This window comes from Bolinopsis microptera, chromosome 13 (genome assembly GCF_026151205.1).
Source record: "Bolinopsis microptera isolate Bmic1 chromosome 13, MBARI_Bmic_1.0, whole genome shotgun sequence".
Taxonomy (NCBI): Eukaryota; Metazoa; Ctenophora; class Tentaculata; order Lobata; family Bolinopsidae; genus Bolinopsis; species Bolinopsis microptera.
Genome location: NC_087084.1, coordinates 16,107,197 through 16,350,194, shown reverse-complemented (window position 1 = coordinate 16,350,194; position 242,998 = coordinate 16,107,197). Strand labels below are relative to the sequence as shown.

Genomic DNA, 242,998 nt, shown 5'->3' with positions numbered 1-242,998 from the left:
ATCTACCAACCCTGAGAATTGAATGCTTTTAGTTACACTACAGAATTCAGAATAAGAATGCAAAAAAGCACTGATATTATAGGATAATTGAATATAGTAAGTAAGTAAGTAAGTAAAGATTATGACATTACATCATCACAAGTGTCTAAAAAATATCATTGCACTAAATAGAAAAATAATTCAAATAGATATATTCTTCCATCAACATTAATAATTTATTAAATTCAATTTTATTAATTAATAAAATCTAATGCATTATATATAAATAATTAATTAAAACTTCCCAGTGGAATAAAGATTTAAAAACGTTTCTTTGCCACAAAAGGATGAAACCAAAGATATTCATTGTGTGTCTCCTTATTGCTTAAATAACTGGGTCCTTCAATTTTCCCTAAAACTTCGTTCGAAACATTCCAAAAATAAAAATCATTTACACTGTTTTTAGAAATCATTTCTTTCTTAAAAAATAGAACAATAAAATATAGAATAAAAATCATTTACACTGTTTTTAGAAATCATTTCTTTCTTAAAATATTAGAAATCATTTCTTTCTTAAAATATAGAACACAATAGAGCTTCAATTCTAGCACAATGCTTAATATCAGACTCTTAAGCCAAAAGATTGTACGAATTTTGATCTTTAACTCTCTACACTGTTTGTCAGCTAGTGATAATCAATCAGTTCAGTAATTATCAATCAGTTCAGGATATTCAGGAAAAAAAAGCATAACATTGAACCAGTCACACAAATTATGAATGGCTTGTCGGTGGTAGAAATTATTCAAACAATATACACATAATTGTCACATTGACCCTATATAAAAACAACCCTTCAAAAAATCAATACATTCCCTATCTCAAATATTAGGAGAAAAATTTGAATATCAACCTTCGCCTTGTGGCTCCAAATTCAAATCTAAACTGTTTACATGAACAAAGTTCTTTCTCGCATGTCGGTGGTAGATTGGACAATTAGTAATCGAAAGGTTACAGATTCAATCCCCCTCATTCGAGTACCATCATTCCTAGAATACTCTACTGAATCTACTCACAATTAATTCATTAGATTGAAATATAGGTTTTTCTGGCTCTTTAGAGACGAATTCCACCCCAGGTATTTGGCAGCGACGAGGCTTTGCTTGTTGACCGCCAGTATTTCTCAAGCTGATATATATAGAGCACAGCTAGGCTTAATGTGAAGTTTGGTTGATTCATTAAACGATGAGGTTTGGTTGAAGCAATGAATAATAATAATAATAATAAAATTTGGTAGTTTAAACACAAACTCTAAGCCCAGTGGATAAACCACAAAACTTATGCTCTATTGTGTGAAACAAAGATACTAGATCAAGATAACTATCAAGGAGTGTATGCATAGGACATAAAAAGTTTTTGGAACGAAGATGACATGCTTATGAAGCGAGCTAACAGTCTAATTGCTAATAAGTTCAAAAAGATCATGACATTAGGTTGCATCCTAAACAGTTTAAGCAAATAACATAAAGTTATATTGTCAATTAATCGCTCATGCCATAACTTTTCTTAAACAGGTGAGTTTTTAATAATGTTTTGAACAGATCAACATCAGAACAAGTCTTAATTTCAATTGGTAGTTGATTCCAGATTTTCGGAGCAACAGTCTGAAACGCTCTTGGGTGCGATCTTGTAGATCCGACAGGTAGGTGTAAGGAGGAAGTTCTTCTGCTACTGGAACTAACAAATGTTACTAGATCACACAGATATGCAGGAGCAACACCATTGACTGCTTTGAAAATCAGTAAACATAACTTAAACTCAATCCTTTCCTTCACCTTGAGCCAATGAAGGGATTTGAGCTTCTCCTCGACTGAGTCTCTCTTCTTTAATCCAAAAACCAGACGGCATGCTCGGTTCTGAATGTTCTGCAGCTGCGTAATTGAGGCTTGACTACAACCATAGTAAAGCGCATTGCAGTAGTCAAGCGATGAGATTACAATTGCTTGAGTCAGTGTTCCCATCTGTTTGGTTGTGAGGAATGTTTTCATCTTAGCAAGGTCTCTTAGTTTCAGAAAACACGATGTTTTAAGTTGCTTGATTTGCTCACCAAAGTTTAGTTGAGAGTCGAGACGGAATCCGAGGTTCTTTGCAACAGGTGACAGCCTGACACACGTCTCAGAGTTAACAAACACGCCACCTATAGACAGCTGCTGGAGAACAAGCGGTGTCCCAAAAACAAGAATCTCAGGTTTTCCTGCATTGAGCTGTAGATAATGTTTTTTCATCAAGTCAGGAAAGTTAAGTGTAAACAAGGCGAAACTGACACAAAAGGGGGCACATGCGTGTGTTCTATCTGCTGTAATAAAAGAAACCGTTATGATGACTACAAAGAATATAGAAAGGCTCTAAAAAAGGTTCGTAAAAAAGCTGTATCTGAATATTATTCTGACAAGTTTCTTGAAACTCAGGGAAATTCCAAGAAAACCTGGGAACTGATAAATAAAATTCGTGGCAAACAGAAACGTGATATCAGACCTATATTTACCATAGACAATGAAAAGATAACTGATCGCAGAGTTATAGCTAATGAATTCAATAAGTATTTTGTATCCCTAGCATCTAACCTTAATGCAGCCTACACAGAACTAGGAGAGATACAAATAAATCAGCTTCCAAGTTTCTGTGACTTCTTACCTAAATCGAATACAGCTAATATATATCTACATGACTGCTCACCTGAGGAGGTGGCTAAGATCATATCGGAACTTATGAATGGCAAGGCTAGCGACATACCAGTACATATAGTAAAGGCAGTATCAGGCAAAATTAGCCCACTACTATCGGTATTGTACAACGAATGTATGCAACAGGGATTTTTTCCAGACGACCTAAAAGTAGGTAAAATAAGTCCAATATATAAGAAAGAAAATGCTGAGCTTCTTGAAAATTACAGGCCTATCTCAACCTTAGCAATATTCGGTAAAATACTTGAAAAAATCATATTCTCCAGGCTTTACAGTTTCTTTCAGTCGCAAGGATTATTATATGAAAATCAATATGGCTTTAGAAAAAATCACTCGACAAGCCATGCACTCAACTTTTCTGTCGACTACATTGAAAAATCTTTAAGAGATAAAAATCACGTACTAGGCATCTTCATTGATTTAAGTAAAGCTTTTGACACAATCTGTCATGATAAACTGCTTAAAAAACTGAATGATTATGGAATTCGAGGGACTGCAAATAAATTGATAGCCAGTTACCTTTCTAATAGACAGCAATATGTTTCAGTACTTGGAGAAGAATCCGAAAAACTGTCTGTAATATTTGGTGTTCCTCAGGGGTCAGTATTAGGTCCCTTGCTTTTCATTATTTACATCAATGAAATATATAGAGCATCAGACCTAGGTAAGTTTATACTTTTTGCCGATGACACCAACATATTTGTTGTAGATAAATGTACAAAAACACTTTACTGCAAAGCTAATAAAATTCTTAAACTTGTTCATCAGTATATGAAGAGTAACTTGCTGCATATCAACATAAAGAAATGTTGCTATATCCACTTTAAGCCGAACTGTAGAAATGAACCAGATTCAAACACCAATGAATTAGAACTGACACTAAATAATATAGTAATTAAAAAGGTGGAGGAAACTAAGTTTCTTGGAGTCATTATTGACCAAAAACTGAACTGGGATGCTCACTTAAGAGCGTTAAACCGTAAATTGAAATGTGAGATAGGTAGACTATGTGGAATTAGACGCTGTGTACCTAAAAAACTATATAAGGACCTGTACCACACCCTTTTTGAATCACACCTATGTTATGGAATATCTGTTTGGGGAGGTGTATCAAATAATAAACTAGAAGCCATATTTAAAACACAAAAGAAATGCATAAGAATTCTCTTTGGTGATAATGATGCATACTTCAATAAGTTCAAAACATGTGCCAGAGTAAGGCCTATCACTAGGGATAAGACCGGTAAAGTTATCAAGCAGATGTTAGGCAAAGATTTCTTTGAACTAGAACACAGTAAACCAATCTGTAACGAGTATAACTTCCTGACTGTCCACAATCTTCATAAATTGCACTGTTTACTGGAAATGTTCAAAATTAATAAGTTCCAATCACCAATCTCAATGTTCTCTTTATTCAACAGGTCACCAAGACGAGACAACTACTTCATCCCACCCACTCCATCCTCACTATTCATCTATCAATCAACTAGTATTTGGAATCACTGCCGTAAGTCAACAAGTGAAATAGACTTCTCCACTCCCATCAGTATATTCAAGAATAATCTCAAGAAATCTTTGTTAGAACAACAGTCTAAATATGACCGACAACTTTGGTGCAGTTACAACTTTGATGCAAATGAATTATCATTGAAATAGGTTGATTTAGTAAACATAATCACATGAGTAAACCACGGTGTTATTGCAAAGAACCATGACAAGGGTATCAGACCTATATTAATCTAAGAGACGACACAAAACGAATCATCATACAACAAATTTTAAAATCCTGCGGCACAGGATCCTGTTGTTTTCCTACTCTACCTCTCCCAAACCCCTCTCTCCTTCTCCTCTCTTCAGGTTTATTCTTCAATTTTTTTTAAATTAGATAGCAGATGTATTTTCTTTTAAATGAAGTAATGGCATTATACATTGATTGGTATCGTATGTATGTTGTGTATAGTGTTTGCTGACTGGGTATATGCTATATATTTTGAGGCTCACGACGTCTCGTCCCATGGGTGGAGTTGTAGGCTGAGTATGTGTTCTCCTTACTTCGTATGGGGAAACATTGACAGGTTTGCCTTAGCCTTTGGGACGAGTGTTTGCCCACCGGGGATCCAAAAATATGATTATCATGGACATTACTTTGACACATAAACTAATCAAACGACTTGAATGATTCCAGAAAATTTTACTAACTGCATTTAGCTAGTTTATAGTAAATACACACGATCGCAGAATAGAGGAGCACAATTGGGTTCTTTGTTCTGCGACTGTGTTTCCTCGGTGGGCCGACAGGTTTTTGTTGTGTAGTAGTGCTGGGGAAAAAAAAAACGCTTTAACTATCAATGAGAGTACAAATTTTTAATTCTTGACCTTAGTGCCACAGTTTCTGTGGTAAAAACAAATTTATAGTTAAACGTTATATAATGTAGAAGGGCATGATTTACTCACATCACTAAGCATCTGGATGGATAATTAGCACACAAGGATAAACTGACCTTTAAACATGACCACCAACTATACCACGTAACCATAGCTCCGAAATAAATAAATTGCTCTACATAGAAACATCTGGCCTGATCCTATCACATTGTGGTCCCCAGGGGTTCGGTAAAGCCCTTACAGGCAACTGGGTCCCTTTACCAGCCACAATAAAATTGGTCATGCCAGTACTGTCATAAACTGTAACCAACTACTTAAAAATTAGACATCTTTAGCTAAATTTTAAATTTTAAGTCATAGAGCAATCTTCTTAATTTTAAAATTTTTAAGAATTATATTTTACCCTAACTATGATGTGGTGGCATTTCATACTTAACTAAATTTCAACTTTGAAAGTAAATAGATTATTAGTGACAACAAATTATAGTTTAAGACATCCATTCTGCATTGTGTTTCCAATATTAGAATTTATGATATGTATTGATTGAATAATTGGTAATAAATTTAACTTTTGTTTTATTAACTTTTGTTTTATTATTAATTTCTTGGAAACATTTGGGAACATTGTTGATAAGGACGGTGGGCTCCTCGTTTGGCTTGAAACTTTTATACAGCTGATGATCGTCGGCGTAACCCTGGATGGAGAAGTTCAAATCATGTGCTGCTGAGTACAAAGAGCGAATGTAGATGTTGAACAGGACCGGACCCAGCACAGAGCCCTGTGGGACTCCAAACTTAATCACTATCTCATAAGATTCCTCATTTCCAACTTTAATCGTTTGACATCTACCTGTGAGGAAGCTGCTGAACCATTTCCAAGCTGTCCCTGTTATTCCCAACTCATTTCTGAGGATGTTCAGTAGTTTGAATTGCAGTGGTCAACTGTATCAAAAGCTGCGCTGAGATCTAGGAGAAGAACAACAGTTGCCTTGCTTTCTGTAGATGCAATGAGCAGATCGTTAACAACTCTCACAAGCAGAGTCTCGGTGCTGTGTTTTGATTTGTATCCAGACTGCTGTGGGATGTTCAGGTTGTTGTTTTCTAGATGTTCATTTAGACGCCTGAGCACTACTCTTTCTATCAACTTGCCTACCTATCAACTTGCCTACAAAACTAAGGTTAGATATTGGTCTGTAATTCTTGAGATTATCACTATCTAATCCCTGGCCCTTGATCAGGGGTGTGATATGAGCTAGTTTAGCGCCATCAATACTGCCAGAAGATAATGAAGCATTTACTATGTCAACTAAGACGGGTTCTTCTTCAAATTCCAAACGCAAGAAGTGGAGAAAAGCATCTGCCGAAAAGAAGAAGGCCGGGCGCAAACGCTACCAGAAAAACAAGCAGAACCGGAAAAAGTTATGGTTGGAACAGAGAGTCAAGGAGATATCGTCCACAGTTGTGAGAAATCTGTCCCATGTAGAAGTCCCCGATATAGCATTTTTGTATCTGGCCAAAGGCTTGAACTTTGTGGAAAGTAAAAAGGCAAGTAAGGAAGACCTTCAGTATGACACCAAAGAGTTCTTACGTAAAGTTTCATGGAAGGCGTTCTTTCATGATAACCCAACTGAGAACAATAGTTTCAACGAAGACGAACATCCTGGCTTAAGGATACCTTCAAGAAGGCATCCTGAGTACAGCAACCCGCTCTTTGATGAAATAAAAACAAAACTGATGGGTTTCGTAAACAGCTTCATGCCTGCTGACCCGAAGTCTAACCTGACACCAGCAGAGAGGAGAGGGAAGAGATGGATTTTGAAAAATATAGAAGATGAGAACATCTTTGTCACCAAAGCTGACAAAGGAGGATCGACCTTGATTCTTGACTATAAGGAAGCTGTGGAATGTGTTCAAAGGAACTTAGGAGATAGAGAGAACTTTGCTCATTCCCAAATGTCAGTTGAAGAGAAAATGACAGATGTGAAGAATAATGTTAAGGATGCAGTTCTTCTGGCTTTATCAGAGGGGAAAATCACAGAAAAAGACAAGAAACTCATTACTGGACTTAATGAAAATAATAACCAAATGCATGCACATGTATTCAAACCAGTAGTCCCTTATGTGTACCCTCTATTTAAGCTGCATAAATTAAGTCCACAACAGATTGAGGGGAAAATAGTTCCCCCTACCAGGCTTGTCCATGCAACTAAGGAGGGCCCCCTTTACAGGCTAGAAAAGTGGGTTAGCCCATACCTAACAGATGTAAGTAGGATTTACTGCCAACAGGAGTTTCTCCTGGATACACCAGACCTTCTCAGTAACATAAAAAACCTTAATGAATCTGCAGACATGTCAAAATATAGCACCATCAACTTGTTTACTTTAGACGTGATCAGTCTGTATCCAAGCATAAAACCTGAAATAGCTATGTCTGCATTGGAACATGCCCTGAACGGTAGTACTATGATTGATAAACGAAAGGCTATTCTGAAAACATTCACGGAGATTATCTTCACAAACTCCTTTGTCACTTTTCAAGAAAATGTGTACACAGGCAAAAAGGGTATCCCAACTGGAAATTGTATTTCGCGTCAAGTCGCTGATATCATGCTTCATTGGGTGCTATTCATCAACATCTGGCCTGAAATGATACAGCTATGGAGTCTTATTTTATTCTGGCGACGCTTCATCGACGATGTCTTTGGAATTTGGAAGGGCTCCAGGAGGCAATTTGATCTTTTTGTGTCGAAACTAAATGAAGCCGCAAAACGATTTGGAATTCAGTTCGGTGATTGTCAGTTTGGCAAATCAGTTAACTACTTGGATGTAGAACTCTCCCTGGGGGAGAACAACAACATCGACTACAGACTATTTAAGAAAGAGACTGATGCCAGGCTTTACCTTAATACTGATAGTTTCCACCCAAACCACGTCTTTAAATCAGTAGTATTCTCACAGATGATCCGAGTGATCAAGCGAAATTCGCAGGATCACACCTGTGTGGAGGACCTGGAGGAACTTAAAGAAGACCTAATGAAAAGTGGACACAAGGAGGGGACCTTAACGGAAACAGAGCCTGAAGCAGTCTTGAGGTCAATAGAACACGATTTGTATGAGAGGGAAGAAAAGAAGCCAATCACTGACAAAGTTGTCTTTTCAGTGAAATTTTTCAAAGAGGTCACTGAACTTAGGAAGTTGGTGCACTCTACTAGTGAGGACATCAAACAATTATGCGGAGACGTACAGATATTGTTTGCACTACGTAAACAGCCATCTATAGGCAACACAGTAGTGCGCAATAGAAAACTCAGTTCGTGCTCCGAAACGGATTCTGTCACCGTCAGCCAAAACTGTGGGGGGAGAGGCTGTGCAACCTGTCCCCAACTGTTCAACTCCAACGAAGTTATCACTGTCAATGGTTTGGATTTAACTCTGGATTTCCGGTTGACATGTAAGGACAGCAATATAATTTATGTCGCCCAATGCCAAATTTGTAATAAACTTCCCCAGAGCCTAAAAGACGATACCTATTTCGGCCAAACGGTTTCTCCATTTCATATCAGAATGAATGGACACAGAAACAAGTTTAAAATTGATAATGAATTGTCATTTGAGAAGTCGGCACTTTCCATGCATTGTTTTCTAGCGCATAAATCTGATTTCACTATGGGAGTTTTTAAATTAGGTGTAGTAAGAAAAGTCCGACCAACAGCACTTGATAGAGAAGAGAGCATTCTTATTTCAAAATTTAGAACTAATATTTTTGGTTTAAATAGGATTGTAGTTACTCGCTGAATAATCTGTTATGCTCTGTTGTCCATTCTACCTAGCACATTGAGCTCTTTAGTAAAGTTTCAGATTAAAATCTGTTTTGAATTTTCAAGTTGTTAACTTTAAAATTGCTTTCATTAGTCTAACCTAATTTTATTTTTATAGGCTAGTGATGTAAATATACGAAGAATTCACCTATATTTGTGCTGTCTTACTATGTGTCCAAACCAAATTGAACTAAGACGGGTAGTAGAACCTCAAGGTTTTCTTTAAAGATGTTTGCAGGTAGAGGGTCAATTGAAGAAGACTTGATCTCAGATGCCTTGATTATCTCCTCTAGTTCTTCTAGAGTAGTTGGAGAGAACTCAGCTAGTTTTTCTCCGCAGTAAGAGGGCGTTTGATCGTCAGACTCCACATGATCAAAGTTATTACGTATTGCCTTTATTTTCTCCTGAAAATATACGTTAAAGTTTTCGACTGTGTCCTTGAGAGACTCTGACGAAGGCAACACAATGCTTTTATCCCGATCAAGAAAGGTGTCCACAAATCTAAAAAGACTCTTAGAAGAATAGGAATGCTTTATGAATTCGACTTTGAAAAACTCATGTTTCTTCCTGTCTGAGAGTTCTGTGCACTGCTCTCTGATTGATTCATAGTGTGTCTTGTCAGTTAAAGATCCGGAGATTTTCCACTTTGTCTCGGCTTTTCTTCTTTGGCTTCTAAGTGCTTTATATTCACCATCGAACCAAGGGGCAGACTTACGTTCTTTGATTTCCTTTGTGAGGAGAGGAGCATGGTTATTCAGCACAGTTAGGCACTTAGAGTTGTATAGGCTGATGCGGCTTTCAAATGACGGCATTTCAGCTTGTGATAGACCCTCAGGATCCATTACAGTTACCAATTCCTCAGCAAGATTATCCGCAAAACAATTTTTGTCAATTTCTTTGACATTTCTGAATGTGATAACTTTTTTCTTGTTGAGATTGCTTGCAACTGTTTTTGTGAGGCTAAAAGTAACCGGGAAATGGTCACAGTTTGGAAACATTTCCGAGGTGTGCGAGTCTACTGTGACACTCTTTGGATTGGCTATCTGATGGGAGGAGATCACAACATCCTGAATATGTCCTTTGTTGTGAGTTGGATCTCTCACGTATTGATGCAGTCCATAGCTGGCCAATACTTCAGTCAGTTTGGCCGTGTTTCTTGATTTATGTTCATCCAAATGAATATTAAGATCACCACAGATTAAAAACTTCTTGTATTTCATGAATATGTTCCCAATAAACTCATCCAAATCTTCAAAAAAGACATCAGTCAATGACCCTGGTCGGTAAACACAAGCACAGAGGACAGTATCACCCGATGAGTCCCGAAATTTTCCTAAAACTGCTTCAAACGTATCTCCACACTTATCAAACACAGGAGTAAGGTTCAAATCACTTGAATTGTAAATAATTCCAACTCCTCCGCCTCTGCATTTAACGGAGTCTTTCCTGATGTAGTGAATCAAGTTATAGCCGTAAGACTTGATGGTAGCAGTAACATCATTCTTCATGCTGGTGAGCCAAGTCTCAGTGACAAAAAGGACAGAGATTCTTTGGTCGATTATAGATTCCATGATTGGTTGAATCTTATTGTTGAGAGATCTCACATTCCAGCAACAGCCAAGAATCTCTGTCGGAGAGGATTTCAGACCACTGCTTACAAGTTTTTTCAACTGTAGTAATTGATAGTTTTGCGGAGATGCTGCTGTTCAGCAACATAAGCTGGACATGTCCTATCAAATGCCGTGTGTGTGTCTCTTTCATCCCGATACTTGCCCTTAGAGCAGTTAATGCAGCATGGGATAAGACTATTAGTTTTCTTTTCTGGACAATCTTCTGACGTATGATTCTTGGAACAATAACCACAAATAGCTTTTTCTGATTCACACTCCGACCTGTAGTGTCCAAAAGCTTGGCATTTGTTGCATCGTTTTACATGAAATTGATCATAAACTTTGCAACTAAACGAACTGATGTATAGCCGATCTCCCTGTTGTTCTATGATTTTCCTAATATTGTTACTAACTCGTATAGTAGCTTGATGCTTGCTGCTGTTTTTGATCTGAGGTTTAACTTTTAGTACGGAAAATGTTTCACCCTGGGATTTTAATGCCTTAATGTTGGGGTGAGCAGGTCTTCTAGATCTTCTTCAGAATAATTATCAGCAAGGTTAGCAACTGAGATTGTGGGCAAACGTTCTGGTGGCTGGTGCGTTTTTATTTCTGGAAGTTGCTGGGATATTTTCTTGACAAGATTTTCCCTGTCAGTCGTTGTCGGACACACAACCACAATTTCCCCTTTCTTGTTGACATACCGTTTGTCAGCATGAATAGGGTTGTCTTTGATGATTTTGTCAACATCTTTGCGATCTTGAGCTTGATTTTCTGGTATTTTGCTGGACATGATTAATACAGAACGATATGAAGGGGCAACTGGTGCTGGAGATGAAGGAGAAGAAATTTCAGTTATGTCCGGAGATGTTTTCATATTCACAACTTTCATAAGTAAACCCTTCATGTCCTCCATAGATTGGGTCAGATTATCTACTCGCCTGTCAATCAGGTCGACTTTACTTTCGGCACTGACTGCGGAGTTCTGTTCGGAGTGTGTCTTGCAGACATTACACACAAACGTAAAAGTCCCAAATCTGGAACTGTTAACACCCTTGGTTGCGTTTCTGTCGGAATATGCTTTGAAGAAAGTGCGAGGACAGATTACATCAGTATTAATCCTATCTTTATCAGCATCTCGACAAACAGCATGAAATGACGATTTACACAAAAAGCAGGTAAGAGCAGTGTCATTAGCTAGAGCATCATTACAGGTGTTACAAGTGCCGTCTTTGATGTAGGCAAACTGGTATTGAAATGTGTTACCTTGTCGCTGTTGAGTACTTTCAGAGGATGTGGATGAGTTCAGGAAAGGTGTGAAACGTTGCGGGGATAACATATCTCAATAAATGTAATAGATTTGTAGTGTTGTAATTAGTTTAAAACTGAACATGTTTGGTTGATTCATTGGACAAGTTTTTCTACTACTTTTACTTTTACTTTTAGTTGCCTTTGGAATTCATTCCGTCAGATGTTGGCACTGAACGATCTTGAAATCACTCATGGTGTATTCAAATCAAAGGTAAAAAAAGTTATTCACTCGTCCCAGGGTAAAAGTGACAAGAATACCTGGACCCCTTTGGCAAACTTTCTGAACTCAGGCAGCTTGAACGACTAAATTTGAAAAAGTAAAATTTCTTGTCTGAATGAACTATTAGAACCTCAAGAAGCTGATCCGCGTGTCTCCGCTACTAAAATGTTTAATGAGCCCAATCACTCATCACTTAACAGTTTAATCTTCAAAGTGAGTTGTACAATCTAGGTTGTTTAAATTAGCTGTTGATAGTGTAAAACAGGAGTGACCTGATCGTTTTCATAACTTCGATTTACAATTTGTACCATAATAAAACTAGCACTGCCATGGGGTTCAAAAAGGGTCATTGTAAGCCTCCAGCGTAATGGTCCTAAGTCTCTGCCTCATGCGGTGCCTGTCAGCATCAGCTAACAGAATAGCCCTAACATAACGATCAAGCCACAAATTAGGTCCCTATAATGATTTAATATTGTTGAATAAAGAGATTTGAATATAATATTTGTTTAATTCTGAAAAAAAATATTTGTTTTATTCTGAATTATTTTAAGATTATAATTATATTATTTTATTATTACCCGTCACAATTTTTAGAAACGAGTCCACTAACAATAAATGCAATCAATTTTAAACTTAACTAAAAGGTGTTATTATTTTTGTTTAATTGACGATGTCAATTCATCTCGGCGCGGCACAGTAGCGCATTTCGCCGATCTAAGGAGGTCGCTGTGAGAAGCCTCATTGAGTGCGCGGCGCGGCACAGTAACGCATCGCGCTACAATATTTTTGTCTTAAAGTGTAATTTAATAAATATTTGTCATATAATACGTTGTATGAACGTCGCCGCGCACGAGTGCACGGCTCCCCCTGTATCGTTGAAACGACAGTGGGGTCACGACGTGATAAAATGCTTTACATGGGGACCTCAGGCATCAGGCTATTATATTTATGCTCATAATCATAAAGATTTGGCGGAATGATCGGCAGGCTGAGTGCCGCCCATAATAATAATTGGTTGGACAAATATTTTTGTTAAAGTACAAATTTTTCAAACAGTATACTAAAAATCTCACAATGACCCTATAATATAAAAACAACCCTTCAAAAACTCAATATTTTAAAAATCACCCTTGGCCTTGCGGGTCCAATTTCAAATCTAAACTTTCTACATAGCAAAGTTCTTTCTCGCCCCTCTGTCTCCCACAAATATTGACTTTTAACCTTATTTTTATGTTTTAGTCCTACTACATACATTTTACATAAGACTGAGGACTTTGTTTGTTTTGTCGTACTATTGCCGTGTTCAAATATGGAATAAATGTTTTGCTCTTGTCTTTTATTCTCATCTGTATTGAATAGATGTCCAGAGTTTAGTCAGTGCCAACGTTGCTTAAATTGCCATTAATCATAATTTATGCCTTTCAGTTTTGCTGAATACGATGGGAAAAATCTTTGTTCAGTGCCTTGTTTTAGGATTATTCAGTATCTGAAATTTATCGTTCCTTGTAATCTATTCTGGATTAGAAGCTAAATTTTGTAATGAAATGTATGTCAAAGGGGGGACTCCTAACCCACTGCTTCGGCGGGTAGTTGATCTACACCTCTCACAAACAAGAGCCACTTTGGTCTACTTCATAGATTTATCACATCATTGCTTTGGGGTGACTGCAGCTAACGAACATCACTGCTAACGAACATCACTGCTGATGTGTATTTTTCTTCCAATGTAAGCACACGCTCAAGAATCCCATAGCTTAATGCATAGTGGTTTAAAGCTTTTGATAACAACTAGAACTATTGTAACCTGGTTACTAATTTGGCATGACTACACCAATAACATGACAATTTTGTATAGCCTTTTATTTTGATATTGATCAACCAGACACCCCACTGGATGTGAAGGCAGACGATTTTTGGACACTATAAAGTATAAGTATAACTGCAAAATTTTGCTTCAAAGTTGTGTTATATCCACATGTCTCGTTTATCTGCATTTTTTCTGTTTTTCAATTCTATTTTTGGAGTGAGACAAATGGAGCTGCGCTCGTATTGACGTCATGTATAATCTCATGTTACGTGATAACTCGGCACTTTGTTTTAATACATAATTGTGTTAAGCATCAACAAGCAGGCGTTCAATAATTTAGCGCAAAAATGTGGGTGCATCTCAAACCCACTTTACATCAAATTATACTTAATAGAGCCCCTCTACAACGTTTTAGATGCGGAGGTTACACAGGGATATCAATTAAAATAATTGCTTGATAAGTATGAAAATTCTTTTCTTGGGAATGATTTGTGTGGGGTGCATCTCAGCACCCACACTAACCTGCATAGAATTTCAAAGCAGATCTAGTCCCAAAGTCTCATCCATGAGCTTCAGAACAGCTTTGTTATCACCTGATCAGTGCACAGAGAAAGGGGCTTGTTGTTAATTAATAAATAGAAATGTTTGACATAGTAACAATTGTTATCATGTCAGACGCCGTAGGATACATAAGAAAGCGCCTTCGCTTTGAAATTCTCAGAACAACAGTGATTTCTCTCCGTGGAGACAGAGGTGCGAGAAAAAACATTGTTGATATAAACAGTCTAGATCTTAACTTGGAGCCACAAGGCCAAGGGTAATTTTTAATTGTTAAGGGAATTTTTTGAATTCTTAAAGGGTTGATTTTATATAGGGTCATTGCTATATTATTATGTGTATATTGTTTGAATAATTTTATATATATTAATTAATACTAGCAGGAACCCGTCTAACCGTAAAGTGGTGTCAAGGCTCAAGAGACTAAAATAATTATTACCTATTTAATTAGCGTTTTTGACACCACTTGGGGTACCAAATTTTGGGCTCTAAAACTCCTATTTCTTGGCCAATTTTTTATTTTTTCATACTGATTTGGAGGCCATTAAAGCATTTGAACCAGTCAAAAAAGTTTCAGTTGTATATCTTTTACGGTTTTTGCGTTAAAGTTGATGCCGTGGTGTCAGTAAAATGGCACGGATAAATAAATATATATATATCGTCTCGCTTTATATATAGTAAGATTGTTATCATCTATGCCTTACAAATTACTCTCAGTCAGATTAGATGGTTTCTTGTCCCACATTACTGATATCTTAAAAACGTTCTCCAGCTCCATCATAAAATATAGTTCTGAAATGTGAATAGTCATTTGGAGCAATAATAATTATTATAAATTTTAATATTATTTACATCTTTACTTATTTCAATCGGATTTCAGCTCTACTCAGATGGGATTCCAGCTCTTTTGATGTTACATAATAGCTTAATAAGGTTATTGCTTCTGTTAATCAAATAACAGTTGAATGGGAAATTGATGTTCCTGTAAGTCAAATTAGGTTTGTAATGAGATTTATGCGAAATTTTACGTCAATAACTATAGTATTGTAATAAGTCTACGATTTTTTCAGTGCAATTCTTTCAGGTAGTTCGTTTGTTCATGGTAAAGTGGCCATAAAAAGGCATGTATAAAATAAGGTGTGATGGTTTCTATAGGGGTTTAATTAGGTATAAACTACAGTACAGCTATATTTACACCCACATTCACATGCATGCAAGCTCACCTGGTCCAACTGGTCCAATGAGCGGGAAACGGAGAGGAAGGTCTGGTGACGTCATAGTCACGTGACCTCAGGCTCATAATCACGTGACCTAAGACCCAATCAATTGGGTTCTGGCCTGGTCAGCCCCCTGTCACCCGATCTGGAGGTGACGTACGACACCTCGTTAACCCAATCAATGTCTGGAAGGCTGCAAATTTTCACATGCCAAATCCACAAGATTCTTAAAGAGTTGTGCGAGATGACGAAACATAGAGGCCGCAGAATTAGGAGGACTACCAGATCCTGGTGGAACCTAAGCGATCCATGATATCACGACAGGCCCTACGTTAACATTTTGCAGTTTACATATAAAATTATTCAAACAATATACACATAATAATATAGCAATGACCCTATATAAAATCAACCCTTTAAGAATTCAAAAAATTCCCTTAACAATTAAAAATTACCCTTGGCCTTGTGGCTCCAAGTTAAGATCTAGACTGTTTATATCAACAATGTTTTTTCTCGCACCTCTGTCTCCACGGAGAGAAATCACTGTTGTTCTGAGAATTTCAAAGCGAAGGCGCTTTCTTATGTATCCTACGGCGTCTGAGTATCTCTGGCCAGTGTGGTACTCCATCTTACTGGCCAGCTTCTTGACCAGTCTCTCAGCTTCACCACCCATTCCACCAGAAGTCGAGAACACTAAAGGTGTGAAGCTTCCTTTCTCCACTTCAAGAACCCTTGCATTGTAACATCGCTTTTTCTCATTTTCATGGGACAGGTACATTGCTGGTATCGGTTTGCATGCATTGGAGGGGGCTGGGGCATGAAATACCCTTATATCAAAAAATGCCCTCTCTGAAGCATTCCAAATCGATCTTGCAGAAATGTCCAGCCTGGCTTGGTCTCCTAGGACTGTTCCCCTTGGTAACTCTAGACCATCAACTGGAAGAAGAACTGGCTCAGTCTGCACATCCTTGCATTTCACAGTTCTCATTAGTTCTGCAAAGGTGTCTCTCAGCGAGTTGTGGCGCAGTGACACATATCCACCAAGTTTGCAGATGAGCGCATGGTTTGCTGAGTATTTCTGGCCACACGTACATGTTTTAGGGCAGTCCTTCAAGTTCAGGTTGTATCTGAGAGCTATTGCATCTGAGAACTGTTGTTTATTCATCAGATATCCATACTCTTTTAAAGGTAGTGCTGTTAACCAAGCACTTGCCCCTTTCTCAGCCGCTAGTTGGAACATCAACTTTGCCAGTGGTGTTGACTCGAGCTCCTGGCGTATTTTGCAGTTTACATGGTTGCACAATGTTGACGTCGATTGTTACTAACATTTATCTGAATTTAATACAAGTACATGTCACATATAAATTGGGTAGCTGAATGAAACTCGTGCCTCAAAATTTTCCGTTATTAGCATTGCAGTGTCCACGCCCTGTACTGCGTTAACGACCGAAATTTTCCCAATATGCAATTATTATTTTGCTTCTAAAATTCTCTGATAATTAATAATATATATCGTGACATGTAATTGTAAGATAACAAACCTCGCGCGCGCGGCGCTTACATCTGCACCTGAGAATCTCTCAGCAATGTGTGGCTGTCTGCGCGGCGGGCTGTGTATTGTGTATATAGCTGAATTTAAATTTAGATTTATTTGCAAATGTATAACAATATTAAATATGTATTGATTGTTTTGTGGTAAATAAAAATTTTGTTTTACTAAATTTTGTTTTACTACTGTTATCAATGTTGAAAGGGAACATTACTTGATTAATTCATCCATTCGGATTTTAATATCGATGAGCTATGATATACCGTTCATCTTAGATTATTGGATCAATCTTATTATATGATTAGATTTTATAAACGAACTTGGCACACAAAAGATTATAATGCGGAGGTTGGCTGGCTCTTCTATAATAAATACGACACTTTAATTTACAGAATGCTTGCTAGAGATAAGACAAAATATTATCAGACTATACATGCAGCATGAGTAACTGGTGGATAAGCCTTCGGTAAAAACGGATCCGGAAAAGTCAATGCGGCACTCGGGTCCTTGGTATTGTCGTCGGTATATTGTCCATTATCTACGTTCTGCTTTCGTAGTTTAAACAATAGTGAGTTCTAAATATACAGCTTTAAACCGATTAAGTATGAATGAATGAAATACCTGACAATCCGCACTCTTATAATCCAAAAGCATGAGTAACTCGTAGTGATGTATGATTTCTAGAAACTTTAAATTAAATTTGGCGCTCACAGGTCCTCATGAATATGTGATCGCCGCATAAGGTTCTGTAAATGCGCAGGGCACCTTCAAGCTTAAATTATTCACCTTACTGAGGCAGTCAACCAACGCGCGGCTTTATTTTTATGATATGATATGTTTTGATTGTTATAAATAAATACCAAAATTTAAATTTGTTTTCCTTAAAAAAATTTGTTTTCCTATCATCTATGCCTTACAAATTTTTACTCTCAGTCAGATTAGTTTCTTGTCCCACATTACTGATATCTTAAAAACGTTCTCCAGCTCCATCATAAAATATAGTTCTGAAATGTGAATAGTCATTTGGAGCAATAATAATTATTATAAATTTTAATATTATTTACATCTTTACTTATTTCAATCGGATTTCAGCTCTACTCAGATGGGATTCCAGCTCTTTTGATGTTACATAATAGCTTAATAAGGTTATTGCTTCTGTTAATCAAATAACAGTTGAATGGGAAATTGATGTTCCTGTAAGTCAAATTAGGTTTGTAATGAGATTTATGCGAAATTTTACGTCAATAACTATAGTATTGTAATAAGTCTACGATTTTTTCAGTGCAATTCTTTCAGGTAGTTCGTTTGTTCATGGTAAAGTGGCCATAAAAAGGCATGTATAAAATAAGGTGTGATGATTATTTCGATTATTGATTATTCGATTATAAATAACAAGAGAACCCATAAAAATATTGGACTCAGCTTGCAAATCTCATTTCAAACGAAGTTAGGTTCCAATCCTCTCTTTCTATGAAATGCCTTTCTCTTCAAACCCTCAGTGCCATCATCTCACGCCCCTGGTCTCAGTTACTCTGACTTATCAATTTCTGAAAGTTCTTAATCTCTGACCTTTTCCTTCTATGGATATAATCTCATAATCAGTTGTTTTCTTCAAATTTGGAACTTTCCAGACAATTTTGAGAAAATTCTTTCGAATTTGACTTAATAATTGTTTCTGATAAATGGGAGGATTATGATTAACACAGAGTGATATCTACCTTCTGCTTTCGGTCCTATGGAAACATATTGTTCTTAGTTGAAATTATCGTTGATCAAAGGTTGTGTGTAATTGTACTGTGCGAGCATTTTTCAATAACATGTTGTTGTGATGATTTATGTTTTCAAATCGTTAACTATGTAGTTCGTATGAAAATAACTAAGAGTAAGTAAGTAAGTAAGTAAAGATTATGACATAACATCATCACAAGTGTCTACAAAATATCATTGCACTAAATAAAAAAATAATTTAAATAAATATATTTTTCCATCAACATTAATAATTTATCAAATTCAATTTTATTAATTAATAAAATCTAATACATTATCTATAAATAATTCATTAATACTTCCCAGTGGAATAAAGATTTATGAAACACTTCTTTGTCACAAAAGGATGAAACCAAAGATATTCATTATGTGTCTCCTTATTGCTTAAATAACTGGGTCCTTCAATTTTCCCTAAAACTTCATTCGAAACATTCCAAAAATAAAAATCATTTACACTGTTTTTAGAAATCATTTCTTTCTTAAATCCTTCCAATCTAACTTTAAAGCTTAAAACTGTCGAGCAGTTCTTGACATCTGAAGGGAGTTTGTTCCAGTAAGGAATGACTCGCTCTGGAAGAAAAGAAGACTGGAGATTCTTAACTTTAGTTACACTCTTATTACACCTATTGGTTGAAACTAGATTAAGACCAGATCTGCTCATTCTGAACAAACCCGATCCATATTCAGTCAAACCACTAGTTACTTTAAAAGCTTCGATAAGGTCCCCACGTATTCGCCGCTCTGCCAGCGTTGTCAAATTGAGGATATCCAGTCTGCAGCTGTATGGAAGAGTACCCACCTCATCAATAAGACGGGTAAACCGCCTCTGGACGCTCTCCAGCTCCAAAACAGTCCCCCAACTTCCATGAGCCGCAACTGGATTCCACAATTGGACACAATACTCAAGATGAGGTCTTATCAAAGCTTTATAAATAGCTATCATTACAACCTTTTCTCTAATAACTAAGTTCCTTACAATCCAGCAGATCATACGATTTGCTTTAGAAATACATGCTTTTATGTTTTAATACTTTCAACACTACTATATAACAAATAATTTGAGGTGCAGCTAATTCGCCGGTGGTGGCAGCCCAGAGGGCACTCAGCACATCCCCGTGATCAATCCACAGTCATGAAGAGAATTCCAACACCACCACCACAAAACAGACGCTCGCCCAGAAACAACTCTCCTGCAGCATCTGTTAAGGCTAAGGCTACTCCACCTCATTCCCCTAAAGTGACTAATCCTCTTCACAGAAAGAGCCCCCTCACAAGCAAGGCTAATCAGAAGAACCCTGCAGCCAACATCTCAGGACGGCGAAGATCAAACAGTCTGCCAACTGAAAAGCTGCTTACTGTTGCTTCACCGGGACCATCAACATTACAGCCACCTACATCTCTGACCCTAAAAATTAGTCCAAGCCTCATAATCGACCCTGGTGGCCTAAGAGATAGTCCTCATAGCCCTATGAGCCCTATTTACAAACCGTTCCCACCCTTCCATACAGAAGAAGAAGAAAAAGATCAAGGAAGTCCAAAGCAACGTGCCATTAAAGGTAACTGCCCCTGTCGAGCAAGCTCTGAGGGCAAAGAATGGCTTCTCAAATGTTGCAGATGCTCTCAGCATTGGCACGCCTCCTGCAGCAACCTCAAGGGAGCAAACCAGATTACAAGTGGCTCCCCACAACAGATTGGTCTTGATGCCATCCTTCAGTACTGGGAATGTCCATGGTGCTTCACATCAATCCATCCCAAGCCAAACAGCAGCACCGCGTCTAAATTGGATGAAGCTCTCAAGTTTAGCGTCGACTACAGCAAAAACATCCAAGCTGTATCTGATGCCATCTCGAGTGCTGTATCCAACAGCATACCCACCGTGGAGATATCTTCACTTGAGTCAAGACTGTCGCAACTTAGTGAAGAGATTTACTCCTTCCAAAAATCCAGAAGCCCTCAAATGGGCCCTCCAGCAGCAGTCAAACAAGAGATGAGGTCAACAGTAGCCCTCCCCAAATGTGTAATGCCGCCGATTAAGGACTACCAAGTAGACATCCTAGACAAAAATCTGCTTGATGAGGTCACCAGTTTTCTGACTGAGTGCAAAGAAGCTGGTAAGTTCAGCCAGATGAACGGAAGGTCAGTCCTTAAATATGGAGAAAGCTACACATACTCTGGAGACACAAACGCCCCCTCCTCTCCAGCCATCCCACCACCATTAGCAGCTGCTATTGATAGAGTCACCTCCCAGTGCAAACTTACACACAAGCCTAACTCTGTGCTCATAAACTACTTCCCTCCTAGCACTGGGGTTGAGGAAAGCATGTTACCCTTCCACTGTGACGATGAGCAAGAAATACTTGCTGACTCCGAAATAGCCACAATTTCAATAGGAGAAGTAAGAAAGATAAGCTTTGTACCTGTCCATGAAGGCCATTCACCTACAAAAATGACTGAAATGTCCCTGGAATCCAACTCGGCCTATATTATGACTCGTTCCTCACAAGCTTGGTTCAAGCATGGAATCAAGGCCACCCAAAAAACTGAAGTCAACCCGGCCATACACGGACGATTTTCCATTACCCTTAGAGCCATTAACAACAAATTCAAAAGAAGCACGCTCATTATGGGAGATTCGAACACCAAAACAATCAAGTTTGGGTGTGGTGCTGGTACTATGGGCCAGTCTTTCCCTGGTGAAAGAGTCAAGGCAGGTAAAGTCAGTTTGATTGACCCTTGTCGCTGCATTGGGTACAGCAACGTTGTTATCGTTTGTGGTACCAATGACCTCCGGGTAGAAAACCTTAGAGGAGAGAATGAAATCCATCAGCTGGTTGACGTTCTCCACTTGAAGATTCAACAGATAAGAAAGCTCTGCCCAAGTATCAAAATATTCGTCGCAGCAGTCCTCCCATCAAGATTGCCTCAAATGAACAAAAACATTATGACCTTCAATCGGCTTGTTGGAGAAATGTTAAGTGCCAACTTCAACCAGAGTGTGTGGCACCTTGGAGTTGGCCACTTCTTAGATAGTAGGGGACTCCTTGCCACCAACCTGACCAGAGGTGGTGATGATATTCATTTAGGAGTTTATGGTATTACCAAATTTGTGAGATGTGTGAAGCATTGGGTGTATGTGAGAGAGAGGCAAGAGCGGACAAGACGTGGAAAACACAACCAGTCAGTGGGGTCTAACAACCCCACTTAGTAAAAATGATTATGAAAATGATTAAAGATGTGTGTGAGCCATGTAGTAGATCTATTAACATCGGACAACCTTTACTAGAGTGTGAAAACTGTAATAATGCCATCCATACTAAGTGTTTCAAATCAGCTAAATACTCATGCAAAAATGGACTATGGATGTGCTGCGAGTGTGCCAGTTCTGCAGAGGAACGGTACTGCCCATTTCCATCTGATGAGGAATCTATAGATTCTGATAGATTTTATGATAATAGAAACCAGGAAGATGCCTTAATTGCATCATATGCCCTTGTACTTGAACGTTGCCGTCGCTACTCTAAACTCGAGTTCTTAAATGCAATCAAGCAGCTCAATTCCTCAAAAAAATCTATGTTATCAACTTTATTCTACAATATAGATGGAAACGCATCTAACTTTGATAGCTTCCAAATTGAACTCAAAAGTATAGGGCACTCGTTTGATATGATTGGTCTTGCTGAAACCAATACTGATCCTGCACAGCAGGGCCTGTACCAAATTCCATCATACACAGGATTCTATCAAGAAACATTGGCAGGTAAGAAAAAAGGCACAGGTGTTGCACTCTATGTATCTGACCATTTAAATACTGTGGTCTTAGAAAACGTATCACACTGTACTACAAATATTGAGAGCCTCTTTGTTGAAACCACAGATAGCGCAGGCAGCAAAATTGTTCATGGAGTCATTTACCGACCCCCTAATGGCTGCTTTGATAGCTTTTGTGAAACCCTGGAACTACTTGCAAAGCAGCTAAATGGGAAAACTGTCAATTTGTTGGGAGACTTTAACTCAAACATACTTAATATTTCTACCAGTTCCCAGCTCTTTGAGGATACTTTATACAGAAACGGCTTTTACCCGACTATCTCCATTGCAACACATTTTCGTCAAAACTGTAAAAGTTCCTGCATCGATAACATTTTAACAAATAAAATTGAGAATATAGTCTTATCAGGTGTTATTGAAGAACGGCTTGGTGAGCATGCCCCTATATTTACCTTCACTTCAGTAGAGACCCCTCGCAGTACAGAGCCTCAGAAACATGTCCGCTATTATGATTACTCAAGTTCCAAATTGAAAAGCTTTGTAACTGAACTTGAGGTAAAGGTAAACCAGCTCACTCCTTCAACAAAATTTGATGAGTTTACGGCATGTTTTGACCAGACACTCGACAAACACTGCAAACTGGAGGTACCGAAAGTGACAAAAAGAACTCCCAAACTTAACCCATGGATTACAGACAGTATCATCCAGTCTGTAGAAAGAAAGCATGAGCTACGTAAGGAGTGGTCTGACACCGTTACCAATAAGAACCCTGGTGGTAATATCTTGCTATACCAAGTATTTAGTGATTATCGTAGGATGCTCAAAGCTATCATTAAAGCTGCCAAACGTTGGCATTACTGTAACGAAATTCTAAACAACTGTGAAAACAGCAAGAAAACCTGGCAAATTATTAACGAACTCAGAGGCAAAAAGAAGAGGCAAACCAAGCCCCCATTTATCATTGATAACCAAAGAATAGTTGATAGAAGAGCAATTGCTAATGGATTCAATGCTTGGTTTGTCTCTATTGCACCAAAGCTGAATGAGACACTGAATAATCTATCTAATGGCCTGCCTATATTACCCATGAAAACTTTCTATGACTTCCTGAATCCAAGAAATGAAAAAAATATTAGGTTAGAAGATTGCTCCTCGAACGAAATATTGAAAATCATAAGAGAGTTCGAAAATGGTAAAGCCAGTGACATTCCCATAAGTGTAATAAAAAAGTCATCTCATGTAATTGCACCTGTATTATCGAATTACTTCAATATCCTTATGACCCAAGGTATATTTCCTGATGTCCTGAAAACTGGTAAAATAACACCTGTATATAAGAAAGGTAACCCAGAAGAAATCGAGAACTACCGTCCTATCTCCACACTGTCCGTCTTCGGTAAGATCTTTGAAAAGCTCATATATTCTAGAATATACGGATTTGTTAGCTCCCAGGGAGTTATATCGAAGACACAGTTTGGATTTAGGAAATCTCACTCTACATCGCATGCAGTCAATTACTCTGTAGATTTAATTACGAAATCTCTTAAACTTAAGAATCATGTTTTAGGAATATTCATTGACCTTAGCAAAGCTTTTGACACCATCGATCATTCAACACTTCTTATAAAATTAGAGGGATGTGGAGTGAGAGGAGTTGCAAATAACCTCATAAAAAGCTACTTAACAAACAGGCAACAATACACTGAAGTTGTAGGAGAAAAATCAGATACCCTATCTATTCAATTTGGTGTCCCACAGGGTTCAATTCTTGGACCTCTCCTATTTCTTCTTTATATGAACGACATCACAAACAGTTCTAAACTAGGATCATTTGTTACCTTTGCTGATGATACTAATATATTTGTTGTCGGCAAAACAAAACGTGAGGCATATGAACGAGGAAATGAGCTTTTGTCATCATTACAGTCTTATATGAGAGCGAATAAGTTACATATAAACATGTCCAAGTGCTGCTACATACACTTCAAACCCAACATGGCAGGTCCTAAGTCAGAGATTTTATCACACCCTGAACCTGTACTAACTATAGACAACTATCCAATCAAAAAGGTTTCATCCGCAAAATTTCTGGGTGTTATAATTGACGAGAACCTATCATGGGAAGATCACATTAAAGCTCTTAAGCGAACCCTAAATCATTCCACATCCACTTTATGTAGACTTCGCTGCTCCCTTCCAGAATTTCTACATCAACAATTATATTATACTCTGTTCGAATCACATCTTTCCTACTGTATATCTGTATGGGGTGGGGCAGCTAAGCAACGTATAAGCTCAATATTTACTGCTCAGAAGTACTGTCTCAGAGTACTATTTGGTGATAGGCTGGCGTACCTTGATAAGTTTAAGACTTGTGCACGTACTAGGCCTATAGGACACCAGAAACTTGACCAAAAATTTTTCATAAAAGAACACACCAAACCGATATTCAAGCATAATAATATTCTAGCTATACAAAATCTCTATACATACCACAGTTACCTCGAGCTCTACAAGATAATGAAATTCCGTGCTCCAATATCCCTATATGAGGGTTACACATGTTCGTCGAGGAAACCCTGCCTTCTTATCTGTCAGGTAGACCCACCTGACAACCACAACACTAGGTCAACCAAAATTTTTAACATTTTAACCCCAAAGTTCAGAATGACTGACTTTACTACTAGTGTAATGTGCTTGCGAGGAAAACTTAAAAGTGCGCTATTAGCCAATCAGCATAACCACGCCCTGCTTGATTGGACCGTAAAAGATTTTGACTGCACAAATATTATTTTCCAAACATTATAACTGGCTGTTCACACACATCTCAATTAAATTCCTCTAGGCTACTGTTTTCCAAGTCTTGTCCTGTGAGTAAAGAATGTGTGAGAAGGTATTAATAAAATAAATGTATATTTTTTGAATTTTTAAATCTAATCTGAGAATGAAGTATAAAGAAATTTTTAATTAGCACTGTATAGTTTAAGATATTTATAGCTTATTATAACTATTGATACAAAGGCCATAATCTTTCGCAAGCTCTTTAATATCCACCTTGAAGCCACATTTTATATCCTTGAACCACACAATATAAACTAAAGCATGTTTTAGTGTAGACTTTTTGTCACAACAAGACTGCAACCTATAGTAACAACTATAAACAGAACCCCTAATGTCTACTAACAAATTTCTTCTAGTCCTAAAATGAGCCCTGTCTCTAAAAACCTAACTGAACTAGCGTTTCGGTGTGTGCAAAAGCTTTCAGGCACGCGCATTCCTTGCCCCGTTAGTTACCTGTCCTTCCAAAACCAAACTAGCAGTCAAGGACAAAAAGTCATACACCAAATGGGCATTATATTTTATGAATTGTTTTACATCTTTTTATTCTGTAAAATGTGCTAAAATTAAATTTCTTGTTTCATTGAATTTCTTGTTTCATTGATCTGTTCATTCCAAAGCAAGGAGCTATGGGCCCAGTGGCAAATAGTCAGGCGTCCAGGAATTTAACACCTAGTCAAAATTTGTTGATAACCGGTAAAATAAGATTCTTGTGCAAAAAATATTCACATTAATTCAAAATTAAATTAAAATAATCGCTCTCAGGGCTCACGCGATGTTACATTACTTTATAGACTCGAAGTTTGAATCGAGCGCATTCCTAGATTCCATGACTATTTCTTACCTATAAGATTGCTTGACTATTTTTTGCGCATTCAGACACCAAAAAACGCGCAGAAAACGCGCGCTATCTATTCCTGCTTCCTCAACTTCCCGGAATATGAAAAAAATAGTCATGTAAAATAGTCATGTGAAATAGTCATGCAAAATTTCAGCTCTGATACGCTAAAATATCAAGTTAATCTTAAACAATCGACAATCTATGAATCCTCCCAATCCTCCCAGCCATATTAACTGGTGAACGGTGTAAATATAGAGCGGTATTTTAAAATTTAGCATTCAAAATTTTATGGATTCAAGTTGGCTCCTTTAGTTTCACATCCGAGACCGATTTCCACGATCAATTTAATATTGTAGCTACAAGTCAACATTCAACAACAGTGTAAGTGGGAAGGAAGTGAATCTAGCCATTGCTACTATATCAGGGGAACTCGTGTGTTCTAGGCTTAAGCAAGCTTCACATCCTAGATCATCTAGAGTACAGTGCAAGTGTGAAACAGTACTTTAAAATTGTATTTTTGATTTGCTCGCTTCCGCATTTCAATAATACTCACAATTTGGTTTTAGAGTTGTATACTTTCCCTAAGATTATTGTAGTCTAGTCAATTACTATGTCAAACTACTACTACTACCAGTACTACTACTACTATGTCGAAACTAAGTCAGATCTACGCCAGATAACCCCCTCCATTATACATCCTTATCCCGCTTTAAATCCGAAGTTTGCCATCGTACATTGTCAAAGATTGTATATAACCTGGCAGAAGCAAGCTTCAGACCCTAAGTCAGTTCAAAAGTATCAACACAAGATCGAAACCGCTTCAAAAGTAGCGAATCGTCCAATGTGCTGGGGATAGTAAAGCATTAACGCTCTATTTGGTAAGCAAGTTTGGGGCTATATAGTGCGTTTAAAAAATATTTCCTTGCGTTTCAAATAAATCAAAGAATTCTCAGAAATTTTTTATTTAATCTCAAAATTTACAATTGCATATTCATCCGGTAATTATTCTAATGGATATGCTAAGAATTTCAAACTAATCTTGACCTCGGAGAAGAGCTGACCAGGATACAAGGATACAAGGATACAAGGATACAAAGGATACAAAAGTGATAATTATCTTATTGAATTCACAATAGTTATAATTCTGAAATAATTTAAGGTTACACAATTCTAGTTATTTACAAATGTGTAGGGATAAAATAGAAATGTTTTATAATACTATTTTTGAGGTCCTATAGCATTATGCATTGGCCAGTATTTGAGTGGAAATCTGGGCTCTTATAGTAGGCTGTAAAATTTTCGTTCACAGAGAGAATTGAATGGATTGCTCTTGCTGTGGCAGTAAATTTTGTAGGGTCTAGTGTTTTATCGGATAGCAAACCGGCTAGGTCAGTAATATTTTTGGGATGGAAGTTAAATTTTTCTCTAACTGAGGAGTAGAGTAAACAGTCAGTTAGAACATGAATTTCGTCCTCAATAGGCTTAAGCCCCTTGCTGAAAAAGCAAAAAGTGCACCATCGATGTTCTCTTGGTACTAGGGGGGTTTCGTAACGGCCCCTCTCAATGTAAAGATTGTGGCAGCTAATACGAAACCTTGTTAAGCTTTTCCGAGCATCGGGGATCTTAACCACTCCTAAGTATGTTTCTGGTTCAAAATCATGTTTAATTTGATTGTAGAATTCTAATTTAGGTGAGGATGCCTTGGCAGATTTCCAGGTATCCACAAATTCTTCCCTCATGTTGTGACTGATTTGGGTAGAGAGCTTGGATTTTGAAGAGGATGAGTGGGGGAAGTTATATTTGGTGAGAAGATTAGAGATGTTGGTGTACCAAGGAAGGCCCAGCATAATCTGCTCGTGAAATGCAGCGGAGAGGAGTTCATTTTCAGTGCTTTCAAGACGACTATAGAAATCTATTGCAAGTTTGCAGGCTTCAAAGAAGAGGGGGTGGCGCCCACTTTCGCCCCAGCAGCCTATATTTGATGCTTTTGAATGGACAGACAAGGACCACTTGATAAACTTAAGGTGGAATCTTTCATAGTGGTCTTGTGAGATGTACCTGAGAGTATGCTGGGGGTTGGCTTTGCTATCTGTTTTGGAGAGGTATCTCATGGTTTTTGAGTGAGGACATAAGATTTGGCAGCCATAGAGCAGTATCGGTTTTATTAGAGAGTCAAATAGAATGTTTAGGGAACGGTGAGAGAGGGCATCTTTGACGATATTGCCTTTGAGGCCATAGAGAGCACGGAGAGCCTTGGCCCTCAGTTCAGTATTTGCTGCTGTAAAAGATCCATTTCTGTGGAATATAATGCCAAGATAGCAGTATTTTTCGGTGTGTTGGATGGGCTGGCCTCCCAAAATGAATGTTTCATAGGATTGTTTTCTTTTAGGAGGGCAGAATATGAGAATCTTGGTTTTTTTAATGTTTACTTCAAGGCCCATAGAGTTACAGAAGTCGAATAGGATGTTTATATTGTCTTGCAAGGCCTTGGGACTTAGGGCAAGTAGGACAAGATCGTCAGCCCAGAGCAGATGTGATATTAGGACGTCAGCTAGAATAGGATAATCACCAACAGATTTCAGGAGAGATGACAAGTCGTTGATATAGATTTTAAAAAGGTCCGGTGATAGAGGGTGTCCCTGCTCTGTTCCTTTTCCAATGTCAATATTAGGGGACAAGAGTTTGGAGATTTTTATATGAGCTATTGAGTTTCTATACATATCACTTAGGCAATTGAAGAAGTTTCCAGTTATTCCAAGGCATGTGATTTTGTGCAGAAGGAGGTCCCTACATACAGTGTCAAAGGCCTTTCTTAGATCAACAAAGCATGCATAGAGGCGAGCTTTCTTAACCTTGGTATATTTGTCAATGACTGTCTTAAGGGTAAAAACGTGGTCATTTGTTTGAGCACCCTTTGAGAACCCTAGTTGTTCTTTTGGGTCAGGGCAGTAGAGCTTTTTGAAGTGCAGGAGACGCTCAAGTAAGATGCTAGAAAACAGTTTACCCATACAGCTACCAACAGCTATTGCTCTGTAGTTGTCCGGGCTGAAAGGGTTGCCAGACTTGTAAATAGGAGTAATGATGCTGGTGTGCCATGGATAGTAACCAGAGACCAGTGAGTGGTTGAAGTTTTTGAGGATGGCTTTGAGACAAAGCGGAGTTACGCTCTGAAGCATCTCGTTGGATATCAAGTCGTTTGAGCAACTTTTACCTTTTTTGAGATTTTTGATGGCAGAGGTCACTTCAGATTCTGACATGAGCTTATTTAGGATATCCAGATCTGGTGGTTCAGGGTAATGTTTGTGATTGTGGTGAGTGAGATCTGGCTCCTGGTCTGGTTTTTTATAAAGGGATGCAAAGAAGTCATGGAAGCTAGCTAAATCAAATTTGTCAAGTAAGGGGCTAGTGTCATGTTCTTGTTTAAGCCGTTTAAATTTTTTCCAGTCGAGTATGTGACCTTCTTCTATAGCTTCATTTAACTTCTTAAGGAAAGCTACTTTCTTACTGTTTACAAAATTGCTATGCTTGTTGCGTTGCTTAAAGTATTCTCGTCTGAGGATACTGTTACAGTGCTTACTACCAAGCCGGTTTGCTAGCCTATTTAGGTTCCGCCGCGAGGAGTTGACTTGTGGGTCGAACCATTTCTTACGGGCAGAATTTTTGGGAGGCTTTTTCACTTTTAAGGCTATATCAGCAGCACTGTGGAGACATTTTATGACTGCATCGTTCAGTTCGTGATTGCCCTCCAGAGTACTGCTAAATTCATTTGTCACAATGCTTTCCAGATTGTTGATAATTTCGGGCGAGGTAAGGGCTTTTTTAAATAGTGAATGGGAGGTGTTGCTGTCCCACTTATAGCCACAAGGAAAGTTAGAAAAGTCTGGGAGCTGGAAGTTTGCGACAAATGGTTCAAATGTAGTGAGTTTCAAGACTAATGGACAATGATCAGAGTATGATGTAAACTCTTTTACTTGGAGAGAGTTTACATGATCTCTTGCCCATGAGGTGATTACAAAATAGTCAACCACACTGCTTCCATTGTATTTGTGACAGGTCATTTTTCCAGTGGTGTCCCCAAGGGTACGACCATTAAGAATTTTGAGTTGGTTATTGATAACCATGTCAAGAAAGTGTTGGCAGTGGGGTTCAGATATTGTAAGGTCAGAATTATTTCTTGGTTCTTCTATGTCGTGCTCGAGTCCAATGTCGTTATAGATGTCATGGATGGCAGGTGCATTACAGGAAAGGATATAGTCTGGGAGTTTTCCAGTTCTTGCATTTGCATCGCCACACATAATAACTTCTCCCTTTTGACGTAGTCTGATACAGATAGAGTCAAGAGCAGAGAAGGTATTAGCAGTATAATCTGGATTCTTCTTGACATAGGACGAGTATGCAGGGCTAATATAATAACATACCAAAAATAGGTCAAAATCAAGTTTAAAAAAGTTCTTGTCCAGTTTAGCAACAATAATGTCATCAGATTCATTACAAAGCACACTAGAGACACCTTTTCTTAGGCCATTTTCAGCAAGAATGCAGACCCCTCCTGAGCGTGAATTTTTGCGGTTGCTATTAAAAGAGAGGTATCCTTCAAACTTAACTTGCTTCTTTGTTTCTTGGAGACAAAGAATGTTAGCTTGTTTGAGGATTGACAAAAATTCGCTATTTTCAAATTTGTTAGACCCGTCTCCTGTGCTGTCCTGGATGTTCCAGGACATCACAGCGACTTGATCTCGTGATACTTGTTTTTTCTTGAATTTTAGGGTTACTCTAACGCTCTGTAGGGGGCTGCTTTCTAGGGGATCTCATACCAAAGGCACGGTATAGGCCAAGTTTAATATTCAAACAAAGTTTTTTCAAACCATACTCTGAGACATGGAGTTGGTCCTCCTTCAACGGGTTAGGAGAGTCTTGGGATGACTCAGCAGCAGAGATGGCACGGGAAAAGTTTCCAGTATTGTTTACAGTATATAGGCGGCGGTAAAAGTCACTTAACCCTCTTTTAGCTGAGACAAATTGTGTTATTTCTGAGACAAATTGGTTGGTAAGTTCACTGATTAATCCAGGGGTTGGGGTGGGTAGGGAGATGACAACCTTTGCGCTGGAGCTCGAGAGGAGTTTATCGATGACTGATTTTGCATCCTCAATCGCTTGAGTGACCAGTCGGCCGCGGAGCGGCCGAAAAATATATAGCCTTTTTTCTTCCCAAACTGGATTCCTAGTCATATTTAAAATTTATTCCACTGGGGCTATGGGTAATAATAATAGCCGCGGAGCGGCCGAAAAATATATAGCCTTTTTTTCTTCCCAAACTGGATTCCTAGTCATATTTAAAATTTATTCCACTGGGGCTATAGGTAATAACCCCCAAATCTTTTTCCTGTGCAGATACTTCTAGTTCTACTCCATTTACAATATAATTCGAGTTAGGATTATTATTCAAATTAATATGGACTACTTTACACTTGGCAGGATTGAAGTTTAAGTGCCAAATACTCTCCCAAATTTCGAGTTCTAAAATATCATCAGATACACTTCTATGGTTAGCTGCATTACAAACTAACTTGAGATCATCTGCAAATAATTTAATCTTATTTTTAACATTGTCAGGTAAATCGTTTATATAAAGAATAAATAGCAAAGGACCCAATACTGACCCCTGGGGAACACCAGATAACACGTGTTTCACCTCAGACCATTGTCCTTCTACACAAACCCTCATGGTTCTGTCTGTCAGAAAGTCTTTTATAACATCTAAAACTTTTCTCTTGACCCCAAACCCCTCCAATTTAGATAGAAGTCTAAAGTGGGGGACTGTGTCAAAAGCTTTACTAAAATCAAAATACAAAAGATCGACAGGAGCACCTTCGTCTAAATATATCAAGAATATTATCAAATGTCTCTAAGAGATTAGATAGACAAGATTTACCCTTCACAAATCCATGCTGATGCTTTGAAATTCGTTCTTCTAAAAATGTTAATAAATGTGCCCTCACCAACTTTTCATACACTTTGCACAAAATACAAGTTAATGAGACAGGTCTATAATTTAAGGGATCAGATTTAACACCCTTTTTGAACAATGCTACAACAGATGCTGTCTTCCAAATGTCAGGCAGGACTCCTGTTTCTGAACACTTAACAAATAATTTAGTTACAGCTTCAACAAACTTTTCATCGTATGCTAAGGATTTCAACAACTTTGGATGAACGCCATCCGGACCAGAACTCTTAAAAACATTAAGCTTTAAAAGCTGCTTCTTGATATCAGAACTGCTAATTTACATATCATCAATAACCTGTTTGTTATAACTCTCATTTTGGGGAAGAGGGCCAGGTGGTTCACGCACAAACACAGAACTAAAGACACTAGCAAGTACCTCAGCTGACTCAGATGAACTATCTGTGCGTGTACCATCTCCTCTATCTAAAGAAACAACACTTGACTTAACTTGACGTTTATTACGCAAATACGAGTAAAAAGATTTACAATTCTGTTTTAAATTAGATGTAATCTTCTTTTCATAATTTACTTTAGCTTTAATTTCTGCCACCTCAAAAATACGCTGCTTGCTATTTGCACAGCTAAAGTTAATATCCGAAGGATTAATATCAAATTCAGCCCATGCTCTGTCCTTGTTCTTCCTCATTCTTTTAAGTGAAGTTGTACTCCATGGCAACTTGACAGGTCTGTTGTCGAGATAAACCGAAGCAGCTGGGACAGCTGCAGCAACAGACTCCAATTTACCATGTAGTTCAACCCACATATCTTGAACATTATTTGTACAACTATAATCCCAGTCAATATTATTCATACTAAAGTTAAATAACTCTTCTGAGGAAATCTTACCCCAAATAGGCTTTAAAATCTTTTGTTTGGGACTTTTGTTAGTATTGGGCGAAACAACCAGTTCGACTAGTATCCCAACATGATCACTTTTGCCAAGCGGAGAAATGATCTTACAACCGTTGACAAGAGCATCATTTGTATACAAAACCTGATCAAGAAGACTCTCCTGGAGAGTATCTTTCACAAGCCGTCTTCTGGTTGTTTCGTTAGTAAAGTACCACGTCAAACCACTGTCATTAAATAAATCAATATACTTTTGTTGAATCATTAAAACCTGATTCTTACTCGAAATACCACTATTTACACTACCAGTTTCCCAAGATACATTAGGTAGGTTAAAATCTCCTATGATAATGGTTTCAAAAACATTCTTTTCACTAGATATGTTCTTGATGCAAGATAATAACATATTATTCTGTTTTAAATTTAAAGAGGTAGACCTATAAATACAACAAATACTAATCAATCCACCAGAGGTATTGACATTAATAGCTTAAGAGTCTGGTGCTTTTAAAAATGAGCTCACTAATGAAGCATTGCAACTGTTTTTAATATAAATAATAGAACCTCCACCTCCACTTATGTTGCTAGTGGAGTTATCGATTTTAAAATCTCTGTCTTTTCTAAACATATTAAAACCTTCAATAAAAATTTCAGCATCTAAAATATCACTATTAAAATGAGTTTCTGTAATGCAGATTACATGAATGGATTTATAAACTGATAGAATACATTTTAGTTCATCAATTTTATTAAATAGTCCATTAGCATTAGTATAAAAAATATTCATGGGCTGACTACATTCTTTATCACTGCTATTTACTTCTTCTCCACCTTTTTCTCTGTCTTTTCCTTCTCTGCTTCTTCCCGCCTCTTCTTCCTCTCTTCTCTGGCTAAAAAACGGATCTCTCGGTCTGCTCTGCAGAGATCCAGATTTATCCAGTATGATGACTCTTTCCAGCCCTTGCCATGCAATGGTTGGAATAATAGTTAACTGACTCCTCGTCAGCTGTCTGGATGATCAATGGCCGACAGGAGTCTGGCTTACCTGGATCCACTTTACCTGCACGATGGCAACTGATAAAGTCACTTTTTTCAATCTTTAGTGTCTCCTTGCAGAACTTCGAGTCCTCTTCCTGGCGTAACTTGGAGTTAGCTTTCTTGCTCTCTGGTACATTCAAAACACACAGATTGAGCTTCCTTAAATTTCGCTCATATGCATCTTAGTCTGAACTTTACTGACAACACTTTGTGAAGCTTGCTGTAGGCTCATTTCTTCCATAACTTTCTTCTGACTATTTGCAGTAACATCAGCGAAGGACTGGAAAGCCTGGTTCACTATCTTTGATATTTCTTTAGGTTTTTCAGACTCAAAGTTAGTTGGAATGTTCTCGTTCACTGCGTTTTCAACAACCCCTCTGATACAAGGTGTAAGAGCCTCAAGTTCCTGCCTAATAACATTCCGTAGTATTTTTGTTTCTTCATTATCAGGGTTCGAGGTCTGAGTCCTTTTGCTTTTTATGTAAGGTGATATAAAACAATTCTGACAACGCCAGTTAGACAGATGGTCGCCTTCTTCTTGTGTCAGACCTGTCAGTCCAACACAGCAATAATGCCAGTACATATCACAGGTTGCACAAGCTAATGAAAACTCCTCTGCGATATACCTTCTGCATACACAACTACGGTCTCCTTCATCTTCAGTTACATCCGCTGTAGCACCAGTTTTCTCTGGACTTTTCTTGACATTTCGTTTTCGTGCCGTTTCTCCTCGTGTCATACCTCAAATTATTTGTTATATAGTAGTGTTGAAAGTGGATCAAGTTCCAAATTAGGAACTTAGGTTGACGTGCTACTGACAATGATTCATAACATGTTTAGCAGATGCTTTATCAAGATATAATTCAGTTATTTTGAAGATTTACATCCATCATCTTGTCTGATCGTTCAATTGGGAAGACTTACCTTGAATTTCCGAATTACATGATGAGTATTTCTTTGCTTCATTAACCAACTTCTTAGGATGTTACTTCGTGTCATCCTTCTTATCCTTCCCATCTCCCACACTTCCAACATCTTCGCTGGATCCCTCCTTGGTGGAAGTCATCTTACTGCTCTTTACGACCTTGCCCTTATCTTAGCAGATTCTGGACACAACATAACCTTCGTAAACATTGTATCAAGAGGACTGGACAAGTGTGTCCCACATCCTAATATTCATGTTGCCAATATTGTGGTGTGGGACAGTCAAGATGAAGATATGATGTGGAAGGATTGTATAGCAGATGTTATGAAAGGTGACAGTGGCTATGCATTGGAAGCGTTTGGACCTAGCTGCATTGAGGTATGGAGAGAGGTTTGGAAGAGATCTGCTGGAGTTTTCTCAGGGGAGGAAGTGTTGGATATGTTTAGCAGAACTCAGTTTGATGTTATTCTAGGGGAGAAGGTTGAAAATACTGGTTTGGCATTGCTTGGTACCGTTACAAATGTCCCTGTTGTAAATTACGAGCCTAGTTTCATGATAGAGCTGGCACTGCTTCATAATAACCTCCCAATGTTGGTTTTCAGTCAACCCTCTTTACTATTGAATCACAGATTCCATCGATCTCCTTCATTTACAGAGAAGCTATCAGTGTTAAAAGATGCTTTTATATTCTTGCCTTTTATCCAGTCAGGGGCTGAAGCTATGCAGCCCTTCTTAGAAAAGTTTGGATTCTCCAGTTTACGAGATGTTAAAAATTCAGTAAAATTGTATCTTACTAACGACCATCCTGCGTTCACTTTCCCGTTTCTTCGCCCCCCAAATGATATCCCTATAGGGTGTGCAAATCTTTTGGAAAGTAAACATGCTCCTATAGAATTCTCCCCTCAAATTGTTCAGTTTTTAGAGGAGTCAGTCGGAAAGGATGTTATTTACGTCTCTTTTGGATCATATGCAAAGATGAGTGATGTTCCCTGGTTTTCTGAACTCATAAACATCCTTATTGAACTCGATCTAAGAGTAATAGTTAAAGTAGATAAATATTGTGATAAAATATTCCCTGAATCTGTTTTACCGCTTGATTGGGCACCCCAAAAAGATCTCCTAAGATCAGGAAAAGTAAAAGTTTTCGTCAGCCACTGCGGTAACAACGGTAGGTTGGAGACTATTTTCTACAATGTGCCTGCGTTGTGTATTCCCCAGTTTGCTGACCAATTCATCAACGCAGAGCTAGTCAAGCTCAAAGGATTTGGAGAGAGCTTGATGAAGGAGGATATCCCGTATCGAGCTAGAGAAGTAGTTACCTCAATGATCACTGATCATGGAACATATCATGGGAATATGAAGAAAGCTTGATATAGTTGAGAATGAGCCGGGTAATGTGAGGGAGAACCTCGTGTTTTACGTGGAGCAAGTGGCTGAGTTTGGGAATGTGGACTATTTGGTGAATGCAGTTACAAAACAACAGAATATGGCAGAAATATACTATTTGGATATAATCATACCTGTCTGTGTGATTGGTACTGCCTTGGTAGGGTTATTATGTTATGCCTTGGTTAAACTCTATAATATGATGTTATATTCCAATGGAATGTCAATATTGAGTTTAAAGTTTTGCCTTGTTATACCTTTGCTCCTTCTCGTATTTAACACTCAGAGTGTACGTTATGTCATAAAAATGTTCAGCTTCGGAATTCAGCTACTTTTTGAAAAGTAAAATTTACGGTCACGTGTTTTTTAAATGTTGATTGGGACCGATAAAAAGATAAAATGAGAATAATCATAATGTAAGTTTTTTATTTGGATTTTAACTGCTTTATTTCTACAACACTTAGGGCATTCGATTTTGTAGCATATATTTTACGTTTTCTTTTTCAAGAGTTATTAAGCCCAGCTGTTATCTCTATTCAGGACACGCACACTTCCGCCTCGCATTTAACACACTACCTCTACTCCTTAATCAAACCATATTTGGCTCCCACGTTTTGCACTTCTCATTGGTCAGTACCATTCCCGCCATTTCGCGTCACACTAGATACATACCTACACACTTCACATCATCTAGCTTGTTCACCGTTGTAGCATTCCACGCTTTTGTAATCATGTGTAGTATATTTAGTCTTGTAGTACTTCTAGGAGTGTACGTTATTGCTATAAAAGTTTGTCGTCGTATGAACTAATTTTTGTTATGACTTTTTGTATCGCATTTTTGGATAAAGTTTATTGAATATAATATACAATTATGTTGTTTTGTTGATATGTCGTGTACGTCTGTGGAGTAGTAGCAAGAAGGTATCGTATACATTTTAATTTGTTCTCTTGATTATTTATTAATGATTCAAATTCTGTATTTTATGTAGGGTCGGGCCGACCCTACATAAAATACAGAATTTGAAACATCGGCACCAATGTAATTAATATGGTTTTACCACCGTGTTTTGGATCAGCCGAAATGAATTTTACTATGATGTTAACATAATGTTTCTCAGCTCCAGCTGTAGTCTGGTAGTGTTGAGTCTTAGGAATATTTTTCTAGCTCTCACTTTCAATGTTTTTGCCTCACAGGAGATATTGTGGTCTTTTATAAATATAACTGTAATACATTGATGTAAAGTTTATTTGAATTTTGAAATATAAAAAAAAGAATTGAAAATAATTATACACTAATTTTGATTCAGATTTATGTTTTTTACGTTTTCAATTTTTGATAGAAATATTTTTATATCATGAATACGATGTCGCATTGAAATGTTGAATAATTCCTTTCCTGATAAGAGCCTTTTCCTTGTCGCATCAAACGGGATCAATAGAAATTTACCCAAGAAAACATTTCTCATGAATAATATTCCAAGACCGGATTTTATCTATTCAGGACATTAGCTGTTTGATATTTCGATAACGATTAGTTCAAATTGCGTTATCAGTATTTTACATTTTACAATTCTCACTTATTTCCGGCTCTCGCAGCTCACTATATAATGTGACATGTCACTCTCTCGCACATTCTCTTACTTCTCATTATTTTCAAAGTTTTAATTTTACCCGGCCTCTAATTTGAAAGCTGTTCGATCATTTAGATCATAAAAGGTCCTTGATCAATCGTTCCTGTTAGTTCGTGGAAAATCTTCATGACATTTCTTTTAAATTTATATAACTACCGTATGATGTTAATGAATTATTAAACCCTTTTTAATCTACCTTTCTGTTCAGATAGGGACGTAATCATGGAGTTCCAGCTATCCCGTATTGATCTCATGACCGTCGGATCTACTTCCATGAAGTCCATGAAAGTCCTTCCAAATCCTCCAAATGCAAAAAAGATGGTTCAGCGTGTTGCGGTTGCCGACCACAGTGGAGTTTTAACCTGCTTTCAGATGAAGCGCAGTGAAACTGTTGTAGACTTCAAAACTCTGCCTGGTCCTAAAGTAGAAAGGTTGGAGCTGGGAGGAGCCAAGGGATCGTTACAAGAAAAGATATTCGTATCCTCCGGATCAGAAGTGCGGGGCTTCACAAAGCGCGGAAAGCAATTCCTGATGTTTGAAACCAACCTGAGTGACAGCATTAAATCTATGTTCGTTTCAGGACCTGATCTACATATAACGGGCCAGTATATCTACAACATGTACACTAATTGTCAGGATACACACTTCTACTTATCCTGTGATAAGATTAACGACATGATAGGTATTCCTGGTTCTGGCAAGGATATTTTCCCAGTTTTAGGATGTCAGGATAGGGTACTGAGAGTGTTATCAGGAAGTGAGCTGCTCTACGAAGCAGAAGTTCCAGGTTCGCCTGAAACTTTAGCTTTATTTGATATTATGAGTGGCTTCGGACACAATAATCTCATATATGGCACAAAAGATGGGATCATAGGTCTATGTACTGTCAATAAAGACAATCCCTGCCACAGATGGGAAATAGCAAACTCAAATAATCTAGGAGGAATCACTGCAATTGACACATACGATGTAAACAACGATGGGGTGTCTGAATTGGTGATTGCAAGAGATGATGGTACTGTCGAAGTCTACTCTATCTCGGAAGGCCAACCCAAATTGATAACCTCAAAGAATGTTTCAGAATCCATCACATCAATCGGAGCAGGACTGATCACATCTGCTGGACATGCAGATGTAGTGGTAGCAACATACCCTGGGCACGTGATCAGTTTGACATCCCAGGTAAAGTCTCACGTTGCACAGAACATTATATCACCCTCTGCCAAGACGAAGCTAGATGATCTGAAGAAAGATATTGAGGATCTCAAGCGACAAGTTCTGGCCGAGCGTGAAAAGTATCAAAAGTCTGCCGGTTCGGATTCTGCTATCAGTGCGGTTGTAAAGTTCCATGTTAATGATAAGTTCACTTTAAACCCGGTCGATGCTAATTATCTGCTATCAATAGAAATTCAGATGCCAATCGAGAACGTTCTGCTGCAATGTGACGTGCCCATAGATCTGCTAGACGTGGAAAGGAATTCAGCTGTAGTCAGCCACAGTGCATGTGATCCAGAGGATAAGAACTACCTCCTCGCAACATACAGATGCCAAGCTAACACTACCAGACTGGATGTAAAAGTGCGGTCTATAGAGGGACAATACGGTACACTACAAGTGTACATCACCCCCAGGATCCAACCAAAGACTTGTCAACTTAAGCAATACCAGATCAAACCTCTTTCTCTTCATCGCCGTACCCACATTATCGACAGTGAACGTCCCATGAACACCTTGAAGCTGAGCGGTAAGTTCAGTCTTGGTGAGGTGCATTCCTGGATTGGATATTGTATCCCTGAGGTGCCTGACAAGTGTCCTTCTGGGGAGTCTATAACGATGTTCTTTCAGAGTACATTCCTGGACACTCAGTTAGAGTGTAATTACAGACAAGGTGCAGTTGAGTTCAGATCTGATAACATCAGCACTATTTCCATTCTCAAGGACGTCATCACCAAGTTAGCTACCCAGAGGAAAATTGCTGTGAACATTACATACGAGCTGAATGAAGAGTCAATCCCCCATTCACTTAGACTAATACATCCTAAGTTAGACGAGCAGCTTCTCCTTGCTAAGAAAGTTCAACTGATTGATGCTTTGAAGGAACTTTCCATGCACGAACCAAACTTGGACTTTCTCTCCCCGGAGTACAAGGACATTATACAGAACGCAGATAAGCTTCAAGCAGCCTTCAAACTCCAGCCCTGTCATCTGGAGAGGTTGTATGGCATGATAACAGATCTTTACATTGACAAGTTCAAGTTTAAGGGACTAAATGTGAAGAGTAAAGTTCCGATGTTGCTGGAAGTTCTGGATAACTACGAGCTTGAGACGCTTGTTGATTTCTTTGAGATATCTGCTGTATGAGGATTGAGGGTTCAGTGTAAATTGTTGTCATTTAGTTACTTACTTTTGGTATCTATTGATACTAATAAAGTTATCGAGATCGATCGGCAATAGAATTTATATCTTTGAAGTTCATTCACGATAAATATGTACATGTTTACTGATGCAGATGGGCCACTGGGACTGATTAAATCTTGAAAATTTGAAAGGAAGCATGGCAATACAGTTTTTAGTTATTTAAGATATTGTAAATTATGTTATGTACAAAAAATTGTACATAAAATTCAGAGTCAGACGTTTCAGATGAATAACGGTTTTAAGGTTATTATTTCTTTATTTGATACTGCCGGGCAGTTGTAACTAATATTAATCAAGTATCTGACTGAAAAGCCGCACAATGTTTTGAGTATACGAGGTTTGTGATGTTATTTGGGTTTATTGGGGTCTATAGATCAAAAAAAATTTGGGTAGACAAAAAGTTATGTGTCCACCAGGTCTGTGGCCACGCCCTTTTATATGATCGTGGGAAAATCTTACCTTTTCCTAATATAAATTCATATTTGCTCAATCAAAGCAAGTAGGGTATCAAAACTAATGTTTTTTGACCCAAGAAATCGATTGGTGACATCTATTTGACTTTCAGACCACTCCCAGATAAGATAACCACGCCCATATTTACAATTGAGCGTAAAAATTTCCAAAAATGTAAGCAATTTTTTTTGGCAAGTTGGGTGTTGAGACCTATGTTTTTTGACCCAAGAAATCGATTGGTGACATCTATTTGACTTTCAGACCACTCCCAGATAAGATAACCACGCCCATATTTACAATCGAGCGCCAAGAATTCCCAAATACTCATATGGATCTGAAGACATTCCCGTCTATATAACTTCTGGCCCGGGGTTTGAGACTTGGAATAGCTCAAGTGACCCATCAGAAACAAATATGGCCTGGGTAGAAATTGTTACTATGGTGCAGTTTTGCGCAATTGACCACGCCCTTTTTTTGGCACTTTTGCGACTTTAAAATCAAAATAACTCCGCTTCTAATTGGAATTAAAAGCTCAACTTGGCTTTGAAGTTGTTCAGAATCATCACATTTAGGGGGGTAGAGCATATTTCTAAAGTCACTAGACATCAGGTTGTTGAGTTATATGACCACACCCTTTTTTTCTCTCGAGAGTCATAATTTGCACACTTAATACGAGATATATCGGCTTCTGATTGAGCTAGGTGCTTATCCGGGGCATTAACTTGTTCAAAATCATCAGTTTAAGTAGGGTAGAGCATAATTTCAAAGTCCTCAAAGATCAGGTTGTTGAGTTTTTTGGCCAAAACCTATTTTTACGCTCTTGCGAGTAGCAATTGCAGCGCTTAAAATTAAAATTACTCAGCTTCTGATTGAAGTTAGGAGCTAAACTCGGGCAGCAAAATGGTCAGAATTATGATATGGAGTGGGGTAGAACGTGGTTTCAAAGTCCTCAGACATCAGGTTGTTGAGGTATTAGGCCACACCCTATTCTTACGATATCGCGAGTAGCAATTGACACACTTAATACAAAATATATCGGCTTCTGATTGGAGTAAAGAGCTAAACACGGGCAGCAAAATGGTCAGAATTATCATATTAAGTGGGGTTAAGCATAATTTAAAAGTCCTCAAACATCAGGTTGCTGAGGTTTTTGGCCAAAACCTATTTTAACGCTCTCGCCAGTAGCAATTATAGCACTTAAAATCAATATAACTCGGTTTCTGATCGGAGTTCGAAGCCAAGTGTCGACCGAGTCTTCGGCCTCGGCCTCGGTTTTACCGAGGAATAGCGATTTTTCCTCGGCCTCGGTCAGGCCTTGTTCGAAGCTGAATTTGGCCATTAACATGCTTATTATGTTCAGAACTATCACATGAGAAGTAATCTCAAAGTCCTCTGGTATCAAGTTTATGAGTTAATAGACCATAACCTTTACGCGACCAAGACAAAGCTACTTGTCTATGTTACTGAAGGTAGTTGGGACAACCGACAAACTCTAAAGATGAACTGCGAACCTTGATGCGGGACAGGGATGTATGGAGGGGGTTATCTGGCGTAGATCGGACTTAGTTCTGACATAGTAGTAGTGGTATTAGTAGTTTACGCATTTGTGATAACAGCATTTCATAATGAAATACTAAGATATCTCCGCTTCTGGTTGGAGTTGAGTGTTAATCTTGGACATTAAAATGATCAAAGCTTCGCATTGAATAGAGTACACAGACATCAGGTAGAACCATGATCTAGCCTCTACTCCCCTTACTGCTCTAATTCTAAATATCTTCATGCCCAGGCTAAGCACCGAACTCCAATCAGAAGCCGAGATACCTTTTAATGAGTTTTGTAATTGTTGCAAGTAAGTGCTTAGAAATATGGTGTGGCCTAACAACTTAACAACCTGATGACTGAGGACTTTGAAACCTAACTTAATGTGATAATTCTGACCATTTTACTGCCCGAGTTTAGCTCCTAACTCCAATCAGAGGCTGAGTAATTTTAATTTTAAGCACTGCAATTGCTACTTGCAAGAGCGTAAAAATAGGTTTTGACCAAAAAACTCAACAACCTGATGTTTGAGGACTTTTAAATTATGCTTAACCCCACTTAATATGATAATTCTGACCATTTTGCTGCCCGAGTTTAGCTCTTTACTCCAATCAGAAGCCGATATATTTTGTATTAAGTGTGTCAATTGCTACTCGCGATATCGTAAGAATAGGGTGTGGCCTAATACCTCAACAACCTGATGTCTGAGGACTTTGAAACCACGTTCTACCCCACTCCATATCATAATTCTGACCATTTTGCTGCCCGAGTTTAGCTCCTAACTTCAATCAGAAGCTGAGTAATTTTAATTTTAAGCGCTGCAATTGCTACTCGCAAGAGCGTAAAAATAGGTTTTGGCCAAAAAACTCAACAACCTGATCTTTGAGGACTTTGAAATTATGCTCTACCCTACTTAAACTGATGATTTTGAACAAGTTAATGCCCCGGATAAGCACCTAGCTCAATCAGAAGCCGAGATATCTCGTATTAAGTGTGCAAATTATGACTCTCGAGAGAAAAAAAGGGTGTGGTCATATAACTCAACAACCTGATGTCTAGTGACTTTAGAAATATGCTCTACCCCCCTAAATGTGATGATTCTGAACAACTTCAAAGCCAAGTTGAGCTTTTAATTCCAATTAGAAGCGGAGTTATTTTGATTTTAAAGTCGCAAAAGTGCCAAAAAAAGGGCGTGGTCAATTGCGCAAAACGGCACCATAGTAACAATTTCTACCCAGGCCATATTTGTTTCTGATGGGTCACTTGAGCTATTCCAAGTCTCAAACCCCGGGCCGGAAGTTATATAGACGGGAATGTCTTCAGATCCATATGAGTATTTGGGAATTCTTGGCGCTCGATTGTAAATATGGGCGTGGTTATCTTATCTGGGAGTGGTCTGAAAGTCAAATAGATGTCACCAATCGATTTCTTGGGTCAAAAAACATAGGTCTCAACACCCAATTTGCCCAAAAAAATTGCTTACATTTTTGGAAATTTTTACGCTCAATTGTAAATATGGGCGTGGTTATCTTATCTGGGAGTGGTCTGAAAGTCAAATAGATGTCACCAATCGATTTCTTGGGTCAAAAAACATTAGTTTTGATACCCTACTTGCTTTGATTGAGCAAATATGAATTTATATTAGGAAAAGGTAAGATTTTCCCACGATCATATAAAAGGGCGTGGCCACAGACCTGGTGGACACATAACTTTTTGTCTACCCAATTTTTTTTTGATCTATAGACCCCAATAAACCCAAATAACATCACAAACCTCGTATACTCAAAACATTGTGCGGCTTTTCAGTCAGATACAGGATTATATAATATAACATGAACAGGTTCATCACTTTTAAGGGATATGACGGGTCGTCAGATTTATATACATATTTTTCATTAATTGTGTTCAATGTTAGGATATAATCATAAAATATTTAATTTATTTGTAAATAATAGTTCAGCTTATATATATCTTATTATCGTTTCCTTCGCTTCATAAAAATCAAACTTTCTGTAATTAATACTGTGGCAAATTAATTGCCATCCCAATTGATAAACATGTAAATCGTACAGTTAAATTACAAAATCAACAGATATTTTCACTAACCTTATTAAGTTTAAAATTAAAAAGATTCTAATTACTTAACTTAATTAATTGACTCTAAATTCCACAAATTCCCTCAAGGTATGTGTGTGAAAAGTTTTATAGCGGCATGTGTCACCTTTATAAAGGATGTGTTCACGCTTTACAAGGTCGGTATATACGAGTGGTTCTGGGCGTTTGCTTATCTGTTTGTCAACAGAAACAGTAAAGTTATCTGTAATGAGAACATTCTCATAACTGGAACAGGTTAGTTTTATTCAAGTTATTGTTAGGTTGTGTTTGATAATATTATATCATATTTCTACCAATCCTGCACAGCTAATAATATTATATCATATTTCTACCAATCCTGCACAGCTAATTTGATCAAAATGAAACACGAGGATAATTTATAACAAATTATGGAAACACGACGATAATTATAACAAATGCAATAAGATAGATGATATAAGTGATCAAACTTTTTGGCTATTATCTGGCTATCAGAGGAATTACCACAAGATTTTCTTTAACATAAAACGTGGCGGTAAAAAATAAATTAACTTGGAATGTTAACCTATATTGTGACTTAAAATCATATGCCAATTAACTGTTTTAGTCTTGTACAATAAAACTGCTATATAATCGAATTTCTGTTAACTCACAAATTACTTAAATCAATGCAAAACCAGGTTTCAAGAAAATAATGCCTAGATGAATCCTTTCTTACTTCGTTCTCAATAGTCTAATGTTTAGATTTAGTTCTTGTATGTATCCCCCTCACTTCTAAAGTTCTAAACAAATTCCTCCGGACCATAAGGACCAGAACCAAACACTTGAACCTCAAGAAGGTTGATGTGTTCCTCATTTGGTTGTCTAATAGTGATCGTTCTGGCGTAAACCTCAGTTTCGGCCACGACGCTGTACAAATCACGTGACCCTGACGTAACACCTATAATTACCCGGTCTGCGGAGACTATGAGACCCGAGCCTCGCTCCTGGTAGGAAGACAGTCTGTTCCAGATCTTGACGGTGTGTATTTTGAAGAAACCTCCCAGATCAATGGAGACTATCTGGTTTACCCCAGCTAAGTTGTGTTGTATTGGGTTGATGGTTTCGTCTGTTGTCCTGGTGTAAACCCCGTCCACTAAGAAGTCGGCTGTTCTGTAACTGGCAGTGGTGTTTTGCCAGCTCAGCTTGTGTTGAGATATTAGCCTGACTTCAGATCGTACCACATCATATCCCTTTTTCAGCATCACCTGGTTTTCCTTGACTTCATCCAGTTTGTATAGAGCTGTAGTTAGGTCTGATTTAAGTTGTTCCACCACTTTGTCTTGCTGTACTACCTCGGCCTTATATTCTCTGACTTCGTCAATTAATTCCCTGATCATCCAAAAAAGTGATCTTTCAGAACCTCCCAATATATCTTGTACCTGATTATGATGTTTATTATATAATATATTATATTGTATTTAAAGGAGCTATACTAGGCTACGCTATCTTTAATTACAGAAATTCGATAAACTTTTTACATTTTAGTTAATTCCTGTTATAAATTCTAGGTGAAATTTAAATTTTTCACTCTAAAACCATAAAAAATAAATTATTCCTTACCTCTTCCCTCAAATTGAGCATCTCCTCCTTAAAGTTGAGTCTCATCTCGGTTATCGCATGGTCACTTGAGGGTGGGAGGCGTCTCTCCTGATCGTGAGCTACAGAGCAGTGACACAAGAACAACGTCAACAACAACTGTCGCGTAAACATTATTTCTGTAGAAGCGAGAAACCTAAAATATAATGGTGAATGGTTTCGAAAGAAAACAAAGCTCCAAAACGTACTAAGGACTGATAGAAATTTGAATAAAGAAGAGACGGTAAATGGTAAATGATATCAGTTCATTAAAATTGCTCGGCATTTTGGAGGCAAATCAGCTGATAAGAATTTCTCTATGGGTACCAGGAAAATTTATTGAATATGATATGACAGTGATTACCGGCCTACCCCGGCCTACCCTCTGCTTATCTATGAACCTGCACCTCATCTCCAATTATGTGGTGGAATTTGGTCTAGGTTCTTCGAGAGAACAACCAAGATAACATAAGACAGTTCTTACCCCCAAAAGCTGCTGATTTAGTTTTGTCCAAAACATTTGTACTTACATTTTAAATTTGAAACTGATTATTAACTTAGCTCTTTGTACAGGTAGTGGTATTGGTAAAGATTTAGCTATCAAGTTGGCTGCAATGGGGAACACGATAATCTGTATTGATATCAACGATGAGGCGAATAAACAGACAGGTAGACTTTTGCACTTTTGCACTTTTGCACTTTTGCACTTTTGCCCTTACACCAATATTACCATATAACCTGGATTTCACTTGCTGCTATTTCTATAGAGTATGCATATAATTAATAATTAATAATTATAGATCTGCTTGATAATGTCTCGATATATTATAATTATAACTCCAAGTTCTGTTAACACTGGTAGTACAGAAACTTAATGTTATCCACCAATGACCAATAGTATTACAAGGATGCACCATATTAAGATAATATAATTAATAGTAATTATAGTAATAGATAAGATAATATCCCGCAGTGCGCGAAATAGTGCAGTCTGGGGGCCGTGCGCATGGGTACTGCTGTAACGTGGCTAACCATGAAAATGTCGTCAAACTTCATGAGCAGGTTATTGTTACTATTCATTCGTAATTACAGTCTTGAAATGTTTAAAATTAAGTTTTTGTGGCATGTTTTTTATCACTGACCCTCTATTAAATATCGAATTCATGCGCGAAAAATGATTACTCAAATTACCATTTTCATTAAGTTACTCGAAGATAAAAATCTGTCCAACATGTTTTACATGTTTTAATTAGATTACCTCAGTTGTATTAGCAATCTTGTTTGAATCTATACATTGATGATATTATTGTGTAATGTGTACATTTAACATATTATATCATTACTTTAAATCATAAAATAAGTGTATAACTACATAAAATTAAGGTAGAAAGTTGAATAAGATTAGGTATAATTGTCGAGATACTGTGTATGTCGATATACAGTTTGATTACCGTTTTAATAAAATGTGATATTTAAAAAATTCAGTTCAATGAATTTGTCTGCATTTCAGACTTTAGCGGATGTAGGAAAAGTGTCGTACGTGTTCAACGTTGCTGGCGTGGTTTCTGGTAAACTCTTCCGAGACCTCACACCTGCTGACATCAAACTGTAAGTATTACTTACTGTAGGTATTTCCTGTTTTTTTATTTCTAATTTGACTGTAAGTACTAAGTAGTTCAGTTATTTAGAATATATATTCGCATTTATCCACACTATATTTACATTACACGTACAACGTGATATCGTTATCAGTGCAGTGTGTACAACACCAACTACACCGATCAATTGCCAATCTGCGAAACATTTTAATTATTATTATCACTTCGAGATGGCCAGGCCTACTCTCATGCTGTCTATATGTGATGATTAACTCTGAAAAACTAGGGACAACTGGGGAATGATCCCAGAACCTCGAGATTTCGCGTCTCTTGCTCTACCAATTGAGCTACTGACCCTGATTCTCAGAGCGAAGAGACGCGAAATCTCGAGGTTCTGGGATCATTCCCCAGTTGTCCCTAGTTTTTCAGAGTTAATCATCACATATAGACAGCATGAGAGTAGGCCTGGCCATCTCGAAGTGATAATAATAATTAAAATGTTTCGCAGATTGGCAATTGATCGGTGTAGTTGGTGTTGTACACACTGCACTGATAACGATATCACGTTGTACGTGTAATGTAAATATAGTGTGGATAAATGCGAATATATATTCTAAATAACTGATAAATGATATTCCACACAAAGCATGAAATTGTGCTGTATATGAGTGGTGATTTCGCTCTGAGAATCAGGGTCAGTAGCTCAATTGGTAGAGCAAGAGACGCGAAATCTCGAGGTTCTGGGATCATTCCCCAGTTGTCCCTAGTTTTTCAGAGTTAATCATCACATATAGACAGCATGAGAGTAGGCCTGGCCATCTCGAAGTGATAATAATAATTAAAATGTTTCGCAGATTGGCAATTGATCGGTGTAGTTGGTGTTGTACACACTGCACTGATAACGATATCACGTTGTACGTGTAATGTAAATATAGTGTGGATAAATGCGAATATATATTCTAAATAACTGATAAATGATATTCCACACAAAGCATGAAATTGTGCTGTATATGAGTGGTGATTTCGCTCTGAGAATCAGGGTCAGTAGCTCAATTGGTAGAGCAAGAGACGCGAAATCTCGAGGTTCTGGGATCATTCCCCAGTTGTCCCTGGTTTTTCAGAGTTAATCATCACATATAGACAGCATGAGAGTAGGCCTGGCCATCTCGAAGTGATAATAATAATTAAAATGTTTCGCAGATTGGCAATTGATCGGTGTAGTTGGTGTTGTACACACTGCACTGATAACGATATCACGTTGTACGTGTAATGTAAATATAGTGTGGATAAATGCGAATATATATTCTAAATAACTGATAAATGATATTCCACACAAAGCATGAAATTGTGCTGTATATGAGTGGTGATTTCGCTCTGAGAATCAGGGTCAGTAGCTCAATTGGTAGAGCAAGAGACGCGAAATCTCGAGGTTCTGGGATCATTCCCCAGTTGTCCCTAGTTTTTCAGAGTTAATCATCACATATAGACAGCATGAGAGTAGGCCTGGCCATCTCGAAGTGATACTAAGTAGTTCCTCTTTTTTTAATTTCTAATTTGAAAACTGATTTTCTAGTGTCACTAAAGTTAAGAAGGTTTTGGCTCAGTGTATGTTAATTGTTAGGAGTAAGGTAGCAGGTCGGGTTTAGTTATGATCCGGGATTGGCTGGAATTTGTTGTTATATATTTAATATTTTCTGCATTATACTGATAATATATTTTGTTTTAGGACGATGGATGTGAACGTGTTGGCTGTTTTCTGGGTGACCCAGACTTTCCTAGAAGACATGAGAGAGCTTGGTAAGTACATACTTAACTTCTTGGTAATCCGTAATAATCTATACAATATCATGGTAAGTAGCTACTTCTTGGTAAGTACTTGGTAAGTACCCACTAAACTTGGTAAGTACTTACTACTTGGTAAGTACCTACTACATAACTACATGGTAAGTACCTACTTGGATTTATGAGAGCTACTGATAATATCTAGCGATCAATTGAGTGTAACTACTGAATTACCCATACAAAATGCTCCCACCAGTCACCACTACATTATATAGCAGGCGTAACGAAATGTACAGTATGTTGTGATGTGTACCATTATGTGTACCATTATTATACACGACACGTAGTCACGTACACACTACACATAGTACACATAGTCCCTGGAGGTTGTAGTTCCTCGGAGTTAATACCTCCAGGTACCAGGCTTTGTCTTGGTACCAGGCCTTGTCTTCTGGAGATTATGCTATTAACACAACACTCCAGAATATCTGGGCCACTAGACCGACACTTATAGTAGGTGCTGTCTGTTACATAAGTAGCTACTTTGTAGTAAACCACATAAACCAAACCTTCTTTATTAAGATAGACATTCTTTTCATACTTCATTTAACACCTAGAACCTTCAAATAGTACTTTGGTCAGTGTACAGAATAAGTTAATAGAACAAAAATGCAAACAGTCGTGCAATACATGTTGATATATTTTAATACATCTGCTTGGCAGGAAATTCTGTATCGGTTTGGAAAGAAGATATAATAGTCAATATCACGGGTTACGTTAGAAGATAGATACAAAATTGTAAAAATGCCAAATTCAGCTCACATGCATGCCAATATGGAATGAGATTTAAACAATTTTAACAAGAAATACTCTGATTATCAGTACGGGAAGGGGGGAGGGGGGGGGGAGCCTCAGTACGAATTGGCCAACATCACGTGCCCCGTTATAACCGTGGTCATATTCGTGATACATTTTTCCCCCATCCGTGACTCAAAGTGCCGAGGTTATTTTGCGCGATAATCTGAATTAAATAATTGTTGGCGCGGGCGCTGAACTGACCAAGTACATTGTTAATTTCACCATGTAATGATTGTACATATCCATGTAATGTACATATCACACTAGGCACTAATTAATAGCATATTATTATTATTTTGAGTTAGTATTACTATTTTGCACATATCCGTGTCAGGTTGCATAAACAATAAACATATGGTTACATAAAAATATACACGATTTTCAAATTCAATTATATTAACTGGGCGGCGCTCGGCCTGTCACTCCGCCATATCTGCATGCTTATAAACAGTAAAGACTGTGGTCCCCAGGTTGTATGGAATATGATAAAATACGCCATCACGGATCAGGAAATTGAGTGGCTATCCACAAAAGAAAAGCGACCGCATTTCTTGTTAATTACCCGATCCGCCGTACTACTTGTCTAAATCAGGGTTTTACTGTAGTTAGCAATAATGAAATGGACTGTAGCTGTGCACACTGTGCCAGTGTGCCCCCTCGGCCAAGATCAACTCCATAGCATTTTTTCGATCTGATCTATCTCCAGCTGAAGTAATTTGAATATTTGATGTAACCCTCCCAAGTAGGAATTTCCCCTTCCAGAAATCGTTTGCTGATAATATACGGTATACCACTTTGCAACAATATTGAGGGAGTTCACGGTTTATGAAATTTGTGATTCCAAACAAAGAAAATTTAATTAGGATCTATGTAGTCAAACTTTCCGTTTTGATGAAATCCTCAAGCATACTAAGGAAACTATTTGCGTGTGTACAGATAGATGCCTGGCATAGTTTCTAAGTAGGTGTGACAAAGACTACACAATACACAATACAGTATCCGTAACAATCTCCTTTTGTCTCATATAATATAACTATATAATACACCTACACGAAAGCAAAAGTTTGTATTGGAATTGTATCAAATTAAAGTTTATTGAGGCTGTGTAGGAAATGTTTCTTAAAACGACTGCTCCGTCTATTGGGTGACTATTTAAATCTATAACCCATTGAATTGACAGAAATAAAAAAGCTGGTTGGACAAATGTTTTTACTCGTGTGTACAGTGTACACTGTACACACGAATTTTATTCCCTTTAACTTACCCAGCTGCTGACTTTAAAAACGAAAGTGTAATATTAGGATCAACAAATTCAATATTTTAAACGTTAAAAGTAGGACATGTTTACCGGATACCCCCGTGTCCCCCCATGATGATGTTACAATAGTCGATGAAGGTACTATGGTCGTTTGATAAGAAGTCTGAAATGTAATAGATCCCCAGATCAACGAGATTGATGTTCCAAAGTTTGGACCCAATGTCAGTGACCGCTTGGTTGGCCAATCAGTCTGACATTAAATACTCTCACATACAGATCTTGATATTTGTTTGACACGTGACAGATCTGTAAACATTATCTTCAGGGTACGGACACGTGACCACGATTAGCTCTGTAGCAGGACTGTTCGGCTCGATAAAGCTGGTGGATTACAGTTGCAGCAAGTTCGCTGTAATGGGCCTTGTCGAGGCTCTTAGATTTGAGATTATGGCAGAGGTATGTGAATAACACCGCCAGCGAAAATACTTGGGTTTCGCCTTTCTGATTTGTTTCTGTTTTTCTATCGCTTATAAAATAATAAAACATCTTCTGAATAATCCATTTCCATTTTCATTAATTAAAAAAATCCGATTTCATGCAAAACATGCTACAGCATGGTTTGTTAACAAGTGGAATATTTCCTTCAGAATTTGCCGATAGAGTTCACGATGGTAAATCCTTACTTTATAAAGACTGGAATGTTCGAGGGAGTGGTGAGCAAATGGCCTTATTTCATGCCCATGTTAGAAACTGGATGGGTAGGAGACAAGGTATGTTTATATTATCTATTATCTATTATCTATTATAATTTGTTGTGGAAAATATTCTACAATTCCTATTTCTCGGATCTTGCAATTCTGGTGGTATCCTCAATAGCTAACACCGAGGTGTAGCTAACACCGAGGTGTAGCTAACACCGAGGTGTTGCTAACACCGAGGTGAAGCTAACACCGAGGTGTAGCTAACACCGAGGTGTAGCTAACACCGAGGTGTAGCTAACACCGAGGTGTAGCTAACAACTGAGGTGTAGCTAACTACCGAAGGTGAAGCTAAACACCGAGGTGTTGCTGAACAACGAGGTGTAGCCAAACTGGGTGTAGCCAACACGAGGTGAGCCAACACCGAGGTGTAGCTAACTCCGAGATACATTGGATAGTTGTTCACACTACATGTTTATAATATTATAGTGTTTAACAGGTAAAAAGGGAGGAGTATTTACCCGGCTAGAGTCAAAACCCGCATTAGGTGACCCAATAGTTTTAGAAACAATAATCTCATAATCAGTTAGTTTTTGTGGAATAATTAAGTCAATATTAGCCGGAGGCTACCACATTTCATGATCATCAGGTCTGACACCGGACATTACACCTATCACTCCCGTCTTGAACGCTTTCCATTTTTATTTAAATCGTTATAGAAATTAACCTTGTTAACTCCGCAGTCCGCACCCACCCGCCTATATTTGAAAAAAACCGCATAACATTGTCGTTGAACTCTCTTCTCTCTCTCTCTCTCTGCAGTCCAAACATACCAAACACTACAGTCCCCCCCCTCCCCTAATAAGCTTATTATGGTTAACAGTACAGCGGAATCTTCCGGGCTAATCCAATTATGACGCTACTTAAAAAGCAGCTCTAACATATTATACAGTAATGAGAGAGAGAGAGCAAGCCCCGGAATCTTGCCGTTCTGCTCAAGCAATTTTATGTATTTTGTGGTACAAAAACATCAATTAAACCACTTAACCAAGGGCCGATTTAAAAAAAAGTTCTTTGGGCTTCATAGAGGTTTTGTCAGCACTTACCGAAAAAACCAGTCCCGTAACTCTTACCGTTGTATTTTGTATAACCGACCTAGAAAGTACACACAGACGATCAGACAGACAGACACCACCACACACACAACATTCTGGTGTTATTAAGGTGTTAATATTATAATATAACCCGGAAACTCTGATGGAAGAAGCTGATTAGTTACTTGCGGATATTTGGTATTCTAGATTATTACATCATATACATCACCGTTTGGCTATAGTAGTCCAGACTTTACAAGCCCGGCTGCTACTTGGCCGGTGTAAGTTGCACTTTCCATTTGGCCTATTTATCAAGAATTTGTTTAATAATTTCATGATCTGCCATTTTCATCTCTCTCTCAGATAATCGAAGCGTGGAGCAGAATCGGGTTATTGTTGTAATGCCGAATATTTATATCTTATGTAACAAAAGCTTTCAGCCCAGGACCAGACTCTCTACCACGTAAGTGTAATGTTTTAAGATTTAGAAATTTGAAATTCATTCTTCAATCAAAAAATTTAGGAAATTTATAAAGCATAGATCGCTGAAGCTATGAAATTTGGGTCCAAATAATATGTGTAGCACTTTTTCGGATTTTTTTAGCTTCTGGGAAAACGCTAGATTTAAAACAATGCCCCGAATAAAGGAATACATTGCGGCAGTTTCGGTGAAATGTAAGACCATAATTTATTGCATTGATTTATTTCTTATTCCAGAGAAGTTCGACAAAAATCATATTAGATGCGCAATAACTTAGTCAAACAAATTCTCAGTTACCTCACCAGTGCAGTGGATTCGGTTGTCACCATGCTCTGAAACACTACCAGATGATTAATTTTTTCAAGAAATATCGATTCAAATTTCACACTCACATGTTGAGCTCAAAATATCATGTGATGAACTATAGGATGTCCATGCTCCTTCCATTGTCTCCCCAAAAAATTACAATTAAATAAATGTTACCCTCAAATAAGACATGTAATATCACGAGGAACATGGAAGTCAGCAAATGATATTGGAGTACTTTGAGCTTTTTTTAATTCGTCCTACTGTATGTTGAAAAAATGACGTAATATTATACGTTAGCCTTCAAGCGTCGCTTATCAGTGGACTACTTCATTGTTTGTTACTTTAGCAAAAGTCAGGGTTTTTGAATTTCATAAGTTACAAAAGGGCCTCCTTGTGCATTACCTCAATGCACTTGGTATGAAATATGTACGTGTCGTCTACATTGATAGTACATATTATATTATCTTACCTAATATTATGCGGCGTCATAGCATGGGGCTAATGAATACGAAGTTAAGGGGCACATACACAAAATATTTATGGGAAATAACCTTGCTTCTAAAAAACAGCTGTTTCATTTCCATAGAACCACTTTTTCCATGTTCTAGAGCTTCCGCCAAAAAAGTGCGGTTAAAACTGTATTAACGTACATAGTGTTAAGTTAACGCACGTGAGCATTGTGTATAATTGTGCAGTCCCATTTCGTTTGGTCCCATTGGTAACTTACTAAAAACGTGCTGGATGGCCCACACATAAAGCATCCACAGGCTGTAATTATAACTGGCCTGCAGTAATTAGAAGCAATTAGCGTGTACTAATTGCGTATATAATTAGCGTGTACGTGGGCTGCTGTGTCATGTTGACCCTGTTTCCTAATTTTGAGTACATACACACACGTGGTATACTATTTCCGATACTAAAATGGTTTTGTATAATGGGAATTTTTAAGAAATGTTGGACTCCTTATGCGCTTACATTTTACTTTTTGATAATACCATCATTCTGAATCCAGCCTAAATATTAATATACTGGGATTATTGGAATGTTTATGAAATACTTGGAGTTTGTCCATCACAAACGCGATTCGTTTGCAAATATGTTATTGATAATTACAAACTGACAGGTGAGTTAAATAGTGGTTGCATCATAGGGGGGGGGGAGGGGGGGGGGGATCATTACCAACTTGAATAGTACCTGAAGTACCTGACTATAAAAATACACGGCTGGACTAAAATTTCAAGATTCAGGTTACTCAGTTAAATTATGAAAGGAATTGAAAGCTAGAAGCTCTACAGTTTGGAAGCAGGTTTTCGCAATTGCGGCGTGTTATAGTTGGAAACAAATACTCCAAAACCCTAACACTTGCCTTATCACGTATTGGTTGCTGTGGTTAACTGTTAAGAGTACTATTTTACACTCTGCACGGAGGGGTTATCTAGGAAGTTTCTTGAAAACTTTCAACAGGTGCCCCTGCTGCTATGGTCTAATATGAGTATTTTGTGAGGATAAAAAATTTGTTGGCGGAAATTGTAAAGCATTCGTTAACAGTTATCTTCCGATTGGAAACTCAAGAATCAAGGAGCTTGTTTGAGAGAGTCTTAGTCTGGTTTATAAAATATAGAAAGAAAACAGGATAAATATTATGATGTAGAAATGGGCGCAATAAAATAGACAAATCCTCAAATTATAAAATAAGGTAATTAATTAATGAGATAATAGTTTGGCAAATTTAACGTGTCGGTTTTAGCTTCATATTCTCTCATAGCTAATGTGCGTATTGTTGAAGCATGCTGTGATAATGGTCTAAGACAACGTGCGCCAGTTTAACCCAAATCACTTTACATTTGTAGTAATTAAATGCGGGGGTAATATGTAGTAATCACGTGTGTTGTGTAGTGTATCTTTTATTATTGTGTTGTGTTACGCAGCGATGTAGAGCTGATGTGTCTTCATCGGAGTGATGTAATCAGACGCCCGAATTAAAATGACATAGATTAACTGAGGAGTTCAATAGTTTAATTTTTGTAAAAATAATGATTTTAAATAACAGATTGTTACAATGAAACAACGGCGTGTTTTCTAATCTTTTCTTAAGAAACTAATATGTTTAATATAGAATATTGATTAGATGTGAATTTAATTGTCTATAAAAGTTACCGATTAATAAAAATATGTAAGTCTAAACAAATCGCTATGAGTACTGCAAGGTTTCCCATCGTGCTGCACCAGTACATTCCGGACCTGACACTGACCTGACCTGACCCTGACCCTGACCCTGACCTGACCCTGACCATGACCCCTGACCCCTGACTGACCCTGACCCTGACCCTGACCCTGACACTGACCTGGACCCTGACCCTGACTGACCCTGACCCTGACCTGACCCTGACCCTGACCCTGACCCTGGACCCTGACCCTGACCCTGACCCTGACCCCCCCCCCCCCCTGGGGGGGGTGGGGGGGGGGGGGGGGTAAAAACCCCCCCTGACCCTGACCTGATCCTGACCCTGACCCTGACCATGATCCTGACCCTGACTCCTGACCCTGACCCTGACATACAAGTTATTGGCTAAGGGATTATTGTACAATATAATATGTTATAATTATGTAACTTTATTCGAATCAAAAATATGTCATCTTCACTCCAACCAGCGTCAACAAGAAATTCTAAGAAAACTGATATCATAATATCTAGGGTATCTACCTTTACGTCTTACGCGACATATAATTATATTGCACATAATTCCTGGTTCGAACCTGAATGATTTAGGGAACGGAAAAATATGGGATGTTTGCCGAAAACCACGATTTCGTACCCCAAATTAACATATGGTATTTGGGCAATTTTTTCTTTCTTTATTTCACAAAATTAAAGCCCAATATTGAGAAAATCAAATAAAATAAAATTTGAAAACTAATTACAAGTTCAATTTCTTTTTGATCTTTTTTTCTCTCCAGTGTAGTCCAGGTTTAGGCACCTCTAACAAAAAAAAGTAACAAGCTGTTTCTCTTATATAACAGTTTCGCCGGCGAAGTTAGTTTTAACTTGACTTTAATCCTCCAGACGGAATGAGAGAGCGCCGGTATTTGTTATCCTCACCACTCCCGAAATTTCACCGCCGTGGCAAATGGAATTACGTACCTTTTAATTAAATTTGTCTCGTAGGGTATACTTCGGAAGTATTGGATTTCGAAGCTGACTAGATTTCGGGTTTAAATTCAAAATTTAAGGATAAAACATATTGCTTGAATCGACATTTACCGGGTTAGTGAGCACCTATATCAGAGACATTACGCAAACTGCATATTATAGCCCCCTACAATAATTATTTTTACTGACGTCATATTCTAGAAGCCTCCACATTTTTGGTTATACTTACGATAAAAAAATAAAAACTACATCTGGTTACAAGGCGATACAAACCATACGTCGCTAATATCCGAGGCGTAGTCTTTTCCAAAAAAGTAAGGATCGAGTTAAGGAATGTTATATAACTAATTATTTAATATTTAATAACTATAACTTTTAAAACTATACATGCAGATAAACAAGGGTTCTCTGGGGAAAAACTTTCGATGTGATGCAGTATTTCATGGCAGACTGATTCCCAAAGAAGCGGATTCCAACACAGGATAAAGAGTAAAGAACTCATAGATAGGTAGCACCTACACCCAAAGGAGTGCTGCTATTACCCACATAAAAGTATATCTCAGGTTGTGTTTAATCTTAGTTACACTGCAACCCATAACAATACGGAGGGGGGGGGGGGGGGGGGGGGGGGGGGGGGGGGGGGGGGGGGGGGGGGGGAAACAACAAATAATATGAAAAACATGAGCTTGTTAAGCGTCGTGTTTTCTATATTTTTGAATTTTCCACGGTGATTGAGCTGCAGCTTATAGGAGAGATTTTAATTGGCTAAAGGGAAATCGCCCGAATCGATCACGAACTCCGTTTTATTGGACCACGTTTTATCGTAGTGGTGATGAGTGCTTTGCTATAGTGCTTATTAGTGCTATAGTGCTTATAGTGTTATAGTGCTATAGTTCTTGCTATAGTGCATATAGTCTATAGTTGCTTAGTGCTTATAGTGCTATAGGGCATAGTGTGATGTTCTGTGTTAGTGTGCTATTAAGAGGGATAGTTTCTATAATAGATTTTATTATTCCTGTAACTTATATAATATCTTGGAATTTATTTCACCAGAGTATGTATGTGTGGCTGGAATTTTTCCGTGTTTCAAACAAAACTCTATATTATGGGATTTGTGGTTTAAATATTTGGCTTTTAAAAAATCGAATGGGGCTATTCTTTTTACACAAGATTAATTAAGTCCATCCCGGAAAGAGCGCACTTTTTGAAAAGCTTCACAATATTCTGCTTTGTAAAGAAAGCATGATATGTTCCTTCAGAAACCGATCAAATATACATGCCCAAACTAAAGTAACCACAGTGAAGAAGGGGGACTCTGTATCAAATTTTAGATGTTAATTTGTAGTTGCCACTTTGGATTTAATGTTTGTAAACTTGACATTACCACGTCTTGAATTATTTATGGGTGTAATTTTCAATTTGCATTATCATGCAGATAAAGTTCATGGTATATTGAATAATTCAAAGCCTATGAAAAATTTAAAAATCTGTTATATATGCTGAAGTTACCTAAATTTTCTCAGAAAATTGAAGGTGGGATAATCTAAATGTTTAACCTAATTCGGAGATGCTAAACTTAACTCTTCCCTAAGTAACAGGAAGGGAAATGCAGAGATTATGTTGAATATTATGACACCCTAGTAAAAAGAGATTTTAGAATTTGTGCATATTTCAAATTCTAAAATCGATACACGCTGGATTGAGCCCCCAAACCACTGACTCGTCTCCCCCAGTTGGCAGTTACACTTCTATATCTGATTTGCTTCTTGCTCTTTCCTTACTTTGTTTGGGATTACTCAGGAATTTTCTATCACTGCCAAACAATGCTACAGCCCCGGACATCTTTTCATACTCATCGAATTATTCGATTGACGTCAATGCTTTTATTTCAGTAATAGTTCATTACTAGAAAAGCATATGTGCTATAAATTAACTAATAAAATGTTAATCAACTATTATATTCCAATACGTGTACAATGTAAGCTTGTAATTAACTGTTAATACAAGCGTATGCTAAGGAAGAATAACGTAGAAGCTTTAATGTTTGTGTCGTCAAATATTTTGGCTGTCATCCCATTTTCAGGGTTTAAGCCCACGAGATGTTATATTATGAATTACGGGTAATTTTCGTTTGAGTCACGTTCCTTATTACCATGTACGCATTATGCTGTAATTTTACGGGTGCCTCTTACCGACTAACATTCGAGAATTCTAGAAGTTTATCGTCGTGGAAAATGCGAATGACTGATAAATTTTCTTACATCTAGTCATGTTATCCAGTTTCATTTGGTAAACTGTTCAGCTTTTGTAGGAGATTAATTAATGCGATTCACATGCGACCCATGTAAGGTGTTTTATTATAGATATGACTCTTGGATATGCTTAAACATATTGGAATATTGGAATATTTTAATGATTTAAACCTTAAGTCTCGATGGGATTATTTTAACTGTTACATGAGTGTTAATTACTAAAAACCGAGTTTTTGTGTGGTAAATTCTTTTTACATCTTTGGTGTCAATTAAATAATGAATTAGTTCCGGTGCCTGTTTTTATCGTTGTTGCAAAATGTGATGGAAAATAGTTAAATTATTTCGATATTAGATTATGGTCTTATTTAAACTTGTGCTGCCAGCCGATTTATGCAAATTTAGTTCAGTAACTAGTAAATTGATTACCTCCGTATTCCAATTAAAATCATAGTTGATTTAATAATTTGATTGATTTAAAATCTAATCGATAGCTTATTTAATTCTGTGGCAGGCTGTCCTTGAACCCTGAGGGAATTACCTGAATTTTTTTCTAGTCTTACTCGCGCACGCAAAAACCCTTTTCATAAGTGCGCACAATCATGTCACGAAACGAAACCCAAATATATTACTTTAGTTGGAAGACGATATTACAATAAGTATATTGTAAAGACCTTTTTCTGCACCGAGTGTAGTAGAAAGCAGTGCTCCGAGAGCTGCGCGTCGGCAAGTAGGATTTAGCATTTAGCAACCTAACCCCAAGCAATGAACATCCTGTACACTCCCTTTAAAATTGCAAGTCAGTCAATAAGAGATAAGCAAATTTAATATTGTGCGTGTATGAGTAAGCCTTGGTGTTGAGGTCAACACAGGGATAATTGCCACGTGATGGGCATACGTAGACAGTAATCTAGTTTCCTTCTTTGGTCACGCATTGCACGTTTTTACAACAAATTGGAGGCTCCGGTATGACTCCGCACCAAAAACAAAAATAAGGGTAATTCAAATTTCGATTAGAGATTTGTAGTATACTGCTAAAGTGCTTTAATTCCTTTCATTTTTACTATGATGCATTTACCAAGAAGAGAGAAACCCAGTTTTAAATAATTAAATCCATTTAAACCATTCGCCACTGCAATACTTAACAATTAAAAATGATAATAAAACATTAGAAAACGTAAAAATTGATCAAAGTTTTGGACTTTTCAATCGTCAAGAATAAATTATTATCGCAAAAACATTACATTAAATGAAAACAACAATTGTGTTTTAATCTGATTCAAGACATTCAAATATGTTGAATTTGTTATTATTCTGAAACTAATAAAACTTTCTCCGAAAAATGAAGTTGGACTTAAAGATTAAACCAGCCAAGTACGAAGATCGTGTCTCTGACTGATAATTGAAAAAGCATCCAAACTCTTCGTATCACTCCACAAGAATCATTCGCAGTCGCAATCATATTTTGGTGAACCTGAGATTAATTGGAATTAGTGTGTCATACAGGAAAACGAAAGTCATTATCACTAGTTGAAGTAGATAAATGAACAAAATTCTAATATTTATAACCAGGCTTTAAAAGCATACCCCAAAGGATTTGTTCGTGTTCACGCCATTTGAGCGTTGATCAAAAGCGAAGTACAACAGTGTGCCCTTCGAGACACAGCACTCGTTCAACATTTTGTTTGAAAATGATCATGACAAAAAATGGAGTAAACATGAACTTCATGTTTACTCCACTTCATGTCTTGAAGTAGGTACAATGGTGAATCTGCCTCGTGATGCTTTAATCCAGCCCTTGAATTTTATCAGACTGGAACCGTGAATTTAATGCTGCCCTCACAGCAAACCGATAAATTATTACTTAAAACGCAGATTGTAGCGCTGCAGCAGCAGTTGTGCTATCAAAGAAAACAAAAATGTGTATCATACCTCTCGTTGAGTACTGTAGCAAAGTTTGAACAGGTTCAAACATTCCAAATCTTTAGGACAGAAACTGCCGTTGCCACAATCTTTCAGAGTCTTACAGCTAAGTGCGTTCTCCCGTTTTCTTAGCTTGCTGATTGGCTGGAACCGGCCAGTGGTTCTCTGAAACGTAAAATGTTAAATAAAGGTACGCTATGGTAGTTTCTATCACTTTCTCTTTGATTCATCGAGCACCAAGATCAACTTGTCGTATTATATAATGATAGAAGAGAAACGCCATCTTGAGACGGGAGGATTGAGACTCCTCGGACTGAATAACATTAACTCCTTCTACAAGACATCAAGCAAATCAATTAAAGGGTTCACCGTCTCCATGGGTTATTGGATTCTGGAATTCATGATATGAAATAAAGTTTGTTTATATCAGCACTTGCGCGCGAATAAACATACGTGCGCGCTCATTTTAACATGAACGATCCGTTCGGCGGAAGCGGGCGCGCAACATAAGGAAGGCAAAACACTGTAATCCTCGTGTAACTTATCGTGTATCATAATAGAGTATATATGTCTTGTGACTCGAATGAGTTGCATCACAATGGAGTACTCAAGTTAATAAACAACTGCAGATTCTTCTCTCTATAGTTCAGGTCGCAACGTTCCTTCGAACATTATTTTCTCCAAGTAAAAGAACTGAACTGAGGACAGAGGATGTCAGCTGATTTTTTCCCGATCCATGACTCGTGCCGAAGGCACAAAAGAGTCAAGGACAAGGGTTAGCGATCGAGGTTTTTTTTGTATATGGTAGCTTGCGACCGTGCGAGCGTGCGTGCGTACGTGCCCTCGCCCCCAGTCTAGTTATCGCCCACGTGTCTGCCTGCGCAAAGTTATTTTGCGCGATCATCTGAATTAAACAATTGTTGGCGCACGGTGCTGAAATGTTCAAGTACATTGTTAATTTCACCATGTACGCATCCCGCTAGGGACAAATTGATAGCATTGTATTATTATTTTGAGTTAGTATTACTATTTTGCACAAATCCGTGTCAGGTTGCATAAACAATAAACATATGGTTACATAGAAATATACACGATTTTCAAATTCAATATAGAATTATATCAACTGGGCGGCGCTCGGCCTGTCACTCCGCCATATCTGCATGCTTATAAACCGCAAAGACAGGGGTCCCCAGGTGCAGTATGGAATATGATAAAATACTTCATCCCGGATCGGGAAATTGAGCGGCCATCCACAAAAGGAAAGCGGCCGCATTTCTTGTTTATTCAAAGCCGTGCATTCGCGAGGCAGAAGATCAAATTACGTTTTAGAGCGAAAAGTTAAAACTCGAAAATCAGAAACCAAAAATCAAAAATCTTCCACTAGTAACCGTCGTCATCGTTAAACAGTATTCACGCTCATTTTTTTCTTCAAAAATACCTATTATACTACTGAAGAACCACAAACCGCAGTGATTGTTTTGATGGGAAATATAACCAGCAGAAAGACATCCTCCCAATAATATAGAGCCATCACATCACAATTATCTATAAACTAACATAAAATTTACCAAACAAGTTTACCTGGATACAACGCCCACGTGACAGATCACACTCGAACTGATGAGGACAGCAGGAGACACCGTCATTACAACACACACCGTTAGATTGAGGACAGCACTGTCCACTACAGCATGTGTCTCCTTCAGCACAAGAGGTGCAATCAGCACTTTCCTCGTCCTCCCCTGATGTTTAGATGTATAAGGAACACGGAATAACTATGGAAATACAAATTAATACCCATGAATATTGAATGTATCGAGTAACCTACTGAGTACTGATTATACTGAATATATATGTAATTTATAATGCTACACTATGCACATTATTCCCTCTATCATATATTCCGTATATAATAAACGTATGTATTTTCTATAGTTTATAAGAGAAACAAGGAAACTTTAATTTAATCACCGTGAAAAGGAGCCTGACAAGCTACAGAATTAGACTTTTCTACTCAGTTAGAAAGATACATTGATGTCATCATCATACAGGGTGGGCCAAAAGTCACTGAACATACGTTGGCCTTGATAGCTCCGCCGTGTTTTATATTTGAGAGCTGTTGCTTTGCAGATAGCATACTGTACTTACTGGTTCGAGGATTCCGTCGTCAAAATTTGAAAATTCTAATAATTTAGACCACGCCCATTCAATATTAAAACACCTGTATTGTTTTCTCTGAACATGCTGAACGCCTAATTTTTTCAGAGACGGTAGATTATTACTTTACTTTAAGGTCCTGGATTGGGGTTGTTGAGTAATTATGCTCGGGATAATTATTGAAAATTCGCTTTGTCAAAATATGTCAATACGTGATAAATACAAATGTTGCCTTTTTAAATGATACATAGTATCGTATCATTGATACACAAAAATATTAATAATATCGAATATTGATATTTGAACCCTACTTCGTACTCAATTCCGTAGGAAGGCTCCACAATTAGCAGTTATTTCAGCTTGTTCAATGTTCAGACTTACTGATATTGATAAAATATTAAAAAATTCTCACCGATACCAGAAGAGTTGGAAGGAATGCAGCTTCCTTGCTGTGTACATATTTCAGTCGCCTTACAACAGTTTTTACCATTAGAACAGCACACACCTGAAAATGTTATCACTTTATCTTGATATCACGAGGTTCTCGTAATATGAAATCATGACGTTTTTTCTGTCACAAGTACTGTATTATCTTATCAAGTCTTATCTTATCTTGAGCATTGAGCAGGCCTGAATAACTGAATTAGGGAGTTTCCCAGCTCACCGAATGAAAGATAAATTCATTAATTTAAAGTATTTCAATGAATAAAAAATACTTATAAATTCGCAAACTTGTTTACAATTATAACGACAAACAATTATAACGGCACACATATTTACAAAGATAGAACTAAGAGTTGTAACTAAAGAACTAAGAATTTCAACTGAAGAATAAAGAGTTTCAACTAAAAAACTAAGAGTTTCAACAAAAATATTACCTTTAGCGAACTTGCAGCAGCCAACAGTTTTACCATCTGAATCATAACAACATTTCTCAACGCCACACCACTTGCCGTCCTTACAGAACCCCTTTCCATCATCCCCAGAACCCTCCTCAGGAATGCTTTTATTACTCATACCACGTGATGAAGGAATGTGTTGAGCAGGGCTAATCTCACCCATCACCTGGCCGGCTTGTAGGGTGTTATCACCCATCACCTGGCCGGCTTGGAGGGTGTTATCACCCATCACCTGGCCGGCTTGTAGAGTGTTATCACCCATCACCTGGCCGGCTTGGAGGGTGTTATCACCCATCACCTGGCCGGCTTGGAGGGTGTTATCACCCATCACCTGGCCGGCTTGGAGGGTGTTATCACCCATCACCTGGCCGGCTTGTAGGGTGTTATCACCCATCACCTGGCCGGCTTGTAGGGTGTTATTGGCCTCTGATTGGTGGTGATAGCACTTTTTAGAGCTGGAGTCACATGTATGACCTGAGGGGAAATGAAGTTTATTGTATTGTATTGTTGAAACTTTGATTTCTTATGTTATGTATGCATGGTGGTATAGTTTGAGCGGAATTTACCTATACAAATATACATTTTATGTATCTTTATGTCCCTATACAATATACATTTATTGAAATATCGCAGAAAATTGTCAATCGTATATTTTCCTTGCTAACCTAACTTTATAACGTTTTAACGATAAAAACAATTTAATACTAGGCCTTTTCACTGGCTTTCTGGCCACTAATGATAATGGATAATGGATATTGAAATATGATACGATGATATAACACGGTAACATTCCCTGAGAGGAACTATCAGCAATGGAAACTTTGCCGTGAGTAGAACAAATTAAACCTTAGTCCGTATAAAGATGCAATAATGGAATGAAGGAATGAAATTCCTTCTACGGAATCCTTCTGAAGGTGATTTATATGCTCCGAGAAGGGTTTTTAGAAAAATTGAGTATGAACTACTAACTTATGGGTAGTATGGCTCAATATGGAGCCAAACTGTGGGCTCAAGTACCTAGTGTATCAGCTTATCAGTATTTTAGAGTAGTACCTAGTGTATCAGCTTATCCGTATTTTAGAGTAGTACCTAGTGTATCAGCTTATCAGTATTTTAGAGTAGTACCTAGTGTATCAGCTTATCAGTATTTTAGATTTATTATAATTGATAATAAATTATAAATTTTTAGGATGGCCTGTTCGAGTGATTTCGGCAGATGCTCTGGCGGCAACGTACAGAGTAGATTATCTACATCAGAACGCAAAAAAAAAAGAAGAAGCACAGCACTAATCTTCACTCTAGCTACTTTTAATGTCCTGGGTATTACTTCTCCAGTTAAACGGGATGAACTTTTGAGAGATTGCTATTATCGTAAAATAGACATTCTCGCTGTGCAAGAAACAAAATGTCGTCACTTTGAGGATTCAGTTTTGCATTTTACAGATGATGATGGGAAATCACACAAATATCGCTTCATAAACTTTCAGCAATTTGACAATAAGTGGCAAGCAGGTATTGGTTTTCTTGTAAATTCAGTCTATACCAACTACATCAAGTGTTACAACAGTATCAGTGACAGGGTTGCTTATCTAGATCTTGAGATACCAAGTAAATCAGGTAAACCAAGACTTTGCCGTGTTATCAATGCCTATGGACACACTCAAGTAAATTGTGATAAGTATCCGCAGAGACGTGATTATTTCTACAAGTTTCTTGGCAAAGCTGTTGATATCCCATCAAGTTGGGACTTATATATTCTTGGAGATTTCAACTCTCGACTCGGTAAATTGTCTCATTCAGATATTGTTTTCGGGTATAATGACTTTATGGGTATGTATGGGTCTGGAAAGAGGAATTCAAATGGAGAGCATCTTCTTAATTTTCTTGTTGATAAAAAACTTTTTGCTTGCAACACTAGCTTCCAGCACCCTGTCCGTCATATAACAACAAGAATTGGTTTTATGAAAGACTACTCAGCTCCTAAAAACTCACATCGCACTTTGCCCTACTACTCTCAAATTGACTATGTCCTATGTAGCAGTCGATTGAAGAAACTTTTAGTGAATTCTCGAAGTTATGGGGGTACTCTTGTTAAATCTGATCATAAAATTGTTATTACACGTTTCAACTTCAGTGACGCTCACCTTGTCTTCCCCAAACAGAAACCTAAAATGCATTTTGATATCACAACCCTTGTCAGTAATCCTGCTGCTAAAATGCATTACAACAACACATTGAATGATATTCTAACAGACAGCCCTGTTAATCCTAACCCTGAGGAAGAAATGAATAGTTTGTTTCACAATGTACATAAAGCTGCTGAGGTTAGTATTGGATACCTTCCTAGGAAACGCCCTAAAAACTTTTGTAATGACCTTGAAATTCGAGAGATGTCTGATGAAAAGAAAGTTCTACAAGCTCTACTCAATCAGAACAACACCTCTGAAGATAGATCAGTTATACGTACCAAAATCAATCGTATTCAAAATGACACTCGTAAGAGATAAACGAAACTGATAGTTCTAGAGCATACTTTGCAGCCACTCGCCAACTAGCAGGTATCAAACGTGCTCCAACCATAAGTGTGCATGATGAAAACTCTAACTTCATAGGTACAGACACTGAAAAAGCTGCTACACTAAAAAACCACTTTGAAGAGAAGTTCACTGCAAAACATACAGTTGAGCCTATTGACACTTTCTTTGATCAACCTAGTCCTCTCGCTGACCCTATTACTGCTATTGAAGTTGAGATAGCTGCTAAAGCTTTGAAGAGTGGTAGAGCCACTGGGCCTGATGATATCCCAAGTGAATTGATTAAGTATGCAAACAGAAGTGTATTTCAGAAATATGCAGACTGTATAAATACCGCATTTGAAACAAACACCACCATAACATCTATTGGAAAAGGCAACATTACTCCACTCCAAAAGCCTAAGAAACCACTTGGTCCAGCAGCAAACATCAGACCTCTCACCCTCTCAAACTGCTCCAGAAAATTACTGTCAATGATTACCCTAAAACGTATCCAAGGCAAGCTAGATCAGTACACCGGTCCTACACAAAGTGCTTACAAGAGAGGTAGAAGTTGTGGCGATATCATTTGGTCTCAACGTATGCTAACCTCAGTGGTACTTAGAAAGCATTGGAGCTACCACAGAATGAGTATAGACATGTCAAGTGCCTTTGACACCATCAGCAGAGAAATAGTACTCAATGTTCTTGAAGATGCTGGCTGTACTAGTGATGAAATTAGGATGGTACGGCTCCTATTATCAAACACAGTGTTGAAAGTAAAAGTCAATAATACTGTATCAATTGAGTTCCAAAGCACAACTGGAGCATTTCAAGGAGATGCACTATCAGGTAATCTATTTACTGTTGTTGAAGCCGCTGCACTTATTCACCTCAGATCTGTACTCTCCCAAGTATCATCAACACCTTACCCAGTGAATCATCCAATCCCTAATCCTCCTATCTCAGAAGAATTCATGCCACTCGAAACAGGATACTCTGATGATATTGACTTTAATAACACTGAACTTGCTCCACTCAAAGAAATGCTTCCTATCGCTAAAGATATATTCCAGCAGTGGGACCTTCATATCAATTCTTCCAAGACTGAATTTGTCCATTTTTATTTAGCAGATCCTAAACCCACTGTTAAACGCAAGGTGATTGTTGGAAAAGTGTATAGAGGTGATGAAGAGTGGCGCTCTAACAAAACTTTAGGATCGTTGATGTGCACTGTTAAGGATATCAAGAATCGAATATTCCTTGGTAATGTTGCCTTTAGTAAATTTCAGAAAGTTTGGATGAAGAGCAAGATTTCAGTCCAAAGGAAGATCAAAATCTACGAGGCACAAGTAGTCTCTATTCTACTCTACAACTGCAACTCCTGGGCTGCACCACTAGCTTCGTTGAATGAACTTGATATTGCTCATCGCAAACACCTCCGAAGAATCCTCAACATCAGATGGCCTACTGGGGTTATTTCTAATGAGGCACTCTATGCTCGTTGTTATGTCACTCCCTTGTCTGTGAGAGTCTCTAAGTTTCGATGGAGAATGTTAGGACATATCTTAAGAGGACAGGAAGACTCACCAGCATACACCTCTATGTTATTTGCTATAAATTCTGATATTTTTATGGAAGGGAGACGGGGTAGACCATGTTTAAACGTATTAGATGTTATTAGAAAAGACTTGACTAGTAGAAATCTTGATATTAGACTTAAGAATTTGACTGATTTCGAAGACCTTAGATTTTTAGCTTTAGATAGGGAGGAGTGGAAGAAGTTAGAAGATGGTTGATGTTTTGTTTTCTTTTTTATGCGTTTTGATATCTATAAGGTGCCTAGGATGCTCTTTTAAAGAGATATTTCGTACTTTGAAAGATTTACTACTATAATTGATAACATAATACTGGACAACAGACACAGAGAACATAACGAGAATCTTTAATCATTTTCAACCAACTCTCACATAAATTAGGTTAATATGAATTTATTTACATTAAATGACGATTTAAAGCGACTGAACGGTTTACAGTTCAAAATAAAATGATCAGAAACAATTAAAATCATAATAAACAAACCATTAGGACAGCAATGTTTTTGATCTTGACAACAAACAGCGTTAGGGTAAGGACAGCAACCGTAATAACCGGCCGTCATCTTGCAGCATGATGTACCACCTGGACAAGCTGTACCGTCGCCGCAATCTTCATCCCACCCGGATGTGAGCTCTGTGTTTGTACTGGCTCTGTCACATGTTCCTGCACTCACGTCACATGTGTAACCTGGGACAAAGAAACTTAAATTAAAAAGAGACAAAATAAAATAAAAAATAATAATAATGCAATGGGCGGTATACGAGCAATTTATTCATTTCAATGTCCTGCCTCTTTATCTTAACTTGGAATTCAAAATACTCCGATTCTTGACCCATTTACCAATTAATTTTGTAAAACATTTTCGAAGGATTCAAATTAATTGTTTATTTGTTTCATCAGAAGTTCTGATTGGACACCACTTTGCAACCATTTATTTTAAGTTCTTTTTTAAAGAGACAAACCTTGAGGACAGCAGTGCTCTCCATCGTCACAACACACAGCTTTAGGATAAGGACAACAACCCCAGTCTCCAGAAGATAGCTTACAACACGTTGTACCAGTAGGACACGATGAACCATCATCACAACTAACACTTCCAACTGACAACTCAGTTAGTTCAGATTGTGTGTTACCTCTGTCACATGTTCCTGCACTCACGTCACATGTGTAACCTGGGAGAGAGAAACTAAAACGAAAAAGAAACAAAATTAAATAAATAAATAATAATAATGCAATGGGCGGTATACGAGCAATTTATTCATTTCAATGTCCTGCCTCTTTATCTTAACTTGGAATTCAAAATACTCCGATTCTTGACCCATTTACCAATTAATTTTGTAAAACATTTTCGAAGGATTCAAATTAATTGTTTATTTGTTTCATCAGAAGTTCTGATTGGACACCACTTTGCAACCATTTATTTTAAGTTCTTTTTTAAAGAGACAAACCTTGAGGACAGCAGTGCTCTCCATCGTCACAACACACAGCTTTAGGATAAGGACAACAACCCCAGTCTCCAGAAGATAGCTTACAACACGTTGTACCAGTAGGACAATATGAACCATCATCACAACTAACACTTCCAACTGACAACTCAGTTAGTTCAGATTGTGTGTTACCTCTGTCACATGTTCCTGCACTCACGTCACATGTGTAACCTGGGACAAAGAAACTTAAATTTAAAAGAGAAAAAATTAAACAATAATACAAATTTCCTGCCTCTTAATCTTAAGTCGGGACTCTAAATGTTTCAACCCATAACCTATTCATTGCATTTCGTAAGACATTTTCAAAGGATCATCATTTTAAGTTTTTTTGAAAGAGACAAACCTTGAGGACAGCAGTGCTCTCCATCGTCACAACACACAGCTTTAGGATAAGGACAACAACCCCAGTCTCCAGAAGATAGCTTACAACACGTTGTACCAGTAGGACACGATGAACCATCATCACATTTAACACTTCCAACTGACAACTCAGTTAGTTCAGATTGTGTGTTACCTCTGTCACATGTTCCTGCACTCAAGTCGCATGTGTAGCCTGGGACAAAGAAACTAAAATTAAATAAAGAGAAAAGAAAGTAAAAAATGATAAAAACAATATCCTGCCTTTTTATCTTCAGTCAGGATTCAAAATGCTTCAATCCTTGACTCATAACCTATTCATTTCGTATAATATTTTCGAAGGATCATCATTTTAAGTCATTTTTAAAGAGACAAACCTTGAGGACAGCAGTGCTTTCCATCGTCACAACACACAGCTTTAGGATAAGGACAACAACCCCAGTCTCCAGAAGATAGCTTACAACACGTTGTACCAGTAGGACAATATGAACCATCATCACAACTAACAATTCCAACTGACAACTCAGTTAGTTCAGATTGTGTGTTACCTCTGTCACATGTTCCTGCACTTACATCACATGTGTAGCCTAAGAGAGAGAAAATTAAGCTTAAAAGAGGCAAAATGAAATTAAAGATAATAAAAATAATATCCTGCCTCTTAATTTTAAGTCGGAATTCAAAATACTTGAACAATCTTCGACCCATTCAATTAACCAATTCATTTCGTAAGACATTTTTCGAAGGATCATCATTTTAAGTTCTTTTGAAAGAGACAAACCTTGAGGACAGCAGTGCTCTCCATCGTCACAACACACAGCTTTAGGATAAGGACAACAACCCCAGTCTCCAGAATCTAGCTTACAACACGTTGTACCAGTAGGACACGATGAACCATCATCACAACTAACACTTCCAACTGACAACTCAGTTAGTTCAGATTGTGTGTTACCTCTGTCACATGTTCCTGCACTCACGTCACATGTGTAACCTGGGACAAAGAAACTTAAATTTAAAAGAGACAAAATTAAATTATATACGCTAATCTAACTGCGTATAATGCGATTACACTATTAATTGCACGAGGCGCAGCCGAGTGGAAATTGATACAATAATCGCACGAATAATAAAAGCCGAGTTCGATTATTGCAGTTATTTCACGAGGCGCAGCCGAGTGCAATAACTGGTGTAATCGTATTATACATGCAGTTAGATTCACGTATAACTCCACGCCTCTGATGTTATAACCAGTGTAATTAGTTTATAATCGCACCGACTTTGTTGTTATACAGGGTGGGCCTCAAAAGTCTACCCATCCTTATCTCTTAAAATTGTAACAGCTCGCTGAGATCTCACTAATTATTTTATTTCAGAATGGAAAAGCGCCATAACTTACGTTCTGATTAATATTTTTGATTCAAATTTTTAGAGAATGTCAATCATAATTAGACACAACTTCGTGCTAAGTTTTGTGTGAGTCTGAGCTTGTCTGACAAAGTTAGCTCCTGAGTGTGCTAGCTTTAATTTCTCACCCAGAACTGTTTACATTGGTTAATAGAAACCACCAAAAAAAATCCTGGGTAAAAAAATTAAAAAACCACCGATTTATTTATGTTTTACCAATTCTATTCACCATGATACATCGCACATTCCATGTAAGAAGAACGATATAAACAAGCAGGAAGGATCATTTGTGATAGTCCTTATCAGTTAAAATATAAAGAGAATTGAATGTGCGATGGATCCATGTGAATAGAATTGGTAAAACGTGAATAAATCGCTGGTTTTTTTATTTTGTTACCCAGGATTTTTTTTGGTGGTTTCTATTAACCAATGTAAACAGTTCTGGGTGAGAAATTCAAGCTAGCTCGCTCAGGGGCTAAATTGGTCAAATAAGCTCAGTGAAGTTCGCAATCACACAAAACTTGCCACAAAGGTTTAGATACTTGTTATTAACATTCTGTGAAATTTAGAAGCAAAAATATTTATCAGAACATAAGTTATGCCACTTTTTGTTTTACAAATAATTAGTGAGATCTCAGCCTCATACTGTGTTGTGTTAATGCAATGTAAGGATTGACTTATTCCAAACACAAGGAAAGATGTTGTCCTAAACTATAAATTTAAATTTATGCCCACAAGTTTGTTTCGTGCGACCATTGCACTAACGGTCGCCAAACTACCTCAGGTAGTTGATTTAAGTCAATACTTAAATCAGCACCTCACAGTAGTAAAATACTCGGTTTTAATTAGGTCCTCATTTTACGAGGTGCTCTCTCTAACTCTAATTATCTGCCTGAGCCATGATTTGCAGCATCTTTCAGGGAATCAGTGCAATTAGTTTAGTAATCGTACCTAATAAGATTTCGGTCACTCTCAAAACAGTGCAATTAGTTTTGTAATCGCACCCCCTGGAACAAAAACCGGTGCAATTATGGAATTAATAAATGGCCTCCAAATAGGTCAAAAGTGGAGTTAAAATAATAATTTCCTGCCTCTTAATTTTAAGTCGGAATTCAAAATGCTACAATCTTCGACCCATTCCATTACCCAATTCATTTCGTAAGACATTTTTCGAAGGATCATCATTTAAGTTCAATTGAAAGAGACAAACCTTGAGGACAGCAGTGCTCTCCATCGTCACAACACACAGCTTTAGGATAAGGACAACAACCCCAGTCTCCAGAAGATAGCTTACAACACGTTGTACCAGTAGGACACGATGAACCATCATCACAACTAACACTTCCAACTGACAACTCAGTTAGTTCAGATTGTGTGTTACCTCTGTCACATGTTCCTGCACTCACGTCACATGTGTAACCTGGGAGAGAGAAACTAAAATTTAAAAGACACAAAATGAAATTTTTTGAAATAATAATATCCTGCCTCTTACTGTTAAGTCGGAATTCAAAATGCTACAATCTTCGACCCATTCCATTACCCAATTCATTTCGTAAGACATTTTTCGAAGGATCGTCATTTTAAGTTCATTTTGAAGAGACAAACCTTGAGGACAGCAGTGCTCTCCATCGTCACAACACACAGCTTTAGGATAAGGACAACAACCCCAGTCTCCAGAAGATAGCTTACAACACGTTGTACCAGTAGGACACGATGAACCATCATCACAACTAACACTTCCAACTGACAACTCAGTTAGTTCAGATTGTGTGTTACCTCTGTCACATGTTCCTGCACTCACGTCACATGTGTAACCTGGGAGAGAGAAACTAAAATTTAAAAGACACAAAATGAAATTTTTTGAAATAATAATATCCTGCCTCTTACTGTTAAGTCGGAATTCAAAATGCTACAATCTTCGACCCATTCCATTACCCAATTCATTTCGTAAGACATTTTTCGAAGGATCGTCATTTTAAGTTCATTTTGAAGAGACAAACCTTGAGGACAGCAGTGCTCTCCATCGTCACAACACACAGCTTTAGGATAAGGACAACAACCCCAGTCTCCAGAAGATAGCTTACAACACGTTGTACCAGTAGGACACGATGAACCATCATCACAACTAACACTTCCAACTGACAACTCAGTTAGTTCAGATTGTGTGTTACCTCTGTCACATGTTCCTGCACTCACATCACATGTGTAACCTGTGAGAAAAAACTAAAATTGAAAAGAAACATACATACATGTTACATGGTAAGGTCTCCTCCTAGTCGTTGGAGTGGCCTGCATCACACACATCGCGTTGGCGGCGTAACATATGTCTCCACTGTACTCGGTTGGTAGCCAAAGCTTCTGTTGTGTCGTTGTCGATGTTTTCAACACCTGTAAACTTAGCAGCATCTTCGAGTACGCAGGACTTCCAGTTCTTACGGGGTCTGCCCCTTGACCTCTTTCCATAGTTTGGCTTCCAGTTCAACGGAAACCTCGGTAGTCTAGAGTCTGGCATTCTAACTACATGTCCATACCAACGTAGCCTGGCAGCACTGATGAAAGTCTCAACTGACTTGATGCCAGCCCTCCTAAGAACTTCGTCGTTGGTTACACGAAAGAACCATTTAATCCTAAGGATCCTTCTCAAGGAGGTTTGATGGAAAACCTCGAAACGTTTCATCTGCTTTTTGGTGGTGTTCCAGACTTCAGCTCCATACAACAAGATAGTGAGGACAGCAGCCCTATAGATCCTGATCTTGGTTGGAGTCTTTATAGTTCTGCTATTCCAAATGTTCCAGAGCTGATGAAAGGCGCCATTAGCCTTCTGGATACGGACATCCAGGTCTCTGTTGATTGTCCCATCCCCACTAATAGTTGCACCCAGGTAGACAAAGTTGCTAACCTGCTCGACGGGTTCACCCTCAACCGACAGCTCAATACAATCATCCTTGATGAAAGGTCGCTGGGAGGCGCACTTGCTTACAGCCATGCATTGGGTCTTCTTTGCATTTATTCTGAGCCCAGCGTAGGAGCTGTAATGAACTAATAGATCAGTTGATTCCTGTAGGCCTTCCCCTGAGTTGTCCATAATAGCCATGTCATCAGCATAATCGGTGTCCAGAATGACCTTTTCCTCGACCGTCTTCATCTCTTTCTGCAGCACTGCGCCTTGACTGATGATCTTGTTGGTCTCAGCCAGAAATGCAGAAAAGTTTAGGCAGAAATTAAAGACAGGAGGTGCTTGAATGTCACCCTGACCTGTGCCTGAGTTAACATCAAACCAGTCTGTCAGCTCCCCATTAACCCTCACGGCACTCATGGTACCCCCAAAAAATGACTGAAATATTCTGACATATTTTTCAGGCAGCCCATAGTGTCTCATACTGCACCAAATAAAGTCCCTTCTGATAGAATCGAACGCTGCCTTGAAATCCACAAAATTAATGTAAAGAGGAATGTTAAACTCAAGACAGTTATGAATAATAGTTCGGAGAGAATAAATCTGATCAATACATGAGCGGTTCTGTCTAAATCCGCACTGATTCTCCCTGAGGAGACACTCCATACCAGCATGTAACCGCTTAAGAAGAATCATCTGAAAAAGCTTGGATGCTGTAGACCTTAAGGTGATCCCTCTGTTGTTCCCGCAGACTGAAGTGTCTCCTTTCTTCCCAATAACAATGATCACACCCTTTAACCAATCTTCAGGAACAGTCTCTTCTTCCCACACTTTCTTGAATAGACACTCTAGTTGATCAACTAGAGCACTCGCACCATACTTCAGTTGCTCGTTAGTTATCCCGTCCACTCCTGGGCTTTTGTTGTTCTTAAGCTTTGTCAGGGAATAACTAATCTCGTCTCTGGTGGGTGGTCCATCCGAACAAGAGAGAGAGTTAAAGTGGGGTTGGGGTGGTACTGTATCAAGGTCGGCAAGGTTGACACTTGATGATGGGGGGTTCAGAAGTTCAGTAAAGTGCTCCTTCCACCTATCCCTCTGCTGTTGGGGATCCGTGATCTTCCTACCGTCCTTGTCCCGGACACAAGATGCTTGAGGCTTCTTGTTCTTACCAGAGATCTTCTTGATCTTTGCCCATACCTCACGCTGCTGACCTTTGCTCGCTGCTTCCTCAAGATCAGTAGCTACTCTAACTGCCCAGTTATTGTCATCTAGCTTGCTGCTTTTCTTGACTAACTTATTAAGTTTAGAATACTCTGACCTGTTAGTGTCCGAGTTTGGGTCTTTGCGCTTAAACTGTGCCCGCTGAGTCAATAAATCCTTGGTCTTCCGTGACAGGTGTTGCTCCTTTGCCTTCCGGGGTCTTTTGCCTAGTACCTCCAGTGAGACATCAGTGACGGTCTGACTGAGATTACGCCACATATCCTCGAGGTCGACCTCACTATCCAGACTTGCAAATCGGTTTTGAAGAGCCACATTGTACTCTAAAACCGTAGTACTATCCCTCAGGCGCTCAATGGCAGGCACATTGGGCCTGTTGGCGTTGATCTTTGTCACTGACTGAAGTTTGATTTTCAGCAGTCCTAGAACCAGATAATGATCGGAGCCGATGTCTGCCCCGCGACATACCCTAACATCAAAAAGTGACTGACCGCTGACGAAACCGCTTTCCAATGCAGATATGATCTATCTGATTGACGGTGAGCCCGTTGGGGGACCGCCATGTTCCCTTGTGAATGTTCTTGTGCTCGAAGAGAGTTCCCCCGATGACAAGCTGGTTCGTCGCACAGAAATCCACAAGTCTTGTCCCGTTGTCATTTGATGAGCTATGGAGTGATTCCCCACCGATGACCGCTTCACTTCCATATCTGCCTGATGTTACTTTTGCATTAAAATCGCCGAGCAGTAACTTGATATCGTGACGAGGTAGCCCATCAAATGTATCTGTGAGTGTCCTATAAAACTTATCTTTCTCACTCTCCTCTGCACCCTCAGTTGGAGCATAGGCCACAACAACAGAGATGTTGATTTGCTTACTATGCAGCCTAGCAGTTAAAACCCGCTCCGATGTGGGAGTGAACGATATCAGGGAGTTTCTGATTCGTTTTGAAAGACTGAGACCTACTCCCTGTCTCTTGATCCCGTCGACTCTACCGGAATGGATGAGTAGACTGCCATTGTCCAGTAGAGTGGTGCCAGATCCAGGCATGTGAGTCTCGGTGATCCCCAAAAGATCCAATCTGTACTGATCAATGTTTTTACTAAGTTGGTAGAGCTGTGTAGATGAGCTGACAAGAGATAGAACGTTCCATGTTCCAAAACGTAAAAACTGTTTGCAATAATTTACTGGATTGGATTTGTTGGAAGCAGGGTCAACATGGATGATCTGTTGACTAATAAATCTGGTCGGATGACGAGTACCCCCTCTTCTCATCAGGCGACTGGGGTCCCGTAGGCTTTGCCCAGCCTCCGTCATGCTGGAACCATCCGTCCTTGAATCGGAAGTAGCACTCCGTCCATTTGATGTGTGTGTTGTTTCAGTAGCGTTGTTATTTGGGGTGGAAGGGATGCTGGCCCTTCGCACCCGATGAACTGCATGCAGTCCTAACGAGACAGATGTCCCGGTTATATTTTTCGACTTGTACTGGTCTAGAGCCGCAGTGTTCTGTTACCGTTCACCTGTTTTAACTGGAATCACCCAGAACAGGCTACTAAGCTTAACAGTGGCACCTCGAGAAGGGTGTGGCTCTTCACCACGCACTACGGATCTTGGGCTCGGAGAGGTTGTGTAAGACACTTCACGAGCCCCTGGAGTTTGGAAAACCCCTTAACCAAGAAACAAAACTAAATAAATGAATAATAATAATGGGCGGTATACAAGCAATTTATTATTTATTCATTTCAATGTCCTGCCTCTTTATCTTAAGTTGGGATTCAAAATGCTTCGATTCTTGACCCATCTTCCAATTAATTTTGTAAAACATTTTCGAAGGATTTAAATCACTTGCTTATTTGTTTCATCAGAAGTTCTGATTGGACGCCACTTTGCAACCACCGATTTTAAGTTCTTTTTAAAGAGACAAACCTTGAGGACAGCAGTGCTCTCCATCGTCACAACACACAGCTTCAGGATAAGGACAACAACCCCAGTCTCCAGAAGAAAGCTTACAACACGTTGTACCAGTAGGACAATATGAACCATCATCACAACTAACACTTCCAACTGACAACTTAATTAGTTCAGATTGTGTGTTACCTCTGTCACATGTTCCTGCACTTACATCACATGTGTAGCCTAAGAGAGAGAAAATTAAGCTTAAAAGAGGCAAAATGAAATTAAAGATAATAAAAATAATATCCTGCCTCTTAATTTTAAGTCGGAATTCAAAATACTTGAACAATCTTCGACCCATTCCATTAACCAATTCATTTCGTAAGACATTTTTCGAAGGATCATCATTTTAAGTTCTTTTGAAAGAGACAAACCTTGAGGACAGCAGTGCTCTCCATCGTCACAACACACAGCTTCAGGATAAGGACAACAACCCCAGTCTCCAGAAGATAGCTTACAACCCGTTGTACCAGTAGGACACGATGAACCATCATCACAACTAACACTTCCAACTGACAACTTAATTAGTTCAGATTGTGTGTTACCTCTGTCACATGTTCCTGCACTCACGTCACATGTGTAACCTGGGACAAAGAAACTTAAATTTAAAAGAGACAAAATTAAATTATATACGCTAATCTAACTGCGTATAATGCGATTACCTTAGTGCAAGAAATATAGGCGGCAAGAAATTAAGGCGATTCTGACAAAATCGCCTTAATTTCTTGCCGCCTTAATATCTGACCACCGTAATTTCTAACCGCCTTAATTTTTTTTCTTGCGATTTTTTCATAAGAAATTTTCGTGTGATTTTATTATTTTAAATTTACATGTCGATTTCGTTATTTGTTATTTATTTCGCTGATTGATCCATTTGCAGCGCTCAGGATCTAACTTCATGTTTTTTATCTCGGCTTCTCGGACTATATTCTATTGAGATTTAAACTGCAGTACATGTGTTATTAATGTCAGTTCAAATTCGAATGTTCGTACAATTTTACATTTCATTTTTAAGCTTTAAATCGAGTTTTAATTTTAAAAAGAAATAATTTTTAATTTTAATGATGATATGTAGTATACATACATAAAAATTCCTTGCCGCGTATAGAATGTGCACTATCATTTTGTCAAATGCAATGAATATACCAATTGACTTGCAGTTTGCTGATGTAGTGGATGTCTACCTAATTTAAAATTATAAACTTAGACGACAGAACAGCAATCACTATAAATATAATGTGCATGCACCATTTAGTTTTTATGTGACCAATGTCCAATATATCGTATTTTTAAACAGATTTCTATGCTTTATAGACTGATAAAAGAATAAAATTGACACTATTTCGACCAAAACTATAACCAAATTTGCGATCAAAAATCGTATTTTTTCCGAAAAAAATATCGCCTTAATTTCTTGCCGCCTTAATTTCTAGCGCCTTATATTCTTGCCGCCTATATTTCTTGCACTAAGGTACACTATTAATTGCACGAGGCGCAGCCGAGTGGAAATTGATACAATAATCGCACGAATAATAAAAGCCGAGTTCGATTATTGCAGTTATTTCACGAGGCGCAGCCGAGTGCAATAACTGGTGTAATCGTATTATACATGCAGTTAGATTCACGTATAACTCCACGCCTCTGATGTTATAACCAGTGTAATTAGTTTATAATCGCACCGACTTTGTTGTTATACAGGGTGGGCCTCAAAAGTCTACCCATCCTTATCTCTTAAAATTGTAACAGCTCGCTGAGATCTCACTAATTATTTTATTTCAGAATGGAAAAGCGCCATAACTTACGTTCTGATTAATATTTTTGATTCAAATTTATAGAGAATGTCAATCATAATTAGACACAACTTCGTGCTAAGTTTTGTGTGAGTCTGAGCTTCTCTGACAAAGTTAGCTCCTGAGTGTGCTAGCTTTAATTTCTCACCCAGAACTGTTTACATTGGTTAATAGAAACCACCAAAAAAAAATCCTGGGTAAAAAAATTAAAAAACCACCGATTTATTTATGTTTTACCAATTCTATTCACCATGATACATCGCACATTCCATGTAAGAAGAACGATATAAACAAGCAGGAAGGATCATTTGTGATAGTCCTTATCAGTTAAAATATAAAGAGAATTGAATGTGCGATGGATCCATGTGAATAGAATTGGTAAAACGTGAATAAATCGCTGGTTTTTTTATTTTGTTACCCAGGATTTTTTTGGTGGTTTCTATTAACCAATGTAAACAGTTCTGGGTGAGAAATTCAAGCTAGCTCGCTCAGGGGCTAAATTGGTCAAATAAGCTCAGTGAAGTTCGCAATCACACAAAACTTGCCACAAAGGTTTAGATACTTGTTATTAACATTCTGTGAAATTTAGAAGCAAAAATATTTATCAGAACATAAGTTATGCCACTTTTTGTTTTACAAATAATTAGTGAGATCTCAGCCTCATACTGTGTTGTGTTAATGCAATGTAAGGATTGACTTATTCCAAACACAAGGAAAGATGTTGTCCTAAACTATAAATTTAAATTTATGCCCACAAGTTTGTTTCGTGCGACCATTGCCACTAACGGTCGCCAAACTACCTCAGGTAGTTGATTTAAGTCAATACTTAAATCAGCACCTCACAGTAGTAAAATACTCGGTTTTAATTAGGTCCTCATTTTACGAGGTGCTCTCTCTAACTCTAATTATCTGCCTGAGCCATGATTTGCAGCATCTTTCAGGGAATCAGTGCAATTAGTTTAGTAATCGTACCTAATAAGATTTCGGTCACTCTCAAAACAGTGCAATTAGTTTTGTAATCGCACCCCCTGGAACAAAAACCGGTGCAATTATGGAATTAATAAATGGCCTCCAAATAGGTCAAAAGTGGAGTTAAAATAATAATTTCCTGCCTCTTAATTTTAAGTCGGAATTCAAAATGCTACAATCTTCGACCCATTCCATTACCCAATTCATTTCGTAAGACATTTTTCGAAGGATCATCATTTAAGTTCAATTGAAAGAGACAAACCTTGAGGACAGCAGTGCTCTCCATCGTCACAACACACAGCTTTAGGATAAGGACAACAACCCCAGTCTCCAGAAGATAGCTTACAACACGTTGTACCAGTAGGACACGATGAACCATCATCACAACTAACACTTCCAACTGACAACTCAGTTAGTTCAGATTGTGTGTTACCTCTGTCACATGTTCCTGCACTCACGTCACATGTGTAACCTGGGAGAGAGAAACTAAAATTTAAAAGACACAAAATGAAATTTTTTGAAATAATAATATCCTGCCTCTTACTGTTAAGTCGGAATTCAAAATGCTACAATCTTCGACCCATTCCATTACCCAATTCATTTCGTAAGACATTTTTCGAAGGATCGTCATTTTAAGTTCATTTTGAAGAGACAAACCTTGAGGACAGCAGGCTCCCCAAACGTCCACAACACCCCGTTTTGGGAAAAGGGGAACAAAAACCCCCAGTCCCCAAAGAAATTAAGCTTACAAAGGTTTGGGACCAGGAAAGGGGGACACGATAAACCCATCATCAAAACAAACTTTCCAAACCAAAAAAACCTCATTTAAATTTAAATTTGGGGTGTTGTTACCGTGGCCCCAAAAGTGGGGGGGGGCACTAAACCAAAAAATTGAAAACCTGTGGAAAAAATTTTAAATTGAAAGGGGGTTCCCCAAACAAAATTTGAATTAAAAATTTTAATTACCCGGTTTTACAAAAATTTGGGGGGGGGGGGGGGGGGGGGGGGGGGGGGGGGTTCATGTCCGTCTATGCCCGACTATGCCCCGGGCCCTTTTTTTTGGTTCCCTTGGGGGGAAACGGACGGGTTTTTTGGGAATTTGGGGGAAAACACGGACGGGCCCCATTTTGGGGGCCCGGGAAAAGGACTTTGGGGGAACTGGGACGCTTTGGCGGACTCGACGGACTTTGGGGAAACCCCGGATTGGGGGGAAGGGGAAAATTGGGGGGGAAAAATAGGGCCTTTTTTGGAACTTTAGCAAACAAACTTTTTGGAGGACTGAAGATTCGGAAGTAGAAATTTCGGGGAGGAGGGGCTGAAAGGATGGCGGGGAAAGGAGGCTGAAAGGGCTGGGGGAGGAGGAATGAGGGGGAATGACGGGGGGAAATACTGAGGGGGGAGAAGGACGGGAAGCCCCAAAGGGAGGAGGAGGAGGAGGACCAAGGGGAAGGGAGGGGAGAAATTTAGGAGGTTTGACTCGGGGGTTTGAACCGGGGAGGAGAACTGAGGAGGACTGAGAAGGGGGAGACGAGGGGGATGGCTGGGGGAAAGGTTGGGGAGGATGACGGGAGAGGGAGGGGAGGAGGAAGAGGGGAAAGGGGACTGAGGGGGAGGAGGAGAAGGACTGAGGGGGGAGAAGGAGGACCCAAAGGAAAGGGAGGCCCCCCGGAGGGGGGGCCCAGAGGGGGAAACCCGGGAAAAAAGGCCCCCCAAAAGGAAAAGGGAGGGCCCGGGAGGAGGAAACTTTTTGGGGCGATAAAGGAGACTAGGACGAGGAGGAGGATAGGAGGAGGACTGAGGAGGGGGGAGGAAGGGGACTGGGAGGATCAAAACCCCCTGGGACCCAAGGGGGAGGAGGAGGAAGGACCCAGGGGGAGGAGAACTGAGGGGGACTGAGGGGGAGGACTGAGGAGTACTGAGGGGGATGGCGGGAGGGGGAAATTTTTGGGGGAAGGGTTTGAGGGGGATAAATGAGGAGGATGACGGGGGGAGGAAAGGGGCCTCGGGAGGGGGAACTCAGGAGGAGGACTCGGGAGAGGATTTAGAAAGAGGGAGGACTCAGGGGGAGGACTTAAAGGAGGGGGAACCCAGGAGGAGGACTCAAAAGGGAAAAAGAGGAGGACCCACCCGGGGGGGGGGTTCAGGAGGAGGACTTAGGAGAAAGAGAAGGAGGACTGGGGGAAACTGAAAAGGAGGGGGGAGGGGGAGGACGGAAAAAGGGGGAGGAGAAGGAGGGGGACTGGAGAGGACGGGGAGGAGGGGGACTAAATGAAAGGGGGGAGGAGACCCAGGAGGGGGAGGACGGGGACCGAGGGAAAAAAAGGAGGGAAGGATGAAAAAGGAGGGGGACCCGGGAGGAGTGGCCTGAGGATAGGACTGGGGGAGGACGGGGAGTAAATTGGGACTGGGGAAAGGATTTAGAGGACTGAGGAGATGGCTGAGGGGGAATGACTAAAGGGAAAAGGAGGAGGAGGAGGAGGAAACCTCGGGAAAGGAGGAGGAAAACGGGGAGGACTGAAAGGAGGGGGACTGAATGGAGGAGGAGGAGGGGCCCCTGGGGGGGAACTGAGAGGAGGATGGGGGGCTGAGGAAAAGGATGAGGAGGAACTAGGGGGACTGGGACTGAGGAAAAAGGGGAAAGGGGGATGAAGAGGGGGAGGCCCCAGGGGGAAAGGAGGAGGACTGGGGAGGGGGAGGACTGTTGAGGACGATGAGGGGGACGGGGAAGAGGAGGGGGTGGGAGGGACGGGGGAGGGGGGGAAAAGGGGACCCGGGGAAAAAGAAAAAACCCAGGGGGGGGAGAAGGTAGGAGGGGGAAGCATCTAATTTTTTTTCCCCATTTTTTTTCCTTTTTTCGTCGTTTTTTGTCCTTTTTGTCTGCTCTTTTTTTTTGTCCTTTTGAAAAATAGGGTCCCGGGAAAGGGACAAAAAAACAATTCCCCCCCCTAAACACAAAATTGAACTTTTTTTTTAGAATTTTAAGGTGCCCCTTAAATTTCCCCCGCCAATGTCCGCCTATTCCCCTTTTCCCGGGGGGTCAAAGGTCGCCTTGCCCCGCCTATGTCCGTCAAATTCCCCGCCTATGTCCCCCTATGTCCCCTATGTCCTGTCCTTTTTGGATTCTATGAGACAAGCGGACATAGACGACGTGACAACCCTCCCCCCCCCCCCCCCCCCCCCCACCATTTATTATTTATTCATTTCAATGTCCTGCCTCTTTATCTTAAGTTGGGATTCAAAATGCTTCGATTCTTGACCCATCTTCCAATTAATTTTGTAAAACATTTTCGAAGGATTTAGATCACTTGCTTATTTGTTTCATCAGAAGTTCTGATTGGACGCCACTTTGCAACCACCGATTTTAAGTTCTTTTTAAAGAGGCAGAACCTTGAGGACAGCAGTGCTCTCCATCGTCACAGACACACCAGCTTCAGGATAAGGAACAACAACCCCAGTCTCCAGAAGAAAGCTTACAACACGTTTGTACCAGTAGACACGATGTACCATCATCACAACTAACACTTCCAACTGACAACTCAGTTAGTTCAGATTGTGTGTTACCTCTGTCACATGTTCCTGCACTCACGTCACATGTGTAACCTGGGAGAGAGAAACTAAAATTAAAAAGAGACAATTAAACAATAATAATAATTTCCTGCCTCTTAATCTTAAGTCGGAATTTAAATGCTTCAACTCATAACCTATTCATTGCGTTTAGTAAAACTTTTCCGAAGGATCATCGTTTAAAATTCTTTTAATTGGAGACAAACCTTGAGGACAGCAGTGCTCTCCATCGTCACAACACACAGCTTTAGGATAAGGACAACAACCCCAGTCTCCAGAAGATAGCTTACAACACGTTGTACCAGTAGGACACGATGAACCATCATCACAACTAACACTTCCAACTGACAACTCAGTTAGTTCAGATTGTGTGTTACCTCTGTCACATGTTCCTGCACTTACGTCACATGTGTAACCTGTAAGAAAGAATCTACTATTAAAAAGAGACAAAATGAAATTAAAAATAATGAAAATAATATCCTGCCTCTTAATTTTAAGTCGGAATTCAAAATGCTTCATTCTTCGACCCATTCCATTAACCACAATTTCGTAAGACATTTTTCGAAGGATCATCATTTTAAATTTTTGTAAAGAGACAAACCTTGAGGACAGCAGTGCTCTCCATCGTCACAACACACAGCTTTAGGATAAGGACAACAACCCCAGTCTCCAGAAGATAGCTTACAACACGTTGTACCAGTAGGACACGATGAACCATCATCACAACTAACACTTCCAACTGACATCTCAGTTAGTAGATTCTCAATTCCTCTGGCTTTGTTACAACTTCCAATAGTCAAATCACAAATGTATCCTGAAAAAACGTTTTTTAATCTTGGTTTAAGTTTTTTGATTTTGAATTTTTTAGAAGTTTCATTGTAATTGGGACTGGGGATATTACGATCAAAATGGCCTTAATAAATGAACAAGCGACTGAAATAGATTGAAATTCATCTGGTTCAGTACATACTATTCAATCAAACTTTAAACATTTTGAAAAATGCATATTGTCATGCTTTGATAGCAGTAAAAGAGTGAGGAAAGTTGGTTTTATAGAAACTTCAAATACTTTATACCCTATATATCCGAGTAGAATCATGATATTTTATGAGCTAAAATAACATAATGTAAACAAACCATTAGGACAGCAGTGAACCATATCAGTACAGCAGACAGCATGGGTAGAGGACAACAAGCCCAACCTCCAGATGCTTCTTACAGCATGTGCTACCACTAGGACAAATGGAACCATCATCACACCTAATTGTTGGTTCAGTTAGTTCAGTTAGTTCAGATTGTGTGTTACCTCTGTCACATGTTCCTCCACTCACGTCACATGTGTAACCTGTGAAAAGGAAAATTAACATAAAGTATTAAAGTAATTCGAGATTGAAACTGTTGTTATATTTACTGTAAGTTTCCTTAATTCATCTCAGTTTCTTCAGAATGGTTAATACAAAATTCATTGTTCAAACCTTGAGGACAGCAGTGCTCTCCATCGTCACAACACACAGCTTTAGGATAAGGACAACAACCCCAGTCTCCAGAAGATAGCTTACAACACGTTGTACCAGTAGGACACGATGAACCATCATCACATTTAACACTTCTTGATGGTATGTGTGATGTTTTGGCAGGTTTCAAAACTTCACTTAAATCGCTAACTTTTACTAAAGAAGTCATCTTGGCAGGAATCTTCACTGCTAAGGGTATGGAGTTCGTTGCACCAGCAGCTTTCTTAGTAGCAGGGAACTTTACACCAAGCGGTATAGACTTTGGTTTCAGGATTGTGTCGATAAATGAACTTGGTTTCAGGATTGTGTCGATAAATGAACTTGGTTTCGTGGCTGGTACTTTCAATCCAAGAGGCACTGAACTGGCTGGCTGAGAAGTCTTTGGATATGCTGGTAGTTTCTTTCCCATTGGAATAGAGTTCCCAGGGTTTTTGCATCTTTTAGTCTTGTGATCACACCACATTTCGTGAGGACAGCAGTGCACATGATCGGAGCAACAAACAGCTATTGGAAACGGACAGCAGCCGAACGAGCCATCAGTTAGCCTGCAGCAAGTTTGGTTATTACTGCATTCCATCTCTCCGTCACACACTATGTTTGCAATATCAAGCCGGTCTGTTGAAGCCTGCAGCTTCTCAGTTTTGCTGATAATTTGTTCTACTCCAGAGGGATCACATGTTCCTCTTTCCGTGTTACAAACAGTACTTTTAGGGCAACAATGCACCATGTCACTGCAGCAGGTGGCCTCTTGAAAAGGACAGCATCCAAACTGTTCTTTGCCTATCGAGCAACAAGTCATACCATCTGGACATTTAGATCCGTCTTTACACTCCACGTCAGCAGGGCTTACTGTGGAAATTTTTTCAAAGGAAATGTTGCTGCTGTCACTTTTAGGACTTTTACAGGTGTGTGATTTGTGATCACATTCTAAATTTCCTGGGCAGCAATGAATGTGATCCGAACAACAAGTGGCATTTTTAAACGGACAACAGCCAAAAGTGCCATCAGTCAAACTGCAGCATGTTTGGTTGTCAGAGCATTGCATCATTGAGTCACAGTCAATTAAATTCCCATCGTTTTTACTTTCCAGGCCATGCACCGTTGAATTGTCAGGACTACAAACGTTAGTATCTTTATCACATTTGTATCCCTGAGGGCAAGAATGGACACCATCAAGACAGCATGTGGCATTAGCAAAAGGAGCACAACTGAAATGCTTTTCGGGTGTCACACAACAGGTCTGATCGTCAGTACAAGTATTGTTTAATCCAGGAGGGCATGTGTACAGTGTAGCACTGTAATGTGGTGGTGTTTCTTTCTGGGGCGCTGCAGCAGATATTGCTGCGGCTCCTTCTTTGACAGGGATGCACGTCTGATTTTGGGGAGGTCCACATTGGAATCCTTCGTCACAACACCAAGATTCACAACATGTTGCCCTTTTCGGAGTATGGACAACACGTATACGCAACTGTATTGCCTGGAAAATTGATTTGCTTGCTTAATATCTAATATATTATAGCAAATCATGTAATGAACTTAATATCACTCATTTTTTTGATCAAAAATTATCAATCTCATGAAGACTTATACGTACGTTCATTACTTTATTATTATTACTGAATCTACGATATTAGAGTTATAATTTTAAAGTGAAATCTCACCATCATTGTCAATAATTGGACAAGGCTTGTTGCCAGTGCATAATGCTCCACCCCTTAATAGGATGATCTTCAGATAGCTTCTTAATGAGATCTAATTTCTTTTGCTGTGGTGCAGCAATAATTATTGGCCTATCCTGCAAAGAATTAAACGTTATTAACAATCCAAACATACACATCGAAAGTACAATGGTACACTTCGGTGTAATTTATAATTGATTTAATCATTACTATTAATTAATTGATTTAATTTATAAATTGGTATCAAATAACGTGCTTGTACTGTTAATTATCTTATCACGACCAACATCTCGACATGAATTAAAATACCCTAAATAGACAGCCTGCATAATATGCAATCTAGAGGTTCTTATCAATATTCAATTTTAAGCATGTATTTCTGAGCCAACTAACAGTATATCTATGCTAATAATCCCAATAAATGTGTGTGTCTGTGTGTAATGTGTATGTGCGTCTGTTTGTAATTTACGAACGGTTTAACCAAGAAAACGGTAAGAGATATGGGACTTGTATAGTGCCGACAAAACTCTGACGAAACCAAATGATCAAGGTTTTTTAAATCGGTCGGTGGTAAGCGGTTTAATTGATCACTTTGTGACCCAAATGTGATACTACAGTGTCTCACGTTCTCTCCCACTCTCGCTCTCTCTCCCCCACACAACAGATTTGCTATATAATTAGGTAATTTGGCAGTGTACCTCAAGATTGCCTATCAAATATTACTATCTTACTATTAGATACATGAGGGCCGAGGGGCACTCAGAATTAAATTGCGGGCTGTTTGGCGAGTTCATACTTTCTCACCGTTTTAACTACGAAAATGTAATGCGTGTTTCCGAATATTATAATAGGGGGTTTATACTTTTGCATTTGCGATAGTGAAGTCCCGGCCGTGGGCACCGGTTACACTAGTAATATAACATTTATAGAAATATATTTAAATTGTTGAAGAAGTCTTACCGGTTCAGCAGGAACTAAATTCATAATCTGCTGTACAAATGGATGAGACAGGGGATTACTTAAGGTGTTACCATTTTCTTCATGATGACACTGCAAAATATTTGGGGGTGAAAATTCAAAAATGTATTATAGTCTAAGCAAAATAAAAGGTATATAATCTAGGTCGGAAAAATATTAAAATTGTATGTCTCAAATCATGATTTAATTCTCCAGTTGAATATGATAATGGTAAAGCTATGATAGTTGTAATCCTAACCCCGTATTGAGTGCATGTGTGATCATGCGGGCAGCAGTGTTTTGAGTAGTCACCACAGCAAACTCCATTTACATGAGGGCAACATGCGTATCCACCGTAGGAGTCCTGTGTCAATATTTCATTATTTAAGGTATCATATTATAGAGGTTTCACTGTACTTGTATTCTCATCTGACAGCAAAAGAAGAAATTCCCCAAAAGAATAATACCAAATAATTAACTTACTCTTTGACGACAGCACTTTTGGTCATGATGACACATTACTTGCATGCCAGGACAGATTGATGATACGTTGGATACCTCTGACCTTTCATTCGACACTTTGATAGGTGTTCCAAAAGAGTACACAATGAGGCAACCCATGAGCAGGGCAGGGTTCAGACCTGTCATGATCAGCGAAACCTTTGTATATAGCTTGCTACTCTTCCTATAATATTAATTGTGGTTTGTATTCAGACAATTGAGGGATCTTTATTTTTAGTTGACATTTTTATTCTTAATATTGAAAATTAACCATAAATTTAGTTATTAATAATATAAGGGTGTCAACTTTAAAAACCATAAATAACCATTGTCGAACATATTTGTGTAGGTTATAAAATATATATTTTTAAAATTTATACATCATTTCAGTAATGGCCTCTAGTCACTGACTATAATAATAGGGCCGAATATATAATATCTAAAACTCGGGTCACAAAAGTCAAGAGCAACTGCCGAATATATAATATCTAAAACTCGGGTCACAAGAGTCAAGAGCAACTGCCTAAATGTGCAGAAGTGATACAAATACAATATATAAAATACTAGTAGTCCCTTAAAATTCTAAATTAACAGATTCATTCAGGGCCGAAATAAAACAAGCAACTTAAGGGGGGGGGGGGGGGGGGGGGTTCACCCTGATTTTTTTGTGAAACTTGGTTTCGAGATAGCAGTTGACCAACAAACTAGGACCGGTGACCAAACTTTTGAGGGGGTCCCGGACCCCAACCGCCAAACGGTGCCCGCGGGGCAGCCACGCCCATATTTGGTCCAAATTAGGCCCAATTGTTGTTTGGGGCTGGCTTTTACACCAGTCAATGTTTACTCAAAATATATAATAATTGTAATAATCAATATTAATCCCCGAAGGGCACGCAAATTACATGTCATCGAACTAATTTAGCCAAATACCCTCAACATGCCCAAAACCCAGATTTTAGGTGCTTTACTTGTAGCTAGTGGTCCCCTGAACTCGTATATGAATTTTCATCAAGATTGGACAAAAAATGACTGAGTTATGAGCCAAAAACCATATGCCCATATTTGGGTATACGCACCAAATTTGGTCGATTTCGGCCCATAAATTGGTCAAATATCAATATTTTTGAATAAAACCAACTTTATATGGAAGGTAAGCCTATACTACACATTATCTATGATTATCAGCTCAGTATCTACCTAACTGTGGATTCTGTGTTCAATTAATCGCAAAAAATGAACAATATCGCCCATATCTCAGTTCGCGATATTTGCGAAACGGATTTCGTTCAAAACAATAGAACTCAATAGGGTTTCAATATTTTTACATGAAATTTTCAGAATCAACGTAGAATCGCATTTCGACCTTAAGTTTTAATATGGAATTTTGAGTTAGGCCTTTTTTTAAAATTTGGCGGCCAAATTCTGAAAAATGCCCGGCAAATTAATTAATTGAACACAGAATCCACAGTTAGGTAGATACTGAGCTGATAATCATAGATAATGTGTAGTATAGGCTTACCTTCCATATAAAGTTGGTTTTATTCAAAAATATTGATATTTGACCAATTTATGGGCCGAAATCGACCAAATTTGGTGCGTATACCCAATATGGGCATATGGTTTTTGGCTCATTACTCAGTCATTTTTTGTCCAATCTTGATGAAAATTCATATACGAGTTCAGGGGAGCACTAGCTACAAGTAAAGCACCTAAAATCTGGGTTTTGGGCATGTTGAGGGTATTTGGCTAAATTGGGCCTAATTTGGACCAAATATGGGCGTGGCTGCCCCGCGGGCACCGTTTGGCGGTTGGGGTCCGGGACCCCCTAAAAAGTTTGGTCACCGGTCCTAGTTTGTTGGTCAACTGCTATCTCGAAACCAAGTTTCACAAAAAAATCAGGGTGAACCCCCCCCCCCCCCCCTTAAATTAAATCCTGTAAAGTAGTATCACGTGACTACAATTCTAAGCGTTTAACAACTCTATTAATTAGTTACCATAGTAACCACCTTTATTAAGTTAATCCCATTGATAGTTGGATAATATCCGGTTGATGGGATCAACTTGTCTCTCAACCGGATATTATCCAACTATCAGTATTTCAATCATGAGACTAATAAACAGCGAACTACTCCATCATTTGATAACTCAATTAATTAGTTACCATAGTAACTGGACCTTTATTAAGTTAATCCCATTATTAAACCAAAATCATGGTGAATGAATAAAATTTAAAATTCCTGTTCAGACTTCAACATTATATTGTACAATGTAAACAATCACACAACATATGAACAAAAATATACAAAAAAATTTATAAATTCTTATTAAAAATCTGTAAAAAGTACAAAAAATGTATTATGAGTTTCGTTATATAAGCCCTAGGCTGGCATTAAAATTCTGAAAAAAAAAACTTAATAAAAGTATCACCATAAATCTGGAGAAGTTCTAGGTATTTCCATCTGATAAAAATCTACATTAAATACCAACCTCTCAGCATCATTATGTCACCATGACATTTTAATATAATCTTAAATTTAACATGCATAATAGGTATCTTAATTTTGCTACCAATTCTAAATAATACATTCTTTACCACTATTGGTATCATGCATGAAATTCTGAAGGTTCACCCAACTATAATATGCAATATCATATCTATATTTTCAAGGAGGATTAACTACACAGTACACAGGTTTTAAATATTCAGATAAAACCCATAATCTATCATAGAAGTGGATGAGACAGCGGTTTGCTTAATGTGTGGCCAGTTTCTTCATGATGACACTGCAAAATATTTGATAATAGTGTTAACAGAATGTGAATATTTTTAAATAAACTTGCTAGAGATCTTAATTTGATGTCTTATGTAACATTTAACAGTTTGATCTCAAATAAATAAGAAAACGGTACAAGATATTGGTATTATTGTTTAAGGAAAAAATATAACTCAATATTTATTCCTACCCCCAATTTAGTGCACGTCTCATGTTTTGCGCAGCAATGGCGTGAGCCATCACAGCAAGTTCCATCTTTGTAAGGACAGCACATGTATCCACCATAAGCATCCTGAAATTTAAATTGAGAGTGATCGATTATAACAAGTAAAATATTCATATAATTTATATACAGGGTGACCCAAAAGTAACTACCCACACGCAACCCTTAATTCAGAATATCTATAATATTCAGAGAATATTATAGATATGGGTCAAACTTATATTTCCTGAAATTTTCGTAAAATTTCATCAATTACAGAGGGTGTGGCACACCACTCCCTCTTTTTCTCTTTTTTCACCATAAAGTGAGAAAGTTTTGAGTTAGGAACTCCAAAATTTCCAGACACACGTGGTTTGACAACTGAAGTGCTTTCCCAAAATTTCAAGTTGGTTGTTTACAACTAAGTCTAAGCCGAGTTATGTAAACGTATTTGTTGTTGAAGTTTAGTAAGGCACACTCCTTACTGTTGTATCATACACGCTTCTGATACAACCAAATTGTAGAGACACACTTCTCTCCTTTTCTGTTCTTGATATCGGGACATACTTCCCGATCGTTTGATACTAGTGAGTGTAGATTGACATAGTTAGGAACGCCCACTATCTCGCCATGTAGACCACGTATAGTTATACTAGTTAGTTTACTAAGACCGGTTTACAACATGTCTGGAAATTTTGGAATTCCTAACTCAAAACTTATACCAATTACGTGAGTTATTAAAGGGTTGCGTGTGGGTAGTTACTTTTGGGCCACCCTGTACTTATTTGAAAAAGAAAAACAAGTTTTAAATTTTGGTATTTATTAATAACAATCAAAACATATCATAGAAATAAAGCCGTGTGTTGGTTGGCTGCCTCAGTAAGGTGAATAATTTAAGCTTGAAGCTTTGAAGGTGCGCCGCACATTTACAAAACCTCACACGGTGATCACATGATCACGAGGACGTGGGAGCGCCAAATTTAATTTGAAGTTTTTAAGAATCATATATCATACTAAATTACAAGTTACTTATGCTTTTGAGTTATAGGAGTGCGGATGTCAGGTATTTCATTCATTATATTTAGAACTCAATATTGTTGAAACTATGAAAGCAGAATGCAGATGATGAAAAGAAAAGTTTGAAGTTGCTTTATGTGGTTTAAAATTATGTAGATACATTTACTTACGCATTTACAGCACATCTCTCGACACCATTGACTCATTCCAGGACAGAAAGATGATATTTTGGATACCTCCGGCCATCTTGCATTCGGTTCTTTGTTAGTTGTTCCAAAGGCGAATAAAATGAGGCAGCCCATTAAAAAAGCAGAATTAAGACATGACATACTCAGCTAAACAGAGATAAATCGTATTACCTAAGAAGTAAGAAATGAATTAGTGGATTTAATAACATTATTGTATGATAAATTTGAGTCACATCCGACTTTAAACATTTAAGTCAACTTAACATTTAAGACAACTTAAAATTTAAGACAACTTAACATTTAAGACAACTTAACATTTTGAGACAATTTAACATTTTAAGACAACTAACATAATATCATGTCATACAATGGGATGCTGCTTTCACTGTAGTCGGTGAAATTTTTTCAAAACTGACAGGGAATATAAGTTTGACCTATACCTATAATCGCTGAAATTTATGTATAATTTTCTGACACGATCAGAATTATGATCAAGGAATGTGGTGCCTAATAATGACTTAATTATCCACGAGAAAGAACTGATTATGAGATTATTGTTTAAGATAATATTGGATACGTGAGGGCACTCCGAATAGAATTGCTCACCTAATGCGGGTTTTGACTCAGCGGGTAAATTCTCCTACCTTTTTTATAACTGCCGCAGTGAAATCCCGGCCAAAGGCCGTGTTACTGCTCCTACTAAATCGCTCGCCCAAATTTTAAGAAAATTCTTGTAAAACATACTAGTAAAACATGAATCCGATTGTTTAAGACTCAGGTTAGGGTTAGGGTTGTGAAAGGGTTATGGATAACTATGGGGTTATGGTTAGGGTTAGGGTTGGGATTAGGGTTTATGTAAAACCGTTTTATACGGCTGCAAAACCATAAAAACCAAAGTCACGTGAAATTTTTGGGCGAGCAAATTAGTAAAAGCCCCGTGTTACACTAATAATGTTTATAAATTTTATAAATAGAGAATAAACTCAATTCAAAATAAGGCCTCCCGGCATACACATAATTAAAATTAAATACGCTCATACATGGAATTGAGTTACTGGGCCCGGCCGCGCTCAGCCTGTCATTCCGCCTAATCTCTATTCGTTGTTTTATGAACATGATAGCCTGAGGTCCCCAGGTAAGAAATTGAGCAGCATATGATTGCAATTTTCTACTTTTTAATATAATCATTAATCCCGGCCCGGCTCGGTGCATGACATGGACAGGCTGAGCACTGCACTAATTGATACATGTTGCGTATCACAAACATCAGAGATATTATGCTATTTTTACTTTTTCCGCCTTCCGAAAAGTGGCATGTAACCTATGTCAACTGAGTACTGCCCAGTATATATTATAAAATAGGTTTATCATTTATAACCTACCAAGACGCGCGCCGAGTTGGACTGATCGTCAGACGTCGACGGCCGCGCGGCCGCCTTGATATTTTTATATCTGATATTTGAAACAACTCGGTACGCGCGCACGCACAAAGACACATAGTTACTTGTTAGGTAAAATTGTCAACTTAAACACCCAGCAAAAGTTACTGGCTGGCGGTGGTACTAGAGTCCAGAAACCCTTACTGGATGGGGCCTAACTTTGAAAGTATAAAAGAGTTAGAGACTTCCGGTTTTTTGTAACATGTTCGTCTTGTAAAAGTAACGTTACCTCCCCAGGAGGAAAATTTAAAACAACGTAGTTGTTGAGTTATCTCAAAATCTCCAGAAAAGTCCCATTTTGGGCCGATCAAAAGTTTGCAACTTTAACTTTGCGGATTCCTTTACCCTGATTGGCTGAATTGTGTCACGTGCTAGCTGCTTGAACATTGGAATGCGCCACGCGTGCAAATCATGATTAATGTCACACACGAGGTCAAGCCGTCTGTTTAAATTAAACCAACTCTGAACTCTAGTACCACCACTAGCCAGTAACTTACGATGGGTAAGTATGCTCGTTTGAGAAACTATGACCATGCTAGCTTTCTTTATTTTGTTAGTCGGCCGACATCTTGGGTTGTAGAGAAACAAATTTTTAGAGAAACAAATTTGAATTTTGATCTTTATTACAGATTAAACATATCATATATAACCATAAAAGCCGCGCGTCGGCTGATTGCTTCAACTTGGATTGGTAGTAATTTCAGTTTACAGAAGCTGAAGGACGGCAGCTCAAAAGCCCCAGTGAACCATCGGAAAGATCAAGGACTCGAGTGCCAATAGTGGCTTTTTCGAACCCATTTTCGCCGATTTGCTGTGGCCCAGATGAGCCGCGCCCTGCTGCTTAACGGCACATGGTGGTTTTTGTTTAAATACTTATTTAAATTTAAGCGATAATTCATTTGGTGGTTTACAGTTTTTGAATCATGTTCATCATTTATTTTTCGTTCAATTATCACGTTTTTACAATTCAGTCATACCATGCATAGTCAACATTGTTGAGGCAACCAGCTTCCGCAGTTCAATAATTGGAGACCGAAAAATATAAATTGATCGAAATTTACAATTCATCGTTATCAAATATAGTCAATAATATTCTTGATTCCATTTAGTACATAATAAGTTGGTTTTATTCTCTTGCAACACTACTGCACAACAAAAACTGCGCCTGTCCACCAGCAACAGCGCAGTCATAGGTGTGCAGCCAAAGCTAGGCCACACACCCATGGCCGCGCCGGTTAAACAACTCTATATTCAATCGTTATATTAGGAAATTTTAGTTAATTCTTTGATCACTCTTCAGTGCCGGTGGGCAGGCGCCCCGCATAGTTGGCTTTCCAAATTTACAGTCTCAAGAAAGCCGATACGGTAATCGAGTCCCGGAGCAGAACACACATTTAGAAAATTGAAAAATTAAAATTAAAATTAAAATAACAAATTAGAAATTAAAAATTAAAAATTACATGACTACGAGAGTCCAGACAGGCGACAAACACACAAACCGGACGAAGAGAGGACCCACTGCTGAATTCGACATATAATGAATTGTTGAAAACATAATGATTCCTACACTAATATGATCTTGAGGCATGCCCTGCATGTACTGTGCGAGTACATTGTAAATAATATCTGATAAGATGGGCCAAAAATAGCGGCACAGCGCGCAAAATGCGCGGCGTGACCGCCGAAATTTTATACTTTAGACATTAACATTTCAATCGGCTTTAGCGCTCAGCATATCTTCATTGAGTAGACATTAGAATTTCAGTTCGTTGGAATCGAAGTTCAGTTCACACCAATCTATTTCGTCGTACCTGGACTGCATGCCGAGTAACTCCTTTTTTATTGTGGATTTCACAAGGTTCGTTGATGTAGAGAAGTTGATATTGCTAGCAGTGTTTCTACAATCGTTCCACATTTTTGTCGATTGATATATGAAGGAGGTGGATGGGGTTGGAGTGATGAATCGATCAGCACGTCTTGATGATCTGTTAAATAGATTTAGGAGTGGGACTGGGGATTCTAATTTATTGATTTTGAACATTTCCAATAAACATGTGTGTTTGAACAAACTGTGTATGGTTAGTAAACCATTTTTCTTGAATAGCGGTTTTGTGTGCTGTTTTTCATAGAAGTCGCTTCCTAATTTTTGCTTGTCTTTACTTCGTGTTCTAGCACAAGTTCTAAACTTTTCTAAGTACGCCTCTCGGTTACCAAATAGTATTCTAACACATTTCTTCTGAGTGATAAATATTGGTTCAAGCCTGTTGTTACTAAGGCCACCCCATACTGATATGTACTGGACCTAACAAGTTTATTATCGGATGTCTACTTATATAACATTGAAGCAATATGCAATAGAAATGGCACTATACTATAATAAGTAAAATACAATTTTAAGTAAAATACAATTTTTATTTTCCACAGAAGAATCAATACATATTGAACAACAATGTATTGCACTGTGTTAAACAATATTAAATGAAATTAAGCCAGAGAAGGCATGAACTTCTGAAAAGGACAATACAACAACCATACAAAAACTTTAATGAGTTGCAGGGAAGTGTGACTGAAATTTTACGGTAGCGCTCGATTTTTCTCAGAAATTTTCAAAGTTCTCAGCACTGCGAAAAAACAATTTTTTTTCTTCCGCTTTCAAAACATTTTTGACGCTGATAAACTATCAAATAGTATTATTGAACAGTATTTAAACACTTTTTGGGCCAAAATATTTCATTGTGGATGTATAAAGTGCCAAAACAATTTAGCGCGCAAAAAAACATTTTTTTGGGAGGTTTTTTAAATTTTGCCCGGGTTAACTCTTAGATGTGCTTATTATATTTGTATAAGCTGGTGCGGCGTATCAAAATGTATCAGAAACCAAAATATCTAAGATTTTCCATTGAATTAACCTATCGAAACGTTTGAAAAACCTTGGAGGACTTTACTGGGCCGCGCTCAGCCTTGCTCTGACCAGAGCCCTCTCGCTTGCAGTAGCGCGCGACCGCCGAAGGCGGCAAAAGAGGGCTCTATAGACAGCCACAAACTGGCACCACAAATCGTGGTGCCAGATTTCCTCCCATATTTCTGATGCCGCGCGGGACGTGTCAGTCATATTTAGTTAGGTCCGTGCATTGTGATTGTAATATCGGTAAACAATATTTTCTCATTGGATTTGATTTTTGTAGAGAGCTAATATACCTTCTTTGATCATGCACTCCATTTAACAAATTTTGCTTGTTCCTTTGTTTGTTGCAATCATTCGGTTGATCATTAGGCGGATGATTCAAAGGGCCGGGAGATATTTTAATGTTAAATTCTCAATAACCAGCAGACTTGTTACCAGTTACCTTACTACGCTTTTGTCATTTGCAATAGTACATTTGTTAAATGTTGTCAATGTGTAAATTTTCTCTAATTTTAATTGTATTTTGGACAAGAGTTTTGTTGAGAAACACTTATATAAGCGAACCTACTCTGATATTGATTAGCAAACAGTATTTTATTTTATTTTTTTTTTTTATTTGAAAATTCAATTAATCATTATATATATAAATCAAGCGTTACATTTCAGCCATGCAAAATTACAATGACATATTTTGATATACTAAATGGTAAATGGTGCTGCAATATAAGTTGCTTAATGTTTGGCCGGATGACAACTAATGAGAAAAATAAACTTGATTATATAATAATTAATTCGGCTGAACCAACACATAGCAAGAGCCACATTAACGTTGGGGCCGTCTACCAAATTTGAATGACAAACATTAACAAGAAATCAAACATATCATAAATAATTATAAGGATTTTGTTCATTACAATTCCGTCACAACTGATAAAGAAAAAGAAAAGGAAAAGCAGATAGGAAATTGGACGGACAGAATTGTAACCAACAAAAACAAATTTCTGAGACTCATAAGACTGATGAGCTAATCTGGCCAGACTGTATCGGCAGCCCAGAGGTACTTGATCAGTTTGGCCTTAAAAGTAGAAATCCGCTCTGACTGCCGTATACATACTGGTAGAATATTCCATTTCAGCATAGATCTATGATCTATCTATTGATTAACTCCCTAAATTATTTCCAGTTCAAATAGTGGATATTTATTAGCATAATTTACAGCCATCTCTGAGGAACACTATAAGTGAACATACCCCAATATTGGTTAGCAAACAGTATTATTGATTTATTCCCTACATTCATGTTTCCAGTCCAAAAAGTGGACATTTATTAGCATAATTTACAGCCATCTTATATCTCTGAGAAACACTATAAGTGACCCTATTCCAGTATTGGCTAGCAAACAGTTCAACTGATTAATTCCCTAAATTAGCATAATTTAAATCCATCTCTGAGAAACACTATAAGTGAACCTACCCCAATATTGGTTAGCAAACAGTATTTTATTGATTAAATTTTCCCTAAAATGTTTCCAGTCCAAATAGTGGACATTTATTAGCATAATTTACAGCCATCTCTGAGAAACACTATAAGTGAACACACCCCAATATTGGTTAGCAAACAGTATTATTGATTTATCCCCTACAATCATGTTTCCAGTCCAAAAAGTGGACATTTATTAGCATAATTTACAGCCATCTATCTCTGAGAAACACTATAAGTGAACCTACCCCAAATCCCAATATTGGCTAGCAATTAGCAAACAGTATTTTATTGATTAAATTTTCCCTAAAATGTTTCCAGTCCAAATAGTGGACATTAATTAATTAATTAAAATTGAAATTTAAAAACACCACTATTAAGCGTACACTTTTACTCAGCAGTGTCACTACAACTAGTTTACAAAAATACTTTTAAAACTATATATCAAAAGCAAAATAAAGTTCTATGTATAAATTCGTTCATAAAACTTCCAAAAAGCTAATATAATTTAGATATGTCAAAGAGAGGGTTAAAATTATTAATAAAACATTTTTGCTACCTCAGTGTCAGATAAAGTAAACAAATAAGTCTTCAGTGCGGACTTAAACGCCTCAACAGAATAACATTGTTTAACTGAGTCTGGTAGTGTATTAAAAACTCGTGGACCAACCACACTAAAACTACGATCACCAAAACCCTTGGTTGAACGATAAGGGACTATGAGCCTAACAGTGTGTCCATGGTGAGCATACTTAAACATATCTTGAAGGTACAGTGGCGCTATTCCATTAATAGCCTTAAAAGATAGGAGACATATTTTAAAAATCACTCTTTTAGGTATATTAAGCCAGTGCAATTTATCAAGATCGTCGCCTAGGTGATCAAATTTATATTTTCCAGTTACTGCTTTTGCACAGGCATTTTGAATAAGCTGTAGTTGATGTATGAGGTACTTGGAGATGCCGTAAAACATGGCGTTACAGTAGTCCAAACAAGAAACAACGAGGCTATTAACAATTGTCTTAAGCTGTTTTGTAGTCAGCAGAAACCTTATCTTAGTGAGGTTGCGTAGTGTTAGGAAACATTTCTTCTTCAACTCAACAACATGGTTGCTCATAGTAAGCCCAGAGTCCATATGTATCCCAAGATTCTTAACTGTGCTCACAAATCGAATAGTTGTGTCACTCCCAAAATTCACTCCCTTTATATTGATCTCTCGTAGGACGGACATAGGACCAAAAACCATTATCTGTGTTTTACTGTCATTCATTGCTAGAAAGTATTTTTTCATCCAAGCTCTAATAGATGCAAAGCATCCCCTGAGCTTAGAGAGTAACGTTTCGCACTGGTTGATGGGTTTAAATCTCTTTAAGATCTGGTGGTCATCTGCATACCCATAAATTGTGAAGTCCATTCCTTGTACAAATCTATAGATGGATCTGATATAAAGGTTAAACAGAACAGGTCCCAGAACTGAGCCCTGAGGAACACCAAACTTAATAACTATTTCTTCAGAGAGAGTAGAACCAAGTCGAATTCTCTGAGCACGACCTTTTAGAAAGCTAGTAAACCATTTTAACACAGTGCCCCTTAGTCCTATCTCCTTCATGAGAATGTTCAGTAAGACATCATGGTCTACAGTATCAAACGCCGCCGATAGGTCAAGCATCATGACAACTGTAGCACTCTTTTCATCTGATGCAACTAGAAGATCATTCCATATTCTGATCAATAATGTTTCTGTGCTGAAGGTCTTCTTGTATGCAGACTGTTCTGGGCAGTGGAGATTATGCTTATCTAAGTGATCGTTTAGGCGCTTTAACACCACTCTCTCGATTAGCTTCCCAAGGAAAGTGAGGTTTGAGACAGGGCGAAAGTTTTTCAAGACATTAGGATCAAGAGAGTTACTTTTCAGGAGGGGAACAATATCAGCAAGTTTGACTCCGTCCATTGAACCTTGAGATAAGGATGCATTAACAATCTGTAGAAGTAATGGTAGCAGAATGCTGATGTTCTCTTTAAGCAGTGTAGTAGGTAAGATGTCAGAAGGTGAACATTTGATACCAAACTCGTCAATGATTTCCTTTAGCTCATCTAATGTGACAGGTTCAAAGGTAGACCAGTGGTAGGATTCGGGAGCTTCAGCAGAAGAGTCTGATGGAAGAGTAAACCGATCATGATCCATATCTTTCCTAATGTTATCAATCTTAGATGTAAAGTAGGCGTTAAAGTCTGCTGCTAGCTTTGGAAGATCATCTGTGTAATCTGGCAGAGGATTAGATTGTTTACGGTCTAAATTTCTATTGACCAGCTGCCACAAAGTTCTTGGGTTGCCTTTAGAGTTTTCTACCATATTCTTAAAGTACTCCTTCTTCTTCAGATCAGCCATTTTAGAACATTCTGAGCTGATGTCTCTAAACATGATTTTATCTTCAAGCGTTGCTGTTGGTTTACGAGTTTTTGCCTCGGCTTTTCTTCTCAGCTTTCTGTAGTCCCTGTATTCATTATCAAACCAAGGTGCAGAATCAATAACAGATACCTTCTTGGAGACTATTGGAGCATGCTCATCTAGGAGTTCAGCACACAAGTCGTTCAAGTTGGCAACAGATGCACTCATATCAGTAGTTCCAATTTTCCCAAGATCAATCAAGTTTACTATATCGAAGAGATCACTGGTAAATTGGTCATCATCCACAGTCTTCAAATTTCTGTAAGTGATATCTTTAAAATATTTCTTTTCGAATTCCAAAGAGAAGTCACAATAGACTGGAAAATGATCTGATCCATGCCTATTCACACTATCAACCAAAACCTTGCATTGAAGCTGATTCTTGATAGAGAAGCAGAAGATTTGGTCTAGTGATCCACCAGCAACATGGGTTGGTTCATTAACATGATGATTAAATCCGTAAGACAGAAATAAGTCAAGCGTCTTCCTAACAAGCTTGTCATTCTTATTCTCAAAATGAATGTTCAAGTCCCCAGCAATGACGAGACAATCACACTTCATGGTGATGGCTGACAGAAGTAAATCAAGTTCCTGATGAAAGATAGAGGAGAGATAACCAGGTCGATACAAAGAGACAAACATGACCTTAGTGCCTGTTGCTGTTTTGATTGATGCAGCTGTGTACTCAAATGTAGAGAAAGTAGCAGAGCATTGGAACTGAGACATTGAGTATTCTCCCCTAAACAACAAAGCAGTTCCACCACCTTTTTTGTCTTTCCTGAAATTATGTATGATTCTGTAACCGTAAGACTTAATAATTGCAGTGGTGGGGCAGTTAACATCTGTTAGCCAAGTTTCACAGAATGCAGCAATATCAATGCTTTTGTCTGATAAGTTGCACATAATATCGTTTACTTTGTTAACAAGTGACCATGGATTGAAAAGGAAGAATTTCAGACAGCTCAGTGATTTCTGTCTGTGTTGTGGCTTTGGTAAAAAGGGGTGGTCTTTTTAACTTTCTCCTGCAAATCTTTGAATATGGGGCACAAAACAGGATCATAGGCTGCATGTAGAAGCTCATTGCCATGCTTACCAGCTTTCTTGCAGTTTGAACAACACAATGGAGCGGAGCGATCACATGTCCGTGTTTCATGTGCTCCTGCACAAAAGCCACAGACATGTTCACTTTTGCAATGACCTTGGTGACTTTTGCTATGGTGACCAAATGATTGACAGTTAAAACATCTGAGGACAAAGAAGCTATCATAGACTTTGCAAACTCTCTGAGTTCCAATAAAGAGCTTATCACCTTGTTTAGCAATTGCAGATCGTACAAGATTACTGACACGAACAATGGCTTTGAAGGAGTTCTGGTCATTCTTTAGGGGTACTATAGCTACTACATCAATTTTCTTGTCTTCTATACTGGTACCTGGATCATTGATGAGCAGATCTATTCCATGGTTTTGACTAACTATCATTTCCTTTATTTCCCCCTTCAAGTAATCACGCTCAAGACCAACAACTGTTATTCTTGGTAACTTTGTGGCTACGGTTGATGTACTATGTTGGGGGGAAGCTTTGCTAAGCTTCTCACGCAATGTTTCTGCCTCAGACCTAGAGTTAAGAATAACGGCAGTATCATTAGATTTGAGCTTCATTGTGTTAACAATACTAATCTTATTCTTGATGCAGCTTTCTTCCAACATACTTTTATCAATTGGTTTGCCACTCTGATCATTCTTAATTACAATCATGCTGCGAAGTTTCTCAGTCCTCTGAGAATCATCCCATGGGTTGCAGGGAGTCATTGGAGGTTTTGCTAGAGCATTGTTTTGCTTACTTGGCAAGATTTCCTTAAGCATCTCTTTTACACCGGACAGTTCTTCAGCAAAATTCTGCTTTAACTCCTCAATCTTTCTGTCAACGTAAACATTAGCAGCTCCCCCTGTGCTTTGCTCTGTCATCTCCTCTTTAACTGTAATACAATGGTTACAAAAGAACAAGAATCTGCCAAATCTTTTCTCATAGGACTTGGTGTTAGAAACAGCTGGTCCCAAATGGGAAGTGAAGCTAGATGGGGCACTAACACAATAGGAATCATCTGTGCAGCCTACCGCATGGAAATAGTTTTTACAGTCATAACACTGAACTCTGTAGTCAGGATTAACTCCCTCCTGACAGTGGTTACAACAATCATTTTGTATGATGTTGGGAGCAGCTATGTAGGTCCTTGTACCCTCTGTGTTCTGGGGAGAGAAAGTTATAGATGATTTAGGAGAATCAGGCATAGCTAAGTTTAGTAGGTCAGGGGTTGCTGTGTAAGGATTGTAAACTTGTAAGACAGTCGAGACTCCAACAGAAAACAATAAAGACAACCCACCGGAAGAGTTCTGACTTATGGGTCAGATACATTTATTAGCATAATTTACAGCCATCTCTGAGAAACACTATAATTAGTGAACATACCCCAATATTGGTTAGCAAATAGTATTATTGATTTATTCCCTACAATCATGTTTCCAGTCCAAAAAGTGGACATTTATTAGCATAATTTACAGCCATCTATCTCTGAGAAACACTATAATTAGTGAACATACCCCAATATTGGTTAGCAAACAGTATTATTGATTTATTCCCTACAATCATGTTTCCAGTCCAAATAGTGGACATTTATTAACATAATTTACAGCCATCTCTGAGAAACACTATAAGTGAACATACCCCAATATTGGTTAGCAAACAGTATTATTGATTCATTCCCTACAATCATGTTTCCAGTCCAAAAAGTGGACATTTATTAGCATAATTTACAGCCATATATCTCTGAGAAACACTATAAGTGAACCTACCCCAATATTGGTTAGCAAACAGTATTTTATTGATTAAATTTTCCCTAAAATGTTTCCAGTCCAAATAGTGGACATTTATTAGCATAATTTACAGCCATCTCTGAGAAACACTATAAGTGAACATACCCCAATATTGGTTAGCAAACAGTATTATTGATTCATTCCCTACAATCATGTTTCCAGTCCAAAAAGTGGACATTTATTAGCATAATTTACAGCCATATATCTCTGAGAAACACTATAAGTGAACCTACCCCAATATTGGCTAGCAAACAGTATTTTATTGATTAAATTTTCCCTAAAATGTTTCCAGTCCAAATAGTGGACATTTATTAGCATAATTTACAGCCATCTCTGAGAAACACTATAAGTGAACATACCCCAATATTGGTTAGCAAACAGTATTATTGATTTATTCCCTACATTCATGTTTCCAGTCCAAAAAGTGGACATTTATTAGCATAATTTACAGCCATCTCTGAGAAACACTATAAGTGCAGTGAACATACCCCAATATTGGTTAGCAAACAGTATTATTGATTTATTCCCTACATTCATGTTTCCAGTCCAAAAAGTGGACATTTATTAGCATAATTTACAGCCATCTATCTCTGAGAAACACTATAAGTGACCCTATCCCAGTATTGGCTAGCAAACAGTTCAACTGATTAATTCCCTAAATAAGCATAATTTAAATCCATCTCGGAGAAAGACTATAAGTGAACATACCCCAATATTGGTTAGCAAACAGTATTATTGATTTATTCCCTACATTCATGTTTCCAGTCCAAAAAGTGGACATTTATTAGCATAATTTACAGCCATCTATCTCTGAGAAACACTATAAGTGAACATACCCCAATATTGGTTAGCAAACAGTATTATTGATTTATTCCCTACATTCATGTTTCCAGTCCAAAAAGTGGACATTTATTAGCATAATTTACAGCCATCTCTGAGAAACACTATAAGTGCAGTGAACATACCCCAATATTGGTTAGCAAACAGTATTATTGATTTATTCCCTACATTCATGTTTCCAGTCCAAAAAGTGGACATTTATTAGCATAATTTACAGCCATCTCTGAGAAACACTATAAGTGAAGCTTATTGTTTAAAATTTGATCAATTATTCTGTCTTATTGTGTTCCATTTTAAACTGTTCGATCCGTTATGAGTTTGTTTTATACATTTGAGTTCACAGTGCACTTTATCAGATCATAATTTCAGTCGACTAATATTTGCTTCTCTTAAATCATCTCATTGTTTAACATTTGACCATATTTATTTTTATATATTTATTAGCATAATTTACAGCCATCTATATCTCTGAGAAACACTATCAGTGAACCTACCCCAGTATTGCTGTATTGGTTAGCAAACAGTAACATGTTAAGCGTGTATTATAAACCATGTCCTATTCCCCCACCCCCTTTTCCTTAGCGAGTGATAACTAAATATGTGAATGACCCCTTACAAAGGATCCTGTACGTGCAGAAATAGTATACATCGAAGTACACACTCATCTGCACACTAAAGTTACACTCGCTACAGTTCATCTCTCGGATTATTCCAGAATTGCGCGCAAACACACGTGTTGTCTCAAACAATGAAACAGTCTGTGTCATTGACATGTAGGTCGACACTCTCTTGTTGTGTACGTTTTGAGAACTTTTGTTTAGACTTTAGGGGCCATCTACTTAGGACGTCCGTCAAAATTGCAGATTTTCAGACCACCCCCGGGGAGCACCCCCTCCCCCTGTCCGGGTGTGTCCGAATTTTCAAAACCACCCCTCCCCCGGACGTCCGGATTTCCAGCTACTTTAAAGAGTACAAATAAAACCAACTCAAATTCATTGTTAATAAAATGTGTAGTCACTTAGAATAGACAATAATACATTTAGTGTCGAACAAGTTTAGCACAGTTACATTAAGGTACTTAAGTAGGTATAAGCCATCCAATGGAATAAGTTTTAAGGCAGTAGCAGAATATGCGAGTTGTGTCTCGGCTCTCATGAGCTGCTCTGGGAAACGACTTCTCGTTCAAAATACAGGGATCTAAACTTACTGAGTAATTAGTGTCAAAGAGTTGAAATAAATGCGACTTTTTCGTTAATTCTGCCAAAATTTCCGGACGTCCGGATTTTCAGAAACCACTCCCTATCCCTGTCCGGATTTGTCCGAAATTCCAAAACCACCTCCCCCTCCCTTTTTGCTGGACGTCCTAAGTAGATGGCCCCTTAATATTTTATTTGATGCAGAATAGCTGACAGCAGCTACAATTGTACATTTGACTCAGTCTTTCTGTGCTTTCATATCTTAAGTCTGATATTTACTTTGCTCCTAAACCTTCTTTTAGTTCTGACAAAGCAAGATTTGCCATGATACAGCGACTTTTTATGTCGTCATCGCTGCATAATTTAGACTTTAGAGCCAAGGTACTAAGGCAGATAGCAGATATTCAGGGCTCTTTCCCCCTAGACGATTTTGAAGCCCGCTGTTTGACAATATTTACGCTGACAAAAATTGGTCGCCTCTTTTATCTTATTCTCTCACATTAAACAACATTAACCAGGTTTATTTTTTTTTCTAGAAATGACTATAATGTGACTATTGGATAGAGTTTTCCAATGGCATTGTTTTTTACCTATCTGACCTATGTTGAGTTTCGCCAAGACTTGACGGGACCATCACATCTTTTGACCACCCCAAAGTCTCACTCGTTGCGCCAACACAGCAGATAGTTCGTGAGGAGGGGCCTATATCCCTGATCAGCGGCTTATCCTTTCGTCCACCACAACACTAACTCACACAGTAACTCACACTCCTCTCCAACTAATGCTCGCTGAATTTATCCTCAGCGCTTCTGTTGACACAGCATGGCACCAGGTACTCTCCCTTATTTTTCCCTATTTATTTTGTTATATTACACAAGCTGAACTGGCTCGAGGGATACCCTTGATTTTTACACGTACCTCATTATTACATCATATCAAGTTTAAGTATGTTAAATTCGATTCTAATCGAAATAAAATGGTTAACATTTGCAAGATAGTAACATTTGTTTCACTTCAGGGACGGATCCAGTGATCCACTAACTTTTCCTATCAGAGATCTAGACGGACCTGAAAATAGCACCTCCTATACTCTGGTTAGAATTATATTTAGATTAAAGATTCAATATTTAACTGACTTCTAATTTATTGTCGAGAACCATGACCATTGCACTAGAATTGAAAACTTTAGAAGATGGAATAAAGTGTACCATCCCGAAGAATTAACACTATTATTGATTTCTCATACCAAAGTGCGATAACGCGCGATTTGTGATTACACATTAGTAATGCATATCGTTGTATCGTGTAATAGTATCGTTAGAATTGACTGAATCGTTGCAAATTCCGTAGTTCCCGCCTAAACAGTATCGAAAGATTGATCTAGAAGCTTTGACAGAGTTTTAGCTCTTTATGTCTGCCACATTGACTTTCTGATGAATAAAGGAAAAAATCGTAAGCCTTTTACAATATCTAGCGCCAGCCGGCCGCGCGTTATTGACATTGTGCAGACCCTTTGAAATTTTTTAAAGCTTTTCAAAACGGCCATTTCTTAGGATCGATGTCCTTAAAGTTAGTTGTTCAGATCATTCAGAGGCTATCGTTTAAACTTTAGTTCAGTCTAAAAACGAAATCTGAAAGAAGGTAAATATCTTAAACCTCAGCTGCTTTTCCTAATATGCAAGATGAGTCTGTCCGACCAAATTTTATTTGGTTAGCCGTCAGGGCAGAAACTCAGAATCTCAACGAATCTTTATTTAGTTGCTTATCTTAAAATCTGTTTCAGGTAGGTGATAAGGTGACGTTTGCAGAGCGGCGTCTATTAAATATCATACCTTTATGTTTGAAGCTGAGACCAGCGATATTCCCAAGTAATACGGCAGATGAAGACACAAGTTTTAGTAAGGGAGGGCTCCTGCAGAGATCAATTCACGGACGCTAATGTTGCCTTGAATTAGAGTATGATAACCGACAGAGTAAGTGTGTATTATATGATTAGTGTTTGTGAAGTTAAGTTGTAAATCAAGTCGGAGGTTTTGTGATGTATAAGTAATAAGTATGTCTTGATAAATGATTCAAATTTCTGATTGTCTCTAAATAGACTTAGTGAAGACAGATTCTAATAGAAATAAATAGTTGAAAAACGTATCGACATAACTACGTCATACTCATATCCTCAATAAATGGGATGGATTTGTAGTGTTGTAATTAGTTTAAAACTAAGAATAAGTGTGCAGATGATAATATAGCAATATAATATTGTGCCCAGACCCTCCCAGACCCTCCCAGATCTGCCTTCAGCTCCCTGTCGTAGTCAGGGATTATAAGGAGCTCTATCTACTTATCCCTTTTCAGGTGACGTTTGCAGAGCGGCGTCTATTGAATATCATACCTTTATGTTTGAAGCTGAGACCGGCGATATTCCCAAGTAATACGGCAGATGAAGACACAAGTTTTAGTAAGGGAGGGCTCCCAGAGATCAATTCACGGACGCTAATGTTGCCTAGAATTAGAGTATGATAACCGACAGAGTAAGTTTGTATTATATGATTAGTGTTTGTGAAGGTGAAGTTAAGTTGTAAATCAAGTCGGAGGTTTTGTGATGTATAAGTATAATGTCTTGATAAATGATTTAAATTTCTGATTGTCTCTAAATAGACTTAGTGAAGACAGATTCTAATAGAAATAAATAGTTGAATAACGTATCGACATAACTACGTCATACTCATATCCTCAATAAATGTAATGGATTTGTAGTGTTGTTATTAGTTTAAAACTAAGTTAAAGTATAAGTGTGCAGATGATAATATAATAGCAATATGATATTGTGCCCAGACCCTCCCAGATCTGCCTTCAGCTCCCTGTCGTAGTCAGGGATTATAAGGAACTCTATCTACGTATCCCTTTTCATTCCTGACCCTGATTGTTGTACGTAGCTGTGACTTGTAATCTTCTCGATTCTCCCAGTTCAATTTCATTTGAACAGCTTCAGGTAGCATAACAACAATTGTTACATGTTTAAATCTGGAAATATTCTTCGATCGTACACTTCTCTACACTGTTTTACACCATAAATAAAAAATCAAGAAAACAACAAATTTTGTTGTGCAGCTGGATTGAACGGGTCGGCTCGCTCCGCTCGCCAAGGGCCCCCCAAAGAAAAATCCTGGCTACGTGCCTGTAGTGGATACTAAGTAAAAAGGCTTCCATGAAAAAAATTGCACATATAATATCTCGGTTCGGGATACTATACTAGCCAAAATGACTTCTTTAAAATTGAAATAACTCCAGTTTTTAATATTCAGTTTTTTACTCTTTTTCTGAACTCTAGAATGTGACTGAGGAGTGATTATATTTGTCCTAGTATACTAATTAGCTAATATAGTAATCGGCTACACACATATCTACGCCTATGTGGGGACGCACACTAAAATTAATGGAAATAATTATCGGACTTTATTATTCACGGACCTTAATACCACAGACATTATTTTCACGGACATAATTATTCACGCTGGTCTTCAGTGTGAAAGTAATGTCCGTGATAATTATGACCAATAAGGTAGATAACATGCTTGTCCTTGCATTTTAGAGTTCCGTCTAGCACCAGTTCTATGTGGTTGACCATGATCTTTTGAGTCCTTGTCAAAGAGGACGGGGCAAATTTTGCAGCTAGGTCCATTACACCTCTGTAATTGTCCTACATTAAGGGTTTCCAGTTGTCCCAGTTGTCGATTCTTTTCTAGTGTATTACCGATTGAAGGGTGTTTCTTAGTGGCAAATACTATCCGTACATCCCCACATAACATTAACCTAGTAGCTTAATGACCAGATTAAGTTCTTAACCAACTTTGTATGACTAATGTTATCAAGAGTGTTGTACGGAAAATACGAGGCTCTGTTGTGTCTTATCCTCAGTGTCTCTGGTTGGATTTCCTGGGTTCTCAATAGACCTCTGTATTGCTTTCGGCTCGATTTCTTCTAGTTTGTCACCGTTGTTGTTGTGTCCGCATCTGGCAAGATCCTCCTTTAGTTCGCCCAGGTCCTCTACACATGGTGGGGTTGGAAACTACATATGTATCTGATCTCAAGTAGTTCCTAGCATCTGTTTCCTTTCTAAATAGCTTGTACCAGATCTGATTTTCTGAGTCCAAGCTCAAGGTAAGGTCTAAAAAGTTAACCTTGATTCTATATGGTTCTGCCAGTTTGATTTAGCCAGTTTGTTCAACAATTCGACAAACATTGTAAATTGTCCCGCTGTCCCCATCCACACTCCAAATATGTCGTCGATGAATCTCTCCCAAAAGTTTATCAGGGTCGCACTCTTTATCTTTTTGCTAACCTTTTTGAAGAGCAACCAATGCATACTATTGCATAGTAACGTCTGACACTTGTCTGGAGATACAGTTTCCAGTAGTAGGCATGAGGCAGGGAAAATTAGTGTGTGACTGATTTAAGCAGTTGGTCACCAGAGTTCAGTTCGGGTACTAATTTTAAGGAAATTAGTGACGTTTTATTGCTAATAAAATTGATATGAATTCACGTATTTTTGTTGACGTTAACAAGGCTCATACCTCCCCCTCCTGTCAGCAACCGTCAGCATTTCCAAATACCCTTTTCCCTCGGCTGCTGACGTCATCCATGAACGCTCGCTTATGTTAGCTATACATTTTGTAACAGCAACATTTACATTGTATTATGTATTATATTGTATTATGTAATTACATATTAAATGACGGGTGGGCGACAATTTACCCCCCGACAATTAACCCCCCGACAATATAATTTAATACAATTAACCCTGACCCTGACCCTGACCCTGACCCTGACCCTGACCCTGACCCTGACCCTGACCCTGACCCTGACCCAGGACCCTAACCCTAACCCTAGGCCTAACCCTGACCACTGACTCTGACCCTGACCCTGCCTGACCTTAACCCGATCAATTGACCCAGTGTAATTACATGGGGGTCAATTGTCGTACTAAACCCTAGATTTCGCGACAATTGACCCCAGTGTAATTACATAGGGGGTCAATTGTCGGGGGGTCAATTCACAATTGTCGCGGTACCTAAATGACATGTACTTTTTCAGGATCAAGTCAAAGTCAGGCCTGCAGCGACGAGCCCCTTTCTTTCGGATTGTGAAGTGTAATGTTAATGTTTAATGTAGCTGTTTAACGTCGAAAATTGTTAGTTTGTAATTGTTTTTGAGAAGCAAAATAATTAATCTGAGAAGTGTTTCCAGTTTTATAAAGCTCAGGCATGGGCACCGTATTGTTTATTTAGTTATATTTTATACAATATCTTTGACCTTTGTCGCATTAAGTTGTAGTACTACTACTAGTAGCGGGGTAGTACTAGTAAATACTGAATACTGTGTTTCGTTTATTCTATAAGTATATAAATATTGCATTGTGTATCTTTGTCGCATAGTACATAGTATAAGTTGATAAGTAGCGAGGTAGTTAATACTGTTTCGTGATGTATTTTGATCGTACAATATTAATTATTCGTATTATTATACCGCAATTCCTGTATTTTATCGTCTAAAAGTGAACAATACCAAATTAAAATAAACAAGAGGCATTTATAGCCTTCGATAAGTATAAATCATCGCACACGATGTACGTGCACCCGGGGTTAAATACGACGCTATTGTCAGCACTGCGCGCGCCCACACGTACCATCTTATGTGTGCTGATCTGTATGTGCCTATCTACTTGTGAAACAAGCGCGTCACGCAGTACGCGTAGACACATGGCTATGTGGACGCTCAGCCTGTCATTCCGCCTAATCTCTATTCGGTTGTTTACCAACATTAAAGCCTGGGGTCCTCAGGTAAGGAGGACTTCGACGCGCCGCGCAAACTAGCATCGATCGTTGCTCTGCTTCGCAGAGCAACGATCTCGACGGATTGACATCGTCAATCAAGAAAAACCTCAAAAAATAGCCATCACATAACTTGATTGACGATGTCAATCCGTCGAGATCGTTGCTCTGCGAAGCAAGAATGCTAGTTCGCGCGGCGCGTCGAAGCGGCGAAGTCCTCCAATCACATAACCTTTACGTTGTGAATTAACACTTTTAATCTTGCAACAGTGAAACAAATTTTAGTGAAACAAATTTAAAATTTTATTCTTTATTTTACAATCATAATATAATAATATTTATAAGCGATCCGTCCACATAGCCATGTGTCTACGCGTACTGCGTGACGCGCTTGTTTCACAAGCTACTGCAAGCGAGAGGGCTCTGGTTAGAGCAAAGCGATCCGTTTTAAAAGTTTTAAATTTCAATATATCCACATTTCTATTTAAAGTTCAATTTTATGTATAAATCAATAACTGGCCGCCACAACCCTGATATGTTTGCATTAAATGTACTTATTATCCCATGATAGTGACATACTCAGCCTATTTTAGATGCCGAATGGAAATCAAGAACAAAGAACCATGTTAAGTACTTTTACCATACAATTGTAAAGTCACCCCGACGTGATAACTACTTTATTAACCCCGCTGCAACCAATTTGTTTGTATATAAAACCTCGAATATGTGGAATAAATTCCTTAAACCTTCTAGTAAGATTGACTTCTCGTCCCCAATTGCACTTGTTAAAGGTCGCATTAAAACTATGCTACTCAATGCTCAAAAAGCTGGAAACACTGATGAATGGTCAGAACTCAACTTTGATGGAAATGACATGTGCCTATAATAAGAACACACAAACTAGTCCATATAGATTTCATACTACACACACAAAATAACACACACAATACACACCACAGTCAAACATAGAAACTATATATTCACGCATATAACACAGAACACTGATCAGCTCATCCGCTTTTACACTGGTGTCTGGACTTGTCTGGAGCGGCGTCTGGAACGTGGGACGGACTCACAAATATATTGTGTAAACGTAGCGCGCGAAACTTAAATATTGTATAACTCTATCATTTCATTACCCAGCGTGATTTACCGCGCCAGAATAATGGAATGACGCCGCGCTATATCCGTGAACTTGCAGTGACTTATATCTTATATTTTATATTTTGTATCTCTTACTACGTAACGCGAAATTAAGTTGTATCACACTCTCGGTTTTGGACCCCAATGTTAACCTTGCAGCAACTGTGTCAGCCCAATATACTCTAGAAGTATGATCACACTTATTTTAATGAACATAGGTAGTGCGCCATCGACAGTGAGCCGCGCGTGCCGACTGTAGGATGGTTTTTTAGCGCTAATTTCGGCCAGCACAATTTTCTTCAAACAAATAGATATTGAGTATCCTTCCCGACCTGCAATTGCAACAAAAATTGGTAAGCTTACTCATAGACTTACAAGGCAAGTGTCCGAAAAATTTAAAGCATATCCAACCATCAGACATTATGTTACAGCTAAAAGCAGCGTATTTTGCCCCATTTTGATCACTATATCAACTCCGATATCCACCAAATTTTTCTGACAGTTGTGAAAGCCCTATTGGAAGGTCGTCGCCAATTTCCAGAATGATCTCATTTCAGAAACTGAAGATAAATCCGAATAATACGACAAAAATGGTCAAATTTGGACGAATTTGATCAAATTACGCGACTTTTACAGCTACTTTTGCTCCAAAAGCCGCGCACCATCAAATATGGCACCTAGGCGAAACTCACTAATCTTTCCAAAAAGGTATGAAAAATTTGGTATTGTGAAAATTCTCACAGTCTCTAGAAAACAGTGGTACAAAAATATTTAAAATCCGAGCAAGTTTATTTTTATCGTGCACCCCCTAATGAACAAAAGACCCATAATTAATATAACCAGATACTCGTCAACAGCAGCAGTGTCCCCGTCGTTTTGTTTTGTGAAATGTATTGTAGTAGTGTTTTAATATTTAAATCGAACGCAACTCAATAGTTAATAATAACAAACGCAAATACTATTTTAAATAATTGATTAATATCGATTTATACGAACCAAACATTAATTATTCTTTAATAACCTTTTATATATGTGTTAAACGATCCAGGGCATATCTAAAATTCGATAATGAACTTCATATATTATTAGTGCCGCGTGCTGATAAATATTCTGGGAATCAATCCACCCAATCGTGGCGATAACATATTTTTGTGCTTGGCCGGTTTTAGGTTTGAGTTTGTGCTCCAAAAGTGGTAAATCGGGTGCTAGTAAAGCTCTTGCAGGCAACTGGCTCCTTTTGCCAACTGCTTTTGGTTTAAGCGCTGACTCACATTTGGAACTGGCACTGGTATATTTGTAATATCCTACGAAGTCAGCATGCTATATTATTTTGCAAAACTCGTTTAATATCTTGACAATATTTAAAGTTTATGGTTTTAGGTTTAGGCGCGGCGCACCGCTTATATGTTATAGCTCATTCAGCTTTTGTTTTCAGCGATGTGTTGCTACACACTGTGCACTGTATAGCATGTGGGTCAAGCGCGGTGCCGCGCCTAAGCAGCAAAAGAGTTATTTATTTTAAAATTTGTTTTTGTATCTCAAAAATGATGTAAAGTTTTTAATATGACGTAGAATTAAAGCTATTTCCGTACAGCCTAAGTGCTAAGCATGCTCGTTAGAAAAACTATGAACAATGAACATAACATGCTAGCTTTCTTTATTTTTGTAAGTCGCGTCGGCTGACATCTTGGGTTGTACTGGATGTAACAAGTTTATTATCGGATGTCTACTTATATTTATTATGATATCATTATTCATTGTAATGGCAATAAAATTTAAATTTTGTTTTACTTAAAAATTTTGTTTTACTTGGAGGACTTTGTTGGAACCCTGTTCTTGGGTTACATCTGGAGGAATGTCTAAAGAGTGTAAGCAGTTCGTCAACAGAGTAGCAGACCTCATTGCAAGAAAAAGGAAGGAAAGGTACTGCGATGTAGTAAGACACGTGAGAACTAGGATAAGATTTGCAATGTTGAGAACAACTCTTATTGCTCTACGAGGGTACCGAGGAAAGAAGGTGGACACCAAACGTGAGATTCAGCTATCAGAAGTTTCATACAACCTCATCCCTGCCCCTATAATGGAGTAGATTATGTGTTTTGTTAAAATGTTTTTGAAAAAATTATTGGTAGCAATGAATTGTGCTCTGCCAATTGCAACACTTAAAATTTTGATTGTGCTCTGCCAATTGCATCACTTGATTTGATTGAATGTATATATATACTGTTTGACACTTTCTTAGGTTCTTGGGTTAATTAAATAACAAATAATACTCAATTATTATAAATACAAATTAGATGAATAAAGAGGTTATACAAATAAATGGTGTGTCAAATGTAACCTTGTTACTCTATGTACTCACTCTCAAATAGTGAATGAGTGATTAAAAGGTGATTGGTGTGACTCAGCTACTCACACTGCTATAACTAATACACAAATCAATACTAAACTAAATAATGTCTTTTTACTATTAGATTAAACTACTATTAAATTAAAACTACTACTCCTGATGATGATGTTCTTCTTACTATATGAGGTACTTCTGAATGATGAGGACTTCAACTAAACTGGAACTGATAACTATAATAAAAAACCCTGGGGGAAAACTACCGTGAGTAAAGTGAAATGTAAACCACGTGAAACTATAATGAAAGTGAAAGAGGAAGCGGGAACTCCTAGACTAAACTACTAAACTATAACTATAAACTACTTACCACTCTTTCCACGTCACAGAACACAGATAGTATCTGTCGACTGGAATCTGTGGGATCACTAAAACAACGTCACTCCTCTCCCTTCTGCTACGCTAGAGTCTGGAGTCGACAACGTCACTCCTCTCCCTTCTGCTTCGCTAGAGTCTGGAGTCAACTAAACACTGGACACTCCTCTCTCTTCTGTTACTTCAACTAGAGTCTGGAGTCGAGCCTTGTCTGCCTTCTGGAGTCCCTTTACCCCAACACTGTATATACAATCACTGGAACTAAACCTTTGCTAAAGTGAGATACAGGGTTAGTAATATGAAGTACAAAAACAAGCTACAAATAGAATTAAGATTCTAACAGACTTCGCCGCTTCGACGCGCCGCGCGAACTAGCAGAGCAACGATCTCGACGGATTGACATCGTCAATCAAACCATATAACGTCACTTCTCTCACTTAGTTTATTTCGTTGTGTTCGTATTAACAGCTTCAAGTACCCGTATTTTTACCGCTCTGACTTGTTTCTTCAGTTTTTTTGGGACCCCAGGGTATTTTGTCCATAAACATAATAGAGATATGGCGGAATGACAGGCTAAGCACTGCCCAGTAACAGTTTTTGGAATGTCTAACTTATTAAAATTAACTTTATTGTTTATGAAGTTATAATTAAAATAATTAAAATATTTTTATGAACATTCTCGATGATTTTACGTATAATTATGTTTTTATTGATTTATGATAATGATTTGTCATCATTTCACTTTTCCTATGTCATTGATAAAGGATTGGTGTTTACTTCAATGCCCAATGTCACTTCTCACTTAGTTTTTTTGGAGTAAATTTTCATGAAAACCCCTGACCCCAGTGGCATAACGTTGTATTCCCACTCCCCCTGTCAGTGCCATCTTCCCCTTTTTCAAAGTAAAAACGTAAAATTGGACATATTAAGGTGATTTTAGAGGATATGCCGGTAAAAAAGTGTGTTTCTAGATCAAAATGCCCAGTTTTGTTAGTACTTAAGTTAAGTTTTTTCAAAATTGTCCCACATTCAAACGACGATTTGGCGCCCCCCTAAGATGGCACCAACTTCTCAATATAATCATAATATAACTTTGGCTTGAATTAGGTTTCCTCACCAAAAGAGTAGGATTCTTACATGAAGCATCCTGCAACACATAAGACACGCCATTTTATATACAGGGTGGCCCAGAAGTAACTGCCCACACGCAACCCTTTAATAACTCACGTAAGTCTTCTTAGAATTGCACAGAAATTTCAGAGATTATAGATATGGGTCAAACTTAGATTTCCTGAAAGTTTCGTCAAATTTAATCAATTACAGTGGGTGTGGCACACCACTCCCTCTTTTTCGCTATTGTCACCATGAGGTGAGAACGCTTTCAGCTAGGAACTTAAAAGTTTCTAGACACATTTGGTTTGATAATTAAAGTGCTTTCTTAAAATTTAAAGTTGGTTGTTCACAATTTAACCGAGTTATGACCCTTTTAAAATCGTGCGCGTTTCGTCCAGAACCTGGGGAAGTTCCCGCTCTAATATTTCTGACGACAGTGATCACTCATTATGAGAACTAATCCCGACCACTTTCCCCGTCGAACCGTACCCAAATCAAACTAATTTATGAACCACGCGTATAGCCAACGTCCTTGCGGTGCTGAGCCGATGTAAAACTCTTCTGTCTCTTGTTAATATTTTAGTTGTACTGTGCATAAAAGTGTGTAGTGACAAGTGTGTAGTGGTAATGTATATTATTTATTATGGCGAAGCGATATTTATAATGCAGAATTAAAAGCTGCTTTCGATATGACTGGTGGTGGGCTCTCTCCGGCGGGACATAGATCTATATAGGGGGTACGAGTTAACGAACAGTGTTCGTGTCCTTCCACAACCCCCTATTACCTGTGTTTCTGTCGGGGGAGCCTAATTCATCCGTTAGAATCGCAGAGTTAGCGGAGCTCATGATATCTCGCGACGTATGCTGCATGAACGGTGCAAGACTTGCGCCGTTTGTTTCAGCATCCAGTTGCGGGTGCTTGCCCATCGAAAACATGATTAGTGATTGTGGATTTTATTGATATTACTGATTATCCATCATATTCAGTATTAATATTATCCATTATTTATTTATTGACATCCTTCAGTCTCCAAAACGAGGTGTGAAGGTAAATTAACTTTGAGCCTTGTTTTGGCGACTGCTTAATCGATGGGCAAGTAGGTATTTGTTTTTTAGCAGTGTTGAACATTGAAACAATTATAAAATGTTTATTTTTATCTTATATAACGTACAATATGAATGACATATGCTATAGTGAAACAAATTTTATATTCTATAGTGACGTAACATATATAGTGCAAAGAATTAGTAACTTGCTAGATGTGATTTAGTGGTAATCGACGTTAACATTTTGCAGTTTACAGTTGCACAATGTTAGCGTCGATTATTACTAACATTTATCTGAATTTAATACAAATACATGTCACATATAAATTGGGCAGCTGAATGAAACTCGTGCCTCAGAATTTTCCGTTATTATTAGCATAACAAACCTCGCGCGCGCGGCGCTTACATCTGCACCTGAGAATCTCTCAGCAATGTGTGGCTGTCTGCGAGGCGGGCTGTGTATTGTGTATATAGCTGAATTTAAATTTAGATTTGTATCGTTAATGTGTTTTAGCTTGTGTGTTGATAACAGTTGCTCTCTTATCAGTAAAATCGTTTAATTGCACTGCGACCACTGTGTAGCCTTGTAATACAAGTTAAGTACATTATAATGGAGGACACAGATTTACTGCAGCGTTTATCAGGACACTCTACATTTTTCAACGAAGCGCATGAGGATTTCAACGCTTTAATTTCGAATGTGGCAAAAGCCACGAACTGTGAAAGTAGAATAGTGTTTTCAGTTGAAAAGTTTGAAAAGCCAGTCAAGAAGGTTTTATCAAATTTGATGTATAATATGTACAATCAGTTGAATTCTATCGTCGGAGAAACTTTGACTGCAATGAAAGATGTTGAGGAATTGAAGAGTTTTCTCATCCGATCACAAGAGTCGGTTATCAAACTGCAGAGGGAACTTCTTGAAGCCAAAGCCAATCAGTTGGAATCCGTTCAGACCGCAGTAAAATCTGCTGTTCAGGACACTGTTCAAGCTGAGATCAAGTCATACAGTCAAGCTGTGTTAAAAGCCTCGCCGAACACTACAATAACGGAGGAGAGCCTGAAAAAAGTTGTGCAGAAGGCTGTGTCAGAAGACGATCGCAGCAGGAATGTTCTCATTTTTGGTTTAAAGGAGACAGATGAAGAGAAACTATCAAACAAAGTAGACGAACTTTTTCAACAGATTGAAGTGAAACCCCACTTTAAAGCTGTAAGGATTGGAAGGAAATCAGCTGACAAGACCAGACCTGTCAAAATTTTGCTATCAAATTCGAATACTGTACATCAGATTTTATTAAAATCGAAAAACCTGAAACTAAGTGAGCACCACAAAACTGTGTTCATTTCACCAGATCGGTCACCTGAAGAGCAAGCCAGACATCATCTGCTCGTTTTGGAGATGAAAGAGAAGGCAAAGAAGGATTTGAAAAGACGATATTATATCAGAAGGGGTATTATTTGTTGTGAGGACAAGATATCAAAGTGAACGGTGCATATTTATGAAGTGTTTCTTATTTGTGACTAAACGGGTGATACTCGTAAAATTATCTAAATATTTAAGACCGCCGACGAGTCCAACTTGGCGCGTGTCTTGGTAGTTTTTAAACCTTTATATATGTGACATATTCTTCATTTTTTGTGTGAAATAAAGTACACTGGTTCTTCAATTTTTATGAGACCCTGTTTTATATATTTTAAAAAAAAACTTTCTGCTCTGAGGAAGAGAGAAAGTTTTTGTGGAGAGCCGCTCAGACATGGGCACCGTATTGTGTAAATTATTTAGGTATTTTTATGCAATATCTTTGTCGCATAAGAGCGGGGTAGTAAATATTACTGAGTGGAGTTGGGTTAAAAACATATAAGAGATACGATGATTTAACTTGTAGAAGCTTTCAATAAACATGTGTTAATCGTCGTCAGCTGAATGTGATGTGGTGGACAATGCTTATATGTGATTCAATGAAACTAATAAATCATTGAATCCAGATGGTCTGGACTTTAAGGATTTGGCAATTTTAGGAAGAATGGGGTCCCAGAGGGAACTACATTTGGGTGCGCGGTCTGTTCTGTTCATAGCTGGTTGTCGTATTTGTATAGCTGCGTGTTCTGTGAGGTCAAGTTGGGAGCGTGAGGTGAGGGATTTGAGGACTTCGATGTTGTTCCAGGAGATGGTGTGGCCGGTAGTAAATATTGTGTTTCGTTTCGTTTCGTTTCGTGATTTATTAGGTGGAATGACCAGTGATGACGACAGGAACATCAGCAGAAGCAGGGAGACACAGATTACTCCTGCTGCAGCATCTAACCCTCTACTCATCGTCCCTAAGTTGCTCCCTCTCTCACTCATTCTAGCCCTTGTAACATTTAATGTTCGTGGGCTGAGTAAAGAAGTAGACCAACATATATTAGGACGTGACTGTACTCAATATAAATTAGACGTTATAGCCCTTCAAGAAACTAAGATCACTCAGCCATCTGAAGCAATGTTACCCTGTGGCAATAAGTTGATTATCATTGAACAAAAGGATGCCTGGTATGCAGGACTGGGGTTTGTGGTATCAAAGCGGCTAGTACCGTACATTGTTCAATATCATCGTGTCAGTGACCGTGTTGCGTGGATAGATTTCAGATTGCCTGTAAAGCACGGTGAACCCGTCATGTTTAGAGCCGTCAATGTGTACTGCCCTACCAACACCAAATCAGAACTCAGACCAGAAATTGTTAGGAAAGTGTACAAGCAAGTCAGTTCAGCTATTGTCGTTCCTTCAAGATACGAGTTGTTTGTGATGGGAGATTTCAACGGTAAGCTGGGTAAGCTTGATGACTCAGACTATGTAAATGGTGTGTCAGATTATGTCGGCAGGCACGGTATGGGTAAAAGGAATCATAATGGTCACTACCTTCTCAACTTCATGTGTAGAAACGACTTGTTTGCTGCTAATACTGCCTTCCTTCACCGTGCGAGTCATCGGACCACTTACGAGGGTTTGGTTAATGTCAAAGGTCAGTCTGGTAAAAAGCGTAAAGTGTTTACTCAGATAGATTATATTCTTTGTAAAAGAAGAAGTAAATGTCTGCTCAGAGATGCTAGGTCGCACAACGGTATGGTGTTTAGTTCTGACCATAGGCTTGTAATATGTACGATTGAATTGTCTAAACGCCCCCTGTTCTACGCTAAAGCTCCTAAACGTCCTAAAATGTTTGACACTCGCAGGCTCACATCAGACCCCGATTGTAAACGAGCGTATGAACATGACATTGCTAGTAGACTTTCTACTGTAATACCCTCAGGTGATCCCAACAAGGACTTTGCAGTAGTACTGGGTGAAGTTCATAAGTCAGCTGCTGAGACCCTAGGCTACAGGAAGGCTAAGAATAAGTGCTTCTTCTCTAATGACCCTACTGTTGTTGCCCTAGTCGCAGAACGACACGATATACGCCTTGCCCTGGCAAGCACCAACAAGCCCTGTGATAGCTCTGTACTGCGAGGACGGAGAAATAAGCTCGGTAAAGACATCAAAAAGAGACTGAAAGAGCTAGAGTGTGCTAAGGCTGACCAGTTAGCTGAAGAAATTTCATCAACTGACGACACGCGTCAAATGTTCGAAGCTGTGAGATCCTTAGCTAAGACCAAAGAGACAAAGCCTATAGTTGTCCACAATAAGGATGGGTACCCCATTGGTACAGACCTCGCTAAAGCTGAAGTACTCCGTGATTGGTATGAAGAACAGCTGACTGGAGATGAACCTGCCCTTGATCCGTTTGACGGTCCCCCTTCTCCCCTCGACTGCCCTATCACAGAATATGAGGTAAAAACCGCTGCTAAACGCCTCAAGAACGGCAAAGCCAATGGACCTGACAATACCCCCAATGAGCTCCTCAAGTATGGTGGGAGTGCGCTATGTGTCCATTACGCCAAAATCATTAACACCTGCTTTGAAGAGAACCTGTTCCTTGACGCTGTCGGAGAATGTTTCATCACCCCTCTTCAAAAGCCTGGCAAGACTCCTGGTGAACTGAAAAGCCTCAGACCCCTGACATTATGTAACTGTGCTCGTAAGCTGCTATCCCTCATTACACTCAGGAGAATTGAAGCAAAGGTAGACGCTTACACAGGTCCATGGCAAGCTGCCTACAAGCAGAAGAGAAGCTGTGGAGACCTGGTATGGTGTCACCGTATGTTGATCAGCATTGTAAAAGAAAGAGAGTGGTCTTTCCACAAGATGGGCCTAGACATGTCCAGTGCCTTCGATACTATCAGTAGGCAGACTGTGCTCAACCTCCTAGACGACGCAGGGTGCACAAGAGATGAGATCAGACTAGTGAGATTCCTCCTGAGCAACACCAAGATCAAGGTGCGAGTCAACGACGCTACCTCCCTTGTATTCATCAGCACCAATGGAGGACCCCAAGGTGATAGTGTTTCAGGCCTCTGTTTCACAATCACTCTAGCTGGTGCCTGCTACCACCTGCGTGCCGTGACGCTGCGACCAACCCCCCCTATAAGCCCTAGCGGCATGCCTGAAGAAGATGCCTACTCTGATGACATCGACTATCTTGGTGAAGAGAAAGATGCTCTAGAAGCCCTCCTCCCTATCGCTACTAAGGTGTTCAAAGAGTGGAATCTGAATATTAATGAATCAAAGACAGAGTTTGTACACGTCTACATAGCTGGGAAAGATGAGGTCATGGATGATGGTAAACCCCTTAGAATGAATGAAGAATGGTGCAGTAGCAAGTTGTTGGGTTCTCTGCTAGAAAGTAGGAAAGATGTCACCAGAAGAATCATGTTAGCCAATGTAGCATTCCAGAACTTCAAGAAGGTCTGGTGCCAGAGTAAGATCCCCCTACAGAAGAAGCTGAAGGTCTATGAGGCCCAAGTAGTATCTATCCTCATGTATAACTCTAGTTGCTGGGGAATGCCTAAATCGTACTGGGACAAACTAGATGCATGTCACCGTAACCACCTCAGAAAGATCATGAATGTCAGCTGGCCACGCAGTATGATGTCCAAAGATACCCTCTACAAACAGAGTAACTCTACCCCTATGTCTGAGCGTGCTGAGTTATCTAGGTGGAAGATGCTAGGACACATACTGAGGAGCGATGAAAGATCACCAGCTCAAGCTGCGCTGTGTTTTGCTGTCGAGATGTGTAGTGAAGTTGGTAGACTCGGGGCTCACAGACGTAACCTCCTACACCACCTGAAGGTTGACCTCTGGAAGCGTTTCATCTTGCTGGAGTCGTATGATGATATTCTCCATTTGAGAGAACTTGCTAGTGACCGTGGTTATTGGAGTAAATTGTTTAACTTTATACTTGAGTACAAGTCAATTTGACTATTGGGACATATAATTTTACAAAGGATCACGTTTCGGTTCTAAATTATTTTAGGATTGTTGACATTTGTAAGATTGACATGTTTGATAATAATTTGTAAATGTATAATAATATTAAATATGTATTGATTGTTTTGTGGTAAATAAAAATTTTGTTTTACTAAAAAAATTTTGTTTTACTGATCCAGCACTTAATCAGTGATATCTTCACTTAATTGTGTTGGGCTTTTACTTCTGGGCCACCCTGTATTATTATACCCAAATTATTGAATATTCATTTGTGTTGCCAAATTTTATAATTGAATTGAATAACCCCCATTAGGTTGTCATGCATGTATGTAAATAAATAGACAAAGATGCCATCAACAAAGGTTGCTCCAGACCTGGAAAAGAATGGAAATGTAATTGAAAATGGTGTCAGCAAGGATGCAGCCATTGACTTGAGGTAATTAAATAATTAAATAATAATAATTAAATAATTTCCTCAGGAGTTCTATTATATTAAAAGGGTGAGTAAAGTTACCTCACATTTTACTTTCTGTGAAACTACACCTAAGCTATGTCCTATGTCGTTATCAACTGACTGTTGAAATAATGTTACAATAAATTTTAAATGTGTTTTTCAGTGATGATGGTGATAAGAAAGGTAAGAAGGGGAAGAAAGAAAAAGGAAAAGATGAAGAAGAAAAAGAGCCAGAGATGGTTTCATTCGGCCAATATGTGAGTCAAATGAATCATCATTAATCATTACATTCCTGCAGAGTGCAGGTCCTGCTGAGTCCCTTACTTATGATGCTTTATTATCACAAATTAATAGAATTCAATATTTTTCAGTATCGATATGCCACTAAGTTAGACGGGCTCTTTATAACAGTTGCCATATTCTTTTCTGCTATAAAAGGGTTAGCTTGGCCTTCTATCATGGTCGTGTTTGGTAAGTTCATTAAAATTTGAATGAGTAAAATTCTGGTGATATAACTATTTTCTTAAAAAAGTCCCAAAACCTAATCTCTTTAATATCATTGAAAAAATATTTCATGCTCCAGGAAAAATGATAGATGATCTAGTTGTGATAGATGGAGGAACGGTTCGTGGATCGCAAATGGCTTTGTTTGCTTACATTTACATTGGAATGGGCTTTTGTAAGTAAAAAGATATGAATAATTTTTCATATACCTGTTTTAAGAAATCTGCCACTTTCAACTCAGATCAGGAGTATTTTCAGTCCTGACAATTAGACTTAATTACTTCAAATTAACCAATCAGCTCGCAAGGGCATCCAACATCGGTTATCCAGTGACCATCATAAATACTTAGCCACCTCTTCTCTTGTTATTCACACATTTATTTTCGATGTAAGGTCTGACTCGACTGTGTATAATACATTACAGTGAACATATTAGCTGGATACCTCTCGACCACGTTCATGCTCCTGTCAGCGGAACGACAGTCCAGCAAGGCAAGGAACGAGTACTTCAGGGCTATCATGAGGCAGGAAATAGGATGGTTTGACGAAACTTCCAGTGGAGAACTCACAACTAGGCTGACTAGGTTAAATATTCATAATTTTAATCTTATTAGGAGGGTTTGAGATTGTAAATTCTCAAATAGTAGTTGAACCTCACAATTAGTTACATTACGTCAACCTCACAATAATATGTGCTTTTAACCTTAAATCGTCTAAGTCGTGTAACTTTATGTGCCCAGAAAAATAAAATACTAATTTTTAGAGAACAGTTAAAAACCGAGTAAACTTCTGGCCACCAGCATTATCTAACAGGAGTATTATTTCTCTGTAATTTCTAACTGTGTCATTTACCTTGTCTCATACAATGACTTTACTCTTGCCTACACTTTATAGAATAGTCAAGCAAAAATAAAGTGATATGTCTAAATCAGAGTTATTGAGTTTTATTACAAAATAGGACAAAATCAAATTACCAAAAATGTTGTTAAACAAGTTCTGTTGCGCAGTATCTCAGTTAACTAGGTCTTGAATGTAAATTCCTCAGCATCAAAATGGAGGCTAAAATATGTAATTAATATTATAATGCTTTTGGACACGAAGGGAAACACACAACGTAAGGCTTGAAATCTTCGTAAAACTACATCATTAGAGCCTGTAAAAACATTTAACTTAAGATAAGCACTCTATCCAGTAAAATTAAGCAATATTATGTCTTGACACGAAGCAACATAACAGTGAACATATTTCAGTGATATCAACAAGCTGAAAGATGGTATGTCGGACAAAGTATCTATGGCAGTCCAGTGGATGACAGCCTTCGTGGCCGGCTTTATCATTGCCTTCTTTTACGAGTGGAGATTATCTCTCGTCATCTTGTCTACTTCACCCCTTCTAGCTATTTCTGGATATTTCCTTAGTAAGGTTAGTCCTCAAGTTAATGATATATTATGATGAGTATTTAATTTTAGTCTGAAAATTTTAATATCTTAAACTCTATTCTTAAAGATACCACCGATTTATTTAATTACTGAGAGTTGTTATTGAAAGTATAGAAAGTTATAGCCATGATAATCAATAATAATAGAGGGGGGTTCCAACCTCATTCTGCCTCATTCGGGCAGCTAAAAAAGGCAAAATTGGGATGAGGCAGAATGAGGTTGGAACCCTCCAATAGAGTTAGTAAAATCAAAATGTTATTTTGAATTGATTCAAACGAATTTAAGGTCATTTGATGTTTGAAGAGTCTTCTGACTCGACTGCATATTTTGATTGTTATAATGATCACTTATCACATATTTTTGCAGTTCATGGCGGAATTTTCCGAAAAAGAGCAGAGTGCGTACGCAGATGCGGGGGGTATCGCAGAAGAAGTTATAGGTGCAATGAGGACAGTGGTATCATTTGGGGCAGAAAATCACGAGTCAAAACGTTACAACAAGAAGTTAGAATCTTCAGAGGCGAACGGAGTAAAGAACGGGCTGTTTTCAGGAATTTCCATCGGTATGACTATGTTGATCATGTTCTTGACATACGCACTGGCTTTCTGGTGAGATTTTGGATTGTTGATATTATTTTCAGATTTTATCGATTTCTAACGAGGTATAATCCTGTCAAATTTCCTATTTATACCATAGTGTAACAGTGTAACAGTATAACAGGTATAGTGTAGCAATATATTAGTGTACCAGTGTACCATTGTAACAGTGCACCAGTGTAACAGTGTACCATCGTAACAGTGTACCATCGTAACAGTGTAACAGTGTACCAGTGTACCAGTGTACCAGTGTAACAGTGTAACAGTGTAACAGTATTAATATCCGACTATAATTGGCAGGTATGGCGCTAAGTTATGCGGTGAAGGTAAAGCTCTTCCTGGTGATATTCTCATTGCTTTCTTCAACATCCTGATTGGTTCCTTTGCAATGGGCCACGCAGCCCCTCACTTCCAAACCATGGCCGAGGGTCGAGGTGCAGCTTTTACTGTGTTCAAAACTATTGACAGGGTGAGTTGAGAAATATCATAGCTAGGACATGTTTTATAAATAATGTTACATTGTTTAGTATGTATTATGGTTACACGTGTTTTAATTACACGAGTTTTAATACTTTCAACACTACTATATAACAAATAATTTGAGGACCCCCAGTGGGAACTAATGCCTCGGTAAATGTAACGACCATTACAGGTTGTATGTCAATGTAAATGGTTGTTGCACGATAAAGTTATCTTAAAGACATCCTAAGGACTATCAGACATCGGTTTTTAAAGCAGTTTACTCCCATCTATCACCTAAAGATTATCAGACATCACTTATCCTTATCCTCCGGAGTGCTACAAAGGTACTGTAATCATCAACTGAATTTCGAACAGTAGCATCTTTTTGTGATAAACTATGTCTAGAATACCAGTTGGCTCAAGACATTACAATCTGAGATATCGAGGGAATTCTGTTAAATTCCCCAGCAACGGCTCTTGTCCTACTGATAAATGTTCAAATTGTTTAACTCTATTAAGAGAGAATGATAGTCTTCGTCGGCAAATTTCTTTTCTCTATAAACAATTATCAGAAAGTGACAGTGCACTCAAAGTTCCCCTCAGCGATGGTTCACTTATCCCTGTGTTGCCCCAGGTACCTGATCACTGTGAACATTCTATCAATGTTCCCCTCAGTAATAGGTCATCCTCGCATCTTGTTTCTGAGTTAACCCAAGAGCTATCCAAATTAGCAGAAGACAGTGAACATTCAGCAGAAATTATCAATTTGGAAAATCCCAAACACTCTGTAAATGGTGACAATGATGTGACCAACTCTATCAATCCATACCAAGATTTGAGTCGAGGAGTTTTTCAGTTTGTTGACACTGCCAAGTTAGATATAGAAACCCACTATACTCATAAGTTTGAGAATAGGGCAGTTGCATATTACGGGGACTTTCCCTACGCTTACAATGGAGGCTTTCATAACACAAGGCCAGTAGCAGACAATCCATACCTAAAGTCTATTTTAGAACACTTACGCTCACAGTTCCCAAAGTTGAAATTCAATAGTGCTATGATTACCAAGTATAGAAATGGTCAGCAAGGAATTCCCTTTCACTCGGATGACGAGAGGTCAATTTCACCAGGCTCCATGATCTCCACCATCTCTTTAGGGGCTACTAGAGTCCTAAGCTTCAGATCCAAACTTAGAGCTCATATTGCTGACCTCACCCTCTCCCATGGTGACATAATGAATATGACCAGACAATCCCAGACCAGCTTTGAACACAGCCTCATCCAGGACAAGTCTGAAACCATGAGAATAAGCATTACTCTGCGCCTAATTGATGGCAGCGCAACCTTATCTACTCTGTCTGATGTTTCCAGTCAAGTTAAGAACACTGAACCCTCGGCCCCTAAGACTAGATCAATAGAACATTCTGGTAAATCTTCGTGTGTCTACATTAGCTCTAGTATGTTCTCCAAATTAGAGGGAGAAAAGCTATCGTCCAAACATCATGAGGCACATGTTTTCAGCTACCCTGGTGCCACAGCCAATGCAATCAATGAACGGTTTCAATCAGATGTAAGAAAAGACACTCTTAATACCAATAATGTGAAAAGCATTGTACTTATGTGTGGTACAAATGACGTGGACTCTATCCTGAACAGCCCTCGCAACATGAGGACTAAACTTCTGTGCCCTGATAGTTTTTCTGGTGATGCTAGAGCTCTTGACTTTACAAACAATTGTATTGAAAAACTTGTACTTTTCCTTCACAAGTGGGCACCTGGAGCTGATATTAAAATTGTTAACTTATTACCTCGGGAGAGTTTCTCCAGAAACAAGGTTATAACAGATATCAATGAGTGTATATCAAATCTGCAAAGAAAATACACCTATGTAAAACTGCTCTCAACCGAGACAAATCGTTTCTTGTTTAGTGATAAGAAAGGCTTTAGAAAATCGTCATTTTTTAGTAGTTATGGAAAGGATAATGTCCATCTCAATGATTATGGCATAGTTAAATTAGCAAGGCACTTGAAGTATCATGCACACCATTAGAATACTGCTGAATACTGACATAACACTCCTACCATCAGTTTTATTTTTACAGTACGACATCCAGACAAATACAACCTGCTTTTATTCTGTTTTTTAGTTTAAACACAACTTTACAACTTTTATTCATTCCATTGTGAATTAATAAGATTCACAAGATGACAAATTTTAATAATGCAGCTGATAGGTTTCACAACCTCTGCATTGGTCATTGTAACATTCAAGGAGGGCTTCTCAATTTAGCTAAAAGTAATGAACTTTCCCAACTTATTAGAGATCATAAATTAGACATACTTTCCCTAAATGAGATGAATCTTAATGATACTATTGACACAGACACCATAAATATTCCTTCCTCCTTCAACCTTATGCGATGCGACAGGCCAAACAGTTCTAGGGGTGGTTGTGGCTTAATGATAAACAAAAAACTAGCTTACACAGAATTAGTTATGGATAGTAAGCTTGATAACATTGAAGCATTATGGGTGAAGCTTAAGAATAGCAAGATCAATGTTTGCTGCTTCTATCGCTCTGGAAATTATTGCAGTGTTGATAACTTTATTGAATACATTCATTTTTGCATGAAAAAATTGAATGGGAAAAAGGTTATCTGGATTGGGGATATAAACATTGACCAGAATAATATCTCATCCACCCAGTACAAAAAATTAGATATGACCTTGAGATGTTACAATCTAGTTCAAACCATTCAAGGGATAACTAGAGTTGCTAAACGTGGAGACAATTTTACCCAGACTACTATTGATGTAATATTCACTAACTGTTATGCAGATTTTGTCCAATCTTCTGTTCTTGATGAACGTATTGGAGATCATCAAGCTATTATGTGTGAGATAGATTGTAAAGTACCTATAGCTCCTAAATTTGAGAAGGTTGAAATTAGAAATCATTGTAAACGTAATGTTAAACAATTCTTAGACTATCTAGATACCTGTTCTGATTACAGTCCACTATTGGAAAGTACAGATGTTGAAGCTATCACTGCTGGCCTTTGTCATCATATTGAACAGGCATATGCAACCTTCTTCCCTTGCAAGACCATAGAAAGGCATGAAAAGTTCATACATAAACCTTCTACTGAACTTTTAAATGCCATTAATCATACACATTTTCTTCTAAAGAAATTCCGTAAAAAGAAGGATAAGAGAGACAATGGAAATTGCAATAAATGTGGTACATGTAGCAAATGTATAAAGTGTAATGAGGCCTGGGATTGCTACAAGATTCAGAGAAATATTAGAAATAAATTAGCTAAAACCTGCAAAAAGGCTAATGTAATCGATGATCTACAAGTTAAAAGTGCCAAGAATGATCTTAAAGGGATATGGAAAACTATCAAACTGGCATCAAATACGACCCCTGGTACAACTAATTGTCAAACTATCAATGAGAATGATCCTGAGCTATTTAACTTACATTTTGCAAATGTTGGATCAAGATTACAAAATCAGGCCCCCAGTATTGAAAGAGTTAGTTTTACTGATTTTTTACCTCCTAGAACTTCTAATATCTCATTTGATAGATTCCAAGAAATAAATGAAACTGATATCCTAATGTATGTCGAAACGCTCAAGAATGACAAGGCCTCATATGACAATGTGCCTCTATTTTTACTTAAGCAAGCTGTACCACACATAGTTGAGCCACTGACCCACATTGTCAATCTGAGCCTTAATACAGGTGTTGTACCAACCCTTTGTAAAAAAGCTAGAGTAACTCCCATCCATAAGGCAGGAATGAAAGATGATCCTAATAATTACAGGCCAATATCCATCCTTCCACTTGTAGGAAAACTTATAGAATACTTTGTCGGCAAGCAACTCACTGATTACATGGAAGAGAACAAACTTTTCATCCGGCATCAATATGGCTTTCGGAAAAATCACTCCACAACTTATCTGATGTACGATCTGATGGACGAAATATATATGAGTAAATCTAAGTCTTATAAACCAGGAATCATCTTTCTTGATCTTAAGAAGGCCTTTGACACAGTGAATCATGAAATATTGCTTCAAAAATTGGCATATTATGGAATTGGTGGCATTGCTTTAACCTGGTTTAAGAACTTCTTATCTTGTAGATATCAATGCACTAGGATCAATGGCAATCTAAGCTCATTTTTAGAAGTTCTGAGTGGTGTACCACAAGGAAGCATCATTGGGCCTATATTATTTAGTATCTTCATAAATGACATCATTTATGCCTGTAACCTATCTAAGCCCTTTCTATTTGCAGATGATGGTGCACTATTCTTTGATCAAACCTGCAGAAGCACATTTATAAACATGAAAATAGAACTTATGACAATCTTTAAATGGCTCAGTGTTAATAAATTATCACTCAATGAAAAGAAGACTGAATTCCTATTGTTTGATTCTGTTGACCAACATGATGAAATAACCATTGATTGTAATGAGGTAACTCTCACAATCAAGGAGTGCAAAGAGACAAAATATCTTGGCCTCATTCTAGATAGTAAATTAAACTTCAAAAGCCATGTAGATTATATTATTAGGAAGGTCATGAAGAGAATTGGTGCCATGTATAGAAGTAAAGCACTGCTACCCATTAAATATAGGAAAATGTTTGCCAATGCACTCATGTTGCCACAATTCGATTATTTAGACACGATCTATTGTAGAGCTGGCAAGACAAAACTTGCTGAACTTGACACTCTGTACAAAAAGGTAGCCAAAATAGCTCTCAACGTTCCAAAAACAGAGAGCAGCCTTAATGTTTATAGAGACATGAAATGGTTACCACTCCATCTTAGACGACAACTCCACCTGTCAAATTATATGTTTAGAATCATCCATGACAATTGTCCTACAAACTTTATGAACAAATTTAGTTACATATCAGGAGGTAGTAGGAGCGGCGAAAGCTGCAACCTTTATGTCAATAGATCAACATCACATAAAAACTTTCAATACTTGGGGGCAAAATGTTGGAATAATGTTCCAACAGATCTACGAAATCTGCCCGATGTTAAAAGCTTTAGTGATTCGTATAAGAAACAGCTACTATCATCTATAACAACAGACCCTAATTATACCGTCGACAATTCATATGACAAATTTTACACTGCAATCATAGTCGACGATAACTAAGTAACTTCTAATTCTTTTAAATCTGAGGCATATATAATTGATGTATCGAAAAGATATTCCCTTTTTTACCACCTTACCATTCTGATTGATTTTGCACATGACTGACATGTTTTAACTGGAGAAGGGGTTCCCAGTTCCCACAGTGGTAGTTTTATAAACCACTTTTAATTTATTGACCTATTATACTTAGTGGTAGTTTTATAGACCACATTTAATTTATTAACTTATCATACTTAGTATTTTTTTTTTGGTGACTGTATCACCCAGTTTTAACATTTGATAATTGTACAGTTTATTGACGACACATTGACTGAATGTTATTTTATATTCTAATTTATATTCTAGATATTTTATTTATTCTACAACAGACGACAACTTCCTGTTTTTTCTTCTATATTAGTTACTCATATCTCTTGTACAGACTTTTTTACAAGGACATTGACAAATGATACTCACATTAGGCATTCATTATTGCATCTAAATTATTTCACTTGCATTAGGCTTAGAAATTTATTCTCTGGTCAACAGATTTCAAATGTTTAATTAATTTGTAGTATGACAGTAAGGTATATAAGAAGTTATTTAATTTTGCTTGGGCTATTATATTGACTAGGTATTGAGGTTTAATGATGATATGGAATTTGAATTCTATATAAATTTACACTATGTGGTTGGGGCATTTTGCATAGTAAATATGGTTACTACTCATATATATCATATTATTTGATTGGTATTCGATTTCTGATTATTTCTTAGGAATATGATTATTATATCTCAATTTGGCTTTAGGTAGGGTGCCCCGCTAAAAGAACTGGATTCTTCCAGGAAGCATCCCGTGCACAGACCTTGGTCTACATATATATTAAATTATTAACCATTCATTCTGTATGTGCACGAAAATTTATTTCAATCAAAAAACGTGCATAACACCCGTACTTAGTAGCATATTCATCCAGTTATCTATACTATAATTTAAACTTGACGAAATTTCCCCGGCAACGGGGACATAGAAGAAAAAACACCGAAAATCGACCTCAAAATGACCCTCTGGTGATGCCAAACCCAGCTCGCAAATGGAGTTGAAACCTCGCCATGTTTAGCAGGGTTGTAGAAAAAGGATAGGAATAGGCTATAGCATTCTTAGAATTTTGATTTAGGCTTTAGATTTTTTATAATTAACGTCGGAAGTGAGGTAAAATAACCGTTAGAATAATGTCGTTATTTTAGCAAAGGTTTACTGCGCTGTTGCGTAGCAACGATAAAAATGCACGTGCGCGAGCAAGAACATTTTAACTACGCGCGTTGTTATGCTGTATGCTACGTCATAATTTCAAAACTAGCTCACATTTACTTATATTCATAACTTTGGTTGTGATTGGTATTTTTTGATGCGGTAAAAAGTATCGTTTTGGGAATCCAAATACTAACTAAGCCACATCTTCTGAAGGCTATCTGGATATTGGTGTACCTCAAGGATCCATTTTAGGACCGCTACTGTTCATATTGTATACCAGAGATCTTGAAGAAATTGTCACAAAATATGGTTTCTCGATACATTTGTATGCAGATGACACACAGGTGTACTTTACTTTTGATGTTCACAGTTCTAATCCTGATTTAACAGCTGTGAAAAATTGCTTTCTGGAGATAAAGCAATGGATGACAGTTAACTTCCTAAAACTGAATGACGAAAAAACAGAGTTCATTGATATAGGACCATATGTCAGCCCAATCCAGACAATGGATTTAGGAGACCTCTCAATCTGCCCTGTTAGCAAAGCCAAGAACCTGGGATTCCTTTTCGATCACCAAATGAATCTGGACTCTCAAATAAATGCTGTCTCCAAAGTATGTTATTTGAATCAAAGGGACTTAGCAAGAATCGGTTCGAAGCTTTCCCATGACCTAAAAGTTCAGTTAGTTCACTCCAATATCCTCTGTTTCATAGACTACTGCAACTCAGTCTATTATGGAATAACAGAAAAGAATCTTCATAAGCTACAAAAGATACAGAACAATGCTGCTAGATTTATCTTTGGTCTTTACGGAAAAAAGATACGTGAACCTATCATGCCTTACCTCAAAAAGCTCCACTTTCTGCCTGTTCGGTTCAGAATTAAGTTCAAAATATCACTTCTGGTCTTCAAGTGTCTTAATAACATAGCCCCTCAGTACTTACAAGGACACGTCAATCTAAGGGAAGTACGAAGACAAAGTTCCAGACTAGATGATGACTTTTATTTGTTGAAAGTTCCTCCTGCTCCTCATTTCAGACGAACAGATGCTGCATTTATGTTTTGTGGACCAAAAATTTGGAATGAATTACCCTACTCAGTGAGATCATTATCATCAGTAGAATGTTTTAAAAATGCCCTAAAGACGTTTTATTTCCAACTAGCTTTTGATAATATTTCTAATATTTGTCCATAATGTCTGAACTGATATGAAAGTGCATAATTTTGGTAACTTCATACAAATATTTGTTCATAAAATCTGAACTGTTTAAAAAGTCCATAATCTTGCTATTTCAACACTAAGTCTCGCTTGAATGACTTTAATGTACATCTTTGTTGGGTATATTTTAATGTCGAAGCGTGTAATAAATGTTAGAATTTATTTATTTATTTATAATAACGCTGTCGCCATTGTTAGATAAATTCCATTATGTCTACAGTATAACAGAGCTAATGATGAAGAGAAATTAAAACATAACTGATTTTTAAAATTTCCTCGAACAAAGCTTTCGACTAGCGGGTTTCTAGTAGAAGATATCTTTGAGGTATAAGTCTACTCTATTAAACATTATACAGTATACACGCGATAGTTTCTTGCTGAAAAGACTGCACAGTGAACCGCAACTTTTTATGTAACTAATAGTCAACAGATATAATCAGCCCTGGGACAGCAAATTTACACTATGATTTACACTAAATACGCACGAACAAAATCAGAAATTTACGTAACAACTTGCGGTTGGACACATACACGGCGAAAGAGTCAAGACTTATTATTTTTATGTATAAGACGTATACAGTATACTATCTTCTTTTTGGTTCGACAGAAGATACGATTTACTGTGACCAAGTTCTGATACAAAGTTAAATGTGAGATTATGTCAAATAATTGTCAGGAATCTAAAATAAACTACGAGGAAGACCGGGGAATGATTCCCCCGTCATGCGCTGGGAAGATTGAGTTTAAGAATGTCGATTTCTGCTACCCTTCAAGGAAAGATGTTCAAATCATGAAAGGTTTGGCACAAAATGTTGTTTTAAAAATACAACTTTTTGATAGAAATGGAGTGAATTACATTACTTCTATGAAATGTTGCGAAACTAAAATCTAAATCCAAGCTCTTAACGAATGTTGTGAAAGTACAATAATGCTCAGTGAGAGAGTGTTATTGATGAAGGAGTGAGAGAAAGTGTATAATTCTCGTCACTTACTCAGGGTTCAATTTAACACTGGTGACGGGTGAAACACACGCTCTGGTAGGACCCAGTGGTTGTGGTAAAAGCACCGCTGTCGGGCTCATCGAGAGGTTCTATGACGCTGATCAAGGAGAGGTATTACAACATGATCAAGAAATGTATTTAAAAAAACACTTAAACTTGCTCCTCCCTTTGAGTAAGCACAGATTGACCACCAACTCACCAACACTGAACTGATTGATTACTCCCTTCATCCCAGGTATCACTGGACGGAGTGAACATTAAAGATCTCAACCTACAGTGGTTGCGTAATCAGATCGGTCTGGTTGGCCAGGAGCCACTTTTATTTGCTACTACTATCGAGGAGAACATCAGATATGGCAGGGGTGACGTCACTCAGGCACAGATTGAGGAGGCTTGTAAGAAAGCTTTCGCTCACGATTTCATTATGGAACTGCCAAATGTAAGTTTACTTTTATCTACATAAATTATTTCTTTGGGACTGTAGCTGCTGCAAAGTTTCCCCTATTATGTCCTCAGCCCTGGCATCCAAAAAAGTATCATTTTGATTTAGATCAACGTAAAACTTTCGGGTAAAGCAGTGTTAATAACCGATTTAGTCTTAGATCAAGTATGTACTAGTAACTAAGTTCTAAAAGTCTGTTTTAAAACTTATCACAAACATGTACTGATTGTACTCTTATCTTCACTCTTATCAGAAATACCAAACTCTATGTGGAGATCGCGGATCCAAATTGTCTGGGGGTCAGAAACAGCGTGTTGCCATTGCACGTGCTCTGGTGCGCAACCCTAAGATACTGCTCCTGGACGAGGCGACGAGCGCGCTGGATAACAAGAGCGAGGATGTTGTACAGCGGGCACTGGATGTCGCTGCGGAGGGCAGAACTACTCTCATCATCGCTCACCGGCTCTCTACTATCATCAACGCTAACACCATCTCTGCTATTGGTATTTTTTTATTATATTTTTATAATTTTATTTTACTTTCTCAGAGAAGTTAATTCGTTAGTTTTACATCAGTGGCTAACGAATCATATTTTAACCAAGTATTTAACCCCGAACCCTCTGCTCCTTTACTAAGGTCTAAGTGTTTAATTATAATTTCAGGAGAAAACAAGTGCAAAGCAGAGGAAGGAACGCACGAGGAATTGTTAGCAAAGGAGGGACTTTATCACACTCTTGTCATGTACCAGCAACAAGTCCAGGTATAGTAAACTTGCCGAGCATGTATATCTGAACAGCGTTACAGTTTCTCCAGGCCATAATAATATGATGAATTTAGTTAAATATCAGTCTCCATCGGAAAAATGGGCGATTAGGTTTGGCCTCTAGATGGCCACTATACGGCCTCTATACGGACTCTATATGGCCTTTATACGGCCTCTATACGGCCTTTATACGGCCACTATACGGCCTCTGTACGGCCACTATTATACGGCCTCTATACGGTCTTTATACGGCCATTATAAACGACCGCGGCCACACAAAACATCTAATCTATGGCCTTTATACGGCCACTATACGGCCTCTGTACGGCCACTATTATACGGCCTCTATACGGTCTTTATACGGTCATTATAAACGGCCACACAAAACATCTAATCTATGGCCTTTATACGGCCACTATACGGCCTCTGTACGGCCACTATTATACGGCCTCTATACGGTCTTTATACGGCCATTATAAACGGCCACACAAAACATCTAATCTATGGCCTCCATACGGCCTCTATACGGCCTCTATAAGTTAAAAACTTCGCATATAATCACATTATTAGCCACGATAATTTGTGTACATTTAATTTTCTAAAAAATGGTCCCAATTATTGGGGAATGTTCATTGTTTAATGTCCATGCATGCTGAGAATTTACTAAATCAAATTTCAGTTCAAAGAAATGTTTATGTTATTCAAATGACTATAATACTATAGCTGCACTGATTGATATGTACATGTGTTTCTCATAATTATAAATCTTCTAAAATTGGGGTTTGAGTCATATTGCCACATTGATCAATTACAATTATATTGAAATAATTAATCTAGCAAGCTGGACATCAAGCAAACAAATAGGTCAAATGATGAACTTTAAGACATATGACATGCTGTATTGGCTATAATTCATCATTTAAAATATAGTCACATACTGGTCACATACTGGTCACATACCGGTCACATACTGGTCACATACTGGTCACATACTGGTCACATACTAGTCACATACTGGTCACATACTGGCCACATACTGGCCATTCAAATGGTACTCACATACATATTTTAGTAAATTTTTACCACATGGTTGTGTTACAAAAGCTGTGCTGTTAAACTAAGTAAAGTTAAACTAAGTAGAGTTAAACTAAGTAAAGTTAAACTAAGTAAAGTTAAACTAAGTAGAGTTAAACTAAGTAGAGTTAAACTAAGTAGAGTTAAACTAAGTAAAGTTTTTTTATTTGGCAGAAAGTTCATGCTGGTTTTATATTCACAAGCTTTCTGATATTACAATAATTGTACGAGGTTAAGATTGGCTAATTTTACTGTTAAGTAAAGTTCAACATCAACAAGCAAGTTACCGCCTATTTTTCTGTCAGTCTGGATTAAAATGTAAAAGCTCTAACTTCTTAACTGAAACTGTAAGTATGCTAATTGCTACAAAAAGCGCAGCAAGTTTCACGCTGTATCAGTAATATCTCATAACAAAACGCATTATCTCAGAACGAAGGTGGAGAAGAGCTACCAGCCCTACCCAGCATTGAGGACGTCCAGAGAAAGGTATGTGGACTGTATATTTAAAAAATACTTACAGTAACTTACAGCTTTACAGTACAATGACATTCAATGACTTACAATTACTAAAATAATTGTAAAAATAACTTTCAATCGCCTGCAATAACTACTATGCAACTTTCAGTAACTTATAGTACAATAAATTACAATTGCTTACAATTATAGTCAACAGTACCGCAGCAAACAATTTCTCCTGTTTTTTTATAACATTTAATTACCATACACTCAACACTGTCATTACTGGTACCTGAAATCCCTTTATCACTAATTTGTACACTAATCAGTATGCCCGCTACTCCAGAATTGTATTGTTTATCATTATGTCGCGTGGAGCAACTGTTATGAGAAGGTTACAACAATTTCTCACCATAGCAACCTGGCAACTCTAAACTTGGAACACGGTCCTCCATCACGTGCAAACTAATAATAAATACGGAACGCGCGACACAAAATAACGTGTCGCAAACTTCCACCCTTTCTATTCACTGTGACATAAAAGACGCGCAAGACTATTGTACAATCATGGTTAAAAGATTACATTAGATCTTGGCAGTGAAAATAGAAGTGGATTGTGCAAAATGAGTCCTACTCTTTGCTTCTATCCTGGGAACCCTATATCCTGGGAATCCTCTTTGGGACGCAGATTCAATGGTGCAGATCCACTTTGCCATATCAAGAGGCACTTATTCTCACAGCGTCCTTTCATTTCATACACTCTTTTGATCCATTTCTATCTTTTATAGGCTATATTACTATTAGTTGTTTTTAAAAACTCCAGCTTCTGTTCCCGACAAATGATCAGGAAACATTGCAGGCTTCAGTAAAACGAATGGTGTCCGAGAAATCAATTCAACAGGCTGTATCTGAGAAGGAGAAAAAACTCGAGGTGAGATATTGTTAATTGATTTTAAAGCGAAAATTTGATAAAATCTACTTTAAAATTTAATTTCATAGAGTTTCATCTCATGTAAACATTTTTATTTTTAATTTTACCCAAACATTTATTACTTACTTTAAAATATCAGAACTTTTTGATTTTACCAAAACATTCTTGCAATTTTTGCACATTCTTGCAATTTTATCAGGTAGTAATTGAAGATGGTCCACAAGAGATGGCAAGCTTCCTTGAGATAATGCAGGAGAACAATCCGTACGAGAACGCGTGCATCGTCGTGGGTATGCCAGCTTTTCATATTTTATCTAAATTCTCATTGGAAATGTCAGAAGAAGATTTGTTTGATGTGTCACATGAACGTATGTTTTATGCTACACCTTGTTATTAAAAATTCTGATATTTTAAAGAAGTCATGAAATTAATGATGGTTAAATTCTAACTGGATGATTTTCTTCAGGTGCTTTTGGTGCTGCCGCTAACGGTGCAACCATGCCAGTCTTCGCAGTCCTCTTTGCGGAAGTTATTCAGGTTAACATTATCTTTTTAAATTTCTTAATTTCTACTGTTTGTTTAACATTTATTCTAGATTATAGATATTATCAGTTTACCCTTGGCCGAGTTATCGCACCGGGTCTGGATCTAATGAGTCTAGTGAATCAATCCAGATTGAATAGTTGATCATTGAATTTACCTGCAACGTAGATAAGAAGAAGTGCGACTACATCCCACGCTATGATATTCTAATGGATGTTACGCTATATTAGCGACAAGAGAAACGCCACTTTTGGACGTAAGGAGAGTTCTCACTCCTGGACTCCTCAAACTACATTATATTAGTATTTAAAGTATGGGGTACAATATACATTATTATACATTGTTATATCCTAACATATTTAACCTCTTAGGCCCTGGCTTCAGTGTTACCACCGGATCCAGAAAACGAAGACTACAAACCTGACTACAGCAAAACTGACAAGTGGTCTTTATTCTTTGTAATTGTCGCCCTTGTGGCTGGTCTTGCCAACTTTTTACAGGTATGTAGGATTTTGTATGTATCTCAGTTTCAAATCTTTTGATTACAGTTTAAATAGGAATATGTTCAAGCTTTTTATGTAACTGCTGTGTTTTCAGATAAGTTCGGCAACAAAAATAAAACAAATTATTATGGTTTTGAATCTGGAAATTATCGTTAATATGACAACCTGAACCCTTATGAATTTTTTCAAGTTGTAACCGGTTCCCTACTGCCATTGTGATTTAAAACTGTGCACCATTATTTCAGATTCATTTCATGAGCCTCAGTGGTTTAAGCTTCACAACGAGAATGCGACGGAAAGCTTTCAAAGCTCTACTCCGAAAGGTAGGTTCCTTTTAGGTTCCTTTGTAGGTTCCTTTTTAGGTTCCTTTTATTTGTGAAAACCTTTTTCCCGGCGGAAGTACTTGACACGTGCTATTTTGAAATACCCGACAAAGTAGAAAATTCTCAAAATTTAAATAGGTTTAATCAAAGTATCGTGCGGTTATAATAAAAAAGCATCCAATTCCCTTGAATTAAATTTGAAGTTTTGTGCGGATATGATATAAACGCCTCTATTTTCCAGAACATGGGTTACTTTGACCTACCAGAGAACTCGATTGGAGCACTTACTACTCGCTTATCAGAAGATGCAGCTGCTATCAAAGGGGCTACTGGTTTGTTTTCTAGTTAATACATTTAGCTAGTTACCAGGCTTGTTGCTTATAAACCAGCTTTTATTTAGATGAATTGTGGGTCACAGTTTATACTAAAATCAGGTCCTGTTCTGCACCGGATAGCAGGGATCGACCGGGGACGAAATTTAGCCGGGGCCGGGGCCGGGACCAAGTTGAATCAGCCGGGGCTGGGATTAACCGGGATTTTGAAATGTTGCCAAGGCCGGGGCCGGGATCGGCTAAAATATGCCGGGGCCGGGGCCGGGATTTTTTAATCTAATTTTGAAAATTTTTGAAAGTTTCCGGAAACTCGTATCAATCTGAGCTAGCTTCAAGGTCAACCTAGAAGGCAGCTACACAATGTTTAAGTATAATTACACCAAACGCTGTTTACATTACTTTATTACTACTATGAGTTGGCGTTATTTCACTGCCAAATATCCTCCTACTCCTTTTACCGCCACTCTCTATTACTTGCCCGGGCAACCTCGAACTTGTTTAATCAACATTAATATTTTACATTCTTTGTAAATTCAAAGTTGAAATTTTCTGAAACTGGAATGATGTTAAGTCCTCGTATTTATATTTTTCACTCGATCTCATGTTACCGAAAATTTTGTGTTTAATTTAAGTCTAAAAATCAAGATAAATTCTGATAATCTATCGGTTTAAATTGAGGCAGAAAATACGAGAAATCCCGGCAAAAATTGACAAAAACAGCCGGGACCGGGGCCGGGATTGGGGGCCGGGGCCGGGATTTTGAAAATTATTTTGCCGGGGCCGGGGCCGGGGAAAAAACACAAATCCCGGCCGTATCCGGGGCCGGGGCCGGGATCCCGGTCGATCACTGCCGGATAGTTGAAATTCTTTAAATTTCCCTCAGGAGTTAGGATTGGTACGATATTACAAAACTTAGTTGGATTGGGAGTTGGTATTGGGATAGCCTTCTCTGCAAGTTGGCGTCTTTCTTTGCTCACTCTCGCTTGCATACCTTTTGTAGCTGCTGCAGGTAATAATTGTATTATATCATCTTCGTTATTGTAAAGTCATTTATCATTCATCCCAGAGAAATTTTCCCAACAAATGGATAACAAAAAGGCGCTGACCCCTTCCCCTCCACATTACTTTGTTTTTCCAGGGAGTGTCCAAATGATGCAACTGACTGGAACTATGAAAACCATGACAAGGCTTTACGAACAAGCTGGCCAAGTTGCTGCTGAAGCTGTTGAAAACATGAGGACTGTTTCTTCGCTGTGTATCGAGCCACTGTTCTTAAAGAAATACGCTGACTCCCTTAAACAACCTTCCCAGTAAGTTTGGATAACTTAAATACTATTTCGTGTCAGTTCTGTACAATGTTACTTTTTCAAAAAGAAGATATTTCATACATTCCGATTGCCAAATAAGCAAATAATAAGAATTGTAAATCTCAGGAAGTTTAAGAAGCAAGCTCATTTGACAGGAATATCCATGGGGCTGGCTGAAGCGGTCATATTCTTCACCTATGCTGCTGTATTTACGTATGGCAACTATCTCATGAATCTACCAGTTTGTCACAGTGGTAAACTGACTTTTACTCAGCTCATGAAGTAAGTTCATAATTAGGTCTGTTCAATTAACATGCATATGTTTTTGTATTTATGTTTTTTTTAATTCAAATTTTACAGTGATATGATGTTGGAAGTATAAAGGTATAAGGTAGATAGAGAACAAACAAAAAATATATATGGGGAGCAAAGAGATTAGGCTAGACTGTTCTTTCACTATCCAATAAACATTTCCATAGATGCTTAGTGACCTCAGATTTGAAAAGACTAGTAGACACAATCTGTAACAATTCTGACTTAACTTAGGTAAAATTGATGACACAATTTTTTATTAAATACTTTTCAAATTTTACAGAGTACAGCAATAGATGAATATAAAATAGAATCGTTCAAAATATCGCCCCCATCTGTAAAATATGATGGGCACCCAAACACGGTAAACACATAGTGAACTATGTCCGCAGTAACTTGGACCCATTACATCGAATTAATCTAAATCCAAAAATTTATGAAAAACTATTTAATAACAAACAAATCCATGGTGAATAACTGTGGATATATAGAGTCAAAATTGGTATTTCAATACGTCAAATTCCAGATACATTAGATACAGGTCTGAAATGGTCATTAATGTGTGAGAAGGTGTGCAGGTGAAGTGTGATATGATGTTGAAAGTATAGGAAGGTAGATTTTAAAAAAATTAATAAAACAAAAATAATAATAATATGGGGAGCAAAGAGACTAGGCTAGACTGTTGTTTCAATATCCAATAAACATTTTCATAGATGCTTAGTGACCTCAGCTTTGAAAAGACTAGTAGACACAATCTGTCTTACCTGTAAAGGGAGTCCATTCCACAGTATATGGGTTCTGTAGAAAAATGATTTTGCCAGTGGGCTATTTGAGGTACATGTGGTGTGTGAATTCTGACTTAACTTAGGTAAAATTGATGACACAATAGACAGACTGTCGAGGTGGCAACGTCTTAGTCGAGAAGTGCCCTGATATAAAGAGAGATAGTGAGGCAGCGATACAGGAATTAAATAATTAAGAACTTTGTGGAAAAAAATAAGATCATTCAAGTCAAACTTTTGAGACAAAGGGAGACATTATTCCGTAGACAAAAGCAAGGAATGCGGATGGTTATGCCAGGATATGTAAATTACTTTTACAAAGACGGCAAATTGCCAGCTCACACCAGAGAAGCATTCTGCAAATTTGAGATTTTGACAATACACGGCATCATCGTAAAGAATGCGCTTACATTAATGCACCGCATGAAGCACTTTCCTAACACAGTACCTGTATCAATTAGAAATTTGTTTCCAGATAACATACCCACGCATGGTTCAAATCATGAGAACAGTAGCGAATGGCTAGATACGTACAATAACCGATGTTTCAAAGCATCCATCTTTTTTAAAGGACCTTTACTAGCTCTAACAGACACCAACAAGAACATCACGTCCCTACCTAGCTTATTTTCAATAAATATTTACAAATCGAACGCAAAACGCGTGCTTCTTGAGCAACAGTCAACACTAGCTAACTCAGAGGACAGCTGGCCAGCATTTCTGCTACACAACGTACCTGGTTTGAGGAAGTCCAATAGATGAGGGATGATTGAGTAATACAGCGACCAATAATCGCTAAATCATGACATCATATCATAACATAACATAACATAGGACGACAGCAAACACACAATAAACGAGCAGTAATAAACAACGTTCGCTTAATGGACTGACATATTTCAGCATATTTTTCACTGCCAAAGCGCTGATAACAGCAAGCCTTACCCCACTCCGCGCGGCTTTTTAATGCACTAAATCTTAAAGATAATTCTCGCGATAAAATTTTCATCGTCACGCTTGAAAATTTCTAGAAATTAGAATAGCCGTATATTATAACAAACTATAGCAAGCAGAATTAAAAGATAAAAGGTTCTGGGACTTGAGTGGTACAAATAAAATGAAAGGCATGCTAATCATGCTCACGTACTGTAATGTGTCGAGAGTTTTTTTAATTTTTACTATTTGACAAAATAATTGATCTTTTTAGTGTGAGTGTGATTTCAACTTTGAGTTTGAAAATATTTTGAAACGACTTTCGATATTATTGATTATTATATTTAATAAACTGTCTCAAAGCCCTTAGAGGTGGCTCTATACGGGTCTTTACAACAACGGAGAATGTCGACAAGCTTGCACTTTTTGACATATTGCTCAGGTGGATAACTGCGGCCCTCTTCAGACAGAATCCATTTAATAGCTCTCTTTTGGAGACTTTCTAATTTATCACTAAGTGATTTATTACAAGGGCGCCAGATTATGGAACAATTTTCGAATTGGCTACGAACCAGGGAGAGGTAAAGTGCCCGGCGACGTTTCTGATCAATGACAATATGGCCATCTCTTCTGACCATACCAAGTTGTTGGCAGGCCTTAGTATAAATTCTGTCGCACTGACTATTCCAACTTAGCTTAGGAGTAACATCGACTCCAAGATCTTTTTCTAACTCTACATACACAAGAGGAGAGCCATCACGATTATATGCGAATGGAGGAGATAAAGAAGGTTTTCCTGAAACAATAAGCACTTTACATTTTGCTGGATGGAATCGCATTTTGTTTCTTAGTGCCCAGTCAGAGAGATAGTCTATATCCATTTGTAAATTAGTATTATCAGAAGATGAATGTATTTTACGCCAGATTTTTGTATCATCGGCATACAAAACAATATCAGTATTATCCGAAAGGCCAAGAGGAATATCATTGATAAACAATACAAAAAGTAAGGGACCAAGAATAGAGCCCTGGGGGACACCAGAATTAACTGAGAGGGTAGATGACATCTCATTACCAATAACCACTCTTTGGTAACGGCCTTGAAGGTAATTGGTAAGAAATTTGAGAAGTGTACCATCAATGTTATATAAGGTCTTTAGCTTATGAAGAAGGATATCATGATTTACAGAATCAAATGCCTTAGCAAAATCAAAATATACAACATGATTGATAATGTTTTCGTTAAGAGACAATGCCAGGCTATCACAAAAGTCAACCATATTGGTTGTGCATGACTTGTGCTCTAGAAAACCATGCTGCCTGGGATCAAGAAGGGTACTTGTCAAAGAAAGCAGTTTACGTTTAACAATGCGCTCAAAAACTTTCATGACTAAACAAGTAAGGGATATTGGTCTATAGTTTTCAACCTCACTTTTCTTACCTTTCTTAAATATTGGGACAACATTTGCAAGTTTCCATTCTTGTGGAATGTAGCCGCTGTTGTAAGATCCACGAAAAATGCATGTTAGAGGGTAAGCTAAACCTACGGAACAATTTTTGAGAATTTTACCGTGTATGCCATCTGGTCCCTGGGCTTTATTTGAATTAATATTTGAAAGAAGCTTACGAACATCCCGATGATCGAAGTCAATATCAAAATCAACATCATTGACATAGGAGATGTCAGTGTCATAAAGTGAAGGATCCGAAAACTGGTTATAAAAGAAAGAATTGAAAAGTTCAGCTTGAGCTTTGGGTTTGAACCGAAGCTGTCCAGAATAACTAACACAATTAGGAATACGGCAGGAGTTAGATTTATACTTAACATGTGACCAAAACTTCTTAGTTATAAGCGCTGGATCATCACTATTGAAAAGATTGTCTCTTATTTTGGCTGATGAAAGCCTCTTAAAATCTTTACGGCTAGTAACAAACTTTAACTCATCAGAAATAGAACCAGAAATTTTAAATTTAGCTCTGAGTCTATCTTTTTTACGGCATGAAGAAAAAAGTTCACTATCGAACCACGGGGGTTGAAACTCTGATTTAATAGTTACTTTAGGAATATGTATATCAACTAAATTCATAATGCAGTCTTTAACTAACTTCCAAGACGAATCAGGATCTAGGCATTCTAGGACTTGCCAATTAATCGAGCATAATTCACGATTAATCATGTCCCAGTTTGCTTTCTTATAATTATAGATTTTACGTTTAGGAGTTTTCTTGCGGGAAAAGGAGCTTTTAATTGAAAAAGTGACAGGAAAATGATCAGATTTGCACACGGAATGAGGATCACAGACATTCAAGTTATCGATTGTGTTATCATAATTACTGAGAAGAATGTCTAATGTATTACCACTTTTATGGGTGGGTGATGTGATCAACTGGGAGAGAGAAAGATCACTGAAAGAATCTATGAAGGATTGCTCAATAGGTACGGTACTGGATGAAGATAGCCAGTCTGTATGGGGGAGATTAAAATCACCAATAACATAGATTTTAGGGGGATTCTTTTTGGAAACTAGCTTGCGAATATAACTAACTATGACATCATGATTAGGTAACCCAAGAGTTCCTACTCTATAACAAGTACAGATTACAATACTCTCTTTGTTAGGAAAAGCAATTTTAACGGCAAGCATTTCTGCACCTAGGCTAACTGGTAGTCGGGTTGTAGTGGCATCGAGATCAGACCGAACAGCCAAAAGAACACCACCTCCATTTTCCCTAAACTTTTTAGGGTTATTAGGATCTTGAGGATGAGTCTTTCTCGTGCGGTCATTGCGGAAGATTTCATATTGAGAAGAAGGAAAGATTTCGTTGCTAGAAATAGATTTTTTGAGCCAAGTCTCATTTAGGGCAATTATGTCAGGCTGCTCTATGTTAGCAAAGGATTGAAGTTCGGAAATCTTATTACCATCAAGAAGGGGATGGGAGGAGCTTAGGTTACTGAAAGGAATAAGACCTTGGACATTTTGGTAGAGTACAGATAGGGAGTTGGGACCTGGATTAAGCATAGAAGGATTAACAAGAGTTATCAAAAGAAAGTTAAGAGAGAAAACCCAAAGAATGAATAAAGAGACTAGACGCCTGAGGCGGCTGGAATACTTGGCTCTATTCATCTTACCAGGGAGAAGAACATTTCTTATAAACCATGAGGAGATAATTACAAAGAAAAGTTTGATGTGGGAGCAAGCAAGAAATGGTATAAGATAACGTGGGCTGTCAAGGAGTAGAGAGGAATGAATATTAGAATCTAGGGGGAGTACAGTGTTCATGGACCTAGTCGTGGAGAGAAGAATTGGGAGAAAGTAAGTCATGATGAGAGAATAGAAGAAAAACATATGATTATGATAATTGTAGTTGATGTGTGGGGTGCATGGAGACTTAAATGTGTAAATTTTGTTAGGTATAAACGTGTTGATATGTATATGTGCATTTCTTGACTGTGTTCGAGGCCTTTTGCATGCAAAAAGACCTATTCTAAGTCTAAACGATTCATTGTCTAACATATGGGAAAATGGGCAGTGACCGAATGTACCTGAAATAGGAGGCATAAAATTGAGAAAAAGATTAAATCAGAGATTTGTTTGAGTTTTAATTTTAGGCGCAACGTCTTAATCAAAATATTAAATGAAAGAAAAGATCAAAGATTTAAATTCCCGGAAGATTATTTACTACCCTGTCAAAACTGTGTTCGTTTACAACAAACTTAAGCCAAGTGGACAGTAAACCTACTCCTCTCATGTTGAGATGAAGCCAATCATGGTATAGAAGTTCATTACAGGATCTAAAGTCTCGAGTTAAAAAGTCTGAGAAACAGTCTAAGAACACGCAATTATTATTTAGGCATAAGTCTTTAAGTAGATTATTAAAATCTAGAACATTCTTTGCTATGTAGGAATATAAACACTTAATAGGAAGACAACATTGGAAAATTATAATTGCAGCGGGAAATAACTGCTTAGTGGTGTCAATTAAGTCATTAAGATACTTCCTAAGGAACTGAACCCCATACTTAGAATGACAGACAGACTGTCAGCCAAATTGCAAGTGAACCGTCCTATTCAAGTGTCAGTCTGATACAGTTTAAACAAAATGCCCGGAATAATGGAAAATACTTCTTACAGGGTATTTTCTGGGATAGTCTTCTCAGCCATGACAATTGGTGAGACAATGGCCATGCTACCGGACTACGGAAAGGCGAAAGCAAGTGCTTTCAAGCTTTTTAAACTCATAAGAGAACCTCCCATAATCGACGCATACACCGATAAAGGAATGAAGGTGAGAAGATTATTAGACTTTGGTTGAATCTGAAAAGTATGTATTCAGGTATTCAGGGGAACCTTCGAGATGTTCTAGATGTTCTAGTAGTTCTAGAAGTTCTAGATGTTCTAGATGTTCTAGATGTTCTCTAGAAATCGAATTACACAAATTTGATCCATGTTGCCCAAACAGATGTTTTGCCCATTGGGGGTTTTATTTTTAAACTGATTATGATGTAAACAATAAATTAGTCCATTGGAGAATTCAGAATGGAGATGCTCCCCTTACTAGGGAGTAGGGGCGTTCAATCAATAAATATTTGTGGCAAATTTAAATGTTAAATTTATAGCATGCTTGCCAATGATATTAGATCGTAAAGTAACCCATCTTGGGATGTTTTAGCTTTTACTAAAATTGTGGCACAGCTTGCCCAAATGGTGGCTAGAAATGGGCCCGTGTGCCTCAAATGTGCTACATCTTTTGAGAATACATCCCCTCACTCATCACTGTATAGTAGTAACAAGCAGAATCTGTACTCGTAGTAGCGCCGTCCTTTAAGTCTTGATAAGGATGCAGCGCGCGCGTTACAACGTAGAATTATAAATATACATCGGTCACGTACATAACAACAATCTTCGGACTAATTGATTACGAGCTGTTGTTTAAGTTTTTCTTCAATTATATTCCGAATTCAAAATCTGTTTTGGTTTATTTGTTCAAACAAGATTTAACCTAACACCCCTGAGCTGTGTATCATCGTTATAATAATTACCGTATTTCAGCCTGAAGTTAAAGGACTTCTCCGATTCGACAACGTCAAATTCGACTACCCGTCACGACCTGACCTGCCTGTTCTGAAAGGTAAAAATTCGATGAATATTCTGAATATTTTATTTATTGCAATCTTACTATATATAAAGCGAGACGATATATATATATGGATCCGTGCCATTTTACTGACACCACGGCATCAACTTTAACACGACTTTCCGCAAAAACCGTAAAAGATATACAACTGAAACTTTTTTGACTGGGTCAAATGCTTTTATGCTTTTCAAATCAGCGTGAAAAAATAAAAAATTGGCCAAGGAATAGGAGTTTTAGAGCCCAAAATTTGGACCCCCAAGTGGTGTCAAAAACTCGAATTAAATAGGTAATAATTATTTTAGTCTCTTGAGTCTTGACACCTTTTTAGGGTTATACTTATACGGGTTCCTGCTAGTTATAATAGAGAGTGGCTAAAAGTTAGTCTGCGAACGTTTTCAGTCCGTTCACAGTTCACCTATGATAATAGGCGTACCACTGCATATCGTATTTTTTCAGGTCTCTCGTTCAAGGTGGACAAAGGCAAGACAATCGCCTTGGTCGGGGAAAGTGGCTGTGGAAAATCCACCTCAGTGCAACTTTCAGAACGGTTCTATGATGTCCTCGACGGCAATGTGGTTAGTTACAGTGGATATCACACCTTAGTAAATTAAATATCTAGAGCGGAATCACATAAAATTTTGGTGATATTTTATAATTGGCGAAAATACCGAATTCGGTGAAATTAGGCTTGGATTAGCAGATACGTATACTTAAGAAACGGTAGCAAAGCTCGTATTTCATGTTGGCTGTACGATCACCATTAAATATTGTCCATATCTGTGGGTGGCATTTTAAGGCTCGAGGGGGGGGGGGGGGGGGGGCTCGAGGGCTGGGCAGCTAATCCGACGCATCTGGTGACCCGTTCAATGAGTTAAATACGGTGAATAGAAATAATAAACTGAAACAAATCCGCACTTCGAAGCAACCTTTGCGCTCGTAAACACAACCATATTTTCATTATCATGTCACTTGATTTAGTAATAGCTTGATTTTGTTAAAATGATCTGACACAGGGACTTGATAGGGTAATTTTAACCGTCTAGTGCTAAACTTGGCTCATATTTCAAGGTTATTTCGAGGAAAACAATGGAATAATAAACTTGATGTTCTCATAATAAACAATTTCCAATCTCAGACGATCGATGACATTGACATCAGAGAGATAAACGTAGCGTATCTGAGACAACAGATGGGGCTCGTTTCTCAGGAGCCTATCTTGTTCGACTACTCCATTGAGGGTCAGTACAGTTTGTAGTTGAACATATTCGTTGAAATCACTGGTCAATGAGCAGGATTACATTATAAAGATGGGTGAGTTCATTGCCACATATCTTTCAGTTACGTAACAAAATTACTAGCTGTTAACTGAGGTTTTTTCAGAGAACATAAAGTACGGAGCTCTCTTCAGAACGGTGACGGAGGATGAAGTCCGGAGAGCTGCTATCGCTGCTAACATCAACAACTTCATCGTGTCTCTTCCTGATGTAAATCACACAGAGCTACTCTTTTATTCATAGTATTAGTATTCATAGTATTAGTTGGTGTCTGTTTTGTAATGTTTAGTACTTGAGTATTTGAATCAAACTAAATCTAAACTTTAAATCTAAAAATCCAACTCACTGTTCACCATATCAGGGGTATAAAACTCGTGTGGGTGAGAAGGGAACTCATCTCTCGGGAGGACAGAAGCAGAGAATAGCTATTGCTCGGGCTTTAGTTAGGAACCCCAAGATACTGCTCCTAGACGAGGCAACCAGTGCCCTGGATAACGAGAGCGAGAAGGTAATTGATGATGATCAAGTGATTTTCTGATAAAACATGCTGCGGAATTGTTACAGTTTTATCTAATATCGGCAACCAAAAGTAAATAAAAGAAGCACTATTTTCAAATTGAGCAGATCTACAACTCCTAAATCAGTGTTATAATGTTTGTATTGTGAACAAGTCTGTAGCCCTGATTATCCCTAGGTCGTACAAGAAGCTCTGGACAGAGCACGTGAAGGCAGAACATGTCTGGTGATTGCCCACAGACTCTCAACCATCCAGACAGCAGATCTCATCTGTGTCATCCAAGAGGGTTCAGTTGTGGAGAGTGGGACTCACGCGGAACTGATAGCCATGAGGGGGGTTTACTACAACCTTAACAAATCCGCTGACAAACATTAGGTTGAGTCTTTCCAGTTGACTGGTTGAGACTTTTCCTGAGTATTAAATATTAATAGAGACTTTTTGGCCAGATGTGGAGATTTAAAGCTCGTATGGTAATAATATTGTGTTTGGCTGCGGTTTATAACTGAGATTTTAAACCAAAATACAGAAATGGGGGGGGGGGGGGGGGGGGCCAACCATATTAAAGTATATTAAAGTATATCCCCGGGTCAAAATCGGAAAAAACCCTACATTTTAATATACTTTAATATACCTACAATTAGAAGATTTATATTCTTCGTTAAGATTTACATGATGAACTATATTTTTCACTCAGATTCGCAAGATAAGCCTGTTTTAGGACTAGTACATGAATTTCCATCCAGATTGGTCAAAAATTGGCTGAGCTATGAGCTTAAAAAAATATGCCCATATTTGGGCATACGCTTTTGCCCAAATTCGCTTTTGCCCAAATTCGATAAAATTTCAATATTTTTTAATGAGACTAACTCTATGTGAAAGATATAACTCAGTGTTTGTTGAATATAGTGGATACTAAGTAAAAAGACCTCCATGAACAAAATTGGGAAAATTGCACATCATATCTCGGTTCGGAATACTAGCCAAAATGACTTCATTAAAATTGAAATAACTCCATCAGTTTTCAATATTTTTTCAAGAACTTTTTGTAGTCGATTAAGAATTGCATTTCAAGCTTATTTTGGGCAACAATTTTTGATGTAGGCCTCCAAGGAGATAGGGATATATTAAAGTATATTGTAGGTATATTAAAGTATATTAAAGTATATCCCCGGGTCAAAATCGGGAAAAATCCTACATTTTAATATACTTTAATATGGTTGGCCCCCCCCAGAAATTTTGAAGGTATAGTATAGGAGCTGTTAACTTAAAACTTGTATTCAATTAAAACTTAATTTTATGATGGTCTGAACTTAATTGTTGATAGTTACTTTGTCCCTTGCCATTTTCTTCACACTATTTCCACTCTATTTGCTAATTCCAAGTTGAAACTTCTGTACACATTTTCTTTGGCCCTTTTCTTGTAAATCAATCGCTGGATGAAATGTTAATATCAAACTCACCAAACGATAGAATTATTTTTTACGACTTCTAATACTGTTTAATATTCTGTGTTTATGTCAAATTAACATAATATGTAATGTGCAATCAGCAATGTGCAAGTATCAATATAACTAATTCTTTTGTACACTCTTAGCTTGTTAGTTAATTCTTTTCCTTGTGTATAATATTTTTATCAGATAGTTCAAAACATGTTTTAATGAAAAGATGTATTTTTAATTGTCAACACAATTTAGACTTAATCGAATGTAAATAATCTTTAATCTAGGCTTCAACATTCAATTTCAACTAGCGCATCGCTCGACCTGAAGATAAGCGGACTTTTTATCCTATAATTTATAACCATAATATCATCAGTATCCAACAATTTAGACCTACTCGAATTTTACTTTTGTTACATTGATGCAAATTTTGCCGGCCGATTGCTGAAATGTAGGGCAAAAAATAGCGATTGAGCAAAAGTTCGTTTCCATTGCACGGATAAAAAACAATAAAACTCTGGTTTACTAGTACGTACTAGCACTTAATTAATAAAATATAAATAAACCAATATCGGCAATCAAAGTAAATAATCATTAAATTTCAAGCGGTACCCCAATTCAAATTAAATAATTTGTACAACCATCTCCAAAAAAGTAAAAGAGTTTAGCAGTAACGCACTGTTAGAATTACGTTACGATAAAATGCTGCTCCAAGTTTTTTGTTGTTGTTAAAATCCAACGCTCGGGGTCGGGAGAAAAGTTAATTGGTATGCTAATATACTTTTATACTGTGACCATCTATTAAAATTTATGGAAACTTTGATAATTTTACCATATATTAAATATTTGTCGATCTTAGTTGACCTGAACGACAATTTTATTTAGTAGGTCAAGGTGGTTAAACTAGTCCCTATTTACATTCATATTTTACAAAATAGCGTTAGTATCGAAATTAAGTTTTAAAACATTGAAGTTGAACATCAAACATACTCCAATTTTGCGTTAACTATAAATCGAATCAACAAAAACATAAAATGTTTATCAAATTCTATTTATTGGCTGTCGCAATCATTATTATGACATGTTTTGACAAAGAAACATGATTTTTAATTTTTATCACATATCTTATGCTATGATCACTGTACGAATAATTTAACCAATTAAATTCGCAACAAATTTTATCCGGATCGTTGAACTGAACTTTAAGTTTAAGCTATCGGTTATATAAACATGATAATCATAAAGATTGTAGACTATAAAAATAAAAGTTATAAAAAGTTCGACTTTTTAGTCGTGCCACCGTTCAGTGACAATATCGTAATATTTAAAAAATTAACTTTCAGTTTCTGCCTGGGGCCGAGCTGAGACAGTTTACAAAGCTATTTTTACTTTATACCAAAGTAATCAATAAATCAAACCTAATATTCATAATTATGATAAAATAATAACGAATGAGCTACTTTCATAATTCCAAATAATACGTAATATTTTCAAGTTAACTTTTACAAAATCATTTGTGTATGTATCAACATTCAACTTCTTATATGAATTTGCGTTGTCAGTTGTCTAATTTTGTAAGTCATTCCCAGAAACCCTTACTGGATGGGGCCTAACTTTGAAAGTAAAAGAGTCAGAGACTTTCGGTTTTTTGTAACATGTTCGTTTTGGAAAAGTAACGTTACGTCCCCAGGAGGAAAATTTAAAACAACGTAGCTATGTAGCTAGTTGTTGAGTTATCTCAAAATCTCCAGAAAAGTCCCAATATTTTGGGCCGATCAAAAGTTTGCAACTTTAACAATTTGCGGATTCCTGTAAGCAGCTCCATGTTCATGCAGCTAGCACGTGACACGATTCAGCCAATCAAAGGACAGGAATGCACAAAGTTAAAGTTGCAAACTTTTGATCGGCCCAAAATGAGACTTTTCTGGAGATTTTGAGCTACTCAACAAATACGTTGTCTTAAATTTTCCTCCTGGGGAGGTAACGTTACTTTTACAAGACGAACAATGAACATGTTACAAAAAACCGGAAATCTCTTTAACTTTTGAAGTTGACCATTGTTAATTAATGGTCTGGCCCGGCGCGCGCTACTTCGTAGCACTTGCCGTCGGGCAAGAGAAGAAAGCGGCGCACGCTACTTCGAAGAAATTTAGACGAGTAACATCCGTCAACTTTTGAAGTAAAACCTTGTATACTGGCCAGTGAGGTTTTCTGGGCATAACTTTCAATTTCTTCCTCAATGCAATGCATGGGATCAAGCCTTACTAATTTTTGAAGCTCGTCGTGACACCCACGCTCGTACGTTTCACTAGCAACTAGGTGAAACGAGTGCGCGCGCGCTCCCCTGTATCGTAAAGCGGGTCATACAACGTATGACAAACTAATCTTAAATTTGATCCTTCGAACAGCTGTTGAGCAATGAAACGCAAACATAATCTTAGCCAAATGAATATATTTCTTTTATCTTCAGCATTTAATCAGTCACATAATCTGAAAATATCAATGGTTAGTATGAAAATGTCAAAAATTCTCATCAAAAATGTAGTAAAGTCTCAAAAAATTAATTTAGAATCTCGTCAAAATGGAATAGTTTAAAATCGGAACAAAATTAATGGCATATACTATAATAATGTGGAGTCTGCAGTAGTTCATTAAATCAAAAAGACGCAATTCAAAAATTGATAGATAGTACAGACAGATCCGTCTGAAAAAATCGATCTGCCGACACACAAAGCTTACAAAGGATTTTTGACGTTTTTGAGTCCTAATAGATGTCCTTTATGGCTGACCAACTTTTCCAAACTTTTCCACGTGTCTTAAGGCCACTTTTTGCCACTTTACCACTTTTTACCACCTTTCTTGTTTGTCGAATATCTTTAGTTGTGAACATCGTAAAAGGTTGCGGATCAATCGAGTGTGTTCATATTACCATGAAGAAAAACTTTTGTTCTAACAATTTTTACGTCAGATAATCAGTTAATTGGATAATTATCAATTAGCTAATTAGCAAAATTCTAAAAAATTTTTATTGGCTCAAAATGATCGGAATAGCTTGAAACACGGAGAAAAGTAGTTTTTAGAAAAACTTTGAAAATTTTTCACTTACATTTTTTTTCGAGACTTAGAAAAATTTCGAAAATTTTAAATATTTTTTCCGCCAAAGGTGATCAAATTGCATGAAACACGGAGAAAAATGCCTTTCAAAAAAACTTAGTGAATTTTTCGTTTCAAGAATACTTAAATCACCAATATTTGTAGCTGGAGTTCAGTAAATCGCGGCAGATTTTAGTAATCAGGAATTACTAAGTGGAAAGGTCTGAAACTGAAAAACGTTAACCATACGATATAAGAGTTTCATAACTAATTACAATACAGCCTTATCGATTTTCACAGAAACTGCACCAATGGCACAGTCAAGATCGAAAGACGAAACGATAGCCTGCTGTACTATCATTTTATTGATTTCAATGATGAATCAGTGGGGTTAAGATAATCACATTTGTAATAAATAAAACCTCTCTGTACCGTCAATTGTGCTAATCTAAACCGGCCTACCTGGATTACCAGACCTCTTCTTTTCCTCAACAATCAAGCCAAGTTGTTCATATCGCATTTGGTGGGCGATGTAAGTACATATCGAGCTGTATTCAATCACAATACGACACAATGCAATACGTGTATATTATATTATGGCCCTTAATGAGGTATATGAAACGTTCTATACCGTACACTTCTCGTTTCTCCCGTGAGAGGCCCGGTATGGAGAGGTTTTACAGTTTATCACGAAAACGTCTACTTGGCCTCATGACTCTTTGACAGCTCAAAGAAGGCAAGAAAAGACCAGAAAGCTTAAAATGTCAACTCGCTCTTTTCAATGCTCTTCGATCTGTCCCACATTAATCCCGAGCTGATCATCATGGGCCCCGAATATCCTGCGGGAAGAACCTGTATTTTTACTTCACAACGTCCAGATTTCAAATCAACATCCTCAATAACATTAACAATCCTTCCTGATCAGATCTGTCTCTATTAGCAATTTCCAAAATATCCTGACTCTCGTGAACATTTTACTGAATGAATTATTACCGGTTCTTTACTACCCCTTGCCCGACGCTCGTATCTACATCTTATCCTTGCCCGTATGTTACCCTTGTTGATTTTACTTTTAGCCGACCCTGACATATGGGGGTGATTTCATACCGCATAGCAAATGAAGCGATATGCAGTACAATACAAAACAAGTCACAGTAGATGTTGGAAGGTGTATTTACACTTGCTTCCTGGATCTGGCTGTTCCTTAGTTTCCCTGGTCTGTTCTTGCCTTCTTCGAACTGTAAATGAGCCATGAGGCCAAGTATACGTTTTCGTGATAAACTGTAAAACGTCTCTATACCGGGTTTCTCACGGTATTAAGCGTTTCATAAACCTCATTAAGAGCCATATAATATACACGTATTGTGTCGTATTGTGATTGAATACAGCTCGATATAATGTACTTACATCGCCCACCAAATGCTATATGAACAACTTGGTTTGATTGTTGAGGAAAAGAAGAGGTCTGGTAATCCAGGTAGGCCGGTTTAGATTAGCACAATTGACGGTACAGAGAGGTTTTATTTATTACAAATGTGATTATCTTAACCCCACTGATTCATCATTGAAATCAATAAAATGATAGTACAGCAGGCTATCGTTTCGTCTTTCGATCTTGACTGTGCCATTGGTGCAGTTTCTGTGAAAATCGATAAGGCTGTATTGTAATTAGTTATGAAACTCTTATATCGTATGGTTAACGTTTTTCAGTTTCAGACCTTTCCACTTAGTAATTCCTGATTACTAAAATCTGCCGCGATTTACTGAACTCCAACTACAAATATTGGTGATTTAAGTATTCTTGAAACGAAAAATTCACTAAGTTTTTTTGAAAAGCATTTTTCTCCGCGTTTCATGCAATTTGATCACTTTTGGCGGAAAAATATATTTTGAATTTTCGAAATTTTTCTAAGTCTCGAAAAAAAATGTAAGTGAAAAATTTTCAAAGTTTTTCTAAAAACTACTTTTTTCCGTGTTTTAAGCTATTCCGATCATTTTGAGCCAATAAAAATTTTTAGAATTTTGCTAATTAGCTAATTGATAATTATCCAATTAACTGATTTTCTGACGTAAAAATTGTTAGAACAAAAGTTTTTCTTCATGGTAATATGAACACACTCGATTGATCCGCAACCTTTTACGATGTTCACAACTAAAGATATTCGACAAACAAGAAAGGTGGTAAAAAGTGGTAAAGTGGCAAAAAGTGGCCTTAAGACAAGTGGAAAAGTTTGGAAAAGTTGGTCAGCCATAAAGGACATCTATTAGGACTCAAAAACGTCAAAAATCCTTTGTAAGCTTTGTGTGTCGGCAGATCGATTTTTTTAGACGGATCTGTCTGTACTAAGACTGAATATATAAACAAAAAATGAACGATTCAAAAATAAAATTCGGGACACCATGAAAAATTAGCTTCCAGAAACGGAATTCACATTGTTCAGGCCAAACGGATAAAGTGTCTTCAATTTGTTAATATAAAACTGTTCTGACTTTCTAATATTATCTGGGGATGTAGAACACAAAATATCAAAATGGAAACTTTCATTGAAATCAGATCTCTCCCTCAAATTATGAACTGAAAAAAGATGTGCCCCTAAAACATTCTCGTCATCAAAATCTCTGTGGCTCTCAACATTCCCCTTACTACTCGCCTCTAAAATCTCATAATATTTACTGCGATGACCATTCACACGTTGGCTGAGGCTGGTGACTGTTTTTCCCACGTATACGTAATTAAGAGTACAAAGTTTGCACGTCGCGCCGTACACAATGTTGCGTGTCTTACAGTTACCACCTTGAGTTCTGACTGAGTGTCCATTATTGGAGACCATGGAATTGCCACTAGCAAGGTGACAAGTTTGGCAGGGTCTGCCTTTCTTCTTCTCACCAGGTTTGGTGCATGGGTCAGTTGTTCTTGACTCTGAACCTAAGGCTAGCTTCTTTCTCTTGAATAAAGTGTCCTTTAAGTTAGGGGCTCGCCTGGTGACCACTTGGAGTTTAGGGATCCTCTCAGGGTTCTCACTGCTCCATGTACGGCTATTTGAGATGATGTTACTGGCCTCTTTAGCCTTTTCCTTGGTTTCCTCATAGCCCGCACCGAATGTAACAATCCATGGTGTGAAAGAAGGGGGACCCTGATCCTTTTCCTTGTACTGTAAAGTTCTTGGTCTCGACCTGACATCACTGATGACCTCTCTCATCATATCAGTAGGATATGAAGACCGCTCAAAAAACAACTGAAGCTCTGCCAATCTCTCATCCAGCAAGACGTCATCATTGATTATCCTTCTGTATCGAAGTGCCTGTGAGAAGACTATACTCCGGAAGGTATGTCGTGGATGGAAACTTGAGAATTCAAGATACCTGTTGGCGTCAGTAGGTTTCCTAAACAGATCTGTTGTGAGTCTCCCTCCAACAAATTTGTACTGAATGTCCAGGAACTGAGTGAACTCCGTGATTGGTTTCACTTCGTATGTAATATCTAAGCCATAGTTATCAACCATCTTACTGCGTAATGACCCTACCCATTCTTCAAAATCAATCATAGAACCTCTCCACATACCTTGGCCCGAAATATCATCCACAAACCGATCAAGGTTCTTGAGCTCCTCTGGTCTAACAACCGGGTCGTAAACCAGACTCTTTAGGACAAAGAACAAAGCAATGTTACCGCAATCCACTGAATTGATACCTCCAGTGGGTACACCGTTAACGACCTCATACCAGTTGTCTGCATTCTTCAAGACTGCCGAATCAAAACTAAGCTGTATCAGTCCCTTCAGCCAAGTCCTGAACTCCTCAGACCAATCTGGTCTACACGACTCCATAGCATCATCTAAGGCTGACATCACCAAGCTATGTTGCAGAGAATCGTATAGAGAAACAATATCAATACTGAAGCTGAAGCAAGTATCGACTACTTGTCCGGAAGCTGCCAATTCCTCGAGTTTTATGAGAGCTGCAGTTGAATCTTTAACAAGATCTATACAGTAATCCCTGGCAAGAGGTCCCAACCACTTCCAAACAACAAACTTATCTGATCTTGCAGTTACTCCTCTAGAGAGATCAGTCACGAATCGACTGGGTGGAATCTTTTTCTCTCTAATTTCAGTCTCAGTCAGCTTGTGAATTTTCAGTAATGGGTAACCATGCGGAATATCGGGCTTAACTAGATCTGAAGTGCTCTGTGAAAGAGTGTCCTGATCAGACTTCTGAATCAAACCAACCACACACTTAGACTGTTCGCCACTAACATACTTCCGCTCCAAACCAGATGACCACAGCTCTAACAACCTCCCTCTCAAAGATCCAGTAGGATCAGTTTGCAAAGGTCTGTATCTCAAAGGGTCCTCAACTTTGGCATGACAAACTAATTCTGCATTCTTATCTGCAACAGCAAACAGATTTGGGTACAATCAACAATGATCGGAGCAAAAGCATTAATACATAATATTTTGTAGAAATAAAATCAATTACAAAAATTAAAATGTTAAATTAAACTTTGATTGACGATGTCAATCCGTCGAGATCGTTGCTCTGCGAAGCAGAGCAACGATCGAAGCAAGAATGCTAGTTTAGCAAGAATGTTTAGCAAGAATGCTAGTTTAGCAAGAATGCTAGTTTAGCGAAGCAAGAATGCTAGTTTAGCGAAGCAAGAATGCTAGTTTGCGCGGCGCGTCGAAGCGGCGAAGTCCTCCAAATTTAACTTAAAAACAAAAAAGCTTTTGTACGACATGATCTGACTAAATATTTAACAAAACTTATATACTTCAATTAAGATTAAATTATATTTAGTAAAACATGTCCAGATATTAAATTATTGTCATACGTTGTATTACCTGCCGCGCACGAGTGCACGGTTCCCCTGTATCGTCAGAACGATAAAGTGAAACGACCGTGGGGGTCACAACGTAATACAATTGAATTACTGGTCTAAAGATATATAAATAATACGAAAACGTTAACCCTGCTTTTGTCATTTCAAAGATTTGGACCTGAAGCCTGCATATGTTCAATCTTTTAGAAATCAGAATTTTCGATCAGTGTCTCTAAAGTGTGTAAAGCTCTTTGTAAACGTTTAGTTGCTCCGTATATTCTTCTTGCTTTAAACTTTAGTAGATCTTTTGTGGAGTATGAAATACCTTTCACTTTTAAATCACGGAGTTTTTGATAACCTTCATTTATGTTAACTTTGATTTCTGTCGCTAACCCTCCGTGAAGATCCACCTGAAGGATGCAATTGTTTAGTTATTGTTAAAGTAATTATATGTATTGAGTATTCATGTATGTATTGCAGTGCAAATGGTATTTAACTATCGAAGGATAGCAATAACAAGAAGGAAATAAGCTACAGTTTTAGTGCATAAATCAGTACCTGGTGGATTTGACCTTGTCTCCAGACAACTGTCTCCAACTCGTTTGCAACTTTAAATGTTATTTCCAATTCATCAGGACTGGTGCCATTAACCCAATCAAATTCTATGCTGTTTAAGCGGCAGATGGAATTTAGATCTACAGGGTGGGCCAAAAGTCAGTACCCATACGTTGGCCTTAATAGCTCCGCCGTGTTTTATATTTGAGAGCTGTTGCTTTGCAGATGGCATACTGTACTTACTGGTTCGAGGATTCCGTCGTCAAAATTTGAAAATTCGAATATTTTAGACCACGCCCATTCAATATTAAAACACCTATATTGTTTTCTCTGAACATGCTGAACGCCTAATTTTTTCAGAGACGGTAGATTATCAAATGTTGCATATGATCTGAAAACATGAGGCAAAACGGATTAGAAATGACGAAGTTATCAAGCATTTTCTGTATCTCGTTAACAATATTGACTGGGTGATTATGTGACACCGTGACACGACACCTTAATTGGGCACCCTTAACAATTCCCATAATGTTTAACGGGGTAGTTAACGGGGGCACCTTATCACGTGATTAGGTAAACCAATCACCTGATCACACGTAATGAATAAACTCGTTATGCTTCATATCTCGGTCATCTGAGAAGCTACAGTTCTAATTCTTTCAGGACAAACGTAATTCGAATGGCCAAACACAATTCAATAACATTTAGCTTGATCCGACTATCCAAACTATCAAATAAATGTGAAAATGAACCTCCATTTGAAAAAAATGAACGCGAATATTTTTCGAGTTGACAAATTCCTCGAACCAGTGGTGGTACTAAGTCATACCAGAAAGAAGTATTTAAATTGGGCACTCAGTGACTGAGCTATAAAGGCCAACGTATGGGTACTGACTTTTGGCCCACCCTGTATATTGTGCAAAGAATAGCTCTCATTACCAGACCGGTACAATTCATTGGTGTTTAAGTCTGTTTCACCAGTGTCTGCTAATTTTCTGTTATCCTTTTTCCAGTCCAAACTATAATTAATTCCTCAATGTCACGCTCCTCTTTAGCTAGCAGTTCCGCATATGGGTACAGCACTAAATATAAAGTGTCGTCTTTGAGATCTGTTTCTGCTAATGCTGCCAACAAATCAGTCCAAACGACAATATTGTAAGGACTTATAGTTGAGGCCTTCTACAATATTCCCAATTTTAAAGCAGTATTAGCAACTTTGCTAGCAATCCTGAGCTTCTCAGACAGTCGATACTTGGTAAGCTGAGATTGGGCATTATTCATAACGAGAAAAGAAACAGCCCCTAACCTATGACTCAAAGTATTTGTTAATGTCCAATGAAGTGTAGAATTTCCACAGCTCAGGTTGCTATGCTATACTTTTTTCTCCAGCCACTTCCAGGCACGTACCATACATAGGCACAGTGTCCTGGCTGACTAACTGGTAAAGCTGGCACTCCAAAAGCTTGTGCCATTCCTGAAGAATATTTTGAAATAGCACCACAAACTCCCCCTAATTCATTAATAGTCTGCAAGGTGACCTCACGACCATAGTAGTATTCTTTGTTATGAACAGATACTCCATCATCATTTACTATTTTGTGCATTTTTACTTTACATTACGCATCAACATTTTTGCTCTCTAATCTTTTCACAAGTGCACTGACTTGCTGATAAGAAACTGCTTGATTTTATCATGTCCGGCCATCTTAACAAGTCGAACTCTGCTGCTAACAAGACTCCTGCTGCTAAGAAGACTCCTGCTAGGAAGAACAGTATCACTAAACCCGCTGCCTCCGGGTCACCCTCCGACACGGAGGCACCCTCCCTCGGTATGTTGGGCTTTGGTGTGCCATCAATTTACACGTTTTGCGCTAAGACGTGTTTAAACGTTTTACCTACCCTCTCCAAAGAAGATATAGATTTTGAATACAACAGGCTCCGTTTAATTGACTCCGCATTTACTGGCAAAGCCACTAAGCCTGAAACCAAACAAGCCGCCATCAAACAATATCTAACACGTCAAATAGTCGTTGATTTAGATCAATCCATGAATAGTCTAACTGCGGCAGCTAACTTACTTTCATGTACTGTTAATGGGGAGTGCGAGAAGGCGGTGAAACATCTAACAGAACGTGCTCTGACGGCGATCGAAGAAGTCTCTGATGAAACGAAGAAACAGACCACCCTCATCACACAGCAGACTGCAACTCTCATCTCTGAAGCCCCCTCGCAGAACCTCGACACTTCCAGAGAAGTTACAAGTATGCCTCATTCGCCGGTAAGACTTTTAGAGTGCGATCTTTCCGAGTTAACTTTTGATAAAGTTTCAAGTGAGCTAAACTTTGACATGCACCACCCTGGAGGCCGTATCACAACTTATTATGGCTCCGTCCCCTACACGTACGGCAGAACCTCACATCCTGTCTCTGTTGGGCCACTTCCACCCACTCTGGAACGTGTGTACGAGCAACTGCAAAAACTGGACGCTGACATAACCCCAGAGAACTACACTTGCCTTTGCACTTTATACAAGGACGGATCGGTCGGCATACCGATGCATAATGACAGCAAACCTAGCATAATGGAGGATAGTCAAATTTATACAGTGTCGATTGGAGCACCTAGAAACCTTAGGATATCAAGTACAGTAGGCCCCTTTGTCGAGCATAACATTACACTTGAGCACGGTTCACTTTACGTCATGTCACGAGCAGATCAGGACAACTGGCGCCACGGCATTGACCGCGATATCTCGGTAAGGTTTCCACGCATTTCACTGACTTTCCGCAAACTGAAACAACAAGAGTCATGCACTGTGCCTGCACCTCCAGCTCTCCATCGGATACCACCTGTTGCCCCTCCAGCTCAGAACTCCTCCTCTCAGTCTCGTCACTCCAGGGTCCTATTCATACATGACTCTATTCATCATGAAACACCTGAATGGTTGTTCGATCAGATACCCGGCCACCGCTGTCAGAAGCGTTTGAACTACCAGCTCATAGACTCTTTGGATCATGACCTCAAACATGCCAAAACTGTGATCATCTCATGTGGCATAAACGATCTTTCACGGTATGGAAAATCTGCCAAGAGTCTGGCTGATAACTTTTGTCCCCGCCTTGTCGAAAGCTGTAAGAGCAACAAAAGCACACAGTTTGTTTTTTGTGCTTTGTCTTTAACTAGAATTGGTTGGTTGAACAGAGAAATTGATGATTTTAATCTATGTATGGTGAATCTCGCCAGGGTGATTCCCAATCTGACATTTTACGATGCCCATGCCGTTATCAAGCGGGTTCATTCATACTACGTATGGGACCGCAATGATAAGCATGGCATCCATTTACATCACGATGTCAGAAGGGCTGTTGCATATGAACTTGTCAACTGCGTTGGCAAGTTATGTGGATCAGAACTGCCACGCCACAGGAACTGTGCGTGGCTCTACCACCATGAGCCTAACAGTCCTTTCAGATATCACCGTGGTTGAGCACTAATCCATAAATGAATTAATTATATAAAAATCAACCTTTTCTGTCAAGCCCTTAAATTAAGCATATCATCAAGTATTTTCATATCTTTTTCAGTACATCCTCACTCCTCATCCAAATTCATCATTTGATTGCTACCACGATCGATTTTTGAAGAAATGATCTGATTGGTCGAAAATGCTTATCTTCTTAAGCTTATCAGATGAACTGATGAACATTCTTTAACTATCAAGCATTTTTGTCTCTTATCATCCCACCATACATTTCCTAAAACATTTTCACATTACCAAACAAAACTGTGCACACTTTATTTAATAATTATAGAAGCTTCTCTGGTAAATCAGCATCAAGCACGTTTCCTCAGTCAAAGTTCAGTGCAACAGTATTTTCGAAAACTTCACAAACAACTAAATAGCAAAAATCACCACACAAAACTACACAATTTCACACAACAACATACAAATCACAACGACTTAATATACACTTTAGGTAAAGTCATATTATCATACTGATAAGCCCGAAAATCGAGATAAGGGCACTATATTGTAACATTTGATTTAGCGAATATTTTTAACAAATAAGTAGATAAGACTCAGATCACGATTCTGTAGCATACAGGACCTCCGGTTCTCGTGAAAGAATCTGATTTGCACTAGTATAGATATATTTTACGTTATTTATAAATTTATACATTTTTTATTCTCTAATTCCTCCACAAGCATAAGAGTTAACTTAAAATGGCAGAGAATGGAAATGTTACTGATACTTCTGGTCATAAAATCAAAATAAAATGTGGTAGCTGTAGCGGCTGGTGTTATTCTTCTTCTTCTTGCTTGACCATATATGGACCTAATTTTCCTATTTTCTCTGGGGTCTTTTGCCATGCATTTTCTCTTGCCCATACGAGCTCATAAACATGATGCCATGAGCCTAAAACATATCTCATATGCCAAGCAGTTAAACCATAAAATGTATCAAGAAGTACACCCTCCTCTGCCCACTGTTCATAAGCAAAGAACTTTTCTCGCCAATCTTGTAAAAGTCTCTCATCTGCAACTACTTTCAGTCGAACTCCGGAAAATTTCAAAGCTGTTGCCACTGCAATGCGTTATTTTAGTATATTTGTTTTGACATCTGGATCTTCATAAACAATCATTGCCAGGATTTCTAGGGCTTTTTGATAACCTTCTCTTGTGTTAAAAGGGCGACTTGTCATAAACATTCCCAAAAGCTCTCTGTTGTTCAGTATCCAAAATATTTCCTCTTCCAATCCAAACCCTTTTATACTTTTCGTATGTCTCAACAACTCCCACTAAAAGATAGCCAGAGAACCTTCAGAAGATTTAGTGTACTTCAAGATATCAGGAATTGTGGACTTGTTATGTAAAGAAGCTGCTATTGTTTTTTTCAAGTTTTGCTGGCGTTTCTTTAAGTTGCTCTGGCCTGTGTAGACTTCTGAAATTTGAGATTACATGCATTTTAGAAATGTTACCTTGCGCGATGTTGAGCATAAGATCTCAAAAGTCACAAAGTTTCATCAAATTCATTTCCTGTCACAGGGTTTTCTGGACTCTAATAAACCCTCTGACTAAATATACATTAGGTACTGACTAATAGTAAGGAACTTACTAAGTAACTAATAAATTTATTGTGATTCATCTATTACATTCTCTTGATTATTGTACTAACCATGTTTATTTGCCTTCATCTCAATTTTCGTTTGACTTCCTCCTCCCCATTCCACGTAATCGATGCTTCTTAAACTTGTTGCGGAATGAGATGGAAAGCCTACTAATATTTTAAAATGGTCCTTCATATATACTATAGCTATGGTGAAGTTTTTTCCATCACTAAGCACCGGGAAATTTGCACTAACGTTTTGCTTGTACATCTTTACTCCTCCTTGATCTTGAAACCCAATGACAGTTTGAGTTTTTGTAGAGTTTCTCCCTTGTGTAAACTGTACATTTGACTGAATTTTGTCTGCTCCGTCCACCATCCTCAAATATAAGGGGTTCTCTCTGTTAAATGTTCCTTGGGCTTCTATGAAATCTCCAGCTGTCATTGTTCTTTCCATATATATAGTACATTTTCTCTGTCTGAAAAACATCGAATTATATCATACTTTTAAAGTACTGAATACCACACCAGATGCAAGGGCACTCAATTAAATGCCATCATACCCCAAAATACCGTGCGTGATTTATTTATGTATTTGTTTATAAACATTAAAAATTCGTATAAAAATGCGTTTTCGAGTTGTGAAATATCTTTTACCAAATTTACCTGATCCCAAAACTTTGACATCAAGGAGTGCAATCTGTTAACGTTTTCTGGGAAATCTAGATTTATACTTGGTTAACCGTATCGCATCTCCAACCGTTCCGTTGCAGTTGAAACTGTACAACTGATCTTGTTGAAAAAAAAACACAAAAATGACCGATTTTGAGATCGAATGAATTCGATGAACTATAAAATATTTTATAGTATACATATGTGATATGCATACCATCAACTAGTGCAAATATGCACCATTTTGTTTGTGAGTCTTTCAATTTTCTGGACCCTTGCCAAGTTCCTTGATTGATTCCATTTATCTTTACATCTAATCTTTCAAAATGCCACATTTTTGTCGCTGTGTTCATTACCCTTACACTTTTGAGCTTCCCAATAATTGCAGAATCCTCAAATTTGCACGTGCTTGTTCCTCCTATATTCCTGTTGGTATTACAATCGTGCTCTGCAGTTTTCCCTTTACTCCCTATAACCGTGTACAAGTAACCGGAGACTGCTCCCCCATCTTCACCAGTCTGCTGTGTAAATTCGTACTCAACCGGCTCAGTACCTGGCTCAAGTCAGACTTTATGTCGAGATTGTGTCTGAATAACTAAAATTGACTTCAATTTGTTTTAAAATAGTTTTAAAATAGTTTCATGCTTATAAGCAGAACTTCCTTTAAATTCCTAATAAGTAAAAGTTACCAACTGCAACCTAGTATAGTTCACTGTTTCAAAATTATGCGGTCATAATTTTCGATGGAGCTGAAGCATACATACCGTTGAGTGTAAATCTGATCCATACTGCAGTTCCATCTTCAACACTTCTCGGCTGCTCCAAGATCCTCTTAGTTTTCCTATTATTGCTACGTTAAGTGCCACAAATTTCCATTGGTTGCTCCCCTCGTATCTGATCCTCACACCCGATAGCTGCAGTGTCTCGGAACGTGCAAAAACCTGTACCCCCAATTGCGCGATCAGCATAACATTGGTGCTCCGCAGTTTTATCTTTACTTCCGACCACGGTGTAGAAATACCCGGATGATTCTCCTCCGGACCCATCTTTGTCGTTGGTTTGGTGTGTGAATTCGTATTCTTCGCCTTCAATGAGTTATAGTTAAGATTTCTCGATGTAGCAAATTTTATTCAGATGAACTTACGTTGGTAGATCTCGAATATTTTAATTATAAAGTGTTGCGTAAAATTTGACTATATTTATTTATTCATTTTAGATCTGAACTGTAATTCACACAGCTGTAATAATGTACAGAAAGTTCGGGAGCAAGGAAAAATCTGCGGTAAATCGGGGATTGCAGTAAATCGGGGCGCGGTAAATCGAAATTGTACTGTACCAGACGTTTGTGAACTAAGATTACCTATTTTAGACCACTCACCAAGTTTAATTTCTCCCGAATCCCCCCGATGATTGAATTATGTTGTCAGGTAACTCCATTGCAGAGGTTGTTCGAAGTTGTGGAGTTGTGGCTGTGGGGTTATCGTATTGACGAAGGAGGTCGAGCTTTGCTTTCCTTAAGAATTCAATGTCTTCTTCACTGGGGGATTCCATAACACCAGACGTAATTCCACTGTCTGAATAGGTGCTAAGTTGATGTAAAAGATTATTCTTTGTGTTTATATTATAAAGACCAATGTTTTACCGTCTTGACAATTTGGCACCGTCTTGACAATGTGGCAATGTGGCACCGTCTTGGCAATGTGGCAATGTGGCACCGTCTTGAAAATGTGGCAATGTGGTACCGTCTTGACAATGTGGCAATGTGGCACCGTCTTGACAATGTGGCAATATGGCACCGTCTTGATAATGTGGCAATGTGGCACCGTCTTGACAATGTGGCACTGTCGCCAAAATATTTGGATATGAAAGACGCTCTTTTCATTCTCATTACCTGACTCTTGTTCGTCCTCTTCAGACTTCAAAAGCGGCCGATAATAGACAAAGTTGTGATCTCTGAGTAAATATTCGTCATAGTCCTCGATCAACCATGCATTGCATCGGCATAGTCTCCAAAATTCGTATACTCAGCATAATCCGTCTGAAGATATATGACATGCATCCTTTTTTGTATTTATAACTTTATAATAAGTCAAAGCAAAAATGTTCCGAATCTAACAAATGTGATTTCATAACGACGATATAATTCTAATGGAAAATGTCTCGTATCGTTGCTTGATTGAAAAATAAAATTCAACACAGTTAGCATCACATGTACATTCTAGAGTTTAGATTTAACTGAATATTCGTATACGGTATCTGTTTCTGCTGTAGTGTTCATGTTAAAGCAAGTATTATGCGATCCGCAAGTATCGTGTTTACCCTTTTAGTACGGTTCAGCCGTCGTGTCAGGGTAATTGACTTATACGGGACCTGGGACCCATGTAATAATTGAGTTACTTCTCATACTGGAGCAGCCCCCTGTAGATTTATTGAACACTGTATATCTAGTATCTACCAATCTGTGAAATAATGTTCATTTTGCACGGATATCCGTAACTCAATTTATAGACAGATTTATGAGATACACAACATGAAAATTATTTCACAGATTGGTACAGTGTTCATTTAATCTATGAGTAATGAGTTAAGGTAAGTAAAGTTGTTTGTATATTTTACGTAACCTTAGAACTTATCCAGGATGTAATGGTCTACATATGTGAATGTGATGTCGACAGTGGTTGCTAAACTAGTAGCGGACACCCCTAGACTCAATGTCCCTAATCACCTTCTTGACACACGTAAGTAATTTGTTGAGTGGTTATTACTGATAAATCAAGATATCAGGTACTTCTTTTGGAAATTATCATGTGTTACTGATCTGAACCTAACTACCTATGAATAATGAATGGCCAAGGATGGCTGGTTTTAATCATAATGGCATAATATATACATTGGTGGCTGTAACTATTCATACTTTAGATTATCAGGATATGTTTGGCTAGGATCGCTTCTGAGTGACACGGGGCAGTGGCCAGTGCAATGGAAGCCGAGAAATATTTCTTTCACCATGCTAAATTTTTCGTTTCAGATTTTTTGTTTTTTAATTTCTCCAAATCCTTCATATCATATCATCTTCAGAGTTGTTCCCAAGTCACGCAACATTGAGCAATGTGTTGGCAACAGATAAGCAGTCGCTTCACTTTAAAGGCTTTCAGCTTGGCAAAGTTCATCGACAAAAAGTGGTAAGTTATTGAAGGTTTTCCAACTTTTGTTACTGATAGAGGGTAAAGAGCGCGCGTATTACCTGGTTGCCATGGATACATGATTAAACTACTGTACAAAGTTGATTGTTAGCATTTTATTTTCGAAAATCGTAAGCCGCGCGTCTATTTATTGTTATTCTTCATTTCAATCGTCTTACGATAAACAATCAACATTATTGTTATTATCCTATCAATTTATTTTTCAGTCCCTGACGAACAAAGCAAATGGAGCACGGAGATTCCATGTGTTATCTCCAGCCTCTGGCTTCTTCAAAATACGGTTCAAAAAGACTGTAAGTTTTCACAGAAGACCAAGACATCGTAATGTGATGTGGTCGCATTAACATTTTGTTACCTACAATTATTATCATCTTCATTACAATTTAACCACCAAAAATAAAATATTGTTACCGACTTTCCTTTCTGTAGGGAAAACTGACACCGGGAATGAGTTTGGGAATCACTGTGGAGTTTTGCACTAACGAATTTAACTACTACGAAGATTTTATCAAAATTCATTGTGAGGTAAGACATGATCTGAATTAAGCTGATCATGATGTTACACATTTAGAATAGCGATATTCGTGACTAATGTTCCTAAATATTATTTCATTTTTACTAATAATTGAGTAAAAATACTTCGTTTCAGGGAGGGAACAACCTTGTTATCCCACTACATGCGTATCCAGTCCTCGACATGTCCTCTTTTCCTAAACAACTCTCCTTTTCTAACACACCCGTTTGTAAATCGTAAGTTCACAGCATATAACCACACAATAATGAGGGTAATTTAAATATAATGATTTCAATCACATATATTATAATTACTGCCACACACATCTCAATAAATGAGACCAATTTGTTCTAAAAATTCACCCTTCTCAGAGTTTTCAAGAAGATAAAGCTCACTTCACCTGTTCCTGTGGACTTCCTGTTTAGATTACACTACACAGGACACCCTTCCCTTAGCGTGGTACCTTCCAGCGGCATAATACCTGGTTAGTGAAGCTACCTATGTTAACTTATTAATTTAAAGTTTTCCAATTTGTCGAGAGTGCATACATTAAACGGGTATTTTGAGGTTGAATCACCAAACTACTGTAGGGAATATACTCACCTTAACTGCTCAACTATAAAATGTAACACAGAGCATTGAGAATACGGTGTACTTTCAGTGATCTCATATCTCATTTTCACCTGGAAACACTGCAGACAGTATTTTATAAAATCTGATTATGCAGCTTATTGTTAAGATGATTTTACAACCTCTAGGTGAGGGGAGCGTTGAACTGAAAGTAACTTTCTGCCCCACTGAGTACATAACCGCGAGTGGAGCGTTTGATCTGGTGATCCAGCAATATGACAACCCTGTGTACAGATGTGCTGTCATGGGTCTCTCTCAACCAGGTCAGTTTTACTCAGTTTACTCAGATTAACTCAGTTTTACTCAGTTTTACTCAGTTTTACTCAGTTGTACGCTTCGAGTTGGTTGATACAATATGCTGAATATGGGGATTTATTCGGCAAACAACTTTTGTTTAGAAATAATAAGCTCTCGTAAAACAATGCTCCATACTAGATTTAAGATTACTGCTGTGATTCATGACAAGAGATCGATATTTAAGGCATAACGTAATTCATATTAGATTTTCTAGAATCAGGATGCTTGACAATACATTTTAAACTAATCTGCATATCATATGATTGAGTGGAGTACATAGCTACATTTACTACAATTTGCTTTAGCACGTGACATGCTTATGTGCTGTCACGTGTCAAAACATATCAATATTACATCCGATCAGGTGCTGAGCGAGACATAGTATTGGAGAGTGAAAGTGTGGCGATGCCCAGTCTTACAAACGTCAGACGGAAACAGAAACTTACTGACCCTCTAATGTTGGACCCTTCCACCCTGGCACCAGTCAAGCAGTAAGTTATCAATAAGTTATAGGTACTATTATAGGTACCAAACCCTTCCACCCTGGCACCAGTCAAGCAGTAAGTTATCAACAAGTTATAGGTACTATAGGTACCATACCCTTCCACCCTGGCACCAGTCAAGCAGTAAGTTATCAACAAATTATAGGTACTATAGGTACCACCCTGGCACCAGTCAAGCAGTAAGTTATCAACAAGTTATAGGTACTACTATAGGTACCAAACCTTACATTTGTGAGATCTATTTTTAGGGCCAGAGTGGTGAGGCTGAGAGGGGAGGGGGGGGGGATAAACATAATTTTGTCAGATAATCATATGCTTTTATTTATGGGAGTTAACAACCTAAAAAACATGACAAAATACTGATTAACAATTTGCCCAGGTCTAGAAAGGGTAGAAAAAGGCTAGCTCCAAAACCTGTAACAAGTACTGTTGTAGACGGAGTTAGGTTTCCAGATAACCTCAACAATCCTACAGCTGTAGCGTTCGTGCTCAACCAAAAGCCAGGTGGGACAGGGAACAACTGTATTTTGAGGTTTCCTCAGACTATCATTTAGTTCTTTAATTCAAGGATACTGGCCTATTTCGCTTTTCCATGCGGTTATTTTTTCGTCCATCGTTTAGTTATGCATTCCTCCTTAATAAATAGATTTTACTACACACTTTTCACTACATACGCTCTTATCCATCTTTTGTAATATAATGGTTTAGTACAATATCTTTAAACAATGTTATCAGGTCACCTGAAAGCAAGTGAGCTAAAAACTGGTTCAGCAGCAGCAGAAATAGCGAAACAGATCGGGAACGAACGACAACTGAAATCTGCTGTTTTCGAAAGTTTGGTTAAACAGAAAGCTTTAGAGGAACGTAACAATCGACTGAGGTATTGGATTTTATAATCATTTAATAATTTAATAATATGGTATTATGTAATATAGTAAGTTATATTGTGAACTTACTTTGTCTTTATGCTGCATTTAGTAACAAACATTTTGTTACTTTTATTTTATCAGAAGTTCAAGAAATAATGTTAAACTTCAAACAGTGATCACGGTAATGAGATAACTAGAATCAAGATTTCTAATTAATTAAAACAATTAAAACCTATTATAATATGATATAACTGATATAACTTATATATTAACTACCCCCAAACATCTAAAACATTTCACCCATTCAGATGGACTACACAGCTGGGTTCAGATCCCATGTCCCCCGAACAACAATCTGACGTTGTCGAGGAGCGAGAGAGGGCACAACAGGACTACTTGTTGACACAGGCTGTATTTTCTCATGAGGACGAGTTTAGTCAGACTAAAACACACTGTTCTGCCGCGAGGTGGGTTATTGAGCGATGTTACTGGTTGAAAATGTGAGCTTATATCACGATAACTGAACAAGTCAGGTAATAATGGTATCAAGATAATCCAGTGTATTATCTTAAGATTGATGGTCAATATTATATTTCACGATAAGAATTACTCATTTTTTTACTATTCCTACTTAACTCCTACGAAACACCATGTTATCACCACGCTAACACCACGTTATCACCATGTTATCACCACGTTATCACCACGCTAACACCATGTTATCACCACGTTATCACCACGTTAACACCATGTTATCACCACGTTATCACCACGGTAACACCACGTTATCACCATGTTATCACCACGTTATCACCACGTTAACTCTCTGGTTTGATATTCCCAACATTACAAAGTTCTCAACAGGGTGTATAGATTAGCAAACGAACACACCAAGTTGCTACCCACCTTCGACCCATACATGAGCAGCGAATGGGGCAAGAGAAAACTAGCTCTTACACGGTTAGTGGTTTTAATATTGTGATAATTATTATAATGATATGATAATTATTATAATTGATTATTTATAATTAACCATTTTGTTGATTGATGACTCCCAAGGAATACATACTTTACATAGGTATGTTGCCCATGATATGAGAAAGGTACAGACTTATTCAATATACGTGTCTCTATTCAGCAACAAAAACTAAACATTGGAACAGATTATTTATTAACACCCAATATCAACCATCAGATTTATCCGAGCAGTCCGGAAAGTGATCGTGACACAACGTGTAGCGAAACGTTTCCAGATGCTGATAAAGCACCACGTGAAGAACGTGAGGCACACCCCTGACACACCCGATACGAGCCAGTGTACTGATAATATGGGGGAGGTGACACCTGTTTATCTGCCCTTGTACCACCAGGAGAGGGACGATGTGGATATGACTCCTGCTAAGTTGGGTGATATCCCGTCCCCGGGTGAGTTTTTTTAAATTTTATTGGGACTGGCCCGTGGTACCAGCCAATGTTTTTGTTGGCTTTTATAAGTTTTCTTGGTCGCTTTAGCTGAAATTTGAGCAAGCATTTGGTTGAGCTTTATGGTAATATATAAGTTGTTCTATGATTGTTTAATGTTTATGTGATCAGTTGAAATTATATCTACATTTTCAGCTATATCACTACAACTAGAGGTAGTGAATCCTATATTTAACCTACACGTTCCTCGATCCAGTGATCTTCTGGAATACAGGGTAAGTTTTCAATTTAACGGTTTTTGTTGTTGATTTACATTCAGTCACACACTACATGAGACTATGCAATACAGAACTTCTATTTGGCGAGTGCGCAAAGAAATTCTGAATTCTATCATAATTTGATTGAAGTAGCAATACTTTTTTTGACCGAGGTATTTTTGACCGCTGAGCACTTTTAAAAAAAAGTTGTTGGATGTTAAAAACTGATTTTCTAACTCCTTATCAATATCATCAGGAGCACGAGATAAGCCTAGCTGCATCACACGAACCGGAAGTGCCAATAATAGCAGTGGGGGCTGAGGATGAGTTAACTCCGGTCTTACCTGAATCAGACACTCTGGTCACTGAGACTCTCAGCTTCCCTCCTGAAATCAACTTCCCCACTAACTATCCGCCTCTCATGATATTTAACCCCGCTCCAGGAGTCACGGTTAGTTTTATTTTAAATAACTTTTAACAGTATTGGCCACCCTCCCCCTCCGTTTTTATCGTGATCAAAAAAGGTTTTCAATTTGTACCTCTATCTTTCCCAAGACACTAATACTCAAGTAGATGTTACAATAAAACATTTGACAATCAAATGAATTTTAAAACAGGTCGTAGGCAAAATAGTAGGTCACGAACCAATGTTATAAGGATAAAACATGCCACCTAAAATCAATGACATACCTAGATTCGGGTACATTTTAACAAAATAGTGATCATTAACGTTATTTTGAATACCATCCATACAGAAAATAAAAAAATTTAGCTCTGGGTATTAATTGTCTGATAATCAGAGATATAATAATGTTCCTTCAAAATCCTTATCAGCTTCCTTAGCATTCTACACAGACGTCTGGACACTATGGGAACTGTATCCAGTACTCCCCTTATATTCTTGTAATACTTCTTTATTTTCTTCCGCAGTCTATACGGCATAGCACAGTTATATAATAGTATTCCAGGTATTCCGCAGGGTGAAGGGGGGCAGCATGAGCAGCATTCCATAGCTTCAATAACATTCTAAACACTTCTTATAAATAGTAATCAGTGGGAGGGGAATTAGAAATTCGGGAATATTTATAATTATATAATATATAATTATATAATTTTGGGATAAGCGAAGGCTAAGTACCACGCTGAAGTGGACTGGAAAACATATATGCTATTAATGTTCAAGGAAATAGTACAGACAGATTCGTCTGAAAAATCGATTTACCGAAACAAGAAGTTTTCCGAGGGTTTTTGACGTTTTTGAGTTCCATTCGGTGTCCTTAAGCTTTTCCAAATTTTTCCACGTAAGACACGTGGAAAAGTTTGGAAAGTGGGTCAGTCATTAATTAAGGACACCGGATGGGATCCAAAAACGTAATAGATCCTCTGAAAGCTTCTTGTTTGGTAAATCGATTGTTTAAGAAGAATATTTCTGTACTTAAAGGCAGAATAAGTTGACGGTCATCCGACCTGCTCTTCAAAAAAATAACAACCACAAACTCTGCTCATACAACTTATATTTATTTCAAATGAGCAGCGTACACATTGTGTATTTACCAAAAATATGGCACCGGAAAATTCAGAAACTGTGAAATGAGTCCTCAACTAGACTTCAGAGGTAACATATATCAGATTTGTGTGCTTGGTATAACTTGATATAATTGTGTGCAATGACTAATGACTATGAAATACATAACAAAAGAGAGAGAATCTTAGCAAATGACAAAGGAACAACTCGTCAAACTGGATTACAATCTCTCAACAGATTGAAATCGAGTCACTTTAGTCATGTATTAGAGTTAGCAGGCAATCAAGTATATATATACATACATTACGAACCAAGCAGTATGGGCTTTTGGCTACCGGATAGGAAAATAGAAATCTTACTATATATAAAGCGAGAGTATAATATATACATAATCACCCAGTCAATTTTGTTAACGAGATACAGAAAATGCTTGATAACTTCGTCATTTCTAATCCGTTTTGCCTCATGTTTTCAGATCATATGCAACATTTGATAATCTACCGTCTCTGAAAACATTAGGCGTTCAGCATGTTCAGAGAAAACAATATAGGTGTTTTAATATTGAATGGGCGTGGTCTAAAATATTCGAATTTTCAAATTTTGACGACGGAATCCTCGAACCAGTAAGTACAGTATGCCATCTGCAAAGCAACAGCTCTCAAATATAAAACACGGCGGAGCTATTAAGGCCAACGTATGGGTACTGACTTTTGGCCCACCCTGTATATATATCCGTACCATTTTACTGACACCACGGCATCAACTTTAACACGACTTTCCGCAAAACCGTAAAAGATATACAACTTAAATTTGTTTGACTTTGTTCAAATACTTTAATGGCATTCAAATCAGCATGAAAAAATAAAAAATTGGCCAATGAATAAGAATTTTAGTGCCTAACCTTAGGGTTAGACGGGTGCCGTCTAGTTAATTCTAATTTTTGGGACATTCAGGGGGTTCCATATAAAATGTGACTTTTTTCAACTAATATAATTTTTGACAAAATCAAATTTTTTGAAGGCCTATTTCAAAATTCTGTCTACCTTCCAATGTCTACGGATTGAAACCATGTAAGTAACACCATGAAAGTAACACCCTGTAAGTAACAGCTTGTAAGTTACACCATTTAAGGGGGCAGGGGGGGGGGGGGGCTTTATGAAATTTCGCTCGAAATTGATTATATAGTTGTTTCTGATAGAGAGGAGTGATATCTATCTGCTGCTTTTGGTCCCATGGAAAAATATTGTTCCTAGCCGAAGTTATCGCCGGTCAAAGGTCAGCGCTCATGTGTAATTGTATTGTATAGAAGATTCTGTTCTATCAGAATTTTAAGATAGGCCTAAGAATTTTTTTAATCCGATTTCGATACAGAACACCATGTAAGTAACACCCTGTAAGTAACACCCTGTAAGTAACACCCTGTAAGTAACACCCTGTAAGTAACACCCTGTAAGTAACACCCTGTATGTAACACCCTGTAAGTAACACCCTGTAAGTAACACCTTGTAAGTAACAGCTTGTAAGACGTAAGTAACACCCTGTATGTAACACCCTGTAAGTAACACCCTGTAAGTAACACCCTGTTAGTAACACCCTGTAAGTAACACCCTGTAAGTAACACTGTCACACAGCCAATGGGAGCATCCATGATCTACCCAGTTCAATCAGCTCCCCCAATGATGAGTCTAGGTGTGCCCAGGCTACCACACCACCAGATTCCTTTCTCTCCTCACTCTTATTATTAAATGCTAGGAGTTTAAATCCATCTGCCCACAGTACCTGCAGATGGAAGCTTAATGACCTTGTTGGTCATGTGGATGATAAACGACAGTCTAGACAGCTCTACCCCTTTATTGCTATCACAGAATCTTGGCTTAAGTCACATATCAGTGACGCCCAGCTTCAGTTACCCGGATACTCACTTTGTCGAAGTGATCGCAGTAAGAGAGTTGGCGGAGGAGTAATACTTTACTCACTGTCGTCCATCCCAGTCTCGGTGTCGGAGACTTACGACGACAGCATTTGTCAGGGAATCTTTAATGTCTACCCTTCTGCTAAACTTTGCATAGCAGTTGCTTATAGGCCACCTGACGCAAGCTCAAGTAGTTTCTCAAAACTAATTGATAGATTTACATTCGCTATTGAGAACCTTGCACCTAGTGACTACGACGTCTTTATAACAGGCGATTTTAACTTTCCCCAGATTGACTGGGAAACACTAAACATCATGAGCGGTGGGACCTCTGACTCAAATCTCTCCGCCCAATACCTGCTAAGCTTCATGTCAACCCATCTGCTGAGTCAGGTGGTTACTGTCCCAACCAGGGGAAACAGTACCTACACTAGACCTCGTCTTGTGTAACAATGATCGGCTAGTATCTGATGTAACTTGTGAAGCAACAGAAATATCTGATCACGACATGGTTAATGTACTGCTATCCTTTAACCCTGGTCGGATGGAGGAGGCTCAGGCTTCATATCTTGACGAAATGAGCTTCCGAGCCCTAGATTTTAATCGGGCAGACTTCGAACCGATTACTGAGATCCTGAACAGAGTGAATTGGAAGGACTTGAGAGACGCAAGCACTTTTGAAGAATTTCCCGCAGAGTTTACACGGACAGTGCTTAATATATGCCTGGAAAATGTTCCTCGGAAACGACCACCAACTGGCAAGCCGAAGCTTTATAATTCGCTAAGAAGGAAGAAGTCACGACTTAAAACCCGTCTCTCTGCTGCAAAGTGTGCCAATGACCTAGCTCGAATCAAGAAACTTGAAGACGAAATTGGATTAATTTGCTATGAGATCAAGGAAGCTATAGTCCACCATCTTGATCAAGGTGAAAAGAGAGCAGTGGATAAAATTAAAGTCAATCCTAAATACTTTTACTCATACGCTAAATCCTTCTCTAAAGTTAAGCACAGTATTTCAACTCTTCTAAACCGTGATAAGAAACTGGTAACTGAACGGAAAGAGTTAGCTAATATACTGCAGCAACAGTTCTGTTCTGTCTTTAGTGACCCCAACTGCCCTGATAAGTCACTACCTACATTTACAGTACCACCTCTCACTAGTAGGGATACAGAACTGGTACTCACACCTAACCACATCGCGGAAGCTATATCTGAGATTAAGCTGGACTCTGCACCCGGACCCGATGGTATTCCTGCTATTCTCCTCAAAAGATGTGCTTCAAGCTTGAGTGTTCCGATTCATCTCCTCTGGTCTGAGTCCATGTATACAGGCATAGTCCCAAGTTTCTACAAGACTGGATATGTCACACCGCTTTTCAAGAAAGGTAGCAGGTGTGATGCTGCTAACTACAGACCGGTTACTCTGACCTCACATGTAGTCAAAGTCTATGAAAGAGTGGTTAGGAAACACATGGTTCAGCATCTCGAAACCAACAATTTGTTATCTGACAAACAACATGGTTTCAGATCGAACAGAAGCTGCTTGACCCAAATGCTCGATCACTTTGATGACATCTTTGAAGGGTTTACTCAGGGGAAAGACACAGACTCCATATACCTCGACTTCGCCAAGGCATTTGATAAAGTTGACTTGGACCTTCTCTTGTTGAAGTTAAAGAGATACGGATTTCATGGCAAACTTCTAAGCTGGATCCAGTCATTTCTCTCTGACCGTGAACAGGTTGTAGTCCTAAACGGTGTTCATTCGAACAGTGCCAGGGTTCTAAGTGGCGTCCCTCAGGGAAGTGTGTTAGGACCACTATTGTTCATTTTGTTTATTAACGATCTAGAGCTAGCTGTTACCTCTTCTAAGGTAAGCTTCTTTGCTGACGATACTAGGGTCTCCAAACGTATCGATTGCTTTGAGGACTGTCTGCTGCTTCAGGCTGATCTGTACGGTATTCTCGACTGGTCACGCTGCAACAACATGAAGCTCCACGAACAGAAGTTTGAGCTCCTGAATCATCTCCACAATAGAAAGAGTACCTTTTCTGAACTCCCTTTTTACGTGGAAACTCTACTTTACAAGGTCTCCAGCGAGGAAATACTACATCCCGTTGAGAACGTTAGAGACCTCGGAGTTATGGTATCAAGCGATCTGAACTGGTCCAAACAGATCGGTAATATGGTCAAGAAAGCTAGAAGCACACTGTCATGGGTGTTTAGTGTCTTCAAAACTCGTGATAGGACCGTAATGACTACCCTATATAAGTCTTTGGTCAGAAGCTTACTAGAGTACTGTTGTCCGCTGTGGGACCCTGTTAAGGTGACTGAGATCCAGCTTTTGGAGGGGGTCCAGCGAACATTCACCGATCGTATATGCGGTCTGGAAAATATGAACTACTGGGAGAGGCTTTCACATCTAAAGCTAATGTCACTGCAGCGCAGAAGGGAACGGTACACTATTCTGATGATGTGGAAGATCCTTCACAATGTTGTCCCCAATTGCAGCAATATAAGGTTCACAAAAACATCCAGACATGGTACCCGAGCAATCATACCTTCCCTGTCTAGGTTGAGTTCCTCGAGCAACCAGACACTCTATGACAGCTCATTTGCTGTAAGAGGACCAAAACTGTGGAACAAAGTGCCTGATAATATTAAAGCTGAAGCTACGTTTGAGTCGTTTAAAGTTAGTTTGTCCAAGTTTATTGCTTTGATACCGGACAACCCTCCGACTTCCGGTTATAGCTGCAGCTGGTCTAATTCCCTGGTAGACTACTCGCCATCGAGGTGGTCAGAAATCTGATGACCCTTCCTGCTACGAGGATAAACACAACCAAAGTAACCAAAGTAACCAAAGTAAGTAACACCCTGTAAGTAACACCCTGTAAATAACTCCCTGTAAGTAACACCACTACAATCCCAGGCGCAGTACGGAGGTACTCAGTGTCTGGAGACGAGTGAGGAGTATTACCTGAACCCCCTCCTCCGCCGACCTATCAGACACAGGGGTCCCATACAACCCCTCCACAAACAGGATGTTATACCCGGCACTCAGAGGTGGCACAAGTTCCCCTGTCAGATGCTGGTAAGTGACCACTGTTGTATCCTGACCACTATTACTTGTACCCTGACCACTGTTGTATCCTGACCACTATTACTTGTATCCTGGTCCCACTGCTGTATCCTGACCACTATTACTTGTATCCTGACCACTATTACTTGTACCCTGACCACTATTACTTGTACCCTGACCACTATTACTTGTACCCTGACCACTATTACTTGTACCCTGACCACTATTACTTGTATCCTGACCACTATTACTTGTATCCTGACCACTATTACTTGTACCCTGACCACTATTACTCGTACCCTGACCACTATTACTTGTACCCTGACCACTATTACTTGTACCCTGACCACTGTTGTATCCTGACCACTGTTGTATCCTGACCACTGTTGTACCCTGACCACTATTGTATCCTGACCACTATTACTTGTATCCTGACCACTATTACTTGTATCCTGAACACTATTACTTGTATCCTGACCACTATTACTTGTACCCTGACCACTATTACTTGTACCCTGACCACTATTACTTGTACCCTGACCACTGTTGTATCCTGACCACTGTTGTATCCTGACCACTGTTGTACCCTGACCACTATTGTATCCTGACCACTATTACTTGTATCCTGACCACTATTACTTGTATCCTGACCACTATTACTTGTATCCTGACCACTATTACTTGTACCCTGACCACTATTACTTGTATCCTGGTCCCACTGTTACTTGTATTCTTGCCACTATTACTTGTATCCTGGTCCCACTGTTGTATCCTGACCACTGTTGTATCCTGAACACTATTACTTGTATCCTGGTCCCACTGTTGTATCCTGACCACTATTACTTGTATCCTGGTCCCACTGTTGTATCCTGACCACTATTACTTGTATCCTGGTCCCACTGCTGTATCCTGACCACTGTTACTTGTATCCTGGTCCCACTGCTGTATCCTGACCACTATTACTTGTATCCTGGTCCCACTGTTGTATCCTGACCACTATTACTTGTATCCTGGTCCCACTGCTGTATCCTGACCACTGTTGTATCCTGGTCCCACTGCTGTACCCTGGTCCCACTGTTGTATCCTGACCACTATTACTTGTACCCTGACCACTATTACTTGTATCCTGACCACTATTACTTGTACCCTGACCACTATTACTTGTACCCTGACCACTATTACTTGTATCCTGACCACTATTACTTGTATCCTGACCACTATTACTTGTACCCTGACCACTATTACTTGTATCCTGACCACTATTACTTGTATCCTGACCACTATTACTTGTACCCTGACCACTATTACTTGTATCCTGACCACTATTACTTGTATCCTGACCACTATTACTTGTATCCTGACCACTATTACTTGTACCCTGACCACTATTACTTGTATCCTGACCACTATTACTTGTACCCTGACCACTATTACTTGTACCCTGACCACTATTACTTGTACCCTGACCACTATTACTTGTATCCTGACCACTATTACTTGTACCCTGACCACTATTACTTGTATCCTGACCACTATTACTTGTATCCTGACCACTATTACTTGTATCCTGACCACTATTACTTGTACCCTGACCACTATTACTTGTACCCTGACCACTATTACTTGTACCCTGACCACTATTACTTGTACCCTGACCACTATTACTTGTACCCTGACCACTATTACTTGTATCCTGACCACTATTACTTGTACCCTGACCACTATTACTTGTATCCTGACCACTATTACTTGTATCCTGACCACTATTACTTGTACCCTGACCACTATTACTTGTACCCTGACCACTATTACTTGTACCCTGACCACTATTACTTGTACCCTGACCACTATTACTTGTATCCTGACCACTATTACTTGTATCCTGACCACTATTACTTGTATCCTGACCACTATTACTTGTATCCTGACCACTATTACTTGTATCCTGACCACTATTACTTGTACCCTGACCACTATTACTTGTACCCTGACCACTATTACTTGTACCCTGACCACTATTACTTGTACCCTGACCACTATTACTTGTACCCTGACCACTATTACTTGTATCCTGACCACTATTACTTGTACCCTGACCACTATTACTTGTATCCTGACCACTATTACTTGTATCCTGACCACTATTACTTGTACCCTGACCACTATTACTTGTACCCTGACCACTATTACTTGTACCCTGACCACTATTACTTGTACCCTGACCACTATTACTTGTATCCTGACCACTATTACTTGTATCCTGACCACTATTACTTGTACCCTGACCACTATTACTTGTATCCTGACCACTATTACTTGTACCCTGACCACTATTACTTGTATCCTGACCACTATTACTTGTATCCTGACCACTATTACTTGTACCCTGACCACTATTACTTGTATCCTGACCACTATTACTTGTATCCTGACCACTATTACTTGTATCCTGACCACTATTACTTGTACCCTGACCACTATTACTTGTACCCTGACCACTATTACTTGTATCCTGACCACTATTACTTGTACCCTGACCACTATTACTTGTATCCTGACCACTGTTGTATCCTGACCACTATTATTTGTACTCTGATCACTATTACTTGTATCCTGACCACTGTTGTATCCTGACCACTATTATTTGTACCCTGTGGTCGCAGTTTTCAACGTAAAATGCGTCCAATACATTCTATTGTAAAATGACTAACCCATTCTCATTTACCAGGTCAGTGTGAATAACATGAGTACTATAGGAAGTGTTTGGTGTCCGAGAAGAGAAGGTCTGTTACAGGATCCTATACCCGAGTTAATGACTGAACTCACTCCAGATCTCGAGGTTTGTACTTCACTTTCACCTTGTTTCACTTTCACCTTGTTTCACTTTCACCTTGTTTCTCTCGGCCAGTCATGGGAATGTACGTCCAAATTTACAGGAAGTCACCACCATCTACAATTGAACCTGTAAATTTAAGTTGATACATTTTACCTTTTCGGCCATTTTGCCATTGTTTCTATCAACAAATTTCAAAAAGAATCATACCCGAACGAATGAGTCTGGGCGATCGACAAATTTTGCCATTTTCTCATTTTGCGCGATCTACATAATTATCACTTTAATAGTTATAACAACGAGAACACCTCTCTCTCTCTCCAATACCACAGCTGTATTCTGTAAACCTCAGGAGCTCTAAACAAACTTAATTAATAATAATTAAACGTCAGATCGGAGAGGACGAGGAGGTGGGAGCTCTAATCCACCCTACTCCCGAGAGTGTAGCCGAGCAGTTTCTCCTTCAGTTCGAGAAGGAGGAGGATCCCTTACCTCACATGTACACTTCACACGATATTAACGGTCCCATACACAGGTATGTGTTAATTAATTAATTAATTAATCAATGTTGATGTTTATATTGAGCTGATCGTGTTATTGTCACTCACAATTTAAACAATTACAATCAAATTTGACTAGCTGTAGACTTTGATATTCATCTAATTAAGTTGAATTCGATTTACGAATAACGGTTGTTATTATGAGAAGGTATGTGACGATTTAATAAAATGTATCCCAAACCTCAGATTGACAAGGGAAGAACAGCTGGCTGAATTTGATTTAGAACGACAGAACAAGCTCGGCAAAACAATCCATCGCAAACTCGACACCTTGCAAGATCACATCCGAAACAAAGACCTTCACTTGGACGTTTAGAAACTTTATCTTGAATATAAGTCGCAGAGTGTTGTGATTAAACCGGGAATAGTTGTCCAAGAAGGTGTTGAATAAGATAGAAAATCTTTAGGTTTAAGAGTGATAACTTTGTTTGAGGGTTGAGGTTATACATCAGAAATTGGTCAAGTTTGAATTGGAATTGGAATGGCGGACTCTTTTGAGAACAATCTTCCGACAACGTACTTTCAGTGCAAAATGTTCATAAAAGGTTCAACTACGTGTAAGTTATTGTTTTTACGTCGAAATAAAAATTTGCTATTTAATGTTTATAGATGTACAGATAAGTTCTTGTTAGTAGTTCTACTATTTGTTGCTCATAGCAGCTGTCAGAAAATTATCACAACTAGTTTTATTTCATCTGGTACTGGTTGGGGACATTTGTCCATGTACTTAAGTTTACATATTACGTAATCAGCCGGGGGAGTCGGGAGGGGGACGGGGGTTTCCAAATGATTACGCTAGTGTAATTTTGACAAAATACACAATAACTATGTGTAAAATTGATTATGGAGGGGGAGGGGGTGAAAAAATTGGCCAAAAAGTGATTACGTAATTTATGTGAACGCCCCCTTACAGTATAATTGCAAGTATTTTGCCATTTTGTCCAGTATCCGACTAGTGATGTGAATTGTGAATGGAGCTCAGCTCAAAACACGGTTGAAGTGATGGAAATAGAAGATATATTATATACAGGGTGGTCCAAAAGTAACTACCCACACGCAACCCTTTAATAACTCACGTAATTCTTTTTAGAATTGCACAGAAATCAATTTGGTCGTTGATTACGTAATCAAAATTTTAATTTTTTACCGATTTTCGAAATACCAATTGGCAATTTTCGTTAATTATGTAATCAAAATTTTCGTTTTTAAAACCAATTTTCGTTTAGTAAGTGCTTTGCGGCTCAAAAATGGGGGGGGGGGGGGGGGGGGGGGGGGTGTCTAATCTTGATTACGTAATAGAGGAGGGGGGTTGGGTCTTGATTACGGGGGGGGGGGGGGGGGGGGGGTGTCATACCTTAATTACGTAATATGGGGGGGGGGGGGGGGGTTCAGTCTTGATTACGGTTGATTACGGAGGGGGGGGGGGGGGGTAAAAATTGCCAAAATATTGATTACTTAATATGTGAACGACCCTTAGGCCTTATAGTATCAATCTTAAACTTTCATAAAAATATTTTTATTTTTTTTCTTCTTTTAAAAGATAAACAATTATAATTTTATGTCAGTCATAATTCACACATGTTTAAAGATTTAGTCTCTCTCAATATCATACAATTCAATATTAAACATTTCTTTTAACACTTAATTGAATATGATTAGTAGTAAGTGAAACGACCTGTTTTGTCTCGCTAGTCTGCCTATCGTTTGAATATTGTCAAAATAAATCTACCTAATCTCCTGAAATGTGTCTTTATATACTCATTCAATGCAGAGTTTCTCAATATGTACACAATAGGATTACAACTGGAATTCAATGTAATCATAACTATATTTAACAGCATGGCGAATGAAAAATTAGGGTCATCAATGTATTCATCTTGACCAGTAGAACCAGTTGCAGTTAGTGTTACAAAATACGCGACACCCCACATGACACTCCACGCCCCGTTACATATCACAAATACTGTCGACAGTGTTAGGATCATTATCGCGGCTTTTCTGCTGTTCTCATATTTTATCTTTTGACTCAAAATTTGAGCTGTGATGAATTTATTCGAATTTCTTAGAGCCCTCACTGATATTACAGTAAATATGCCAACGACTACCGTCAATATGGTTACTGTGAATATTTCAACCATCCCGATTATTTTTAAAATCAGCTGGGAGGAACTTACATTCGAGATTAAGAAAAGGGTGCATAATTTAGTGCCAAATAGGATAAGAATGATAAATATGCAAATGCCAAAAGCCAAATAAACACACTTGCTGTTGATGCTGTAGAGTGGCTTGGCTAAAGCCAATGTCCGTGTGGCACTTAACATAACTGTTATGAAACATGACAATAAAGCTAAACAAAACAAAGGAAGACCACCATAAATCTGCCAGTTTCGGGTGAAAGCGGTGTTATTCTCCCTGGCATGTTCGTTGAAGCAGAATATATTAGCCAAGGAGAAACAGCAAATCAGCAGATCAGTGATGTTTAATGCAATCAGCTGTGCGTCTCCAAGACTGCTTCTTTGGTGCCTGTTTGGAGAGGTCATTATGGTGAAGGTGCATTGTGCATGAACTGTTGATATGAACAATTTATAGTAATATATTTGTCAACAAACTTACTAACTTAGTCACAAGTTACTTGATCGTTACCTAGTGCTGAGGTTTTTGGACACTAACCTGACAAAGAAAGATAAAGATGCTGCATTAGAAAGTATTCCAACTACTGTGGCTGTTCCTAGAGTACTTGATCTTATGTAGTAAGAGAGATCCGAAAAAATAATATCTTCCATTTTACAACCCAATTCAAGACGCCAAAATGAAGCAGAGCCGCAAAATAATTTGTAAATTCTCAGACTGCCGCCCGAGGACTGAGGAGATAATGAGATTATTAAAACACCTGCCTCAGTTTAGTTGTCCCATGAGCCACAGCTGAACTGTAATGAATATATTTGTTATTCTCATTAAACTGCCAGTCGTTGTAATCGATCGCACCTTTCTTAAGTTCAAGGCACATGACTCATCAGACTTTGAAAAATTTACGGTTCAAGTTAAGTTTTAATTTACCTATGCTTTAATTATCTGCGATAATTTGGACGCGGTGGAATGTAATTCTGACTAGGAGTCTTGATATTAATGTCGTCATTTTACAATCCAATTTAAATTAAATTTAATTCCGAGTTCGAACGAAGTGGAACAGCAAAAGAATAATAAAAGTTAGTGATTTCGGGTGATAGAAGTAATGAGTGGCTGGTGGTAAATGGACAATAATTATTAATCTGGAAGGTGGTATAGCAATTTGTCATTCAGATTTGCCATCTTGAAGTCCAAGACAGCAAAACATGGCAGCCAAGAATTTTAACTGTAAGAACTATAATAACAAATAATTTGAGAACACGAGGAAACATGAACAGAACTGAACAGGAACAACAACCACACTCAAAGACTGAGGAATCAGGAGGACTCTGCATCCCAGGAACCGATGCAACTATTTAGCTATCATCGCTCAATAAATTTAATCGGTTTGGTATCGACCGGCCTACATACTTTGATTTTCCGACTTTAAAGCTGACTTAGGAAACCAGTGAATTAATTTTACCTTTTTTGTTCTTAACATTAACTCGTTGATTTTATTTAAATATATCGCTTTTTTGTCTTTTCGTTTTTCCCCAAAAAAATCCAGTACATTGTGCAGAAAGTTGGAAATTAATAATTTTGGATGTCGATCGTATATACTAAAAATTTGTAGATTTACAACCTACCAGGACGTTGTATTACGTGGTGACCCCCACAGTCGCTTCACTATATCGTCGCGTCTTCGACGATACAGGGGGAGCCGCGCACTTCGTGCGCGGCGGGTCATACAACGTATGACAACCAGGATGCGCGCCGAGTTGGACTCGTCGACGGTCCTAATATATATGGAACAAATATTTTACGAGTATCACCCGTTAAACTAGGGGGTGCACGATAAAAACAAACTTGCTCGGATTTAAAAAATTTTTGTACCACTGTTTTCTAGAGACTGTGAGAATTTTCACAATACCAAATTTGTCATATCATACCTTTTTGGAAAAATCAGTGAGATTCGCCTAGGTGCCATATTTGATGGTGCGCGGCTTTTGGAGCAAAAGTAGCTGTAAAAGTCGCGTAATTTGACCAAATTCGTCCAAATTCGACCATTTTTGTCGTACTATTCGGATATATCTTCAGCCCAGGAACCCTGACCGGATGGGGCTTAACTTTGAAAGTAAAAGAGTTGGAGACTTCCGGTTTTTTGTAACATGTTCCTCTTTTAAAAGTAACGTTACCTCTCCAGGAGGAAAATTCAAGACAACGTAATTGTTGAGTTATCTCAAAATCTCCAGAAAAGTCCGCTTTCGGGCCGATCAAAAGTTTTCAACTTTAACTTTGCGGATTCCTGTACTCTGGTTGGCTGAATTGTGTCACGTGGTAGCTGCCTGAACATTGGAATGCGACACGCGTGCAAATCATGCTTGTTGTCGCGCGCGAGGTCAAGCCGTCTGTTTAAATTAAACCAATTCTAGTACCACCACCAGCCGGTAACTTTTCCTGGGTTAACAACAAAAACCATGCTCAAGCTTATAGACAGCCTCGTTAAACCAGTCGCTACGTATGCCTGTCAGATATGGCTACCGTGTACAAAAATGGCAAAGGAGATCATGGCTTGCGCTGATGGTTCAAGACAGAACCTTGCTAGAGCTGCAACAAAGGACGCACTTGAGACAACACACCTGAAAATGCTGAAGTGGTTGCTCGGCTTACACAAGAAAGCTAACAACAACTTCTGTTACGGAGATACGGGCAGGTTACCATGGGCCCTGTCGGTACTACCACAATGCATGAGATACTTCGACAGATTGTCTCAGACATCACCCGACGTGAGCAGCGTCAACTTTCTTGTACATCAGACGTTAGTAGTATATGATGCATTTTTCAATAGCCATTTTGGGAAAAAGTGGGGTACACATAATGAAAGTAAGCATATTACGTAATGTTACCGGCGGCGTCCTTGTAATTAGTGGATATCATGTTCCATGTGGAAGCTATATTAGATGTAACTTGATTATTACGTCATGTTCATTGCTCGCGGTACTTTTGTGATATTATCGTGTAACGATCTTACCAGATTAAAGTGGGCCAAAGTGAGGTAATAATGTGCCACCTGCAGCACGCTATCCTTATCCTATAAAGCACTTGAGTGACTTATTTAATCGTTTCTAGTGATTAATTTACACCAGCTGTCAATATAAACTGATTGATGCTGTTAAAAGTAAAACAAATTATTCGTAACTGGTTAGAAAAATAAATGGAAATGAATAAGTTTTTACGAATAGCATTAGCTGAATATTAATATTATTTACACAATACACATCCAAAAATACGTTTTGACAGAATTGAATTAGGGTCTTAGTTTAAATCTATAAATATCAAATCGTACGCACACAATTCTTTCCACAGTCCATTTTGTTGATGGTCTGTGTAGTCGAGCATAGTCAAAGGCATCTTGTTGCTCAATATCCTCAACAAATTGTCTATAATCAGACGGAGTTTCTAATAATCGAGGGAGTGTAAACAGCATCGTGTTGTTTGACGGATGAAAGAACTTTAGTTCGTCTGTAGTCCTGTCCTTGAGAATAAATCCAAACGCCACATTAACTTTGAACTTCTCGTTGTATTTTGAAACAACTTCTTCAGCTTTTCTTAAGATGGCACTATTATCCATGGTGAGTATAGGAAAATGGTAAACATCTTTCAATCGACCCTGTCTCACACTCGTTTTAATTGTGTTCCAACTCCTTTTGTAAATATCCTGATATTCTCCAGGAATTTGTGCAAGTGTGGAACGGTCCATAACTAATAATATTGACAGCAGAAGATTAATTTTGAAAAGCAGTTCTCCCAAATGCTTTTATAGTCTTTGTTCCGGTGGTCAATTTTATTCATTAATTTCAGTCACTTTGATCCTCAGATTGTGAAATGGAATTATTATCTAGCGTGCTTTCTAATTCTGACGAATCAATTTCACTAATATTAGAATCCGATGAGTACTGTTCTTCTTCCTTGTCTGATGCCGTTTCAGATTCTGACTGATCAGTCATAGAGTTATTGTCATCAATATCCGATTTCTCTTCTTCATTTACAGATTTTATTTCCTGTTTCTCATAATCAGATGGTTCAAATAATTCATCAAGATCAGTTTTCATCCGGTCAAACATGTTCACGAGATGATTAAAATTTTCGTGTATCATTGCTTTTGCCGTTAACTTCGAAGCATTAGATATTTCATTTAGCAGCTGGATTTCCTCCTCACTCAGTTTACTTAGATCTACCGTTTTCAGTATTAACTTGAGGACGTTACGGAGTTTAGTAATATCTGCAGTCACTTCGCCTATATCATTTTCAACAAAGGAGTTCCTTATTTCAATCATACCATCGATAAGATCATCGGCTGCCAGTTCGTTTAAATCAACATCAATCTTTTGTCCAACGTTTTTATAGACAAAATTATCCATAGTATCTTGAATATCTCTAATATCATTTTTGTTTGATTCTACCGTAAGTTTGAGTATTCTGAGTTCATTTGATGGAAGAATGCTGTCCTCATATCTATCAAAGTGAGCATTATTACTCACACTGTCATTACTTTTCGTCTCCTCACTCATGTTCCGGACAAGTCTGTCTAATTCATCGACAGTCGATTGCAGGATATTTAGGTCTGCTTTCATTAGTACAATGTCCGTAACTTTATCCTGTAAATAATCATATCCAGGACCATCTGTTGTGAATTCGTTGGCTGCTGGAAGCTTATTCTTAGTAGCGTAATCAGTACCATACTCGTAGTCGAGTTTCACGGAGTCATTGGGTGAACTGTGGACCTTATCTATATTTCTGCTATCTTTCTGTGCCCTGTGATACGAGTAGCGGTGGGTACGACGACTTTTAGAATTTTTGTACTGCCTTCCACAACTATCACATGAATATGATTTACTACTCATTTTCAAGCTAGATGAAGAACTATTGAATTCATATTAACTGTTAAAAGCCCCTTATATACCTCCCAGATACTGAGGTCTGAGATACCTCTCAGAAACCTCTAACGACAATGAAAGTATTACATTATCAATGATGACGGGTATTAATGACGGGTATTATTATTAATGACGGGTATTATTATTAGTGACGGTATTAATGACGGGTATTATTATTAATGACGGGTATTATTATTAATGACGGGTATTATTATTATTAATGACGGGTATTATTATTAATGACGGGTATTATTATTAGTGAATAATAATACCCGTCATTAATAATAATACCCGTCATTAATAATAATAATACCCGTCATTAATAATAATACCCGTCATTAATAATAAAACCCGTCATTATTAACAATAATACCCGCCATTAATAATAATACCCGTCATTAATAATAATACCCGTCATTATTAACAATAATACCCGCCATTAATAATAATACCCGTCATTAATAATAATACCCGTCATTAATAATAATACCCGTCATTAATAATAATACCCGTCATTAATACCGTCACTAATAATAATACCCGTCATTAATAATAATACCCGTCGGCCGTCATTAATACCCGTCATCATTGATAATGTAATACTTTCATTGTCGTTAGAGGTTTCTGAGAGGTATCTCAGTATCTGGGAGGTATATAAGGGGCTTTTAAGTTTTAACAGTTAATATGAATTCAATAGTTCTTCATCTAGCTTGAAAATGAGTAGTAAATCATATTCATGTGATAGTTGTGGAAGGCAGTACAAAAATTCTAAAAGTCTTCGCACCCACCGCTACTCGTATCACAGGGCACAGAAAGATAGCAGAAATATAGATAAGGTCCACAGTTCACCCAATGACTCCGTGAAACTCGACTACGAGTATGGTACTGATTACGCTACTAAGAATAAGCTTCCAGCAGCCAACGAATTCACAACAGATGGTCCTGGATATGATTATTTACAGGATAAAGTTACGGACATTGTACTAATGAAAGCAGACCTAAATATCCTGCAATCGACTGTCGATGAATTAGACAGACTTGTCCGGAACATGAGTGAGGAGACGAAAAGTAATGACAGTGTGAGTAATAATGCTCACTTTGATAGATATGAGGACAGCATTCTTCCATCAAATGAACTCAGAATACTCAAACTTACGGTAGAATCAAACAAAAATGATATTAGAGATATTCAAGATACTATGGATAATATTGTCTATAAAAACGTTGGACAAGAGATTGATGTTGATTTAAACGAACTGGCAGCCGAAGATCTTATCGATGGTATGATTGAAATAAGGAACTCCTTTGTTGAAAATGATATAGGCGAAGTGACTGCAGATATTACTAAACTCCGTAACGTCCTCAAGTTAATACTGAAAACGGTAGATCTAAGTAAACTGAGTGAGGAGGAAATCCAGCTGCTAAATGAAATATCTAATGCTTCGAAGTTAACGGCAAAAGCAATGATACACGAAAATTTTAATCATCTCGTGAACATGTTTGACCGGATGAAAACTGATCTTGATGAATTATTTGAACCATCTGATTATGAGAAACAGGAAATAAAATCTGTAAATGAAGAAGAGAAATCGGATATTGATGACAATAACTCTATGACTGATCAGTCAGAATCTGAAACGGCATCAGACAAGGAAGAAGAACAGTACTCATCGGATTCTAATATTAGTGAAATTGATTCGTCAGAATTAGAAAGCACGCTAGATAATAATTCCATTTCACAATCTGAGGATCAAAGTGACTGAAATTAATGAATAAAATTGACCACCGGAACAAAGACTATAAAAGCATTTGGGAGAACTGCTTTTCAAAATTAATCTTCTGCTGTCAATATTATTAGTTATGGACCGTTCCACACTTGCACAAATTCCTGGAGAATATCAGGATATTTACAAAAGGAGTTGGAACACAATTAAAACGAGTGTGAGACAGGGTCGATTGAAAGATGTTTACCATTTTCCTATACTCACCATGGATAATAGTGCCATCTTAAGAAAAGCTGAAGAAGTTGTTTCAAAATACAACGAGAAGTTCAAAGTTAATGTGGCGTTTGGATTTATTCTCAAGGACAGGACTACAGACGAACTAAAGTTCTGTCATCCGTCAAACAACACGATGCTGTTTACACTCCCTCGATTATTAGAAACTCCGTCTGATTATAGACAATTTGTTGAGGATATTGAGCAACAAGATGCCTTTGACTATGCTCGACTACACAGACCATCAACAAAATGGACTGTGGAAAGAATTGTGTGCGTACGATTTGATATTTATAGATTTAAACTAAGACCCTAATTCAATTCTGTCAAAACGTATTTTTGGATGTGTATTGTGTAAATAATATTAATATTCAGCTAATGCTATTCGTAAAAACTTATTCATTTCCATTTATTTTTCTAACCAGTTACGAATAATTTGTTTTACTTTCAACAGCATCAATTAGTTTATATTGACAGCTGGTGTAAATTAATCACTAGAAACGATTAAATAAGTCACTCAAGTGCTTTATAGGATAAGGATAGCGTGCTGCAGGTGGCACATTATTACCTCACTTTGGCCCACTTTAATCTGGTAAGATCGTTACACGATAATATCACAAAAGTACCGCGAGCAATGAACATGACGTAATAATCAAGTTACATCTAATATAGCTTCCACATGGAACATGATATCCACTAATTACAAGGACGCCGCCGGTAACATTACGTAATATGCTTACTTTCATTATGTGTACCCCACTTTTTCCCAAAATGGCTATTGAAAAATGCATCATATACTACTGACGTTCCAAGAGCAGAAGAATCTAAACCTCTCTTGGTATAATTAGACCTGGAACTCGATCGCTCAGTCTGAATCCAAAGCGGCCAAATTCGCTCGATCTGACCAACGCAGAGCAGAAGGAACGACCTCAACTGCACATGGAAATTTGGTCGATCACTTTGTAAAAGACTGGAGAACAGATTTAGCATCCCAAAAGAAAATGCAATTTTACTGCACTATCAAACAGGTATTCGGAGAGGAGCAGTATCTCAATCTAAAGAATAGTCAATGTCGCATGCACATAGCAAAAATCCGCTCCAGTAGCCATGACCTTCTTATTGAGAGAGGGAGATACACAAAAGAAACTGGAACGTGGACGAGAGCCTGCAGATTCTGCTGCAACAAGGAGAACGTTCAAGGCTTAGAATATCTCCCCTTTTTCGAAGGAACAATCATTGAAAATGAAGAACACTGCCTCACTGAATGTCCAATGTACCACTCAGCGAGACTCTCACTGTCGGAAAACCTTAAGAGTCTTTTGCTGCTCAAGGAATACGGAGCTATCATGAATTCTGCCCATGTGCAAGAGTGGGCAAATTCCTTTGCAACTGTCACCTCATCAGGAACCCGAAAAAGACGCCAATACTGCCTGTCACCCCATCAGGACTACCAACTCAACAGACATAATACAGATCAACCATCATTATGCAGATTTCACGATCTGTTGTACGAGCATGGAACACTAGTGATTACTGTTTCCAGTACGTTGTGACTGTGAGTGGGAGGACTGTTCGAGTATGAATGTGTCTTTTGTGGACTCGAATACTGTTATCGCAGTTTAGTGATCATTGAAGTTGCCTTTTACTACTTCCTCTTATGGTAAATTATTATTTCAGCAATTATTTCTATTTCGGTTGTTTGTACGGGAGTTAAATTTATGTGATTTTGTTTTAAATTTTCATGATTCTTGAAATTCGAATTTTACTTACTCTAGGTATGTTATTCATTCATGTATAGTCGAGACGATGGTGTTAGTGCCATCTCCGACAACTTTACGTTTAATTCCGTTTAATTCCGTTTAATTCCGTTTAATTACAACGTATGACAAGGGTTCTTCTCTCCAATTTCTACTAAGTCCTTGAACCAGTTGGGTCTCCCGAAACGAGTTTTTACCCCGGGAAGGGTGGTGATAGAATCCTCCTCATTGTCCATGTTCATTGCTACGTTCTCCATCATATTCTTGTCGTTGTTAAAACGAGTCAGATGAGGTCGTACCTCCAGATACTGAGTACATTCCAGCTCTTTTAGCTGTCAAAATCAAATAGGGTAATGTTAGAATACTCAACTACTGACTACATTCTAGTTCTTTCAGCTGTCAAATAGAGCACTGTTAGAATACTCGACTACTGACTACAGTCTAGTTCTTTCAGCTGTCAAATAGAGCACTGTTAGAATACTCAACTACTGACTACATTCTAGTTCTTTCAGCTGTCAAATAGAGCACTGTTAGAATACTCAACTACTGACTACAGTCTAGTTCTTTCAGCTATCAAATAGAGCAATGTTAGAATACTCAACTACTGACTACATTCTAGTTCTTTCAGCTGTCAAATAGAGCACTGTTAGAATACTCAACTACTGACTACATTCTAGTTCTTTCAGCTATCAAATAGAGCAATGTTAGAATACTCAACTACTGACTACAGTCTAGTTCTTTCAGCTGTCAAATAGGGCACTGTTAGAATACTCAACTACTGACTACAGTATAGTTCTTTCAGATATCAAATAGAGCACTGTTAGAATACTCAACTACTGACTTCATATTATAATATATAGATAGATAGACTTCACGAAAATTTGTTGTAAAACAGGGGTTCCAGAAGACCCACTTCCCGATACTCATGAAACTTGAAAACTTGTTTGAAGTTTTGAAAAATGTTTCAGATCTCTAACTCAATTTTAACGTGGTTTTTAAGGCATCTGAATATGGCGATTTTGGGTTTTTACCGACTTTCGTATAACAGTGCTGGCGCGTATTTTGCGCAAATTTGCCAGCACTTTAACGGGTGATACCCGTAGAATATTTGTTCCATATACCGTCGACGAGTCCAACTCGGCGCGCGTCCTGGTAGGTTGTAAACCTACAACCAGCACTGTGATATACTATATAATTACATAAGTCTTCATAAATCTTAAAGTTAAACATTAGCATTGGGCTACAAGGAAATGACACTATCTGTAATTACATAATTCTTCATAAACTTAAAGTTAAAGTTATACATTAGCATTGGGCTACAAGGAAATGACACTATCTGTAATTACATAATTCTTCATAAACTTAAAGTTAAAGTTAAACAATCGCATTGGGCTACAAGGAAATGACACAAAATGAGTACCTATAAGTATAACATATAATAATTCGACGAATCTTGCGAGCTTGGCTCTCCCATTGCACACCTTTCCTGTTTTTACTAACTGGCTCGTTAGAATCTTAATGTTCAGATTATTTTCTTTTAAATTAAGATTAAATTATAAATTAAGATTAAATTAAATTAAATTAAATTAAGATTTTGTGACAATAAGCACGTAGAATTGTAGGTATATTATCATTTTTTCATTATCTTTTCTTACAATAATAAGATTAAGAAAAGATAATGAATAAATAGTATTAGGTGTGTAGGATTCCAGAAATTTCACGACTCACAAAATTATTGTGCATTAAATTTCTATTCCGTTAACATTGGTTAGCACTTTTTGGCCAGTCCCAATCAACAATAAAAATAACGGTCATAACTGGACCATATTTAGATATATACAATATACCGTTTGGACTGTGGTCTCTGCATATTATAGAGTGACCTGTAATTCTACATCAACTCTTAAAGGACACACTTATCTTCCAGATCAAGGATTTAGTACAGTAAGCTGCGTCTTGTAGACTGGGCCGGCAATTCCACCACTTTAATAATTCAAGGTACCAAGTTTCTTAGTAAAGCAGCTCTTAAAGTTAACCGTCCGTTAGACAAGGAGTCCCATGTGGATGAGCATAGTTTATCCTAATTTAATGGGTGCTTACTGCTTACCATGCATTAGTTAGTTTAGCATATTAAGATTTGTCCCTCTCTGCTGATCTCCCAATGCATTGTAATTGTATCACGTCGTGACCCCCGGCCAATGTCGTTTCACTATAGATTCTGCGCACTCAAAATACAGGGGGAGCCGGCCGCGCACTCGTGCGCGGCGGGTCATACAACGTATGACAACCAATGCCTCAGCCCGAAACCAACCACTTTCGGAAAAATCTCCAAGTTGGCAATGTAAATCAGTTCTAAACGGTCAACGTTTGAACAAGGAATCTCATGTGGATGAGCATAGTTTATTTTATTTTAATGGGTGCTTACCATTAGTTTAGCATATGAAGATGTGTCCCTCTTTGCTCTCCCAATGCCTTAGCTCGAAACCAACCACTTTTGGGAAAATCCCCAAGTTGGCAATGTAAATCAGTTCTAAACGGTCAACGTTTGAACAAGGAATCTCATGTGGATGAGTATAGTTTATCCTATTTTAATGGGTGCTTACCATTAGTTTAGCATATTAAGATTTGTCCCTGAGTCCCTCTCCCAATGTCCGGACACAAACCTGGCCAGAGTTCTTTTAGAGAGTTAGAGTTGTGCCTGACGTTTGGTTTTAACTCCTGCTCTCTGGAAATCTAAATTTACCGCGGACGTTTTCCCTCGAGTAAACAGTAAAATCGATAACAACTGTTTTTGGTATAAAAACTGATTTTTAGTCTAATGCGTCCTAAATCTAATGACAATGTCTCCAACTGCTGCTGTTAGTGAGCGCTGCACTCCTACTAAATCGCTCGCATTAATTTAAACGGTTACTGTTAGTGTTACCGTGGCGAAAGAATTTTGCCGCGGTAACAGTAACACCACCCACAATCAAATTCCCCTACCGCACACAAATACAATGTAATTGTTTTACTTTATTATATTATGTATCCGCGGCCCAGAGTGATGTTTGGCGTGCATGTAGTAATCGTTCATATTATATCAGGCGTGCAGAACTTGATAAATCCTGCGCGCATTTACCTGCATGGGGACCGCAGGCAATAGTAGAGGCTCTTACGGGCATTGTCTGCTCGATACGTTAGGGACCCCAGATACACCTTACTAGACGTATTTTTGACCGTAGAATCGATTGAAAGTGGTTTCAAGATGATTGGACTGATTGTTCTGGGGTAAAATCGCAAAAAACCGATTTTTGGGCCAAAAATAGGCCAAAAAACCATGTTTTTTGATATTTTGAGCAAGTTAATTTTGTTGGCATGTCGGCAAAACTTGCATAAAGATAGCTAAAAGACAGCCGCACAAGATTGTATAAAAATAAAACAAATCCCTCTATTTGTTCTGAGGTAAAAATCCAAAAAAGTGGTAAAAATTTTGACTTTTTTGCTTGAAGTTTGAATAATTTTTTGCAGTTGTATTAAATCAACCCAAAAATAGTCACATCGTGTTTGCCTAAATTTTTCCTTTCCGAGAAGTACCCACTTCATATACTTTATCGAAGTTTGAATATTTTCACTCCGCAAGCGTTTTTGCCAAATTTTCGACGCGCACTACGCGCAAAAGCATTTAGTTGTTATCAATTGGCACCCGCGCGTTCATCATAAATTTCAAACAGCTATAACTCAGCGAGATTATGTCCGTTCTAGCTTTTTTTTTTTTATTAAATACTTTTCAAATTTTACAGAGTACAGCAATAGATGAATATAAAATAGAATCGTTCAAAATATCGCCCCCATCTGTAAAATATGATGGGCACCCAAACACGGTAAACACATAGTGAACTATGTCCGCAGTAACTTGGACCCATTACATCGAATTAATCTAAATCCAAAAATTTATGAAAAACTATTTAATAACAAACAAATCCATGGTGAATAACTGTGGATATAGAGTCAAAATTGGTATTTCAATACGTCAAATTCCAGATACATTAGATACAGGTCTGAAATGGTCATTAAAATGTGAGAAGGTGTGCGGGTGGAGTGTGATATGATGTTGAAAGTATAGGAAGGTAGATAAAAAAATTAATAAAACAAAAATAATAATAATATGGGGAGCAAAGAGACTAGGCTAGACTGTTGTTTCACTATCCAATAAACATTTCCATAGATGCTTAGTGACCTCAGCTTTGAAAAGACTAGTAGACACAATCTGTCTTACCTGTAAAGGGAGTCCATTCCACAGTATATGGGTTCTGTAGAAAAATGATTTTGCCAGTGGGCTATTTGAGGTACATGTGGTGTGTGAATTCTGACTTAACTTAGGTAAAATTGATGAAACAATAGACAGACTGTCGAGGTGGCAACGTCTTAGTCGAGAAGTGCCCTGATATAAAGAGAGATAGTGAGGCAGCGATACAGGAATTAAATTGTTAAGAACTTTGTGGAAAAAAATAAGATCATTCAAGTCAAACTTTTGAGACAAAGGGAGAATGTCGACAAGCTTGCACTTTTTGACATATTGCTCAGGTGGATAACTGCGGCCCTCTTCAGACAGAATCCATTTAATAGCTCTCTTTTGGAGACTTTCTAATTTATCACTAAGTGATTTATTACAAGGGCGCCAGATTATGGAACAATTTTCGAATTGGCTACGAACCAGGGAGAGGTAAAGCGCCCGGCGACGTTTCTGATCAATGACAATATGGCCATCTCTTCTGACCATACCAAGTTGTTGGCAGGCCTTAGTATAAATTCTGTCGCACTGACTATTCCAACTTAGCTAAGGAGTAACATCGACTCCAAGATCTTTTTCTAACTCTACATACACAAGAGGAGAGCCATCAAGATTATATGCGAATGAAGGAGATAAAGATGGTTTTCCTGAAACAATAAGCACTTTACATTTTGCTGGATGGAATCGCATTTTGTTTCTTAGTGCCCAGTCAGAGAGATAGTCTATATCCATTTGTAAATTAGTATTATCAGAAGATGAATGTATTTTACGCCAGATTTTTGTATCATCGGCATACAAAACAATATCAGTATTATCCGAAAGGCCAAGAGGAATATCATTGATAAACAATACAAAAAGTAAGGGACCAAGAATAGAGCCCTGGGGGACACCAGAATTAACTGAGAGGGTAGATGACATCTCATTACCAATAACCACTCTTTGGTAACGGCCTTGAAGGTAATTGGTAAGAAATTTGAGAAGTGTACCATCAATGTTATATAAGGTCTTTAGCTTATGAAGAAGGATATCATGATTTACAGAATCAAATGCCTTAGCAAAATCAAAATACACAACATGATTGATAATGTTTTCGTTAAGAGACAATGCCAGGCTATCACAAAAGTCAACCATATTGGTTGTGCATGACTTGTGCTCTAGAAAACCATGCTGCCTGGGATCAAGAAGGGTACTTGTCAAAGAAAGCAGTTTACGTTTAACAATGCGCTCAAAAACTTTCATGACTAAACAAGCTCATATTTTCACACTAAATAGAAAATAATGTGATCTTATTGCTGACAAAATATGAATATAATTACTCTATTTGCCTTAGAGTAATAGACTGTCAAAGTTTAAAACGCGCATTGGTATAGCACGTGACTAATAAGGCCAAATTTATACTTCTTAACATATTATCGATCCTTAGACATCATACTATTGTGTCCAATTAGCGGTTAGGTCTCTAAACTCGTAGCAGAAAACACGTCTTTTTGCCCGTAAGAGCCTCTACTACAATCATGTTTATTATTATAAACGGCGAAATGACAGGCTCAGCGCGGCCTAGTGAGCGCGCATATTTTAAGGTGTCGCCGTCGATCTGTATGTGGTTTGATTGTATATCAATGATCATTTTATACTTTGCGCGGTTTTGTTTCGTGTTAAAAATAACGATGCGTATCATTTCACGTCATATTATTGCATTGTATGTATGCCAACTTTAATTTTATTGACTGAAATAAAATATTCTGTCTCGTCTTAGTTATTAATAGTATTTGTATCTAACATAAACTAATACGTAGAGTAATACATTTTTATGCTTACTCGACACTCCTACAGCACCATCGACTTTCGAGCTTTTTATTTGATGTAGGATTCTTTATTATATTAAAAGCATACCGCAATTTTGATATTGGTTGCTTCTCCAATGTACATGTAAAATACCATCTGTTCTCAGCTTTGTATTCGCTTTTTACCATTCAGTGTCGATTAATTGTTAAATAAAGAAATAATCAGCCACTACTACTAGTCTATGGTCTATCAGCTGATAACATAATTTTATTTGTTTTGAATCGCTGAATTTTATCACTCGGTAATTTATTAAGCTTGTGTCACCAAAATAACATTTAAATTAATGATTGATCCGTGTGTAACAGTCGTCAAGCACCAAAAACTGGTTGCTATGCCTGTAATTAATTAACACATGGCTTATAGCGTCAAGCACGTAAAATATACTCTTTTTATACACATAATTATAGGGGAGTGGTCCATATTGCGAAGGAGCAGACTGTTATCGACAACGCAGGTCCATCGGGCCACCTTATATATCCAAACCCGATTACTTATTCCCTACGTTTTTTTTGCCTTATTATAGAATTATTCTAATTCTGTGTTCGTCAAAACGATAATACACAGTTGCCTCGGTGTGAAAATTTTGTCTCTGTTCCTTGCATATAATATTAATTGTATGTTTATTGTTTATATATCTCGAATCACACAGTATCCTGAACATTTCCCTATTTTTGTAACTTCCTGGCTGTTAGTATGGACATTTTCTCGAGATGAATGGGGTTGATCCCTATTATAATCTTCAGATTATCTAGAGCCGTGCTTTTGAGATCTAGCTATCATGATGCTAGCATGTCTTTGTACTGCTTGCATCCTTTTATTTATTGTACAGGGCTTTGTCAATCCGATGCTACCACACAAAGGTGACAAAACCTAGCTTTGGGAGAATTATTTTGTTATAAATGTATCTCGTTCCTATAACACTCCTCGCCCCTATAACACTCCTACAGCTGTAGGAGTGTTATAGGGGCAAATATGTTTTGAATAGCCAAATACAGAAACGTCGGAACACAGCCAGTAGAAGTAGATTTTCTTCACTCCGAAATCAAAGTTACCGCTCTTCAGCTTGTGTCTGAAAGAGTGCAATGATTTAGTGACGTAGTGAGTGTCGTAGTGAGTGACGTATTGTGTGGCGTAGTGAGTGACGTAGTGAGTGACGTAGTGTGTGACGTAGTGTGTGACGTAGTGAGTGACGTAGTGTGTGACGTAGTGTGTGATGTAGTGAGTGACGTAGTGAGTGACGTAGTGTGTGACGTAGTGTGTGACGTAGTATGTGACGTAGTGTGTGACGTAGTGAGTGACGTAGTGTGTGACGTAGTGTGTGACGTAGTGTGTGGCGTAGTGTGTGACGTAGTGTGTGACGTAGTGTCCACAAATTCATTTAAGTCACGTGATAGCACGTTGTCGAGTTAATTAGTAAATTTGTATTATGTACTTTCCTCAATCTTCAGTTGTTGATATTTCGTTTAAACATCGATTTTTCTAACAATATAGAATGGCAGACATGCGGAATCTTCAAACGAAGTTAATATTCCTACAAATCATCTCGCTATCTCTCTGTGGTAAGCTACGTAACATGTGCATGCATGAGCTGCTATTTTACTTATCATTGATCAAAAATATATCAATAATTTATCGTTATAGAAAATAGAAATAGTACCACTTATACCCGGTGAAATGAGATAATATAGTATTAACTATTAAATATTTTTCGCCAAAACCAAAAATTGGGTAGATTGGACCATCGACCGTATCTCCTTTGACACAAAGGAAGTAGATCAATTAAAGTTACCGTTCTCAAATTTATGCAAAATGATACCGGGAATGTAATCGGTCGCTCGTTTTCCTCATTCATTCACGGCCTGCAAATTGTAACGAATTTAGGTTTACTACATCAATCAAACTCAGTAGAAATCTTTTTGAGCTGCTTTCGGGCTGATACTTAGTGTACGTCGGGATAAGAGCTGTAGGTAGTGTGTCCAATGAGGTGAAGTTTATCCAGTAGAAGTGCAAGTGTCGAAAGTATTATCTTTGAATTGACCACAGGGTGACAGGGATATTCAAACAGAAAAGAATCAAGACCTAAATGAAAACATTGAAAATCCATCTGGTTTCATTACAATAAGTTCAAATTGTTTAATTCTCGGTACTTCACTCCTCTGTTTGCTTCATGCTAAATCTAACAGCTGAAACAAACAGGGGTCTGACTCTGAGTTAACAACTTATACTCAAAACGGCATTTTCTAGATGTCTCAGCCTACATATCATAGACTTAATTGCTGTGGCTTGTGTAGTTACATTATCTGATTGGAGATACATCTATTGTTAAATAAGTGTTTTGTTTAAATATAACTTAAAACTAAGATCTTAATCTTAAGTGACTTCCGTCAATACAATTAACGCTCTAGGGAAAAAAGTTTGCTGTTTTTCAGCATTGTAACAGTCTGTATGCTTTGATCTTTCGCAAATACAACAAGGTGTAAAGTTCTAAAATATTGAGAAAAGACAATTTTTTTGAGAAAAGACAATTTTATTATCTATCACCAATTCAATAAATATATATCCGAATAAATTTGATTTAAAATTAAATGATACAAGTATGCTAGCAGCTAGCGCGCTTGTATTAATTGATCAATATACACGCTGTTAAAATGGGTCTTACCACACCACCACTCACATTAGCACAGTTGGTGAACGGACCCAGGCGCTGTTAAGCTTTTATGAGCCCTGGTTGACTGCTGAGAGTGGCGACGGGTCCGACATTAATTTTATCTTAGTTTTCCCTATATTCCAGTAAAATTTTAGTTTTGAGTTATATGATTTTTATGCGATAATTAAGTTACAGTTACCTGGGGACCTCAGGCAATCATGTTTATTTTATAAACAGAATATACTCTATTATAGAGATTAGGCGGAATGTCGAATGACAGGCTGAGCGCGGCCCAGTAAAGTTACAGCTGCGCGCAATACATTATTCATTATAGCTTAAAAATTGTTAAATATGCTCGCTATACACTTAACTTTTAGATACCGTGTGTATAATTATATGTACATATTAGTTCATAATACCAAATAACAGTAATAAATAAATCAAAAGCATGAAGAGGTCCAAAACCAATTTAAGCATGACACCAGGTTGAACACATTGTCACCGGATTATAAAAAATAGTATAATATGTCGTTGTAAGAAAAATTTTTTACAGAGCCGGTCGCATAAATACTGCTGCCTATCGAGTGACGGCAAGGCACCTAATAGGCAGCGAAGTAATCGGGAAATGAAGTAATCGGGAAAAATTTGAATTACATGGTTCCTGCAAACCGGATAACAGGTTAAATCAAATGATTACATAATATACTGATTAAAAGTTTACCATAATGATATTTATGCGATGTATCGCATAAAAGTATACATTAAGGTCAATAAATTTGGTTCACAATAAATTTGGTTACAAACATTTTGGTAATACCATAATTTTAGTCACAAATTTCGCAAATTTGTATACTACCAGTACCTATAATAGGAAAAGGAAGTAAGAGCCATACTATGACTGTTGTCACGAGTAAAGGCACGGCCTCTTAACACATTGTGCCATTTGTCATGATTTTAGGCTCGATCTCTAAACATACTATGATAATTGGGATGAAAATAGTAAAATGTGAGTGCTGTCACGTCGGCCGGGTGGTTACGTGGTTTTAATACATTTACTTCCCACACGGACGACTGGGGTTCGATTCCCAGTGGGGACCAATCTGGTTCTCAGTGGTGACTAATTCGGTCGGATGCAGCTCGGCCACCAAACCATGGTTTGATGTTTTCATTAGAACTTCTATTCGAAAAAACTTTTGGCGGAAAAAAATTTTAAATTTTCGAAAGTTTTTTCAAAAACTACCTACCTTTCCCAGTGTTTGATTGTAAACCGAGACGGTGCCCGGGTGGTTCTAATGACTAATTTAAATCTTAACAAATATATTATGAAAATTGTAACAATCCCCCACAATTAGGGCACTGCACTCTTAATAAGAAAATGCCACACTGTGTAGAACAGCAACTTTACGATGGAATTTAAACCTCATCTGACAAATATCGCGAAAACTTAAAGTTTTCTGTGCTTTAACGGCCAGAATGAATGACTGAATCAAACAAAAAATTGTATCACAACGGGACAATTCCCCATCTTCAAGCAAACACTATCGTCCCTAATAAAATAACAACACATGAATTGTAAAAAATACACTCTTGTGAAAGCCACACTCATCTCACTGATTTGTCTTCAGTATGAATTGTCCCTCCTTTGATGTAGTGGTGCTTGTTTGGCTCAGCTTCTTTTTGACACGACCCTTCAAAGAGCGGTCTGGACTAATGAAGACTGAGCTGAACTTCTCTGATTGTCGCAGCTTTCGAGCTTGACTGATTATTTGATAGGCTGTACTGGAACTAGACAGAGTAACCTTGACTGGCCTAGTAGTTTTCTCCTTCGACTTGCCAACCCTACTGAGCTCCATTGCTGGTTTCAGTCCAAGCTCTTCAAAAATTTCTTCGACAGTTTTGTTCAAGTCTTTACTGGAATCTTCTGGCAAACAAAAAATCATAATGTTCTTGCTCCGGTTTTCTGCTTGCACCACAGACTTGACGACTTCCTTCAAAGTCTCGGCGGTAACTGAACTTTCAGGTTGACAAACCATGACGTTTTCCTGAACTGTATCGCTGTACGATTTAAACTGACTTTCTACCGTGTCTTTGACGACGGTCTGCACTGCCTGCAACTGTTTCTGCAACTGTTTTTCTTTGCAGTCAATTATTGATTCCTGAGCGCTGATGACCAATTTCTGATTCTCAATCAACTGATCCTTGATTGAGCTCAATCTGTTTTTCATCTTCTTCAAATTTTCATTTTGAAAGCGAACCAAATGAAACGATTCCGAAAAAAACGCTGCAAACTTTTCCTTATCCTCTAGATTCAATGTCCTTTTAGTCAAAAAGTGTTTGCACAATACAGAAGTTATGTGAATTGGTTCTTCACAACCGAACTGATCCATAACTCTTGTCATCCAATCCTCAGCTTTAAACATAATACTGTCAATCTCCGTGTCGTCCACAGCTGCCATGATGCGAGGCTAAGCCACAAGGTGAAAGGCACAAAATCTCACCGTTAAACAAGGCGAGATAAGAAAGCAGATAAGATAGCAAATTAATCAAACGTATGCTATTAGTGTAGGGCTGAACTGAAGAAATTCCGATCATTTTGAGCCAATAAACATTTTTATGATTTTTGGTTACTTGCTAATTAGTAACTATCCAATTATCTAATTGTCTGACATGAACATTTGTCTTACAAAAGTTTTTCTCGTCGATATGATAATTACCCTCAATTAATTCGTATCCTTCTACGATGTTCAAGCTGAAGATATTTGACAAACAAGAAAGGAGGTAAAAAGTGGCAAAAGTGGTAAAAAGTGGCCTTAAGACACGTGGACAATTTTGGAAAATTTGGCCACCCGAATGAAACTTAAAATTGAACCTAAAAACTTATAAATCCTCTGGAAGGTTCTTCTGTCAGTATATCGATTTTTTCAGACGGATCTGTCTGTACTATAGTACTATCTTTGCACTCTGCACTGCAAATGTCCATATCACGCAAAATATTGACCTTATTAGGTAATCGTGACGTCACGTTATCCATGACAGTTGGCACGAGTACTGAATAGACTGTGCCTGCAGTCACGTCAGGCACGGATTATCAGCTAGGTACGGCTTTTGAAAAGCCGAGTGCCTGAGGAGTTGTCACGTATCCTTGGCACGCCCTATAAACACACTACGTACATAATATGGTCATTACATCTGACCGCACCATGACAACAGTCATGGTGACAACAGTCATGGTGACAACAGTCATGGTGACAACAGTCATAGTATGGTCGGGCCCTTAAATTCTGAGAATAAACTATGGGCGAAATTCATACAATTCCTTTACAATTTTGCTAGAACACCTCTTCTTTAAATTCATGATATTCATTAATCGTTGCTCAGTAGTCATGAATTAAACATACAATTAACAGGTTGGTTACCAGTCGAACGTAACGTGAAAATAGAGTGGGATTTTGAGTCGACACCTTTAGAAATTAAAACTAATAGTGTGCTGGGGAGTGACGATAGGGTGCAAGTGTGGTTCTTCTCTGCTGAGGGAGAGGATGCAGGAGGAGTCCAGCTCTGGTTCACCTCTACTCCACAACACTTCCTCGGCTACTGCAGCCAATCCTTGACTAACTTCCCTGTTAAACCCCCCTCTACTGCTGACAAGGTGTGGCGTTTCACTCTAACCAGGACTGCAGGTGTTAGACTAGTGATACACTGTAACGAGGTAGAGGTGCTCAACATACTGCTCTCTCAATCAACTTGTACTGACAGTAGGTGGAGCACGTACTGGAACAGGGACGTGACAAAGATAGAGTTCTCCGGCGACACAGCATCTGATTACTACGGACCACAACCAGGTGACTAATAACAACACGCTTTGTTTTAACAAAGTAACAATAACTTTAATTTACAAATAAGCCAACTTGCTGATTCTCTCGTAAGCTCGTGATTACGCGTTTCTGTCTAAATTTCAAGTATATTATTTAGTTATTTAACATAAACGCATATATTATAGGATATGGGATATAGGATAGTTAGTACATATTGTTATTTATCTCTACTATAATTCAAAAGATTCTTTCTGTCTATCTGTCTGTATGTACGACCGCCCACGTGCAAAACAAACGAAAAATATGAACTTGCGTAGTAACCATGGTAACGAAGGTTGTTACACGCACGTGCACGTGCAAAGATTGTTAAAACGGCATTTTTAATCGTTTTTGTTGATATTACGTTGTGTTTAGTGCGAGCAACATTTTAATTGGCTGTATCTTCGGTTGTGTAGGATATTTTTTGACGCGATTTAAACTTACTAACAACTTAACAAAAAATACTATTAGCTTCCTCCCTGTGACCATGGGTTTTCTAGTAACTTAATAAAGTGGTTTTATCAATTACTGTTCTCCGAATGAAATAAAATCATATTCTTTCAGATTGCAAAATAGCTAAATATAATTTAGAAATATTGCATATTTTGTAGTAGACATCATGGAGACAAGCCATTTTCAGCTACTAAGGTTGAAACAATTATCAATTGAAAACTGATGTTTTTACAAAATATCTTGAACATAAACAGTAAAAGGTATTTTACCAAACAAAATCAAAACTTTTTTGGTTCAAGATTTATTTTGCAGAGTTTACACAATATGTGCATTGTGCATTGTGCTTCATAATTTGTTGATGAGGCGAATTTTTAGCGTTAATCCTAATGACTGATAGCAATTTGAATTAGTATTGGGCTTAGAACCAAGAAGGAAAATTTGTGGTACGAAAATTACAAGAACCGTAAGAGTCTGGGTGGCAATAATTTCCTCGAAAAACCGTGGAATATGTGGATATCTAATTTTTCACATATTTCTATAAATCTAATGTTATTGTAACACATCTGAACTGTATTTAAATAGTTATATAATAAAGATTTTCTTATCTTCCACTACGATTTGCCAGTTTTAACGTTATTAATTCCAGAGCCGTGTGGGGAAGGAACATATCGGAATGATACTATGACAAGCTGTGAGACATGTGACGCTGGATTGACACCAAACTCTGATAAAACAGCCTGTGGTAAGATAACTTTAAAGCTTATTAAATTTAATATTATTGTTATGTTTTAAATTTGAATTAACTGTGCTATTGTTTCAAATCTTATGTAATTGTAACATATCTGAAGTGTACATACATAATAACGATTTTCTTATCTTCTACAACGATTTGCCATTTGTAACGTTAAAATTGTAGAGCCGTGTGGAGAAAAAACATATCGGAATGATGCTATGACAAGCTGTGAGACATGTGACGCTGGATTTACACCAAACTCTGACAAAACAGCTTGTGGTAAGATATCTTTAAAACTTATAAAATTTAATTAAAATATTATGTTTTATGTTTTAAATTTGAATTAACTGTGCTATAGAAGTATTGGTACTCACAATAACTTCTAAATAAGGTAGTTCAAATGAATTGCTGCTTAAAGATTTCCTAATTCTTCAGAGTCATGTCCAGCTGGAAGCTACAAGAACATTGAGATGAACACATGTGAAGAATGTCCCGATAACACGATCAGTTCAGAAGGAGCAGCCTTGTGTACAGCTTGTGAACTTGGCCAGGAACGAAACTTAGGGAGAACAAAATGTGGTAAGAATTGTTAACAAGAACTGAGCTGAGATGATTATATGTATAATATTATATAGATGGGCAAAGATAGGCTAAGGGTTAAGACGGGATAAGGATAAGGCGCCAGATAGGGCTTAGAATCAAGAAAGCAAATTTGTGGTACGAAAAGACAAGAACCGTAAGAGTCTGGGTGGTAATAATTCTATCAAAAAACCGTGGTTGTGTGGATATTTAATTTGTCACCTATTGTTTTAAATCTTATGTAATTGTAACACATCTAATTTGTACTTAAATACTTATATAATAACGATTTTCTTATCTTCCACTACGATTTGCCAGTTGTAACGTTATTAATTCCAGAGCCGTGTGGAGAAGGAACATATCGGAATGATAATATGACAAGCTGTGAGACATGTGACGCTGGATTGACACCAAACTCTGACAAAACAGCCTGTGGTAAGATAAATTTAAAGCTTATATTTAATATTATTGTTATGTTTTAAATTTGAATTAACTGTGCTATAGAATGAAAACCAAGGATATTGGTACTTACAATAACTTCTTAATATTATAATAAGGTAGTTCAAACGAATTGCTGCTTAAAGATTCCCTATAGTCAGTGTAATAAGCGCCAAGCGCGAGCACAGAACTTTTTTCTCCGATTTCGATAAATTTGGTACCAAAAGTTGTCTAAAAATGTGAATAAAATAAATCCACCGTTAATTAGCAATTTTCGCTAAAAATGCTACACGGCGCTTGTTCGCCGCGCGTGCTTTTTTCGCGCAAATATTTAGTTTTTGGCCTATAACTTTCACATTTTCAGTTATTATCAGGTAATTATTATGGCATCGTAATAAGCTCATCGAGACGGAACTTTTGGTACTAATATTTTTTAAGATTTAAAGGAAAATTATTTTCAAACATTTTTAATCTGAACACAAGGGTCCCCCCTTGTGTGAAATTTTGACCAAATTTTTGTGCCTTAAATATTATAATTTTGGTATTAAAATTTGCGTCTGACTAAGCTCATTACGATCCTGTATGAAGTATTTCAAAATATTTAATATGTTAGGAGTTATAGGCATTTTAAGCAATAAATTACCCATTTTTCGTCCTTTGTACACTCTTGCGATGCACAAAAGGCCCACATATTACAGCTCGACGTTATCGTGCTACACGGTGAATTTTCATTATTCACACTTAGAGGCAACTTTTGGTACCAAATTTATCAAAATCAGAGACAAAAAATTCTGTGCCAGCTCATGGCGCTTATTACATAGACTACTAATTGTTCAGAGCCATGTCCAGCTGGAAGCTACAAGAAAATTGAAATGAACACATGTGAAGAATGTCCCGATAACACGATCAGTCCAGAAGGAGCAGCCTTGTGTACAGCTTGTGAATTTGGCCAGGAACGAAACTCAGGGAGAACAAAATGTGGTAAGAATTGTTAACAAGAACTGAGCTGAGATGATTATATGTATAATATATAGATGGGCAAAGATAGGGTAAGGGTAAAGACGGGATAAGGATAAGGCGCCAGATAGGGCTTAGAATCAAGAAAGCAAATTTGTGGTACGAAAAGACAAGAACCGTAAGAGTCTGGGTGGTAATAATTCTATCAAAAAACCGTGGTTGTATGGATATTTAATTTTTCATCTATTGTTTTAAATCTTATGTAATTGTAACACATCTAATCTGTACTTAAATACTTATATAATAACGATTTTCTTATCTTCCACTACGATTTGCCAGTTGTAACGTTATTAATTCCAGAGCCGTGTGGAGAAGGAACATATCGGAATGATGCTATGACAAGCTGTGAGACATGTGACGCTGGATTGACACCAAACTCTGACAAAACAGCCTGTGGTAAGATAAATTTAAAGTTTATATTTAATATCATTGTTATATTTTAAATTTGAATTAACTGTGCTATAGAATGAAAACCAAGGATATTGGTACTTACAATAACTTCTTAATATTAATAAGGTAGTTCAAACGAATTGCTGCTTATATCTATATTATATATAGATGGTCAAAGATAGGCTAAGGGTTAAGACGGGATAAGGATAAGGCGTAGATAGGGCTTAGAATCAAGAAGGCAAATTTGTGGTACGAAAAGACAAGAACCGTAAAAGTCTGGGTGGTAATAATTCTATCACAAAACCGTGGTTGTGTGGATATTTAATTATTCACCTATTGTTTTAAATCTAATTTAATTGTAACACATCTGAAGTGTACTTATATAATAACGATTTCCTTATCTTCCACAACGATTTACCAGTTGTAATAATATATAACGTTATAATTCCAGAGCCGTGTGGGGAAGGAACATATCGGAATGATGCTATGACAAGCTGTGAGACATGTGACGCTGGATGGAAACCAAACACTAACAAAACTGCCTGTGGTAAGATAAATTTAAATCTTATATTATTGTTATGTTTTAAATTTAATTTAACTGTGCTACAGAATGGTAAATTGTATATAGTATTTGAGACTTGGACCCCTGAGCAAACGATAGTATAGTAATATTTGAGGTTGCTTGAAAGGGTTCGGGTTGGGACAGGAAAACTAAATCGCGGAACTGCGGAAGAGAACATAAGAAACCGTCAAAATAACCCTTATTAATCAGTTTAACGTTATTTAATATGACATATCGACAGTGAGCTGTACGGGACTGAAGGCTGAGTGGAGAACTGCGATCAGAACAACAACACAGTTCCCAGTAGTCCCGGGAACCGTGGTGGAAGTGAATTGTATTGAATCCAGAGCTCTCAATAAAGGGAGCAGCGAGGTGACCTGCACCTCAGGAACGGAATTTATTTTCGATTTTAATGAACCCGAGTGTATAAATACAGGTATAATTGTAAAAGCGGATATGCTAAATGACCATAGCATCACTACAAAAGGATAACTAAATTCTTCATATAACCAGGGTAGTATCAGCATAACCGAAGAAAGGGGGTAAAATAATGTCGTAAGGGGGAGAGTTGGTTAATGGTTATATTACTATAGAAAACTGATTTAATTTAATGTTACAGTTGATGGGCTATGACAAATAGCTTAGATGATACTGCAATCTAACTTAGATATCCAAATAAGAAAATGTATGTTTGAGTTTTCTGGGTGGAAAAGTATGACAGCAGAAACCCAGAACCCATAAGTCCCCAGAAAAGTTATCGAGGTAACCTGCTCTTACATCTCAACACAACAGCATTTGACAAAGCAAAATAAAATGTAAAATCAATTTAAATTCAAAAATTTAACAAAGAATGCATTTTCATTAAAACATAGTAAAACACTTTGTTGCATAAATACATTAAATTTAAACTAAAACACTTAATACAATCGTGAGATGTACGTAGAATCCAGCTCAATGTTACAACATAAACCCTTGATGATATAGTTTAGTAAATATTAGAAACTAACCGCACATCCGGTGATTTCCATTTCAAATGACAAAAACCAGAAGATCTTAATAAGGTCTAATGATAATATACTTCTATCTCAAGTTATTAATTAACAACCCCAGGAACAATGACGATGATGTATAAAGTCTATACGAATGTCGACAGAATAGAGATGAACAGGAAGAAACTGAGAGAATATCAGCTCCAATTAATTTATGAGAATTCAAGGTCAGTAAGAAAAATGTCCACTTAAAGTGTTTGTTTTTTTTCATCATATACTGCAACACTCCTATTGTGTTGAATTCCCAAAATTCAATTGCTGTTTAATATTATCTAAATTAATTTCAATTTAATTGTGACCAAATTTTACATTTCGAACATGAACTGTGCTGATCACCATAAATTACATGTACAATACCAGAAATAATGTGTCACTTGGCAATAAAATCACCATTTCAGAATACGGATTACAGAAACGAACTTCATGGCATTGATAAGTGATGAATACCCTGAAAAAAGACACATAACTCCATCACTGTGAGACACATTTGTGTTTTTAAACATTCATAAACATTATTCAATGTTAAATACATATTATTTGTAAATATGTATTTAACATTAAATTAAATTCAAAATCTATTCAAAGATTTAACAAAGGTTTGATGTATTGCTATTATATCATATTATAACAATTTATTTCAGACCCTTACTCAGTAGGAACAAACCTTTCAACTGCAAAGATGTGAATCCTTTGTTGACCATGTTATGAGCTGTGAGCAGTAAGTACAAAAAGCGGAGGATTACTCTATTCGTCGAAATCTTTCAAAAAACTGCTCAATCAATATCCAAAAAATTTTAACAATATTAAGTTATTAGGCTCATATTAATACTTCTCTATGGCGGCCGAGATGACTCACCAAAATTTTCACTGAAAATTTTGAATTAAAAAATTAATTATACAATTAATCGCAAAATAAAAACGATTTTGAATTTGATTTGTAAAATGATTTTAAAATTTAAATAAAAAACGATTTTCATATTGAAGTTGAAAACGATTCTCATTTTTAAAACGATTTTGAGTTTGATTTTGAAAACGATATTGATTTTGATTTTGAGTTTGAAAACGATATTGGTTTTGATTTTAAAAAAGATATTGATTTTGATTTTAAAAACGATATTGATTTTGATTTTAAAAACGATATTAATTAATTTTTTAATTCAAAATTTTCAGTGAAAATTTTGGTGAGCCATCTCGGCCGCCATACTTCTCATACAAATTTACAACAAAGTCTTCATGTTATGTATCCTGAGTTTGGACAGGATAATATTACCCGCTTAAAATATTTCCATCGCGATACATAATACTCAATAAATGTAATAGATTCGTAGTTAAGTGTTGTAATTAGTTTTGAACTGCTGAAGTTTATACAGCCCTAATATATAACAACCTTAGAAAAGCAAACTTATTTGCCTTCGTTTTTAAACCTACTTTCAGCGTTTATCAGCAGCTACAATTAAGGTACGTACCTATAATTAATAGTTTTCTCACATATTTACCAATTTTGTCAGCATGAATAAGAAGTTGTTACAGGGTGGCCCATAAGTGACTACCCACACGCAACCTCTTAATAACTCACGTAATTCGTCTCCAAATTGCACCAAAATTTCAGAGATTATAGATATGGGTCAAACTTAGATTTCCTGAAAGTTTCGTAAGCCACGCCCAATTACAGTGGGCGTGGCGTGACACTCCCTCTTTTTCACTATTGTCTTCATAAAATGAGAACGCTTTAAGCTAAGAACTCAAAATTTTTTGCACACATTTGGCTTGATAATTGAAAACTTTTCCAAAAGTTTCAAGTTCATTAGTTTAAATATGGCTGAGTTATGACCATTTTCAAATCCATCGGATATGTGATCCGAGCACTCAGTCAGTGATATTTGCACTCAATTAGTGATCTCGTCACCCAATCTGATCAAGAGTAAGGCGTTAGCGTGTATTAATGAGGTTCATTAGGCTTTGATTGGATACCGATGATGACTTTGCTAGAAAGGGAAACACAAATTTTTAGGATAAAAACCAGATCGTGACCTTTTCAGGAAAAGCCGTTCTCTCCACCACTTCATCCGGTCTAGTAGAGCCCCAGTGAATTGCATTCTGGGAGTTGACATATCCGTTTATATGGCCTTGTCGCTGTACCAGATTTCGTCCTCAAAGTAGGGATCCACATTGTGCTTGGACAGGAATGTGTTGGCGAAATCTATCCTCGATTGGAAATCACGGTCCAAAAGTTTGTGTTTCTTTGTGATTCGGTAGGCCCGGTTAGAAAGGTCTTGCTTTAGGATTCGCTGAAGGGTTCTGCTGATGTCTAAGGCAGGAGCTCGTTTCCGGGTGCCAATCTTAGGTGTGTCCATCACGTCACCAACAACCATCGTGATGTTTTCTACAGTCCTTGCAGTTCGTCTTCTGCCGACTCTTCGCCGATCGTGTGCAGAAAACGTAAAATTGATCTTGTGATGAATGTCAAAGCAGCTTTTACGGCAAGGGGGTGGTCGGTTGAATTTCATCTGAAATTGTCGTTTAATCTGAGGGTAGAACTCCCCATTTTCTTTCTTCAGGTAGACGAACAATCGTTGTTCTGCAGTAAAGGGAGGATAGTGAACCATTTTCGATGTTTCAATGGATGGTTCATTCCTTTTTATTGATTGTAAGGAACCTGTGACTAGCAGGGCTAACAAGCCCTGAAATGGTGACACCACCATAAATTCGTGTGATAGCGTTTTAGCAGTCAGCTGTATAGGCCGGCCCATAAGCAGGCTGCAACCAATCAAGCGGTGCATGTGAGCCATTAGCCAAGTGACGAGATCACTGACTGAGTGCTCGGATCACGTATCCGATGAGTTTTGAAATGGTCATAACTTAGCCATATTTTAACCAATGAACTTGAAACTTTGGGAAAGGTTTTCAATTATCAAGCCAAATGTGTGCAAAAAATTTTGAGTTCTTAGCTTAAAGCGTTCTCATTTTATGAAGACAATAGTGAAAAAGAGGGAGTGTCACGCCACGCCCACTGTAATTGGGCGTGGCTTACGAAACTTTCAAGAAATCTAAGTTTGACCCATGTCTATAATCTCTGAAATTTTGGTGCAATTTGGAGACGAATTACGTGAGTTATTAAGAGGTTGCGTGTGGGTAGTCACTTATGGGCCACCCTGTACTTTGAAACGTCGTTTATCCTAACAGTGCAATATCATTTGTCGCAAATCAGAATAATCAGAAACTATTTGGAAAACCCAAAAACTGTCTATATAATTAATACGTAGAATCTAGTTAATTGTAATAACATACACCATTGATAGCTTCGTGATATTTTCTAGCAAATATTAGAAACTGACTGGAAATCCGGTGCTTTCCCTTTCAAATGGCAAAAGCGAGAAGATCTTAATATCGTCAATTAATGATAATTTAATTTAATTTTAAGTTATTACTAAACAACTCCAGGAACGAAGACGATGCTGTATAAAGACTATACGAAGGTTCAACAGGAAGAAAGAGAGGATATCAGCTTCAACCAATCAATGAGAATTGAAGGTTAGTAAAAAATTACCCTTTTTAAAGTGCGTTTTCGTGATAACACTTCTATTGTGCTGAATTCCTAAAATTCGATTGCTGTTTAAAACACACATTGCTATTATCTAACTTATTTTGAACTTGACTGTGATCAAATTTTGAACATGAACTGTGCTGATCACCATAAATTACATGTACAATACCAGAAATAATGTGTCACTCGGCAATAAAATCACCATTTCAGATTACAGAAACGAACTTCATGGCATTGATAAGTGATGAATACCCTGAAAAAGAAACAAAACTCCATCACTGTGAGACATATTTGTGTTTGTAAACATTTGTTAACATTATTCAATGTTAAATACATATTATTTATAAATATGTATTTAACATTAAACAAAATTCAAAATCTATACAAAGATTTAACAAAGTTTTGATGTTTTGCTATTACATTATATTATAACAATTTATTTCAGACCCTTTCTCAGCAGGAACGAACCTTTCAACTGAAAAAAACAAAATGTGAACTCTTTGTAAACCTTGTTAGGCAGCTGTTAATAGTAAGTACAAGAAGTGAAATATATTCTTCTCGTTTAAATTTTTCTATAAACTGTAGAAACTGTTCAATAATTATTATTTCATGAAATGTGATCATTTCGACTTTTACGTTCCGAACACGAAATGTGGTGTTTACCAAAAACTACATAATACCAGATTTTTGTCACTCGACCATTTCAGAATCCAGGAACGAGCCTCATGATATTGAAACGAAGATCACAAGAAAAGACACAGACTTCCGCCACTGTAAGATACTGCTGTAACCAGAAATTTTAAGCTATCTTAATGAACAATTTGACTAGTAATAGTATCAACCTACTACTGAAGATGGTAAACATTGTACACCGTACCGAACAGTAGAACCGGTGTCCCTTTTAACATTTTAAGAAATGCACAACCGATTGATAAATGGAACCGGATTAATCATTTTAAACGTTTTCATAAATAGATAAATCTGCATGTATTGCTATTATATCACATTATAACAATGTATTTCAGACCCTTACTCAGTAGGAACGAACCTTTCAACTGATAAAACAAAATGTGAACCCTTTGTAAACCTTTTTAGCCAGCTGTGATAGTAAGTACAAAAAGTGAAAAATATTCTTCTCGTTTAAATTTTTCTACAAACTGTTCAATAATTATTATTTCATGAAATGTGATCATTTCTACTTTTACGTTCCAAACACGAACTGTGGTGTTTACCAAAGACTTTACCGCATAGTATGTTTGTGTTTCACTGATTTGTAAACTGAAGACGTAAATATATATAATACCAGATTTTTGTCACTCGACCATTTCAGAATCCAGGAACGAGCCTCATGATATTGAAACAAAGATCACGAGAAAAGACACAGACCTCCGCCACTGTGAGATACTGCTGTAACCAGACATTTTAAGCTATCTTAATGAACAATTTGACTAGTAATAGTATCAACATACCACTGAAGATGGTAAACATTGTACACGTACCGAACAGTAGAACCGGTGTCCCTTTTAACATTTTAAGAAATGCAACCGATTGATAAATGGAATCGGATTTTTTTGAGAGATATAACTTTAAATCATATTGAACGTTTTTATAAATCGGCATTCAACGAGAAATTTTGAGATTTATTTTGAAATTTAAAAAATAAATGTTGTGTGAAGTGTGATTATTTTTCTTTAAGTGTATATTATTACTTACCATTTTTAACTGGTGTTTTTTTAAATAAGAAATTTAAATACATTTTTACTTTACAATTTACATTACTTTTTTAAAGTAATAATTTAAAAGCACATAGTTTTCTTACTTTTGACTTTTCAGTTTTACATTACTTCGTTGGTAATGACTATGATTTGTTTCAAACAGATGCAATAATTAAATGTGTAATATCACAACTCTCTTTCGAATAAAACATTTCAGCAAGGCCTTAAAATAATACATCATATATATATGATAAACAAATAAATAATTGAACAAGGTACTGTAAGTGCTTCTAAACTCACCATTTAAACAAAATGCCACTATAAGATCCAAAATTAGTGGCTCACGACATGAACTTATTGGCCAAAATTAAAGAGTGAGAAAATATTCTGTTTAAATCATTTATGGCAGAAAGCGACCACAATGTTGTGTAATTTACTATTTGATAATGTCAACGAAATACTATTTAGATTATTATGCTAATTATTTTTAATTTACTAATTTTGTTAATTATAATAATTTTGCTAATTATAATAATTTTGCTAATTATGTTGATTTTGATAATTATACTTATTCTGATAATTTCACCTGATTTTTTTGTGAAACTTGGTTTCGAGATAGCAGTTGACCAACAAACTAGGACCGCGGTGACCGAACTTTTGAGGGAGTCCCGGACCCCAACAGCCAAACGGTGCCCGCAGGGCAGCCACGCCCATATTTGGTCCAAATTAGGCCCAATTTAGCCAAATACCCTGAATATGCCTGGTGTCAAGTCCTTCAATGACTGACGCCGTGCTCCTTGTGTACCTCATTGTTCCAGCTTCGACAACAGTAATATATTCGGGTAGAGATATACTTACCAAATCATTTACTATTTTATAGAAGAGCGTAATTGAATTATGGATGAACTTAGATCTAATAGGTAGAATTTTAAGCTCCTTCTGCTTCTCATAGAATACAATATCACTATAGTGATCAAACTGTTGTCCATTGATCCATTTGATCGCTCTGATCGCTTTGATCAACTGCTATCTTAAAGTTTAGCTCTACTCTCTTTCCCTCTTTGGTAGTTTTGTCTTTAGAATGACCGGCTACAGCTTTCAGTAGGGAAGCTGTATAAATAATTGGGGGGAACATTTAAAACAACGTAAATTAGGAGTTATCTACAAATCTCCAGAAAAGTCATTTTGGGCCGATCAAAAGTTTGCAACTTTAACTTTGCAGATTCCTTACTATGATTGGCTGAATTGTGTCACGTGCTGGCTGCTTGAAGATTGGAATGCGCCCCGCGTGCAAATCATGCTTAATGTCGCGCGCGAGGTCAAACCGTCTGTTTAAATTAAACCACCTCTAGTACCACCCGAGCGTACTAAATCACTCTACAGTCGATCTTCGAGATTGTACTAAAAGGGCCCCCGACAGTTGAAACCAACTTCAATCGATGTATTTTCGGACGCTGATTCCGAATCACCCCCCATGACATAGGGTTAAAATGCTCCCCTGACGAGATACAGGCGAAAAACTGTCTCGATCACGTGATATGACCGTATAAGGAAGTTAGTCTAGTTTCTCGTTAGGGTTAGAGTTTCAGCATGTGCTTTTGTTAAGGATTGGGTTAGGGTTAGGGTTGGGGTCAGATAAGAGGGTTAGGGTTTCGAATAGTCGTTCAGGACCAGCTAGAGAACGGGTTGAAAAAGTCACGTGACAGTCGAGTGTAGAGTGATTAATTATCATCCAGTACCACCACCAGCCAGTAACTTTTGCTGGGAGTTCTTTAAATGAGATCATTCTGGAAATTGGCGACGACCTTCCAATAGGACTTTCACAACTGTCCGAAAAATTTGATGGATATCGGAGTTGATATAGTGATCAAAATGGGGCAAAATACGGTGCTTTTAGCTGTAACATAATGCATCTGATGGTTGGATATGCTTTAAATTTTTCGGACACTTTCCTTGTAAGTCTATGAGTAAGCTTACCAATTTTTGTTGCAATTGGAGGTTGGGAAGGATACTCAATATTTGGAGGACTTCGCCGCTTCGACGCGCCGCGCGAACTAGCATTTTTGCTTCGCGTCGTCGATCGTTGCTCTGCTTCGCAAAGAAACGATCTCGACGGATTGACATCGTCAATCAACTCAGTATCTATTTGTTTGAAGAAAACTGTGCTGGCCGAAATTAGCTACAGTCGGCACGCGCGGCTCACTGTCGATGGCGCACTACCTAGTTAAACTAAAAATACTCTTGCACAATTGTAACTGCAGTTTTACAGAACTCTAAATACTTAATGAACACACTTGCACTTGCAGTTGATTGACGATGTCAACCCTTCCTAGCTCGGCGCGACCCAGTGGTGCATCTCGCCGATCTACGGAAGGTTGCGAGAAGCATTATTGGATGCGCGCGCGACCCAGTAGTGCATCGCGCTACAACATGGGTGTTTCTAACAACATGGGTGTTTAAGCATGTTTCTAACCTATGCAAAGGTTAGACTAGCCATCTCTACAACAAAGGAAAGGCTCTAATAGCCTCTACTATCCTTAGAACCGCAGCATAACCGCTTTTCCCACAGGCAAATAACACCTTCCGCAGGAAACTAACACGCCCACATGACGTGTGACCCCAGGATTTGGTTTTGGATCAGACACTCAAAACAACGATAGAGGAGCGGTCTACACGCTCACAGTCTACCAAGTCTCGTGTAAACTGTAACCCTAGGACTCTAACACTTAACAGACTCTAACACGCTCACAGGCTTCCACGCGTCTCGTGTACCCTAGGATTTGGTCTCGGATCGGACACTCAAAACAACAATAGAGGAACGGTCTACACGCTCACAGGCTACCATGTATCGTGTAACCCCAGGATTTGACACGTTCACACTTCACAGGCTACCACGTCTCGTGTAACCCCAGGATTTAACACGCTCACAGGCTACCACGTCTCGTGTAACCCTAGGACTCTAACACTTAACAGACTCTAACACGCTCACAGGCTTCCACGTCTCGTGTACCCTAGGATTTGGTTTTGGATCGGACACTCAAAACAACGATAGAGGAGCGGTCTACACGCTCACAGGCTACCATGTCTCGTGTAACCCCAGGATTTTACACGTTCACAGGCTACCACGTCTCGTGTAACCCCAGGATTTAACACGCTCACAGGCTACCAAGTCTCGTGTAACCTTAGGACTCTAACACTTAACAGACTCTAACACGCTCACAGGCTTCCACGTCTCGTGTACCCTAGGATTTGGTTTTGGATCGGACACTCAAAACAACGATAGAGGAGCGGTCTACACGCTCACAGGCTACCATGTCTCGTGTAACCCTAAGACTCTAACACTTAACAGACTCTAACACGCTCACAGGCTTCCACGTCTCGTGTACCCTAGGATTTGGTTTTGGATCGGACACTCAAAACAACGATAGAGGAGCGGTATACAGTGACGTTACAGGAACATTGCATACTCCTACGAGTTGTTGTATCACGCGGTGACCCCCACTGCCGCTTCACTATAGTGACGACGCTACAGGGGGAGCCGCGCACTTCGTGCGCGGCGGGTCATACAACGTATGACAAACGAGTTGCACGTAGCAGGCCATGACCTCCCCTGGAAGTCCCTGTCTCTCCGTCGTTAACCCGGCGGGGTTGCACCAGGGGCAGTGGTAACAGAACTTCAAGACTCTCGGAGTCTGTTGTCGATATTTATGTTTAATTGTTAATATATTTATGGTATATAATTTGGGAGTCTCTCTCTCCGGCAGCAGGAGTTGGAGAATGGGGACGAGTTGTGAAAGCCACCGTAAGGAAGGCTTACTGTCGACGCGACGCCGACCTTGTAGGTTTACAACCTACCAGGACGCGCGCCGAGTTGGACTCGTCGACGACTCGACGGTCCTGGAACAGGACCGTCGTTTATATGGAACAGATATTTTACGAGTATCACCCGTTAACGCCGACCAATCAAAAGAAGAACGATGGTCAATGTCAAATGTCAATCCTTCGCAGTTCGGCTTGGACATTGCTCTATCCAGAGCCCTTGCGCTTGCAGTAGCGCGCGCCCGCAGTGGCGCGAAAGCACATGGTTAGATGAAGCTTGGACATGGCTCAGTGGACAATCATGGTACATCGCGCGTTGTAGCGCGATGCGTTACTTATATACCGTGCCGCGCACTCAATGAGGCTTATCACCAATCACAGCGAGATCGGCTACTGTGCCGCGCCGAGCTGCAATGAATTGACATCAATCGTCAATTAAATCGCGCGTTGACGTATTTTTGATTTTACTCTTCTAAATTTCTTCGAAGTAGCGCGCGCCGCTCGCGCTTTCTTCTCGAAATGTGCTACGAAGTAGCGCGCGCCGGGCTATACTAGTCCATTAACAATGGACAAGAGTGTCACTATCAGCCGTTAACAATGGGCCGCGCATAAAATAATGTTGCAGGTAAGCTGTTAGCGTTACATGTTGAACCTAAATCTCAGTGAAAATGAAACACAATCATTTGCTTTGCAAAACTTAAGAACTTAGCCTACACATTACAATTAGTATGACGCCTGAAATTTTCACAACATTTAACATTGAAAATAAGTTATACTTATAAATAGTTTTTCAAATCATCATCCAAAGTCCTTTGATTCCTGATGTACATATTTTTACAATAATTGTTGACGTTTTAAAATACCGCCAAAACTTGCGGCAGAAAAATTAATAAAAATATAAAAATTAATCCTTCTTCCAGAAGGTTAAATTAAGTTTTGTAGCCAAATAAAATCATAGACCTACCCAGCATCAGTATATTGTGATCAAATAAGTAACAACGAAACATTATACATATATAAGCGTTAAACGCGATAAGTTATACACGGCACATGGTCTGTAACCACAGCGGCCGATCTGGATATTTAAAATGATCAGAGATTAAGGAGTAACCCCACTCTCAGCCTCACAAGTTTATCATTATGAATGAGACGGTAACTATTTAACAGCCAATCTGAATGTTGAATCAAACCTCAATAATGGGTGGTAATGAAATTGACGTAACTAACACGTCTTGATATGAAGATTTAGCTTGTAAAATGATGGTAACGAAATATGATAATTTAAGTAACAGTAACAGTAATAACACGGTACCCTACGTCACGAATAATTACGGAGTAAAAGTTTGTGATTTAAGGAAGAACCCTATCTCAAACCTATACTTCACACTAGATATTATCAAACTTTACACAAATCCGAAGTAGTAATATAAAAACATCCTAGGGATCTGATAAGTCTACGTGAAGAACTCTGAAAACAAACTTAAATATTTAACCCAACAAAATTAATGAATCAAAAACTAAACAAATTTCTCCAATGGTTTCTGTTCGAGGCTATATGTCGAAGTTCTGTCAAATCTGTCAAATTACATAAATTTATATTTCTTTTATTTAAATCACTTAAAATGGTTTTGAAAATACTGATCTGATGTCTACCAATTCTCCCTTTCATATTCTCCATACTCTCAACAGTAAAACTCAATGCTAGTTGGGGTGGGGAGTTACAATCACTTCTAAGGATATGACCGAGCATTTTCCAGCGAGACTTAGCAACCCTCTCTGTTAATGGAGTCACCCCACAACGAGCATAAAGGTCTCGGTTACTGATGATTCGGGGATAAGTGGAGTTCATTATCCGCCTCAAATGTTTGCGCTGACACACATCCACTTTCTGAAGGATTTTCTCTGGAGCGGCCCAGCTATTGCAGTTGTACAGCAGTACTGGGGTAACAAGGGCCTCGTATAATTTCACTTTGGTGTCCAGTGAAATTCGGGACTTTTCCAGCCAAACTTTGTTGTACTTTTCGAAAGCAACATTAGCTAGGATACAGCGGTGAAGTATGTCAGATTTGCTGCAAAGCCTGGATCCCAGTGACACACTCTTCCTCCATGGCTCTCTACCTCTTAATGGCTCTCCTTTCTTGTCGACATCTGTTTTGTCTGCTATATAGAAACGGACAAATTCAGTCTTGTCTTCGTTAACAAGTAGGTCCCATTCAGCCAAAATTTCTCTGCAAATAGGCAGCATCTCATGCAGATTTTCTTCGTCTTCATCACCGAAATCTGCATCATCTGCATACTCCCATTCTATTGGTAAGAGAGAGTCTGGGTCAAAAGGAGGGTTTGGACGCAGGAAGTGAAATGATAACACTACTCTTAGGTGGTACAGAGCGCCAGCAAAGTATAGAGTAAAAAATGCCCCTGAAGCTCCATCACCTTGGAAAGATCCGTTGGAGGTTTCAAACTCCAGAGAGATTGTTTCGTCAATTTTAATTCTGAGCTTGGTATTTGACAACAAATACCTTGCTAACCTGATGTCGTCGTCACAGCAACCAGCTTCCTTTAGCAAGTCAAGAATTACTGGTCGCTTTATGGTGTCAAAAGCTGAGCTCATATCGATGCCCATTTTGGAGAATTCCCATCTTTTCTCCTTCACTACAGATATAAGTAGGCGTTGGGTCCATACAATATTCGCACAACTGTGACCTGCCTTGTACGCATTTTGCCAGGGTCCAGTATACTCAGCAATCTGTCTCCTGACCCTGTGAAGTGTTATAAGGGACAAGAGCTTCCTAGTGCCGTTGAGAAGACATAGGGGCCTGAGACTCTTAACTGGTCCTTTGGGTTTGCCAGGCTTCTGCAGTGGTGCTAAATATCCCTCTGTAAAAGATGGAACATGTTCATTACGCTCAAAAGATTGGTTAATGAGGGTAGCATATTGTCTGTAGAAATTTTCAGGAGCATATTTTAGAAGCTCATTGGGAATCTGATCTGGGCCTACTGCCTTACCATTCTTCAACTTTGAGGCTGCATACTGTACTTCTTCACAGGTTATAGGAGTCTGAAGGGGTCTAGGAGGTCCTATGAAGGGTTGTAAAGGGGGTTCTGAACTGGCATAGTGTTGCAAGAACCATTCTCGGACAATGGCAGCCTTCTCTTCATCGTTTCCAACGAGCTGATTGTCTGCGTTGAACACTGATATTGGTTCTGCTTGTTTATCAGTGGCAAGGGCACGTGTGGCTTCAAACTTACGCTTCGTGTCGTCAGCGTTATTGATAGCATCTGCTAGCTTGTTAGCATGTTCTGTCTCAAGTTCTTTAAGGCGTTTGTTGATGTTGTTCTTGAGTTTGTTGATGTTTCGTCGCAATTCAGTCCTATCACGCAGCATGTTGTCATTCAGTTGAAGTATCAGCTTGTGTCTTTCATCTGACATGCAACATACTTGAGGGTCTGATGAATGTTGAGTTCTTCTGTTTTTCTGTCTCATACCCACTGTTTTAGACGCAGCAGTTTTAACAGTTCCAAATAACTGCTCAAAGCCTGCTTTAACGTTAGGGGGAGTGGGTAGGCTGTCTATTTGCTGTATGACAGCTTGGTGAAACTGGTTCTGTAACTCCTTGTTGCAGACCAGGGACGTTGTGTTGTATTTTACGGTCTTAGTTTTTCTGTTTTTGTAGAGCTTAGTTTTCTGCCTGAGATCTATGGTAGCTTTCACGATTTTGTGATCTGAGTGTAGTTTTGCACCACCATAAGCCCTGGCATCACTCAAAAAAGCAGTACTGCGAGACCGGCACAAAATAAAATCAATCTGTGAGAAATAAGGACAACTTTTCTTGGTCTTTTTATCTTTGACCCAACCAGTTCTGGTAGTGATGTGACGACTGGAATGGCGGAAAGCAGTATTTGCAGCAAATAAGTTATTGAACACAAGAAAGTTCAACAACCTCTCACCGTTTTCATTCCTCCTACCAACGCCGTACCTTCCTAAGTTCTTATGAAGGCCACTGTTGTAGTCTTGATCTGACCGTTTACCAAGTTTTGCATTAAAATCCCCCAGTATCCAGAGTTCATAACGTGCGGGTACATCCACTGCTACTTGAAGTTTACGGTAAAACTGGTCTGTAGCTGCTGGGTTTGAAATTGTCTTTGGATTGGTTGGGCTGTAACAATTAACGATGCGCAATTTGCAAGGGGGTTTGCAAGCAGATTTTGAAGGAACAAAAAACTTTGTACTTTGGAGGTCAATATTTCACATATTCTTAAAGGGGCAGCTCCTCAACATGATCACGTGACAATAATAATACACAACGAAAACTAGAACCAATAAAACAGCTTGCCGCAGTACCGAACAGAGTAAACACTCTCATTCCCAGGATCTATAAATAGATCTTTCAGACTCTTAGCACGAAGACATTATAATCAATCGAAATGAAAAGTTCTCAGATTTGGCTATATTATTTAACATTTTTGCTTGATCACTTTGAATCCAAAACGAACGGAATAACGATGAGGCTTTACAATCAACATGATGTGAAGGTATCTGACACGCGATCACTCCGCATCAACAGAAGTGTCACAGTCGCCGGAAGAGCCTCGAGAAGTTTCCACATCCGAGAGTGAGTTTCTCTCCAGGCTCAGCACGCTCGTGTCCTGCGCGTCGCTCAAGTCTTGTGAGTTAACTGATAAGTTAAGTTCGAACGAAATAATTCGTTAAGTTAATTCAAAAGCAAATTGGCAAGAAGTGGTGCTCACGGTCTCACTTAACGTCACTTATCGCTCAGTTAAGAGCGACCATGGTCTTAAGCGACAGACAGCCTGCAGGCATATGATCCAAATACGAAATATCCTTGTGTTCGGCATTTAATAGCCCTAATTGGTTACTTCGTATAGGTGAAAGAGCCGGGCACTCGAGAAGAGGGTAGATACATCTCAATACAATAACCACACAGTTGGTAACGGCCTTGAAATGGTAAATTGGTAAGAAATTTGAGAATGTAAACCATCAATGTTTATAAGTCTTTTAGCTTATGAAGAAGTGATATCATGATTTACAGAATCAAATGCCTTAGCAAAATCAAAATACAACAACATGATTGATAAATGTTTCCGTAAGATGACAATGCCAGGCTACTCACATAAGTCAACCATATTGGTTGTGCATGACTTGTGCTCTAAAAACCATGCTGCTGGGATCAAGAAGGGTACTTGTCAAAGAAAGCAGTTTACGATAACAAATTCGCTCAAAAACTTCATACTAACAAGTATGGGATATTGGTCTATAGTTTCAACCACACTTTTCTTACCTTTCTTAAATATGGGACAAACATTTGCAAGTTTTCCATTCCTGTGTATGTAGCGCTGTTGTAAGATCCACGAAAAATGCAATGTTAGAGGTAAGCAAAACCTACGGAACAATTTTTGATAATTTACGTGTATGCCATCTGGTCCCTGGGCTTTATTTGAAATTAAGATATTTGAAAGGAAGCTTACGAACATCCCGATGATCGAAGTCAATATCAAAATCAACATCATTACATAGGAGATAACATTCATAAAAGTAAGGATCCGAAAACTGGTTATAAAGAAAGAATTGAAAAGTTCAGCTTTGACTTAGGTTGAACCGAAGCTGTCCAAATAACTAACACAATTAGGAGATACGGCAGGAGTTAGATTTAGACTTAACATGTACCAAAACTTCATAGTATTAGCGCTGGATCATCACTATTGATAAGATTGTCTCTTATTTTTGGCTGATGAATCCTCTTAAAATCTTACGAGCTAGTAACAAACTTTAACGCACAAAATAAACACTGGGTAAAACACCAAAATTTTAATTAGATCTGAGTCTATCCTTTTTAACGCATGAAGAAAAAAGTTTCACTATCGAACCACGGGTTGAAACTCTGATTTAAATAGTTACTTTAGGAATATGTATATCAACTAAATCATAATGCAGTCTTTAACTAACTTCAAACGATCAGATCTAGGCATTCTAGACTTGCAATTAATCGACATAAATTCACGATTAATCTGTCCCAGTTTGCTTCTTAAAATTTATAGATTTTACGGTTTAGAGTTTTTCCTTGCGAAAAGGAGCTTTTAAATTGGAAAAGTGACAGAAAATGATCAGAATTTGCACACTGAATGGGATCACAGACATTCAAGTTATCGATTGTGTTATCATAATTACTGAAAGAAAGTCTAATGTATTACCCTTTTATGGTGTTGATGTGATCAACTGGGAGAGAGAAAGATCACTAAAAATCTATGAAGATTGCTTCAATAGTACGTACAGGATGAATATAGCCAAGTCTTATGGGGAGAATTAAATCACCAATAACATAAGATTAGGGATCTTTTTGGAAACTAGCTTCGAATATACCTAGACTATGACATCCAAGATTAAGGTAACACCACGAGTTCCTACTCTATAACAAGTACAGATTACAATACTCTCTTTGTTAGGAAAAGCAAATTTTACGGCAAGCATTTCTGCCACCTAGGCTAACTGTATCGGTTGAGTGGCATCGAGATCAGACCGAACAGCAAAATAACACCACCTCCATTTTCCCTAAAAAACTTTTTAGGGTATAAGATCTTGAGTATGAGTCTTTCTCTGCGTCATTGCGAAGATTCATATTGAAAGAAGAAAGATTCGTTGCTAGAAATAGATTTTTTGACAAGCTCATTTAGGGCAATTATGTCAGCTGCTCTATGGTTTAACAAAGGATGAAGTTCGAAATCTTATTTACCACCAAAGAAGGGGATGGAGGAGCTTAGTTACTGAAAGGAATTAGACCTTGGACATTTGGGTAGAGTATAGATAGGGAGTTGGGACCTGTTAAGCATAGAAGGATAAACAAGAGTTATCAAAAGAAAGTTAAGAGAGAAAACCCAAAGAATGGAATAAAGATACTAGACGCCTTAGGCGCTTGAATACTTAACTCTATTTCACTTACCCAGGAGAAGATCATTATCTAATAAACCATGAGGATATAATTACAAAGAAAAGTTTGCGTGGGAGCAAGCAAGAATGGTAAAAGTTAACGTTGGCTGTCAAGGAGTAAAGGAATGAATATTAGAATCTAGGGTGAATACGTGTTTCATGGACCTATCGTTGGAGAAAGAATTGGGAGAAGGTAAGTCATGATGAGAGATAGAATAGAAACAATAAGATTAGATAATTGTAGTTGATGTGTGGGGTGCATGAGAATAATGTGAAAATTTTGTAGGTAAAAAACGTGTTGATATGTATATGTGCATTTCATGACTGTGTACGAGGCATTTTGCATGCAAAAGACCTATTCTAAAGTCTAAACGATTCATTGTCTAACATATGAAAAATGGGCATAGACCGAATGTACCGAAATAGGAGCAAAAAATTGAGAAAAAAGTTAAACAGAGAGTTCTGTTTTAGTTTTAATTTTGCGCAACGTCTTAATCAAAATATTAAATAAAAGAATAGATCAAAGATTATATTATATATCCCAGAAGAATCTTACAACCCGTCAAACTGTGTTCGTTTACAACAAAACCTTAAGCCAATGGACAGTAAACTTCCTCCTCGCTCATGTTGAGATAGCCAATCAGGTATAGAAGTTTCATTACATGATCTAAAGACACGCGTTAAAAAAAGTTTGAGAAACAGTCTAGGAACACGCAAATATTCTTTAAGGCATAAGTCTTTAAGTAGATTGTTAAAATCTAGAACATTTCTTTGCTAAGTCTAATATAAACACTAAAAGGAAGACAACATTGGACAATTATAATTGCTGCGGGAATAACGCTTAGTGGTGTCCATTATTCAGTAAGATACTTCCTAAGGAACGAACCCCAAACTTAAATGTTAATGTCATTAGTACCAAACTCAATATAATTTTTTTCAATATCGTCAGCTTCTTGCAGCTGCATGGTTTTTATGAAGAAATGGAGAAGGAGCTTGTAAGGAAAACATGATTTATTAATTTATTAAGTTAATCTGACACTGATGATTGCATTTGCATAAAACCCTTTTTGTAGAAATCGTTGTTTTCATTATATATTATATATATATATATATATATATAAATTATATAAGTCATATATAAATATATATAAATAAATCTATATTATATATTACACTTGACGAAATTTCCCGCAACGGACATAGAAGAAAACAACACGAAAATAGACCTCAAAATACCTCTGGAGATGCCCAAACCACGCTCGCAATATGGAGTTGAAACCTCGCCAATTTTTAAGCAGGGTTTTAGAAAAAGGATAGGAATAGGCAATACATTCTTAGAATTTTGATTTAGGCTTTATTTTATATAATTTACGTCGGAAGTGAGGTAAATAATCGTTAGAATAATGGCGTTATTTAAAAAGCAAAGGTTACTGCGCTGTTGCGGTAGCAACGTTTAAAATGCACGTGCGCGAAGCTACCACAGATTAACAACGACGCTTGTTTATGCTGTATGCTACGCATAATCTCAAACTAGCTCACATTTACGCTCACGCTATACTTCTTATAACTTTTTTGTGATTGGTATTTTTTATGCGGTAAAAAGTATCGTTTTGGAATCCGAATACTAAACAAACGCTGTCGACATAATGGAATTTATCTAAACAATGGCGACAGCGTTGTTAGAATCGTATTTCCCAAACGATACTTTTTTAACCGCATCAAAAATACCAATCACAAACAAAGTTATCAGAGTCATAGCGTGATCGTAAAATTTGAGCTAGTTTTGAATATTATGACGTACATACAGCAAAACAACGCGCGTTGTGAATCTTGGTTGCGCCGCGCACAGTGCATTTTAACGTTGCTACGCAACAGCGCAGTAAACCATTTGACTAAATAACTCATTATTCTAACGATTATTTAACTCACATTCCGACGTTAATTCATAAAAAATCTAAGCCTAAATCAAAAATTCTAAGAATGCTATAGCCATTCCTATCCATTTCCTACAACCCTGCTAAAAATGCGAGGTTTCACTCCATTTGTCGAGCTGGGGTTAGGCATCACCATAGGTCATTTTGAGGTCGATTTTCGTGTTTTTTCTTCTATGTCCCCGTTGCCGGAAAATTCGTCAAGTTAAAATATAATATAGATATATATATATATAGATATATATACATAAATAAATTATATATATATATATATATATATATATAATAATGAAAACAAACGATTCTACAAACTCAGAGTTTCATGCAAATGCAATCATCTGTCATAATAACTTATTAAATTAATAAATCCAAGTTTTCCTTACAAGCTCTCATCATTTTCATAAAACTCATGCAGGCTGCAGAAGTCAGACGGATATTGAAAAAATTATTAGAGTGTTGTACTAATGACATTAACATCTAAGTATGCGTTCAGTTCCTTAGGAATGTATCTTATCTGAATTAATTGACACCACTAAGCATTTATTTTCCCTCTGCAATTATAATTGTCCAAAGTTTGTCTTCCTATTAAGTTTAATATTCCTACAGAGCAAAGAATTTCTAGATTTTAACAATCTACTTCAAGACTTATGGCCTAAAGAATAATTGTCGTGTTCCGAGACTGTTTTATTCTCAAAACTTTTAACTCGAGACTTTAGATCATGTAATAACTTCAATACCATATTAGGCTTCACCTCAACAGAAGGAGTAGGTTTTTAACTGCCACATTTGCTTAAGATTGATGTAAACGAACACAGTTTATTGACAGGTTTATAAATACTCCCTTCCTGGAATTTAATTCTTTGATCTTTCTTTCTATTAATAATTTTTGATTAAGACGTTGCGCCTAAAATTAAAAACTCAAACGAAATCTCTGATTATTTTTAAAATCCTTTTTGTTTTCTCAATTTTATGCCTCCCTATTTCAGGTTACATACGGTCACTGCCCTTTTTCCATATGTTTAGACAATAATCGTTAAGACTTAGAAAAAGGACCTTTTGCATGCAAAGCACTCGTAACACAGACAAGACATGCAATATACATACAACACGTTTTATACCTAACAAAATTTACACATTTAAATCTCCAGCACCCCACACATCAACACAATTTAATCATAATCAATATGTTTTCTACATCTATTCTCTCATCATGACTTTACCTTCTCCCAATTCTTTCTCTCAACACTAGGTCCATGAAACCCGATTCCCCCCTAATTCTATTATTCATTCCTCTCTAACTCCTTGACAGCCCCCACGTTATCTTATACATTCTTGCTTGCTCCCACAAACAAACTTTTCTTTGTAATTAATCTCTCATGGTTTATAAGAAATGTTCTTCACCTGTAAGATGAATAGAGTCAAGTATTCCACCGCCTCAGGCTCAGTATCTTTATTCATTCTTTGGTTTTCTCTCTAACTTTCTTTGATAACTCTGTTAAATCCTTCTATGCTTAATCCAGGTCCCAACTCCCTATCTATACTCTACCAAAAGTCCAAGGTCTTATTCCATTCAAGAACCTAAGCTCCTCCCATCCCTTCTTGATGGAATAAATTTTCCGAACTTCAATCCTTGCTAACATAGAGCAGCCTGACATAATTGCCCAAATGAGACTGGCTCAAAAAATCTATTCTACACTAAATCCTTTCCTTCTCTCAATAATGAAATCTTCCGCAAGTGACCGCAACGAGAAAGACTCATCCCTCAGAGATCCAATAACCCTAAAAAGTTAGGGAAAATGGAGGTGGTGTCATTTTGGCTTTTCGTCTTATCTCGATGCCACTACAACCCGACTACCAGTTAGCCTAGGTGCAGAAATGCTTGCCGTTAAAAGTGCTTTTCCTAACAAAGAGAGTATTGTAAGATCTGTACTTGTAATAGAGTAGGAACTCTTGGGTTACCTAATCTTGATGTCCCATAGTTAGTTACTCGCAAGCTAGTTCCAAAAAAGAATCCCCCTAAAATCTATTTATTGTGAATTTAATCTCCGCCCATCCAGACTGCTATCTTCATCCATACCGTACTATGAGCAATCCTCATAATTCTTTCAGTGATTCTTTCTCCTCCCATGTTATCACAACACCCACCCATAAAAGTGGTAATACATTAGACATTCCCTTGCTCAGTAATTATGATATCACACTCGCTAACTTGAATGTCGTGATCCTCATTCCGTGGCAAATCTGATCAATTTTCCTGTCCCTTTTTCAATAAAAGCTCCTTTTCCCCAAAAAACTCCTAAACGTAAAATCTATAATTATAAGAAAGCAAACTGAATCATGATTAATTCGTGAATTAATGCCGATTAATTGGCAAGTCCTAGAATGCCTAAACCTGATTCGTCTTGTGAAGTTAGTTAAAGACTGCATTATGAATTTATTGATATACATATTCCGTAAAGTACCATTTAAATCAGATTTTCAACCCCCGTGGTTTCAGATATGAACTTTTTTCTTCATGCCGTAAAAAGGAAAGACTCAGATCTAAATTTAAAATTTCTGTTCTATTTCTGATAGTTTAAAGGTTGTATCTAGCCTAAAGATTTAAGATGCTTTCATCACCAAAATAAGAGACAATCTTTTCAAATCGTGAAGATCCACGCAATAACAAAGAAGTTTGTCACATTATAATATAAATACTAACTCCGCCGTATTTCCTAATTGTGTTAGTAATTCGTGGAACACTCGGTTCAAACCCAAAGCTCAACTGAACTGTTCAATTCTTCTTTATAACCATTTTTCGGAACCATCACTTTATGCGACACTGATATCTCCTATGTCAATGATGTTTGATTTTTGATATTGACTTCGATCATCGGGATGTTCCGTAAGCTTCTTTCATATATAATTCAAATAAAGCCAGGGACCAGATGCATACACGTAAATCTCAAAATTTTTCCGAAGTTAGCTTACCCTCTAACATGCAATTTTTTCGTGGATCTTACAACAGCGGCTACCATCCACAAAAATGGAAACTTGCAATGTGTCCAATATTTAAGAAAGGAAGAAAAGTGAGTTGAAACAATAGACCAATATCCCGTTACTTGGTTTAGTCCTGAAAGTTTGACGCATTGTTAAACGTAACTGCTTTCTTTGACAAGTACCCTTCTGATCCAGGCAGCAAGGTTTCTCTAGAGCACAAGTCATGCCACAACCAATATGTTGACTTTTTGTGATACCTGGCATTGTCTCATAACGAAAACATTATCAATCATGTTTGTATTTTGATTTGCATAAGGCATTTTGATTCGTAAATCATATATCCTTCTTCATAAGCCTAAAGACCTATATAACATTGATGGGTACACTTCTCAAATTTCTTACCGAATTACCTCAAGGCCGATTTACCAAAGAGTGGTATTGGTAATGAGATGTCATCAACCCTCTCAGTTAATCCTGGTGTCCCCATGGCTCTATTCTGGTCCCTTATTTTTGATGTTTATCAATGAGATTCCTTTGCCCTTTCGGATAATACTGATAATGTTTTGTATGCCGATTAAACAAAAATCTGGCGTAAAATACATCATCTTCATGATAAATACAATTTACAAATGGATATATACTATCTCTCTACTGGGCACTAATGACCAAAATGCGATTCCATCCAGCAAAATGTAAAGTGCTTATTATCAGGAAAAACCTCTTTATCTCCTCCATTCGCATACAATCTGATGGCACTCCTCTTGTGTATGTAGAAGTTAGAAAAAGATTTGGAGTCGATTTACTCATACCTAAGTGGAATATCAGTGCGACAGAATTTTATACTAATGCCTGCCACCTACCTTGGATGTCAGAAGAGTATTGGCCATATGTCATTGATCAAAACGTCGCCGGGCGCTTTACCTCTCCCTGGTCGTTATCCAATTCGAAAATTGTTCCATAATCTGGCGCCCTTTGTAATAAATTCACTTAGTTGATAAATTTAGAAATCCTCCAAAAGAGACTATTAAATGGACTCTGTCTGAAGAGGGCCGCAGTTTATCCACCTAGCAATATGTCAAAAAGTGCAAGCTTGTCGACAATCATCTCCCTTTGTCTCAAAAGTTTGACTTGAATGATCTTATTTTTTTCCACAAAGTTCCCTTAACAATTAATTCCTGGATCACTGCCTCACTAATCTCTCTTTATATCAGGCACTTCTCGACGAAGACTTGCCACCTCGACAGTCTGGTCTATTGAGTCCCATAATTTTACCTAAGAAGTCAAATTCACACACCACATGTACCTCAAATAGCCCACTGGCAAAATCCATTTTTCTACAAACCCATATACTGTGGAATGGGTGGGGTGGGGGACTCCCTTACAGTAAGTACAATTGTGTCTACTATCTTTTCAAGCTATCACTAAGCAGTTATGGAAATTCTATTGATAGTGAAAACAACATCTAGCCTAGCTCTTTGCTCCCCATAATATTATTTTTTGTTTTATTAATTTTTTTTTATCTACTTCCTATACCTTTCAACATCAAACACACATCACCCGCACACCTTCTCACACATAATGACCATTTCAGACCTGTATCTAATGTATCTGGAAGTTGACGTATTGAAAATACAAATTTGGACTCTATATCCACAGTTATTCACCATATTATGTTGTTATGAATATTTCTTCATAAATTTTTGGATTTAGCATTAATTCGATGTAATTCCAATTACTGCGGACATAGTTTCACTATGTGTTTTACTCGTGGTTTGGGTCCCATCAATTTTACAGATGGTGGCGATATTTTGAACGATTCCTATTTTTATATTCTCTATTCTGAACTCTGTAAAATTTGAAAAGTTTTTTTAATAAAAAGAAATAAAATAAACTTAACTTAACAAAATCAAAACAAAATCAAACGAAACGAAACTAATTTGAAACAAAAATGAATACAAGAACAAAAACTAAATTAAAATAATTCCTAAACGATTTCTTACAGCATAAACTTTGTTGGTGTCCTACAGTACTTATGAAGTTCCCTCTCTCCATTTAATAGATTGCCATCATTATTTAAAATAATATAAAGTTTTTCAGTAAGCAGAGATGACAATCTTTCGTACCCCCTTGTACGATAGCAGTTTATTTTTTCCAGATATTTATATGTGTTTGTTTATCTTTCAACTCCATATTTTTCTAAATACTCCGCTGATATCGTAGCTTCATCGAGTTTGAAGACTTGTGTGAACTGAAAACGGTCTTAAAGTGATTTCATCAGCCACAATAATTCTCTTTCTTTCATTTTCCACTGCATATTTGCTTCAAATATCACTGATGCTTCCAGCAGTGGTCCGTTCAGGGCACAATTCCGCTTCTGCAATTGCACTTTTCGATTAATTGTAGGTTCTTTCTGAGCTTGGTGTCTGGTGCCGCTAAGATGGATTCCTTACGTGGTAGGCACTGTTAAGATAGCTTAATTGTTTTCTGTTGAACATTTGTGAAATTGGTTCCTCTGGAATCTTTGTCCTAGTAATCGGAGGAACGTGCTAAGTTGTTTGTTTACATTTGCAGAAGCCGAAATGTGCCCACTGAACCGACAATGCCTGGAACAGCAGTGATATATGAAGCAACTATTGCAGTGGTAAACTGAAAGAAAAGCACTTCCCAGAGACACCAATTTCACAAAAATTTTCAACAAAAACACAATTAAGCTACCATACAGTTGCCCTACCCAACGAAGGAATCCGTCTTAGAGAGCACCAGCCCAAGCTCAGAAAGAACCACTATTAAACGAAAACGTGAAATTGCAGAAAGCCGAAATTAGCCCACTGAACGGCAATGCCCTGGAACAGCTGTGATATATGAAGGCAACGAATTGCAGTGGAAAATTTGAAAAGAAAGAGCACAAATATATTGGCTTACTGAAAAAACACTTTAGACCCTTACAGTTTCACACACAACTCTTTTCCAACTCGAGAACCTACGAATTCAGACGAGCTTTCAAGAAAATATGGAGTTGAAAGATAAACATTCACCAAATAACTTATCTTGAAATAATCAAACCCATGCCATTCCGTACCAAGTGGGTACAAAGATTGTCATCTCTGCCTTACTGAAAAACTTTATATTATTTTAAATAAAAGATGGCAATCTATTAAATAGGAGGAGGGAACTCATAAGTAAATGTAGGCACACAACAATTTATGCTGAAGAAAAGCTTTTAGGCATTTTAATTTAATTTTAGTTTTTGTTCTTGTATTTCATTTTTTCGTTTCAAATTGCGTTTCCGTTTCGTTTGATTTTTATTATGATTAGATAAGTTAAGGTTTAATTTATTTTTATTATTAAATACTTTCCAAATTTATACAGAGAAACAGCAATAGATGAAAAATAAAAATAGAAACTACAAAATATCGCCCCACATCTGTAAAATAGTAGATGGCACCCAAACACGTAACACATAGGAACTATGTCCCGCAGTAACTTGGACCCATTAATCGAATTAACTCTAAATCCAAAAATTTATGAAAACTATATAAACACCAAACAATCATGTGAATAACTGTGGATATAGATTATCAAAAATTTGTATTTCAATACGTCAAAATTTCCAGATACATTCTAGATACAGGTCTGAAATGGTCATAAATGTCGAGAATGTGTGGCGGTGAAGTGTGATATGAGTTGAAATATAGGAAGGTAGATTAAAAAATTAATAAAACAAAAAATAATAATAATATGGTAGCAAAGAGACTAGCCTAGACTGTTTTACACTATCCTATAAACAATTCCATAGATCTTAGTGACCTCAGCTTTGAAAAGACTAGGTAAAACCACAATCTGTCTTACCTGTAAAGGAGTCCCTTCCACATTATAGGGTTCTGTAAAAAATGATTTTGCCAGTGGGCTATAGAGTACATGTGGTGTGTGAATTCAGACTTAACTTAGGAAATAGATGACACAATAGACAGACTGACGGAGTGGCAACGTCTTAGTCGAGAAGTGCCCTGATAAAAGAAGAGAATAGTGAGGCAAGTGATACAGGAATTAAATTGTTAAGAACTTTGTGGAAAAAAATACGAACATTCAAGACAAACTTTTTGAGACAAAGGAGAATGTCACAAGCATGACTTTTAGAAATAATGCTCAGTGATAACTGCGCCCTCTTCCGACAGAAATCCATTTAATACTCTCTTTTGGAGACTTCCTAATTTATCAACTAAGTGATTTATTACAAGGGCCCAGATATGGAAACAATTTTCGAATTGGCTACAACCAGGGAGAGGATAAAGCGCCCGGCGACGTTTCTGAACAATGACAATATGCCATCTCTTTCTGCCCATACAAGTTGTTGGCAGGCCTTAGTATAAAATACTGGTCGCAACTGACTGATTCCAACTTAGCTTCAGGAGTAACATCGACTCCAAGGATCTTTTTCTAACTCTACATACACAAGAGGAAGAGCCAACAAGATGTATGCAATGGAGGAGATAAAGATGGTTTTCCTGAAACATATAAGCACTTTACATTTGCTGGATGGAAACGCATTTGTTTCTTAGGTGCCCATCAGAGATATAGTCTATATCCATTGTACATTAGTATTATCAGAAGATAATGTATTTTACGCCAGATTTTTGTATCAACGGCAACAAAACAAATCAGTATAATCGAAAGGCCAAAGAAGAATATCATTGATAAACAATACAAAAAGTAAGGGACCAAAATAGAGCCCTGGGGGACACCAGGAATTTAACAGAGAGGGTAGATGACATCTCCTTACAAAAACCACACTTTGGTAACGGCCTTGAGGTACTTGGCAAGAAATTTGAGAATGTACCATCAATGTAATATAAGGTCTTTAGCTAATGAAGAAGATATCATGATTAACAGAATCAAATGGCTTAGCAAATCAAAATACACAACATGATTGATAATTTTTGTTAAGAGACAATGCCAGCTATCACAAAAGTCAAACCGTATATTGGATGTGCATGACTTGTGCTCTAGAAAACCATGCTGCCTGGATCAAGAAGGTAATTGTCAAAGAAAGCAGATTACGATTAACAATGCGCACAAAAACTTACACAATGACAAAACAAGTAAGGATATTGGGCTTAGTTTTTTTCAACCTCACTTTTCTTACCTTTCTTAAATATTGGGACAACATTTGCAAGTTTTCCATTTTTGTGGAATGTACCTGTTGTACAGATCCACGAAAAATGCATGTTAGAGGGTAAGCTAAACCTCCCGGAACAATTTTTGAGAATATACCTGTATGCCATCCTGGGTCCTGGGCTTTATATGAATTAATATTTGAAAGGAAGCTTAACGAACTCCGATTATCGAAGTCAATATCAAAATCACCATCATTTACAAAGGAGATATCAGTGTCATAAAGTGATGGATCCGAAAACTGGTTTAAAAGAAAGAATGGAAAAGTTCAAGCTTGAGCTTTTGGTTTGAACCGAAGCTGATCCAGAATAACTAACACAATTAGGAACCGGCAGGAGTTAGATTTATACTTAACATGTGACCAAAACTTCTTAGTTTTTAGCGCTGGATCATCAATATTGAAAAGATGTCCTCTTATTTTGGCTGTGAAAGCCTCTAAAAATCTTACCTAGTAACAAAACTTTTAACACATCAGAAATAAACAGAAATTTTAAAATTTAGATCTGAGTCTATCCATTTACGGCATGAAGAAAAAAGTTCACTAGCGGACCACGGGGTGGAAACTCGAATTAATATTACTTTAAGAATAATGTATAACACCTAAATCATAATGCAGTCCTTAACAAACTTCCAAGACGAAATCAGATCTAGCATTCTAGGACTTGCCAATTTCGAGCATAATTCCCGATAATCATGTCCCAGTTTGTGCTTTCTTATAATTATAGATTTTATACTTTAGATTTTTCTTGCTGAAAAAGGAGCTTTTTAATTGAAAAAGAGACCAGGAAAAATGATCAATTTCACACGGAATGAGGATCACAGAAATTCAAGTTATCGATGTGTTATCATAATTACTGAGAAGAATGTCTAATGTATTACCACTTCGTTTATGGTGGAGTGTGAATCAACTGGGAGAGAGAAAGATCACAGAAGAGAAACTATAAGGATTGCTCAATAGGTACGGTAACTGGAAGAGATAGCCAGTTCTGAATGGGGGGAATTAAAAATCACCAATAACATAGATATTAAGGGGGATTCATTTTGGAAACTAGCTTGCGAATATAACAAACTATGACATCATGATTAGGTAACCCAAGAGTGTTCCTACTCTATAACAAAGTACAGATTACAATACTCACTTTGTTAGAAAAGCCAATTTTAACGGCAGCTATTCTGCACTACTAACTGGTTAGTCGGTTGTAGTGGCAACGAGATCAACCGAACGCCAAAAGAAACACCACATCCATTTTCCCTAAACTTTTTTAGGGTTATTAGGAATCTTGAGATGAGTCTTTCCTCGTGCGGTCATTGCCGGAAGATTTCATATTGAGAAGAAGGAAAGAAGTTCGTTGCAAGAATAATATATATGAGCCAAGTCTCATTTAGGGCGAAATTAGGTCAGGATGCTGCTCTATGTAGCATAGGATTGAAAGTTCGGACAATCTTATGTACCATCAAGAAGGGGATGGAGAGCTTAGTTACTGAAAGGAAATAAGACCTTGGACATTTGGTAAGTATAGATAGGAGTTTGGACCTGGAGTTAAGCCATAGAAGTATTAACAAGAGTTTACAAAAGAAAGTTAAGAGAGAACACCCAAAGAATGAAAAAAGAGACGAGACGCCAGAGGCGGGCTGGAATACTAGACGAGCAATCATCTTACGCGTGGTGGAGATGAACAATTCATATAAACCTGAGAAGATAATTAACAAAGAAAAGTTTGATGTGGAGCAAGGCACAAATGGTATAAGATAACCGTGGGCTGTCAAGGAGTAAGAGAATGAATATTAGAATCTAGTGTAATACGGTTGTTCATGACTAGTCGTGAGGAAGAATTGGCGAAGGTAAGTCATGATGGAGAGAATAGAAGAGAAACAAAGGATTATGATAATTGTAGGTGATTTTGGGGTGCATGGAGAATTAAATTGTAAATTTAGTTAGGTATAAACTGTTGAATGTATATGTGCATTTCGACTGTGTACGAGGCCTATTGCATGCAAAAAAGACCTATTCTAAGTCCTAAACGATTCATGTCTAACATATGGAAAAATGGGCATGACCGAATGAACCTGACATAGGAGGCCTAACAATGAGACACGAATAATCCGCAGATTTGATATGAGTTTTAATTTTAGGCGCAACGTCTAAATCAAAATAATAAATGAAATAAAAAGATCAAAGATTAAATTCCCAGAAGAATATTAACAACCCTTACAAACTGAGTTCGTTTACAACCAAACTTAAGCCAAGTGAACAGTAAACCAACTCCTCTCATGTTGATATGAAGCCAATCAAGTATAGAAGTTCATAACATGAACTAAAGTCTCGAGATAAAAAGTTGAGAAACATTCAAACCACGCAATTATTCTTTAGCAAAAGTCTTTCAGTAGATTGTTAAAATCATCTAGAACATTCCTTTCTATGTAGGAATATAAACACTAATAGGAAGACGAACAAGGGACAATATAATTGCAGCGGAAATAACTGCTTCGTGGTGTCAATTAAATCAGTCAGAAACTCCTAAAGTAACAGAATCCCATACTTAGAATTTTTAATGTCAATTAGTACCCCAACACTCAATCTAAATGTTATCAATATCGACCAAGCTTCTGCAGGCAGAATGAGTTTTATGAAAAATGATGAAAGGAGCTTGTCAGGAAAAACAGGAATTTATTAAATTAAATACGTTATTCTGACACTGATGATTCATTTGCATGAAACTCTGAAATGTAGAATCGTTGTTTTCATTATATATATATATATATATATCTATATAGATATAATAGTATATATATATATATATATATAAATCTATATTAAATTTTAAACTTGACGAAATTTCTCCGGCAACGGGGATCTAGAAAGAAAACAACACCGAAAATCGACCTCAAAATGACCTCTGTGATGCAAACCCACTCGCAAATGATTGAAACCTCGACCATTTTTAGCAGGTTGAAGAAAATGGATAGGAAAAAAGGCTATAGCATTCTTAGAATTTTGATTTAGGCTTAGATTTTTATAATTAACGTCCGGAAAGTAGGTTAAATAAACGTTCAAATAATGGCGTTTTTAAGCAAAGGTTTACTGCGCTGTTGCGTAGCAACTAAAAATGCACGTGCGCGAGCAACCACAGATTAACAAACGCGCGTTGATAAGCAGTATGCTACTTCATAAATCAAAATAGCTCCACATTTACGCTCACGCTATGAACTCTATATAACTTTGTTTGTGATGGTATTTTTATGCGTAAAAAGTACCCGTTTTGGGAATCCGAATACTAACAACGCTGTCGACATAAATGGAATTTATCTAACAATGGCGACAGCGATTGTATATACGAATTCCCAAAACGATACTTTTTACCGCATCAAAATACCAATCACAAACAAAGTTTTATAAGAAGGTCCATAGCGTGAGCGTAAAAGTGACTAGTTTAGAAATAAATGACGTACATACAGCATAACAACGCGCGATGTTAATCTGT

At 37.8% G+C, this 242,998-nt stretch overlaps 9 protein-coding genes and 2 long non-coding RNA genes across 11 annotated transcripts; 7 read left to right on the top strand and 4 right to left on the bottom strand.

Annotated features, from left to right (window-relative positions):
* Positions 1-1,811: 1,811 nt before the first annotated feature.
* LOC134824848 (uncharacterized) lies at positions 1,812-2,261 on the bottom strand (the record flags this gene model as incomplete). The annotated part of the gene is made up of 1 exon (XM_063836824.1): positions 1,812-2,261. A coding segment is annotated over exon 1 (450 nt), but the record flags the coding sequence as incomplete, so codon positions are not given.
* A 17,732-nt stretch (positions 2,262-19,993) lies between these two features.
* LOC134825498 (Bardet-Biedl syndrome 7 protein homolog) lies at positions 19,994-44,621 on the top strand. The gene is made up of 3 exons (XM_063837712.1): positions 19,994-20,022; positions 38,451-40,938; positions 44,472-44,621. The coding sequence occupies exon 2, from the start codon at positions 38,465-38,467 to the stop codon at positions 40,601-40,603; it is 2,139 nt and encodes a 712-aa protein (XP_063693782.1). The 5' UTR covers positions 19,994-20,022; positions 38,451-38,464; the 3' UTR covers positions 40,604-40,938; positions 44,472-44,621.
* LOC134824847 (UDP-glucuronosyltransferase 3A1-like) lies at positions 35,283-36,596 on the top strand. The gene has a single exon (XM_063836823.1). It carries the CDS (start codon positions 35,283-35,285, stop codon positions 36,594-36,596), a length of 1,314 nt encoding a protein of 437 aa, XP_063692893.1.
* Positions 44,622-45,224: 603 nt separating the features above from the next.
* Positions 45,225-46,580, bottom strand: LOC134825357 (uncharacterized). Its single transcript, XM_063837536.1, has 2 exons — positions 46,352-46,580; positions 45,225-46,170 (listed from the first exon to the last, which is right to left on the bottom strand). The coding sequence occupies exons 1-2, from the start codon at positions 46,499-46,501 to the stop codon at positions 45,532-45,534; spliced, it is 789 nt and encodes a 262-aa protein (XP_063693606.1). The 5' UTR covers positions 46,502-46,580; the 3' UTR covers positions 45,225-45,531.
* Positions 46,581-46,685: 105 nt separating this feature from the next.
* On the top strand, positions 46,686-52,976 carry LOC134824846 (short-chain dehydrogenase/reductase family 16C member 6-like). Its single transcript, XM_063836822.1, has 8 exons — positions 46,686-46,689; positions 46,940-47,035; positions 47,340-47,428; positions 47,877-47,974; positions 49,691-49,761; positions 52,188-52,318; positions 52,510-52,632; positions 52,893-52,976. Exons 1-8 carry the CDS (start codon positions 46,686-46,688, stop codon positions 52,974-52,976), a joined length of 696 nt encoding a protein of 231 aa, XP_063692892.1.
* A 7,968-nt stretch (positions 52,977-60,944) lies between these two features.
* LOC134824845 (kielin/chordin-like protein) lies at positions 60,945-87,764 on the bottom strand. Its single transcript, XM_063836821.1, is given in 26 exon segments — positions 60,945-61,318; positions 61,777-61,932; positions 63,349-63,509; positions 64,337-64,429; positions 64,803-65,055; positions 65,221-65,297; positions 69,419-69,622; positions 69,898-70,107; positions 70,384-70,593; positions 70,766-70,975; positions 71,157-71,366; positions 71,558-71,767; positions 73,391-73,600; positions 73,786-73,995; positions 74,181-74,390; positions 78,219-78,428; positions 78,620-78,829; positions 81,267-81,476; positions 84,509-84,604; positions 84,775-84,984; positions 85,170-85,382; positions 85,706-85,747; positions 85,750-85,782; positions 85,785-85,913; positions 86,044-87,559; positions 87,744-87,764. Coding segments are annotated over 26 exon segments (5,619 nt in total). The 5' UTR covers positions 87,750-87,764; the 3' UTR covers positions 60,945-61,198.
* On the top strand, positions 65,436-152,016 carry LOC134825497 (ATP-dependent translocase ABCB1-like). The gene is made up of 31 exons (XM_063837711.1): positions 65,436-65,446; positions 124,086-124,209; positions 124,391-124,484; positions 124,599-124,698; positions 124,811-124,906; positions 125,156-125,315; positions 125,982-126,153; positions 126,537-126,778; positions 127,067-127,235; positions 135,540-135,660; positions 135,860-135,975; positions 136,100-136,303; positions 136,560-136,809; positions 136,969-137,066; positions 138,573-138,629; positions 139,459-139,530; positions 139,730-139,820; positions 139,997-140,067; positions 140,445-140,573; positions 140,822-140,899; positions 141,141-141,231; positions 142,115-142,240; positions 142,370-142,541; positions 142,665-142,820; positions 148,699-148,852; positions 149,617-149,695; positions 150,158-150,276; positions 150,837-150,939; positions 151,082-151,185; positions 151,337-151,483; positions 151,670-152,016. The coding sequence occupies exons 2-31, from the start codon at positions 124,121-124,123 to the stop codon at positions 151,865-151,867; spliced, it is 3,858 nt and encodes a 1,285-aa protein (XP_063693781.1). The 5' UTR covers positions 65,436-65,446; positions 124,086-124,120; the 3' UTR covers positions 151,868-152,016.
* Positions 91,158-93,567, bottom strand: LOC134825403 (uncharacterized). The gene is made up of 4 exons (XR_010161546.1): positions 93,383-93,567; positions 92,184-92,285; positions 91,395-92,003; positions 91,158-91,225 (listed from the first exon to the last, which is right to left on the bottom strand). It is a non-coding gene; the product is annotated as an uncharacterized LOC134825403 (long non-coding RNA).
* On the top strand, positions 121,083-123,764 carry LOC134824844 (uncharacterized). The gene has a single exon (XM_063836820.1). The coding sequence runs from the start codon at positions 121,083-121,085 to the stop codon at positions 123,762-123,764; it is 2,682 nt and encodes an 893-aa protein (XP_063692890.1).
* Positions 152,017-169,810: 17,794 nt separating the features above from the next.
* On the top strand, positions 169,811-185,453 carry LOC134825299 (cilia- and flagella-associated protein 221-like). The gene is made up of 19 exons (XM_063837461.1): positions 169,811-169,913; positions 170,254-170,357; positions 170,585-170,671; positions 170,808-170,903; positions 171,028-171,128; positions 171,264-171,376; positions 171,651-171,785; positions 172,184-172,310; positions 172,702-172,826; positions 173,058-173,202; positions 173,500-173,658; positions 174,056-174,151; positions 174,387-174,616; positions 174,809-174,888; positions 175,127-175,321; positions 181,237-181,398; positions 184,115-184,225; positions 184,612-184,754; positions 184,966-185,453. The coding sequence occupies exons 1-19, from the start codon at positions 169,841-169,843 to the stop codon at positions 185,093-185,095; spliced, it is 2,412 nt and encodes an 803-aa protein (XP_063693531.1). The 5' UTR covers positions 169,811-169,840; the 3' UTR covers positions 185,096-185,453.
* Positions 185,454-216,857: 31,404 nt separating this feature from the next.
* Positions 216,858-217,808, top strand: LOC134825305 (uncharacterized). Its single transcript, XR_010161531.1, has 4 exons — positions 216,858-216,944; positions 217,168-217,237; positions 217,403-217,486; positions 217,665-217,808. It is a non-coding gene; the product is annotated as an uncharacterized LOC134825305 (long non-coding RNA).
* The last annotated feature ends 25,190 nt before the right edge of the window (positions 217,809-242,998 follow it).

Excerpts from the sequence above, each read along its gene's own strand:
- LOC134825498 (XM_063837712.1), top strand. The coding sequence starts at position 38,465 with ATGGAGTTCCAGCTATCCCGTATTGATCTCATGACCGTCGGATCTACT.
- LOC134825357 (XM_063837536.1), bottom strand. The coding sequence starts at position 46,501 with ATGTTTACGCGACAGTTGTTGTTGACGTTGTTCTTGTGTCACTGCTCT. Across the intron at positions 46,171-46,351 it reads TGCTCAATTTGAGGGAAGAG|GTACAAGATATATTGGGAGG; the intron begins GTAAGGAATAAT and ends CATCATAATCAG.
- LOC134824846 (XM_063836822.1), top strand. Across the intron at positions 47,429-47,876 it reads TCGTCAAACTTCATGAGCAG|ACTTTAGCGGATGTAGGAAA; the intron begins GTTATTGTTACT and ends TCTGCATTTCAG. Across the intron at positions 52,633-52,892 it reads CTGGATGGGTAGGAGACAAG|CTAACTACCGAAGGTGAAGC; the intron begins GTATGTTTATAT and ends ACTGAGGTGTAG.
- LOC134824844 (XM_063836820.1), top strand. The coding sequence starts at position 121,083 with ATGTTTAGAGCCGTCAATGTGTACTGCCCTACCAACACCAAATCAGAA.
- LOC134824847 (XM_063836823.1), top strand. The coding sequence starts at position 35,283 with ATGTTACTTCGTGTCATCCTTCTTATCCTTCCCATCTCCCACACTTCC.
- LOC134825497 (XM_063837711.1), top strand. The coding sequence starts at position 124,121 with ATGCCATCAACAAAGGTTGCTCCAGACCTGGAAAAGAATGGAAATGTA. Across the intron at positions 142,542-142,664 it reads TCCCTTAAACAACCTTCCCA|GAAGTTTAAGAAGCAAGCTC; the intron begins GTAAGTTTGGAT and ends TGTAAATCTCAG. Across the intron at positions 150,277-150,836 it reads ATGTCCTCGACGGCAATGTG|ACGATCGATGACATTGACAT; the intron begins GTTAGTTACAGT and ends TTCCAATCTCAG.
- LOC134825299 (XM_063837461.1), top strand. The coding sequence starts at position 169,841 with ATGTCGACAGTGGTTGCTAAACTAGTAGCGGACACCCCTAGACTCAAT. Across the intron at positions 174,889-175,126 it reads GTGATCTTCTGGAATACAGG|GAGCACGAGATAAGCCTAGC; the intron begins GTAAGTTTTCAA and ends CAATATCATCAG. Across the intron at positions 184,755-184,965 it reads ATTAACGGTCCCATACACAG|ATTGACAAGGGAAGAACAGC; the intron begins GTATGTGTTAAT and ends CCCAAACCTCAG.